Here is a 237,629-nt window from a genome sequence, read left to right on the forward strand (position 1 = left end):
GTCAAGATTCCCTGGAGAAGGAAATGGCAACCCACTCCAAGACCCTTGCCTAGAAAATCCCATGGACGGAGGAGCCTGGTGTCCATGGGGTCGCAAAGAGTCAGACACGACTAAGTGACTTCACTTTCACGTTAATCTATCATATACACATATTACTTTTTGCAATAACAAACTAGTTAAAGAAATATATATCTAAACAAGTGGGGCTTGATCAAACATAAAAAGTTTTGCACAGCAAAGGAAACCATTAACAAAATGAAAAGATGACCTATAGATTGGGAGAAAATAATTGCAAATGATGTGACTGACAAGGGATTAATTTCCAAAATATACAAAGAGCTTATGCAACTTCATATCAAAAAACCTTAATATCAAAAAATACTCCCAATCAAAAAATGGGAGTATTCCCTGGTGGTTTAGTGTTAGGACTCCGTGCTTCCCCTGCTAGGGGCCTGGGTTTGATCTCTGATGGGATAATTAAGATCCTGCAAGGCAATGCCAAAGAATGCTCAAACTGCTGCACAATTGCACTCACATTGCAAGAGGACATCAGAGGGCAGACACACTGAAACCATACTCACAGAAAACTAGTCAATCTAATCACGCTAGGACCACAGCCTTGTCTAACTCAATGAAACTAAGCCATGCCCACGGGGTAACCCAAGACAGGCAGGTCATGGTGGAGAGGTCCGACAGAATGTGGTCCACTGGAGAAGGGAATGGCAAACCACTTCAGTATTCTTGCCTTGAGAACCCCATGAACAGTATGAAAAGGCAAAATGATAGGATACTGAAAGAGGAACTCCCTAGGTCAGTAGGTGCCCAATATGCTACTGGAAGTCAGTGGAGAAATAAATCCAGAAAGAATGAAGGGATGGAGCCAAAGCAAAAAAAATACTCAGCTGTGGAAGTGACTGGTGAGAGAAGCAAGGTCCAATGCTGTAAAGAGCAATATTGCATAGGAACCTGGAATGTCAGGTCCATGAATCAAGGCAAATTGGAAGTGGTCAAACAAGAGATGGCAAGAGTGAACGTCGACGTTCTAGGAATCAGTGAACTAAAATGGACTGGAATGGGTGAATTTAACTCAGATGACCATTATATCTACTACTGTGGGCAGGAATCCCTCAGAAGAAATGGAGTAGCCATCATGGTCAACAAAAGAGTCTGAAATGAAGTACTTGGATGCAATCTCAAAAGCGACAGAATGATCTCTGTTCATTTCCAAGGGAAACCATTCAATATCAGAGTTATCCAAATCTATGCCCCAACCAGTAATGCTGAAGGAGCTGAAGTTGAATGGTTCTATGAAGACCTACAAGACATTTTAGAACTAACACCCAAAAAAGATGTCCTTTTCATTATAGGGAACTGGATTGCAAAAGTAGGGAGTAAAGAAACACCTGGAGTAACAGGCAAATTTGGCCTTGCAATGTGGAATGAAGCAGGGCAAAGACTAATAGAGTTTTGCCAAGAAAATGCACTGGTCATAGCAAACACTCTCTTCCAACAACACAAGAGAAGACTCTACACATGGACATCACCAGATGGTCAACACCAAAATCAGATTGATTATATTCTTTGCAGCCAAAGATGGAGAAGCTCTATACAGTCAACAAAAACAAGACCAGGAGCTGATTGTGGCTCAGATCGTGAACTCCTTATTAACAAATTCAGACTTAATTGAAGAAAGTAGGGAAAACCACTAGACCATTCAGGTATGATCTAAATCAAATCCCTTATGATTATACAGTGGAAGTGAGAAATAGATTTAAGGGCCTAGATCTGATAGATAGAGCGCCTGATGAACTATGGACTGAGGTTCAAGACATTGTACAGGAGACAGGGATCAAGACCATCCCCATGGAAAAGAAATGCAAAAAAGCAAAATGGCTGTCTGGGGAGGCCTTACAAATAGCTGTGAAAAGAAGAGAGGTGAAAAGCAAAGGAGAAAAGGAAAGATATAAGCATCTGAATGCAGAGTTCCAAAGAATAGCAAGAAGAGATAAGAAAGCCTTCTTCAGCAATCAATGCAAAGAAATAGAGAAAAACAATAGAATGGAAAAGAGTAGAGATCTCTTCAACAAAATGAGAGATACCAAGGGAACATTTCATGCAAAGATGGGCTCAATAAAGGACAGAAATGGTATGGACCTAACAGAAGCAGAAGATATTAAGAAGAGGTCGCAAGAATACACAGAAGAACTGTACAAAAAAGATCTTCGCAACCCAGATAATCATGATGATGTGATCACTCACCTAGAGCCAGACATCCTGGAATGTGAAGTCAAGTGGGCCTTAGAAAGCATCACTACAAACAAAGCTAGTGGAGGTGATGGAATTCCAGTGGAGCTATTTCAAATTCTGAAAGATGATGCTGTGAAAGTACTACACTCAATATGCCAGCAAATGTGGAAAACTCAGCAGTGGCCACAGGACTGGAAAAGGTCAGTTTTCATTCCAATCCCAAAGAAAGGCAATGCGAAAGAATGCTCAAACTACTGCACAATTGCACTCATCTCACATGCTAGTAAAGTAATGCTCAAAATTCTCCAAGCCAGGCTTCATCAGTACGTGAACCGTGAACTTCCTGATGTTCCAGCTGGTTTCAGAAAAAGAATAGGAACAAGAGATCAAATTGCCAACATCCGCTGGATCATCGAAAAACAAGAGAGTTCCAGAAAAACATCTATTTCTGCTTTATTGACTATGCCAAAGCCTTTGACTGTGTGGATCACAATAAACTGTAGAAAATTCTCAAAGAGATGGGAATACCAGACCACCTTACCTGCCTCTTGAGAAATCTGTATGCAGGTCAGGAAGCAACAGTTAGAACTGGACATGGAACAACAGACTGGTATCAAACAGGAAAAGGAGTACGTCAAGGCTGTATATGTCACCCTGCTTACTTAATTTTATGCAGAAGACATCGTGAGAAACGCTGAGCTGGAAGAGGAACAAGCTGGAATCAAGATTGCCGGGAGAAATATCAATAACCTCAGATATGCAGATGACACCACCCCTATGGCAGAAAGTGAAGAGGAACTAAAAAGCCTCTTGATGAAAGTGAAAGAGGAGAGTGAAAAAGTTGGCTTCAAGCTCAACCTTTAGAAAACGAAGATCATGGCATCTGGTCCTATCACTTCATGGGAAATGGGGAAACAGTGGATACAGTGTCAGACTTAAATTTTTTTGGGCTCCAAAATCACTGCGGTTGGTGACTGCAGCCATGAAATTAAAAGACGCTTACTCCTTGGAAGAAAAGTTATGACTAACCTAGATAGAACATTAAAAAGCAGAGATATTACTTTGCTAACAAAGGTCCATCTAGTCACGGCTATGGTTTTTCCAGTGGTCGTGTATGGATATGAGAGTTGGACTGTGAAGAAAGCTGAGTGCTGAAGAATTGATGCTTTTGAACTGTGGTGCTGGAGAAGATTCTTGAGAGTCCCTTGGACTGCAAGGAGATCGAAACAGTCCATCCTAAAGGAGACCAGTCCTGGGTGTTCTTTGGAAGGACTGATGCTAAAGCTGAAACTCTAATACTTTGACCACCTCATGTGAAGAGTTGACTCATTGGAAAAGACCCTGATGCTGGGAGGGACTGAGGGCAGGAAGAGAAGGGGATGACAGAGGATGAGATGTCTGGATGGCATCACTGACTCGATGGACATGAGTTTGGGCAAACTCTGGGAGTTGGTGATGGACAAGGAGGCCTGGTGTGCTGCAATTCATGGGGTCGGAAAGAGTTCGACACAACTGAGTGACTGAAATGAATGAATGAATGAAGCTGCATGGTGTGACAAAAAAAAGAAGAAAAAAACCAGACTCTTTTCCAAAGAAGACATACAGATAGCCAACAGACACATGAAAAGATATTCAACGTTGCTAATCATTAGCGAAATGTACATCAAAAACCACAATGAGGTATCAACTCATACCACTCAGAATGGTCACCATTAAAAAGTCTACAAATAAGAAATACTGTAGCAGATATGGAGAAAGGGACTCCTCTTACAGTGATAGTGGAAATGTAAATTGGTGCAGCCATTATGGAAAACTGTATTGACTTTTCTTAAAAACCTAAAAATAGAGTTACCATATGATCTAGTAATCCTACTGCTGACCATATATTTGGAAAAAACTCTAATTCAGAAGCATACATGCACCCCAAGGTTCGTAGCAGCACTTACAATAGCCAAGACAGGGAAGCAACCTAAGTGTCCATCAACATGTGAATGGATAAAGAAGATGTGGTACATAAATACAATGGAATGTTCAGTTCAGTTCAGTTCAGTTCAGTCGCTCAGTCGTGTCCGACTCTTTGTGACACCAAGAATCGCAGCACGCCAGGCCTCCCTGTCCATCACCAACTCGCAGAGTTTGCCCAAACTCATGTCCATCAAGTCGGTGATGCCATCAAGCCATCTCATCCTCTGTTGTCCCCTTCTCCTCCTGCCCCCAATCCCTCCCAGCATCAGAGTCTTTTCCAATGAGTCAACTCTTCACATGAGGTGGCCAAAGTATTGGAGTTTCAGCTTTAGCATCATTCCTTCCAAAGAAATCCCAGGGCTGATGTTACTCAGCCATAAAAACAATGAAATAACGCCATTTGCAGCAATATTGATGGACCTAGAAATTATCATAGTAAGTGAAGTAACTCAGAGAAAGACAAGTAATATATGCTATGACTTTTATGTGGAGTCTAAAAAATAGTCAAAATGAACTAATTTATAAAACAGAGACTCACAGAGTTACCAAGGGGAAGGTGGGGGAGGGAGGGAAGAATTAGGAATCTAGGGTTAACAGATACACAGTATCATATATGAAATAGATAAACAACAAGGATTCACTGTATAGCACAGGGAACTGTATTCAACATTTTGTGATAACCCTATAATGGAAAAGAATTGAAAAAAAAGTGTGTGTATATATATGTGTGTATGTGTGTGTGTTTGTGTAACCAAATCACTGCTGTAAACCTGAAACTAACACAATATTGTAAATCAACTATACTTCAATAAAAAAATAGGTACCAATGCTATTTGTAATGAATTCATAGGATTTTAAGAATTTGGTGGAAATTTGGAGATTAGTGTAAAAACCGTCTGATTGTATAAATAAGGAAACTGAAGTCAGAAAAGGAAAGTGTTTTGGATTAAGATGACATAGTAACAGAATCAGGCACCAGGTCTTCTGCCTCCCAGTCTTATACTCTTAATTCCACAATAGGATTTCCTTTTGCAAATAAGCTTATTAATGATCTTTGATCTAGAGAACCTGACAACATAGCCCTATTGCTCTTAAGAACTTTAAAGGTTATAGCTCAAGCAGGCAAAGGAAAGACTAGAAAAAGAATCAAGCAATTCTGAGAAAAGTAAAATGGGAATTTGATGGAGAAGGAAATGGCAGCTCACTCCAGTATTCTTGCCTGGGAAATCCCATGGACAGAGGAGCCTGGCAGGCTGGAGTCCATGGGGTTGCAAAGGGTGGAACACGACTGAGCGACTAACACTAATGGATTTTCCAGCTCCAAGTCACTCTTTGGGGAACTGCCTCATTTTGTACTGCTTTGTGTAAAAGATAAAGACTACTGTCTAAAACAAAAAAAATGGGAATTTGAATTATCCAGGTTATCTACTGTCAGTGCTTCATTGTTGTTTTTTTTTTTTTAAGGAAACATAGTCTAGTGTAGCTGTAGAATAAATCATTTACCAGGTCATAAAAAATTTGGTTACAGCTGCTGTATATAATGAGTCTAGGTGATTTTTCGTTTTGGGATAGTTTTCTTTTCCATTTTGGGATATTTTTAAAAACAAGTGTAAAGTATATTCAAGTTATTCTTGTTTGTCCCACTGGGAAATTAGAAGTTTGCTAATAGGTCTTCATCTTTTGATTAATGTAAACTTGTTTAGCAATTAGTTGGTTAATAAATTTTTTAATTAATTCAGCAAATGTTTATTGTGAACCCACCAATTCAACCATTTATTGTGAACCCATGTTTATTGTGAACCCACCATTTCCTTTTGTGTTCAAAGATCACCTAAATGAAAAAGTAAGCAGACAGGCAGAACTTCCTTAAAGGACAACAAGAGAAAAATGCTCAAGTTGGCTCAAGTTGGCCCAAGTTGCAGTAACAATGAATGGTAAAATATTTCTCTTCATTCGAAGCCTATAAACTACTTTCAGAGCCCTGAAACCCTGAGAACAAGTTGAGTTGATGTGAGGATGGAATTTTAACCAGTTACTGTTGCTTTTTTGGTTTAAATAAGGCTTGGAATCTCATTTTATGTGTGCCTGTGTTATTCCTCGACATCTGGTTACCTTATGATATGCAGCTGCTAATGGAGCACAGGATGTATATCATTGGATAAATAAGAACACTATTATTCTTGAGGGACAACACATATTCTTGGGACTTTTACTGAGTTACGTTTTACTAGTCTTTAAAAATTTAGAGTTATGTACTTAAAAGATACAGAGCATAGGTATTACATCCACAGAAAGTATTTTAGTCAGTGAATGTTCAATGTAGCAGGTAGAGATGAACTTAGCACGTCTTGTAGACCGAACTGGGAACAGACTCTTCAGCCATAAAATGCACTTAACAGTCTATTTAATAGTGGTGAGGTCCTTGAAAATGCAATATCCATGCTAATCTCGCCTTTTTCTAAATCACAGATGAAAAATAGGTCAGTTAGGTAGAGCCTTCTCTTTCTATTGAAAGTGTGACATTTAATCTATTGAAACAACTACCAAAACTTTATTAATTCAATGTAAAATAAGCGTGCCGAGAAAGTAGAGAACTTTATTAAGAACACAAGGTTTTCCAAAATTTGATCTGGGTGTCTTAGGTTTTAGGACTCAAAAAAATGTCTGTTTGGTGGATTTGATCAAATCAGTAACACCAAGGAGGGACCAGAAAAAAAGCAACCCAGAATGTAATTAAATCTCACACTGCGAAATGGCTTAAAGGAACTAAGTGTTTTACAGAAAGTAAGAGGCAAAAGCTAGAAAAGGAGTCTCCAGAGAAAGACTTGCCACTTCTCTGATGCCTCTAGGGAACATTCATTTGGGAAGAGAAGTATACAGCTTCCAGCAGAGAACAAACCAAGTAGTCAACTGGGGCTTAAAGTAACTAGATACCAGCCTTGGTGCATTTCCTTTAAACCACAATGTTCTGTAGAATTCTATGGAGAGGAAAATGCAGGGTATCTGATAACTCGTAATTGCATTTCACTGGCGTCTATTTTGAAGAATAACTGTTCACACTCTTCTTTTCCGCCCCGCATATTTATTTAAATAGGATTTAGTACTGTCTGGCCCCACCCTCATAATCAGCTCAAATGTGTACCTAGAGTAATACCATAGTTCCGCTCCTTTCCAAGAACTATTATAAACAACAGGAGTTCCAGTATTTGAAAAGTAAACACAATAATACTCCAATATAGCTTTGGATAGGGGTTTGGAGAAAAACTTGTTCATGTTTTTTGTTTGTTTTTAATTTTTCTTTGTCATATATTCTTGGGTGGCAGATATAGGTGTCAGCGGAAGGGAGAGGATGTTTTCCTTTTGCTAGCCCTCTTCTCCAGATCCTGAAAGAAATCATGGAGGAGGAAGGGCACCTAGAGGTTATGAACTGACTACTGTGGATTCAATAATAGTTTAGTTCTGTGCAGTTCAGCTCTTATTCCAGAAAACTAACTCCATCAATTATAGAAAATAACTTTTTATAGATAGTTTTTTCCAAACCTATCTTCAGTGCATATCCAGGAAGGATTATTTTCCTTCACACCATCAAAGCACCTACGTTCTTGCCTTCGTTTTATGAGAATCATTCAGGTGATATGTAGTAGCTACTATTATTGGGCACATGTGGTATCTCATTTAGATTTTTAAATCCATGTTCCTAGAGGCAGAGTGCTACTATTGACAATATCTGCCATCTCCCTTCTCATTAAAACCAAACCCCAAACCCACTGTAAAATAAAATGGTGATAAAAAATCACACCCTACATATTTTGTGTCCCGCCCCTCTTCTCAGTACCCTTTTTTAGTTTGGCAATCTTTTTTAAAAATTGGTGAGCAAAAGCAGAAAACCAAGTAGGAAGCAAAGGCTTTATTTTTTGAATTATCCTTTTTCTCTGGTATGGGCTTCCATTCTTTACTATAAATAAAAATTTACTTAAAAATCAGACTTTAAATCTTGATGTATTTACTGTAAAATTTACAAGTTAGAACCTACTGCCATCTTGATTGATATGATTTTAAAATGGAGTTCTTATCATTTCCCTCGGGAACACTTTTTGGTTTGAATCGTTCTTACTGGCAGGTTGCCTCCTTTATACTTAGCCCAAATTTTCATTTTCAAAGACTGTTTTAGACAAGTGCCATGATAGCTCTAGCCCATGGATCTGTGTACCACATAATAGAGTGTGACAATCCACTCAGTTGTGAAAGACACTGGTGATAAAGTAATAAAGTAGCATTTGTGTTATCCCATTAGCTTTACAAATCGGCTTTAACGTTGACCCATGGTGTTACTCATTATTGGAAACTATAGATGTTTATAATTCTCCAAAATATATTGGTCTAAGTTATATCATATATCACATGTTTAAATTTAAATTCAAAGTCCTGGGCTGAGAGAGATGTAGATTTGTGACACTCCTAGGAGGTTTGGGGTCCATGAACCAATGAATACATTACATTGCCACATTAAAGATCTCTTTATATCTGTAATGATATAAGCAACATCCTCTATTTTAATAACTTTTAAAAACAGAATTTTAAAAAATGTTTTGCATTTATGAAGCTCAGACTTCCACACCAAATTATATCTGTGGACTGTTATATATTTACATTCTTTCTGTCTTTATATCTGGATATAAATAAAGATATAAAAATGATGTTCTTAGGATTGTTCCTAGACTCTGTTACAATAACACTATTTGAACAAAGTGGCAGGAACATTTATTATTTCTTTTATGGTCCAAATCGATCACATCATCTGTATGATTATGGACATATATACTGTTGAGAAATCTGTATTTATATGAGTGGCATCTGAAATTGACAGTAAAAATAATGATTTATATTCTTCCGGGCTATATATAATATGGGTCTATAAACACCTTAAGGGCAGGTTATTTATTGAATAACTATTTGTTGAATAAATGAATATATCCTTCAGTTCAGTTGCTCAGTCGTGTTTGACTCTTTGTGACCCCATGAATCGCAGCACGCCAGGCCTCCCTGTCTAACACTAATTCCCGGAGTTCACCCAAACTCATGTCCATCGAGTCAGTGATGTCATCCAGTGATCTCATCCTCTGTCATCCCCTTCTCCTCCTGCCCCCAATCCCTCCCAGCATCAGGGTCTTTTCCAATGAGTCAACTCTTTGAATGAGGTGGCCAAAGTATTGGAGTTTCAGCTTTAGCATCAGTCCTTCCAAAGAACACCCAGGACTGGTCTCCTTTAGAATGGACTGGTTGGATCTCCTTGCAATCCAAGGGACTCTCAAGAATCTTCTCCAATAACACAGTTCAAAAGCATCAATTCTTCAGCACTCAGCTTTCTTCACAGTCCAACTCTCACATCCATACATGACCACTGGAAAAACCATAGCCTTAACTAGACAGACCTTTGTTGGCAAAGTAATGTCTCTGCTTTTCAATATACTATCTAGGTTGGTAATAACTTTCCTTCCAAGGAGTAAGCATCTTTTAATTTCATGGCTGCAACCACCATCTGCAGTGATTTTGGAGCCCACAAAAATAAAGTCTGACACTGTTTCCACTGTTTCCTCATCTATTTCCCATGAAGTGATGGGACCAGATGCCATGATCTTAGTTTTCTGAATGTTGAGCTTGAAGCCAACTTTTTCACTCTCCTCTTTCACTGTCATCAAGAGGCTTTTTAGTTCCTCTTCACTTTCTGCCATAAGGGTGGTATCATCTGCGTATCTGAGGTTATTGATATTTCTCCCGGCAATCTTGGTTCCAACTTGTGCTTCTTCCAACCCAGCATTTCTCATGATGTCCTCTGTATAGAAGTTAAATAAGCAGGGTGACAATATACAGCCTTGACATACTCCTTTTCCTATTTGGAACCAGTGTGTTGTTCCATGTCCACTTCTAACTGTTGCTTCCTGACCTGCATATAGGTTTCTCAAGAGGCAGGTCAGGTGGTCTGGTATTCCCATCTCTTTCAGAATTTTCCACAGTTTATTGTGATCCACACAGTGATAACTTTTTATTTTTTAATTTTTATTTATTTATTTTTGGCTACATGGGGTCTTCATTGATGCACTTGGGCTTTCTCTGGTTGTGCAATCAGAGGCTACTTTCTAATTGCTGTGTGAAGGCTTCTCATTGCAGTGGCTTCTCTTAGTACATATCAGGGGCTCTAGAGCCAGGCTCAGTAGTTGTGGTCCTTGGGCTTAGTTGCCCTGTGGCATGTGGTATCTTCCTGGATCAGGGACCGAAACAGTGTCCCTTACATTGGAAGGCAGATTCTCAACCACTGGACCACCAGAAAAGCTGAAATTCTATATTCTTTTGAAGGGTTATGATGTATAATAACATTGACGTATCAGTCAGTTCAGTCGTTCAATCATATCCGACTCTTTGTGACCCCATGGACTGTATGTAGCACGCCAGGCTTCTGGGTCCATCACCGACTCCCAGAGCTTGTTCGAACTCATGTCCATCAAGTTGGTGGTGGCATCCAACCGTCTCATCCTCTGTCATCCTCTTCTCCTCCTGCCTTCATTCTTTCCCAGCATCAGGATCTTTTCCAATAAGTCAATTCTTCATATCAGGTGGCCACAGTATTGGAGCTTCAGCTTCAGCATCTGTCCTTCCAATGAATATTCAGGACAGATTTCCTTTACACTGACATATAATAACACACAAAAGCCTCTGAGAAAACCTGAAGTAAAGAATTCTTTTTCGATTTGTGTAACCCATTGTTTTCAAACTTATCTCTGTATCAAGAGATCATCCTCATGCTATTAAAAATAATTTTATTATTATTACCTCTTGGGCATGTTGCACTGCATGTGGGATCTTCGTTTCCTGACCAGGGATAGAACCCAGGCCCCCTGCAGTGGAAGGATGAAGGCTTAACCACTGAACCCCTAGGGAAGTTCTCCCATACTTTTTTCACCTTTTTTTTTTTGACAGTAGTTATCCCACTGAATGACATACTTTGTGAAATGTTGTTCTCAAGTTTTCTTGTGTGTCCAAAGGGGATAATAATAACTTTCTAATATTCTTTCAGGGTAATTGTGAGGATAAAGTGAATTGGGTATGAACAACTTTTAGCATATGAAAGAGGAGACTATTTTGCCAATAGCTAGATGGAAATTTGGAGGTTCACTCTAACTCTATGCTACTTAGGTGAACTTATCCCTGGAGAAGACAAAGGTATGATGAAAGTTGGAGATTTCAGATGAATGGAAAATGACATATAAGGGTCAATTGAGGAAGATACACAGATAGGAAAAAAAATCTATTTCCAACAACGTGCGTGAGTGCTAAGTTGCTTCAGTTGTGTCCAACTCTTTGCAACCACATGGATGGCAGCTGCCAGGTTCCTCTGTTCATGGGATTCCCCAGGCAAGAATACTGAAGTAGGTTGATGTGCCCTCCTCCAGGGGATCTTCCTGTCCCAGGGATTGAACCCAAATCTCCTGTGTCTCCTGCATTGCAGGTGGGTTCTTGACCACTAGTGCCACCTGAACAGCTATGATCAGGTGAATGATTTTCACCTAGAATCAGGAAGTCCTGGGCCTGATACAGAAGAGGGAAGTCCTGGTCCTGATATAGAAAAGGGCTTGTTTTCTTAATAGGTGGAAGTGATCTAGGGAAGGGACTAGAAAATTACTATAAAAGTATGACTTGTGTGAGGGAATTTGCCTACTCTGAGTATTCAGAGTACCGTTGATAAGGTATGTAGTAGTTTGTTAGGGCTGCCATAGAGAAAACCACAGTCTGGATGGCCTAAACAACAGAAATGTGTATTCTCATACTCTGGAGGCTAGAAGTCTGAGATCAAGGTGTCAGCAGCATTGGTGTCTTCTGAGACTTCTCTCCTTGGCTTGTAGACTGCTATCTTCTCCATGTCTTAACATTGTCCTCTGCATGTGGTCATGTCCATTGCCAAATTTCTTCATCTTACAAAGATACCAGTGACAGTGAATCCTAATGACCTCATCTGAAACGCATTTACTGAGTGTTATGTATAGGCACTGGATATTCAGAGAGTGACAGTACCTAGTGGAGGAAGGCAGCTTTGCTAAGCACTATATCACCAGCTTGTACCTAGTGGAGGGAAAGAGCAGGACTAGGTATATAGATGCATTGGTAGGGCAGTTCAGCTGTGAGTTAGAGGTTTTGAAGTTCCTTCCACAATTTATTCAATGAACATTTTAAGCACCAACTTTGCTCTGAATACTATACCAGAAGCTATCAGGTTGGGAGGAAGAAAGAAGAGACTGATACCAATTGTCATCATTTGAAGATATATCTTTTATAATATACTGATATTTCTGAAATATCAATATGCGATCAAACCCTAGGCCCCTGCATTAGAAGTGCAGAGTCTTGACAACGAAGTCCCAACTGCCACAATTTTGGCTTGAACCATTTCCTTTGTCGGGAGTCTTACTCCCATTCTCCTGGCCCAGGCTTTCTTTCAAAGCTCAGCTGACTTCTCTAGGGAAAGTGTTTCTTGGTAATTTTTAGTTTACATGAACGTTCTTCTCTGAACTCCAACAGTATTTAATGCATACAACCAGTAATCTGACGTTTAGCATCTGTTCTATCCTTTTATGCTTTTCCAGTGAGAATTAAAATTTTTTGAAGCAGACACTTGGCCTATTTCTTCATATTTCCAGGGCCAATGGTCTTTAAAATATAGTAAGATAAAATTTTAGGTCTGGAAGTTTATCTAGCCCACTCACTTATTTCACAGGTGAAGAATGAATGATCCAGAGAGTTCAGAGCCACTTTGTTATAAAGCCACGTTGTTGTTGTTTAGCTGTTGTGTCCAAATATTTGCGGCCCCATGGACTATAGACCGCCAGGCTCCTCTGTCCATGGGATTTTCCCAGGCAAGAATATTGGAGTGGATTGCCATTTCCTTCTGCAGGGGATCTTCCCAGCCCAGGGACTGAACCCGCATCTCCTCCATTGGTGAGTGATTCTTTACCACTGAGCTACCAGGGAAGCCCCAGTATAAAGCCATAGCCAAAGCCAAAGTTGAAGCTCCAATACTTTGGCCACCTGGCAAAGAGCTGACTCATTGGGAAAGACCCTGATGCTGGGAAAGATTGAGGGCAGGAGGAGAAGGGGGCAACAGAGAACAGGATGGTTGGATGGCATTACTGACTCAATGGATATGAGTTTGGGCAAACTCCAGAAGATAGTGAAGGACAGGGAAGCCTGGCACGCTGCAGTCCAAGGAGTCGCAAAGAGTTGGATAGGACTTAAAACTTAGTGACTGAAGAACAAAAAGCCAAATATTTGCGGATACTGGGCTTCCCTAGTGGCTCACACTGTTAAAGAATCTGCCTGCAGTGCAGGAGACCCAGGTTCAAGCTTTGGGACCACAAGATCCCCTGCAGAAGGGAATGGCTACCCACTCCAGTGTTCTTGCTTAGAGAATTCCATGTATAGAGGAGCCTGGCAGGCTATAGTTGATGGGGTTGCAAAGAGTCGGACCCGACTGAGCAACTAACACTTTCATGTTCATGGTGTGTGGTTACTTTCACGGATTATAGCGGGATTGGCTTTACAGATTCAGAAGGGGGATATCAAGGCATTCCCTGGCCAAAGAAAGGGAATGTGGTTATTATTTGCAAGTTTGGGAATACGTGGTCCAAGCTGCTTGATGGGGAAGGTGTGATGCCTACTGGAGGGCAAGGCTGTTCTTTAGCATCCCCCACAGTTTCTTAAAGACGCCTGGAGTTAAATATTTCCTCCATGAAGTGGCTTCCCAGCTTAATACCATCTTCTCTGCAGGCATGCAGCCTGAAGAAAGTAAAGCCTATTGGCTTTCTGGCTCCTCAAGGGCATAGGTCCAGAGGAAGATCTCCTGCTCGTTGGTGAGAACTAGCCATGGGCTGTCCACTGTGTGAAGCGCGCCAGGACTCTCCCCAAACAGGAATCCGTAGACTAAGCAGCCGCTCAAGCCTTGGCCACGATCCCAGGAAAGAAGAGCAAGGGGCTTTCCACCTGCCCCAAGCCTCACCCGGACACCAGGCCTCTCGGATTCCAGCGGCTCGTGCTTTGCCTCCGAAGCCCGCCTTCTCCACTCCGCGCCTTTTCCCCGCCCCTCCCCACACGCTCGACGGGCTCGCGCCCGCTCCGGGCACGCGGACGGTGCGCGAGTACGCGGACGCGGAAGGAAGGCCGGCTGCGCTCTCCGCCGCGGGGGCGAGCGCGCAGGCGCCTTCCTGGAACCTGCTGCGGCGCGAATCCCTACGTTCGAGAGCGGTGGGGTAAGAGGCCAGGTCCCTGGAATTCTGGGGCGCTTGGAGGGAGGGGGGAGGGCCTGGGGCTTGGCTGTCTGGCCCCCTGCTCCGCTCCGCTCTAGGGAAGCCAAGCCTCCTCAGTCCCGCCCGCAGGCTCGATTGGGGGCCGGGTCGGGGATGCGGTGATCATGGGGGTACCTTGGACTGGAAAGCTTGGCACCCTTGTTCCTGCGGTCCTGGGGGTCCGGCCCGCCGGAGAAAGGGGCAAGCACACCAAGAGGGGGCTCTTTGGCGAGATGTGCCGCCTTGGGATAGCACGCTCCCTGGCTGTGCTGTTCATCTGGGGGAGTGACCTTTTCGGACCGAAAGGAACAAGTTTGACCCTGGGACATGGACGACAGACATTTTTTCTGCCGAGACGCACCCTCTGGGTAAAGTGGGACAGAAGAATTCTCTGCTGCCCGCGAGAATGGGTTAGGAAGCTACTGTACTTTGTTGTACAGAAACGAAAAACAGTAAAACAAAAAACAAACAACCCTTTTTATTGTTCGAGGAGAACAGATCGGTTAAGAATCTCATATGATAATATCTTTAACCACAAAGGACTCAGTACAATTAGGTACCTTCCTTCTTTACCCGAAGATCTCCATTCAGCAAATACTTTGAGTTACCTGCTCTGTGCCAGCCTTGTTCTATGAGCAGGAAACTGGGCAGCGTCTAAGATAGGAGGATCCCTGCTTGCTTGGAGCTTATATTCTAGTTGACAAATAAATGTTATTTCCTTTGTAACTTTTATTATAACATGTAAAAAGAAAATACTGTCCACAAATCATAAATTGTAACTAACTGATTTATCATTAAGTAAACACATCTTTTAACAACCACTTAAATCAGGAAGCAACATGTGGGATCTAGTTCCCTAACCAGGGATCGAACCTGGGTCACTTGCATCTGGAGTGCAGAGTCTTAGTCACTGGACCTCCAGGGAAGTCCTTGTTTGAGCCTTTTAAAGAGTAACTCCTTTCTTAAGAAGAAGCTCATTTATTTTTGGACAACTCTAGTTGTTAGAAAAGTTTTCCTAACATTTAATCTAACACTGGTCATCAGGGTCATCTGGGTCCATCCAGAGCTGATCTGTTATCTGTTGCCTCCCTTTCAGTACTCAAGCAGTTTTTGTTTTTTTTTTTTGTTTTTTTGACGTTTAAGTGCAGAACTTTGACTTTATTATCCCTGTAATGATTTCTGGAGTTAGATTTGGCCCATCATAGATGTTGTCTAAATCTTTTTGGATATGATCCTTTCATCTGTCATCAGTTCTGCTGTTGTGCTCTCAACAAACTTGATCAGGGAGGTCCCTGGTGGCCTAATGGTTAGGATTTCGTGCTTTCATTGCCATTGCCCTGGTTCAGTCCCTGGTTGGGGAACTGAGATCCCACAAGCCCTTTGGTGAGACCAGAAAGCAAACAAACAAAAAACTTGATCAGCGTATTATTAGTTAAGCATTGTTATTCTTTATTTAAAGTTCATTATGATTATTAAGGGTCATTGATTGTCTTATTTTTGTTATTTAAATATGATCATCTGGAACTGTGGATAATTCATTTAACTTGGTTGTATTACTGATTAAAACTTCCACAATGGAATATCAGTTAAGTTATGGACTTTTAAATCCAGGACTTAGCATTTGTAAAATCAATTTTAAACTTGATATCTCTGCAGAAAATAGAGTGTTGTGTTGCAGTTCTGGAATATATAGTGCAACACGTTAAAAGAGGCTTTTTGAGTTAGACTAGAAAAGGATTTGAAAAGTTTATAATGGCCCATAAACTGTGTCAAACCTGGAATCAACGTGAGAAACTGATTTATTTTAATTTTTCTTCCTCCCTTGCCTCTGGTAGAATATCTTGTGATCAATGAAATGATCAAAGGTGGATGCAGTAAGAGGGAGGAAAGAAAAGGGAATTTGTATAAATAAAATTTGAATAATACATTCACATAGCCTTATTAAATGCTTTGAGTCATTCTAACTTATTGAAATGCTAGACTTACTAATTCTAGAGTTGTTCCTTGCTATTTTTAAGAAAGAAAAATACTTTTTTGACCTATCGGTTAAATGTGCCAATTTTCCCCTAAAATTTAGCACTGCATAGCTTGTGGGTTCTTAGTTCACTGACCAGGGATTGAACCTGTACCCTTGGCAATGAAAGCATGGAGCCCTCACCACTAGACCATGAGGGAATTCCCTGAATTAATTAATTGATTAATCTTTTGAGTATGAAACTTTTATTTTCCAATCTAGCAAGTCCTAGTTTCTCTAAATTTCCTTTATTTTATTTTTGGCCTCACCGATTGGCCCATGGAATCTTAGTTCCCCAAGGACCAGGGATCAAACTCAAATTCCCTGCATTGGGAGCATGGACTCTTAACGACTGCACCACCAGGGAAGTCCTGGAGAGCTAACCTTTTGAGGTTCATTTCCTGACTGTAGGACTAGGGAATAAGGAACTTAAAATTATCTGCTTTCCTTGACTGTCCCCTTCCCCCATTTCTCCATCTTTTGCTTTGGTTTAATGTTTGTTGTTTGGGCACTGTGCTCAGCTAAATCTTGGTATCTTTTTTGTTTTCCCTGCAGGCTACTTCTTCCTAGAGTTTAAAATCAATATTTAATTGGAAACGAAGCATCAATTAAAATCCTCTCCAAATCCTAATTCCAAATAATTGATAATATTTCTCTGATCAAGAAAGAAGTGATTGACTGCATGTTAAAAGTATTCCTGTATTAGTATTCCTGTATTTTTTTCCTCTTCCTGAATTCGAAGAAAAAATATGGAGAAATGGTACTTGATGACAGCTGCAGTCTTACTAGGACTAACAGTACGGTGGACAGTTTCTCTCAATTCTTACTCAGGTAATATATTTTTCATTTAATAGGTGAATTTTTTTTTGAATCTTTCTTTTTGTCTGTTTTTTGAGGTTTTTTGTTTTTGGTAATAGTTTATAGTTTTCTAACTGAGACAGAGAAGAATTTCAGGTTTTATTAGTATAGTCAAGAAAAGGCGCTTAAACATCTAATGCTAATAAATAGAATTTGTATAAGAGCTAAATAGAAGCACAGGCTTTGTAATATGAGAAAAGAAAGATGTATTCTAACTGGGAAGATGACAAATTAAGAAACAGTTATCTCTTAGCTGTTGAAGAGAGAAATGAGCTAGTACTTCAAAGGGGGAGCGGAATCAAAGAAGGCTTTTTTGTTTGTTTAGGGTAGAGAAGGCTTGTGTATGCATGCTTAGTTGCTTCACTTGTGTCCGACTCTTTGCGATGCTATAGACTGTAGCCTGCCGGGCTCCTCTGTCCACTGGATTCTCCAAAGATACTGGAATAGGTTGCCATGTCCTCCTCCAGGGTATCTTCCCGACCCAGGGATCAAACCTGAGTCTGTTATGTCTCCTGCATTGGCAGGCAGGTTCTTTACCACTAAAGCCACCTGGAAAGCCCAGGGTAGAGAAGGCATATTACTACCTTGAAAGGAAGAGAGCAGTGGAGAATAAGATTGGGAATGATGTGAGAGAAATGGAGTGGGGGTGGGATTGATGGAGTCTGGTCCTGGAGATTGGGGGTGGGATTAAATTTAACCTTGTGAATATTTATTTAATACCTCTCCAATTCCAGGCACTATGCTAAGGGCTAGAAATTTAAGGTGACTAATACTTAAAGGGGTCTCCATTTTAGTAGATAAGTAGTCACAATTAGTTCAGTTCAGTTCAGTCACTCAGTTGTGTCTGACTCTTTGCGACCCCAAAGTGGACTGCAGCATACCAGGCCTCCCTGTCCATCACCAACTCCCGGAGTTTACTCAAACTCATGTCCATTGAGTCGGTGATGCCATCCACACCATCTCATCCTCTGTCATCCCCTTCTCCTCCTGCCTTCAATCTTTTGCAGCATCAGGGTCTTTTCCAAAGAGTCAGTTCTTCACATCAGGTGGCCAAAGTATAGGAGTTTCAGCTTCAGCATCAGTCCTTCCAATGAATATTCAGGACTGATCTCCTTTAGGATGGACTGGTTGGATCTCCTTGCAGTCCAAGGGACTCTCAAGAGTCTTCTCCAACATCACAGTTCAAAAGCATCAATTCTTTGGCACTCAACTTTCTTTATAGTCCAACTCTCACATCCATACATGACTACTGGAAAAACCATAGCCTTGACTAGACGGACCTTTGTTGGCAAAGTAATGTCTCTGCTTTTTAATATGCTGCCTAGGTTGGTCATAACTGTTCTTTCAAGGAGCAAGCATCTTTTAATTTCATGGCTGCAGTTACCACCTGCAGTGATTTTGGAGCCCCCCAAAATAAATTCTGTCACTGTTTCCACTGTTTCCCCATCTGTTTGCCATGAAGTGATGGGACTGGATGCCATGATCTTCATTTTCTGAATGTTGAACTTTAAGCCAACTTTTTCACTCTCCTCTTTCACTTTGATCAAGAAGCTCTTTATTCTTCTTTGCTTTCTGCCATAAGGGTGGTATCATCTGAATATCTGAGGTTGTTGATATTTCTCCCGGCAGTCTTGATTCCAGCTTGTGCTTCATCCATCCCAGCATTTCTCATGATGTACTCTGCATATAAGTTTAATAAGCAAGGTGACAATATATAGCCTTGACATACTCCTTTTCCTATTTGGAACCAGTCTGTTGTTGCATGTCCAGTTCTAACTGTTGCCTCCTGACCTGCATACAGGTTTCTCAAGAGGCAGGTCAGGTGGTCTGGTATTCCCATATCTTTGAGAATTTTCCACAGTTTGTTGTGATCCACACAGTCAAAGGCTTTGGCATAGTCAATAAAGCAGAAGTAGATATTTTTCTGGAATTCTTTTGCTTTTTCAATGATCCATTGGATGTTGGCAATTTGATCTCTGGTTCCTCTGTCTTTTCTAAAACCAGCTTGACCATTTGGAAGTTCACGGTTCACGTATTGTTGAAGCTTGGCTTGGAGAATTTTGAGTCACAATACAATGTGATAATTAAATGTTGAAGTGTGAGTTTCAATGTTAACATAGAAAACGATCACAATGCATTGCAGAAAACTTTTCACAGGATGGCGTTTGAATTCAGGGTTTGAAAGATAAGTTGGCATTTGCTACGCAAATAAAATGGGGAACGTATTCTAGACAGTAGAACATGTGCAGAGATATGGTAGGTGGCATGAGAGCATGGTTGTAAGTATTTGGTATTAGATAGCATAAAAAAAAGGAAAGAAAGGATAGGGAGGCATGGCTGGAGATTTGGCTGTGTAGTTAGCTGTGTTTTAGAAAAACAACTTGTTTTTTTACTATTTTATTATTATCATGAAAAATGATTGTAGGAAGAAAGTTGGATGTAAAGAGACAAATGAGGCAATCGTAATAATAGAGGTAGAGTTGCTGTTTTATAAGTATTTACCAAATGCTAGACATTGAGTACTCTCCTTACTATCATAACCACTGAAGATAGGTATTATTTCTAGTTTACAAATGGAAAATGAGACAACTGATAAATGACAACTGTAACTCAAATATATTTTATTCCATAGTCAGTGCTTTGACCCTGCTCTATGGGATCTTAGTTCCTTAATGCCAGGGATTGAACCTGAGCCACAGCAGTGAAAGTGCCAAGTCTTAATCACTGGACCATCAGGGAATTCCTCATATATGTCTTATATGTCTTTTTAAAAAATCAGATTGTTAAAGTCCTATGAAAAACTCTGTTTGGATTTTAATTGGAATTATATACTATACCATTGATTAATTTGGATAATTGGTAATCATTAGCATAGTCAGGCTTCTAATTCATTAAGATGGTATGTTTCTCCATTTATTTAAATCTTTAATGTTTTTCAACAAAATTTTATAGTTTTCTACATGAAAGTTTTACCCATCTTTTCTTAGGTGTATTGCTAGATAGCCTATATATTTTTTCCCTCCCCATTGTTGATGGTATCTTTTAAAAAATTGCTTATCTAAATGCCTGTTCCAGGGGAATGAAAATGTGGTTGATTTGTTAATATTTGGCAACCTTCTAAAAATGATAATTTATCTGGAGTATGTTTTGAAGTGAAGTGAAAGTTGCTTAATCATGTCTGACTCTTTGTGACCCCATGGACTATACAGTCCCTGGAATTCTCTAAGCCAGAATACTGGAGTGGGTAGCCTTTCCCTTCTTCAGGGGATCATCCCAACCCAGGGATCGAACCCAGGAATCCCACATTGCAGGTGGATTCTTTACTAGCTGAGCCACAAGGGAAGCCCATGTTTTGAAACTTCTGTGTGAAAAAAAGTGATCTGTGAATTAGAGTATTATTTCCTTTTTTTTACTCCCTATTCTTTTTCTTTCGTTTTTCTTGTCTTCTTAATTCTAGTAGTTTATTACAGTGTTCAAGTAATGATTCAGGCATCTTTATCTTGTTCTTAATTTTAACGGGTGCTTTTAATTTATCATTGAGTATGTTTTTGTTCTTTCTAGCATTGAACCAAACTTGCATTCCTGGCATAACTCTATTTGTGATATAGTGCCTTTTTTAAAAAGTATATTGCAGATTGGCTTACTAATTATTTATGATTTTATCATCCATGCTCACAAATAAAATTGGCTTGCAGTTTTACTTTTTGAAATTCCTTTGTCAAATTTATCAAGGATGTGCTAGCCACATAAAATGAATTAGGGTGTATACCCTTTTTTCCTACAACCTGGAATAGTATTCAGAATTGAAATTGTTTGGGATTCATTTATTATTTTTTTGGCTGTGCCATATGGCTTTTAGGATCCTAGTTTCCTGACCAGGGATTGAACTTGTGCCCCCTTGCAGTGGAAGTGCAGTCCTGTGGAAACACCAGGGAAGTCCCATGGAATTGTCTGTAGTTTAAATGCTTGGCTAGAACTTGCTAACAAAACGATTTGGGTCTGAAATTCTCTTTGTGGGAAAACATTCAGTGACTTAAATTCCTTAATGGTTATAGAACATTTGGGCTTTCTGTTTCTTCTTGATTTATTTTATAATTTATATTTTTCTAAGAATTTGCTCATTTCAACTGAGTTTTAAAATGTGTTGTGAAAGTCGCTCAGTCGTGTCTGACTATTTGCGACCCCACGGACTATACAGTCCATGGAATTCTCTTGGCCAGAATACTGGAGTGGATAGCCTTTCCCTTTTCCTGGAGATCTTCCCAATCCAGGGATTGAACCCAGGTCTCATGCATTGCAGATGATTCTTCTCAGCTGAGCCATGAGGGAAGCCCACGAATACTGGAGTGGGTAGCGTGTTCCTTCTCCAGGGGATCTTCCCAAACTAGGAATTGAACTGGGGTCTCCTGCATTGCAGGCAGATTCTTTGCCAACTGAGCTATCAGGGAAGCCCGAAAATGTGTTGTTCAGTTCAGTTCAGTTCAGTCGCTCAGTCGTGTCTGACTCTTTGCGACCCCATGAACCGCAGCACACCAGGCCTCCCTGTCCATCACCAATTCCCGGAGTCCACCCAAACCCATGTCCATTGTGTCGGTGATGCCATCCAACCATCTCATCCTGTCGTCCCCTTCTCCTGCCCTCAATCTTTCCCAGCATCAGGGTCCTTTCAAATGAGTCAGCTCTCCACATCAGGTGGCCAAAGTATTGGAATTTCAGCTTCAACATCAGTCCCTCCAATGAACACCCAGGACTGATCTCCTTTAGGATGGGCTGGTTGGATCTCCTTGCAGTCCAAGGAACTCTCAAGAGTCTTCTCCAACACCACAGTTCAAAAGCATTGATTCTTTTGAAAGAAGCGCTCAGCTTCCTTTATGGTCCAACTCTCACATCCATACATGACCACTGGAAAAACCATAGCCTTGACTAGACGGAGAGGGATAAATTGGGAGACTGGGGTTGACATATACACTCTACTATATATAAAAGAGAGAACTATTGAGGACCTACTGTATAGCTTAGGGAACTCTATTCAATACTCTGTAATAACCTATATGGAAAAAGAATCTAAAACAGAGTGGAGATATGTATGTATATGTTTAACTGACTCACTCTGCTATGCAACAGAAAGTAACACAACATGGTAAATCAACCGTACTCCAATAAAAATTCAAATAAAAAATAAAATATATTGACGTAAATTATCATGTTTTCTTACCTTTTATATCCTTGCTGTATAACTAGTTATGGTTCCTTTTTCATTTCAGATATGGTTTATGTTGATTCATTTTAAAAAATCAGCCTTACTAGACATTTATTGATTTTATTAGTGTTTTCAAAAAATTAATTTGAGCTTTTCTTATCCTCTTAGTATGCTTGGCTTTATTCTTACATTAGCTGTTCAGCACATGCTTTAGCTTGTTAAGTTTCAGTCATTTCTTTCTAATTAAGTCATTTAGGCTATTCATTTTCTTTCAAGTACCACCCTACAGGTAATATTTTATACTTTCTATTGTGATTTTGCTTTGACTCATTAATAATTTGAAAGTATATTTAAAAATTTTCTAATATTTAGGCTTTAACAATGATCTCTTTGATATTTTAAATTTAATTATATAGTAGAAAATAACAACAGAGAGTCTTTATGAATGAGACTAATTCTTTGAAATGTGTTGAAACATGGGCTAGTATGTGATCAATTTTTTTAATGTTGTGTGTGTGCTTAATATGTGTATATTCTCCAGTTCAATAATCTGCATATACCCATTTCAGTTCAGTTCAGTTCAGTTGCTCAGTTGTGTCCGACTCTTTGCGACCCCATGAATCGCAGCACGCCAGGCCTCCCTGTCCATCACCAACTCCCGGGGTTCACTCAGACTCATGTCCATCAAGTCCGTGATGCCATCCAGCCATCTCATCCTCTGTCGTCCCCTTCTCCTGCCCCCAATCCCTCCCAGCATCAGAGTCTTTTCCAATGAGTCAACTCTTTGCATGAGGTGGCCAAAGTACTGGAGTTTCAGCTTAAGCATCATTCCTGCCAAAGAAATCCCAGGGCTGATCTCCTTTAGAATGGACTGGTTGGATCTCCTTGCAGTCCAAGGGACTCTCAAGAGTCTTCTCCAACATTACAGTTCAAAAGCATCAATTCTTTGGCACCCATTTACTCAATGTCAATTGTTCTGATGAAGTTTTTTTATATTCTTACTGATTCTTGCCAAATTGATCTACCAGTTATTGAGAGAGTGGCAGTTTCTTTTTGTAGTTTTGTCAATTTCCTTGAATATTTTGAATCTATGTAATTAGGTGATTTAGAATTTTTTTCCTTGTGAGTTGAATTTTATGACATGACTGTCATGTCCTTGTTTATTTACAGTAATGCTTTTGTCCTAAAGTCTTGTTTTCTCTAAAATTTAATGTTGCTTTACTAGTTTTCTTTAGCTAATTTTTTGCTTGATATATCTTTTTCTATTCTTTTACCCTCTACCTTTGAATCCCTTGGGCTTCCCTGGTGGCTCAGATGGTAAGGAATCTGCCTGCAGCGCAGGTTACCCAGGTTCAATCCCTGGGTCAGGAAGATCCCCTGGAGAAGGAAATAGCAACCCACTCCAGGGTTCTTGCCTGGAGAATTCCATGGACAGAGGAGCCTGGCGGGCTATAGTCCATGGGGTCACACAGACTCGGACACGACTGAGCGACTAACACTTTCACTTTCATTCAGAGATTGATTGCAAATCATCTAAACTAAGTAAGTCTAAAAGTTTACTTTCTTTGTCTTCCCTGGTGGCTCAGATGGTAAAGCGTCTGCCTGCAATGCAGGAGACCTGGGTTCGATCCCTGGGTTAGGAAGATCTCATGGAGAAGGAAATGGCAACCCACTCCAGTACTCTTGCCTGGAGAATCCCACGGATGGAGGAGCCTGGTAGGCTACAGTCCATGGGGTCACAAAGAGTCGGACACGACTGAGCGACTTCACTTTTCTGAATCCCTGTGATTCAAATCTGTCTAACCAATTCCCCTCCCTAATTCCATTTTGTCTCTCTTTCTGACTTGGAGGCTTTACTTCGTTTTGTCCTTTCAGGACTTACTCGATATTTTTCATATACATATTTAGCTTAACAAAATCCTTAATGCCATCTGAACAATGCTAGGGCCTTAGAAATGTTTTAACTATAGTTACAAATCTTTACTTCCTGCCTCAAATTAAAATGGTATTATTGCCTAAGATTTTATTTCTTTCATGATTTTAGGTTAGTCACTGTTGTTTTATATAATTAATATTTCCTGAGGTTTACCCTCATTTTCTTTGTCTTACGTAGTACATCTTTCTTTGAGAGCCTTTTCTTTCTTCCTGAAGTACATCTTTGGAAGAGTTTTTTTAAGAGTCTGTTGTTGGCAAACTCCATTTTTGACTGAAAATACCTTTATTTTCCTCTTTGTTGTGACGTTTTTATGGGTATTGACAGTTATTTTCCCTTAATATAAACATTTCAAAAATCTTCTTTCATTGTTTTCTAGTGTCTGTTGCTGATGTTCAGACATCAGCTGTCATTTTAATTGTATTTCCTTGGTAGATGATATGTCTTTCCTCTTTTGCTGCAGTTGCACTGTGGTATATCTACAGGTGAATATTAAAAAATTTATCCTCTTAGGATTTTTGATTTCTGTCTCTAGGGAGTTGTACCTTCTGTTTCTTTAGAAAATGCTTAGCCGATGTCCCTTTTCATTCTTTTTCTTTCTTGTTAGAAGTATGTTATATCTTTGTTCTTTTAATCATTCAACAGATATGAGTAGGACACTCACTTTGTGCCAAGTGTAGGTGGTATAGCAGAGAATAATTTTATTGTCTCTTCAAATACTTCTCTCTCATTTCTAATCTCCTTGTGCAAAGTCTTATTAGATACACGTTGGGTCTTTTCACTCTTTCCTCTACTTTAGAATTGCTTTTATTTTGCATCTTACAGTTTCTTCACACAGCTTTCTTTATAATCATCAGATCTAGCTCCCTGTTCATTACTTTTCTAATTGTGTTTGAGCTGCTTTTTTGGTTGTCTGTTGAGTTTTCAGATTTCAGCTATTATGTTTTTAATTTCTACAACTTCTACTTGTTTCCTATTTGGATCTTCTTGATCTTTCTGATCATCTCTTGTTCTTCAGCATACTCTCAGTGTGTTCTGTTTTGTCTTTAAATAGACTAACTATGCTTATTTTATATTACCTATCAGAAAATTCTGATATCTGCCATCTCATTTCATAGTTTGTTTCTGATGACTCTTGCTCATAGCATTTTGTTTCTTCATGAGGTTAGTGATTTTTTGGAATTGTGAGCTCATATTACCTAGTACTTATATCTTGTGGAAATTCTTTGAGGCCTGAGTTTACTGTGTATTTTTTCACAGAGGGTTTGTGTTGCCTCCTGCCAGGTACCTGGGCACTTTTCAGTTCAGTTCAGTCGCTCAGTTGTGTCCGACTCTTTGCGACCCCATGAATCGCAGCACACCAGGCCTCCCTGTCTATCACGAACTCCCAGAGTTCACTCAGACTCACATCCATTAGCAAAAGTCAAACCAGATTTTCATCTCAAGATTTCTTTGGCATATACTTTACATGAATTCAGGTCCCGAACAGGGTGAGTGTCGGCATATGGTTAGGAATTTTGGGGAGACTTCTTTTTTCATGTACTACTAAGAGCCAACCTACAGATAAATATTATCTTCACCATCTCGTCAAAGGTTTATTCTAGTAGAGATTTTTCTGACACTGAATTCCTATCTGTTCAAGTACAATGCTTTACCTACTTACTCATGGCATTGAGCTGGTCAGTACCTTGGGTAGTGGCCACTTAAAGATGTTTGGATACCCTCAGGACAAATGCTTACCCTTCTGGGTCTATCCTTTTTTTGTTTGTTTGTTTGTTTCTGGACTCTAAAGAATTCTATTATTTTGCTGCTAATTCAGCCATACATTAAAATTGTATATGTATAACATATAAAATAGATAATTTAAAAATATGTACTTTTCCTATACTGGAGGTGTTTTTCTGACTTTCTGTGTCTGCCATGTTGCAGGAAACTAGTTTCATCGGCATTTTTTAAAGATCCACAGGTTATTTTGATGTTTACAAAAGGTTGATACAGATGATGGTTGAAGCCGCAGAGTTGGGAGTGTCTGTATTGCAAGAGGAAAACAGATTTAACCACTGAGAAAACAGATTTAACCATGGAGAAGGGGAAATGATTAAAGGTGACTGAGAAGAAACAGTGTAGGATTAGAGCCTAGAGAAGTTACTATCCTGGAAGCCAGGAAATCAGGGAATTTTGAAAAATAAGGACTAGCTAACTGTCAAATTCTAGACATGTCAAATAGAATGAAAATTTAAAATAGAGGATCACTAGGAGGCCATTGTGAGCCTCCTAATTATCAGACCATAAATGACTAAGTGGGAATTAATAAGTGGACTTAGCAACTTTTAGGAACTTTGTTAGTGAATGGAAGGAGGGAGTTACTTGGTAGCTGAAATGGGTTATGGAGGGCTAAGGAAAAACCCAATTAAAAGTTGTCTTTGGAAATATGTGAGACAAATATCATGTGATATCATATATACATGGAATCAAAATGAACTTATTTAAAAACTCACAGACTCTCAGATACAGAAAACAAACTTAGAGTTACCAAAGGGGAAAGGGTGGGAGGGATACTCAGAAGGTTGGGAATAACATATATATATACTATATATAAAATAGATCATCAATAAGGACATACTTTATAGCACAGGAAACTATATTCAATATCTTGAATAATCTATAAGGAAAAAGAATCTGAAAAAGTAGGTATATATGTATGTGTAACTGAATCTCTTTGTTGGACACCTGAAACTAATACAACACTGTAAATCAACTATACTTCAAAAAAAGTTAAACCTTACTCTCAAACTGTTCTAAGAAAGTCAGCAGGACAAGAGTACTTTTGGATTACTCTGTAAGAAGAGTATTGTTACTGTACATGGAAATATTTGTAGCATCTTTTGTAGGTGGTTGTTACATTTTTTTAAAAATCATTTTTCAGATGAGGAAAATAGAAATGCCAAAATGGTTATTCTGTCAGACTTCCCAGCTCTGTCCTAAAGAGTGTTAACAACATTCGCACGCGACAAACTTCTGTATCGTAGGAGATTGGGAGGATTACTTAAAGAGTGTAACGTCTGTGATTCTGTTGAGATTTTTTCCCCCCTCTATAATTGAAATACGTTTTTGATTATAGTTTGTTTTTAACATGCTTATTTTAATTTGCTTTTCATTTTGCTTAAGATCGTAATTAGGAAACACTGGAGTGAGGAAGCTCAGGTGAGCTTGCTTAGTATTAGTCCATTATTTCTTTGGAGATGCACAGACTGTATGTTTCTCTCCGCTTACCCATTGTTATTTGTAATGTTTCTTCTTACTCACTGGGAACATATAAAAGGGGAATTATTAGGGAAAATTTTAGCCATATTCTCTTCTCTTAAAATGTTTAAAATTTCAATGTAAAGACAATTAGTACATATTGTTATCAAAGAAACTACTTGTTTTTTAAATTCTAACATAATTCTGAACAATTCAGCAATTAATAAAATGAACATTTAAGTGGTGCTTAAGCTCATTTTCCTAAGAACGAGACAAAATTGGAGCTTTGTAAATGTACACTAATATGTTTTCTTTATGTAATTCTGAATTTCATGTAAATGAATTTGTAGAATTAATCACAGTAGAAGGAATCCTTTTTGCCCTTCCCAAGTGAAGCTCCCTTAGGTGCAGTTGGGTTGTCCTTCTGGGTTGCTTTAAGGGCACTTTAGCAGTTTTAAAAACTTAAGTACTAATTTCATAGCCAGTGTCAGCTGAATTTATTGAAGTAGGTCAGACTCTGGATAGAAACTTGTTTCTCAACCCTAAAGAGAGTCATTATCCATTCTTCTATTTGTTAGAGAATGGTAATAAATTCCTCCACATTGACCACAAGTCTAGAGCAATTTCAGAAAATCTGGATAGTTGAGTTTTTTCAGGTATAGGAAATTACTTAAGATTCTCTATGACTTTTATTATCCCAGTGGACCAAAAAACAAAGGAAAGCAGACAATAAAAATCGATTCCTATCTTCCTATAGACAGTAGCTGTATGCTTAAAAAGAGAAACATACCCACCAGCGTACATACGTACATCTATAAAATGCACATGCAAGGATGCAGTTAATTCACTGGGGAATTATTTTCCTTTTTAAAGGAAATTGTAGGTTAATTTCCCATTCAGTTAACTCCCTTGTTCAGTTAACGGAGCAAGTTTTAATTGAAAGTATATACTGTATGTCTCACAATATGTTTCCTTTGAACTCTAGAAAAATCACATTCTGTGTCCATTGGAACTAAAATTCTCATTTGGGTCGCTATTAGAAAATAGTATAATCATGTGACAAAATATATGATACTGAAAACATAAGTATCATGAGAAGTCAATTTTTTTCCTTTTTAAAAACCTGCTTTACTTACCTATTTTGATTTCTGCCTTTTTTATATGCTGTTTGTTAAACAAAAGGAGATACTGCTCTGAGATATTGTGGTAACAGGTTTTCAATTCACTAAACAATTGATACACTTCGTTTGGTGTTTATTTTTTGTAATGTCTCTTGTCTTCTATTTCTTATTCAACTCATGACTCTATATGTATTCAAATCATTTCTTCTCTGACAAGGACTCTGGCACTGAGATTAAACGCCTGTGAGTTTGAATGTTACTGTGTCTTACTGACTGTATGATGGTGCACAAGTTATTTTAAAATTTCAGAATTTTAGTCTCCTCATCAGTAAAATGCTGATAAAATCATAGGTTGAGGATCAAATGAATTATATCTAAAGTTCTTGGCACTTTATTTTCCTCTTAAGTACTTAGAAATGTTTTCACTACTGAAGTTGCTAATAATTCTTTTTCCGTAATCACACTGAGAATCCCTCGCCTCATGTAAGGAAAATAAGTATTTCACTACTTGTTTGAATAATAAAATAATAATATAGAGGTTTGATAAGTAATGCTTAAAATATATTGTTGTTGTTCAGTCACTAAATCATGTCCAACTCTGCGACCCCATGGACTGCAGCATACCAGGCTTCCCTGTCCTTCACTCTCTCCTGGAGTTTGCTCAAATTCATGTCTATTGAGTCAGTGATGCTATCTAACCATATTATATATCTACATAAGTATGATGTCTATAGTTTGCCCTTCTGAGAAGTCAATAATTAATGATCAGTGTGCTTTTAATTTGTGCAGGAAGGTTTTGTGGCGAATTTGGCAGTTGAGATGGTTCTTAGACATTGGATATGAGTTGATACAAGAGTTATATGAATAGGGAGAGGGAATAAGCAGCATGAACGGAGGCTTGAAATTTCAAAATGTCAGATAGTGACGTAAAGATGTTTTGAGGCAGGAACCAATGTATGGGCATTGTGTTAAAGTAGCCTTGGCATAATTAATTGGTCTGTCACAAACTGCTTAGTGCTGCACATTTAGTAAGTGGAAAATCAGAGACTCAAAATTTCAAATCTTTTTAAACTTAAAATCCTTGTTATATCATATTGATAATATTGACATCCTTGCTACATCATCATTCAGAGAAGCTGCTAGGTGCAATTACATCCCGAGAAAGCAAAAATGAACAAGACACTGTACTTTCCAAGAGAGAGACAGGGGTAGGTTTTTGTGTGTGTATCCATGTGTCTGTACTGTGGGCAATTCTTTGTGGCAGTCACTCACTGTGTATACTCTTTGGAGATGTTAATCTGCTTTCCCCATGATTATAGGGAGTATCTCCTTGGTGGAGATGCTAGCATTTAAGGAATAGTGGCATAATACGGCTGTTAAAATGCAAAAAATCTACTTAATGTTGTGTTTCAAAGCTAGAGAACATCTGGGTTAGAGTAAAAAGTGATAATATGTCATTCACCAGTGTGGTACACCTTCCCAATGGATTAATGAATATATGACTACATGTGATTTTTTACTTGCTGATTGAGAAACCTGTGTCTGTACCGTACCTATTTGGGCTTTCTCATAAAATTTTGTAATCAACTGCTAGCTAAATAGTGGTTTGTTTACTATTAAGTGGAATTACCTTTATGTCATGTAAAATGATTTGAGGTTAACAACCTAATTGTTGAGGCAACAACTTAACCAAGTTGTGAGGCAATACACAGTAGGAGCTAGGAACATGAATTACAGAGCCAGTCTGCCTGGGTTCCAGTCCAGACTGTGCTACTCATTACCTCGGTGACCCTTGTTTCCAGTTTGCTAGCTATAAACTGGGGATGATAATAATCCCTACTTTACTGTTGTATTTGGCGTGTAGCAGATACTGTCTGTTGTTAGCTATTGAAGATCCATTCTCCCTTATTTGCAATTTAGAAGTAAACTATAAACTGGCAGTTTTTAATTCATTTGACATCAAACCCTGACCTAATCAATGTCTTTGGTTTTTGGTTCTATACTTGACCTTAGATTTATAGTTAGTTTGTAAAATATAGACATATGTTATTACAGTTGTTTTATGATACTTATTGGATAGTATAGTTTATAGTGTTTCTCATGAAATAAAAATAAACTTGGATATCTTGTGATTAGTATTATCAACTAGTTAATTAAAAACTAAGTAAAGGATTTTCCTGATGGTCTAATGGTCAAGACTGGGTGCTTCTAGCTCATAGGGTGTGGGTTCCATCCCTGGTCAGAGAACTAAGATCCCACATGCTGCACAGCATGGCCCCCCCAAAAAAAAAAATTAAAAGAAACCTAATTAGTGTTAATATTTATTGAATGTTTATGTGTACTAGGTACTACACAGAGCATTTTATGTTCATTATCTTTATTCCAACAATCCTTTAGGTGTGATAGTATTGATTCTGTTTTTAATGTGCTAAGGCTTAGAGAGCTAAGGTCATTTGCTCAGGGTCACGGTGTCACTCAGTGTGTTAGCAGGGCTAGAATTCAGACCTCATCTCTGACTTTTGAAGTCACTTCTGTGTCCTTTTCTTCCATCTATACTATCTTTATAGTTTAGAAAATTTTCATGAGGAAATAAAATCACTAGCATACTAAAGTATATATGTGTATGTGTGTATATATATGTATATATATATATATTTATTTATTTTTTAAGATTCTTTGCTTTATAGAATTTTTTGCCATTTAAGAAAAATACTGTCTTTCAGTGAACTGGAGTTAACAAAATTCCAATTTACAAGCAACTTTGGGAAATTTATATTGATTATGTTAAAGGAGGTACTTACATACTCTAAATACCGGGGAGGGGAGTTGAAAATAAACAAAAATTGGCTTTCTTTTAAACAGAAAATGCTAATTTAAAAAGCTTATGTAGCTGACAGTGGGACAGGAAGTTCTGTTTTGTTTATTAGGGCAAAGGAAGGCAGTGGAGCTCATGAGGTGAGTGCTCTGCAGTGAACATCTATTGGTTCCCACTCAGCTTCATGCGCTCCCCTAACATTATCCCAGTTGTGACCTTAGTATCTGCCCTTCCTCATTCCTTGAATGTGATTGCTGTAAGACAGTGATAAATAAAGTATAAATTTATTTTGCTTTTCCCCCCCTTATTATTTTAGGTGCTGGAAAGCCCCCTATGTTTGGTGATTATGAAGCTCAGAGACACTGGCAAGAGATTACTTTTAATTTACCCATCAAACAATGGTATGGATAATTTTAACTTGATTTTATTGTTTATCAGTCAGTTAATGTAGATTGTTTGAAGTTACCTATAAGGAAAATACACTGTTTCTTCATCTTTAGCATCCTCTCTTCGTATTTATTGAAGTCACATATGTTACCCTGTATATTGTCAGCTCATTTTGAAATTTTATCCTCCTGAAAGTTACCATATACTCAGCTACCAGCTGGAATATGATACTAAACTAGAACTTTAAGGATAGGACACTGTATGCCATGAAAGCTCCTCAGGATATAAACTGTGAAAGTTTATGGACTAAGAATATTTCTTTTGGTGGTTTCTCAGAGTTTCTCTGTTAGGAACGTATGAGATGTAAAGAAGCAGTAGCTTATGATGAAGAATGTAGATGTTCAAGTCAGACAGCCTGTGTATGTGTGTGTATTAGTGTTCAGACGGAGACTGTATTCTTTATCGGCAGTGTGAGCTTTGGCAAGTTATTTAACTGTCTCTGCCACAGTTTTATCACTCATAGAATAGAAATAATAGAATACATATTTCACTGGCTTATTGTGAAGATTGAGTAAAATGATTTCACTTAAAGCACTTACACCAGTGCCTGAAGTGTAATGAGCTCTCAATAAATGTTAGCTGTAGTTATGTCTTCAAAAAAAAATCTGTGCATTGCCATTTTTGTTGAACATGTTCTGATAATTGATGACAGTATTCTTTTTTACTTATTATGTGCCTGGTAGATTATTTGATTAAACCTGTTGTACAAACTGTTTTTATCATTCTCTTGATTGCTTTGGTCACTGCTTTTATTTAACTCCTTTATGAAAGAGAGTTATACATAAGAACTTCACATTGAACTCTCTATTAACAGGTTGGCTCTACCTACTCCAAATTCAGAATATTTATAATAGAGATCAGCTAAATATTTGTATTCTTTTCTTTTTTAAATAGATGTGTGCGTATGTGTTTTTTGGTTATTTTTGACCTCACTGCACAGCTTGGAGGATCTTAGTTCCCTGACCAGGGGTTGAATCAGAGGCCATGGCAGTGAAAGCACCAAGGTCTAATGTTTAAATGGTGTGATTTCTTTTTTTTGTAGTTTGAACTTTATTGTTATATCATTTATAATGACTATCATTGAAAAAGATATATCTCAATGGCATAGTTTACAAAACAGAAAATATATACTTGGGGCAGGTTCAATAGTGGATATAAATCTGTATTGGAAATAACATTTCTAATATTTCTAACACTTCTAATATTTTGAATTGTCTAATTTTGTCAAATTTGATCAGTTTGCCATTTTGGTTACCTAGTAATGTGACTGAAGAATGGTTTCTTATTTTTTAACTTCAGTTTTTCAAGTGTGAAGTCCTTCTGTCTTCATCTAGAAAGTTAGTTATAGTCAAAACTTTCAAGTGATATAGTTGTCTGAAATATGAAATCAGAATCTATCAGGTAAAATTTTAAAATGTCAGTTTTATAATTCTAAATTTAAAAACTGATTTATTCCATTTCATTGTACATAGTTGAAAGTTATAGAGGAAAGCAAATTTTTTCTTTAAATGACAATTTTTATAATTTTTATAATGACAATTCCTTAATGTGTGATGTCAGAAGCACTTTTGGCATTAAGTAGTAGAAAACCTAATAGTAGTTTAAGCAATAAAATAATTATCTCCATAAGTAGGTCTTTGCAGGGCTGGTAAAGTGGCTCAAGCAGTTAAAGAACTCAGGCTTTTCCATTTTCTTCCCTTTCCTTTCTTCTTGGCATGTTGGCTTTTCATCCTGAGGCTTTTTACCCCAAGATCAGATGACAGCCAAGGCTACCAGCACTGTGACTTTGTTGTGACTTTGTACAGCCATATTCAAGGCAGGAATAATAATACCTTATTTTTCATGTGTCTTTTTGTTGTGGAGCAAAATCTTTTCACCCTTAAAGCAATCATTAATAGAAATGCCTGGCTCAGTGCAGGCATGGTTTATCACCTGGGGTAGGAGAAGTGTCCACCTACCCTGAGTACGTTGCTTTTTAAAACAAGATCGCAGTTTTATAAGTGAGGAATTGTGGGACTCACTGTTTATTTCAGCATTGTTATAACTATGAGAAGCCTGAATATGTTTTGGTAAGGGAATGATTAACTAAAGTACATTTCTCCTATATGCATGTGTACATGTTTTTTCTAGGTAGACTCCTAGAAGTGGAATCTCTAAAGTAGCCGGTTATAATGGATACCAATACCAGAATATCTCTTACCCTTACCAATATTTAATAATACCACCACCAGACTTCTAAAATCTCCATTTCCTTGAGTACATGTGATGTTGAGTTTCCTTCGTGTCTGACTGTTTGTGACCCCATGGACTATAGCCCACCAGGCTCCTCTGTCAGTGGAATTTTCCCAGGCAAGAATACTGGAGTGGGTTGCCATTTCCTGCTCCAGGGGATCTTCGCAACCCAGGGATCAAACCCACGTCTCTTGTGTATCTGCATTGACAGGCAGATTTTTTGCCACTGTGTTACCTGAGAAGCCCCTGGTATATTTACTGATCATCATATTTTTCTCAAACTTGCATATTTATTTATTTCCCCCAGGTTACTGATGATTTGCTGATCTTTTTGGTAATGATTTGTGTGATTTTAAGATAAAAAATTATATTAACTTTCTCTGCTGTGTAACAAATGACCACAATAACAGTCCATACATTCAGTTTTCATTTTTGGTTGCCCTGTGTTCCTCATTGCTGTGCTGGGCTTTCTCTAGTTGTGGCAAGTGGCAGCTACTCTCTAGCTGTGCTAGGCTTCTCATTGCAGTGATTTCTCTTGTTGAGGAACGTGGGCTGTAGGTGCACAGGCTTCAGTAGTTGCAGTTCACAGGCTCAGTTGCCCCACAGCATGTGGAACCTTCCTGGACCAGGGATCAAACCTGTGTCCCCTCCATTGGCAGGAGGATTCTTAACCACTGTACCACCAGGGAAGTCCAAAACACACATTTATTATAGAAGTCCAGGCACAGCTTATTTCAGTATTATGATCAGAGTCTCCGGAGCCTGCAATTCAGTTGTCATTTGAGACTGCTCAGAGGCTCAGCTGGGGAAAGAACCATTTCCAAGTTCCCTCAAGTTATTGGCAGAATTAATTTCCTTGCATCTATAAAAGTAAGGGCTTTGGTTTCTTGTTAGAAGCTACCTTTATCTTTAGAGTCTCCCTGCAGTTTCTTGCTATGTGGCTTCTTCATTATGCCCACTTACTGACACATGACAGTTTTCTTCTTCCAAGTCAGTGAAAGGGAGTACTCTGTAGCTTAGCCAGCAAGATGGGATCTTACGTATATGTAAAACATAAGCAGAAGAATGATCATCCTATCACTTTTTTTGTACTTGGTTATCACATGTCTTGTTCACACTCAAGGGGAGGGAATTGATTGTACACGCACATGGCAGGAATACCAGGAGATGGGTTCATCGGTATGACTTAAAAGTCTGTCTGCCGTAGTATTCAGCAGTATATAATAGTATTCTGCATTTTAATCATTTGTTTTGGTGTGTGTATGTGTATAAAATAAATATCTTCTTTCTGTTCTTATCTTTGAATTTTTCTTAAGGTGTTTTTAATTAAATTTTTACATTTGATATATAGACATTAGACATTCTTTGAACTGTTCTTGAAACTTCTTTAAGTTGGGAACTGTTTTAAAATAGAATATATTTTTGCACAAAGCAAAAATAGCCACAATATATTAGAAAAAATTATATTTTGAAGTTAATGATAACACACTTGGAGTAATTTTGTAGTTTGCTGTGGTAGCTAGAGTTTTTTTCTGATAAAACATCTACTGAGATTACATGGGAATTCAGTGGGAAAGGACATTAGATTCCAATGGTATTTATCCAACTTTTCAGGTGGATCTGATACATATAAAGCAGGAGAATTAACTATTTGCTCTGTTTCTACAGGTAGGTTTTGAAGCTTTACTTGAAACACTTTTAAGCTATCTTGTTCCACGAATTTCTCTCTTCTTACTATGCATTTCCATAAAGATAGGTAGCACCTTTCTTGGCTCTATTATTCCTTCTTCCCAGTCCAACCAGTGGTTTTACTGTAAGTATATACCTTTGCATACTTCCCCTCCAGGCCTCCTTTGCTATCTCCAGTGGACCTCAGTGTTAAAGTAAATGAAAAATAGCTTTTGCCTTAGAAGAAGCTGAAAAACAAATCAAATTATATTATTCAAAATGTGATTTTTGAGTTATTGATGCTTTTCCACTACTGTATCCATCCCAGTGGTTTTGTAGCTAATGACTAATTAGAACTACTATTGCACACTCACTTTGTGTCAGGCAGTTGCTTAACAGTTTTAAATGTTTAATTCAGTCCTTCAACAATTCTGGGGTAAGTACAGTAAAACCTTGTGCTAATGTGCCCTATCATTACGTGAATTTGGAAATAACAGTTTGGTACCTGTGTTTGGGTCACCCTGTTTAGAGAAGTGGGTCCTCTGGTCTCCACTATTGGCCTGGCCCAGCTTCCCAGTTTCAAGCTGTTGAAAGGATCTCTGACTTGTATGGAGTTTCTTGGGTTCACTGTATCTTGACTTTGAGTTCCAGCCAGACAGATACAGGACCCAGGATTGCTCACATGGATGTTGCTGCCGGGGTAGATAACTGTGACCAGCAGGTACCATGCTGTACGGTGCCCATGGCTGCCTAGCATGCCTTGATCATTTTATTAATCTTCACTCGCTCACAAACCTACATTTTGTGTATCAGACACTAAGAAAAGTAGACCCTTTGAAGATGAATACAGTTGATCCTTGAACAACATGGGTTTGAACTGTGCAGGCCCCTTTATACATGGATTTCTTTCAATAGTAAATACTGTACTACAGAATCCACGGTTGGTTGAATCCGAGGTTGTGGAACCTAGATCCAGAGGAACCTCGGAGAGAGATGGCTGACTGTAAATTATATTTGGATTTTCAACTGTATGGAGAGTCAGTGCCCCTAATCTGCATGTTGTTCAGGGTCTACTGTAGTAGGTTATTTAACTGGATCATGATAAATGCCAACTTAAACAATTTTTTTTTTCAGTCTCGGAGTAAGGGATTGTAATGTCAAAAAATTGTGACCCGTGTGAAACAAGATTTTTTTTTTTTTAATTTTTCATACTGTTCATGGGGTTCTCAAGGCAAGACTGCTGAAGTGGTTTGCCATTCCCTTCTCCAGCAGAACACGTTTTATCAGAACTCTTCCACCATGACCTGTCTGTCTTGGGTGGCCCTACAGAGATCAAATTGCCAACATCTGTTGGATCATCGAAAAAGCAAGAGAGTTCCAGAAAAACATCTATTTCTGCTTTATTGACTACGCCAAAGCCTTTAACTGTGTGGGCCACAACAAACTGTGGAAAGTTCTTCAAGAGATGGGAATACCAGACCACCTGATCTGCCTCTTGAAAAAGCTGTATGCAGGTCAGGAAGCAACAGTTAGAACTGGACATGGAACAATAGACTGGTTCCAAATACGGAAAGGAGTACATCAAGGCTGTATACTGTCACCCTGCTTATTTAACTTCTATGCAGAGTACATCATGAGAAATGCTGGGCTGGATGAAGCACAAGCTGGAATCAGATTGCTGGGAGAAATATCAATAACCTCAGATATGCAGATGATACCACCCTTATGGCAGAAAGTGAAGAGGAACTCAAAAGCCTCTTGATGAAAGTGAAAGAGGAGAGTGAAAAGTTGGTTTAAAATTCAACATTCAGAAAACTAAGATCATGGCATCTGGTCCCATCACTTCATGGGAAATAGATGGGGAAACAGTGGAAACAGTGACAGACTTTATTTTTGGGGGCTCCAAAATCACTGCAGATGGTGACTGCACCCATGAAATTAAAGACGCTTACTCCTTGGAAGAACAGTTATGACCAACCTAGATAGTATATTGAAAAGCAGAGACATTACTTTGCCAACAAAGGTCCGTCTAGTCAAGGCTATGGTTTTTCCAGTGGTCATGTATGGATGTGAGAGTTGGACTATAAAGAAAGCTGAGTGCCAAAGAATTGATGCTTTTGAACTGTGGTGTTGGAGAAGACTCTTGAGAGTCCCTTGGACTGCAAGGAGATCCAACCAGTCCATCCTAAAGGAAATCAGTCCTGAATATTCATTGTAAGGACTGATGTTGAGGCTGAAACTCCAATACTTTGGCCACCTGAGGCGAAGAACTGACTCATTGGAAAAGACCCTGATGCTAGGAAAGATTGAAGGCGGGAGGAGACGGGGACGACAGAGGATGAGATGGCTGGATGGCATCACTGACTCAATGGACATGAGTTTGAGTAAACTCTGGGAGTTCTAGATGGACAGGGAGGCCTGGCGTGCTGCAGTCCATGGGGTTGCAAAGAGTCAGACACGACTGAGCAACTGAACTGACTGAAACAGGCTTAGGGATAGTGGTTATTTATGTTGTATATAGTTTGGTGTCCATTATTATAAATTCTTCTAATGATTGAGAAAATTAATTGGATAGAAGAAGCTGTCTAGTTATAAAGACTATAGTTAAGGAGTCTATGTAAATTTATTATAGTCTATGTAGTCTATGTACATTTTCATTTCTTGAGTCACAGTATTTATATGTAGTTTCTTCCCATTCTAACCAACTGGTTAATTGGTTAACCAGTTAGTTTAAATAGTTTAACCAATTATTAAATTATGAATTAAATAGTTTAACCAACTGTTAATTTATGAACTTTACATATAGTGTTTTTCCTTAATTCACAGAATTTTGCATGTAATAGGCTCTCATTAAATGTTGGTTGAATTGCGTTCAAAGTGATATTAATAAGTCTGCCTGTTTCATGCAGTATTTCTTTCTTTGCAAACCAATTCTTTACATGGTTTTAACATTCATTTTTTACTTTTTAAAATTGTGATTTCACATTGTTTCTGTAATTTTTAGACTGTCCGAAACAAATTCTCTTTTTTGTTGCATATTTTCTTTTATATATGTATTAGTCATTGTTTAAGTTTACTAATAGTAGAATGACAACAAGTTCCAATTTGCCTGTGACAGTCTTGGTTTACCTCTATTGTTATGGCTTAATTATTAATAGCTTCCTCTTTCACTCTTAAGAGTACTTCAGTTTAGATAATTTAGTCACACTACTCATTAACAACTTTAATTTTTTTGTGAGTTCACAAAAATTTTTAAAAGAGGAAAAGAAAAAATGTAGATGATTTTTTTTTACCTTATATGTTTTTTCAAGTTAAATGACATGATATATTAAATACAAGTCTGTTTCTTGAATATTGATTGATGGAGTGGTGCTTTCTTTTTCCTTTTTTTCCAGGTATTTTAACAGCAGTGATAACAATTTACAGTACTGGGGATTGGACTACCCACCTCTTACAGCTTATCATAGTTTTTTATGTGCATATGTGTAAGTTTTTCTTCCTTAACATAACTCTACATATTTATGCCCTTAGCAGATATAGTAAGGAACAGTTTGTTGATTAGAGGAGAGATCGTTTGTAGCTATTATTGTATTATGGTTTGTAGAGCACCATGCCTTTATAATTGGTTTGTAGAAAAGTTAACTATCAGAGTTTTAATATTTGTGTAATCTTTTTGGTGGAAGTGCTAGAAAGAGATGCAAAAGGTCTAGCTTTGTTTTGAAGTAGAAATGTTACCAATTATGCGTGGTTTACAGTACGGTTAGTTGTGCATAGGAAAGCTTTTTTCCTGGAATGGCCCAAAGTAAATGAAAAATAAAGGTCTAAGTGGTATTGTGATTAAACAGTCAAGTTAGAAACTGGAAGTACTGTAGTGTTTCACTTATGATTTAAGATCGGATTGGAATTCCTTCTTTTATAGGCATGGAATGGTTTATAGATGATAAGGCACTTCTGTTTAGTAGAGACCCAGTTCTACTCTGCAGTGGTATTCCATTTCAGACCTGCAGTGTGTCAGTAGAAATTTGAGGAGCTTCTTCACAGTATCTTCTGAACTTATTTATTTTACTGTTTCCTATTTTTAAAAAATTAGCTTCCTGGACTAAAAATATGTCTCCAAACTTCATGATAAAACTAGTTGTTCTTTTCAGTGTTCTGGAAAATGTTATACGATTGAAAACTTAATTTATCTTTAATAATTATGTTCAGTTTTATGCAGTGATTTATGATTAACAGCTATTTACTGTAGCCTATTATTATAACTGAAGAGATGATAAATTATAATGCTATGATCCTTAGTCCTAGTATATTGCTGTTTACAAAGTACGTGTTTAGTAAATGAAAGGTGACATGTTAGATTGTTTTCACACTGAAAGTATCATGAAGGTAGGGCTTTTAGTTAAAATGTTACATGAGTTTGTTGGAAGATGAGCAAGGTGGATTCGGTGTTTTAGCTTTAGTCAGTTTCACATGGTTAAATGCAAAGAGTTAAGCCTTAACTCTATTGCTTTATAAAAGCAATGGCCACTTTTCAACATAGATTCATATATCCTCAGGTGTCCTTATTGCTAAAAGTGATGGGGAATAAAGTGCATGTATGTATGCTTTGATTTGCAGGGCAAAGTTTATAAATCCAGACTGGATTGCTCTCCATACATCACGTGGATATGAGAGTCAGGCACATAAGCTCTTCATGCGTGCAACAGGTAAAAGAGCGGTAGATATTGAATGTAAAATTGGATTAAACATTTTGTTGAACGGATGACAGGTTCTATTATTGTCCTCACTGACTTTTACAGTTATGTAACTGTACATATGCATATATATGTATACTATTTGAGCAAATGTGTATGTAAACTAAAACACAAAAAAGTAGAAATGAATAATTTTGGGTGCCTTAAATTTGTTATTATCTCACTTAATAATAGACACCCAAATGTGGTAAAATACTGTTGTTATTCTTAAGCTGAGAAACTGAGGCCCAGTAAATCACTGGGTAATATCACTAGCTCACCTGAAGTTGGTTAGCTCTGAATTAAAGTTTTAATTGTTCAGGAGTTTGCTTTGATAAATCCCTTTCACTTTTAAAGTAAATTGCAGTTGTATGGGCTTCCCTACTGGCTCAGTGGTAAACAGCCCACCTGCCAGTGCAGGAAATGCAGGTTCAGCCTTTGGGTTGGGAAGATCCCTTGGAGAAGGAAGTGGCGACTCACTTCAGTGTTCTTGCCTGGGAAATCCCATGGACAGAGGAGCCTGGTGGACTACAGTCCATGGGGTTGTAAAAGAGCTGGACACGACTGCAACTAAACAACAGTTGTATATCGTACATTGTATTGCTGTGTAGTGTTGCTAAATTAATCTTTATCACAAATGTTTATTGAGCTTTTATTGTATGCTAAGAGTTGAAAGTAATGAGCTTACATTTTTTTAAAACCTTTACAAGACTTAGGCTTTATGGGTCTTTTCCTTAATTACTCTAAGTCTAGTCAGATTTGTTCTCTTTACTATTCACGCCAGGATAAGACTCTGAGGTACAAGAGAGAACCTGCATTGCCCCTCCCTCTCCACCACCACTCCCTGCCCACCCCCGCCTTTAATCCCATCTGAACTGCATACTCACAGCATGATATTTAGCTTCTGAGCCAGTACCTGTATCTGGAGGAAACTCACGACTTTTAGACACAGTCTGTTCTATTTTCAAAGAGCTCCAATTATTAGAAATTTCCTTCTTATCTTGAACCTTCACTAGTCATATGAAGTTCTGTTTCCTTGGGCCACATAGAACAAGTCTGGTCCTTTTTATACCTAACACCTTACAGACATGTGAAGTTATCTCCTCTCCAGGTTAAACATTCTTAGATACTCCAGCTCTTATTAGATGACCAGTTTCTTGAATGTAATTATGGTCTTGAGGCCTCTGGTTGTGCTCCTTTGAATATGTTCCAGCTTTTCAGTGTCATCTTAAATGTAGAATCTGGGGATGAAAATAGATTGCATGTATCCAACACTGATAGTTTACTTTGTTTACCTTATTCTTGAACTATGAATATGTTTACCATATTCTTGAGTATGTTTTCTGGTACAAGAAAAAAGTAGGTTCTTTGGATAGCTATGTTGTATTGTTGAAGAACTTAATAGTTTCTCTTTGTTCTGAAAGGACCGAACATTCAGAATTATGAATTGCTTTATTTTTTCCCCACTTTTTTTCAGTTTCTTCTTCACCTCGGCCTCTCAAGGTCTTTGTATGCATTAATTAGCAAAACTTTATGAATTTTTATAAATATTCACATTTAAAAAGATTCTCCTATGCGTCTCCACATTTGAGGTACTATTCACATCAGGAAATTTGGAACATATAGATATTGAGGGGAAAATAAAAGTTTACTTCCCTTGCTTTGAGTATTCTTAATTTTTAAATCCAGGTCAGGGCAAAGAGAGAATTAGATACATATAATTAATTTAATGTGTGAATTTATTAGAGGAAATTAAGACACTCTCTAGTCCTGTATCAGTTGAAATTAGGCACAGGTGAAGGGAATGGAAAGGGCTCCATGTGGAAAGGACTCATCCAGAGTGGGTAGCAACCTTGTGTTAATAGAATTCCCACTCGAGGTTGGAGGGAAGTGATTAATAGGTTATGGTAAATCTTGATGGAGTCTCGCTTAAAGTCATTTGTTTGTTTTTTCAGTGTTAATTGCTGATTTGTTGATATACATACCTGCAGTGGTTCTGTACTGTTGTTGTTTAAAAGAAATCTCAACTAAGAAAAAGGTAGGTTTTGAAGTAGCCTGACATTTCATCTCTGAAATGTTTTATTAGCTTAGCTATTAAGTGTAGAGCTTAAGGAAGCTATGCTTTTGGGAATAGATAATAGGGAACAGTATATCTTCTGTCAATTAATTTTCATTTAGAAACATTAACTTATCTTAATTATTTTAATGCCCAACTGTAGTAATAAGAGGCACTGAATTTTAGAAGTTATATACTTCTGAGTTACACAGAATCCTAAATTTATTGCTTAACTGATAAATTTGAATGTTGGGTTGGCTTGGGAGAATGACAGCTGAAAGGTATTTTGAGAAGTTGCTATATAGTCTCATATTCACAGTTAATGAATATTCTCTTGGGTCATTTTATATATATTAATTATTAGATTAATTTATCTGATTTGTATATCTAAAAGTGCTTTCTCTAACAAATACCTTTTAGTGATTTTTTTTTCATTTTTACTGGAGTATTCTATGTCACCTCCATGAAAACTTCAGTATTTAAAGAGTTGTTTTATAAAAATGAAATATTTTGATAAATAGAAGGTAAGAATGGAATATTTGCTACTGTGTTAAATGAAACTATGTGTTTACCTTGTTTGATTCGAGTAACAGATGACTATTATTTCATAATGATTTTCTTTGCAGATTGCTAGTGCGTTATGCATATTGCTGTACCCAGGCCTTATTCTGATCGACTATGGACATTTTCAGTATCCTTTACTGATTTAGAAATGAAGTCAGATGTACGTCATGAAATCTAGGCTCCGTTTGTATAATGTTGTCATCTACAATGTCTTATTTACTAGGGTTCTTGCTTATATAAACCTTTTAAAAATGATAAAAGTATCTCTTCACCAGGTGTTTACTTGAAGGGTAAAGTTCAGGTTTATTAAAAGTAGGAATGCTTTTTCACACCCATTTGGCTTGGGAATGGAACACTGGTAACTGATTAGCTCTTCTGGAAAGTTAGAAAAAGAATGCCAGTACAGTGATGCTCTCCTAATACTAAAAAGGTAAAACATCTTCTATCTTTTGTAAACGTTATCTGACACTGACAAAAAGACTTCCAGTTTTTGAGTTTTAAAACAAAATGTTTTTCTAACAATTAGTGGTAACTGGAAGCTTCAGGAAACTAAAATTTAATGATTAAATCTTTGTGGATTTTGTGTGTTTAATTTTTGATTCCTAAATTAAGGAACATTCAAGTAAACAAATTGTAGAGGAAACTTGATAAAATCTGCACATGGCTCTCCAGTTTGTCTTCTAATGCATTAAATATTGCTGTCTGTCTCCATCTGTCCCAAAGGAAAAAAAATCCATACCATGATTGCTTAATTAATCATTTTTCCATTTGTCTCTAGTCTATTTTAGTAATAAAATACATATATATCAAAAGACTTGTGAAGGATATTCAAATATGTAGTTGCTTCCACCGTGTTTTTTATTCTGTCCACTTTCCTAATTGAGCTCTTTTTTTTTGGCTTTGTAGAGTCATGGCTTTCAGATAGTCTAATAATATCAAGAACACCGAGATAAAGAAAGGAAACATGAAGTTGTTTATAAGATTTTTTAAAACTATATTTACTTTGAAATGTTAACACTCCTTCAGAAAAATACATAAAGCATAAATGAGTCGGCTGTTATCCATGTCAAGAACTAGAACACTGCTGGTATCCAAAGTGACCCTGTGCACGGCCCTAGTACTGCTCCCTCCTCCTTTCTCAAAGACAGCCACATGCTGACTGTGAAGACTATAGCTTGGTTCTCCCCCCTTTTTGAATTTAGCATAAAAGAGACAGCACAGTAGGTGTTCCTTTGTGTTGGGTGTTTTTGGTTCAGCATTGTCTTTGTGAGAGTTATCCGTGCAGTTCTATGTAGACTATGCTGCTTTGAACTTTCTTGTAAGGATCTCTTTGTATACATGTAAATATATTTCTTATGAGTGGAATTGCTGAATTATAGGGTAGGCACGTTTAAGTAATCTCATATGGTTTTTAAGCGTAATCTACCAAGCAACACTCCTGTGAGCTCATCCTCAACAATTGTCAGTTATTTTCCTTTTAACCATTCTGGTAAATTTGTAGTGGTGTCTTCTCTGTGACTTGAATCAACCTCTTGAAGCTTTTGGGATTATGTCATTTTGTACGAACACATTTTTTAAACTATTATTTACTTTACTTTCCTCATTTGTAAAATGGAGATGATAAGAACCCTACTTTTTAAGCTTCTTGAGAATTAAATAAATTCACATTTGTTAAACATTTAAAACACTACTTGGGAGGGGCCAAATACCATGTAAGTACTTACTGCTCTTATTATCTGTATTGTTACTGCTGCTTCTGTTATTACTGTTTTTTACTTTTTGGGCTCTGAAATTTGATATTAGTTTGGGCAGAGGCATTTTTGACAGTTGTTTTGGACACTATGGATCATTCGTTTTGAAGACTCATGTTCTTCAGTTCTGGCAAATTCTCATGAGTAACTTTTTTTTATAATTCTCTCCCTTTTTTCTAAAGCTTGTTAGACAGATATTAGATCTTTCATCTCCATCTGGAGCATCTGTCTTTGTTTTATATTTTTGAAGATTATCTTGCTTTATGTCTAACACTTCTGTTAAATTTCATTTGTTAAGCATATCTTAAATTTCAGTTTACTTTCTTCCTCCCACTGTTCTGTGAATTATTTCTGTTCTCCTAGGTCAGTCTTTTCTCCTTTTCACTTTGGTCCTTTTCTGTCATAGTAGTATTGAAAGTCACTCAGTTGTGTCCGACTCTTTGCAACCCCATGGACTACACAGTTCATGGAATTCTCCAGGCGAGAATACTGGGGTGGGTAGCTGTTCCCTTCTTCAGGGGATCTTCCCAGCCTAGGGATCGAACCCAGGTCTCCTGCATTGCAGGCAGACTCTTTACCATCTAAGCCACCAGGGAAACCCAAGAATACTGGACTGGGTAGCCTATCGCTTCTCCAGCAGATCTTCCCGACCCAGGGTCTCCTGCATTGCAGGCGGATTCTTTACCAGCTGAGCTACCAGGGAAGCCCTTTTCTGTCATAGGTGTTCCTTAAATGTCTATTTGATCCTGGTGTGTTTATTCTAAGAATAAGGCAGAAGAGAAAGCTGCATGTGAGCTCTCTGCGCTCTTAGTCCACTGTGGGGTACACGGTAGGGTTCTGGCCAGCACTCTGGGACCCTTAAATGTCACAGTGTGGAGGAATTTGCACTGTAGTGTTAACTTCTGCACTAGTTGCTTGAACAGTTTATTCCATTTTGGGGGAGAGAAATATTCCTTCTTTCGTTGCCCAGGGGTAAATGCTTTGGCTCCCAGATAATCTTTGCCGAGGCATGAGGTGGGATGTGACTTCTCCATTTGGAATTTTCAGTGAATCCTCGTTTTCTTTCCAACATCCTCAGGTACTCCATCCTACTTGTTTCCAGAGTTCTCTGAGCATGTGCAGGGCGGATGGGCTTCTTGCTAGCCTGAGCCTCCTCTGTGTGTTCACTAAGCTGTGGCTTCTTTCAGTGTATTTTATTGGTTGCCACTTCTCTGTCCTCTTTCTGTCTTCTACAAATGTGTTGAAATCTTTATCTCTTATAACCCACCCCTGTTCTCTTTATGGCTGTAGATGTAAACTTTAAAAAATTCCCCATTTTAAGGGGGTCTCAGGAAGGAGAGGAGGTAGACATGAATACTCAGCTCCCCATTTTCAACTGAAAATCTAGTGTGATACGGTTTTCACATAGCAGTGTTGTTAATTTCCAATCAAGCACAGGTATTAATTTATATTATTGATGCATATTATAGAGGAAGGATAGTGATATTAGTAAGTTCAGTGTTTTTGTGTATTTTTAACTTCTGGAGCATTGATTTTGGTATGTTGTTACAGTAATATTGTAAGATAACCCAGCAGAAACAAAGCTATGTGTTACTTATTTAGAGTTCTTTTAAACCTAAACAAATCAGTTGCTCTGTGTAGTAGCAGATTTAATATATTTGAGACCACTATATATAATTTCAAATTTGCTTATCAATTTAATACTTTCAGCTTTTATTTAGAAATTGTTTTGATTATACATATTATTACAGAATCACATAAGTAAAATGTTCTTTAAAATGCAAAATCTCTTTTAATTATTGAGATAATTTCCTTGACATGAGATCATATATAATTCTGTGAGTCTCGGCTTTGCTTTGTGGGGTGTTCTTGGAGTATCTTATGACTGGGACCTGCTAGGGTCCCTGGCATTTTGCTTAGCTATAAACTATAAGCAGATGGAACTTTACCACTCCTTGCCATTTTTTTGCTTTTTACTTGGCAAGTGTTTTAAAAAAGGCCTCAAAGGAAAGGGGTGAGTAGCTTTTAAATAGCAGAATTCAAAAAATCAGCTAATTTATTTGGCATACTTACGTTGGAGGAAGGTGGTCTTTCACTTTGCCTCCTGGTGATTTCTTATTAATGTGTTGGTGGCTGTGGGGTGAATGTTAAGAGAGATTGTTATGTTCTATACTCTTTTATTTTAACTCTTCCTAATGAGAAAAATATTTTGATCAATGACTATTTATGGGGACTTCCCCGGTGGTCCAGGGGTTAAAACTCTGCACTTCCACTGTAAGGGAAGTTTGCAGGTTTGACTCTGGTTGGGGAACTAAGATCCCGCTTGCTATGCATTGTGGCCAATAAATAAATATTTTAAAATATGTATATTTACTGGAAATGGCAACCCACTCCAGTGTTCTTGCCTGGAGAATCCCAGGGACGGGGGAGCCTGGTGAGCTGCCATCTATGGGGTCGCACAGAGTCAGACACGACTGAAGCGACTTAGCAGTAGCAGCAATGTGGACTGCCTTGGTAGAACATTGCTGTAGGATTTCATCCCTTTCGAGCATGTTGTATACTTACTAGAAAGACATCCCAATTTGACATTTTTCTTCATGGCTGCCTAGGAGTGGCATCTAAGTTAAGTGTTACTAAGGAAGGTGATAGTCTTTTGTTGGGGAATTGCACATATTAATAGTTATAAATTCCTTAACCGTGATTTAAGTCGACTCTCATTCATCTTAAACCTGTGTTGGTGGCACAGAGTTCTCATTACCGGACATTTGCGTTTACTATAGTGAGTGAGCCACAGATTGATTTCTCAGAATTACTGGCCTCTCTCTGTCTCACTGTTTCCCTCTGTTTGTGTTCCAGGTTGGTGCTGTTAATTAAGCTGGCTTGTACTGTCGTGGCTTCCTTCGTTCTCTGCTGGCTGCCATTCTTTACAGAAAGGGAACAAACCTTGCAAGTTCTAAGAAGACTCTTTCCAGTTGATCGTGGGTTGTTTGAGGCATGTTTAAGGACTTTTCCCTCATTCCTTTCTGTTACAGGCCTTTCTCTGTGACCTTTGGGGATTTCATGTAGAAGACTCACAAGGAATAGTGACTTCAGCTGCTCTCTCCCTGCAGTCATCCTTGCCAGTTATTTAATCTGGTGCACAACCTCTAGCTCAGCTGGCATGTTCTAGTACATTACATGAGTAGGTAGTATTTATGCCTCCATGAGATCCATATAATTCAGTTATACATTTTTCTAATGAAATAGAGTCCATAATGAAAGACAGCATGAAAAGTTGCAGCTACAAAGTTAACAGTTTTGTGACTTTTTTTGGGAGGGAGGGGGTTATATTCTCTATTTAGTCCTAGGACATTATTTATTAAACTAATAATCATGTTTGCTTCAGAAAGGTCTCCTAATTCCTTATGAGATATATAACCTTCATCCATAGTAATTTTTAATGAGAATCATTCATTTCATTTCATTTAATGCTAGCTTAATCACTGTTGTTAAACTTTTATTGCATGGATAATTTGATTTAGAGTCAGTAATTAAATTAAACAAACCATTTTTCTGAAACAAAAAGGTCTTTTAATAAAGTTAGAGACAATATATTTATAGATAATTTGCTTTTGAATAAACATTTCTTTTAAAAAGAATTAGAAAAGCATATGTATCTTTCTAATTTTTGAATATATAAAATTCTATAGAATATCTTTCAGTCAGTCTGTGGGAAGATTGAAGAGAAACAGACTAAGAGAATTTGGTGTTGTGAAGGAACAGAAATGTATGCCTTGTATGTCACTTGGGATAATGATGATGACCGTACTGATAATCATAAACAGTCACTATTGCCATCCCCTCCACTTACTAGGTCCCAGACACTTCACATGTAATTTTATTTGATCCTTAGCCATAGCTATGAGATAGCTAAACCCCGTCTTACAGATCAGAAAACTGAGGTCAGAGGTTCATACAGCTAGTGCATGGCAGAGCTGTAGTTTGAACTCAGAATTGTGTTCCTAACTTCTTTATATATCCTCTAACCTTAACACTTATATAAAGAAAAGTTTAATTCTCCATGTAAGCTGCCTGGTTATTTGCCTTTCCTTCTATTTCAGCAGTGGTGTTTATCATGGTAATTATAAAAATGAGTGTCATGCATTTTTATGGTGTTGTTGGTCACCTTCATTCACTTGTTGCCCTCAAAGTCTGAAGAGCAGTTTCATTGGCCCAACAGAGGGAAGTAGGATGGTACAGTTGTCAGTGATAGTTACTTTCTTGATGTGATGCCTACATAGCTGTGAGTTAAGCAGCTTTGCAGAGGATGGGTTTCATGATCAGAGAACTGTAGTTACAAGTATGATTTTGAAAGTGATTCTAGCACAGTGGCCAATGTCTTCAAACTTGCTGATTCATTAACAGTTGACTCTTACCATTGCTAGTAGCTAGTAGTCATTATCTTATCGTTGCTAGTAGCTAGTAGGCATGCGGTAAATGGGTCAAACAACATGTATTCTACAAATCAGAATACAATTAGAATACAAAAAGTAAAGATTTTTTTGGATAAATTCCCAAAGATGAATAAGTATTTAGGGATAATGGGCTGCTCCTTGAAAAATATTAAGTATTTTTTGGGAGCATCTAAATTATGATTGACTAGTGATTTAGATCACCTCCCATGCAAAAAATGAAAGTTCCCATTGTTTGACTGTGTGTGTGTTCTTTGGAGAGTTTAATCAGCTTAGTTATGAAATTGTTAGCAAACGCTTCCCATGACCCAAAAGTTTATCTCTTTAGAGATTTAGGACTTTGTGGAGTTTAATATTTCTTTTAATCATACTGGAAGGTAAAACTAACAAATTTCTTTTTAGGATAAAGTAGCCAATATTTGGTGCAGCTTCAGTGTCTTTCTCAAGATCAGGGATATTTTGCCACATCACATCCAGATAATGATCAGGTAAGAGACATGAAGTTTGTATATAGTGTTTTATAAGCTACTCTTAAAGTGTCATGGCAATATCTCACTTATCTGGCATCATAGGAGTAAGGTAATCTTCATTAGTGCTGCTGCTGCTAAGTCGCTTCAGTCGTGTCCAACTCTGTGCGACCCCATAGATGGCAGCCCACCAAGCTCCTCTGTCCCTGGGATTCTCCAGGCAATACTGGAGTGGGTTGCCAGTTCCTTCTCCAATGCATGCATGCATCCTAAGTTGCTTCAATCGCGTCCGACTCTGTGCAGCCCCATGGACAGCAGCCTACCAGGCTCCTCTGTCCACGGGATCTTCTAGGCAAGAATACTTGAGTGGGTTGCCATTTCCTTCTCCACTTCACTAGTGAATAGTCCACATATTGTAAACTTATGCTGCTGTATAACAGAAGTCTTTTATTTGAAACATTTTATGTGAAAGTTATTGTTACTACTTCCCTCTTCCTTAAACAGAGTATACTAAACATGATTTACCATGACCTTGAAGAGTCATGAGTTTCAGTGGTGTATCAGTCTGGGTGAGAAGTAAAATGAGGAGTAGGTCACTGTGTGTGTGCGTGTGTGTGTGTGTGTGTGAATTTATTCCGAGGAGTTGGCTTATACAGCTGTGTGAGTTGGCTAAGCAAACTGGAAGTCCGCAGGCAGGCATTCAGGAGAGGGTATCTGGGGAGGGGAGAGCTGTACCAATCCCCGCCTCCTCCCCGTTCCCCCTTCCCCCGCCCACTGCTGTTTGGAGTCTGAGCTCAGGGAAGAACTAAGCCTTCTTTACAATTTTTTTTAATAAAGCATTTGAGTTTTTAATTTATTACTTATTTTTGGCTGCGCTGGGTCTTTGTTGCTGCATGTGGGCTTTCTCTAGTTGTGAAGAGCTGGGCTTCTCATGGCTTCTCACTGAGGTGGCTTCTCTTATTGCCGAACATGGGCTCTAGAGCACAGGTTCAGTAGTTGTGATGCAAGGGCTTTGTTGCTGTGCGGCTTGTGGAATCTTCTTGGACCAAAGATTGAACCCATGTCCACTGCAATGGGAGGCAGATTCTTAACTGGTGGACCACCAGGGAAGTCCACTAAGCCTTCTTTTAAAGGCTTCCAAGTGATTCAGGCCCAAGATAGCACCCTTTTGATTACCTTAAGATTAGTTGAGAAGGGACTTTAATTAATCTGCAGATCTCTTTCCAGCAGCACCATCCCTAGTGTTTGAATGACTGGGAGGCGTGAGTGTGCCGCATGCCTCTTTCCTCCCGTTCTTTTGGAGAATATCCATTGTAGCCCGCCTTAACAGGAAGCAGACTAGTAAAGCTGACAAGCCACAAAGCTACCTCAAGTGGGAAAATCAGTTATTATTTTGCCTTCTAACTATTGTTTTCAGGGCTTAAAGGCTGTTTACCTTGGTACTAAGTGGCTCCAACTGTGCTTCTTGCTGAGTTGTTTTTCCTCCTTGCCCATCAGTCATCACAAGGAGAAGCTCTGGCACCTTCCCACTCCCTTTCCAGCTTGTTCTTTCTGATTTACCATGGGTTGAAAATCAGATAATCAACTTTTGTGAAATGAGGGCTAACGAGGTTCTCTTGTGAGTAAATTTTATGAATGTTTGCATAACAAATACAGAATTGTTTCTTTGTACCTAGTTTTATTTTCTTGTTTTCTTGTTGTTGTTCAGACCGTAAGTCGTGTCTGACTCTTTGCGATCCCGTGGACTGCAGCACACCAGGCTTCCTTGTCCTTCACTCTCCTGAAGTTTTCTTAGTCATGTTCATTGAGTCCATGATATTTGAGTGTTTGCTGATTGACTTTTAGCTGTCTATCTTTGTATCTTTCCCAGAATAGATACTAAATACTAAAATAACATAAGCAATATTTAGTTCTACAGTGTTTTGTTCTGTATTCTATAATCACATATATATTAAAGTGTGTACATATTTCAGTGTATGGATTTTCTTTAAATGTTATTTGGTCTTGAATTTATTATTTAATACATAAAAAAACTTGAACTAGAAATCAATTTAAGTTGATAAATGTGATCCTTACATTTAAAAAAATGTTTCTTTGCTTTAGTTTTATACCTCTATAAAGAAAATAAATGTTTGATTTTTGTTAATTTTTTAGCTTTTGTTTTACATTTTTGAGCCTGCTTCCTGCATGTATAAAATTGACACTTCATCCCTCTCCTAAAGGATTCAGATTTACTCTGGTAAGTTTCCCATTATTTTAGATAATTAATTCTTGCTGCAATTGATCTTTTAACAATATAAGTAATTATATTCCTGCTTTGAACAGGATTTATTGGATTGAGATATCAGACATTCATTTATTTGGCAAACATTTACTGAGCGTTTGACACACTTAGGTGCTGTTTTGGAGTAGGCTGAGCAATCAGAATCTTTCAGTTTAATTCAACAACTATTTAACTTCCTCGTGTTGGTCAGTAAGGGAATGCAAAGAAGAAAACAGTGGCAATGGACATGTTTAAATTGTTATGCTTTAAAGCTGGGCTATTAAGTTCTGTCAGGTACAGTGGAGTGCTATGATAATGTGGGAAAAGGAGACATTACTTTGAGGGCAGATTTTAGAGTTTCTTAAAGCAAGAGGGATTGGAGCCAAATTTTGACAACTGAGCAAGATTTCGACTAGGTTAAGACAGGAGGAAGACCTGGAAGGTACAGATGTGGGAAAGGATAAGGAATCATGTGGGAACAACTGTTAGCCAATGAGATTTGTGTGACTTATGTAGGGGTGTGTGTGTCGAGGTTAGGAGAGTATATAGGGAGAGAGAAGAGTCAGAAAGATCAAATTGTGTAAGACCTTGTATATTGGGTTGAATAATTTGGGGCTTGATTTGTGTGCAAGAGGAGCACAAAAGATTTTGGAGGAAAGGGGACAGATCTCCCTTTTAGGAAGATGACTTATGTCAGTTGGAACATAGACTGGGTATATATTCTACATTTTGGGTTTCTCTGAGTGGGCTTATAAATTCCTCCTGGTTGTATTTCTGTGGTGTTTAAAATTGGTTCCAGGTACCTTGGTCTATAAAATGACATTTAAAGACTATCTTTTTAAAATGTCAAAAAATTTAGTTTATGAAAATAGTCTTAGTGGATTTCTAAAGGGACAACGTTTTATTTTTTATTTTCCTAATTTTTGGCTATGCCACGAGGCTTGCAGGATCTCAGTTCTCCAACCAGACGGCAAACCCATACCCTCGGCTGTAAAAGTGTGGAGTCTTAACCACTGAACTGCCAGGGAATTCTCTAAAGGGACAACATTTTAGAAATTAGGGTTTCAATTCCGGGACTGCCACTTATGTACATTGCATTCTAAAAGCAAGCCAGAGCAGAGCATATCAGTCAGGTATTTCAAAAGTGCCTGTCAGTTCCACAGTGCAAAAAGCATAGTTTCATGTTCTTTTTTAAAAAAATTACCTTCTTATTGATGATTTCTGTTGTTTGTTTCTGTGAATGAACTCTGAGCATAGTAAGTCATTTATAGTTAATGTTCTGTTGGATGTTTAGAATAGGAGGATGAACTCTGGGCATAGTAAGTCATCCATAGTTAATACTCTATTGGATGTTTAGAATAGGAGGGATGTGGTTAGTAATATTCTGATGTCTTCAGTAGGCCTAACTTGAAATATTTGCAAGCTTATGTAAAATTGTTATTCCATGCTAAATAACTATATATTTCAAAGGTGCTGAAATGAGATTTCAGAGTGTTGGTAACTGTAGCAATATTAGAGATGATTACTCTTAGGATTAAAAGCAGAAAAAAAATTTTCTTTCTCTTACTCTTCTAATTTTGTTTGTTGTGTTTTAATACCAACCATTGTGTTTAAAAAATAAAAAAACGTAGTGAGTTACTTTTGTTGATGTTTTAAATTCTTCTTGACTAGCTTTAAAAACATTTCCCATTATAATTTTAAAGTGTTTTTCTTTCAGTCTAGATTGAATTACTTCTTAATATAGGTCTATAATTGAGGTAATTGGTAGTATGAGTACTAATAAATCTGTAGTGGCCAAGTGATTTTTACCTGTTATTTTTAAGACGTATTTTTAAAGTGCCCTGTAGCGTGCCGGGTCCTCTCCTCAGTTCTGGCATGCCAATGAATGACAGCTGATTATCCCTGCTTTCTCAACTGGGGACACTCACGCTAGTTGGCACAAGGACAGTAAGTAAAATGAATCAGTTAGTAGGAGAATATCTGGGCGTAATGAAGACTATGAAGAAAGTAGTCTTATGTGAAAAGAGGGCTGGTGGGGTTTGGTTAGGGTAGCACTACTTTAGGTTGAATAAAAGAAGGCTTCTCTAGGGAAGTGACATTTGAGCCTTGAACTGAATGACTGGTCAGAAGTAACCAATTACAGGACGATCTGGGCTCTGACTTGATAAGAAGTAAATTTTTTTTCCTTAAGGCAAGAACACGTTTGGCATGTTTGAGACGTTAAAGGGACAAGTGTGAAATGACTGATGTGAAATGAGTGAGGGAGACATTAAGAAATAGATTGGAAGAGGAAGGCAGGACCCAGATTATGTAGAAGTTTAGATTTTAATTGCAAGTGTAATGGGAAACTATTGGAAGATATTAACCAGGGAAATTACATGATCTGATATTGTGGCTAGATGGAGAATGGATTATAGGGAACAAGAGCATTACCACTTAGGAGGTCATTGTAGTGGTCCAAGAGGAAGATGGGGGTGGCTAAGACTACTCCTCTGCCACCATCAGCAGGGTGGAATGGAAAGAAGTGGGGTGAATATTGTATTAGGAGATGGTGTAGGTAGAATTTGCTGATGAATTGGATGTGAAGCATGTACAAGATAGTGAGCCAGGTTTTTTGCTTGAGCAACTGGATTGGGTGTATAGAGAGAGATGTCTAATATGCAGAGTATAAACTCCCGAAGATAGAGTTAAGTTTTAATTTAAAACCCCAGATAGCAAATAATTACTTTATAAACACTGTATATGTTTTATTGAAGTGCACGTTTTAAAAACACTCAAATAGATTTATTTTGTCCCTTTCACATTTTGACCTTCTTGACTTCATACTTTTTAAATTGTCAGAGCTTCTAAGGGAGGATGAAGGTATGATTATTGTGTCTGAAGTATTTAGTAGTTCTGTTTATTAATAACAGAGACTCAGTGAAATTGTTTTAGATGGTTAAGTATTACAATAGTTAATATTCAAAATATTTTGATAATTAAATTTGAATAAAATATTATGCCTCTTACAATTGTATATAATTTTCCTTTTAGCTAGAAGCTGTATTAAACTTGAAAATGTTACTTGAAATGATTTAATCTGACATATTTAAGTTGCTATTGTAAGTTTTTGTATCTGATTTTCTGTCTTTTTCCTTGAAGGTTAGCTGTGCACTATCATTCTTTTTATTTTCTTTCCAAGTACATGAAAAGTCCATTCTTTTGGTATCATTGTAAGTAAAATGGTTTCAAGTATGTGTTTTATTTATTATTATGTGCTTATGATATATACATGAATCTAATACTTACATGTAATCATCTAAGTGCAAATCAAAACTATACCAATGTTACATAGTTGCATAAAATTATTTCATAAAATCATATTTAGAATGATGACCTGTTACAATTTTACTTCTTTATACTTTAAACTGGTAAAATTTTATAGAATCATTTCTGACATACTTATTATTTCTTCCTGTTTTTTCATTTTGAATTTGCTAATAAAAATGGTCTTCTAAAGACGCTGTGCTCTGGTTGAAGCCTGTTTGTCCTCTTTGCCTTTTTCATTTCATTCATTTCTGTTACTGTTCAATAGCCTGGTTCTCTCTGTTGACCTCTTTAGGGTTTTTTTATATGTTGCCTCCTTTCTAGTTCTTCTGTCAAGACTTGTTTAGACTCTACTGGAAGTCTCTAAATCTAGGAGCATTAATTTTTTTTCGGATTTCATAGAAATTGGGTGGCATTTGGGGGTATATTATCCCACTATTAAAATAATGCCCAGAACACCGTGGAGTACTTGAATCCTGTCCTAGCTCAGTCCCACCTATGACTGTCCCACCTCACCCTGTGTTTGCTATGTTCCTGTGAAAGATCCATGTATGAAATGACCAATGAGTAGTGGAAGGAAGTATTGCTCTTATTAGGTGGAGCTTTGGACTAAAACCTCAGTGCAGAGCTTTAGAGTAAGCTGACCTATGGGGCAGGCCTCTTTCCTCTGAACAAAACAGTCTTGTACAATTGTAGACTGAGAGGGCAGAATAATTTCACCCCCCCGCCCCCGCCGCCCACAAAGTCTAAACTTGAGTTAGATCTGAGCCCTGTTCTGTGAGCCTCAGCTGACCCTTTACAAATCCCAAGTGCCAGGGGATGAAATTATGGAGAGGTGCTGCTTTCAAACATGTATAATTTCCCCCAGGATTTCTACTCTGTAGAAATGTCTTTGATCCATGACCTGTAATCTGACCATTCAGGTTAGCTCGCGGTCCCTGAATTTCTGGGAGTTCAGACTCTACAACTGTATTTTGATTATTTATAACAGTAAGTGACTTTAATTTTGATCAGATATTTTAAAGTTAACATTAAAAGTTCTTCTCGATCTGGTTCCAGCTAATCTATCATTAAATGAATATTTCATTTAGTAAATATTTATTGAGGTCCTACTATTTGCCAGGTACTGTTCTGTGCACTTGGGATATATCTGTGAACAAAACATAACAGAATTTGTACTTTCTTAGGTTTGATTCTCGAGGACAGACACTAATAATTAAATAAAAATAAGAAATTAAAGTGTGTTAGAAGGTAATAAAGGCCATAAAGGATACATAAAGGAGATTAAGGGCAGCTGAGAGTTATTGGAGGTGGGATAAAGGAGCAAGTGCAGGTTGCAGTTTTATGAGGATGTTGAGGTAGACCTTGTTGAGATATTTGAGTGGACTGGAGGAGATGAGGGCTAACCCAGTGGATACCTGGGAGAGTAACATCCTAGACAGCCAGTGCCGAAGCCCTAAGATGGGAGTATGCCTGATATATTCAGGGAACAATAGAATGAGGTGATCAGTTGCATCAAATGCTCTTAATAGGTCAAATAAAATGAGGGTTAGGAACAGACTGTTGTACTGAAGTGGAAGTCACTGGTGACTTTGAAACGGCTAGTGTTAACAGAGTGAGGCAGGGAAAAGCCTGATTAGTGGCTTTAAGACATAACAAGAAGAGAAGAATTGAAGATAAGTATAGATCTTTTTAAAAAGATATATGAAAGTGAAAAGAAAGTCAGTGTTAGTCGCTCAGTCATGTCCAACTCTTTGTGATTCCATGGACTGTAGCCCACCAGGCTCCTCTGTCCATGGAATTCTCCAGGCAAGAAAACTGCAGTGGGTTGCCATTCCCTTCTCCAGGGGATCTTCCCAACCCAGGGATTGAATCCTTGTCTCCTGCATTGCAGGTGGATTCTTTGCCCTCTGAGCCACCAGGACAGTTACATACAGATGGTAAAATACACCATTAGTACATTCACAGTGTTGCGTAACCGTCACTACTGTCTACTCACAGAATATTTTCATCTCTCCAAAAAGGAAATCTTGTGCCCATTAAGCAGTCATTCCCCATTCTCCCCCTCCCTTAATGCTTGTAACCACTGATCTACTTTCTCTGTGAATTTGCCTATTTTGGATATTTCATATAAATGCAGTCATAAAATATGTGGCATTTTGTCAGACAACCTCTTTCAGTTAGCATGTTTTCAGAGTTCATCCCTGTTGTACCATGTATTAGGCCTTCATTCATTTTTGTGCCTGAATAATATTGCATGGATGAATATACTACATCAGTTGATGGACATTTTGAGTTGTTTTCACCTTTTGGCTATTGGGAATATACACACGTATTTTCAGTTCTCTTGGGTTTATACCTAGGAGTGGAATTTCTGGGTCTCATAGTAATTCTGTAAACTTACTGAGGAATCACCAAATTAATTTCCACAGAAGTTATACCATTTTACATCACGCCAGTAATGTATGAGGGTTCTGATTTCTCTGCAACCTTGTCAGCATTTGTTATTGTCTGTTTTTATCTTTGCCATCCTAGTAGGTATAGAATGGTATATCACTGTGGTTCTGATTTGCATTTCTTAATGACTAATGATGTTGAGCATCTTTTTTATGTCCTCATCGGGCAATATGTGTATCTCCTTCAGAGAAATGCCTGTTATTTAAATCCTTTGCCCAGCTTTAAAGTGGTTGTTTATCTTTTTCTTGTTGAGTTTTAGAAGTTCTTTATGTATTCTGGGTATTAAACCTTTATCACATATATGATAAGCAGATACTTTTTTCCATTCTTTGAGTTTTCCCCTTCTTGATAATGTTCTTTCATGAACATTTTTTAATTTTGATGAGATCCAATTTATCTTTTCCTTCATTGTGTTTGCTTTGGATGTTGTATCGTACAGACCATTGCCAAATCCAAGGTAATATTTGTCCTCATATTTCTTCTAAGAATTACATTTAGATCTTTGATCCATTTTGAGTTAATTTTTGTATATGGTGTGGGACAGGTGGGCAGTTCTTTAAATGAGTTTTGCTGAAAAGGGGGGCAGAGAAATTCTGCAAAAACTGGCAGAGGAGTTGGGGACAAAGAGGTTTGTTATTTAAGATAGAAGAGATAATGCCAGAAGATGGTCAGTAGAAAGGGAACACTAGTGATACAGGAGAGAGTAGAGTTTCAGGAGCAGTGTCCTTCAGAGAGGGAGCCGGAGTGGTATCTAGAGCGTAAATGGAAGGGTTGGCTATGAACAGGTGCATGCGTGGTTCATCTTAATAACAAGAGCATGCTGTTATCAGTACGGATGCTAAGGAAGAGAGCTAATGTGATGGTGATGTCTGTGAAAGTTCTCTTTTCATTGCTTCAAATTTCTTACTGAAATGGAAGGCAAAGTCATTAGGTCAGAGTAGGTTGGAAATGTTGGGAATATGAGGAGAGAGGAGAAAGTGTGAACTATTTTTCTAAAGAGACAGAGAGTAGGAATAGACTAGGGAAATATTAAGTGATTGCTGGACACTTGAAAATCATGTATTTTTTTTTGTAGACAGACAGTGTGTAAGGAGTTGAAATTATTGAGTAATGAGGGAAGTGATTCTTGAGGCTGGTGGATGATAACAAAGATGAGAAATAATAGGGAATAAAGCTTGACGACAGGAGATTCAAAGCTGGAGCTTGTTAGGGCAGGGAGAGGGAGAGCTGGTATGAAGTCAGTATGAAGATCAAGGAGGTTCTTTCTCTGCTCTGGGCCGAACTGTTTGAAGGTTGGGGAAATGGGAACAATAAAACAGGCACAGTGGAGAAGGCAGTGGGGCAGCAGTTTCTTCCTCAGGGGGAGAGAACCAGAATTTGTTTTGAACAAGGTAGTGAAAGAAGAGGTTGAGGATGTTGAGGATTTTGCTGCTTGATTATAAATATTAAGTACCTTGAAGCTAAGGGCTGAGTTCTGTCTTCTCATTGCATTCCTTTCAGAGCAATACTTGTACATAACTGTTGTTGTTCAGCTGCTAAGTTGTGTCCAACTCTTTGCAACCCCATGGACTGTAGGACACCAGGCTTCCCTGTCCTTCACTATCTCCTGGAGTTTGCTCAGACTCATGTCCATTGATTTGGTGATGCCATCCAACCGTCTCATTCTCTGTTGTCCCCTTCTCTCCGTGGCTTAGATGGTAAAGAATCTGCCTGCAGTGTAGGAGATCTGGGTTCAGTCCTGGGTTGGGAAAATCCCCTGTAGAAGGGAATGACTACTCACTCCAGTATTCTTGCTTGGAGAATTCCATGGACAAAGGAGCCTGGCAGGCCACAGTCTATGCAGTCACAAAGAGACACGACTGAGTGACTAACACTTTACATAATACATTTTCAATAAATGAATATCAAGCGATTAAATAGCAAAGGATTCTGACCCAGAAAGAGAAAATAATGTTTATTGAAAATGAAGTCGCTCAGTCGTGTCCAACTCTTTGTGACCCCATGGACTGTAGCCTACCATGCTCCTCTGTCCATGGGATTTTCCAGGCAAGAGTACTGGAGTGGGTTGCCATTGCCTTCTCCAGTATTTATTGAGCACCTACTAAATGCTTGTAATTAACAGAAATACATAGTGATTTTAAAAGCATCAAGCAATGAAAGTCCTGTAGTATTTTCTTTTAGTGTAGTAGTTTTCAGTCAGTTATAATCCCAGGCTTCATATCTCATATACTAGTTGCCATAAGTCATCCTTTTTAAGAAATAGAATACAAAAACCTTTTAAAATAAGGAGACCCCTAATAATAATAACAACAAAACAACAACAAATATAATTCAACAACTACCATCAATAGTAAAGTTTTTTTTTTACTGCAAAATAAACACTAGATAATAACTTGGAAGAGTTCTTTCAACTACTCAGCAATCCAGGTTATTCTTATTATTTCCATATATACATAAGAAAAAGGTTAAACTAATCATTTGTTCAAGGTCATAAGGTAAGTGTCAGGGATGAGACTAGGACTTAGGTCTTCTGACTAGCCCCCTTCTTCATGAACACTGCCACAGTTGAATCCAGAAGGTAATACCGGCCAGGGGTGGTGCTCAGGAGGTCACAGATGTTGGACCGATGACCCTAATCCGCTCTTTAATAAAGCCAGTTGGTCCAGATGTTGGTGTTGTCTTCCTCTTCTCTACTGTTTCTCTTTTCATGTAGCCCTGTCCTCATTTTTTCCTTTTATTCTACCATTATCAACCCTTTATCATTTTTCTTTGCTTCTGTTGGCCTCTATTCAGTGGCCGATGATCCTGTCTTAGCTTTTAATTTAGCTATTAGGTCACACGGGAGAGTATAAAAAAGAAGTTTGAAAACTTTCATACCAAGTAGGATATTCATATTTACCAACTTGGATGGAATATATGGAAAAGCTTGTTTCTCTGAATGTTCAGTTGTTTATCCTTTCTTTAAGCTACTGTTTGTATGACAGAGAAAAAAAAATGTTTCATTAATGATACTGGAAGAAGTTTTCCAATTATTATGATGAGCTGATACCTTCTCTCTGTCTAGATTCATTTAGTTTGGATTGATAGTTATTTTAAAAAATGAAATCAGTAGTCCCTGTGGAGACCTTGCTGGCTGTGTTTTGTGCTTTTTTTAAGCTGTGTCAAAAATCAGATAAAATGTGTTCACATTTTTACATATAAGCATTGAAATTATATTCTCTAAAATATTTTTCTCTGTTATTTTAGACCAGTCTGCTTAGTTTTAAGTGAAATTCCTTTTATGTCTACTTGGTTTTTACTTGTGTCAACATTTAGGTGAGTCAAACCAATTTCCAATATAGTATGTTCAGTATAGTACTTATAAACTCATTTAAAACTTTTTTACAAAGTGATTGTGGTTTGAATTGACAATTCTCTTTTGATTTTTTTTTTCCTATATAGTATGCTACCCCTTCTATTAAAAGATGAACTCCTAATGCCTTCAGTTGTGACAGTGATGGCATTTTTTATAGCTTGTGCAACTTCCTTTTCAATATTTGAAAAGACTTCTGAAGAAGAATTGCAACTGAAATGTTTTTCCACTTCTGTTAGGAAATATTTCACATGTTTTACATTTCTTCCCAGAATTATACAACACTTGGTAAGTTGTTTTTCTTTCTAGCATTTTCGAGATATAATTCCCATAAATTCACTCATAAAATCTACCCACTTAAAGCATGCAACTTGTGTTTTAAGTATGTACACAGAGTTTTACAACCATCACACCACCTAATTTTGGGTTTCCATCACCCCAAAAAGAAACCTGGGGCCTGTTAGCAGTCATTCTCCATTCCACCCTCACCCCAGATCCAGCCTTGCACAGCCACTGACCTACTTCCAGTCTCTATAGATCTGCCTACATCTCATATAAATGGAATGTAGTAGTTCCTTAGGGCTCCTATAGTAGAACACCACACCAGGTAGCTTAAACAACAGAAATTTATTTTTTCACAGTTCTGGAGGCTGGAAGGCCAAAATCAGTGTGACGTCAGCATTGGTTTCTTCTCTTAAGGCCTCTCTTCCCGGTTTGTAGGTGACCTTGCTGTCTCCTCACGTGGCCTCTTGGTGTGTGTATCTGTGTAGGCAGAGAATTCTTTGGTGTCTTTTCCTCTTATAACGACATCAGTCCTATAAGATTAAGGCCCCACCCTTATGATTTATTTAATTTAATTTCGTCTCATTTCCAAATGCAGTCACACTGGGGCTTAGGGCCTCAACATATGAATTTTGTGGGGACACACATTCTGTAACATGGAACCATACAAAATGTGGTCTTGGGTGACTGGTTTCTTTCACTTAGTGTGTTTTTGATTTTTAACTGTGTTGTAGCATGCATCAATACTTCCTTCCTTTTTACTGCCAATTTCATTATATGGATATACCACATTTTATCTATCTAGTCTTCAGTAGATGCACATTAGGTTGCTTCCACTTTTTGGCCATTAAGAATAATGCTGCTGTGAAGAGTTGTGTCTAAGTTTACTGGTGCACATGTGTTTCCATTTCCTTCAAGTATATACCTAGGAGTGGTAATCTGTGTTAACATTTTGAGAAACTGCCAAGCTATCTTCCAGAGGGCTGCATAATTCTACATTCCCACCAGCAGTTTATGAGTGTTCCAGTTTGTCCACATCCTTGACAGAACTGGTTATTATCTTTTATTATAGCCACACCAAATGGATGTGAAGTGGTCTCTCACTGTACTTTTTCCATTTCCCTAGTGACTAATAATGTTGAATATTTAAAAAAATAATTTCTTTGAAGAAATGCCTATTCAAATCCTTTCCCTTTTCGTTTTTTTTTTTTGGCTGCATTGAGTGGCTTGTGGGATCTTTGCTTCCTGACGAGGGATTGAACCCAGGCTGTTGGCAGTGAAAGCATGGAATTCCACCAGGAAATTCCCATACATTGCCCAGTTTTAATTCAGTTGTTTTTGTATTTTTGAGTTCTCTATACATTCTTAATGCAGGTCTCTTACTAAATTGCAAACATTTTCTCCCATTCTGTCGGTTGCTTTTTGACTTTCTTGATGGTATTATTTGTAGCATGAGTTTTCATTTTTATTAAGTCTAATAGAAGTTTCTTTTGTTGTTTGTGCTTTTGATGTCATACTTCAGAAACTGTATGACCAAAGGTCATGAAGATTTATTCTTATGTTTTCTTGAAGTGTTTTATAATTTTAGTTATCTTTAGGACACTGGTTCATTTTGAATTCATTTTTGTGTATGGTGTGAGGTCGGAGTCCAACTTTATTCAGTTGTTCCAGCACTAATTGTATTGGCACCCTTGTAGAAAATCAACAGATCTTAAACGTAATGCTTTATTTCTGGACTCTCAATTCTGTTTCACTGATCTGTATTATCTTTATGCTGTTTCCACACTGTCTTGATTACTCTGGTTTTGAAGTTCAGTTCAGTTCAGTCGCTCAGTCATGTCCGACTCTTTGTGACCCCATGAACTGCAGCACGCCAGGCCTCCCTGTCCATCACCAACTCCCGGAGTTCACTCTGACTCATGTCCATCAAGTCCGTGATGCCATCCAGCCATGTCATCCTCTGTCGTCCCCTTCTACTCCTGCCCCCAATCCCTCCCAGCATCAGAGTCTTTTCCAGTAGTCAACCCTTCGCATGAGGTGGGCAAAGTACTGGAGCTTCAGCTTTAGCATCATTCCTTCCAAAGAAATCCCAGGGTTGATCTCCTTCAGAATGGACTGGTTGGATCTCCTTGCAGTCCAAGGGACTCTCAAGAGTCTTCTCCAGCACATTTCAAAAGCATCAATTCTTCGGCACTCAGCCTTCTTCACAGCCCAACTCTCCCATCCATACATGACTACAGGAAAAACGATAGCCGTGACTAGACGGACCTTAGTCGGCAAAGTAATATCTCTGCTTTTGAATATACTATCTAGGTTGGTCATAACTTTTCTTCCAAGGAGTAAGCGTCTTTTAATTTCATGGCTGCAGTCACCATTGGCAGTGATTTTGGAGCCCAGAAAAATAAAGTCTGACACTGTTTCCCCATCTATTTCCCATGAAATGATGGGACCGGATGCCATGATCTTAGTTTTCTGAATGTTGAGCTTTAAGCCAACTTTTTCGCTCTCCTCTTTCACTTTCATCAAGAGGCTTTTTAGCTCCTCTTCACTTTCTGCCATAAGGGTGGTGTCATCTGCATATCTGAGGTTATTGTTTCTCCCAGCAATCTTGATTCCAGCTTGTGTTTCTTCCAGTCCAACATTTCTCATGATGTACTCTGCATATAAGTTAAAAAAGCAGGGTGACAATGTGCAGCCTTGACGTACTCCTTTTCCTATTTGGAACCAGTCTGTTGTTCCATGTCCAGTTCTAACTGTTGCTTCCTGACCTGCATACAGATTTCTCAAGAGGCAGGTCAGGTGGTCTGGTATTCCCATCTCTTTCAGAATTTTCTACAGTTTATTGTGATCCACACAGTCAAAGGCTTTGGCATAGTCAATAAAGCAGAAGTAGATGTTTTTCTGGAACTCTCTTGCTTTTTCGATGATCCATCAGATGTTGGCAATTTGATCTATGGTTCCTCTGCCTTTTCTAAAACCAGCTTGAACATCAGGGAGTTCCCGGTTCACGTATTGCTGAAGCCTGGCTTGGAGAAGTTTGAGCATTACTTTACTAGCATGTGAGATGAGTGCAACTGTGTGGTAATTTGAGCACTTTTTTGCATTGCCTTTCTTTGGAATTGGAATGAAAACTGACCTTTTCCAGTCCTGTGGCCACTGCTGAGTTTTCCCAATTTGCTGGCATACTGAGTGCAGCACTTTCATAGCATCATCTTTCAGGATTTGAAATAGCTCAACTGGAATTCCATCACCTCCACTAGCTTTGTCTGTAGTGATGCTTTCTAAGCCCCACTTGACTTCACATTCCAGGATGTCTGGCTCTAGATTAGTGATCACATCATCACGATTATCTGGGTCGTGAAGATCTTTTTTGTACAGTTCTTCTGTGTATTCTAGCCACCTCTTCTTAATATCTTCTGCTTCTGTTAGGTCCATACCATTTCTGTCCTTTATCGAGCCCATCTTTGCATGAAATGTTCCCTTGGTATCTCTAATTTTCTTAAAGAGATCTCTAGTGTTTCCCATTCTGTTGTTTTCCTCTATTTCTTTGCATTGATCGCTGAAGAAGGCTTTCTTATCTCTTCTTGCTATTCTTTGGAACTCTGCATTCAGATGCTTATATCTTTCCTTTTCTCCTTTGCTTTTCGCCGCTCTTCTTTTCACAGCTGTTTGTAAGGCCTCCCCAGACAGCCATTTTCCTTTTTTGCATTTCTTTTCCATGGGGATGGTCTTGATCCCTGTCTCCTGTATAGTGTCACGAACCTCATTCCATAGTTCATCAGGCACTCCATCTATCAGATCTAGGCCCTTAAATCTATTTCTCACTTCTACTGTATAATCATAAGGGATTTGATTTAGGTCATACCTGAATGGTCTAGTGGTTTTCCCTATTTTCTTCAATTTGAGTCTGAATTTGGTAATAAGGTGTTCATGATCTGAGCCACAGTCAGCTCCTGGTCTTGTTTTTGTTGACTGTATAGAGCTTCTCCATCTTTGGCTGCAAAGAATATAATCAATCTGATTTTGGTGTTGACCATCTGGTGATGTCCATGTGTAGAGTCTTCTCTTGTGTTGCTGGAAGAGGGTGTTTGCTATGACCAGTGCATTTTCTTGGCAAAACTCTATTAGTCTTTGCCCTGCTTCATTCCACATTCAAAGGCCAAATTTGCCTGTTACTCTAGGTGTTTCCTGACTTCCTACTTTTGCATTCCAGTCCCCTATAATGAAAAGGACATCTTTTTTGGGTGTTAGTTCTAAAAGATCTTGTAGGTCTTCATAAAACCATTCAACTTCAGTTTCTTCAGCGTTACTGGTTGGGGCATAGACTTGGATAACTGTGATATTGAATGGTTTGCCTTGGAAACGAACAGAGATCATTCTGTCGTTTTTGAGATTGCATCCAAGTACTTCATTTCAGACTCTTTTGTTGACCATGATGGCTACTCCATTTCTTCTGAGGGATCCCTGCCCGCAGTAGTAGATATAATGATCATCTGAGTTAAATTCACCCATTCCAGTCCATTTTAGTTTGCTGATTCCTAGAATGTTGACATTCACCCTTGCCATCTCATTTGACCACTTCCAATTTGCCTTGATTCATGGACCTGACATTTCAGGTTCCTATGCAATATTGCTCTTTACAGCATCGGATCTTACTTCTATCACCAGTCACATCCACAACTGGATATTGTTTTTGCTTTGGCTCCATCCCTGGTTTTGTAGTTAGTTTTCAAAATTGAAAATGTGAGTCCTCCAATTTTGTTCATTTTCAGGATCATTTTAGCTGTTCTACGTCCATTGTATTTCTGTATTCTGTTTAGGATCAGCTTATTAATTTCTCTAAAACCCCAGCTGAGATTTTTATAGGGATTGCTTTAAGTATGTATGTAAATTTCTGGAGCATTATTTATTCTTTAACGTCCTTCAACAATGCCTGAAGTTTTCAGTGTGCAGGTTTTGCACTTTTTTTGTTAAGTTCATTTGTAAGTATTTTATTCTTTATGATGCTTTTGCAAGTGGAATTGTTTTCTTAATTTCATTTTCATAATGTTCATTGGTACTGCATACAAATACAATTGATTTTTTAAATATTGAGCTAATATTAAGTTTTTAGTGAATTCCTTATGATTTTCTATATATAAGATCATGTTATCTGTAAATTATGATAGTTTTATGTCTCTCTGTAAATCTAGATGCTATTTCTTTCTTTTCCTTGCCTAATTACCTGGCTGGTCAGCTGCAGTACAGTTTGCTGGACACCTGTGACAAGTGTGGGCATCTTGTCTTCTTCCAGATTTTAGGGGGGAATCATCCAGTTTTTTAACGTTAACTATGATGGTAGTTGTGGGGTTTTTATATATGGCCTTTATTTGGTTAGAAAGTTCTTTTCTATTCCTAGTTTGATTTTTTTAATCATTAAAAGGTGTTGGATTTTGTTCAATGCTTTTCCTGTGTCTAATGATATTATCGTGTGTTTTTTTCTCCTTTATCAATATGGTATATTATATTGACCGATTTTTATATATTGAACTATCCTTGCATTCTTAGGATAAGTTCTACTTGATGATGGTGTATAATCTCTTATATGTCACTTTCTTGGGTTTGTCAGTATTTTGTAGAAGACTTTTGCACTTTATATTCATAAGGGATATTGGTCTATCGTTTTCTTTTTTGTGATATCTTTTGCATTTAGCAATCAAGCTTAATGTTGCCTCATGGAATGAGTTAGGAAGGGTTCTTTTTCTACTTTCTGGAAGAGCTGTGAAAGACTGGTATTAATTCTTCTAGAAACATTGGGTTTAATTCACCAGTGAAGCCATCCGTTCCTGGATCTTTTCTTCATGGGATCTTAAAGATGACTGATTCAGGAGGGAGGGATAAAATAGGAGTATGGGATTAACAAACTACATAAAATAGGTAAGCAACAAGGGTTTTTCACTGTATAGCACAGGGAACAACTTTCAGTATCTTTTAATAACCTGTAATGGAAAAATATATATAACTGAATCACTTTGCTGTACACCCAAAAATAACATAATATTGTACATCAACTATACTTTTATTAGCAAACAGTTATTATATTCCCTTCCATCCTTTTTTACTTTTATATATGGTAAGGAGTGATGTTACTTTTTCATTCCCAACTTGGGGAATTTGTACCTTCTCTTTTGCCCTCGGTCAGTCTAGCTAAAGTTTGGTGGTCTTACTGATAAATATTTTTACACAACCTACTTTTGGTTATTGATCTTCTGTTGTTTTTTTGTTTTCTATGTCATTGATCTTGGTTCTAATTTTATTACACCCTTTTCCATGTTTGGGTTTGCTCTTTAGTTTCTTAAAGTTCAAGTTAGAGGTTGTTGATTTGAGACCCTTCTTCCATTTTTATATAGTTATTCAAACCCATATAAAACTCCCATTTTTAAGTAATATTCCATAAACTTTGAAATGTTTTTTAATTTATTTAAAAATATAGTCCATTTCTTGTGATTTATTTTTTTCTTTGGTTCATGAATTATTTAGGCATCTACTGTTCAGTTTACAAATATTTGGGGATTTCCTTGACTACTTCCCGTTTTTCTATTCCAATTCTAATGTATTTGAAAAACAGACTTTGTATTATTTCAGTATTTTCAAATCTATTGACTTTGTTAATTTTGCCTTCATTTTTGAACGGTATTTTTGCTCTCTGAACATCATCCATCCCACTGTCTTGTGGCCTCCATATTTCCTAATGAGAAGTCAAATGTTAATCTTATTGAGGATAGTTTATGTATATAGTTTTAGGTACTTCTTAGATACCCAAGTAGAGATTTTAAGGAGAACTTGGATATATGAGCCTAAAGTTTAGGGGAGAGGTCCAGGCTGGAGACAGTAATTTGAGTCTTCAGTATAAAGACAGTAATTAAAGTCATGTCCCTGGATGAGTGAGCTCACCAAAGGTTTGATTATAGATTGAGAAGGAACCAGCAAAGTTCTGAGAAAGATTAACTAGTGATGTGGGAGGAAACCAGGAGAGAATGATGTCATGGAAGCCAAGTGAAGGAAGGGTTTCAAGATACCAGTGATGTGTTATTTTGAATGCTGCTGAGAGATCCATTAAGGTAATAAGAACTGACTACTGGGTTTAGTTTAGTGGAGGTCATTATAGATCTTTACCAAGGCAGTTTCATTGGAGAATGGAGTGAAAGCCTAATTGGTGTGGGTTCACTAATGAATGGGAGAATAGACACAGCAAGTTATAGGTTACTCTTTTAGTCTTTTTGGCTTCTGTCTAGAATGATCACTGCATTACAGTTTTTTCAGGTCCCATCAGTTGTGTCATAATCTAGCCATTAAAGAATCTTTCAGGGTTCCGTTATGTCCCACTTTCATCATGAAAGTCACTGACTTCTGCTTCTCACTGCTTGTTTTCTACATTTACTTAAGCAGCTTCTGTGTCCTTGTCTCAAAGTCTATAGCTGTATTGTTCAATACAGTAGACACTAGACACATGTGGTTAAATTAAAAATTCAGCTTACACAGCAGGTACATTTCAGATGCTCAAATGTGGTTAGCAGCTACTTTTTGGGAATACACATTTAGAACATTTCTATCACTGCAGAAAGTTCTGTGGTACGGTACATTGTGGTACGATCTGAAAAAGGAAACAAACTGGTGCACAATTACAATAAATGCAATCAGTTATGTCTACTACTCATTTTGGTATTTAATGAGATGTGACTTTGTGATTTTATTTAACTAGTTCATGTAGTCCCCTAAATTGGAAGCTCTTTGAGGCCAGAGGACATTTTCTTTCATGTGTCCCACCATGCTCTACTATAGAACTAGCTCATTGAAAGTATTCAGTGAATATGAAATGTAATATTTCATTTGCTCTGGAAAACTTCTTCATAGATGAATTCTTAGATTAACTTAGAATTGCCATGAATTTAACCCTGACTAGCAATATTATCTATTCCAGGTACCTTTTTTTAGTGCTTGGGTGATATGAAGTGTCAAGGGGTTCTCAGGCTTTGCCTACACATGGGGATCACTTGGAGAGCCTTCCCCAGAGATTCTGATTTAATTGGTCTGGGATGTGGTCTGAGAATTGAGATTTATTTTTAAACCCCAAATGACTCTTACATACAAACTAGGTTGAGCTGTCTCCTTCAGTTCTGCTCATTTACAACCGTAAACCAATGTTACCAGTACATTCAACTGTTACCTTTTATACTATGCAGTAAGTAACACCTTTTTTCCCCCTTCCTATAGTTTCTTCTGTCAGTAATCACTATGATCCTTCTGACAATGATGACTGTCACGCTGGATCCTCCTCAGAAACTACCGGACTTATTTTCAGTATTGGTGTGTTTTGTATCTTGCTTACATTTCCTATTCTTCTTGGTATACTTTAATATTATAATCATGTGGGATTCCAAAAATGGAAGAAGTCAGAAGAAAATCAACTAGCTCTATCCCCAAAGAAATGTGAAAATGTTAGTGCCACAGGTTTTGTAAACTTTTTGCTATGTATAAATAAAAGAACCATTTTGAGAATCTTGGAAATAGGAAAGGAAATGGTGAAAAGTTATTGTTGTCTACACAAAATAAATCTATATGGCACCAAATCAACGAAGGCTTTTATTTTCTAACTACTGAGTGACCAAGACATATTATAGTTTTATTATGTTCAGTTATTCACGTGGGAAAATAGAAACGTGTCCTTAATCCCAGTGTTTACTTAAGAAATATACTCTATAATTTGTTGTCTTGAAAAAAATTTGCAAATACAGTGAGCTTAACGGGAGAATTTAGTCCCTTATTTTTGAAGGAAATCACTAATTTTGGTATTCAGATTTAGTTTTTCTTATATTTTAGAACGTTCTAGAAATTATATCTCAGGGATTAAATTTGTGATAATCTTTTCAATTACTGTGAGAAGGCAATTTAAACTGTTTAAACCTTGAACACGCCTTATTACCATGTGTAAACTTGAAATTTTTTAGAAAGGCAGAAAGACTAAATTGTGTTTTTATTTATAAGAACTCTGATTTATTTGAATGCCATTAAACAATGAATTTTCTTGAATTTAAGTGGTTTGAATGAAGTCTTTCACGACCCTCGGCTCTAAACTTTCAGGTTCATTCTGTTTAAGTTAAATGGAGTTATCCAGGGAGGGGTTCATCCTGTTCTTCTTTGTTATGACATGGTTCACGGTTACCAATGCCATAGCATTGATCCATATCATACTTCGTATTAACTCAGCCCTATTAATACTGTATCACTCTATATTAGAAGCAGCACATCTTTACTATAGTATTCAGTTGGTAAAAATAATTTATAACCATGTAGTTTCTCATGTAAAGATATGTTTTCTTTAGTCTCTAATAAGAATAATCACTTCCCTACCAACTTATGTTTTTAATGAGTATATTTCTTTAATTAAAGATAGCCATTAAAGCATATTAACTAAGTGGTGGTATATTTTAAAACAATGCAAGTCAAACATATATACACACATAAGAGAATTTGGTTCTAGACATGGACAACTGATGCAACAAGGTATATGTTTTTAAGTCTGGCAAAGGAAGTAGGTTTAGACAAAGCAAAAAATCAAGAAGTATTTCTTTCTCAAAGCAAATGTGCATAAAGACTCAAAGGGTAGGTCAGCACAGAAAAAGCAGCCTTGAATTGCTGCCGCATCAGCAGGAACATCGCTGTCCATGGTCACCATCTATAATCACCATGCCCAAATGTCAGCATCTTGGCTGGCTGGTGTAGTCTTATTTTTTGTAATAGAATACTTGTATTCAATACAGGATGTTGATTTAAATCATCGATGAGCAAGTTCTAACTTCTAAATAGTTGAAACAGAAATATTATTTGAAAATGAAAATATATATAAACATTAGTAAAATAGAATATACTCATATTCAAGGTATCTTATAGGTAAACTCTAAATAAAAATACACTTCTAGACTATTTAGTCATATGGAGTTACACTGTAGCTTTACTGGAGCCTTGTAGCAATTGTAAGTATCTCATGTCTATTATAAACCAATTTAAGAAGAGTCCACTTTGAGCAATTAAGTACCAAAATAACAATAGGGATATTTTATTATAAAGACATTTAGCTTATATAAAAATTATTAAAGATACCTCCCTTTATTCACTAATATACCTGTCAAAAAATGATGTTAGGAAAGTTATTTTCAAGTTCTTTTAGGGAAAAGCTGTTTCTGAAAAATGGAGTTTTCTCTGTTGCCATAAACTTGTTTGATTCTTAAAATGAAGAGAATACAGTGTATGTTCATGTATCAAATATGAGGCAACAGAAGTCATTTTGCCTTGAAGCCTTAGGGAGGGGAGAAAAATCCCCAATGTAGCATTCTGTCCAAATGATAAACCACAACTAAGTGAGTGAAACATTTACAAAAGTCAAGGCAGCCAAAGGAGCCTCTCTGTTCAATAGAAAGAGAGTAAGAGATGGATAGGATGTAACTAAATAATGGTTGGAGTAACACAATGGTTTCAAGTCTCAATTGGTCCTTCTGTTATGTTCATTGGAAGATCAGGGCCAAGTGTATCCCCCGCCTTCTGCCTTCCTCCCCCAACACTGCCTCCATATAAACATTAGTTTTGTGTGTGGATCTTTCTGCTTTGTCCTTCATGTGGCCTCCAAGGGTGATAAAGCGAGAGTCATCTGATCTACAATGAAAAGAACTGGGAAATGATTCTTAGCCGACCCAGCTGTTCTGAAAGGCAAAAGCTTGGTATATCAAGAGGTCAAACATACAGTAACTGATTTAATAGCATTAAGCACATAGCTACATAACTTGAATTACATATGAAACCAATCTTACTTCTTAACCCTTCATTTCCTGACTAATATAGGTGTCTTTATATGTTTTGTTTTACATTCTGAGGTTAGTTTTCAATGCTGGAACACAAACAAATTAACCTTTTTGGTATATTTTAGGTACTCTGTTATTATAAGGACTATATCGCAAAGTATTCTTAATATTTAGCAGATTATCTTAAAAACCTTATTTAGATTGTCCGATTAAAATCACTAGTGAAGGCAATTAGTTTTATAAATTGAGTTACTATTTAGTTATTTCAATTAATAGTTTTAAAAAATAATTCATTTTCATTTTAAGAGGCAAATCTGAAATTTCTCTAAATGGAAAGTTAGTTTCAACTTCAATTTGTTAAATTTTGTTTCACATTTTTCACATAGTATTTTTATTTTCATGATACAGTGAATTCAATGACATGGTAATATACAAATTTTGCCAAGGCTTAGGGTGAATACCAAGGGAACAGCATTTTCCCCCCCTATGGAAATGGTTAAAGAAAGGTGCAGAAGTATGAAAAAGAAAAGTGCTATCAAGTTATAGCACTTTCTGTGATTCACTCTTCCCCTTTATTTTGTGACAGCACAAATAGATGATACAAAACAACACTGTAGAAAATTAAAAACTTGATGCTTCAAAATGTGGAGGCAATCACATATTGTCCCATGAGATGAGGTCTTTCCTTTATATTCAGGAGATTCTGTGTAGTTCAGTTTAAAAACAACCTCACATTTAAATATCTGCACTGAAAAATGCATTCCAGCATTTTATAAAAGATGTAAGAATTTTAAAACTTTGAAAATATTTTTTCTCTACAAGCATAGGCATAACTAGAATAAAAACTCATCTATGAAGTAGAAGCTAAACTTACAATTTTAAAAGATTTTAAAAGAATCTAATTAGTACAAATCTAGGGCTTTAAAAAATCAGGACCTACTTCCACTCACTATTAGGTTTAATCTGAGTTTTAAGATATATAGCTCTACAAAGGTGCCATTTTCATACAAGCTATAAGTCTATCCACAAATGATAAAAGTATACAGAAGTGTATCAGATACAGAATATAAGTTAAGATCCTCTTCTATACGTTGGCTTACTTTAAAGGGTCAAGAAGAAATGTATTATTTATGTTGAGATTATCTACTGGGTGTGTAGAAAGTTTAAATTAGCTTCAAGAAATTTTATCTAGACACACACCTGCCTATGCTATGATCTGGTATTCACTGCACAGATTAATTACAAACATTTCTTCTGTTCCTTTAAATATGATCAGGCAGATACAGAAGTTGGCGTTCATAGTGAGTGTGTTTCTTCTAAACGCCTGTGGGATATAAAAGGTGATTATTAAATCATCAAGAATTAGTTTCCAAATTAACATGCATCTCATACATGACTTGAGAAATGGCTTAAACACCCATTTACTATGTAATTTGGTACCTAATTTAGTTAGGTATTGGTAAGATCTTATTTGCTTATTTTTGAATCTTCAAAGCAAAATTCACCTTCACAAATAATTGTCAATATGACTACTCTGACATAGCACACTTCATTTTATGAAGATGGATTTGAGATACTTCTGAGAGAGTTCTAAAACTCCAACATGACCTAATGAAAACACCAAATCTTACATGCCTTTTGTCTATAAGCCTTCAGGGCCTTTCAGCAGGTGTTTCCTCCAACAGCTGCCCCCCCCAAATAAGAGACAGTCTTTACTGGCATTCCTATTCAGGGTATGTCCCTCTGGGGACTCCTAGTGGTGATAGAAGTTCTTGTCTGTCTGGTTTTAGGATCCTTGTGAAATGAAGCCTTTGGAAAAAACACCCAATGGCAACAGATGGCATGTATCCCTATAGGGCATGTGGACCCCTTACTTCCTGAAATATCCCTTCCTTGTTTATACTGGCAGCTATGAATAAGTAATATATGGTGAGCCTCTAACCCACTCCAGTGTTCTTGCGGGAGAATCCCAGGGACGGGAGCCTGGTGGGCTTCTGTTTATGGGGTCGCACAGAGTTGGACACAACTGAAGTGACTTAGCAGCAGTAGCAGCATGATGGTCCACATATATTCTTCCTGTCCTACAAGAAGATAGTCTGCCAACTCATTTAAGTCTGGTCAGAATACCTACAGAAGATTTTAAGCATTCCAGTGCTCCCCTAATATTCTTAAAGGTTATTGATAGTTACCAGAACTAAAGCTAATATTGTGGAAGAAAGGAAGACTGCCATTTATTAAATAATTACTATGGGAAAGGTGGGCCTCCCCGGTGGCTCAGTAGTAAAGAATCCACCTGCAATGCAGAAGTTGCAGGTTCAATCCCTGGGCTGGGAAGATCTGGAGAAGGAAATGGCAACCCACTCCAATATTCTTGCCTGGAAAATCCCATGGACAGAGGAGTCTGGTGCAAAGTCCATGGGGTCACAAAAGAGTCAGACACAACTTAGTGACTTAACAACAGTGAATGGGAAAGGTAGTAATTAAGCTCATTATTTTATTTAATTTTTAAATTTTTGGCCACACTGCATGGCCTGCAGGATCTTAGTTCCCTGACAGGGACTGAACCTAGGCCCCGGCAGTGAAAGCACCGAGTCTTAACCACTGGACTTCCAGGGAATTCTTCAAGATAATTCTTGTATATAATCCACAAGGAAAATATCACCAGTCCCATTTTACAATTAAGGTTTTGGGAAACCAAGTGCCTTGTTTAAGGCCACACAGCTAAGTAGGTAGTACTGGTGCTGGACATCTAACCCAAATCCCATTCTCTGTTATGACACCAGGCCCTGCAAAGAAGCGTCATCAGTTGATCATGGTTGCCAAGACAGCTGTGTCGAGAAAGATTCTGAGGCCAGATTCAGGGTCCAGAAAAAATCAACACTTTGATCAGTGTGATACATATCATAGCACAGGAGCAGGGAGCAGCAGTATGTCTGTTACCTCTAGACGGCCATACTGGTTATAGAGATGAAGATCTCAGAACACAAATGAAAAGAAATTTAGATACTGTGATGCAGTTCATGAGCAATATTTTGACAGAATTCATTTTTCACATAGCAATTATATTTTATTCTTTCTAAAACATATTTTAGATTGTTACTTCTTTAATAATCTTCATGGGTTCATTTCTGCCTAAAGAATAAAGTCTGAACTTACTAGCCTGGTGATCATAACTGTCAATGTGTCTGGAACCTACTGTTCAGTTGCTCTGCTCTGCCTTTTCTGTTTACAGTGTTCTCTCTGTCCAGAATGTTTACACAGCCCATCAAAATTACCCATTTTTCAAATTCCAGCTTCCTACTAAAATACAAAGCTTCCATTACGAGGGCCTGGAGGGTCCTCTGTTAGAGATTATGCAGAGTGGAATAACTACGACTGATTTTAAAAATCACGAACCCTTAAATAATGACCTAATCACTCCATCTGTATTTCATGTATTTCCATACTGCTTACTCTTCATTTGTTACTTAGAGTACGGAAGAATTTTTACACTCCTCAATCTGAAGAGGAAGAAACGTCTGTCAACTCTTCTGCTTCCAGTAGCCCACGGAAAAGTGACAAATTTGACTGACTGACGTCCAGAATACCAGACCACGTTTTACAAGTCATATTCAGTCAGTATTCTCACAGCACTCTTGTGCCCCGCTCTTTAGTTTCCCTTTCACTGTCTGTCTACTCTCAAATCCAGTGGGCCTTTGCTCTTAATTTCATGTTGTATGGAGAGCAGCCCATTCACTCTCTTTTCTGCAACCAAGCACACAAGGCAGGTCTGCAGTCTTTACTGTTACAGAGGCACATGGATGTGGATCTATTTAAAGATGCAGCTCTCTCCTCAGGTCAGGAGAGCACCTAGGCTTTAAGATTTGCATTCAATATGGAAGAGAGGGAGGGCTTCCCTGATGGTTCAGCAGTAAAGAATTTGTCTGCAGTGCAGGAGAGGCAGGTTTGATCCCTGGGTCTGGAAGATCCCCTGGTGAAGGAAATGGCGACCCACTCCAGTATTTTTGCTTGAAAAATCCCACGAACAGAAGGAACCTGGTGGGCTACAGTCCATGAGGTCACAAAGAGTCAGACATGACAGCACTTCTGTCCAGCAGCATTTCTTCCATCTATGGGAGAGAGAAGTTTCCACTTCTGCCATAGTCCACATTAGTACTCCAAGCTTCTACCAGAAGGCCTGCCATATTGGAGGTTATTAAGTCCTCCACTAATCAAGTTGATACCTTGATCCTCAATGGATTCATAATCCATTTTTATACTTGCTATGGGCCAGAATCCTGGAAAGACGAATCTGAACTTGTTATCACCTGCTTGCTTTATTTGGTAACTTACATCCTCAGTTTGAATACTAGATAGGCAGTATGCAAAGGGCTTTGTTTATACTAAGCCTCACACTTTTGCTAACCAAGTGATTTACATTGTTTCTAGAAGACTTAACTCAGCATCCCCTGCAGTATTCCTAGTTAACATTAGTCAAAAGCATGCTTTCTTGGAGGCTTCCCTGGTGGCTCAGATGGTAAAGAATCTGCCTGCAAATGCAGGAGACTGGGTTTGATCCCTGGATCAGGAAGATCCCCTGGAGAAGGGAATGGCTACCCACTCTAGTATTCTTGTCTAGAGAATACCATGGATAGAGGGGCCTGGAGGGCTACAGTTCATTGGGTTGCAAAGAATCAGACGTGAAAAACTAACACTTTGCTGGTCTTCATACTGTCTATGGCCTATGGGTTGCTGTCTCCCTTATTCTGCTGCTGCTAAGTCACTTCAGTCGTGTCCAACTCTGTGCGACCCCATAGACGGTAGCCCACCAAGCTCCCCCGTCCCTGGGATTCTCCAGGCAAGAACACTGGAGTGGGTTGCCATTTCCTTCTCCAATGCATGAAAGTGAAAAGTGAAAGTGAAGTCACTCAGTTGTGTCCGACCCTCAGCAATCCCATGGACTGCAGCCTTCCAGGCTCCTCCGTCGATGGGATTTTCCAGGCAAGAGTACTGGAGTGGGTTGCCATTGCCTTCTCCTCCCTTATTCTAACATTGTTTTTATAAAGGCTTCACTTTTTAAAGGCTTTCAGAGTGAATTAATATGGGGTGCTTATGCTCACTGAACAAAATTGGTCAGGAGGAATAATTACTGAGGTGTCACAAGGCAGAAGCTGATGTGTAGACAGGGAATTTGGTCACTCAGTGGTGTTAGGGGTATCACGACTATCAGAGGTTTCTAGGGCATAGGACAAGGTCAGGAAGTTTAATATCCTCTTAGTTATACCAGTTGGGCAGCTGTGACAAATCCATAAAAGAAGAACACAGAAGAGAAGGATCTACGGAAGCCTAGTGTAAGGAAACTCATAAGCAGGTTTTGAAAGATTAGTAAAATTTTGATGATGGGGGAAAAGGTATGTCAAGTAGGGGAGACAAGAACAAAAGTAAGGAAATGAGAAAGGGATGTTCTAAGGAATGTGTTCAGGAATGAGTGGCAAATAATCTGGAGTAACTGAGACACACAAATTAGAAAGCTGTGGTCAGATCAGGGAGAGGTCTAAACAATGGTATAAATTTGGATTTTACGACAAATATGGTGGAGTGATACTTTTGAAATCATAATTCGTTCAGTAGCAGGACAGGCTGTAGGGAAACAAGAACAAAGAGCACAGAGGCAGGTTACAATGAGGATGCAAGTAAGTTGGATGAGAGCTAATGAAGGAATAAACCAGTGTAGTGTACATGGAAAGGAGAAGTAATGTTCTGGGAAGTGATACAACTTGGTATCAGTTTGGATGTGGGGACAAAAAGACAGACAGAATTGTAGTTTTCAGCTCTATCACCGGATGCATGTAATCCCTAAAAAGGTACAATGAGGGACAATATTGGAGGAGGGAGGGTGAAGTCACTATATTTGGGGAATAATGTATAGCAGCTGAGATTGTTTATAGCTCAGGAGGAAGGTGACAAATAGATTTGGAAACCATATATACAAAGGTGAGAACAAAAGTCAAGGAATGGATGAGGTCATGAAGAAAGAGTCCAAGGTGAGAGAAAACAATATCAAAAGAACCTAGGGAGGACTTTCCTGGTGGGCCAATGGTTAAGAATCCACAAGCCAATGCAGGGGACACAGGCTCATTCCCCGGTCCAGAAAGATCCCACATGCTGTGGGGCAACTAAGCCCATGCATCACGACTACTGAGCCTGTGTACCTAGAGCCCGTCTTCCAACCACAGTGAGAAGCCCACACGGCACAACTAGAGAGCAGGCCCCCCTCGCTGCAACTAGAGAAAACCTGGGCGCAGCAACGAAGACCCGGTGCAGCATACATAAATAAATAAGAATTAAAAAAATCCAGGGAAATGTCTACAAGGTAGTCAAATGCATTCAACTGTTATTTCTCTGTAAGTTAACCTTAATTCTTTCAAGTCTTCTGAAAGTACTACTCAAATTAAAGACTCAGAAAAACACCCCTAACATATGATGATCTTTACTAGAATCCATGAACACAAAGCTATTCTCAGTATTCTTAACATTCCCCAATATCATTCATTAATGAGACTGTCCTATATTAAATGTGTATATTCATCTGCCAAATGTATAACTGTGAATATATATGTATGAAATGTGTATTTATGATCACCATCCAATAGTTTGATGGATTTCCGTGGGTCAGAAATTTTATAAAACACTTAACCTTACACTGAATGATTGTGTATTTGTATATATATTGTATACGTAATAGAATCTAAAACCTTTGACCAATTATGAAACCGGACATTCACTGACTACTACTGTGTAGTGGGCAATTAATTAGCACACTAATTAATATGCAATTATTCACTTAATCAACTCAGCACATTTCCAAATCCACTGACTTGTTATATCTTGTTCAGTCTGATGTGCCCTACAGAAACTATAACCTACCTGTCACTGTTAAGTTAGCTATTTTTACTCAATTAAGGGCCTTCTTTATACTCACTAAAAATATGCCCTCTTTGAAAGCTAGCCTGGCAAGCTCAGTATTGTTCTCTTTCAATTGGCCTCTAACTCATAGATCTTGTCAGATTTTTTCCTATTATTTATAAGAATAGATTAAATATAATTTTAATTAATGCATCAAAGCTCATGTCCCTATTTTCTTTACAGACAATACCAAATTTGATAATACAATTAAAATGTTTTGAACTGAAAGAAAAACAGTGAAACATAACAAGGGTAACCTTAATTATAAAGGTGAAACTACCTAAGTTTAAAATGGTTTTAAGGAATTCACAGCTGTCAAGATCATATAATTCTATATGAAAGAAAAAAGATTATTTCCAGAAAACAGTGTAAAGTAAGTTGTCACAGTATATGATGCAGAATAAATGCTTAATCAAAATGAAATTAAAATAAAGAGCCTAAACATAAAGTTTTATTTTACATTATAAATAAAAGCTTTGGGGCTATAAATTCTTGTTTTAACATCCTACAGATTTGCCTGATTCTATTTCAGAATGTACATTTAAAAATTTAGGATGAAAACTACCAAGAAACTCATTATTATAATGTGTGATTATGTTTTATTGTAATTACTCATCTTTTATACTAGATTCTGTAATCCTGAGAGCAGGACTATGTCTGTCTCATTAATTAGTGTATCCACAATGCTAAAACAGTGCCTGGCTCCTAGTAGGCATTCAATAAATATTAAATAAACGAGGCATGTAAGGAAATAGCCATTTATATCTATTTGAAAATATCTAGATAATTCCTTTAAAAACAATTCTTAGAGTGGCCATTCATTTTTGTTCATTCACTGAACATGTATTGTGGACCTTCCATCCAGGTTCAATACTACAGTATAGAGATAAGACTTTGTCTGTTTGCCAAGGAGAGAAGTCCAGAGAGAGCCGTGTAACCAGACAATTACAATACACTACAACATGGTACATTTATAAACATTCAGACAAATGCTGTAGAAAACTAGAAGATGAAGCAATTTATTTTTTACCTAGGTTATCTGGGGAGAGTTTCAAAGAATGTGATGTTGAAGGTTGACCTTAAGGAATGATCAAGAGTTTGCTAGACAGAGAAGGAAGAAAGTGTAGTCCAGGTAGAAAGGGAGGTCACAGAGAAGCCTGGAGTCCTGAAAGAGAGATTCCAGAGGGCTAAACCATATGGTATAAAGAGTGTGAAGGAAAAAGACCCTTTCTTCCTATGTGAAGTCTGAGGTAGAGGAAAAAAACCATCTACTATTTACTGATTGCCAAAGTCCTGCTTTTAACTATATAATTAATTATATAACACTATAAATATCTGCTTTATGATTACGTAGAGGTGTTTAAAATACATAAACCACTTAAGAGAATTTATCTAACACTTTAAGGAGCTTTTCTAACTACTCTAAGAGTTACAGTGGAAAAAAAATGTTCATCTGTCAGGTGACATAAAGCCAATTTCTACTAAATGTGCCAGAATAATTTTTCTCCACCTCAAGAACAGTTAGTCTTCGGTCTGTTCATTACTGTCTTTTTATAGTATTTTTATTTAATAAAACCTATTAAGACTACCATACAAATCTCTTTACTTATGCTTTTATCTTTTAACTGATCAATTTTTATATTGCTGACATCCCTTCTTCACCATTTGCTCATTTAAAAATTCATAGTATGTGAGATATGTCTCTGGAGAAAATGTCTATAAAATTTGTTACAGCTGGCAAATGTGTATGAGTCAGTGATAGCACATGACTAAATGCTTCACAGAAAATAAAATTTGTTTCTGTAGTAAGCAGAACTGTTTAAATGTTATTTATTTTTATGTTTCAAAGAAAATATATTGTGAAGTGCTGCATTGATTTAATACGCAACAATGTCTGTGTACACGCTGTAGAAGGAAAATTTATGAAACCTTTGCACAACTCCTTTAATTGAATTTTCCAAATCTCTCACCACACACAAATAATCAATATCTTCTGCAGAGAAAACCAGTCAGAATTATTACAGTCTTCCGTTTCAATTTTGTTGTCATCAGCACATACAGAGCACCTGGATATTTGTAACGTCTGATAGCAAGTTATTTACACCTCTTAAACACATAATTGCTATTAAGTGAGTTAAAATCTATGGTGTAAAAGTTTAACTGATTATTTAAAAGATAAAAGCACCATACTTTTAGTAATGTATAAAAAAATTAAATCATAGGAGAAATTATTTAAAAAGCTTTGGAAAATAATAAACCAGTTTGTGTTTCCCTAAATCCTAGACACATCTCAAGTAAGCAGTTGAAATATAGCCCCAAACAGTGATGAACTAGTGTAAAGCACAAGCATTAACAGTAATAAGAGGAAACGGCATGACCCACATACAGGAGAAGTGATAACTGAATTCGTATAAAGAGCTGAGGACTACAGTTGTACATTAATGTGTATTTGTGTTACGAAAATTAACATCTCTACTTTTTAGCTCTAAATAAACTAAGAATGTTAAAAAGCATAGTGGAATTTTTGTTGTTTTTTCTAAAATTCATGTCTAAACTTCAAACCTGTGTTTTTAATACTGGAGTATTTGTCTGAAAAAAGACACTGCTTCATGTTAAGCTATAACAGAAAAAAACAAAATGGAAGCAGTTTTCTAGGAGTAAAAGTATTTAGCTGGTATGATGAATACTTTTTCAAGACTGAGTGGGGGAAAGAACAACATATTTTTAAGTTAAAAAATACTTCAGTGGGTGGTTAGAATGAAAAGGCAATATCAAACTATTTGTATAGTCTTAAACAAGAAGGAGTTTAAAATTTGTCCTTTGGATCAAGAATTTGAAAACCTCAAAAATCCTATAACCAAAATGAATTTTACAATGCAAGAAGACAGTAATTTAGTTAAAGAAAATCAGAACATTTATAGTTACATTTTTTTTCTTTTTAAGGCCAGAGCTAGAAATTTTAAAATATTTAGTGTTACAGACAGCTGAAACAATCAACTTTTTTGAACAATATAAAGTTCAGATGGTTCCATTTCTTTTAAAATATGCATATTTCAACCTACACAATTATTCTCAAAACAGATAAAATATGTTTTGGACTGAAGCTAAGTGTCTAGATTTCATATCTTGGCAAATGCTCTACAATTTGCTTACATTCTTTTAAAAAACATTTTGTTTACTGGAAGTACTAGTCATGGACAAACAATGATGGTATTTTTTAGTATCTCCAGAAAAAATGAAAATACTCAGTACCATATAATGCCACCTATTGTCTCAGGAATATTTGTAACAAGTTGTTTTATGCAGATGTTGACTATGTAAAGTAAATAAATTTCATGCCTTCTCATGTGATGATAATGTGACAGTCTTTCTGTATCAACCCATTGAATGGTCATATGTTTTAAATCTTCAGCATAACAAATTAAAAATAATTTTGAAAATTCACGTCCAAATATAACAGAAAAAACCTTTCATTTTATTATTTTTCTACTAGTCCATAAAGCCAATATTATTAAGGAGTGAAGACAGGCTTATTTCCTAAGTAACTGAAAAAAGAAAGAAGCCTTCTTTTGTTTAAGAAATCTTTATTCCGTAAGGAGGTCTTCTTTATTCACACGCTTTATCAAGTCATTCCCTAATTTGCAAGGTCCAGTTTTGAAAATTATGAAAATCTCATTGTACCTTTTAATGTTAATGTGGATGTTTTAAATTTCCACGGAATAGGTTATACAAAGCCTTAGAATGTGTCTCAGATGTCTATTTAAAACACTAGTCTTATCTTTACAATTATACTTCTCTGAGTATAATAAAAACTACAACTGCTGCTAAACAAATTAGCAGTAAAATAAAAAAAATAAATAGAACTAAAGGATTAATTCAAAGGCACAATGACAAAATAAATGCTGGAATTCTCCTGGTATTGTCTATTTTAACTATTCTAGGAAAATCTGACAAGAATCTGAAGGGAAAAAAATCTGAAGGACATTCTTCTGATAGTGAAATAAATAATGTGTTTACTCTCATTTTCATTAATTACCTAATATAACAAATCTAAAACATATTAAAAACATATTAGCTGATTTTTATATTATATAATTTCTAACTATATAATTTCTAATATTATGGAGATTCTCAGAACATTTTAAAATTTAAATAATTCTAGGTACTAGCATAGTAAAAGAAAAGTAAAGGAGAAATTTCTGTAAAAAGCTGATGGCTACATCCCCAAATAAGGAATATGTAAAGCATATTAGTTTGGACTGTCAAAAATACTAACAAAGTCCTGTTAAAATGAATGTATGAATAGAAGGGGGTGAAAGTTAACTTGGCAAAGAAATTTACATATAATGTGCATGTGTTGGCGTGCATCATCTTTAACCAAAAAAAAAAAAAAACACCCCACCAAAATTAAAAATATATATATACATTAGGAACTGGAGGAAAAATATAGGGGAAAGCATTCTGTAAAATGCTTTTGAATTTTACCTCAAATTCAAATTAGAAAAAAAAGCTTCAATCTATTTTCCAGGCAATATTAATATAAAAAATAAGAATAAAAACTAATGAAGATTTGAATACCTCAGTAAGTATAAAGAGTCAATGTAGCTCTTGCCAAGAAACAAAATGGAAAATGACTTCTATATTCTCATATATATAATATATATTACCATATAGTTTATATTACATAAATATTATATATTTAATGTATATTAGCTTAGTTAGCTCAGTCTACATTTAAACCACAACAAATAACCAATGCTTATCAGAACCTTTAAAACATGATTTAGTGATACAATCTCCTCTATGCATGAAGAAACACTCAGCTCTCAGGGAAAACCTGGTAATGGGCAAGTCAGTTTTAATGCCTAAACTACTAGAAAATAGATTTAAGGCTGATTCATGCAGAAACATACAAAGAATCCCTATGTATTGGATAACTGAAAGGAGGTTGACTGTTTTAACATGTGAAAATAACTTTAATGTCTTAATACACGTTTACAGAAGGAAATTAATACTCTGGAGAAATTTTTTCCCATTAATTATCAGCAGTGACAGTTCATCTATTTGTTCTATAATTTTCCCTTCCTCATTCTTCAAAACTGTTGGCAAAAGCCTAATGTAAAGCCCAATTCTAATTAGCTCTAGGAAATTAACAGATTAAAAAAAAATTACACCATTGCTATTGAATACATAAAAGAAAGATTTTCTCTAGTTGAGAAATAATAAATATTCCAATTTCCCATTATGATCCTCTAAAACTTGTCAAGTCAGTAGAGATTAAAATCATTGAAAGCTAGTTACACATTATAATCAAGATACACTGCACTGGAGAGAAATGACAATCCTTTTCTAGGAAAGAGCTGCTTATATGCACCTAAATTCTATGGATCCTAATGGGAGGTAGCTGTCCAACCGAAGGGCCCAGGAAGCCTGTTCAGATATCTTCCCACGTGAGTTTTGGAGTTTTTCCATGACTGCTACCCTGCCACGACCCAGTTGGCCTCTGGAACTGACCCGCAGGGAATCCCAGCTTTTCCTCCTACAAACTCATCGCTAACTTTGTTAAAGATACTAAACACAGACTAAATTGGTTGAGTTATGTCTTATGTTTGAACCTGAGAGCTGGGATGACTGGATGCTTTCATTTGTTTTAGGAAGACACAACACAGAAAAATACAAAGACCACACTTTTTGACGTGAGACTGGTTTTCAGTTGGAATCCCTGCTCTGACACTTAGGCAGCAGTATCTTTTGGCAAACTACTCAACATTTTATTGTGTCTTTGTTCCTTATCTATAATGACAATAACAGCTATCCTGCAGGGTTGTTGTATACATCTGCTGATCCTAGTGTTGAGAACATAGTAATTATTACTCAACAAAGGGAAGTCACTGGTACTCAAAAATGTTAGACTAAGACACGGCTACCCACTTCAAGGTCTACCTCCCTCCATTTGCAGAGATTGCCAAATGGCATTCATGTCAGTAATGTTAAAATGATCTCTCAAGTTGGTCTAGTGGCTTTAATATTTTATAGTCTGTGATTATTTTGCTTACTAAGGTGTGAATGTGCATGTGTTATGGGAACTTAAAGTCTCCTAATTTAGTTTCCCATAGTGTGAAATGCTCAGAGGTATAAGAGTTCACAGTAGGGCAAATGTTATTAAAAATCTCAGAACACTGCCTACAAAGTAACTTTTTATGTTTTGTGCATCTTTCTATATCACCATTAAAATCTGCCATATATAATGCATTACTGCCCCATCTGTCTGTATTTTCAGAAAGAACTTTTAATAGAAGAAATAACTATAACTCTTAACCTAAAAATTTTACTAGACATGGTCTTCTGCTAAATGCAGTATAATGTTTTTCAAATGAGATTGGTGGTCTTTTAAAAGAATAACTAGAAAAGGGCTCATGACAATTGGTTGAAATGGTAAAATAAGACGAAAGGATCTCTTTATACAATAAACTAAGAACTCTTTACCTTTGTTGGGAAGTCCTGGATTCTTCTTTTTAAATAGTTTTTGTTTTATTACATTAGTCACTAAAGGAAAAAAAAATTAATATGGGTATTAATCATTTCTCAATTTGGAAGAAACAACTTCAAAAAAAAATACATATTTTTATAAGTGAAAGTGAAAGTGAAGCCGCTCAATTGTGTCCGACTCTTTGTGACCCCATGGACTGTAGCCTACCAGACTCCTTTGTGCATGGGATTTTCCAGGCAATAGTACAAAATGCAATACCTTATATATTATGTAAAGAATGAGAACTACATAAAATAAGCCTAATACGAGTTACCAAGGAACACTCTTTCCCTCACATTCAAGAAGAATCCCTGAAACAGTACATCCTAGCAAAAGATATATGGTTTTCAGTTCTAAGTTTACAAATAAGCAACAGAGAGAAACTCATTAAAAAGTAATAAATTAGGAGTGGGGGGACAAAAAAAAAACTCAAAAATTTCTCTTACTTAGTTCTTTTGTTTTCTGCATTTCTCTTTTAAAGACACATGATGTATGGGGGATACCAATGAGATTTTCAAGCTCTTTATTGCCCTTCAAAGCCTAAAAGAAAGGCATTTTAAATGAGTTAAGTTCTCTACAAATATAATACTACTGACAACTCTAGTGAAAATACAGTACACTGCTTCCTTTCTCTGAAAAACTTAAACTCTGTGATAATGAAATTTAACTTTTTCTGGTAGGTTAATTAAAGCCCTAAAGTATCTGAATAAAACCAACCTATTAACTACAAAGACAAAACATAATGATAAATTTACTTTTCAATGTGAAGTCAGGTATTACTAAAATATTATGGTTAATTAATGTTCACGTAAGAAATGAATATATCTTCTGTAAACTCTTTCCAGGATTGGATTCTCCTATTCTTTTTCTAATGGGGTAACAGAAGTATGAAAAATTATATGCCAAAAAAAGCAAACCTGTATACTACTTAAATTTTGCATTATTTCCATGAATTCTTCTGACGATTTTTCAACTTTAGATAGCAACATCATCAATCTGTGAATGAAAAAAAAAACATTCAGTAAAATCAAGCAGTTGAACATGGCAAGTCATTTTCAAAGCTTTAATTCTTTTAAAAATATTTTATATTCAGTTTTTATCATTTTCTTTGCATTTTTCAAAGTGGTAAAAGATGTAAATGCTCCTCTTTCGGCTTTCACTCCTTTACAAACAATATATTTCACCAACCATCCTATTCTTTGGCATTTCAATTTCTCATCACCACTGAGCAATGGGAAAGAAGAGATATATAGTTGGCTTGTTCTTTCTCCTTCATACCATTTTGAAAGAACAAACACACCACCATCACCTTATTTACTAGGCAGAAAGTGAAGAGGAACTAGAAAGCCTCTTGTTGAAAGTGAAAGAGGAGAGTGAAAAAGTTGGATTAAAGCTCAATATCCAGAAGACTAAGATCATGGCATCTGGTCCCATCACTTCATGGCAAATAGATGGGGAAACAGTGGAAACAGTGTCAGACTTTATTTCTGGGGGCTCCAAAATCACTGCAGATGGTGATTGCAGCCATGAAATTAAAAGACATTTACTCCTTGGAAGGAAAGTTATTACCAACCTAGATTAGCATATTCAAAAGCAGAGACATTCCTTTGCCAACAAAGGTCCACATAGTCAAGGCTATGGTTTTTGCAGTAGTCATGTATGGATGTGAGAGTTGAACTGTGAAGAAAGCTGAGCGCTGAAAAATTGATGCTTTTGAACTGTGGTGTTGGAGAAGACTCTTGAGAGTCCCTTGGACTGCAAGGAGATCCAACCAATCCATTCCAAAGGAGATCAGTCCTGGGTGTTCACTGGAAGGACTGATGCTAAAGCTGAAACTCCAATACTCTGGCCACCTCATGTGAAAAGTTGAGTCATTGGAAAAGACCCTGATGCTAGGAGGGATTGGGGGCAGGAGGAGAAGGGGATGACAGAGGATGAGATGGCTGGATGGCATCACCGACTCAATGGACATATGAGTTTGAGTGAACTCTGGGAGTTGGTGATGGACAGGGAGGCCTGGCGTGCTGCGATTCATGGGATCGAAAAGAGTCGGACACGACTGAGTGACTGAACTGAATTGAAGCCTATGAATCAGTGTTACCCAGTAATTTTATTTAAATTAAAAAATAAGTTTTTTAGCTTAATATATTCCAATGTGACAAATACACCAAGGCACTCTTTTTAAATTTGAAGACAACGAAAGGTATGTTTGGCCACATTCATGTGTCTATACTTTTAAAAGCTGCACAATATTGGACCTAGTAAATATACCAAAGATGATTTAACTATTTCCTTATGGCTGCAACTTTAGTTTCTTTTCATATTTTAAGATCTCACAGTTTGTATATGATAATCTATACCAGTGCAGTTTAACAGAAATATAATGCAAGCTTTTATATAATAAAAAATTTTCTAATAGCCACATTGAAAGTAAAAAGAATTAGGTGAACTTAATTTTAATAATTTAATAATAATTTTAATAATATATTTAACTCAATATATCCAAAGTATTACCATTTCTTTTTTTTTTTTAAGAATATTCACATCTGCTTTATTCATATTAGTCACACAGTAGAAACAATCCAAAGATCCAACAGGAGAATGGATAAACAAATTGTGGTATATATCCATACAACTGATTAGAATGAACTAACACAGCAACATGGATAAACCACAAAGACACTGTGCGTGTGCGCTCAGTCGCTCAGTCATGTCCGATTCTTTGTGACCCTCTGGACTGTAGCCCGCCAGGCTCCTCTGTCCATGGGATTCTCCAGGAAAGAATACTGGAGTGGGTTGCCATGCCCTCCTCCAGGGGATCTTCCCAACCCACGGGTCAAATCTGCATCTCCTGAATCTCCTGCATTGCAGGTGGATTTTTTTTTACCACTGAGCTAATGGGGTAGCCCCCACAAAGACATTATGTTATGTGATAGAAGACATACACACACAAGTCCCTTCTATATGACTCTATTTACATGGAGCTTAACAACCAACAAAAGGAATGGATGGAGTTTAAAAAATACTACAGTGTGGGAACAAAATCATAATGTAGTTATCTTCAGATTAGAAATAGGAATAAAAACTGACCAGGAGGGGAAAGAGGAGGAAATCTTTTGGGGTACTGGAAAAGTTGTATTCTTGACCTGGGTGGTAGTCCCATGAGCATAGACACATATAAAAGTTCATAGAGCAATACACTTCAGATTAATGCACTGTACACACTTTATTGTATGTATGTACTCAGTTGCTCAGTTGTGTGACTCTTTGGGGCCCCATGGACTGTAGCCTGCCAGGCTCCTCTGCCCATAGAATCTTCCAGGCAAGAATACTGGAGTAGGCTGCCATTTCCTACTCCAGGAAATCTTCCCTACTCCAGGGAATCTTCCTGACCCCGGATCAAACCCGCATCCCTTGTGTCTCCTGCATTGGCAGGCGGATTCTTTACAACTAATGCCACCTGGGAAGTCCCATGTTATACCTCAAAAATAAAATACAGTATTTTCAAAGCAGTGCTCTTCCTGGGCACATCTTTAAAGCACCGGATGTCTCTATATTGAGAATGCGATATTCCAGAAAGGCATAAAATCTCGTCTTTGCTCCTTTCCTTTCTTATATTAGACCCCATTCTTCTTAGCCAAATTGAGCAATGATTAGTTACTTCCCAGTTTACAGAGTCAGATAATGAATCTAAGCCCCACACAGTGCAAATTTATGTGTTCCTAAGTGTCTGAGAGCTGTTGTCAAGCCACTCCAAACCCATGGGATCTTTCCAGCAAACAATCTTTCAGTCTTCACTTTATACTTTTCAAGTCAGAGGTCCCAATTTGCTTTCTACTGGTAAATGTCCAATTTGATATTATTCTCTTTAAGAATAGCATCTGACTTTGTCTTACACCTCACTGGCAGGGGCTAAACAAATCCCTCTTCAACTGTGGTTTTTCAGATCCCTGTGTTTGTGTACTGAGGTTCACTCTTATTTTTCTTAAAGTACTTCTGGAAGCTCCTGTCTTGGTTTCTACACTGCCACCTGCGTGAAGGGTCGCTGTTGGTGGCCGGTGCGCCTGCCGGCTGTGCGATCTCTGTGGTGTCCCATGCTGGAGGAGGTAGCAGCAGCCTGACCCTCAGCCTCCAGGCGTCTCCTAGCTCGTCGGCAGCGGCGGTCTCCGCTTCCCTTCCTCCCAGAGGGTGAGCCTCCCAAATAGCCCGCAGGTTCTGCCACCATCCCTCTGCCCGCCCGAGTCAGAGCTGTCCTCTCTGCCCCTTTCCTGCCGCCCCGCGAGGCGCAGCGCTCTGCCCCTGGCCCACCCATCCCCCCCACCGAAGTAATACTATTTCAACATGTAATCAATATTATTCATGAGATATTTTATACTTTTTTCCCAAAACTCAGTGTATACTTTATATTCATAGCATATCGCATTTCAGAACAGTCACATTTTAAAAGCTCATTAGCCATGTGTGGCTGGCTAGTGACTACTATTTCAGAGAGCACAAATCTGTCCTGTCAATTTTATGAGAGAAACTAGAAATTCTATTTAAATGCTTTTCAAAATGACATCAGTGTTATCCATTAACATGTGTGTGTGCTATAAAAATAAGACAAATGTGACACTAAATGTCCATACACAATGAATATGAACAGGATTTTTCAACTAAGTAAAATATGCATATAAGTAAGTGAACAGAGAAGGCAATGGCACCCCACTCCAGTACTGTTGCCTGGAAAATCCCATGGACGGAGGAGCCTGGTGGGCTACAGTCCATGGGGTCGCTAAGAGTCGGACACAACTGAGCGACTTCACTTTCACTTTTCACTTTCATGCATTGGAGAAGGAAATGGCAACCCACTCCAGTGTTCTTGCCTGGAGAATCGCAAGGATGGGGGAGCCTGGTGGGCTGCCGTCTATGGGGTCTCACAGAGTCGGACACGACTGAAGCGACTTAGCAGCAGCAGCAGCAGCATGTGAAAAATGAATGGAAAGAAGGCGATATGCTAAAGCTAAAAATTATGTGAACATGGTGGAACTCCAAGTGATATTTTTTTCCTTAAAAATTTCCTTCATTATTACCCATTTTAAATTAGAAGTTGTCTGTCTGAGGTCCCAGCTGCTTACCACTATAGCCTCCATATGAGAGACACTCCCTCCATATGAGACAGACTACCTCCATATGAGAGAGACTATCATAAAGGAATTCTGGCTCCTCCAATTAAGCTCCAAAAGCCTGAAGGAGCAAGAGGACTTCAGTGACTCCCACTCAAGGCTGGGAACCTCCAGCTTCCCCTACATTATTCCTAAGCCCACTAAGTACCTCAGAAATACATAGCTGAGGCAATTAAGCTCCTTTGCTATGAGAAGGAGTCCTAGGGGCTCTTTTGCTTGCATCCCTTTCCTGGGAGGATTGGAGTGGCAGAGCCTCTTCACACTGTCTTACCATTCTTTAAGGAACTGATGCTGTTCCCTGTCTACCCCCAGGGAGTTGTGTGGGAAGGGCTGAGTCCTGCAGTGTTGCCATCCCGAATGACTCCAAAGAGCTCTGTTCAGAAAGAGCGAGAAGTGAATGACACCCCCAAGAGTTGCGGCATGTAAGCATACCCAGTGAAGCTATTAGTGAATCTTTCTCCTAAGTTAAGACAGTTATCCAGCAGCTAAGCAACCTGTTCAACAGCCTTGGAGTTTTTGGACTGAGGATCAGTTCCCCAAGTATCAAGATATCTTTCACATGCCTAAACTTGCCTGCACTGCAGGACCAAGTGGAGGAGTGGACATTCCATCACTCTCGTCATTTTTAATTTCCTTTCCTCTCCTCCTCATTATACTTCTCGCTAGGTGAAATTAATTCTTTTCCTCATCTCAATGGTAAGCAAATTCATGGAATGGCTTTTAAACTGTTATCCAACTGCTACATTTTGAGAAATTCAGGAAGTGTGTTCTCCATTTCTACATCTTCTGACTCAGTGGACAAGACGTCATAATCTTTGGAGATAAGCAACTTGCTGACAGCTTTTGAGAGAAGAATGGTTGCCACTGTCTTCATCCTAGACAAAATGGCAATATTTATATTTAATCTCAAGTGCTGGAAGCTGAATTTTTATTGCCAGTGATAGCATTTTTCCATATTTTCAAAAGATGGTTTCAACTATACTTCGCTGTCCTAAGACAGCATTATTGTTTGCTTTAATATTATCTCTATGTCCCTTCACTAATTTAGCTGTTTTTGAAAACCAATAGTCTTTTATACCTGTCTACAGAATACATTTCTGATAAAAGGTTTCCAAGTTATTGTTGCCCCTTATTTCAAGTTGGTAAGTGAAAGTGTCATCAGTGGGTACCATCATATTTTATAAAACACTATTCCTTTCTTCAAAGATTTGCCTCTGGCTGGACTAAACTGGGTCAAACCCTTCATCTTATAATGACCACTGCAAACTATGCAGATGTTGATGGGTACTGCATCCAGATATCCAGTGACTGATGCCTGTTTCATGACATCCTTACAAAATTTGTTCAGATCCTATATTATGGCCAAATTCCACTGTTGTACAACTTCAGAAATATGAAATCTCGGTCTTCCTTGAATGAATCTCTTTTGGTTTCAGCAGAGTAAAAATTCAGCAACATCTTTTTTTAGCAACTAGTATTTTTAAAGGGTCTGCAGTGGCACCCCACTCCAGTACTCTTGCCTGGAAAATCCCATGGACAGAGGAGCCTGGTAGGCTGTGGTCCATGGGGTCGCGAAGAGTCGGACACGACTGAGCGACTTCACTTTCACTTTTCACTTTCATGCATTGGAGAAGGAAATGACAACCCACTCCAGTGTTCTTGCCTGGAGAATCCCAGGGACGGGGGAGCCTGGTGGGCTGCTGTCTATGGAGTCACAGAGTCAGACACGACTGAAGCGACTTAGCAGCAGCATCAGCAGTACTCTGTGTTTAAAAAGAAACTATGATCCAGTTGGTCTGGCAGAAGAGAAAGTTGTTCAAGTTTTGACATTTTTGCCAGACTGCCTTTCCTCAGAGCAGATTCTTATGGTATGTTCACTATGAATATCCATTTTTCTCTTGAGAAAGCCACATGCCCCAAATTCAGGATTTTTGAGGTATTTTCCAGTATGCCTAGAAAAGTCTCACTGTAAAATTGTTTTCTCATTTTCCCCAAAGAGAAAGTCTTATTATTCTGAAGAACAACTGAAATTAGATGCTTTGCTCATATAAAATACATGGAAAGATGTATCCATTAATTATTCTTTAAATTTCTTCCATAGTGATTTCTTCAGTCTCAAGCAAGTGATACGTAACTTTTAAGAGTATCATTCTGCTCCAATTCTGCTTTTTTCCCTATCTTGACTACTTTTAATTATTTTCCATTCTTAACTTCAAATTTAACTTCGTTATTTTCCTTTTCTCCATAAAGGTCCTCAAATATATTCTGAGGGAAGAACTAAAAGTACAAGAAGTTATCCTTAAATTGGCGAGTCGAACTGAAAATTGATGATACAGGTGATGAGCAAGCATTAACTGAGCTGCTGCTATGCCATCACAAATGTGGAAGGGAGGTCATCCATTTCTTTAAGATTCCCTGGCATGCAACCCATGGTGCCTACTATACTGACTGTGCAGGCAATGTGGATGTAGTGGAATAAGATGTGAAACCTCTAAAAGCCATAATGGCCTGTAAAGATACTGATTTACCCTTTTCTGTAACTTCCGTTTGGCACCTTTCTTCCTCATTAGGTTATAAGTTCCACGAAGGCAAGGACAGTATTTACCTTGTGTATGCTATAAACCAAGTTACCTAGCATGGTGTCTGTAGTATGGTAGATAGTACTTGATGGAACAATGGATAAAATAAAAAAGACCTGGTCCAGTGAACATTCATTCCTAGATCCAAGTGAAATATGCTTATCTTTCATTTTATTGTTCTTTTTCAGTTCAGTTCAGTCGCTCAGTCGTGTCCGACTCTTTGCGACCCCATGAATCGCAGCACACCAGGCCTCCCTGTCCACGAGCTCCCAGAGTTTACCTAAACTCATGTCCATCGAGTTGGTGATGCCATCCAACCATCTCATCCTCTGTCATCCCCTTCTCCTCCTGCCCCCAATCCCTCCCACCATCAGGGTCTTTTCCAATGAGTCAATTCTTCGCATGAGGTGGCCAAACTACTGGAGTTTCAGCTTCAGCATCAGTCCTTCCAATGAACACCCAGGATTGATCTCCCTTAGGATGGACAGGTTGGATCTCCTTGCAATCCAAGGGACTCTCAAGAGTCTTCTCCAACACCACAGTTCAAAAGCATCAATTCTTTGGTGCTCAGCTTTCTTCACAGTCCAACTTTCACATCCATACATTACCACTGGAGAAACCATAGCCTTGACTAGATGGATCTTTGTTGGCAAAGTAATATCCCTGCTTTTGAATATGCTGTCTATGTTGGTCATAACTTTCCTTCCAAGGAGTAAGCGTCTTTTAATTTCATGGCTGCAACCACCATCCGCAGTGATTTTGGAGCCCCCAGAAATAAAGTCTGACACTGTTTCCACTGTTTCCCCATCTATTTGCCATGAAGTGATGGGACCAGATGCCATGATCTTCGTTTTCTGGATGTTGAGCTTGAAGCCAACTTTTTCACTCTCCTCTTTCAACAAGAGGCTTTTTAGTTCCTCTTCACTTTCTGCCATATGGGTGGTGTCATCTGCATATCTGAGGTTATTGATATTTCTCCTGGCAATCTTGATTCCAGCTTGTGCTTCTTCCAGCCCAGCATTTCTCATGATGTACTCTGCATATAAGTTAAACAAGCAGGGTGACAATATACAACCTTGACATACTCCTTTCCCGATTTGGAACCAGTCTGTTGTTCCATGTCCAGTTCTAACTGTTGCTTCCTGACCTGCATATAGGTTTCTCAAGAGGCAGGTCAGGTGGTCTGGTATTCCCATCTCTTTCAGAGTCTTCCACAGTTTACTGTGATCCACACAGTCAAAGGCTTTGGCATAGTCAATAAAGCAGAAACATGTTTTTCTGGAACTCTCTTGCTTTTTCCATGATCCAGCGGATGTTGGCAATTTGATCTATGGTTCCTGTGCCTTTTCTAAAACCAGCTTGAACATCTGGAAGTTCACGGTTCACGTATTGCTGAAGCCTGGCCTGGAGAATTTTGAGCATTACCTTATTACCGTGCGAGATGAGTGCAATTGTGCGGTAGTTTGAGCATTCTTTGGCATTGCCTTTCTTTGGGATTGGAATGAAAACTGACCTTTTCCAGTCCTGTGGCCACTGCTGAGTTTTCCACATTTGCTGGCATATTGAGTGCAGCACTTTCACAGCATCATCTTTCAGGATTTGAAACAGTTCCACTGGAATTCCTTCACCTCCACTAGCTTTGTTCGTTGTGATGCTTTCTAAGGCCCACTTGACTTCACATTCCAGGATGTCTGGCTCTAGGTGAGTGATCACACCATTGTGATTATCTGGGTCATGAAATCTTTTTTGTACAGTTCTTCTGTGTATTCTTGCCACCTCTTCTTAATATCTTCTGCTTCTGTTAGGTCCATACCATTTCTATCCTTTATCAAGCCCATCTTTGCATGAAATGTTCCCTTGGTATCTCTCATTTTCTTAAAGAGATCTCTAGTCTTTCCCATTCTGTTGTTTTCCTCTATTTCTTTGCATTGATCGCTGAGAAAGGCTTTCTTATCTCTCCTTGCTATTCTTTGGAACTCTGTATTCAGATGCTTATATCTTTCCTTTTCTCCTTTGCTTTTCGCCTCTCTTCTTTTCACAGCTATTTGTAAGGCCTCCTCAGACAGCCATTTTGCTTTTTTGCATTTCTTTCCTATTGGGATCGTCTTGATCCCTGTCTCCTGTACAGACTTTAAAGTTCATTAGTTCGTTATCTCACTGAGAAAGCTGGGTGGGGGAAACAGGGAGATGCTGGTCAAAAGGTACAATCCTTCATATGTAAGATGAATCAGTTCTGGGGATTTCACGCATACCATGGTAGCTATTTCATGCATAGCATGGTAGCTATGGTTATTAATACTACATTCTATACTTTGGTGGCTCAGATAGTAAAGAATCTGCCTGTAATGCAGGAGGCTCAGATTCGACCCCTGGGTTGAGAAGATCCCTTAGAGAAGGAAATGGCAGCCCACTCCAGTATTCTTGCCTGGAGAATTCCATGGACAGAGGAGCCTAGCAGGCTATAGTCCATGGGGTCACAAGTAGTAGGACACAACTGAGCGACTAACAGTGCTGGCTGGAGACAGTGAGTGATACTTCAAATTGATAAAGAGAGTACATCTTAAACATTCTCACCAAGAGAAAAAGGTAACAACGTGAGATGTGTTAACTAACCAAACTATTATAATTATTTTAATGAATACATATCACATTATACACTTTAAATATACATATTTTATTTTTCAGTTATATATCAATTAAGCGGGAAAAACTTTTTTTTTTAAAAAAAGCTAATTTTCCCAGTCCCCTAACCTTCTGCTACACACATGTCTTTCTAATGTGTAATCCTGGATTTCCTACCTATTTGTTTTATTCACTCTGCTTAACTCTCCTTTTACTTAAAGAATATTCTCTCCACCACAAACTACTGCTCAAAACAATGATTTAAGCCAATCTCCACTTCTTCCATATTGAAATTAAATTCTAATAATCAGATTTCACCCTTACATACTCTACTAACACTATATACTCTCAAAGTTCAATCGATCCCTCCCTTCGTCATTTCCCCTCATAGCCATAACTACATTCTCTTAAGTTTGTGAGTCTGTTTCTGTTCTATAAATAAGTTCATTTGTGTATTTTCTTTTTTACTTTCCACACAATACCATATTTGTCTTTCTCTGACTTCCCTTAGTATGATAATCTCCATGTCCATCCATATTGGTGCAAGTGGCATTATTTCAATATTTTTAATGGCTGAGGAGTATTCCACTGTGTACATGTACCACATCTTTTTTGTTGTTGTTGTTTCACATATGGTAATATACATGTTTCAATGCCATTCTCCCAAACATGTACCACATCTTTATCCATTAATCTGTCAATGGATATTTAGGTTGCTTCCATGTCCTGGCTATCGTAAACAGTGCTACAATGAGCATTGGGGTACATGACTCCTTTCAAACCATGTTTTTCTCTGAATATATTCCCAGGAGTGGGACTGCTGGATCACATGGTAGCTCTACTTTTAGTTTTTTAAGGAACCTCCATACTGTTCTCTATAGTGACTGTACCAATCTACATTCCTACCAATTGTGAAGAAGGAGGCTCCCTTTTCTCCAACCCTCTCCAGCATTTATTGTTTCTATTGTATAGATTTTTTTTTATAATGAACATTCTGACCGGTGGGAGGTGACATCTCATTGTAGTTTTGATTTGCATTTGTCTAATAATTACTGATATATTTTCATGTGCCTCTGTGTAGTCTGTATGTCTTCTTTGGAGAAATGTCTATATAGGTCATCTGCTCATTTTTTAGATGGTCTATCCATTTTGTTTATGATTTTCTTTGCTGTGAAAAAGCTTTTAATTTTAATTAGGTTTCATTTTATTTATTTTGTTTTTATTTTCACTCTTCTAGGAGACAGCTTGAAAAAGATACTGCTGCAATTTATGTCAGAGTGTTCTGCCTATGTTTTCCTCTAAGAGTTTTATAGTATCTAGTTTTACGTTTAAGTCTCTAATCCATTTTGAGTTATTTTTATGATGTTAAACAATGTTCTAATTTCATCTTTTTACATGTAGCTGTACAGTCTTTATAGCACCATTTATTGAACAGACCGTCTATCTTTTATTACATAGTCTTGCCTTCTTTGTTGTAGATTAATTGCTCTTAGGTGTGAGGGTTTATTTCTAGGCTTTCTATCCTGTTCTATTGATGTATATTTCTGTTTTTGTTTTAGTACCATACTGTTTTGATGACTGAAGCTTTGAGTATAGTCTGAAGTCAGAAGAACGGAGCTGGATACATCAGGCTCCCTTTCTCAAGATTGCTTTGGTTAGTCTGGACCTTTTGTGTCTCCACACAAGACTTTTTTGTTCTAATTGTGAAAAATACATTGGTAATTTGATAGGAATCACATACAGGTTGCCTTGGGTGGTATAGTCATTTTGACAATATCAATTCTTCCAATTCAAGAATATGGTATATATTTCCATCTGTTTGTGTCATCTTTGATTTCTTTCATCAGTGTCTTACAGTTTTGGAGTATAGGTCTTTTGTCTCTATAGGTGGTATATTCCAAGGTATTTCATTATTTTTGATGCAATGGTAAACAGAACTGCTTCTTTAACTTCTCTTTTGGATCTTTCATTGTTAGTGTACAGAAATGAAAGCTTTCTGTGTATTGATTTTATATCCAGCAATTTTACTGAATTCATTGATGATCTCTAGTAGTTTGCTGGAGAAGGCAATGGCAACCCACTCCAGTACTCTTGCCTGGAAAATCCCATGGATGGAGGAGCCTGGTAGGCTGCAGTCCATGGGGTCACTAAGAGTCAGACACGACTGAGCAACTTCACTTTCCCTTTTCACTTTCATGCATTGGAGAAGGAAATGGCAACCCACTCCAGTGTTCTTGCCTAGAGAATACCAGGGACGGGGGAGCCTGGTGAGCGGCCGTCTATGGGGTCGCACAGAGTCGGACACGACTGAAGCGACTTAGCAGCAGCAGCAGCTGTAGTTTGCTGGTAGCATCCTTAGGATTTTCTATGTATAGAATCATGTCATCTGCAAACAGTGATAGTTTTACTTCTCCATTTCCAATTTGGATTTTTCTTTCTTTTTCTTCTTCTCTGATTGCCATGGTTGGATTTCCATAACTGTGCTGAATAAAAGTGGGCAGAGTGAACAACCTTGTCTTTTTTTTTTTGAGGCTAATTACTTTACAATATTGTAGTGGTTTCTGCCATACACTGACATGAATCAGCTATGGGCTTACATGTGTTCCCCATCCCGAAACCCCCTTCCATTTCCCTCCCCATCCCATCCCTCTGGGTCATCCCAGTGCACCAGCCCTGAGCACTCTGTCTCATGCATTGAACCTGGACGGGCGATTTGTTTCACATATGATAATATACATGTTTCAATGCTAAGACAATGCTTGTCTTATTCTTGACCTTAGAGGAAATGCTTTCAACTTTTCACCACTGAGTATGATGTTAGTTGTAGGTTTGTCATATATGGCATTTATTATGTTGAGATAAGTTCCCTCTATGCCCATTTTCTGAAGAGTTTTTTTAACCATAAATGAACATTCAGTTCAGTTCAGTTCAGTTGCTCAGTCATGTCCAACTCTTTGCAACCTCATGGACTGCAGCACGCCAGGCCTCCCTGTCCATCACCAACTTCTGGAGTTTACTCAAACTCATGTCCATTGAGTCAGTGATGCCATCTAACCATCTCATTCTCTGTCCTCCTCTTCTCCTCCTGTCTTCAATCTTTCCCAGCATCAGGGTCTTTTCCATGAGTCAGTTCTTTCGATCAGGTGGCCAGAGTATTGGAGTTTGAGCTTCAGCATCAGTCCTTCCAATGAACATTCAGGGCTGATTTCCTTTAGGATGGACTGGTTGGATCTCCTTGCAGTCCAAGGGACTCTCAAGAGTCCTCCAACACCACAGTTCAAAAACATCAATTCTTCAGCACTCAGCTTTCTTTATAGTCCAACTCTCACATCCATACATGGCTACTGGAAAAACCATAGCTTTGACTAGATGGACCTTTGTTAGCAAAGTAATGTCTCTGCTTTTTAATATGCTAAGTTGGTCATAAATGAACACTGAACTTTGTCAAAAGCTTTTTTTGTATCTATTGAGAGGACTGTATGTTTTTTATTCTTTGTTGATGTGGTACATCACCATGATTAACTTGCAGATACTGAAAATTCTTACATCCTTGGGCTAGTTTCAGAAGGACAGGTGTTAACTCTGTTAACTCTTGTCTAAATGTTTTATAGAATTCTCCTGCGATGTCATCTGATCCTGAACTTTTCCTTGTTTAACTTTTTAATCACAGTTTCAATTTCAGTACTTGTGCTTGGTCTGTTCATATTTTCTATTTCCTCCTGGTTCAGTCTTGGGAGACTACACATTTTTAAGAACTTGTCCATTTCTTCTAATTGTCCATTTTATTAGCATATAGTTGCTTGTAGCAGATCCTCTGTATTTCTGTGGTGTCTGTTGTAATTTCTTTTACATTTCTAATTTTATTGATTCTAGCCCTCTTCCATCTTCTTCTTGATGAGCCTGATAAGTTTTATCAATTTTGTTTATCTTTTCAAAGAAAACCAGCTTTTAGGTTCATTGGTCTTTTCTACTGTTTTCTTCATCTCTATTTCTGCTCTCATCTTTCTGATCTCTTTCCTTCTGCTAACTTTTGATTTCATTTGTTCCTCTTCCTCTAGTTGCTTTAGGTGTAGGATTGGTGACTTTCTTGTTTCCTGAGGTAAGGTTTTATTGCTATAAATGTCCCTCCTAAAACCATTTTGGCTGCATCCCACAGATTTTGGATCATCATGCTTTTATTTTCATTTATCTCCAGGTATTTTTTTATTTCCTCAGTGATCCATAGGGTTGCTTAGTAGCATATTGTTTAGCCTCAAAGTGGTTTTTTAAAGTTTTTTTTCTTGTAGTTTCTCCTAAGCTCATAGCATTCAGGTTGAAAAAGATGCTTGATTATGCTCTCAAGTTTTTTAAAAAGTTACCAAGACTTGCTTTGTGGCCAGCATATAATCAATCCTTAAGAATGTTCCATGTGCACTTGAGAAGAATGTGTATTCTGCTGGTTTTGGATGGAATGCTCTATAAATATTTAATTAAGTCTATCTGGTCTGAGGGACTGAACTGAACTGAACTGAACTGAATTGATCTGGTCTAAAGTAACATTTAAGGTCTGTGTTCCCTTGCTGATTGTATCAGGATGATCTGTCCACTGATGAAAGTGGGGTGTTACAGTCCCCCCTATTATTGTTACACTATTGATTTCTCCTTTCATGTTGTTAGTATTTGCCTTATATATTGGAATTCTATGTTGAGTGCATATATAATTACAATTGTTATATCTTCTTGGATTGTCTTGGACTGTTAGACCGTCTTTGTCTCTTGTAACAGTCTTTATTTTAAAGTCTATTTTGTCTGATATGAGTACTGCTACTTTAGCTTTCTTTTCATTTCCATTTGCAAGAAAGTTGGAATATCTTTATCTTCTCACTTTCAATTTGTATGTGTCCCCTGATCTAAAGTGGGACTCATATGGACAGCATATATATGGGTCTTGTTTTTGTGTCCATTCCAGACAGTCTACAACTTTTGGTTGGAGCATTTAATCCATTGATATAAATATCAATATGTATGGTTGTATTGCTACTTGTTAAATTGTTTAGGATGTTATTGTAGGCCTTTTTTCTTCCCTTCCTTTTTTGTTCTCTTCTCTTGTGACTTGATGACTAACTTTAGTGTTGTGTCTAGATTTCTTATTGTGTATATCTACTGTAGATTTTCAGTTTGTGGTTACCATGAGGTTTTAATATAGCAGTCTATATATAAACAAGATTGTTTCAAGTTGCTGATCTTTTAATTTCAAATTTGAATTCATTTCAAAGAGCTCTCCTTTCTCACAACTGCTGGTTTCCATATCATGTTTGTGTGTGGATGATTTCCTACCTTTACTGCATGTTTGCCTTTATTGGTAAGCTCTTCCATATGTAATTTTCTTGTTTCTAGTAGTGGCCTGTTCCACTTGGAAAAGTTCCTTTAGTATTTGTTGCAAAGCTGCTCTGATGGTACTGAATTCTAATATTTTTTGCCTGTCTATAAAGCTTTTGATTTTTCTGTCGATCCGTATGACAGCCTTGCTAGGTAGAGTGTTCCTGGTTGTAGATTTCTCCCTCTCATTACTTTAAATACATCATGCCACTCCCTTCTGAGCTGCAGAGTTTCTGCTGAGAAATCAGCTGATAATATTATGGGAGTTCCCCTGTATGGTTTTTTGCTGCTTTTCCCTCGTTGCTTTTAACATTTTTTAAAATTTTAATTTAATTTTTGTCAGTTTGAAATCTATGTGTCTCATGTGTTTCTCCTTTGGTTTATCCTGCCTAGGACTCTCTGCACTTCCTGGACTTGAGAAGCTAATTCCTTTCCTTGCTAGGGAAGTTTTCAGCTATTAGTGCTTCAAATATTTTTTCAAGTTGTTGTCCCAGAGGTCTCTTAGACTGTCTTCATTTCTTTTCATTCTTTTTTGTCTCCTGGGACTGATCTTCACCATCCTGTCTTCTAAGCCATTCTTCAGGCCATTCTGTTCTTCCTCCGTTGCTCTGCTATTGATTCCTTGTAGTGTTATCTTTCATTTCAATTACTGCATTGTTCTTCTCTGTTTGTTCTTTAGTTCTTCTAGATCTTTTTTAAACATTCCATGTATCTTCTCAACATATGCCTCCCATTTTTCCCCAAGATCTTCGATCATTTTCACATCATTACTCTGAATTCTTTTTCCATTAGATTGCCTCTCTCCACTTCACTTAGTTGTTCTTCTGGGGTTTTATCTTGTTCCTTCATCTGGGATGCAGTGCTTTCCTGTCTCATTTTGTCTAACTTTCTTTGACTGCAGTTTCTATTCCACAGGCTGCAATTATTCTTGCTTTTATAACTTATATGCAGAGTACATCATGAGAAACGCTGGACTGGAAGAAACACAAGCTGGAATCAAGATTGCCAGGAGAAATATCAATAACCTCAGATATGCAGATGACACCACCCTTATGGAAGAAAGTGAAGAGGAACTAAAAAGCCTCTTGATGAAAGTGAAAGAGGAGAGTGAAAAAGTTGGCTTCAAGCTCACCATTCAGAAAACGAAGATCATGGCATCCGGTCCCATCACTTCATGGCAAATAAATGAGGAAACAGTGGAAACAGTGTCAGACTTTATTTTTTTGGGCTCCCAAATCACTGCAGATGGTGACTGCAGCCATGACATTAAAAGATGCTTACTCCTTGGAAGAAAAGTTATGACCAACCTAGATAGCATATTCAAAAGCAGAGACATTACTTTGCCGACTAAGGTCCATCTAGTCAAGGCTATGGTTTTCCCAGTGGTCATGTATGGATGTGAGAGTTGGACTGTGAAGAAAGCTGAGTGCCGAAGAACTGATGCTTTTGACCTGTGGTGTTGGACAAGACTCTTGAGAGTCCCTTGGACTGCAAGGAGATCCAACCAGTCCATTCTGAAGGAGATCAGCCCTGGGATTTCTTTGGAAGGAATGATGCTAAAGCTGAAACTCCAGTACTTTGGCCACCTCATGAGAAGAGTTGACTCATTGGAAAAGACTCTGATTCTGGGAGGGATTGGGGGCAGGAGGAGAAGGGGACGACAGAGGATGAGATGGCTGGATGGCATCTCTGACTTGATGGACGTGAGTCTGAGTGAACTCCGGGAGTTGGTGATGGACAGGGAGGCCTGGTGTGCTTCGATTCATGGGATTGCAAAGAGTCGGACACGAATGAGCGACTGAACTGAACTTATGATTTGAAATTGGGTGGATGAGGCTAAGATGCTTACACAGGCTTCCTGGGGGGAGGAACTGGTTCCTGTCCACTGGCGGGTGCTGGTTCTGCCCTCTGGTGGGCAGGACCATGCTCCGGAAGATGTTAAGCAGCCTGTCTGCTGACGGGTGAGGCTGTATTCCTGTCCTGTTGATTGCTTAGCCTGAGGTGTCCCAGCACTAGAGCTTACAGGCTGTTGGGTGGGGCTAGGTCTTGTGGAGAAAACGGCGACCTCCAGGAGAGCTCACCTTAATGAGTACTTGCCAGAACTGCCATTGTCAGTGTCTTCTTCCCCACAGTGAACCACACCTGCCTCCCACCTTGGCAAGAGACCCTCCAATACTAGCAGGTAGATGTGGTCCAGTCTCTTAAGCTTTTTCCCCTAGGAGCTGGTGCATGAGACTGTGTGCACCCTACAAGAGTAAAATCTGTTTCCCCTAGTCCTGTGAAATTCCAATCAAAACCCACTGGCCTTCAAAGCCAGATTCTCTGGGGGATCTTTGTCCTGTTAACAGACCCCCCAGTCTGGGAAGCCTGATGTGGGGTTCAGGACTTTCACTTGTGTGGGAAAACTTCTGTGATGGAATTATCTTCGTTTGGATTGCCTAGCTTATCGCAACTGTGTTCCTCCTACCATCGCATTATGGCTTATTCTTTGTCTTTGGTTATAGAGTATCTTTTTTGGTAGGTTTGATTGTTTTTTATCAGCAGGTAGCTGTGATTTTAATGTTTTTGTAAGGACTGAGCTCACATCCTTCTACTCTACCATCTTGTTAAACAATGCATATTCATGTTGTCCCTGTAGTTGTTTTTCAATTCAAAATTTTTTCTTATTGTAGTACATATACATATTATATATATATATATATAAAATATAAAAGTTGTCATTTTACCATTTTAAAGTGTACACTTCAGTGGTATTAATTACATTCACAAAGCTTTACAACCATCAACACTATCCATTTTCAAAACCACTCTATTTCCACAGACTAAAACAAATACAGTGAACTATTTCAGGCTTCCCTTGTAGCTCAGTTGGTAAAGAATCTGCCTGCAATGCAGAAGACCTGGGTTCGATTCCTGCATCAGGAAGATCCGCTGGAGAAGGAAATGGCAACCCACTCCAGTATTCTCGACTGGAGAATCCCAGGGACTGAGGAGCCTGGCAGGCTATAGCCCATGAGGTCGCAAGAGTCAGATACGACTTAGCAACTAAACCACCACCATTACCACAAACAGAAACTCCGTAACATTCAGCAATAACCCTCAGCCTCTGGTAATCTCTGAAATACTTTCTGTGTCTTTAAAGTTGCCTACACTAGATATTGCACATAAGTGAAATTGTATAACATTCATCCTATTGTATTCAGCTTATTTCACTTACCATGTTTTCAAGGTTCATCATGCTATATAGCATGTATCAGAACCTCAATCATTTTTATGTCTGAATAGTTTTTTACAGGGTGTGGAATTTTGATAGGCATTACATTAAGTGTGTAGATCACTTTGGATAGAGGTACAGACACGTTAACAATATTAAATCTTCTGGCCATGAAAGCAGATTGCTTTTCCATTTATTTAGGTCTTCTTCAATTTCTCTCAGCAATACTTTGCAATTTCCAGTGTACAAAGTCTTTCACCTCTGTGGTTAAATTTATTCCTAGATATTTTATTCTTCTGAAGTGAAGTGAAGTGAAGTGAAGTTGCTCAGTCGTGTCCGACTCTTTGCGACCCCATGGACTGTAACCTACCAGGCTTCTCCGTCCATGGGATTTTCTAGGCAAGAGTACTGGAGTGGGTTGCCATTTTCTTTTCCAGGGGATCTTCCTGACCCAGGGATCGAACCCGGGTCTCCAGCATTGCAGGCAGACGCTTTATCCTCTGAGCCACCAAGGAAACCAGGAAGGATTTATTCTTCTAAATTCTACTATAAACAGAATTGCCTCCTTCAATTCTTTCAAATTGTTCACTGCAGGTGTATAGAAACACAATGGATTTTTGTGTACTGATCTTATACCTTGTAATTTTGCTGACTTTGTTTATTAGTACTAATAGCTTCTTGTGCATTCTTCAGGAGTCTCTCTATGTAGGATCAAGAGGTTCAAGTCATCTGCAAGTCGAGATGGTTTTATTTCTTCTTTTTCAGTTGGATGCCTTTTACCCTTTTTTCTTATCTAATTGCTATGGCTAGAATTTCCAGTAAAACATTGAATACTAGTGGTGAAAGTGAGAATGCTTATCTTAATACTGATGTTTGGAAGAAAGTTTCCATTTTTTTTCCTGTCAAGAATTTCAAACAGTTGAAAATAAAAGTAAATACTTGTCTCCCTCTTAGTCTTTGATTGCCTACAGAATATAAGCATAATTATACCTTCATCCTGTTTTAGATAAATGTTTTCTACTAAGTTACCCAGAGACCTTCATTTAAGCAGAAAGTGATACATAAGTCAGTATCCTTATGTATGATCAAATACCTAAAATACAGTGAAGAGAAAGTCAGAGTTCTGAACTGTGGTTAATTGTCACAATTAAATTGTATAGATAAAAAACAGAAAACAGAACCTGATTCTAGCATAACATTACTATTAAAAAGGCTTTATTTGGTAAGTATAGAAATAAGTTACTCTTCTGCCTACAAGAGAATAAGCCAGTGACTGAAAATACACTTTATATAGCAAAGAGGACTATTCTATGTCTTGACTGTGGTGGTAGATGTGATAAAATTGCATATAATGAAATACATATACAAAGAGAATTCATGAATTTAAAAAAGGCCAATTAATAGAATGATGGAGTTAGAAAATCACTACTATGTAACTGTCTTAGTTTAGTAACTGTTAGTTGCTCAGTCGTACCCCACTCTTTGCAATCCCATGGAATGCAGCCCACCAGACTCCTGTGTCTTAGTTTACTGGCTCAGTAAATTGTCCTCCTGAATGTGAATGGGTATCATCCAATCCACTGAGGGTCTGAACAGAAGAAAAACTGGAGGATGGGAGGCTGAGTTTGCTGCCTGTCTGACTGTTCTGGGACATTGCTCTTCTGCCCCTGAACTGAGATTCACACCACTGGATCTCCTGATGGTTAGGCCTTTAGACTTGGACTGGAATTACACCACTGGCTTTGCTGGGTCTCCAGCTTGCTGATGGTACATTGTAGGACTTAGCCTCCATATCTGCATGAGTCAATTCTTCACATATATAGGTAAGTCTACCTATATATGTATATATATAATATATATATAATTCATTATTAATAAATAATCATTATATAACACTATATTTCATTCTCATTATTACATTACTATATGTATGCACATCTGCTATTCATTCTGTTTCTCTGGAAAACTAATCTAATACAATTGCCAAAACAAATCATAAAATGTTATAATCACTTAAAACTGATCTAAAAGCATGAAAGAGTTTAATTTCAGATTTAAAAGATATAAGCCTTTTGAATGGTTTTATAAAATAATAAAGGAAATCTAACATGAATATATTGGAGAAGGCAATGGCACCCCACTCCAGTACTCTTGCCTGGAAAATCCCATGGACGGAGGAGCCTGGTAGGCTGCAGTCCATGGGGTCGCTAAGGGTCAGACACGACTGAGCAGCTTCACTTTCATGCACTGGAGAAGGAAATGACAACCCACTCCAGTGTTCTTGCCTGGAGAATCCCAGGGACAGGGGAGCCTGGTGGGCTGCTGTCTATGGGGTCGCACAGAGTTGGATATGACTGAAGTGACTTAGCAGCAGCAGAAACAAGAATATATGTGATTCAAAAATCATTGCTTGCCACTTGATTTCTATATATCCCTTTGGACAATTTGAGTTTCTATTATGTACATCTATTGTCTATTTTAAAATATATTAACTGAGTTAAAAAATAATGCTTTTATCTTAATATCTAGCTGAAATTGGTTTCACCAAGGAAGCTAGAAGTTTGGTTAAAGGAAGGAGTAATAGTAATTTATAACAAAACTATTTGTGGGATAGAGCACATAAAAATATTTGGACTGGGGGGAGTATGACTAGGGAAAGCAGCTATAAAAAGATAAAGAGGTACAGGTGATATATATAGATGTCAAACTAGGAGACCTCTTTGATAAACTCTTATTTTTGTCCCTATTATACTCTATGTGGCATTCTCCATTTTTTTTTTAACCCAGACTACCACTGATTAATACTGTACATTACCTACATTATGAAAAAAATAGACTTGTAGCCTGAAATGAGGTCTTAACCACAAATTACAACACAATTTGTATGGGAAATGCATTCTAAGATTCATTCAAATGGTTTAAAAATTATTCAGACCCATGACTGACCCAGAAAGAGATAGAAAATATGAACAGACCAATCATAAGTACAGAAATTGAATTAGTAATTTTAAAACTGCCTAAAACCAAAAGTCTAGGATGGGATGGTTTCACAGGTGAATTCTACCAAACATTTAAAGCCTGTTCTTCTGTAACTATTTTAAAAAACCTGCAGAGGAAGGAACACTCCCAAACTCATTCTGTGAAGCCAACATGACCTTGATACCAAAACTAGACAGAGATATCACACAAAAAGAAAATGACAGGCCAATACCACTGTTGAACGTATGTGAAAAAATCCTCAACGAAATACGAGTAAACTGAATACAACAATACATTAAAACACATACCTCATAATCAAATGGGATTTATCCCAGAGATGCAAAGATTTTTCAGTGCCAGCAAATCAATGTGATACACCACATTAACAAACTGAATAATAAATTTCATTTATTTCAATAGATGCAGAAAAAGGTTTTGATGAAATTCAACAACCATTTATGATAAAAACTCTCTAGAAAGTTGGCACAGAGGGAACATACCTCAACATAATAAAGACTATATATGACAAATCCACAGCTAATATCATACTCAATAGTGAAAAGCTGAAAGCATTTCCTGTAAGATCAGTAACCACACACCCTTGCCACTATTATTCAACATAGTTTTGGAAGTTCTAGTCACAGCAATTGGAGAAGAAAAAGAAATAAAAGAAATCCAAACTGGAAATGAAGAAATAAAACTGTCAATGTTTGCAGATGACATGATACTGTATACAAAAAATCCTAAAGACACCCCAAGAAAGCTACTAGAGCTCATCAAGGAGTTGGTAAAGCGGCAGGATACAAACTTAAAATATAGAAATCAGTTGCATTTCTATGTACTAACAACGAAAGACAGAGAGATTAAAGAAATAATCCCATCTACCATCATATCAAAAATATAAACAGATAGAAAGACATACTGTGTTTCTGGACTAGAAGAATTGATATTGTCAAAATGACTATACTTACCCAAGGCAATCTACAGATTCAATGTAATCTGTATCAAATTACCAATAGCATTTTTTGCAGAACTATAACAAATAATTTTAAAAATTTGTATGGAAACACAAAAGACCCCGAATAGCCAAAGCAATTTAAGAAAGAATAGAGCTGGAGGAATTAGACTCCCTGACTACCACTGATTAATACTATACATACTGACTATATGTATAGTCAGTACTATACTACAAAGCTATGGAGAAGAAAATGGCACCCCACTCCAGTATGCTTGCCTGGAGAATCCCACGGACGGAGAAGCCTGGTAGGCTACAGTCCATGGGGTCATAAAGAGTCGGACACAACTGAGCACCTTCACTTTCACACTGACTATACTACAAAGCTACACTCATCAAAACAGTAAAGTACTGGAACAAAAACAGACACATAAATCAATGGAAAAAGATAGAAAGCCAAGAAATAAACCCATGCAGTTATGGTCAATTAATCTACAATAAAGAAGACAAATATATACTTTTTAATGAGTGGTGCTGGGAAAACTGAACGGCTACATGTAAAAAAATGAAACTAGAACATTATCTAACACCATATACAAAAATAAAATGTATTAAAGGCCTAAATATAAGACTCAATACTATAAAATTCTTAGAGGAAAACATATGCAGAACACTCTTTGACATAAATCACAGCAATATTTTTTTTGGATCTGTCTCCTAGAGTAACAGAAATAAAAGCAAAAATAAACAAATGTGCTATAATTAAAATTATACATTTTTGCACTGGAAAGGAAACCATAAATGAAATGAGAAGACAACCTACAGACTAGGAGAAAACATTTGCAAATGAGGGAACCGACGAGCTTAATTTCCAAATTATAGAAACAACTCATACAAGTCGCTAACAAAAAAACAAACAACTCAATCAAAAACTGGGCAGAAGACCTGCGTAGACATTTCTCCAAAGAAGACATACAGATGGCCAACAGGCACGTGAAAAGACATTTAACATTGCTAATTAGAGAACTGCAAATCAAAACTACAGTGCATATCATCTTACATTGCTCAGAATGATCATCATCAAAAAGTCTACAAATAACAGTGCTGGAGAGGGTGTGGAGAAAAGGGAACCCTCCTACACTGTTGGTGGGAATGTAAACTGGTGTAGCCGCTATGGAAAACAGTATGGAGGCACCTTAAAAAACGAAAAATAGAGTTACCATATCATTCAGCAATCCCACTCCTGTGCATATATCTGGAAAAGACTCTGTTTCAAAAAGATGCATGCACCCCAATGTTCATAGCAGCATTTACAGCTATTTACAATAGCCAAGACATGGAAGCAAGCTAAGTGTCCACTGACAGATGAATGGATAAACAACATGTGGTAAAACCCAATGGAGTGTCAGTCAGCCATAAAAAGAATGAAAGAATGCCCTTTAAATTGGATGGACCTAGACATACTAACTGAAGTTAAGTCAGAGAAATACAAATGTCATATGATACCACTTATATGTGGAATTTTAAAAAATGACACGAACTTATTTACAGAACAGAAACACATTCACATAGAAAATAAACCTATGGTTATCAAGGAAGAAGTGGGGGAGGAAGGCAGGGATAAATAAGCAGTTTAGGATTAACAGATACATACTACTATATATAAAACAGATAAACAACAAGGACCTACTGTATAGCATAGGGAACTATATTCAATATCTTGTAACAATGGAAAAGAATCTGAAAAGAATACACACACACATATAAAAAACTAAATCACTGTGCTGTGCATCTGAAACTAATACAAGACTATAAATCAACTGTACTTCAATTTAAGTAAATAATATTTTGAAACATAACCTATAACCCACTTCTAAGTTAGTGAAGGTATATTAATTTACAACCTGAGTCCATAAGCCCCCAATGGGTAGATACTTCATTTTCCTCATCTTTACCCATCCATCACATTGTATGGCACAAAGAAGATACAGCTGGAAAAGTAAAGGAGCTGAACACATGAACTACTATGAAAATTCAGCTTCCTGTTCTGCTTATTTCAATTTTTCAAGCCTTAGTGGATAGATACAGATATTCTTTCCAGAATACACAGGCAGTAGCTTTCTACACAGAACGATTTCATTCAAGGCACTACTGACAGGCCAATATGAAAATTGTTGACTGATGGCCAATAAGCCTTCTGGGTTCCTCTAGATTCCTTACTCTGCTGGCTTCACTATGTTCCTAGCTCCTGAACCAGTTATTTGTTAGACATTATGTTCTAAAATATTACTTCTCCATCCATCCATTACTTTTGCAGCTGTATCTTCTTTGTGCCATACAATGTGAAGGATGGGTAAAGATGAGGAAAACGAGGTATCTACCCATTGGGGGCTTATGGTCTCATGTTGTAAATTAATATATTACTTCTCCATCCAAAGAGGGTGTTTCCCTCAGTTTTACCCTAAGCTAGTTTCTTAAGCATAGACGGGGGGAACTGGGCTAAATGGGTATTAAAATTAAGATATCATATATCACCATCATTGGAGATGGAAACGGTAACCCACTTAAGTATTCTTGCCTAGAGAATCCTATGGACAGAGAAGCCTGATGGGCTGCTGTCCATAGAGTCGCAGAGTTGGACACAACTGAAGCGACTTAGCGTGCATGCATGCATGCATATCACCATCATATGAACACTGTTAAAACATATCATAAAGTATGTTACTTCTCTAAGAAAAAAATAGTTCTATAAACTTTTTATTCATTTTTATAAACTATAAACATTTCTATAAACCATTCATTTCCCAAAATAAATGATTTATCTTAAAACATCACTTTAACAAACATGACCTTTTTAAGACACATGTATATTATTTAAGCAAAAACAAACTTACTCATTGTCTTGCACAGTAGATTCCATTCTTTTGTTTATTCTGAGGTGAATCAAGTTTTCCCTCTTTCCTATGTGTGCAATAAAAGGAACATAAAGTTAAAGCAAAATTGTCAAACTTTAAATAGAATTTAGATCACCAAATTTTAAATAAAAAATAAAAGGGTAGACAAATGAAAGAAGAGTAGTTAATGACAAAGTATCCTGAAATTTGGTATGAGAAAATTTTTGCAATATTGTGAAGAACTTTGCAATAGGTACTTTGTTTCTTTTTTTATTTCCCATTCTAATTTTTTATTCATGATTATATTATACAGAAGAAACAATCTTTTGAATAAAATTTCTATTGGGGCCTAGTATATTAAAAAGAAAAACTAGATAAACCCAACTGGATAATATAAACTTTACTTGATAAAGGATGCTTTCATCAAATATTTTAATAAAAATTACTGAAGTTTCCAGTTTATATTATTTAACTCCTATTTTTTTGTCTCACAGTTAACAACAAGGAATTGTTGATACTAATATGTAGAAAACAGTGAGCTCCTCATGATAGCACAGTAAATCAAATACAATTTTAGGGACAAAAGTACCTGACTGCTTAAATGCTAAATGATTTAGTAAACTCTTGGAAATACCTTTAGTGCCTTTGAAGATATTTCAAATACTGCATGGTGTCATTTATAAGCGGAATTTAAAAGATAATAAATGAATGTCTATACAAAACTGAAACAGACTCACAGACAAAACAAACTTGTGGTTACCAAAGGGGAAAGCGAAAAGGTGAGGGACAAATTAGTGGTTTAGGATGAACAGACACAGACAATTATATATATGACAGTGAGATACACTGTATAGCATAGGGAATGATACCTATTATCTTCTAATAAATTGCAATGGAATATAATCTGCAAAAATACTGAATCACTATGCTGTAAATCACAATATTATAAATCAACTTTTAAACTTCAATTTAAAAGTGCATACTGACTTAGTCCTCATACTTGAGGACACATTAGCATAGTTAGAGATTCTCAGTGCTTTACATATACAGGCCTTTTACTGAATGAATAAAGCAACAAATGAATGAATAATCCAAACGTTTTACTACTAATGAAAATCAGTGAAAAAAATTCACTTTTTATCATGTACAAACATTGGTACCTTCTCACACTACACATTTTAATATAGCTCCATTTGCTCAACAACTGGCAATTGCTACTTTTCTAGAAAATGTTTTGGTACAATGCACCATGAAAAACAAGCTCACACTCTCCAAAAGAAATAAAATATGAGCCACTTTTTAATTTAAAATCTACTAACAAAATTTTTATAAAAGGAAAGTCAAATTTGAATATTTGATTTAACCCAATATACTCAAATATTCTTATATTAACCCACAATCTACATAAATTCTTATATTATTTTTTCCAAACTAAGATTTTAATATCTGGTGTGTATTCTTACTTATAACACATTTCAATTCAGATCAGTCCCACTCCACATGTCCAACATGTATATGTACTGGATGGCATAGTTCTAGATAATGCTGCAGGAGGATCCAATACTTCCAGATGAAATCAAATACGCAGATAACATGAAGGCAACTTCTTCAAAATTTAAGCGTGATTTATTAACACATTAAAAAATATATTGTCTGGAACAGACTACCCATTGCTGGTTTACATTTTTTTCTTCATTTAATTTGTACTCCATTACTCTCATTTGCTTCTATTTCTAGAGGAAATTTATAATTTCATTGACAGAGGTGGTTCAGAAACTACTTTAACAATAATTTCCCTTGTTGTTACTTTGGAACTTATGCCTTCTCTCAAAAAATTCTGTCACAACTAAATTTTTATCTCATAATAGTCTTTAATGCCCAAAACAGAAAAACTTGTGGTCTAGAAATTTTGCTAAAGTCCTAGTTACCTCTCTTGTTATTAACTTTTCATTATTTGATTTGTTGGTATCCTTAAATTCCAAATAGAATAAGTCAATATGGTTAACAGTTTATTTAATAAAAGATGAATGGGGAAAAGAGTAATAATATTTTACTTATGATTTTAGAGAACTTTGGGGAAATAAGTTCATTAAAATCTATCTCTCAAAAAAAGTATTTTTAATAGAAAAACCACAAATGAAAACTATACAATATACTTTTATTTCATAAAACAGAATTAATCTTTGCCTAAAGATTAATACTAACTTCCTGAATTTTGAATTAAGCTATTTCCATTCAATAAAGCTCCGTCATATTACTCTGTTCTTTTAACCTGTAATTATTTTTCACATTTTTAGCACAAGCAGTCAGTAGTGCTAGGTGAGAAATAGCAAAGACTGATTTATTTGAATTTTTACCAGGTGTTTTAGGTCATTCTAAGCATTCTGATTATTGTAAGGGGATTCACCATTAATTTCAATCTTCTCATGGAAGGACTTACGTTTTGTTTTTCTTTTATATATATATAATTTTATATATTTATGTTTGGCTGTGCTGGGTCTTTGTTGCTGCGCAGGCTTTTCTCTAGTTGCAGTTACTGGGGATACTCTCTAGTTGCACGAGGGCTTCTCACTGTGGTGGCTTCCCCTGCTGTGAAGCATGGGCTCTAGGGCACACAGGCTTCAGCAGTCACGGCTCGAGGGCTTAGTAGTTGCAGTTCCTGGGCTCCAGAATACTGGTGCAAAAGTTGACGAAATTATTTGCAGGGCAGCAATGGAGAGAGACATGGAGAACAGCCTTATGGACACAGGACGGGGCTGAGGGTGTAGAGGATGGGATGTATGGAGACAGTTACATGGAAACTTACAGTACTATATGTAAAATACATAGCCAATGGGAATTTGCTGTTATGACTCAGGGAACTCAAGCCAGGGCTCTGTAACAACTTAGAGGGGTAGGATAGGGACGGAGATGACAGGGAGGTTCAAGAGCAAAGGGATATATGTATATCTGTGGTTGATTCATGCTGATGTTTGGCAGAAACAAATAAAATTCTGCACAGCAATTATCTTTCAATTAATAAATAAATTTTTAAAAGATGTTATGGCGCAGGTTTAGTTGTTCTGAGGCATGTGAGACTTTCTCAGATCAGGGATTAAACCTGGGTATCCTGCATTGGTAGGCAGATTCTTTACCACTGAGCCATCAGAGAAGCACCCAGGAATTATGCTTTTAAATAACAGACATTTCAATTGTTAAATAGGAGGAATTTTAATGTCTCAAAGAATAACATTTGGATCAGTTATCAAAGACTACTGAGTAGACTCTACTACACCAAGAGTTTTCCACTTATTTAATAATGACTTTTCCTTATTTCATTCCATTTTATTAGCAATTAACATACACTAAATACCAGACCACCTGACCTGCCTCTTGAGAAATCTGTATGCAGGTCAGGAAGCAACAGTTAGAACTGGACATGGAACAACAGACTGGTTCCAAATAGGAAAAGGAGTACGTCAAGGCTGTATATTGTCACCCTGTTTGTTTAACTTATATGCAGAGTACATCATGAGAAACGCTGGGCTGGAAGAAACACAAGCTGGAATCAAGATTGCCGGGAGAAATATCAATAACCTCAGATATGCAGATGATACCACCCTTCTGGCAGAAAGTAAAGAGGAACTAAAAAGCCTCTTGATAAAAGTGAAAGAGGAGAATGAAAAAGTTGGCTTAAAGCTCAACATTCAGAAAACGAAGATCATGGCATCCGGTCCCATCACTTCATGGGAAATAGATGGGGAAACAGTGGAAACAGTGTCAGACTTTATTTTGGGGGGCTCCAAAATCACTGCAGATGGTGACTGCAGCCATGAAATTAAAAGACGCTTACTCCTTGGAAGAAAAGTTATGACCAACCTAGATAGCATATTCAAAAGCAGAGACATTACTTTGCCGACTAACGTCCGTCTAGTCAAGGTTATGGTTTTTCCTGTGGTCATGTATGGATGTGAGAGTTGGACTGTGAAGAAGGCTGAGCGCCGAAGAATTGATGCTTTTGACCTGTGGTGTTGGACAAGACTCTTGAGAGTCCCTTGGACTGCAAGGAGATCCAGCCAGTCCATTTTGAAGGAGATCAGCCCTGGGATTTCTTTGGAAGGAATGATGCTAAAGCTGAAACTCCAGTACTTTGGCCACCTCATGAGAAGACTTGACTCACTGGGAAAGACTCTGATGCTGGGAGGGATTGGGTGCAGGAGGAGAAGGGGATGACAGAGGATGAGATGGCTGGATGGCACCACTGACTCGATGGACGTGAGTCTGAGTGAACTCCGGGAGTTGGTGATGGACAGGGAGGCCTGGCGTGCTGCGATCCATGGGGTTGCAAAGAGAAGGACATGACTGAGCAACTGAACTGAACTGAAAGTACTATGGATTCGACGTGCTCTTCCTTGCTACGCTATATATGATTAATAATTGTGTACTTGGTGTTGCTGCTGCTAAGTCATTTCAGTCGTGTCCGACTCTGTGCAACCCCATAGATGGCAGCCCACCAGGCTCCCCTGTCCCTGGGATTCTCCAGGCAAGAACACTGGAGTGGGTTGCCGTTTCCTTCTCTAATAATTGTGTACTTGATTCCCTTTAAATGTAGTTTCACAAAACACTAGTGATAAATGTAATATCACTGAATCGGGACTGCTTTAAAAATTCTATTTGGACTTTCTGGTAAGGCTCCCAGAAGCCCTTTCTTGAACTAATGAAGATATCTTTCGATAGATAATAATGTTTAGAAGTATAATCAATGGTGATGATGATGACTGACAGTTAAAAAGTGCCTTTAGGGCTAGGCACTGTTTTAAATGTTATATTAACTAGTCAATCTGCACACCTCTGAGATAGTCATTCTTATTCCCATTTTGCAGATGAGACAACAAATGCACAGAATGGTCATAAAATTTATCTGAAGCTCTAGTGCTAGTAAGTGGTACATTCAGGATCTAAATCCAGCCATTTAGCTACAAAGATCATTCTATTAGCCAAGATGCCATGATTATTTACTAATAAATTAAAGTTCAAGCAGGTTTAGGCCAGTATCACGCTGCTTCTTAATAAATATACTTTACACTTGGCACATCTCAGGGATCTTTTGGTCCCAAATCAGAAGTTAAGAATTGAGGAAAACCTAGGCCCAGAGAGGTTTAAAATTACTTGCCTAAGGTGTCACACACTAAAATTTTTTTTCTAAAAGAGTTATTGCAGATTAAGTTGGAGTCTGTAGGCTAAGGGGTGAATGAGATCCTATTATTCTTTTAATTGAACCATTTCTATGTAATATTTTTTGGTTTATATTTTTCTTATTTCCTTCTACTTTCTATGGTTTGTTCTATTGTTCTTTTTCTTTCTGAGCTGAATGTTCAGCTTGTTAGTTTTTAGTCATCCTTTTAAAATATATGCACTGATAAATGTAAATCTACTATGAATGCTTTCATTATCATGCCATGTTTAGGTATAAATTTTTTCCTCTACGTGCTGACATGTTTTTATCACTCAATTCTAAATATTTTATACTTTATAACAAAAAAGATACTCAAATATCCAGTCTTGAGAAAGAACAAAACTGGAGTTTCACACTCTGATTCCAATGTAAGACCTAAAACCATAAAACTTCTAGAAGAAAGCATAGGCAGTAAGATCTTTGACATCTGACTTAGTAATATTCTTTTTGGATATTATCTTCTCAGGCAAGAGAAACAAAAGCAAAAATAAATAAATGGAAATATATCAAACTAAAAAAGTTTTGCATAGTAAAGGAAACTACTGTCTACTGAATGGAAAAGATATTTCAAAAAGATATGTCTAGTAAGGAGTTAATATCCCAAATATACAAAGAACATAAACAATTCAACATCAAAAAACCAAACAACCTGATTATAAAACAGGCAGAGGGTCTCAACAGACATTTTTCCAAAGAAGATATATAGATAGCCAGCAGGCACATGAAAAGATGCTCAAATGACTAATAATCATGGAAATACAAATCAAAACCTCATATGTGGTCAGAATGGCTATTATCAAAATAGAAGAATCAACAAGTGTTGACAAGGATATGGGGAAAAGAGAATCTTTATGCACTACTAGTGGGAATATAAATTGGTGCAGCCACTATAGAATACAACTAGAGGCACATAGTAGTGGGAAGGAGGAATGAGACGAAGGTAGTCAAAAGGTACAAACCTTAGTCATGAGACAAGAAAGTACAAGGTATGTGACATACAACATGATGAATATAATTAATACTGTGGTATGTTATATATGAAAGCCGTTAAGAGAGAAAGCTAACAGCTACCATCACAGGGAAAACTTTTTTCCTTTTATTTATATCTATGTGAAATGAGCAAGCTCTGGGAGATGGTGAAGGACAGGGAAGCCTGCATGCTGCAGTCCATGGGGTAGCAAAGAGTAGGACACAACTGAGAGACTAAAGAACAACAGAAAAGTGAAACGGGTGATGGATGTTCACTAAACTAACTGTGATAATCATTTCATGATGTACCTAAGTCAAATCATTACGTTGAACATCTTAAACAGTATGTCAATTATAGTTCAATAAAACTGGAAGAAAAAGTATTGTTTGAATGACAATAAAAACAAACACATAAACCATCTCTATCATTCCTAACTTTTAAAATCTATTTTATCAGTTTCTGAAAAAATAGCCTACTATCATTAAGGACTTGTGAGTTTCTCCTTGTAATACTGTCCTATTTTGTCACGTTTTGCTTGAGTTTTTATTTTTCATGCACATCGGTTCAGGATTCCTTTTTTGGTAGTGAATCTTTCATTCTTTCGTTACATAAAAAGTTCTATTATTTGCAATAAAGCCCTTTTGTCATAATAACTACTTTGGTCTATATTAATATTAATATTCTTATACAAACTCTTAGTTTTTTAAAAGAAGCTAGTATATACTGTTCTTTCTACCACTTTATAATAAATCATATGATGTCTTTGATAATAATGTTCATAAAAACAGCTAAAATATGTATTTCCTTAGGGCAAAATTCAGACTTAAATTGAAGAGAGTAAGAAAAACCACTAAATCATTCAGGTATGACCTAAATCAAATCCCTTACAATTATACAGTGTAAGTGATAAACAGATTCAGGGGATTAGATCTGATAGACAGAGTGCCTGATGAACTATGGACAGAGGTTTGTGACACTGTACAGGAGGCAGGGATCAAGACCATCCCCCAAAAAAAGAAACGTAAAAAGGCAAAATGGTTGTCCGATGAGGCCTTACAAATAGCTGAGAAAAGAAGAGAAGCTAAGGGCAAAGGAGAAAAGGAAAGATATACCCATTTGAATGCTGATTTCCAAAGAATAGCAAGGAAAGATAAGAAAGCCTTCCTCAGTGATCAGTGCAAAGAAATAGAGGAAAACAATAGAGTGGGAAAGACTACAGATCTCTTCAGGAAAATCAGAGCTACCAAGGGAACATTTCATGCAAAGATGGGCACAATAAAGAATGAAAATGGTATGGACCTAACAGAAGCAGAAGATATTAAGAGGTGTACAGAATACACAGAAGAACTATACAAAAAAGATCTTCATGACCCAGATAACCACGATGGCATGACCATTCACTGGGAGACAGACATCCTGGGATATGAAGTCAAGTGGGCCTTAGGAAGCATCACTACTAACAAAGCTAGTGGAGATGATGGAATTCCAGTTGAGCTATTTCAAATCCTAAAAGATGATGCTGTTAAAGTGTTGCACTCAGTATGCCAGCAAAATTGGAAAACTCAGCAGTGGCCACAGGACTGGAAAAGATCAGTTTTCATTTCAATCCCAAAGAAAGGAAATGCCAAAGAATGTTCAAACTACCGCACAATTGCACTCATCTCACACTCTAGCAAAGTAATGTTCAAAATTCTACAAGCCAGGCATCAACAATATGTGAACAGAAAGCTTCCAGATGTTCAAGCTGGATTTAGAAAAGGCAGAGTAACGAGATCAAACTGCCAACATCTGTTGGATCACTGAAAAAGCAAGAGTGTTCCAGAAAAACATCTATTTCTGCTTTATTGACTACATCAAAGCCTTTGACTGTGTGGATCAAAATAAACTGGAAAATTCTTCAAGAGATGAGAATACCAGACCACCTTTCCTGCCTCCTGAGAAATCTGTATGCAGGTCAAGAAGCAACAGTTAGAAATGGACATGGAACAGACTGGTTCCAAATCAGGGAAGAACCATGTCAAGGCTGGATATGGTCACCCTGTTTATTTAACTTATATGCAGAGTACATCATGTGAAATGCCAGGCTGGATAGAGCACAAGCTGGAATCAAGATAGCCAGGAGAAATATCAATAACCTCAGATATGCAGATGATACCACCCTTATGGCAGAAAGCAAAGAGGAACTGAAGAGCCTCTTGATGAAAATGAAAGAAGAGTGAAAAAGCTGGCTTAAAATTCAACATTCAGAAAACTAAGATCATAGCATCCCATCCCATCAATTCATGGCAAATAGATGAGGAAGCAATGGAAACAGTGAGAGACTTTATTTTGGAGGGCTCCAAAATCACTGTGGAAAATTCTGAGACAGATGGGAATACCAGACCACCTGACCTGCCTCTTGAGAAACCTATATGCAGGTCAGGAAGCAGCAGTTAGAACTGGACATGGAAAAACAGACTGGTTCCAATTAGGAAAAGGAGTACATCAAGGCTGTATATTGTCACCCTGCTTATTTAACTTATATGCAGAGTACATCATGAGAAACTCTGGGCTAGAAGAAGCACAAGGTAGAATCAAGATTGCCTGGAGAAATATCAATAACCTCAGATATGTAGATGACACCACCCTTATGGCAGAAAGTGAAGAGGAACTAAAAAGCCTCTTGTTGAAAGTGAAAGAGGAGAGTGAAAAAGTTGGCTTAAATCTCAACATTCAGAAAAAGAAGATCATGGCATCTGGTCCCATCACTTTTTGGCAAATAGATGGGGAAACAGTAGAAACAGTGCCAGACTTTATTTTTTTGGACTCCAAAATCACTGTGGTTGGTGACTGCAGCCATGAAATTAAAAGACCCTTACTTCTTGGCAGAACAGTTATGACCAACCTAGATAGCATATTCAAAAGGAGAGACATTACATTACTTTGCCGACTAACGTCCGTCTAGTCAAGGCTATGGTTCTTCCAATGGTCATGTATGGATGTTAGAGTTGGACTGTGAAGAAAGCTGAGTCCAGAAGAATTGATGCTTTTGACCTGTGGTGTTGGAGAAGACTCTTGAGAGGTCCTTGGACTGCAAGTTTTTCCAACCAGTCCATTTGAAGGAGATCAACCCTGGGATTTCTTTGGAATGATGCTTAAGCTGAAACTCCAGTACTTTGGCCACCTCATGCGAAGAGCTGACTCATTGGAAAAGACTCTGATTCTGGGAGGGATTGGGGGCAGGAGGAGAAGGGCATGACAGAGGATGAGATGGCTGGATGGCATCACTGACTCAATGGACGTGAGTCTGAGTGAACTCCGGGAGTTGGTGATGGACAGGGAGGCCTGGCGTGCTGTGATTCATGGGGTTGCAAAGGGTTGGACACAACTGAGCAACTGAACTGAACTGAAAATCACTGCAGATGGTGACTGTAGCCATGAAATTAAAAGACGTGTGCTCCTTGAAAGAAAAGCTATGATCAACCTAGACAGCATGTTAAAAAGCAGAGACATTACTTTGCCAGCAAAGGCCCATCTAGTCAAAGCCTTGCTTTTTCCAGTAGTCATGTATGGATGTGAGAGTTGGACTATAAAGAAAGCTGAGCACCAAAGAATTGATGCTTTTGACCTGTGGTGGTGGAGAAGACTCTTGTGAGTCCCTTGGACTGAAATGAGGTCCAACCAGTCCATCCTAAAGGAGATCAATACTGAATATTGATAGGAAGGACTGACAGTGAAGCTGAAACTCCAATATTTGGCCACCTGATGCGAAGAACTGACTCACTGGAGAAGACCCTGATGCTGGGAAAGAATGAAGTGGGTTGGAGAAGGGGACGACAGAGGATGAGATGGTTGAGTAAGCTCAATGGACATGAGTTTGAGTAAGCTCTAGGAGTTGGTGATGGACAGGGAAGTCTGGCATGCTGCAATCCATGGGTCACAAAGATTTGGACATGACTGAGTGACTGAACGGAACTGAAAATATATATTGAACACTTACTCTATGCCAGGACTTCCCTGGTGGCTCAGACCGTAAAGCGTCTGTCTACAATGTGGAAGACCCGGGTTTGATCCGTTGGGAAGATACCCCGCAGAAGGAAATGGCAACCCACTCCAGGACTCTTGCCTGGAAAATCCCACGGACAGAGGAGCCCGGTAGGCTTACAGTCCACGGCGTCCCAAAGGGTCAGACACGACTGTGCCACTTCACTTCACTATATGCCAGTCACTGTTCTAAGTACTTTTTGTATGTTAATTCTTTTAATTCTTACAACAATCCTGAGGTAGATGTTATTTTCTGCATTTTAAAGGGAAGTAAACAAAAACACAATTAAAAGTTCAACTGACAGATATTCCATCTTCTCCCTGAAGATTACAAAGACCTTAAATTTGTAATTCCTTTCTGCTTCCACATATATCTTCCAAGTTCTTATGGTCTATTAGTACTTGTTTTTAACCCACTCTTTTGCCTTATGGTCAGCAGGATTGGTAATCACATTGTTATAACTAGGTTTACAGATTTACCGACATGCTTGCTAATTTATTATTTTACCACTGCTCTTTGCATTCCATTCCTTTATTTGAGGCTCAGTTATAAGCATGTATGCACAGAAGAATATTCTTTAATAATCTTTCAAGGAGTATCTGTGAATGGTTAATTTTCTCAGACTGAATGAAAATACCGTTACTTCATTCTTACTTCCTGAATGAAAAATTCAGATGTGATTTCAGTTGGTGTTATTCCATTTCCTGCTGCAGTCTATAACTACTGATGAGAAGTCTAATGGCAGCCAGTTGCTAAAGTTTTCTCTTTGTTTTTGATGTTCTGCAGTTTTATTATGATATGATTAGGTATGAATTTGTTTTAATTCATCCTGCTCAGACAAAGCATGTTATTCTAATCTGGAAATTCCCATCTTTCCTCAACTATGAAAACCTGATAGTCCGTATAACTTAGACTACTGCCTCTGCTCCTTTTTCTCTTCTTTATTGTAGAACTCCTATTTGACATATGTTGGAGTTTATTCTATCCATTACTTTTCTTTACTGTTTTATCATATACTCCATCTGTGTATCTGTCTATGCTGTTGACACTGCTCCAATCTGGGGTGATTTCTACACATCTATTGTCTATTTTACAAGTACTTTCTTTGACTATGCAAATTTGGTGTTTATCCTTCCACCCCAACTATTAAAAACCAGAAGCATTCTTAGGAGTAAAGGAACAGAAAATTTTACCATCTTTTCTCTCCTCTAAAAAGGATACTACTTTGGAAAAATTTGCCAAGTGGTACTTGCCTGGAGAATCCCAGGGACGGGGGAGCCTGGTGGGCTGCCATCTATGGGGTCGTACAGAGTCGGACACGACTGAAGCGACTTAGCAGCAGCAACAGCAGGGATGGGGATGACCCCTACTAAGGGGTAGGGCAGTATAATGACACACACACAACCATACATAAACGTAATCAATATACATGATGACAAATGAGAGAGAGAGAGTGTGTGTGTAGGTGTATCTTCACTGTATAAACTGGAAGCAGTCACTCCATTTGAAGACTATGTAGAATTTAAGTAGAGCGAAGACTCAGATCTAGATTTTTTTCCTTTTATAACTGTAAATAAATTTAAATTTAATATTGCCACCTGTTCACATAGTATGTAATTCAACTGAACATAGAAAGCACATATAAATACCTGGAGGAAGAATATTCCAGGTTGAAAGAAGTGCAAGTACAGTTCTTGTGGAGGCAACAGGCTCAGCATGATTGACAAATTGCCAGAAAGTAAGAGTGGCTGAAGTACTGTAAACATGGGAAGGGCAGGAGAATAAATGAGACAGATGAGATGATCAGGTATTGAATGACATATAGCCCTAAAAGTCATGATAAAGTTTTGCACTATATCCTAAGAGTGATGGGAAGAGCACCTAAAATGTCTTTGAAAATGTGCTTTAAGCAGAAGTCCTTATTTAAATTGTACCTTGTGTTTTGTATAATACTTAAAAAGTAACACTGTTAACAGAAGTTATAATTTCATTTAGAACTTAAGTTGTAAGACTCAAGCTTTTCTATTTCTAAAATACAATAAGATGACATATTAGGAAAATCAATATAATGACTACAAATGACATAATCTGCTATAAGATCCTAGGCAGAATTCTGAGACTTGTGTGAGAACTATATATCAAAGAATACATAAAACACATATGTACAGTTTAATGAATAATTATAGAGTGAACCAGCATAGCCATCATATAGAAATAGAATATTACCAGCACCCTAGGAACTCTTGCTATATGACTTTTCAAAAAACAGCTTACCAAGTACTATAACCGGTGATAATTATCCACTTAAATGTCAACTGAGATCATGTGACCAATCTTTTTATGGGCAAAAGAAATGTTCCCTTAAGTCCATATTTAATTTCAATATGGAAATTAAGTATGTATCCACTTAATATCTATTCCCATTTCAGTATAGAGATGTTTCATATCTAAGGCACTAATTTTTAATTTTAAACAAAAGGTGTATCAAATGAATTAAAGAAAAAAACAACAACACAGAACTATAGAGCTTGAAGAAAACATACACATCTTCATGTATTTTTGAAGCAAACTTAACAGTGATACCTTTAAGATTAAGAAGCACCTGATTAAAGTCATTCAAAAGTTAAGATCTCATTACAGGTTTCATTACAACAAATTAGGTAAAATGAGGAGAATTCGTTGTTTCTCTGTAGCTTCCAGTATATACTTAGCACTCAAATGTTTTACAATAAGTATGAATCAGGCTAATCACAGAATATCTAAAATATATTCTTTTAAATTTAAGCCTAAAAAAAAAAATTTAAGCCTACTTAGTATTTCATATTATAAAAACTTGACATGTCACTGATTCACGACTTTTATACAATATTAAAAATTAAGCCTATGAAATCTAGATTCCTACAGCTTTTAAATGAATATTTTAGCAATAAACTACCAGAGGATAAGAAAGATGTGTGGTCAAAATTAAACTAACAACAATTTAAAATAAAGAATTTCATATTAAAGTTAGATTATTCTCTAACAGTAATTATACAAACCTTTTGCAAGTACACTTAAAATAGTAACAGAAGAGAATGAAATACAATAAACAAGCTATAAAGACACAGGAAATGTAGATAAAACTAAATGGACAACATGAATAAAAATAACATTTAGAAGTATTATTCTTAAAATGTAGTGCACTACCTGAATTATGCACCCTCTAATTTATGCACATGATGGATAGCTTGTTAACTTGTTAAGGGGCTATACTATTATAATTGATAGTGGCTGAAGGCAGTCAGGCCATAATTTCTATTTAATGGATGGGAAAGTAAGGTAACAAAATCTACAGCACCATTTTAATGTAACTGCCTAGAGTTTACATTTATGTCCAAAGTATTACCTATATTCTAGTCTTTTCTATGTTGAATTCTTTAAAAAAGACAAAAATCAGCTGCTGCAGGATTCACGTATTATTAAATAAAAATTCCAATTTAACCAATACCTAGAAAAAAATCTCACAATAAGCAGAAAAGAATGTTCAACTAACCATTTGACGGTCCATTTCTGTTTTCTTGTTCTTTTGAGCTTGTGGGAGAAGCAATTGGGCTCATTTGACAGGTTCCAGTTGTTGGAGAATAGGCTGCAGCACTTTTCTTCCTTGTGATTTTAGGAGAATCAAATGACTAGAAATAAATATTAATTTGGGACAAATATATTATGTTTAGTTACAGACCTTCGGAAATACATTTGAAAAACTCAAAAAATTCAAACAAATACTCTTTTTTTTGCTCTTTCTTTTTTGATTTAAATATACACCATTACTATCTTCAAAGTGAACACTGGTATTTCAAGGTATGCACATTTTTCAGGTCTCCATACTAATTAGGGTATCTCAATCTAATGATTATGAAGTTTTAACACTGAAGGGTTGCTACCTTCTGAGATGGTATTTCCAAGCAAGTAGAGATGGCCAACTCTCACAGTTACATCCTGACATTTGCTGTCAGCATGAGCGTGGCGGCTGCAACGGCACACGAGCACAGCCGAAGAGCTACCCCACGTCCAAGGTCAGGGGCAGTGGCCAAGAGGAGTTACCCCACGTCCAAGGTAAGAGAAACCCAAGTAAGATGGTAGACGCTGAGAGAGGCCATCAGAGGGCAGACAGACTGAAACCACAATCACAGACAACTAGCCAATCTAATCACATGGATCACAGCCTTGTCTAACTAACTCAGTGAAACTAAGCCATGCCATGTGGGGCCACCCAAGACGGGCGGGTCACGGTGGAGAGGTCTGACAGAATGTCGTCCACTGGAGAAGGGAATGGCAAACCACTTCAGTATTCTTGCCTTGAGAACCCCATGAACAGTATGAAAAGGCAAAATGATAGGATACTGAAAGAGGAACTCCCCACGTCGGTAGGTGCCCAATATGCTACTGGAGACCAGTGGGGAAATAACTCCAGAAAGAATGAAGGATGCAGCCAAAGCAAAAACAACACCCAGCAAAAACAACAGCTCTGGATGCGACTGGTGATAGAAGAAAGGCCTGATGCTGTAAAGAGCAATATTGCATCGGAACCTGGAATGTCGGGTCCATGAATCAAGGCAAATTGGAAGTGATCAAACAAAAGATGGCAAGAGTGAACATTGACATTCTAGGAATCAGCGAACTAAAATGGACTGGAATGGGTGAATTTAACTCAGATGGCCATTATATCTACTACTGTGGGCAGGAATCCCTTAGAAAAAATGGAGCAGCCATCACAGTCAACAAGAGTCCAAAATGCAGTACTTGGACGCAGTCTCAAAAACAACACAATGATCTCTGTTCGTTTCCAAGGCAAACCATTCAATACCACGGTAATCCAAGTCTATGCCCTGACCAGTAATGCCAAAGAAGCTGAAGTTGAATGGTTCTATGAAGACCTACAAGACCTTATAGAACTAACACCCAAAAAAGATGTCCTTTTCATTATAGGGGACTGGAATGCAAAAGTAGGAAGTCAAGAAACACCTGGAGTAACAGGCAAATTTAGCCTTGGAGTACAGAATGAAGCAGGGCAAAGGCTACCAGAGATCTGCCAAGAGAACGCACTGGTCATAGCAAACATCCTCTTCCAACAACACAAGAGACAACTCTACACATGGACATCACCAGATGGTCAACACCGAAATCAGATGGATTATATCCTTTACAGCCAAAGATGGAGAAGCTGTATACAGTCAGTAAAAACAAGACCAGGAGCTGATTGTGGCTCAGATCATGAACTCCTTATTACCAAATTCAGACTTAAATTGAAGAAAGTGGGGAAAACCACTAGACCATTCAGGTATGACCTAAATCAAATCCCTTATGACTATGCAGTGGAAGTGAGAAATAGATTTAAGGGCCTAGACCTGATAGACAGAGTGCCTGATGAACTATAGACGGAGGATCATGACATTGTTCAGCAGACAGGGATCAAGACCATCCCCAAGAAAAGGAAATGCAAAAAAGCAAAATCGCTGTCTGAGGAGGCCTTACAAACAGCTGTGAAAAGAAGTGAAGCGAAAAGCAAAGGAGAAAAGGAAAGATCTAAGCATCTGAATGCAGAGTTCCAAAGAACAGCAAGGAGAGATAAGAAAGCCTTCCTCAGTGACCAATGCAAAGAAACAGAGGAAAACAACAGAATGGGAAAGACTAGAGACATCTTCAAGAAAATTAGAGATACCAAGGGAACATTTCACACAAACATGGGCTCAATAAAGGACAGAAATGGTATGGACCTAACAGAAGCAGAAGATATGAAGAAGAGGTGGCAAGAATACAGAGAAGAACTGTACAAAAAAGATCTTCAAGATCCAGATAATCCCAATGGCATGTTCACTCACACACACCTAGAGCTGGACATCCTGAAATGTGAAGTCAAGTGGGCCTTAGGAAGGCCATGAACAAAGCTAGTGGAGGTGATGGAATTCCAGTTGAGCTATTTCAAATTCTAAAAGATGATGCTGTGAAAGTGCTGCACTCAATGTCAGCAAATGTGGAAAACTGAGCAGTGGCCACAGGACTGGAAAAGGTCAGTTTTCATTCTAATCTAAAAGAAAAGTAATGCCGAAGAATGTTTAAACTACCATACAATTCCACTCATCTCACTCGCTAGTAAAGTAATGGTCAAAATTTTCCAAGCCAGGCTTCAGCAATACGTCAACCATGAACATCCAGATGTTCAAGCTGGTTTTAGAAAAGGCACAGGAACCAGACATCAAATTGCCAACATCCACTGGATCATGGAAAAAGCAAGAGAGTTCCAGAAAAACATCTATTTCTGCTTTATTGACTATGCCAAAGCTTTTGACTGTGTGAATCACAATATACTGTGGAAGACTCTGAAAGAGATGGGACTATCAGACCACCTGAACTACTTCTTGAGAAACCTGTATACAGGTCAGGAAGCAACAGCTAGAACTGGCCATGGAACAACAGACTGGTTCCAAATAGGAAAAGGAGTACGGCAAGGCTGTATATTGTCACCCTGCTTATTTAACTTATATGCAGAGTACATCATGAGAAATGCTGGGCTGGAAGAAGCACAAGCTGGAATCAAGGCTGCTGGGAGAAATATCAATAACCTGAGATATACAGATGACACCACCCTTATAAAGTGATGAAGAACAAAAGAAACTCTTGATGAAAGTGAAAGAGGAGTGAAAAGTTGGCTTAAAGCCCAACATTCAGAAAACTAAGATAATGGCTCTGGTCCCATCACTTTTTGGCAAATAGATGGGGAAACAGTGGAAACAGTGTCAGACTATTTTTCTGGACTCCAAAATCACTGCAGATGGTGAATGCAGCCCTGAAATTAAAAGACACTTGCTCCTTGGAAGGAAAGTTATGATCACCCTACACAGCATATTAAAAAGCAGAGACATTACTTTGCCGACAAAGGTCTGTCTAGTCAAGGCAATGGTTTCTCCAATGGTCATGTATGGATATGAGAGTTGGACTGTGAAGAAAGCTGAGCACCGAAGAATTGATGCTTTTGAGCTGTGGTGTTGGAGAAGACTCTTGAGAGTCCCTTGGACTGCAAGGAGATCCAGCCAGTCCATCCTAAAGGAGATTAGTCCTGAGTGTTCATTGGAGGGACTAATGTTGAAGCTGAAACTCCAATACTTTGGCCACCTAATGCGGAGAGCTGACTCATCTGACAAGAGCCTGATGCCGGGAAAGACTGAATGCAGGAGGAGAAGTGGACGACAGAGGATGAGATGGTTGGATGGCATCACCGACACAATGGATATGGGTTTGGCTGGGGTCTGGGACTTGCTGACGGACAGGGAGGCCTGGCGTGCTGCGGTTTATGGCGTCGCAGAGTCGGACACAACTGAGCGACTGAACTGAGCAGAACTTGAAGGATAATTACAGGGCTAGGCAAGAGAAATGTTCAGCAGTTTTCTTAGTAAGACCCACAGGAAAATCCTTGGAAGAGTTAGTGCTGTCCTTCAACTTCACAAAGTTGCTCTGACACACGTCCTAATGATAACCAAAATAATGTTCAGACAATTGAGTATAGCATATAAGGCCTTTGAGAATTTGACCTATTCTAAATAAATCCTCTCTGCAGCTTCCTGCTCTGTGTTTACATAGACCTTGTGTATACGTCTTACTGGAGTTAGTGAATTCTAATAATTCTTTACATTTCTGTATACTCCACTAGGATTTATGTTTCTGAAAATAAATTTTTTTCATTTTTGTTGTCTAGAACTAAAAAATGTATGATGAATGGATGATTCAAAAGGAACAGACCAATAAACTTAGCCACATCATTCCACTCAAAATATATTCATGTGTTCATTCATACATTATTAAATGACACCTATAGTCCCAGACTGCAAAGAGGTGTGACCCAAATAAAAGAAGAATTAGTGTCGATACAGACATGCAAGAAAGAAGATGGAGAAAGTTCAGCGCAATGAGTTACATCCACTTGCCACAGTTCATTAGGTTGCAAACCACGAGGATTAATACCTTGTGCGATAGGTCGAAGATGTAGGAGTCTACAAGTAGAGCAATTACTAATAATTTCTTTAGCCTGGGGGTATGGGATTTTCCACTGGAGAAGGCAATGGCACCCCACTCCAGTACTCTGGCCTGGAAAATCCCATGGACGGAGGAGCCTGGTAGGCTGCAGTCCATGGGGTAGCGAAGAGTCGGACACGACTGAGTGACTTCACTTTCACCCACTGGAGAAGGAAATGGCAACCCACACCAGTGTTCTTGCCTGGAGAATCCCAGGGATGGGGGAGCCTGGTGGGCTGCCGTCTACGGGGTCGCAGAGTCAGACACGACTGAAGCAACTTAGCAGCTAAGCAGCAGCATAGTCCCAGTCACTTAAGCTATTCACATTTCAGTGCAGTTCAGTTTAGTCACTCAGTTGTATCGAACTCTTCGAAACCCCATGGACTGCAGCACACCGGCTTTCCTGTCCATCACTAACTCCTGGAGCTTACTCAAACCATGTCCATCGAGTCAGTGATGCTATCCAACCATCTCATCCTGTGTCATCTCCTTCTCCTCCTGCCTTCAATCTTTCCCAACATCAGGGTGTTTTCTAAAGAGTCAGTTCTTTGCATCAGGTGGCCGAAGTATTGGAGTTTCAGCTTCAGCATCAGTCCTTCCAATGAATATTCAGGGCTGATTTCCTTTAGGATGGACTGGTTGGATCTCCTTGCAGTCCAAGGGACTCTCAAGAGTCTTCTCCAACACCACAGTTCAAAAGCATCAATTCTTTGGCACTTAGCTTTCTTTATGGTCCAAACTCTCAAATCCATACATGATTACTGGAAAAACCATAGCTTTGACCAGACGGATCTTTGCTGGCAAAGTAATGTCTCTGCTTTTTAATATGCTGTGTAGGGTGATCATAGCTTTCCTTCCAAGGAGCAAGCATCTTTTTATTTCATGGCCGCAGTCATCATCTGCAGTCATTTTGGAGCTCCCAAAATAAAGTTCCTCACTGTTTCGTTTCCCCAACTATTTGCCATGAAGTGACTGGACCAGATGCCATGATCTTAGTTTTCTGAATGTTGAGTTTTAAGCCATCTTTTTCATTTGGGCCTCAGCTAATCTTTCACTGTTTGGTCCCTCACTCATAATCCACTTTCTCTAAATACTCATCATCACACTATTAATTGTTTCCTGTTCTGAATTCCCTTTAAACTTGTTTTCTATAATACTCACCACCCAGGATCTGGCTAGCTAATGTATATACAGGAATGAAGCAAATTGTTCTGGCCTCATAAACAGCAGAGAACAGTTCTAAAGACAGTATGCGTGCTATAGAAATTTGAAGAGGGAAAATCAAAATAGTCTGCAGTAATCTCACATGATTCCTGTGAGAAGGAAGCGTGAGGCTTAGATGAGTGAAAACAAAAGGTATGAAAAACCTGAAATGTAGAGATGAAATGGACAGCAAAGGGTGGATTTGGGGGATAAAGGAAATGTCTAAAGGGTCATGATATGTTGCAAACATTGTAGAATTACACTTTAGCTTGGTTGCTGACTTGAAATAGTTATATAATTCTCTACTGTTAACTATTCTTTAAGACACCATGGCAGAAATAGTAGCTATGTTACCTTTTCCAATAATTTTGGTATTAGTTCCAGAATCTATAGCATCAATTATTTTTTTACAGTTAAGATTTTAAAGGATAGATACTTCTTTGTATTGGGGGAACAAAAGGCGTTCTATTCTTTATTTTCTATATCTACTGTAGCCACAAATGTAACCAATATCTTTTAAAAAAAAATCAAACTATAATATCAAGTTATAGCTCTAAAGCAATCTTTTTCATAAGGTGAAAGGGTTTTAAGTCTCTTTATCAGGTGGCTATTATTACCTCTCTACCTTGAGTTTTCACCTGTTTATATGTATTCAGTCATAAACTATGACATTTATCCAATCCAACCCCACTCTTCTAAGAATTTATTGCCCAGAACTATTTCACAGTGTATGTACAAGAAATGAAAGTCACTACGCTAATGTACATTGATGTCAATCTGTTTTCCTATTTTCACCAAAAATTATTTTTCCAATTGCCAAATATCTAAGCATTGCAACTGTAGATCATATATTTCTCCTTGAAAACAATTTTCTAGCTTTCGCAAAATCGATCTTCGTTGTGTGTACATGTGCATGCACATGTGTGTGTATATATAAAATTTTTGTCCTCACCTTAAAAATACTAAGGCTTCTCCTTTGCTAGCTTTTTTTTTTGTGATCTGTGTTGATTACGAGGGAAAATGTCTGTCCACAATTGTAATGTGTGTGTGTGCTTAGTCACGTCCAACTCTTTGCGGCCCGTTGGGCTGTAGCCCACCAGAGTTCTCCCCATGGATTCCAGGCAAGAATACTGGAGCAGGTTGCTGTTTTCTAATTCAGATATTCCCAACCCAGGGACTGAACCTGAGTCTTTTGTACTTCCTGCATTGGCAGGAAGGTTCTTTACCACAAGTGCTATCTGGGAAGCCCATATAATGGTAATATACTGGAAAAAAGAAAATCTACCTTTCTCTACTATCCCACTAAATATTCTGCATATTTATATGTATCTGTCTACTTACAGACAAAAATGTATAAACTTTTTATAATTTTATTTCTTTATTTCTATTTATTGGCTGTGGTGGGTCTTTGTTGCTGAGGGGACTTTCCTCTAGTTGTAGCAAGTGGGGGCTACTCTTCATTGCAGTGGCTTCTCTTGCTGCGGAGAACCAGCTCTAGGCACACAGGCTTCAGCAGTTGTGGTTCCCAGGCTCTAGTGCACAGGCTCAATAGTTGTGATACACGGGTTTACTTGCTCCACAGCATGTGGGATCTAGACCAGGGGTCAAGCCTGTGTCTCCTGCACTGGCAAGGATTCTTTACCACTGAGCAAGCGGATTCTTTACCCAGAATCACACTTCTTTAAATTCTATTCTCTCGAAGTTTAACCTAATTTTTAAACTCTGAAGATGATCCTAGAATCCATTTAAGAATTTCCATTTTGCCAAACCCCAAACATTGAAGGACTTGGCCTACTTAGTTCAAATGTCACTGTACTTTTTTGTAAGGAGGTCAAACCTTGTATATTAGCAAAACTAAAATTTGAGCATTGATTTTTCTGCCCAGAACAAGAGAAATGAATGTTCTCTCCATAATTTCAAATATATGTGACATCCTTTCTTAAGTTCTTTCACAAATTGTAGCCTGCTTTGTCACCTTGTTTAAAACATATTCTACCAAAGAGTTATTGATTTTTACCTATTATAAACAGTCTAAAAAGTACCAACCTAGGGTTCTTTCAGGATGAAATATGGGATATAATGGGTCTGCTACTATTATTATGAAATATTAGCCTATGCTATCACTGAAATGTTTAACATACAGGTACTGTAGGTATTTGGACAACCAGAAGCAAAAGAAAAACTAGGGTAGCTAATGGAGACAATTCTTTATAACCTTATACTGGCTAACCCAGTTATTGGAATGATGCACCTAAGATACTATGCATCACTAGTACTTATGGAATTAATTAGAAAATTTAAAATACCAGCTGTCTCAGGGATTTTTCACAATTTAGGCCTAAGGTTCCTAAAAGAGTCCTAAATATCAACTGCTTTCAGTTAGAGGCTATTATGAATTAAGATGCTAAGAACATTCTTGTATGTCTTTTTGTGGCTATATGATTTTATTTACCTGGAAAGTCCAGGAGTAAAATTGCTAGGCTACAGGATGGCTATAGATTTATTTTGTATACATAAAATAAAGGCTGAATAGTTCTCCAAAGTGTTTCAGTTCAGTTCAGTCGCTCAATTGTGTCCGACTCTTTTTGACACCATGGACTGCAGCTTGCCAGGCTTCCCTGTCCATCAACAACTCCCAGAGCTGGCTCAAACTCATGTCCATCTAGTTGTTGATGCCATCTAACCATCTCATCCTCTCTCATTCCCCTTCTCCCGCCTTCAATCTTTCCCAGCATCAGGGTCTTTTCCAATGAGTCAGTTCTTTGCTTCAGGCGGCCAAAGTATTGGAGTTTCAGCTTTAGTATTACTCCTTCCAATGAATATTCAGGACTGATTTCCTTTAGGATGGACTGGTTGGATCTCTTTGCAGTCCAAGGGACTCTCAAGAGTCTTCTCCAACACCACAGTTCAAAAGCATCAATTCTTCGGTGTTCAGCTTTCTTTATAGTCTAACTCTCACATACATGACTACTGGGAAAACCATAGCTTTGACTTGACGGACCTTTGTTAGCAAAGTAATGGCTCTGCTTTCTAATATGCTGTCTAGGTTTGTCATGGCTTTTCTTCCAAGGAGCAAGTGTCTTAATTTCATGGCTGTAGTCACCAACTGCAGTGATTTTGGAGCCCAGGAAAATAAAATCTCTCACTGTTTCCATTGTTTCCCCATCTATTTGCCATGAAGTGATGGGACCGGATGCCATGATCTTCGTTTTCGGAATGTTGAATTTTAAGCCAGCCTTTTCATTCTCCTCTTTCATCAAGAAACTCTTTAGTTCCTCTTTGCTTTCTGCCATAAGGGTGGTGTCATCTGCATAGCTGAGGTTATTGATATTTCTCCCGGCAATCTTGATTCCAGCTTGTGCTTCATCCAGCCCTGCGTTTCGCATGATGTGCTCTGCATATAAGTTAAATAAGCAGGGTGACAATATACAGCCTCGAGGTACTCCTTTCCCACAGTGTTTATATCCTTTTAAATTGCTATCTATAAATGAGGGCTCTAAATGCTGAACATCCTCACCAATCCTTAGATTGTTTTAGGCGTTCCTGTGTTGGTTTTTAAAGTCATTCTGTTTTGATATTGTTATTTAGCTATTCTTTTCATACTGTTCATGAGGTTCTCATGGCAAAAATACTGACGTGGTCTGACACTCCAAAAGCTGGCTTAAAATTCAACATTCAAAAAACTAAGATCATGGCATCTGGTCCCATCACTTTATGACAAATAGATGGGGAAACAATGGAAACAGAGACTATTTTCTTGGGCTCCAAAGTCACTGCAGATGGTGACTGCAGCTATGAAATTAAAAGACATTTGCTTCTTGAAGAAAAGCTATGACAACCTAGACAGCATATTAGAAGACAGAGCCATTACTTTGCCAACAAAGTTCCATCTAGACATAGCCATTGGTTTTTCCATGTATGGATGTGAGAGTTGGACCATACAGAAAGCTGAGCACCAAAGAATTGATGCTTTTGAAATGTGGTGTTGGAGAAAACTCTCAAGAGTCCCTTGGACTGAAAGGAAATGAAATCAGTCTATCCTAAAGGAAATCAGTCCTGAATATTCATTGGAAAAACTGATGCTGAAGCTGAAACTCCAATACTTTGGCCACCTGATGTGAAAAAGTGACTCAGCTGAAAAGACCCTGATATTGGGAAAGATTGAAGGCAAGAGGAGAAGCGGACAATAGAAGGTGAGATATTGGATAGCATCACCAACTCAATGGACATGAGCGTGAGCAAGCTCTGGGAGCTGTTGATGGACAGAGAAGCCTGGCGTGCTCCTGTCTGGCGTTGCAAAGAGTCATGCACGACTGAGACACTGAACTGAACTTAGCTATTCTAGTGAGTGGGAATGGTATCACTTTGTGGTTTTAAATTGTATTCTCAATGACGAATAACACTGAATATTTTTTCATTTGCTAATTTTCCATCCATTTAAATAACTGTCTGGGATTTGTAAAGCTTGACAGCTAATGATTTGGTGACAGTTATGTGACAGACTACGTAAATGTATTGATCTTTCCAAATGTGCTTTTGGGTTTTAATTGTATATAACTTTCTTTTTTTTTTTTTTTTACAACTTTCTTTTGTATCAAAAGAAAAAATATGAAGTATCTTTCAGAGGATTGTTCAGCAGCCAAAGGGATCTGAAACATCATCTTGAGGCTGCTCTTCTTAAAGTGGGAAATTCTGTTATTAGTGACAACATGAATGAACCTGGAGAACATTATGCTAAGTGAAATGCAATGAGAGAGAAAAACAAACCACTTCACGGTCTCATTTATATGTGAAGAAAATAAAAAGGTCTAATTCACAGAAACAGACAGTAGGAAAGTGGTTTTTAGTCACTGGGAAATGGAGGAACAGAGGGTACAAACTTTCATTGTAAGATAAATAAGGTCTGAGGATCTAACGGACAGCATGGTGACTATAACTAATAACACTATTATATTGTAACTAAAATCTGCTAGAAGGGTATAACTTAAATGTTCTTACCAAAAAAGAAAAAGAAAAAGTTGAAGTTATAGATGGATTAATAGATGGAAACAATCCTTTCACAATGTGTGTGTGTATAAAAAGACACACATACACATATGTATACACAATGAATATACATGTTCACAATCTAGAAATCAAATCATCACATCGTACACTTTAAATATCTTATATTTTGATCAATTATATCTCACTAAAGTTGAAGAAATGGAGAAGGAAATGGCAACTCACTCCAGTGTATTTCCTTGGGAAATTTCATGATCAGAGGAGTCTGGTGGGCTATAGTCCAAGGGGTCACAAAGAGTCAGACACGACTTAGCAACTAAACAATAACAACAAAGAGGAAAAAAGTGAAAGCCTTGGGTCATACTTTTTTCTCCTTTCTCTATTTCCTGTTTTAAACCAGATTTTTCCTAAAAGCTTGACTCCTACCTTACACAGACATACTCATGTGATTCTTGAGTATCTGCAAAACTTCTGAATGATTTGTGTAAAATAACCTGAAGATGTTAAGAATGTCATTCCTTGTGCCAAACCTTTTGAGTCAAGACTACTCCTTGATATGATTCATGTCAAAACTTACACTGGTATATGAATGAACCAAATCTACTTAATTTCCTATTAAGAGAGGAGAAATGGGAGGTTTTCATATAGAAAGAAGGGGTGGGAAACCAAGAGAGGAAGACGAATGTATATTTAAGTCACTCAGGAGCTTTTCAGTTCAGTTCAGTCGCTCAGTTGTGTCCGACTCTTTGCGACCCTATGAATCGCAGTATGCCAGGCCTCCCTGTCCATCACCAACTCCCGGAGTTCACTCAGATTCACATCCATCGAGTCAGTGATGCCATCTAGCCATCTTATCCTCTGTCATCCCCTTTTCCTCCTGCCCCCAATTCCTCCCAGCATCAGAGTCTTTTCCAATGAGTCAACTCTTCGCATGAGGTGGCCAAAGTACTGGAGTTTCAGCTTTAGCATCATTCCTTCCAAAGAAATCCCAGGGCTGATCTCCTTCAGAATGGACTGGTTGGATCTCCTTGCAATCCAAGGGACTCTCAAGAGTCTTCTCCAACACCACAGTTCAAAAGCATCAATTCTTCGGCGCTCAGCCTTCTTCACAGTCCAACTCTTATATCCATACATGACCGCAGGAAAAACCATAGCCTTAACTAGACGGACCTTATTCGGCAAAGTAATGTCTCCGCTTTTGAATATACTGTCTAGGTTGTTCATAACTTTTCTTCCAAGAAGTAAGGGTCTTTTAATTTCATGGCTGCAGTCACCATCTGCAGTGATTTTGGAGCCCAAAAAAATAAACGCTGACACTGTTTCCCCATCTATTTGCCATGAAGCGATGGGACCAGATGCCATGATCTTTGTTTTCTGAATGTTGAGCTTGAAGTCAACTTTTTCACTCTCCTCTTTCACTTTCATCAAGAGGCTTTTTAGTTCCTCTTCACTTTCTGCCATAAGGGTGGTGTCATCTGCATATCTGAGGTTATTGATATTTCTCCTGGCAATCTTGATTCCAGCTTGTGTTTCTTCCAGTCCAGCGTTTCTCAAGATGTACTCTGCATATAAGTTAAATAAGCAGGGTGACAATATACAGCCTTGACGTACTCCTTTTCCTATTTGGAACCAGTCTATTGTTCCATGCCCAGTTCTAACTGTCGCTTCCTGACCTGCTTTTAGGCAGATACAAAAAACTTAAGTCGAAATTTATGTTTAATAAGAGATGGACAAATTAACAACTCCATGTTTTAATACTAGACACCAAAGCTTTGTGCCAGTTCTTGAATTTATAGGGAAGGAAGGATAGCCTGATCCTCTTTGTTCTTCCCCTGACTCCTTCTTCTCATTCCTGAACTAGAGAAAACTGAGCTCCCTTGACCTTTGGTGACTATCAGCAGTGTGTGTTCCTGGCTGTACTGGGTACTTCCTTCCTTTCTGCAATACTTCACTATATGTTTCTGCTATATGCTGATCCTTTTTCCCTTTCCTCTTCTCACCAAGAAAACTCAATGAATAAAGACTTACTGATACTGAAACAAAAGAAGACAAAAAAAATTATAAACACACACACACATCTAACAAGAGAGCCCCAAAATACAAGGAGCAAAAGCTGATAGACTGAAGGAAGAAAAAGAAAAATAATAGCTGGAAACTTCAATGTCCCATTTTCAATAGATAGACCAAGTAGACAAAAATCAGCAAGGAAACAGAAGACGAACAATACTATATACCAATTAGACCTAACACATATCTATTGAGCCCTCCATCCAACAACAGCAGAAAATACATTCTTCTCAAGTGCCCATGTAATATTAGCCAGGAGAGAAGATATGTTAAGCAGCAAAAAAAAAAAAAAAACACTCAGTAAATGTGAAAAAAAGTAGAACCACATAAAGAACAGTTTCTAATCACAATAGAATAAAATTACAAATTAAAAATATAAAGACATTTGGAAAATGAATTTATAGAAATTAAATAACATATTCCTAGACAACCAATCAAAAAGGAAATTAGAAAACATATTGAGGAAAATGAAAATGAACCGTAACATATATAAAAACTTATGGGATGGAAAGTAGTACTCAGAGAAGAATTTAAACACATTAAAAAAAGAAGAAAGCTCTCAAATCAATAACCTAAGCTTACAACTTAAGAAATTAAAAAAGGAATAAACTAAACCCAAAGACACTAGAAGAAAAAAAATATTAATATTAAGGTGAAAGCAAACGAAATGGAAAATAAGAAAAAAGAGATCAATGAATTCAAAAGTTGGTTCTTTGGGGGAAAAAAAAAAAACCAAAACCAACAAACCTTTATCTAGACTGACCAAGAAAGAAATAAGATTTAAATTACTAAAATCAGGAATGAGGGGGCAGATATTACAACCAACCTTGGAGAAATAAAAGGGGTTATAAGGGGATACTACGAACAGTTGTATGCCAACAGATTAGCTAATCTAGATGAAGTGGACAAATTCCCCAAAATACACAGCCCACCAGGACTGAATCATGGAGAAATGGAAAACTGGAACACATTAAAAGCAAGTAAAGAGATTAGATTAATTCAGAAAACTTGTTAAAAAGAAAACTGTAACGCCAGACAGCTTCACTGGTGAATTCCACCAGCATTTAAAGAAGTGACAACAATTCTTCTCAAATTCTATAAAAAAGCAGGGAACACTTTTTAACTCATTCTATGAGACCAACATTACTCTGATAGCAAAACCAGATAAATACCTTAAAAAAAAACTACAGCCCAATCTCTGCAACAAAGAGAACAAAGTCGGAAGACTCATATTTCCTATTTTCAAATTTATAGTAATTAAAAAACTTTTTTATTTTGAAACACAGCATGGTGGTGGCATAAGATCAGATCTGTAGACAAATGGAATAGATTTGAGAGTTCAAAAATAAACTCATATATTTACAGTCAACTAATCTTCAATAAGAGTTCTAAGGCCATTCAATGGGGGAAATAATAGCTTTTTAACGAACATTGCTAGGACAAATGAACTACATGCCCCTAACATCACACCATGTCAAAAATGAACTCTATTATCTATTAGATTTTTAACATATGTGCTAAACACTATAAAACTCCTGGGAAGAAACATAGTAGAAGTCTGCATTACCATAGATTGCACAAGCCATCAAAAAAAAAAATAAGCTGGACTTCATCAAAATTTTAAACTTTTGTGTATCAAAGGAGTCTACCAAGAAAGACAATCCACGGAACTGATGAAAGTACATGTAAATCATATATCTGATAAGGTAACAGTGTTGAGAATATATACAGAATTCTTACAACTTAACAGTAAAAAGACAACCCAATTAAAAAATGGGCAAAGATTTGAACAGATATTTCTCCAAAGAAAATATACAGATGGCCAATTAGTACAAGAAAAGATGTTCAACATTACCAGGGAAATGCAAATTAAAACCACAACAGGATATGACTTCACACCCAGTAGGATGGCTAGAATCAAAAAGTCAGATAATAACAAGTGTTGAGGATGTGGATAAACTGGAACCCTTATATACTGTTAGTGGGGATGTAAAATGCTGTAGAAAAGACTTTAGCAATTTTGTAAAAAGTTAGAATCACCATATGACTCAACAATTCCACCCCAGGTATATAAGAAAACTGAAAACATACTCATACAAAATGCTGTACAAGAATGTTATATACATTATTTGTAATAGTAAAAAAGTGGCAACAACTCAAAGGTCCTGCAGCTGTATGTGTGTGCTAAGTCACTACAGTCATGTCTGACTCTTCGCAACACTATGGACCAAAGCCTGCCAGCTCCTCTGTCTATGAGATTCTCCAGGCAGGAATACTGAAGTGGGTTGCCATGCTCTCCTCCAGGGGATCTTCCCGACTCAGGGATAGAACCTGTGTCTCCTGCATTGGCAGGCGGTTTCTTCACCACTAGCAGCACTAAAGAATGGAAGCCCATTCAGCTGAGGAACAGATAAACAAAAGGTGATATACCCATACAAAAGAGTAAGACTGAGCCATAAAAAGGAATAAAGTGCTGCTCATGTGATAAACCTTGGATAAAACTTGAAAATATTATGCTAAATGAAAGAAGTCAATCACCAAAGGCCATATGGCCAGAATAGGCAAATCCACAGAAATAGCAAATAAATCAGTAGTTGCCAGGGAACGAGAGGAGGAGGGAATTGAGACTAACTGCTAATAGGTATGGATTTCTTTCTGGGGTGGTGGAAATGTTCTGAAATCAGATAGTGGTGATGGCTGCACAATGTAATGAGTATATAATAAATCACTGGTGTATACTGTTAAATTATGAATTTTATATTATATGAATGTCAATAAAAAATGCTAAAATTTAAAAAGAATTGAACTGTCAAAAAGTATATGAGATAATTGGGAGAATTTGAGGAAAGATGTCCACTTAAGGATTAAGGAATTAATGTTAATTTTGAAAGAGATTTTTTTGCAGAGATCATAGCAGAGGTGGGAGTGGGGTATAACACTATTATACCTTTTTAAAAGTCTATCTTTTTAAAATAATTACTGGAGTATTTATGGATGATATGGATGATGTTTGAGATTTGCTTCAAATAATCTAGTACAGGGGATACTGAAGTATGCATGGGAGCATATATGAAACAATATTAGCCTTGTGTTGATAATTACTGAAGCTGTATAGTAGGCAGTGCATTCTCTATAATCAAATTTCCCCAAAATCAAAAGGCAAAAAAGGGATCAGTATTTGGTGACTGTAGTGAAAAAAGGAATCTATAAAATAATCATTAATGAATTAAAAAAAAAACATTAGGAGAAAGACTGACTGAGAATTTTACTATGGGTAAATTAGGCTGGTAAAACTTGGAACCAAGACCATTTTGTACTTGTGGAGGTGATGCAACAGAAAATACAGACTACCTATGAGGCATTCTTAGCAAAAATATGAACCAGAATCTAATCAAGCCTCTAGCTTTAATGACATTTTATATGAAATGTGAAGAAATGTGAATTGTGAAATAGAGAAATGTGAATAGAGAAATCACTTTTCTAAAGAACACAAGAAAACAATAAAATCTATAATGTGAAATACACTTACGAAAAATAATTTTTTTTCCAAAAGATAAATTATAAGAAAAAGAGTGAGATTTTAAAAGATTTTAAAACTTGGTGCAAAAAAAACACTTACGATACATAAAAACCATTACAATGTGGAAATCTTGTTTGGATCCTGATTTTAATAAGCCAACTATAAAAGGACATTTTAAAACAACCATAGAAATATGAATATAGACTGGGGAGAAGATATTATTAAGGAGTTACTTCTTATTTTATAAGTATGATAGTGGCACTATAGTTATGAAAGAAGTCATTATCTGTTAAAAATGCATACTGAAGACTATTCTAATGAAATAACATGTGTGAGATTTATAAAATTCCAGGGAAAAATATATAGATACATATACACATATATAAATATATACATACATATATAGATAGATGAAGCAAAATTAGCAAAATATTAGTAATTTTGGAAGATGGGTGATGGTTGCGTCATACTTCATTGTATTATTGTCTCTACTTTAGTGTATGTTCAAAAATTTCCATAATAAAAAGCTAAGGAAAAAAGCAGGGGAAGAGGAGGGAAGGAGAGGAGAAAGAAGCAGACATGAGCCAGACCAATAAGTGAGCCTACAGAATGCGAGCTGTCATATTTTCTAAAGCCCTGAAATCCAATGTTCTTTCTAATTTCAGGAGTCAGGAAAAGTTCTGTCTCAGAGAGATGAGATAATGGGAATAATCAGACTTAGGAGTATCCTACTAATGGTAATGGAGTAATTTCGACTGGGTATGCATGTCTCAATCAGCAAACTTCCCCTAAACCTGCACTGCCATTCTTCTGGCAGAATGCCTATTAAGTTGGCCTTGGTAGGAAGTGTGCTCCTTCCCTTCCCATCTGCAGCATCTGTTCTCCAGTTCCTTCTCTGAGGTAGCCTGAAAGAGACTAGGTCAAGCTGGCTAGGTATATGACCAGGTTACAGCTGTCCCTACAAATTCATCTGAACTACCACTGGTAGTTTATTTGTAATTAATAATTTTAAAATTATTTGTAATAAATAAGTCAACTTTTTGAAAATTCATCTAAAAACAGTGTTTGAAGGGTAATAACTTGAGCAACTCCAATACTGTAGGTAATGAGAAATCAAAATCTTTATCACTCCTCACTACCCTCAACAATTTGAGAGGACTAGCAAACAGTGATACTTGTAGTATATACACTATATATGAAATGAGGAGGATCACAGGGGATGGGCCATACCTCTATTTCTCCTATTAGGGGAATCATAAGGAAAATTACTTTTGCAGACTTGCCCTAACATCTTCATGAAGGTCCGTAGCCACATTGGGAACACTGGGACTTGCTAGTTCCAAACATCTCTGGGAGAGGAAACACCAGATGTTTAAGATGAACAGACTACACTTCAACCAACTAGCATTTAAGAGCCATCTCCTTTTCTTCAACATCACAGTTGTCTTCTTTCAGCATCATGCTGGTAAGGCGAAATGACCACAAAGCTACTATGAGTTCCTCTGTGGCTTCAAAGCAATTAGGTGCTCTTAGACTTATAGGTCGGAGAAGGCAATGGCACCCCACTCCAGTACTCTTGCCTGGAAAATCTCATGGATGGAGAAGCCTGGTGGGCTGCAGTCCATGGGGTCGCTAAGAGTCAGACACGACTGCGTGACTTCCCTTTCACTTTTCACCTTCATTCATTGGAGAAGGAAATGGCAACCCACTCCAGTGTTCTTGCCTGGAGAATCCCAGGGACGGGGGAGCCTGGTGGGCTGCCATCTATGGGGTCGCACAGAGTCAGACACGACTGAAGCAACTTAGTAGTAGTAGCAGACTTATAGGTAATATTTTAAATGTCTGATTTTCCTTTGCATGGGCTAAGGCAGCCTCAGTGGAATCACTGGCATATAGGTAGATTCTTGGGAACCAGGCTGCTTCAGGGCTAAATTATTACTGGAGTAGATAGATGCATAAATATAGCTAAGGAGAGAAGCCTAGATGTAGCGCCAGAGCAAAAGTTGTCAGATCTAAGATACAGCTGTAAATAAATGATGAGGCAAAAGTACAAAAGCTGAAAATATCAGAAATAATAATAAATATTAGAAATAGGTTAGAAAATAGAAATGTTGAAGGCCCTGGCTAGGATTTAAGGAACCTGTATTTAGCAGTCGGTGGCCATGTGGTACTGTCAACTGGTTTAAAGGTACAGAACTGGGCCAAACATAACAACGTATTTTTCTAATACAGGATATTCACTGTTTCACTGGCTACCTTGATACATCCTAATCTGGAGAGAAACTAGATAGAAAGCTATCCATGACAACTGTACTTTATGAAAAGGATGAATTCCTAAATGGCCATTCTCTTTCATTCAAATGGTGTTACCACCTCCCAAAGAAGAGTCTTGGGGCAGAGAAGAACTGTATTTCATTTCAAGGTGGACTACTCATCTACCAAAATACCATTCTGACCAAAGAAACAGATGCAAAATTACAGTCACAGCTGCATTCTGTACAGAACAAGTTGGATAATGGTGTTTTAAATTGCTAATTACACCGCTAATGATTTTTTTAGTGGCACTGCAGTATTTTGCCACCTTTGTTTAAATTTTTTAGAAAAGCATCTAGGAAGTTTTAAAAATGGTAAATTGTTAAATACCAGTGCGTCTTCTGAAGAGACATTCCACATAAAACCCATTTCTTGAAATGGCATTCTCATATGGGATCTCATATAGGAGCCCATTTATTGACTAGCTATTTATTTTAATTTACTTTCTCAACAATTTATTCGCATTTAAGATTACTAAGGCCATAAGTATCCTAGCATTAGTGTTTGTATCTAGATCCACTGTTGGTATGAAAAGATAATAAACAGATAGTAAACCAGCATATGTCATGATATGCTGGTATTGGGAATGTGCTACGACAAGATTTATAAAACGCAACAGCAACAGTACAATTTTATTCTTATTGTGACAACCATGGTGAAAGTTATTACAGTGCTAGTATTTTATATTTAATCATGTCAGCAAGGTGAGGGGGTAGTTACCTTTTTGATATAAAAATGCTGTTAATGTTTTATTTCAATTTAGCAAATTACAGAATGTAGATTAAAGCACTGTCACTGTTCCATCTTTATTTACCTGCATTTAACCTGCAAAGCATTTTTTTCTACTAAATTATTTCATTAAGGCTTCTAAATAATTTGTCACTTAAATAAAAATCTCAAGCCTGCAAGGAATTTCCATATATTACAAATTTTAGGTTGAAAATGGTGTGCCAATAACAATTATGTCACAGGAGTTTCTGATACTTCTTACATTTAGTATAAGAGAAAATTAGCTGTAAAAAAAATAAAAATTACAATCTTATTATGTTATTATGCAACTACAAACTCACAAGTAAATACTTACATTTGCTTTTAACATATCCAATTTCAGTGATCTTTTAACACTGCAAACAAAATATTTAAAGACATCTTAGATTTAATATGCTTCAAGTAGCCAAGTATTTAAGAGTAATCTGCATAAACAAAGATTCCATTTTAAGTTACTTTCACCAACTAAAGTAGAATAGCTATGAAGAAAGCAATTTTCACAATGAGGAAACTTTTTTAATAGCATATATCAAGATGAAATCATAATTAAATATTTAAATGTATTTTCATATATGAGTTGTATATATGTAATTCAAACATTAAAGTTATATAATAAAATAATCTTACTAAAAATTAATATCTTTGTGTGTTTTAAAATATGGAGATATCGAACACATTTTATTTGCAAAAATAATACACTAGATATTAAAATAAAGGTATGAGCAAGGTGAAAAAGTTTTACTCATTATTCTAGCTTTAAACATGATTCAGTGCAACCAGACTATGACTTAACTAAGGAACAGATGCTCTATGTCTTTATAAGTCCCCAATCCATAAGAAACTACTTTTTTGTCTCCTTCACTATACTGATTCAGGAACATGCCAGGCTCTCTCTGTGCAAAATCTGTTCTGCTAAACTGGATGCCCAGCTGTTGGTGACAAAGCTTAGAAAGGAAAGCTGAATATTTATAATACTTTATTTCGTACAGCTGTCTTCTAAAGAGCAGTCATCAACATTTTATCGAAAGCAGACTAAATGCTCAAAGGAGAAAAAGGTCAATATAAATTAAAACTAGTTTTCTCCGTGACAAATGTAGCATTAAAAGTATCTTCTTAATCTCTGAGAGAAAGAAACTAAATTACTTAAGATATTAGAGAATTTGAGCATAAAGAAAAAAAATTTATTATAGCTTGTATTACAGAAAACAAAACAAAATTCATAGATCCTAGAAAATGACTATTCATAAATAACTGACTACTGAATTTCGAACAAGTGACAGGAGCAAAAATAGAAGAAATAGACAATTTATAAAAACTACTCAGCAATAAATGTTAAATACAAAGGTTTATCTAGAATAGTTCATTTAATTTTGCTATTGTATCTATATTAGCCTAACACATAACATTATTTCTTAAGATTAACTACATTGGTTTAAAGAATTACTCACATCTTTTAGAAGTTCACTTGAAATCAATTTAATGTGAATTCTCAATAAAGCAAGAGAACAGAGGTATGAACAAATAAAAATGGCACCTAATTTTAAAAAGTACACGTATTTAGTTTTGGAATATATATTACCCTATTCAGGTGTGTGAGACGTTTTGTATTTATAAAATTTCAAAGTGAATGTGAAAATGAAAGTTGCTCAGTCGTGTCCAACTCTTCGTGATCCTGTGGACTATACAGTCCCCGGAATTCTCCAGGCCAGAATACTGGAGTGGGTAGCCTTTCCCTTTTCTAGGGGATCCTCCCAACCCAGGGATTGAACCCAGGTCCCTGGCACTGCAGGCAGATTCTTTACCAGCTGAGCCACAAGGGAAGCCGATAAAACTTCAAAAGTAGAAGTCAAAAACTAAAAGTACACAGTACAGTTTTAGCCTTTGTTTTTACACGCTGCTTAGATGCAATATCACTTTTCAGAAGTAAACAAACCCCACCCTGACATTAACTGCTCAAAATACTATATTGCTTTATGAGTGATGGCTAATTCTTAGAAAACTAAATGGTTGTATTTAAAAGGTTTCTAGTTAGGTCTGAGATTGACCTAAGAAGCCCAAGGCTTCTTATGATAGTAAATAAGAAAGTGATCTGAGTTAGACTGTTATCTTCCCCTCTCTTCAGTGAGAATCGAAAAACATGGTTTATTGTGGGTAACGTGGTTTTCAGATAATTCAGGCATCTAATGACTAAAAGCTGGTAATATTTACAAAAGTCAGAAAGACATTTACCACACAAGACTAGGAGGGACCTAAGAGATTACTTGGTTCATCCAATAGGGAAGACTTGGTGTGATTTACCCACTATCAGACAATCTCAGGGAAACTCAGATTTCACATCCCAATTAATCCTTGTTGAATTGAGGGGGAGGTGCTAAAGAAGAGGTAAAGAAGAGCAAACTACTAGAGGAATTTATGACCATCTATTTTTACCATTCTGTTAGAACTGGGCCCAGTGTCAAGATATAAATTATCAAATTAAGCACCCACTAAATGCTTTTAACTTTTTGAAAAAACAACCAACAGTAGCACAAACATGAGATGATGTTAAATGGATTAGGACTGTGTTAACAGAAACAGAGAGAAAGAGATGGATGAAATGCACAAAGGACAGGCAAAACTTGATTACATGTTTATATATACAAATATTTTCTGAAAGTATTTACTCATCTGCTATCAGTATTAATTAGCAATTAAAAGTGATCTATCTCTGGTAGTTCTATAAAGTAATAAATAAGTTCCTCTTGTGGTTACTACCTTGGTTTTAAAAAAAAATCAGTCACTCAGTCGTGTCTGACTCTTTGTGACCCCATGGACTATACAGGCCATGGAATTCTCCAGGCCAGAATACTGGAGTGGGTAGCCTTTCCCTTCTCCAGGGGATCTTCCCAAGCCAGGGACTGAACCCAGGTCTCCCACATTGCAAGCAGATTCTTCACCAGCTGAGCCACAAGGGAAGACAAAGATACTGGAGTGGGTAGCCTATCCCTTCTCCAGCAGATCTTCCCAATCCAGGAATCGAACCTAGTTTTATCAGGGCTTCCCTGATAGCTCAGTTGGTAAAGAATCTGCCTGCAATGCAGGAGACCCCAATTTTATTCCTGGGTTGGGAAGATCCCCTGGAGAAGGGAAAGGCTACACACTCCAGTATTGTGGCCTAGAGAATTCCATGGACTGTATAGTCGCAAAAAGTCAGACACGACAGAGTGACTTTCACTTTCACTGGTTTTAAAAGAGAGGCATGTCAAAACAGGCAAAGAACTCAAATACACATTTCTCCAAAAAAGGTATACAAGTGGCTGGAAAACACAAGAAATGATGCTCAACATCAATAATATTAAGGAAATGCAAATCAGAACCACAAGATAACACTTCACAACCATTAGGATGACTACCATCAACCCCACCCCACCCCCCCAAAACCCCCCAGAAAACAGGAGTTTGCCAGGATGCAGAACTGGAACTCTTATGCTGATAGGACTGTAAAATGGCACAGCTACTATGGAAATAGTTTGGCAGTTCCTCAAAAACTTAAACATAGAATTAATATATAATCCAGCAATCCCAATTCTGAACATATATCCAAAAGAACTGAAAGTAGGGACACATCTGTACATTCATGTTCATAACAGCATTACTGACAACAGCCAAAAGGTGAAAGCAGTGCAAGTGTCTGTGGACAGAGGAATAAGTAAAACAAATTTGGTATATATATATATGTGTGTGTGTGTGTGTGTGTGTGTATACACAATCACACACACACACACACACACACACCACACAAGGGAATATTATTCAGCCTTAAAGGGAAAGAAATTCCACGTGCTACAACACGGATGAACCTTGAAGACATTACGCTAGTGAAATAAGCCCATCAAAAAGGGACAAATACCATATAGTTCCATTCAAGTGAGGTGCTTAAAGCAGTCAAATAGGTAAAGATAGAAAATAGAAAGGTAGTCACCAGGGGCTGGGAGGAGAGGTGAATAGGGAGTTCAACAGACAGAAAATTTCAGTTCTGCAAGATAAAAAAAGTTTTGGAAATGAATGATGGTGACAGCTGTACAACAATGTCAATGTACAGTTGATCCTTGAACAACATGAGTTTGAACTGCGAGGATCCACCTATACCTGAGGTTTATTTTTCCAACAAATACATACTGTAGTACTACACAAACCATAGCTGGTTGAATCCGAGGATGTGGAACAAGGGATATGCAGTGCTGATTGTAACGCTGTAAGTGGACTGTAACTGGTGTCCTTAATCCCCAAATTACTCAAGGGTTACCTGTACATAAATGCCGTGGAACTACACTTTGACTAAGTCATGTCTGACTGTTTTGTGAGCCCATGAACTGTAGCCTCCCAGGCTCCTCTGTCCATAGGACTTCCCAGGCAAGAATAATGGAGTGGGTTGGCATTTCCTTCTCGAGCATATTCTCGACCCAGGGACCGAATACGTGTCTCCTGCACTGGCAGGCAGATTCTTTACCATGGGGTCTCCAGGGAAGCCTCACTATATACTAATTACATCCCACCTATTATTGCCTAATTACATCCCTCTAGGGGTAACTCTTTAAATTCTACAGGGTTTTTTTCATTCCACCTTAACTCGCATCTGCACCTATGCCCACAGTGTGAACACAAGTCTAGCTCTAGGTGCACTGGGTTTAGAGTCACTGGGATCAAAATTCTGTTTGCTACCAGCATTACTGCTGGTGAGAATTTAAGAAAGATACATGGTTTTATATCAACAGGCAAAGAGAATAACTGTATAGAATTAGCCATATTACTCTTTAAGACCATCTTCCACTATTTTATTTAGCTTACCACATGGTAATATCCTGACTAGGATTCTCTAACTCCTCAGACGGCTTCTCTGATAGCTCAGTAGTAAAGAATCCACCTTCCAATGCAGGAGACACAGACTGGATCCCTGATCCAGGAAGAGTCCATGGAGAAGGAAACAGTTATTCACTCCAGTACTCTTGCCTGGAAAATCTCATGAACAGAGGAGCCTGGTAGGCTACAGTCCATGAGGACGCCAAGAATCAGACATGACTTGGCAAATGAATAACAGTAACAATTCATCAGAACAGAACAAGTGCGTGAGTTGTCAAGTGCCTGAGTTTTAGTATACAACATTACTAATAGCAGTTACAATATATTTTTAAAAAGTTGTTCTAGAAAAAACAACAACAACTATCATTTGATTTTTAATTAAGAACCAGGAATGATACTTCAAAGATTCATGAAGCTACATGACTTAAGGTTCCCTTACAGGATTTTGTCTTTTTTAACATTAAACAAATATATTGCTTAATGGATTATTATAACACAACCACACTTGTAACCATCACTGAACAAATAGAAATTTGTCATCTGTCTATGGCCATACCACCCTGAATGTGCCCAATCTCATCTGACCTCAGAAGCTAATCAGGGTCCGACCTGGTTAGAACATGGATGGGAGATGTGTGTCATCTATCCCCCCAAACCTTTTTTTGTCCCATCCTGTTGAGCCTTTTTTCTCCCTCATAAGTAACCACAATTGTGACTAACAGTAATCCATCATCCTTACAGGACTTTTAAAACATTGGATTAAATATGATTTGAGTAGCAGAGCTGAGGCTAAGTGTGTGTATGTGAGGGGAGGAGATAAAATTAGTAAGGCAGATAAGACTCAGGCAGCCTTGATGTTATGCCAAATTCTTTCTCTAAGGTTGGGCAAATCACATAATCTCACTAAGCTTCATAAAGTTGATAGTAATACTGGTCTGTAAACCAGTAAGACATTTCTGATGGATATAAAAATATCATTTGGTATACAGTGCTTCCATTTACTCCTCTCTATAATGGAGATATTATTGCCAGCTACAACTACATGAAAAGTGTTTAGAAGATTATGGAATATGCTTATGAGACCCTTAGAAATCCTTTGAATAAAGGCAATGGCCAAATTCACATCCCATGTGACTCTTAAGATATAAATTAAGAAATCTAATGATGTATTTTTCATTCTACGTATGAGAATGAGCAAAGGAGGAATAAGAATCTATCTCTTTTGCATTCTCCCTTTCATTCAAGTTTATGCTCTTTTGTGTTCAACATTCACAGAGGTCATATAATAATTCACTATCACAGTATGGGTAATAATAATTCACTATCACTCCAATGCACATAAAAATATGGTTACCACATGAAAGTAACTAATGATTAACCTTGATATTTATTCTTCACGATAAAACTGGCCCAAACCGTAACTAATTATTGGGCACCCTGTTTACGTGTCAAAAGCTTCTTTATCAAAAGATTGATAGAGAATTGGGCTTCCCCAAATAGCTCATAGGGTAAAGAATCCGCTGGCAATGGAGGAGACACAGTAGTCGCGAGTTTGATCCCTGCGTTGGGAAAATGTGGAGAAGAAAAATGGCAACCCACTCCAGCATTCTTTCCTGAAAAATCCCATGGAGAGAGGAGCCTGGAGGGGTATAGTCCAAAGGGTCACAAAGAGTTATACATGACTGAGAGACTAAGCACACAACCATGTCGATTTGTATCTAAGGCAGTCTCTTATGTGGATTTGTATCTTATCAGTTCTGGAAAAATCTAAGCCATAATTTCTCCAAATACTGGTTCTCCTTGATTCTACCTTTCTGGGATTCCCTCTAGAAGAAATCATAGATTTTCTATTCCATTTTTCATATCTCTAAACCTCTATTTCTTATCATTGATCTCTATGTTACTTTTCGGGCAATTTCTTCAGGTCTTCTAGTTTACAATTCTTTCTTTAATTGCATCTAATTTACTATTTAACCCAACCATTAGCATTTTTAAATGTTTATTTCTATCTATTTGTTTATGGCTACACTGGGTCTTCATTGATGCTCACTGACTTTCTCTAGTTGTGGCAAGAGGGCTTCCCATTGTAGTGGCTTCTCTTGTTACAGAGCACATTAAAAAACAATTTGATGAGTAGTTTGAGGGGTAACTTAATTTTTATATATTTTAAAATTAAACACATTCTAGGTTCATCTGTACCAGAAACCTGCAGTTCAGCACAGGGAGCTCAGCTTGATGCTCTACGGTGATGCCAAGGGGGTCGGAGGGGGGGCAGGTGGGAGGCCCAAGAGGGAGGTGAATATGCATACACAGAGCTGATCGACTTTGTTGTACAACAGGAACCAACGCAATATTGTAAAACAACTATGAAAGTGAAAGTGGCTAGTCAGGTCTGACTGTGACACAATGGACTGTAGCCTGTCAGGGTCCTCCGTTCATGGGATTTTCCAGGCAAAATATTGGAGTGGGCTGCCATTTCCTTCTCCTGGGGATCTTTCCAACCCAGGGATCGAACCTGGGTCTCCCACATTGCAGGCAGACTAGAAAGAAGGGAATCATCTAATCCAATCAAGTCCATATAATCTAATGCTATAGACCTCAGCACTCAAAAAAAAAAAAAAAATTTTAGGAATAACAGTTTTTGTTATCCTTGACCCAGACTTTAATACTTACTACATTTTGTCCCAGTTGCTTTACATTCTCTATATAAACAAACACAAATAAATACAAATACAATACAAAATCCTTTTTATGATCTACTAAAAATGTTAGAGACCCTGTATACCTTTATCCAAAAATATTTGAGTGTTTTTCTAAGAACAAGAATATTCTCTTATATAATCACAATACAATTATCAAAGTCAGGAAATTTCTTTGATTGAAATACAATTAATTTCAATAACTGAACAATAATTCAACAATTGAAATACATTAATTTCAGATATACAACAAAATGATTCAATGTATGTATATACTGTGAAATGATCATCATAGTAAGTCTAGTTAAAATCCATCACCACACACATTTATAATTTTTTTTCTTGTGATGAGAACTTTGAGGGCTACTCTCTTCAGTTAAGTCGCTCAGGCGTGTCCAACTTGGCGACTCCATGGACTGAAGAACGCCAGGTTTCCCTGTCCATCACCAACCCCAATAGCTTCAGTTCAGTTCAGTTCAGTCGCTCAGTCGTGTCCAACTCTTTGCAACCCCATGGACTATAGCACACCAGGCCCCCCTATCTGTCACCAACTCACGGAGTTTATTCAAACTCATGCTCATTGATTCGGTGATACCATCCAACCATCTCATCATCTGTCATCCCCTTCTCCTCCCACCTTCAATCTTTCCCAGCATCAGGGTCTTTTCAAATGAGTCAGCTATTTGCATCAGGTGGCCAAAGTACTGGAATTTCAGCTTCAACATCAGTCCGTCCAATGAATACCCAGGACTGATCTCCTTTAGGATGGACTGGTTGGATATCCTTGCAGTCCAACGGACTCTCAAGAGTCTTCTCCAACACCACAGTTCAAAAGCATCAGTTCTTCAGCGCTCAGTTTTCTTTATAGTCCAACTCTCACATCCATACATGACTACTGGAAAAACCATTGCTTTCACTAGATGGACCTTTGTTGGCAAAGTAATGTCTCTGCTTTTAAATATGCTGTCTAGGTTATTCTTAACTTTTTTTCCAAGGAGTAAGTATCTTTTAATTTCTTGGCTGCAGTCACCATCGGCAGTGATTTCGGAAGCTTAACTTTTTCACTCTCCTCTTTCACTTTCATCAAGAGGTTCTTTAGTTCTTCACTTTCTGCCATAAGGATAGTGTCATCTGTATATCTGAGGTTATTGATAGTTCCCCCAGCAATCTTGATTCCAGCTTGTGATTCATCCAGCCTGGCATTTTGCATGATGTACTCTGCATATAAGTTAAATAAGCAGGGTGATAACATGCAGCTTTGACATACTCCTTTCCCAATCTGGAACCAGTCTGTTGTTTCATATCTAACTGTTGCTTCTTGACCTGCATATAGATTTCTCAGGAGGCAGGTAAGGTGGTCTGGTATTCCCATCTCTTGAAGAATTTTCCACAGTCTGCTGTGATCCACACAGTCAAAGGCTTTGGCATAGTCAATAAAGCAGAAGTAGATGTTTTTCTGGAACTCTCCTGCTTTTTCGATGATCCAATGGATGCTAGCAATTTTATCTCTGGCTCCTCTGCCTTTTCTAAATTCAGCTTGAATATCTGGAAGTTCTCGGTTCACATGCTGTTGAAGCCTGGCTTGGAGAATTTCGAGCATTACTTTGCTAGCATGTGAGATAACTGCAACTGTGTGGTAGTTTGAACTTTCTTTGATATTGCCTTTCTTTGGGATTGGAATGAAAACTGGTCTTTTCCAATCCTGTGACCACTGCTGAGTTTTCCAAACTTGCTGGCATACTGAGTGCAACACTTTAACAGCATCATCTTTTAGGATTTGAAACAGCTCAACTGAAATTCCATTATCTGCACTAGCTTTGTTTGTAGTGATGTTTCCTAAGGCCCAATCGACTTCACATTCTAATGCCCACTTGACTACTCTCTTAGCAACTTTCAAACGTACAATATAGTATTATTAACTACAGTAACCATACTGTAAATTACATTCCCAGTACTTAATGTATTTCATAACTAGAAGTCTGTACTTTTTGACTACCTTCAATTCTTCCCTCCCCATCCCCCATTCTCTAGTAAACACAAGTCTTACCTCATTTTCCATGAGTTTGTTCTTTTTAAAGATTCCGAATATAAGTGAGATTATATGGTGTTAAACCTTTATCTTTTTGGTATTTTGTTTAGCATAAGGCCTCAAGATGCCATCCACATTGCAAGTGGCAGAATTTTCTTTTTTGTTATGGTTGAATAATATATATATACATACACACACATATATACACACACCAGATTTTCTTTATCCATTCAACCACTGGTGGATACTTGGCTATTGTAAATAATACTGTAATGAACATGAGGGTACATGTATCTTTCTGGGTTAGTGTTTTGATTTCCTTCAGATAAACACTCAGAAATGGAGTTGCTGGATCACACAGGAGTTCTATATTTTGAGGAAACTCCTTACTGCTTTCCATAGTGGCTGCACCAATTTAGATTCCCACTAGCAGTGCCCAGATTCCCCTTTCTCCACATTCTCACCAGCACTTGTTATCTCTTATCTTTCTGATAAGAGCCATTCTTATCTTAAGGTATGAGGTGATATCTCATTGTGGTTTTGCTTTGCATTTTGAATAGTGATGCTGAACACCTTTTCATGTGACCTGACCAGCTGTAGTCCTGGGTGTTCATTGGAGGGACTGATGTTGAAGCTGAAACTCCAATACTTTGGCTACCTAATGTGGAGAGGTGACTCATTTGAAAAGCCCCTGATGCTGGGAAAGATTAAGGGTAGAAGGAGAAGGGGACGACAGAGGGTGAGATGGTTGGACGGCATCACCGACACAATGGACATGGGTTTGGGTGGATTCTGGGAGTTGGTGATGGACAGGGAGGCCTGGTGTTCTGCGGTTCATGGGGTCGGACACAACTGAGCGACTGAACTGAATTATGCAAATATAAACATGGTTTGAAATTTGTCTACACAAGATGAAATCTCTTTAAAGCAGCAACTTAATCATTCAATTAATATTTACTGAATAACTATACTAATCCATGATATCAATGAGTAACAATCTAAGTGTCACAGTTGGTAAAGTAGCAGAACCAAGATTCAAACCCTGGTTTGTCTTACTTCAAAGTCTTCAAATCCAAAAATTAAAAAAAAAATTAAGGTTTCAACCTAGACGGAGAAATAATGATGCCACTAATTTTATAATGTACACAGGAGAGAAGCAAAGTTGAAAGGGATGATGATTAGCCTAATGGAATCAGGAACAGCATTTATCCAATGCATTTGTTTTCCCAATTCTAAGATAGCATCTGCTTTATATGACCAAAGAGAAGGCAGAGAAAACTATAGTAATTGAGACTGTAGTTCAAGATAATTAAATTCTAAATCTTTAAGAAATATTTTGAGTAGTATTTGACACTAAAGAATACATATAGCATGATTAATTTATGAAGCATAATGTGAAAATAAACAACCATAAACTCACCACACAACTTAAGAACTAGACCATTACCAATATGGATGGGTACACCTATATGTGCTTTCTCTAATCTGTCTGCTTTCCCCAGAAAGGCTACCATTAAACTAAATTTTGTATTTATCATTCCTCTGTTTTTCTTCCCTAAATAAACTTATCATAAACATACAGAATCCTCAACTATAGTTTTTTGCTTGTTCTTAAGCTTTATAAGGGCTTTCCCTTGTGGCTCAGCTGGTAGAGAATCCGACTGCAATGTGGGAGACCTGGGTTCAATCCCTGGGTTGGGAAGATCCCCTGGATAAGCGACAGGCTACCCACTCTGGTATTCTGGCCTGGAGAATTCCATGGACTGTATAGTCTATGGGGTCGTAAAGAGTCGGACTCAACTGAGTGACTTTCACTTTCATGCTTTATAAAGGTAATCTGCTTCATGTAATTTTCTACAAATTGGCTCTTTCATCCGGTAAGTTTTTAAGATTCACCCATCCAGTCTATTGTTATGGGACATTACTGTTATACTTATTTTACATTAATCTAGGCCAAGCATATTCCAAAATTACTTGTTATATTTTTTTCTATGTCAAGGTTCAAATAAATTGGAAAGGAGATAGATCACACAGCCCCATGCTCAAAATGCCAAGTTCATATTAAAAAGTTATCATCTCAACATCACTTAAAAACCAGATCACTTTCACATATAACTTGCCAAGATAACTTTTTGCACCATTATTTGTGACCCTGCACTTAAACCATGTTGTAAACTAAGTTTCCTAATTATGGAGATCCTCTACTGAAGTACTTTTGCATTATATAACCATTAATTTCATCTTGAATCACTTTGCCAAAATTAACTCAGTGAAGCTGCTATATATCAACTTTATACATATACATGTATAAGCTGCTACACAACTTTAAGGTCATGTATTTATTGTCAGAATATAATTACTGCACACTCTCCTAAGATAACATGTATCAGTTAATATGTTAAGAAAACAGGTGTCCAAAAGGTCCACATTTAACAGTTTTTAGGGGTTCCCTACTATCTACAGCAGAACAGGAGCATATCTCAGGAAGTATCACTACTTATTATGCAAACACAAACCAGTTTCCACTGATTTCCTGTTTGACAGGGAATTTGCAATGTTACCCTCATAGTTTTGTATAAGTGCTAACTGGGTTCTTTTTCTAGTGCAAGAGTATGGAGACAAGTCTTTTTGCTTCATTCTGGGGAAAGGAAAACCTCTTTGATAATCCATAACTTCTAAAGGTGTAAGTGAAATGTATTTATTGCTACCTGTGTGTAGGATACCTTATTAGGTGCTAAGCTCTCTTATCTAGAAAGTACAGATAACAGCAGCACCTACTGCCAAAGGTCTTTTTCAGGATTCAATCAAAAAATGTAGGTAGACAGTTAATCACAGTATCCAAATCATAACTACATATTCAACAAATGTCGATTATTTCTGTAAATCTTTCCACTTTCACATCAATTCTATTTGCTTCAGATGTTCCTCCTCCTACTTGTGTTACTTTGCATTTGGCAAATACATGGGGAAACAATGGAAACAGTGACAGATTTTATCTCCTTGGGCTCCAAAATCACTGCAGATGATGACTGCAGCCATGAAATTAAAAGATGCTTGCTCCTTGGAAGAAAAGCTATGACAAACGTGAAGGGAAGTGAAGCGAAGTGAAAGTCGCTCAGTCATCTCCGACTTTTTGCGACTCCATGGACTGCATAGTCCATGGGATTCTCCAGGCCAGAATACTGGAGTGGGTAGCCTTTCCCTTTTCCAGGGGATCTTCCCAACCCAGGGACTGAACCCAGGTCTTGGGCATTGCAGGTGGATTCTTTACCAGCTGAGCCAAAAGGGAAGCCCAAGAGTAGTAGAGTGAAAGGCTTATTGCTTCTCCAGCAGATCTTCCCGACCCAGGAACAGAAAAGGGGTTTTCTGCATCCCAGGAGGACTCTTTACCAACTGAGCTATGAGGGAAGCCCTGACAAACCTAGACCGCATATTAAAAAGCAGAGACATTTCTTTACCTACAAAGGTCCATCTAGTCAAAGCTATGCTTTTTCCAGTAGTCATATATGGATGTGAGAGTTGGACTATAAAGAAAGCTGAGTGCTGAAGAGGTGATGCTTTTGAACTGTGGTGTTGGAGAAGACTCTTGAGAGTCTCTTGGACTGCAAGGAGATCCAACCAGTCCATCCTAAAGGAGATCAGTCCTGAATATTGATTGGAAGGACTGATACTGAAGCTGAAGCTCCAAGTCTTGGGTCACCTGACCCGAGAACAGACTCACTGGAAAGGACCCTGATGCTGGGAAAGACTGAAGGCAGGAGAAGAGGAGGACAGAGGATGAGATGGTTGGATGGCATCACCAACGCGATAGACATGAATCTGAGCAAGCTCTGGGAGTTGGTGATGGACAGGGAAGCCTGGCGAGCTATAGTTCATGGGGCTGGAAAGAGTTGGACACGACTGTGAGATGGAACTGAACTGAAAATAATGGAGATAAGTTACTCTAGAAGTGCACAGGAGGAGGGTACCTAATTCAGCCTGGGGATAAGAGACAGCCAGAGAACTTCATCTGAACATATCATCTCCGCACTGATCATAGCAAACACCCTCTTCCAACAACACAAGAGAAGACTCTACACATGGACATCATCAGATGGTCAATACCAAAATCAGGCTGATTATACTCTTTGCACCCAAAGAAGGAGAAGCTCTATATAGTCAGTAAAAACAAGACCAGGAACTGATTGTGGCTCAGATCATGAACTCCTTATTGCCAAATTCAGACTTAAATTGAAGAAAGTAGGGAAAACCACTAGACCATTCAGGTATGACCTAAATCAAATCCCTTACGATTATACAGTGAAAGTGGGAAATAGATTTAAGGGACTAGATCTGATGGACATAGTATCTGAAGAACTATGGACGGAGGTTTGTGACACTGTACAGGAGACAGCAATCAACACCATCCCCAAGAAAAAGAAATGCAAAAAAGCAAAATGGCTCTCTGAGGATGGCTTACAAAAAGCTGTGAAAAGAAGAGAAGCAAAAAACAAAGGAGAAAAGGAAAGCTATACCCATTTGCATGCAGAGTTCCAAAGAATAGCAAGAAGAGATAAGAAAGCCTTCCTCAGCGATCAATGCAAAGAAATAGAGGAAAACAACAGAATCGGAAAGACTAGAGATCTCTTCAAAAAAATCAGAGATACCAAGGGAACATTTCATGCAAAGAGGGGCACAATAAAGGACAGAAATGGTATGGACCTAACAGAAGCAGAAGATATTAAAAACAGGTGGCAAGAATACAGAGAAGAACTGTACAGAAAAGGTCTTCATAATCCAGATGATCAGGATGGTGTGATCACTCACCTAGAGCCAGATATCCTGGAATGTGAAGTCAAGTCTGAGAAAGCATCACTACGAACAAAGCAAGTGGAGGTGATGGAATTCCAGTTGAGCTATTTCAAATCCTAAAAGATGATGCTGTGAAAGTGTTGCACTCAATATGCCAGCAAATGTGGAACTCAGCAGGGGCCACAGGACTGGAAAAGGTCAGTGTTCATTCCAATCTCAAAGAATGTTCAAACAACTGCACAACTGCACTCATCTCACATGCTAGTAAAGTAATGCTCAAAATTCTCCAAGCCAGGCTTCAATAATACATGAACCGTGAACTTCCAGATGTTCAAACTGGATTTAGAAAAGGCAGAGGAACCAGAGATCAAACTGCCAACATCTGCTGGATCATGCTGAAAAAGCAACAGAGTTCCAGAAAAACATCTATTTCTGCTTTACTGACTATGCCAAAGCCTTTGACTGTGTGGATCACAACAAACTATGGAAAATTCTGAAAGAGATGGGAATACCAGACCACCTGACCTGCCTCTTGAGAAATCTGTATGCAGGACAGGAAACAAGTCAGAACTGGACATGGAACAACAGACTGGTTCCAAATCAGGAAAGGAGTACGTCAAGGCTGTATATTGTCATCCTGCTTATTTAACTTATATGGAGAGTACATCATGAGAAACGCTGGGCTGGATGAAGCACAAGCTGCAATCAAGATTGCCAGGAGAAATGTCAATAATCTCAGATATGCAGATGACACCACCCTTATGGCAGAAAGTGGAGAAGAACTAAAAAGCCTCCTGATGAAAGTGAAAGAGTCCGAGAGTGAAAAAGTTGGCTTAAAGATCAACATCAGAAAATTAAGATCATGGCATCCGGTCCCATCACTTCATGGCAAATAGATGGTAAAACAGTGGAAACAGTGACAGACTTTATTTTGGGGGGATCCAAAATCACTGCAGATGGTGACTGCAGCCAAGAAATTAAAAGACGCTTACTTCTTGGAAGAAAAGTTATGACCAACCTAGACAGCATATTAAAAAGCAGAGACATTACTTTGCCAACAAAGGTCCATCTAGTGAAAGCAATGGTTTTTCCAGTAGTCATGTATGGATGTGAGAGTTGGACTATAAAGAAAACTGAGCGCTGAAGAACTGATGCTTTTGAACTGTGGTGTTGCAGAAGACTCTTGAGAGTCCCTTGGACTGCAAGGAGATCCAACCAGTCCATCCTAAAGGAGATCAGTCCTGGGTGTTCATTCGAAGGTGTGATGTTGAGGCTGACACTCCAATATCTTGGCTATCTGATGCAAAGAGCTGACTCATAAGGCGGGAGGAGAAGCAGACGGCAGAGGATGAGATGGTTGGATGGCATCACCGACTGAATGAACATGAATTTGGGTAACCTCCGGGAGTTGGTGATGGACAGGGAAGCCTGGCGTGCTGCAGTCCCCGGGGCCGCAAAGAGTCGGAAACGACTGAGCAACTGAACTGAACTGATATATTATCTCCACTCCTACCCCAAAGAAAAAGTTCTTTACTGAGCTTTGAACAACAACAAAAAAGTCTCTACAGGGCAATGATAAGCAAGAAAACTAAAGCCTGAGGTTAAGTGATTCGCTCAACGTTGGTCAGCTCTTTTCAGAACTTGGCTACGGGTCCTCTTCTGAAAGATGGAATTTAGTTCTCTTGGGACCCGGTTCATGAGCTCTGCAAGTTTACAGGAACTTAACCACACTAATCTAGACATTAACGGGCTTTATCAAATTATATGGCGTTTTGCAATGTACGCTGTCCTGTTCTCGGTATGTTAAACATATTTGAAGTTATTTCAAGCAATACATCACTAAATATAGCCCATAGCCTATAAAATCTGTCAAAAGCCTTGGAGAATCAGAATTAAAGTGAAGAAATACTACCAGATAAGTAAAACTGAAAGGAAGAGAAGCAGAGTTGGGTTGGGGCACCAGTAACAGTCGGAGAAAGAGACAAATTTACTCTCTGAAAAAGACAACGGAAAAGGTTACTGGGCCACAAAATATCTACTCGTCTTGCTCACAGAGGTACCGAAACACAGCAACACCCGAAGGAACAGATACTTACGGCATTTTGACTTTCAGGAACGCACCTCCGTCGCTGGATAAAATCACTAACCAACTCCTCGCGTAAACAGAGAAGCTTCCAAGAGAAACACTGAAGCCTGAAAACCGCGGGCGAATGGTCACTCGACGCTGTGCTACACTCAAAGCAGCCCGCCGGAAACATTCCTCCAGCGACAAGGGATCCCAATGTATTCCAGTAAGAGGGGAGGAAAGTCAACACATAGACAGCACTCAGCCCCTGCCAGGGCAACGCACGGCCCTCTCTCAGGATTCTGACAAGAAGGCCCCCAGGAAAGAGAGACAGAGCTATCTCCGTTCACTCTGGAATAAGTATCCGCAGATTTCTAGCCGGACTATTTAGGGAGGTGCTCCATATCTTGTTTCCGGTGGCGGGGAGGTGCAGTTTCCATGGTAATTAAAAGAAGGCCGTGGACTGTCCTGCTGCAGTGAGAGGATTGCGGAGGCTTTGAGGAGAATTGGCTACGCTCGCTCGTTTGCGACCTGCAGTTAGGTAGCAAGCAACTCGCTGTCTCTCTCTTTGCCCGCTCCGTCCCTCACTGTTCGGCTTCCTTTTCTCCACCCGCATCTTTTACTTCTTTGTCATACGTAGCCTTGCTCCATGCCTGCACTTAAAATGTACATATAAATACGATTTTATTCCCAGAGTAATACAAAAAATAGAGAGATGTTGCCCGAGATCAGCCCTGAACGTATTTTACAGTGTAGGGACGGTGGCTAGATGACCCTCTGTTTTCACTTAGCCCTCTAGAAGCCTTAGGTGCTTGTTAACAGTTAATTTTTCTTGCTATTGTGTGGCTGGTTATTTGCTGCAGTGAACTCTCTAGACCCCCTGTCTTGGTCTCCGGGTGAAGTTTTAAATGCAGGAGGTTTCCAAGCCTGAGGGGCTGAATTATATATTTAATTATGCTTCAGTTTAGTTTCATGTTACAGGAGGTTAGGGGGTGGGGAAGAATTCTAGAACATTTTTGCCGTGGGATTTCCATTTGAGAGGGTCTGTTTATTTGGAAAGAACATTTGAGGAAAATCTAAAAAAACACATACACACAAAACCTTAAATTTCTAAGTTGCTGGCTTCAAAATGAACGTTCATTCTCCTTTCCTTATTGGAACAGATTTCTTTCACATTTGTGAAGATACGGGTGTACGCATATGTGTTTAAAAACTGTGATGCTTAATTATAGTGATACCAATTTGCAGTAACCAGACTGTGACACCACATCCCTGTGGGGTCCTTCTAAATCTGGTGTAAGATGAAAGTGTCAGGCAGGCGGTCTGTAGGGTACTTCATCCATGATAAGCGATTATTATCTTTCTTTCCCAAGTGTAAAAGACCTATATAATTCAAGAAGGTGTTAGTGATTTAGGCCTCCTGAGTAAGAATCCAATGAGTCCTGAAGGGGACCCTACCTGTGTCGTCTTATTGTTGAACTAGAAATATTCAATTTATTAGGTTGAAAAGTATTTTTAGAAGTCAAAGCTGGGTAAAATAATGTTGGAAGCTGTTAGACCACCAGCACAATTTAGCGTCTTATAGTAACTGTTGCACAAGAAACCTTTTATCACATTAAAAAAGAAGAAACTATTACCGAAATTTATATGCTGTTACTACTTACTCTTAGCTGGGTGAGAGATCTCTCTCAGTTTTCATATCTGTAACAGGTTCAGAAAGTACCTGACCACTGTAGTAGGTATATATCAAGATGTATGATAGTTCTTTAAACTCTTATGAGCAGAGGTGCTGTATAAACCCCCAAATTATTGTTATTATTAACATTATTATTGATGGTAATAGAATACAGTAAAACCACAGGATAATGCTATACATGGGATTTTAAAAATTCAGTCATTTAAAATGTGGGGCTGCAGTATTGAGATGTTAGTGAAATGACGTGGTTGATGCTGCCATGGAGATGAATGCCAACCGCCAATCACATTATATTCAAATTATCATTATGGTGGAGTTTCCCTCTGAAGTTTATTTAGCATCTATTATGTGCCTGGCACTGTTCTATATGCTTCAAATGTGTTAGTTTAATTAATCCTCATCACAATCCTATGAAGAGTCTCAACTGACTGTCCTCTAATTTTGAGAGAATAAATGCGTGCTTTTCCTTTGCCCTATGAGTCTTTTTTTGTATTTATGTTACATCTTTGTTTTAGCTTTGTTCTTTGGGTTCTCATATATATATTATATATATATAATATATTTAGAAATCAACTGCCAAAAACTTATTCTAGTTTTACATGATAGTATAACCATATGCATATTATAATGTACATCATTTTTCCACATATAAAAACCTTCGTGTCTTTATTCCCCACCCCCACCGGCACCATTTGAAAGGCAAAGTGACATTTTCATTTTAGGACTAACAGTGACTAAAACAAAATTTTAAATTATTTTTTAATAGAATGGCCATCAGTCCAGGAAGTGATGCGGCTTTCTCGGGTCAGAAACCAACGCGTTCAGAGAGTCCTCGATCAAAGAAATTTCTGCTAACTGAAGAGGAGATATTTTATATGAATTGTAGAGCTGCCTACTTAACTGTTTTCAAAAGCAGTTTAGATAACATTATTTCTAAAGATCAACTTTACTTAGGTAATTTTTTTTACTAAGTTTTCCTTATTTGCTGAAAGTTAATAGATCAGAAAGACTCCAATTAGAATTACATTGTTGAATCATTCCAGTTACTTAATTAAGCTTGAGCGGTAGAACTACATTATGCTATTGTTCCATTCTAATTTTATTTATTATTTATTTTTGGCTGTGCTGGGTCTTCCTTGCTCTGCACGGGCTTTCTCTAGTGATGAGACGGAGCTACTCTCCAGTTGGAGTGCATGGACTTCTCATTGCAGTGGCTTCTCTTGTTGCAGAGCATGGGCCATAGGGTGCAGGACTTCAGTGATTGTGGTTCCTGGGTTCTGGAGCACAGGCTCAATAGTTGTGGCACATAGGTTCAGTTGCCAGCTAGCATGTGGGATCTTCCTGGACCAGGAATTGAACCCATGTCTCCTGTATTGGCAGGCAAATTCTTTACCACTGAGCCACCAAGGAAGCCCATATTATGTCATTTTATATAGCTACATAATCCAGGTTTGATGGTTGGTTGTACCTACCAGGCTCCTGTGTCCATGGAATTTTCCAAGCAAGAATACTGGAGTGGGTTGCTATTTCTTTTTCCAGGGGACCTTCCTGACCCAGGGATTGAGCCAGGTCTCCCGCATTGCAGGCAGACACTTTGCCATCTGAGCCACCAGGAAAGCCCTCACATAATCCAGGAGCTTCAAAATAAAACTTACAATGTTTGTATGGATTCGGTTCAGTTCAGTTCAGTGGCTCAGTCGTGTCCAACTCTTTGCAACCCCATGAACTGTAGCACGCCAGGCTTCCCTGTCCATCACTAACTCCCGGAGCTTTCTCAAACCCATGTCCATCAAGTCAGTGATGTCATCCAACCATCTCATCCTCTGTCTTTTCCAGTGAGTCAGTTCTTTGCATCAGGTGGCCAAAGTATTGGAGTTTCAGCCTCAACATCAGTCCTTCCAGTGAATATTCAGGACTGATTTCCTTTAGGATTGACTGGTATGATCTCGCAGTCCAATGGACTCTGAAGAGTCTTCTCCAACACAACAGTTCAAAAGCATCTGCTCTTTGGTGCTCAGCTTTCTTTATAGTCCAACTCTCACATCCATACATGACTACTGGAAAAACCATAGCTTTGACTAGATAGACCTTTGCTGACAAAGTAACGTCTCTGCTTTTTAATATGATGTCTGGGTTTGTCAAAGCTTTTTCCCAAGGAGCAAGTATCTGTTAATTTCTTGGCTGCAGTCACCATCTGCAGTGATTTTGGAGCCACAAAAAATAAAGTCTGTCACTGTTTCCATTGTTTCCCCATCTATTTGCCATGAAGTGATGGGACCATATGCCATGATCTTAGTTTTCTTTTTTTTAAAGCTTCCACCAATTATTTGGTTTAAAATGTTTTTTAAATTCTTACATTGACATTTTAAGATTATGATAATAGATTAAAATGCTTTTGACAACTGAATCATTAGTCTAAATTTGACCTACACTGGAGAAAATGTAAAGGTTATATATGTATTTATATATATGTACACATATATCCACATGGGTATGTATTGAATGATTACAAAAGGGCGGTATTAAAAAATAAGTGAAATTTTAAAAGAAAAGAATTTGGGGTTTTGTTCTGTTTTTTTAGGGATGAGGGTTTCAGAGAGTTGGTCTTTTGTTTTTACTTCTTTTCGTTATAAGATAAGGTAAGGTAAGGTAAAGTTGCTCAGTCGTGTCCGAGTCTTTGCGACCCCGTGGTCTATAACCTACTAGGCTTCTCCGTCCATGGGATTCTCCAGGCAAGAATACTGGAGTGGATTGCCATTTCCTTCTCCAGGGGATCTTCCCGACCCAGGGATCGAACCCGGGTCTCCTGCATTGGAGGCAGACGCTTTAACCTCCGTATTTAATTGTTAATTTTTAAATTAAAGTATGTTTGAATTACAATGTTAATTACTGCTGTACAACAAAATGACTCAATTATACAGATATCTATATCTCGAAGAAGGCAATGGCACCCCACCCTAGTACTCTTGCCTGGAAAATCCCATGGACAGAGGAGCCTGGAAGGCTGCAGTCCATGGGGTAGCTGAGGGTCGGACACGACTGAGCAACTTCAGTTTCACTTTTCACTTTCATGCATTGGAGAAGGAAATGGCAACCCACTCCAGTGTTCTTGCCTGGAGAATCCCAGGGACGGGGGAGCCTGGTGGGCTGCCATCTATGGGGTCGCACAGAGTTGGACACAATTGAAGTGACTTAGCATTAGCATATCTATATCTATCTATCTATCTATATATATACATTCTTTTTTCATATTCTTTTCCATTATGGTTTATAACAGGATACTGAATATAGTTCCCTATGTTCTACAGTAGGACTTTGTTGTTTATCATTGTATATATACCAGTTTGCATTTACTAGTCTCAGACTCCAAATCCAACCCCTCCCACCCTGTGATCCTGTTTCTATTTTATAGTTAGGTTCAGTTGTATTTTAGATTCTACATATAAGTGATATTATATGGTATTTGTCTTTCTCTTTCTGACTGACTTCTCTTAGTATGATAATCTCTAATTGCATCGATGTTGCTGCGAATGGCACTATTTTGTTCTTTTTTATGGCTGAGTAGTATTCCATTGTATTTATGTATCACGTCTTTTTTATCTATTCATCTGTCAATGGACATTTAGGTTGTTTCTGTATCTTCGCTATTGTGAATAGTGGTGTTGTGAACATAGGGGTGCATGTACCATTTTGAATTATAGTTTTGTCTGACTATATGCCCAGAAGTGGGCTTGCTGAGTCATATGGTAATTCTGTTTTTAGGTTTCTGAGGAACCTCTTAACTGTTTTACATGGTGGCTATACCAATGTTACATTCCCACCAACTGTGTAGGAGGGTTCCCTATTCTCCACACCATCTCAGCATTTGTTATTTGTAAATTTTCTAATGATGGCCATTCTGACCAGTGTGAGGTGGTACCTCATTGTAGTTTTGATTTGAAGATCACTAATAATTGGCAATTCTGAGGATCTTTTCTTGTGCCTGTTGGCCATCTGTATGTCTTTGGAGAAATGTCTCTTTAGATCTTCTGCTCATTTTTCAATTGGGTTGTTTGTTTTTTGTTATTGTTGTTGAGTTCTATGAGCTATTTGTGTAATTTGGAAATTAAGCCCTTATCAGTCATGTTGTTTGCCAATATTTTCTCCCATTCTGTAGGTTACTTTTTCATTTTGTTTGTGGTTTCCTTTGCTGTGAAAAAGATTGTAACTTTAAGTCCCATTTGTTTATTTTTGTTTTTATTTCTATTGCCTTGGGAGACTGACCTAAGAAAACATTGGTATGATTTATGTCAGAGAATGTTTTGTCTATGTTCTCTTGTAGGAGAGTCATGTCCTATGTTTGAGTCTTTAAGCTATTTTGAGTTTATTTTTGTGTATAATGCAAGGGTATATTCTAACTTCATTGATTTACATGCAGTTATCCAGTTTTCCCAAAACCACTTGCTGAAGAGACTGTCTTTTTCACATTGTATAGTCTTGCTTCCTTTGTTGAAGATTCACTGACAGTAGGTGTGTGGGTTCATTTCTGGGCTGTCTATTCTGTTCGATTGGCCCATAGTCTGTATTTGTACCAATACCACATTGTTTTGACTACTATAATTTTGTAGTATTTTCTCAACTCTGGGATGGTTGTGCTTCCTGCTTTGTTCTTTTTCTTCAGGATTGCTTTGGCAATGCTGGGTCTTTTATGGTTCCATATGAATTTTTGGATTATTTGTTCTAGTTCTGTGAAAACTGTCATGAGTAATTTGATAGGGATTGCATTGAATCTGTAGATTGCTTTGGGTAGTATGGCCATTTTAACAGTATTCTTCCAGTCCAAGAGCATGGGATATCTTTCCATTTCTTTAAATCATCTTCAGTTTCCTTTATTAATGTTTTATAGTTTTTAGCATATGTGTTTTTCACTTCCTTGGTGAGGCTTATTCCGATATTTCATTTTGGGGGTTGTGATTTTAAAAGGTATTGTTTTTTTCATTCCCTTTCTGATATTTCATCACTGATGTACAGAAAGCAACCAATTTCTGTATGTTAATCTTGTATCCCGCTACCTTGCTGAATTCATTTATCAGTTCTTGTAGTTTTTGTATGATGTCTTTAGGATCGTCTGTATATAGTATCATATCATTGGCATGTAATGACACTTTTACCTCTTCTCTTATAACTTGGCTACCTTTTGTTCCTTTTTCTTGTTTGATTGCTGTGGCTAGGACTTCAAATACTATGTTGAAGAGAAATGGTGAGAGTGGACGTCCTTGTCGTGTTCCAGATTTTAGCAGAAAGGCTTTCAACTTTTTACCATTGAGTATTATATGAACTGTGGGTTTGTCATAAATAGCATGTACTATTTTGAGATATGTCCCCTCTATACCCACTTTGGTAAGAGTTTTTATCATGAAGGAATGTTGAATTTTTTCAAATGCTTTTTCTACATCTACTGAGATTGCCGGGGGCCAGCGTGAGGAACTCTGCCCATGGCAAAGGTCATGAGGAAGGAGGCTTGGCATACGCAAAGGCATGATCAAGCCTCAGGAAACCCCCTGTTCCCGAGCATCTACCCCAAAACCAGAGTCTGTTTTATGCTCTCACTTACACCTCTGACTTTATGGGGGGCTCTCCCCCATAACCATTTCTCTCAGAGAAGGAGTTAACTTGCAGCTCCAAGTCAATAAAAATTCCTGGGCGTGACAAGAGTGTTTCAGCTTATGGACTCCTCTGAAGGTTATCTAGCCCACCTGTATAGGTTCGTCTGGCCACATGTGATTGTTTACAGCCTCCCAATCTGAGAGGCACGAGATGTTTTAGATTTACTAAAGGCAAATTCTTTTGGGGAGTTAGAAATTATTAGTATAGTGGGTTGGTTAGGAATTATATTGGTGAAGGGTTTTTCGTTTGTTGTGTCAATAATTGCTGCTAATTCCCTGCCCTGGGTGGGACAAGGGTGTCTCAGGTCAAACCTCTCTGCTGACAGACTAGCTTGTGTGACAGGATTATCCATACTCCTGCCACTAGGCACATGATTGTTTACTACCTCTCAACCATAAACAGCACGGAGAGTTTTGGAGTATTTTGAGAGTCTTAATTAGCATAGGGCTTTTCTCATTGTTGAGTCAATGATTGCCGCCAGGCCTCCATATCCTTAGGCACCTGGGAATATATTAATCAATGTATTTGGAATATAGAAAAGGAAATATAGTAGTTTTTGATGTTAGCAATACTAGACTTTTTGAGTTAATGAATTTTCTCTGTTGTAATAGATCACTGTAGTTTGTTATAAACCACTGTGTCCTTGCTATGTAAAAATGTAACTTTATCACTATCTTAAGACTGAATAGATCTTAAGGGGAACATCGGTGAAAGGATTTTCATTTGTTGGGCTGATGTTTGCTGCTAAATCTCCATGTTCCCTGCCCTTATAACGAATATAACTATATTCGTTATAATATAGGAGAAATAAGTATTAACCTTTAAGATTAATCATGTTAACCTTGGGTTAAATAAATTCCTTTCTTGATTGTAACTCACTACACCCTCACCCTATAGGAATGTAACTGTATTTGGAGGGTGGTGTCTGGTTTAAGAAAAAACACCCTTGGAAAAAATAAGTTTTTGGTTATCAGAAAGGATCATAAAATCCCTAAGACCTTCTTATGTGAAGCACCTGATTTTGATAAAGGTCAGGACTGCTGACCCCCGCGTGACTCTGTATTCATCCCTATGTGTAACAAAAGGTATATAAGCAAACCCCAAAATAAAGAAATCGGATCAGTTTCCAGAAAGACTGATTCTCCCATGTCGTTTCTTTCTTGCTTCCTGTTTTTCTGGCTGAATTCCCATCTGGAGCATGGATGCTATTCCACGTAGACCAAGTTATTCAGCCTCTTTTTCTCCACTAATCTTCCTACTACACTATCCGTTTCTAATCTCTCTGTATATCTGTAATTAAATATGTATTTTTCCAAGGACGCCGACGCCGTCCCCACCTTCAAATTCCCTGGACCCACCGGGGCTGGACCCCGGCAGAGATGATCATGTGGTTTTTGACTTTTGTTTATGTGATGTATCAGAAACAAACTTGACTGATTTGCGTGTGTTGAACCATCCTTGTGAACTTGGAATGAATCCCGGTTGGTCACGGTGTATGATCTTTCTCATATGTTGTTGGATTTGGTGTGCTAATATTCTGTTGAGAATTTTTGAATCTGTACTCATCAGAGATTTTTGCCTGTAGTTTTCTTTTTTGGTGATGTCTTTGTCTGGTTTTGGTAGCAGAGTGATGGTGGCTTCATCAAATGTCCTTGGGAGTGTTCCCCCCTCTTTAACTTTTTCAAAGAGTTTGAGAAGGGTCAGTATAAGTTCTTGTGTGTATGTTTGTTAGAATTCGCCTGTAAAGTCATCTGGTCTTACAGACTTTTGTTTGTGGGGACTTTTTTAAGTTACAAAGTGAAAGTTGCTCAGTCCTGTCCAACTCTTTGCGACCCCACAGACTATACAGTCCATGGAATTCTCCAGGCCAGAATACTGGAATGGCTAGCCTTTTCCTTCTCCAGGGGATCTTTTCAACCCAGGGATCAAACCCAGGTCTCCCGCATTGCAGGCAGATTCTTTACCAGCTGAGCCACAAGGAAAGCCCCCTTTAAATTAAAAAATCTATTTCAATTCTAGTGATCCATCTTTTCAAATTGTTCAAATTATATGTTTCTTCTTCAAAAAAAAAAATCTATTTTTTTGTGGTTCAATTTTGGTGGCTTTTTGTTTCCAGTAAACATACAGGTTTCTAGGACAAGAAACTTGTCCATTTCTCTTTGGTTGTCAAATTTGTTTTCATATGATTATTCCCTTATGGTGAGGTATCAGTTGTTATGTCTCTTTTTTTTCATTTCTTATTTTATTTATTAGTGTTCTCTCTCCTTCTTGGTGAGCCTGGCCAGAGGTTTGTCAATCTTGTTTATCCATTCAAAGAACCAGATTTTGTTTTCTTTTCTTTTCTTTTACTTTTTCTATTTTTTTAATCTCTATTTTATTTCCTTTCTGATCTCTATTACTTTCTTCTTTTTGCTGACTTTAGATATTATTTGTTCTTCTTTCTCTAGTTCTTTTAAGTGATAGGTTATTTATTTGAGATTTTTCTTGTTTTGTGAGGAAGGTCGTATTGCTTCCCTCAAATGAATTTCCCTCTAATAACTGCTTTTTTAAAAAAAAGTTATTGATTTTTTAATTGAAGGGTAATTGCTTTACAGAATTTTGTTGTTTTCTGTCGAACCTCAACATGAATCAGCCATAGGTATACATATATCTCCTCCCTTTTGAACCTCCCTCCCATCTCCTTCCCCATCCCCCCCACCCAGGTTGATACAGAGCCCCTTTTTGAGTTTCCTGAGCCATACAGAAAATTCCAGTTGGCTATCTATTTTACATATGGTAATATAAGTTTCTATGTTACTCTTTCCATATATCTCACCCTCCCCTCTCCCTTCCCCATGTCCATAAGTCTTTTCTCTATGTCTTTTTCTTCATTGCTGCCCTGTAAATAAATTCTTCAGTACCATTTTTCTAGATTCCATATATATGCATTAGAATACAATATTTATCTTTCTTTCTGAGTTACTTCACTCTATATAATAGGTTCTAGGTTTGTCCACCTCATTAGAACTGACTCAGATGTGTTCCTTTTTATGGCTGAGTAATATTCCATTGTGTATATGTACCACAACTTCTTTATCCATTAATCTGTCGATGGACATCTAGGTTGCTTCCATGTTCTAGCTATTGTAAATAGTGCTGCAATGAACAATGGGATACATGTGTCTTTTTCAGCTTTGGTTTCCTCAGGGTATATGCCTAGGAGTGGGATTGCTCAGTCATGTGGTGGTTTTATTCCTAGCTTTTTAAGGAATCTCCATACCGTCTTTCATAGTGGCTGTATCAATTTACATTCCCACCAACAGTGCAACAGGTCTTTTCTCCACACCCTCCCCAGCATTTATTGTTTGTAAACTTTTTGATGGGGGCCATTCTGACTGGTGTGAGGTGATACCTCATTGTAGTTTTGATTTGCATTTCTCTAATAATGGGAGATGTTGAGCATCTTTTCATGTGTTTGTTAACCATCTCTATGTCGTCTTTGGAGAAATGTCTGTTTAGGTCTTTTCCCCACTTTTTGATTGGGTTGTTTGTTTTTCTGGTGTTAAGTTGTATGAGCTACTTGTATATTTTGGAAATTAATCCTTTGTCAGTTGTTTCATTTGCAATTATTTTCTCCCATTCTGAGGGTTGTCTTTTCACCTTGCTTATAGTTTCCTTTGCTGTGCAAAAGCTTTTAAGTTTAATCAGGTCCCACTTGTTTACTTTTGCTTTTATTTCCATTACTCTAGGATGTGCGTCATAGAGGATCTTGCTTTGACTTATGTCATCGAGTGTTCTGCCTATGTTTCCTCTAAGAGTTTTATAGTTTCTTGTTTTACATTTAGGTCTTTAATCCACTTGAGTTTATCTTTGTGTATGGCGTTAGGAAGTGTTCTAATTTCATTCTTTTACATGTAGCTATCCAGTTTTCCCAGCACTATTTATTGAAGAGGCTGTCTTTGCCCCATTATATATTCTAGCCTCCTTTGTAAAAAATAAGGCACCCGTAGGTGCATGGGTTTATTTCTGGGCTTTCTGTCTTGTTCCATTGGTCTATATTTCTGCTTTTCTGCAAGCACCATACTGTCTTGATGACTGTATCTTTGTAGTGTAATTTGAAGTCAGGAAGGTTGATTCCTCCAGCTCCATTCTTCTTTCTCTAGACTGCTTTGGCTACTAGGGGTCTTTTTTGTTTCCATATGAATTGTGAAATTTTTTGTTCTAGTTCTGTGAAAAATACCATTGGTAATTTGATAGGGATCGCACTGAATCTGTAGATTGCATTTGGTAGTAAAGTCATTTTCACAGTATTGATTCTTCCTACCCAGAAACATGGAATATCTCTACATCTGTTTATGTCATCTTTGTTTTCTTTCATTAGTGTGTTATAATTTTCTGTGTACAGTTCTCTTGTCTCCTTAGGTAAGTTTATTCCTAGATATTTTATTCTTTTTGTTGCAGTGGTGGATGGGATTGATTCCTTATTTCTCTTTCTGATTTTTCATTGTTAGCATATAGAAATGCAAGTGATATCTGTGAATTGATTTTATATCTTGCAACTTTGCTAAATTCACTGACTAGCTCTAGTAATTTTCTGATACTGTCTTTAGGGTTTTCTATGTACAGTATCATGTCATCTGCAAACAGTGAGAGCTTTACTACTTCTTTTCCGATCTGGATTCCTTTTATTTCTTTTTCTTCTCTGATTGTGGTAGCTAGGACTTTCAGAACTATGTTGAATAATAGTGGTGAAAGTGGACACCCTTGTCTTGTTCCTGATCTTAGGGGGAATGCTTTCAGTTTTTTACCATTGAGAATAATGTTTGCTGTAGCTTATCATATATGGCCTTTACTGTGTTGAGGTAGGTTCCTTCTATGCCCATTTTTTGAAGAGTTTTAATTATAAATGGGTGCTGAATTTTGTCAAAGGCTTTTTCTGCATCTATTGAGATTATCATATGTTTTTTATCTTTCAGTTTGTTAATATGGTGTATCACATTGATTGATTTGTGTATATTGAAGAATCCTTGCGTCCCTGGAATAAACCCAACTTGATCATGGTGTACGAGCTTTTTCATGTGTTGCTGAATTCTGTTTGCTAAAATTTTGTTGAGGATTTTTGCATCTATGTTCGTCAGTGATGTTGGCCTGTGGTTTTCTTTCTGTGTGTTGTCTTTGTCTGGTTTTGGTATCAGGGTGAAGGTGGCCTCGTAGAATGAGTTTGAAAGTGTTCCTTCCTCTGCAATTTTTTGGAAGAGTTTTAAAAGGATAGGCATTAGCTCTTCTCTAAATGTTTGATAGAATTCTCGTGTGAAACCACCTGGTACTGGGCTTTTATTTGGAGGGAGATTTTTTTTTATCACAGCGTCAATTTCAGTGCTTGTATTTGGGTTGTTCATCATTTCTGTTTCTTACTGGTTCAGTCTTGGAAGATCGAACTTTTCTAAGAATCTGTCCATTTCTTCCAGGTTATCCATTTTATTGCCATAGAGTTGTTCATAAAAGTCTTTTATAATCCTTTGTACCTCTGCATTGTCTGTTATAACCTCTCCTTTTTCATTTCTAATTTTGATTTGATTCTTCTCTTTTTTTCTTGATAAGTCTGGCTAAAGGTTTGTCAATTTTATTTATCTTCTCAAAGAACCAGCTTTTAGTTTTATCTGATAACTGCTTTTTATGCATCCCATGATTTTGTATGGTTGCGTTTTCCATTATATTTTAAACTCTTCTGGTTGCAGATATCCCACAAACCAGTGAATTTGGTCCTTACTAGGTGTGTCAAATGACGTGGTGGTCTTTAGTCTTGAGAGGGGTGGTAAACAGAAATACCAGATAATATTATATTCATGTCAGTTTCATCAAGGCAAATAACTTTGTGAGTAGAGAAACTGAGTTATTTTATCAACTTCAGAAGCAGTTTCCTGAAATAAAAATCTGACATATTTTTGCAACAAGGTCTTAGATTTGAGGAAGTGCATTTTAGGAAATATGAAATTTCAATTCATTGCAATTTATATTTTATTATAAATTATAATTTGAGTTTTTTCTGTGCTTTTGAAAGTTGATTGAGATCATGAATTTACTAAGTTTAAAAGTTTAACATGCCTTCTGCTACTATGGCATTTCAGTTCAGTTCAGTTCAGTCGCTCAGTCATGTCCGACTCTTTGTGACCCCATGAATCGCAGCACGCCAGGCCTCCCTGTCCATCACCAACTCCCAGAGTTCACTCAGACTCACGTCCATCGAGTCCGTGATGCCGTCCAGCCATGTCATCCTCGGTCGTCCTCTTCTCCTCCTGCTCCCAATCCCTCCCAGCATCAGAGTCTTTTCCAGTGAGTCAGGTCTTCGCATGAGGTGGCCAAAGTACTGGAGTTTCAGCTTTAGCATCATTCCTTCCAAGGAAATCCCGGGTTGATCTCCTTCAGAATGGACTGGTTGGATCTCCTTGCAGTCCAAGGGACTCTCAAGAGTCTTCTCCAACCACACAGTTCAAAAGCTTTGGCATTTAGTTTGTGTTAATAAATCAATGAGTATGTATTACTCAGGTGCTATCAATCTTACAGAATTATCTGGGAGGATAATAATGCAATGCTTACCTTTTCAGCTTTTGGTTTTATTGTAGAATAGTCTATAAAATTGCAATGATAGCTTTCAGATAATCTAGATTTTAAAAAACTGGTTTTGTGAACCAGTGATGTCTCTTTCTTAACTATTGTGCTTTTCATTGGTATCCGTCCACCTCTTATGTACATACCATGTGCTTTGACATTCCATTTCAAAATAGGATAAAGCAGTTTCTTTTTCTTTCCCCAAAGTTTCTTTTTGTCCTCCCAACTTACCAGTAATATAGGTATTATAAACTCACGTCAAAGCTTAAAATAAACCCTGGCAAAAGGTCAGTATTTTGGTGTAAACCTTTAACCATCTACAGTTACACAGTTTTTTCACTGTTTGTTGTCATTGTTGTTGTTTGGTAGCTAAGTTGTGTACAACTCTTGGGGACCTCGTGGACTGCAGCATGCCAGGCTCCTCTGTCCTCTGCTATCTCCTGGAGTTTGCTCACATTCATGTTCATTGAGTTGGTGATGCTCTCCAACCATCTCATCCTCTGCCACTCCCTTCTCCCTTTCATTGTTATTGGACTTAATAATGAGCTCCAATTCTAAAACTAAAGACTAAAGTTAGATTAGTATTTACTAAACTTTACCTTTTTCTTAGATATGGAAATGTATAACTAGTACATATTTTGGCATAATTTTATTCTGAGAAAGTTGTTCTTTTAAACAACTTAATAGTACATTTAAAAAGTATTTTATTATTGAAGATACCAACAAGCATTTGAGCTGCCACCTGTGGGAAAGACTTATACATCCATTTTCACAGAGCTGGACAGAAAAAACACCCTTTTCCAACAACAGGAGACAACTCTACATAAGGACATCACCAAATGGTCAATGCCAAAATTAGATTGGTTACATTGTTTGCAGCCAAAGACAGGAAACTCTATACAGTTAGCAAAAACAAGACCTGGAGCTTGACTGTGTCTCGAATCATCAGCTCCTTATAGCAAAATTCAGGGTTAAACTAAAGAAAGTGAGGAAAACCACTGAGTCCTTCAGGTATGACCTAAATCATACCCCCATAAATCAAATCCCTTATGATTATACAGTAGAGGTGGTGAATAGATTCAGGGGGTTAGATCTGGTAGACAGAGTACCTAAAGAACTATGGACGGAGGTTTGTAACATTGTACAGGAGACAGTGACCAAAACCATCCCAAAGAAATGTAAGAAGGCAGTGTTTGTCTGAGAATGGCTGGGGAAAGAAGAGAAGCGAAACGCAAAGGAGAAAGGGGAGGGTATACCCAACTGAATGCAGAATTTCAGAGAATAGCAAGGAGAGAGAAGGGCTTCTTAAATGAACGATGCAAAGAAACAGAGGAAACTAATAGAATGGGAAAAATTAGACGTCTCTTCAAGAAAATTGGAAATCTCAAAGGAACATTTCATGCAAGGAGGGGCATGATAACGGACAGAAACGTAAAGGACCTAACAGAGGCAGAACAATTTAAGAAGAGGTGGCAAGAATACACAGAACTGTCAAAAAAGGTTTTAATGACCCACCATAACCATGATGGTTTGATCACTCACCTAGAGCCAGACATCCTGGAGTCTTAAGTCAAGTGTGCCGTAGGAAGATTACTACAAACAAAGCTAGTAGAATTGATGGAATTCCAGCTGAACTGTTTCAAATCCTTAAAGATGATGCTGTTAAAGTGCTGCACTCAATATGTCAGCAAATTTGGAAAACTTGGCAGTGGCCACAAGACTGGAAAAGGTCAGTTTTCATCCCAGTTCCAAAGAAGGGCAGTGCTAAAGAATGTTCAGACTATCAAACAATCACATTCACTTCCCATGCTGGTAAGGTTACTTTTAAAATCCTTCAAGCTACTTCAGCAGTACTTGAATTAAAAACTTCAAGATGTACAGGCTAGGTTTAGAAAAGACAGAGGAACCAGAGATCAAATTGCCAACATCTATTGGATTATAGAGAAAGCAAGGGAATTCCAGAAAAACGCCTACTGCTATTTCTTTGACTACACAAAAACATTTGTGTGGATCACAACACATTTTGGAAAATTCTTAAAGAGATGGGAATACCAGACCACCTTACCTGCCTCCTGAGAAATCTGTATGCAAGCTAAGAAATAGGAGTTAGAACCTTACATGGAATAACTGACTGCTTTAAAATTCAGAAAGAAGTACAAAGCTGTATATTGTCACTCTCTTGTTTAACTTTTATGCAGGGTACATCATGTGAATTGCCGGGGTGGAGGAAGTTCAAGCTGGAATCAAGATTGCCAGGAGAAATATCAATAACCTAAAATATGCAGATGATACCACCATAATGGCAGAAAGTAAAGAGGAACTTAAGAGCCTCTTGATGAGGGTAAAGAGGAGAGTGAAAAAGCTGGCTTAAAACTCAACATTCAAAAAACAAAGATCATGGCATCCAGTTCCATCATTTCATAATGAGTAGAGGGGAAAAAGTGGAAGTAGTGACAAATTTTTCTCTTCTTGGGCTCCAAAATCACTGTAGATGGTGACTGCAGCCGTGAAATTAGAAGACACTTGCTTCTTAAAAGAAAGCTATGGCAAACCTAGATAGCATATTAAAAAGCAAAGACAATCGCTTTGCCAACAAATGTCCGTATAGTCAAAGCTGTAGTTTTTCCAGTAGTCATGTACAGATGTGAGAGTTGGACCTTAAAGAAGGCTGAGTGCTTAAGAATTGATACTTTCATTTGAACTGTGGTGCCAGAGAAGACTCTTGAGAGTCCCTGGGACAGCAAGGAGATCAAACCAGTCCATCCTAAAGGAAATCAACCGTGAATATGCATTGGAAGGACTGATACTGAATCTGAAGCTCCAATAGTTTGGCCCCCTGATGCGAAGAGCTGACTCATTGGAAAAGACCCTTATGCTGGGAAAGATTGAAGGCAAAAAGAGAAGAGAGTGACAGACGATGAGATGTTTGGATAGTATCACCAATTCAATGGACATGAACTCGGGCGAGCTCCAGGAGATAGTGAAGGACAGGGAGGCCTGGTGTCCATAGGGTTGCAAAGAGTTGGATGTGACTTAGTGACAGAACAACAACGATGAACATTTTAGACATCATGGCATTGGCAGTAATATTCTCAAACTAATGATTTCCTCATAATTAAGGTATTTGTTGAACCAGAAAAATAATAAATTATTCATTTTCTTTATTCTTATGTCCTCAAAACAATTAAGTGAATGGTTGTTTTTAATCTGTTTTTTTCCACCAGGTATTCTTATGAGGTAAATCAGATATTATCAATTAATTAAATTATGTAAGTTGGGAATAATGTCAGAATGGGAAGAACCTATTTAATGCTGGCACTAATACATTGAGAATTTGTAGCTGGTATAATAACATATGTATATTTTCATATTTGAAAGTCAGGCATGTATTGATTTCACTAGACTATCAACACCAAAGTTAATATATTGGTATGCGTGTACTTTTATATAACGTTATAGTGTATAATGATTTAAAGAAAAAATACACTTAAAATACTAATTCCAGATGTTACTGTAACAAATAATACTTGTTTTATTGGGCAGCTCTTCAGCACGCAGGAAGAAATCCATCCCAAAAGACCATTAATAAGTATTGGACTCCTCAAACTGCCAAACTGAATTTTGATGATTTTTGTATAATTTTAAGAAAGGAAAAACCAACCTCAAAAGCAGAATTGCTAAAATCATTTAAGCAATTAGATGTAAATGATAATGGCTCTATTTTACACACTGATCTTTATAAACTTCTAACAAAGGTAAGATCTGTCAGACAGTTTTATAATATGCCTATTTTGCAAAACAACTTGGAATCTAGCTTTGGCTACCAAAGTCCACGTGAGAAATAACTGTTTCACTGGCAGGTGAAATGAATCACTTATATATTGTTTGTAAAGTACTTAAGGATCCTTCTATATGAAGCATGCTTTTTTAAAAAAAGAGAAAGTATAAAATGGAGCCTATGTTGTAATCCTCTTGTGCTCCTTTGCAGTTCTTTCCTGCCAGAACAATTTGTAAATCAGTGACAAGTTCATATGTGATAAGTAAAAGAGAACTAAAGTATAAATGAGATTCAGAAACCATTGTTTCTTGGTACAACACGAGAAAGTATTCTTTCTCTAAATTTAATAGTTATTACTGAATCTATGATATATATATTTGAGATTTAGTAAACTGAAATTCAGTTTTTATATACCTTATAAAATTTAATAAAATTGTGAAATTTTATTTTATGTAATGGGTTCATTCTTGCTTGACATTATACTCATTCTGAGATTTTTAATGAAACATATATTCAAACTTCCTTACAGAACAGATTAAAATTTCCATTCTCCCCATACATGACAAAGTAATCATCATGTTGCTTTAAATATTTTTTTTTCCAGAAAGGTGAGAAGATGACTCGAGAAGAAGTAAATGCCATAATAAACTTGGCTGATGTAAATGCAGATGGCAAATTTGACTATATCAAGGTACGTAAACTCATTCTCACGTAAATTTGCTTACTGGATAGAAGAGGTATTTTTAAAGAGGCATATCATTTACATATTGACAATATATATATGTACTAATTTTACTTGAAATTTAGTCTCTCCAGTTCAGTTGTAATCTGATGACTACATTAAAAATAATATTATCAAGTTAAAGTACATGCATGTGCATACACACACAAACACACACTCTCTTCTCTGAAATATGCCTTTCCGAGAGTGGAAGAATCATAAAAATTATTTAGAACAAATACAAGTCTACACATGTCTTGTAAAAAAATAATAATAAATCACCTCTCTTTGTGTAACATTTTATTTTCATTCAGGGTATGGCCTCATTGAATTATGGCTGCATTTCACTAGGGCACTTGAGGGTGGTCAGTCTGATTCAAGAAAATAAAATGAGTAACCTAGTTCAATAGGAAATATATTCCATCTATCAGTCTTGCCTACTAATGTACATTTTCTCCTCCCAAATGTATGATTGAATGTTTTATCCACTGGAATACTTTTTTGTTTCCTGTAGTTTTGTAAATTATATATGGCAACCAATGAACAGTGTCTCAAAACGGCTCTAGAAAAATTGGAGGTTGACAGTAAACTGAGGCGTCAACAGTTTGGAAGCCACATGGAAGGGTCCCCTGAAAGGGACCCATCACCAGTACCAAAAGCATCACCTAGAATCATAAGAAAAACTGATCAGGAATCATTCTCAAATAAAGGTATTTACTTTTCTGTTAAGAATTAAGGATCCTAGATAAATTTTTCCTTCTGTCTTAGCTTATCAGTGATAAATGAAAACCCAACTTTTGATAGCTACTGTTTCTGGACTCACTTAACTATAAAAATCTAGTAAAGTAAAATTTTATTATGGAACTTGGCTTGGCTATGCTTATTATGTTTTATTAAAACTAAAATTTCAGACCGAAAAATGGCATATTTAAATAAAGAATCTTATTAGTAGGTCATAAATTCTAAATTAAATAAATCTTAATAGTAGATCATAAATTAAAATCATAAAAAGCCATTAAAGCCTTATAAATATAAAATCTTTTGAGTTTATTTCAATAGGAAGAACAAAAAGAATGAAATTAATATGTAGTCCTTTCATACTACACTGTGTTTAGAAACAGACTTCTTATTGACAGCTTTTCATAATGTAAGACTAAATAACTATTACTTCTTACAGGTGACACCAGCAATTCTTCACTGGCAACAGCCAGACAGTTCAAAACATCTGTTTCCTTAACAGTTACCATGGGTGTTGATAGTAATCAAAACTCAAAGTTAATTGAGCCACACTCAATAAAGGTATAGTATTTTAAATGAATAGATACAACTTTTTCTGAAAACAAATTTGACATTAAATTTATTAATGGCTATTTAGTGTTTACAGAGAATAGGTAAAGTTTATGAAGTAATTCTTTGAGGATTTTTGGGGATCACAGCATTTCTACCTATAAGCCAGTTCTAATAAGTTTAATGATGAATAGGAATATTAAAAGGACTTCAGTTTAAAAATAACGATTCTTCAATTTTTGAACTTGATGAAGAGATTATGAATGTACTTTGCCAAGCAGTTTTTTGGTTTTAACAAATACTTTTAATAGGTGCTTCTTATAAATAAATCATTCATTCAGTATCAAGTTCCTTTGAGAGAAAGACAGCAAAGTCACTTTGCTAAGTCAATATTTGTAGAGTGTTAATATTGATCTTCTTCCTTTGTTTTTCCTTTCTAGACTCAACCTTTACTAGTTTTCTTTCAACAGAAAATAATAGCTACAGTAATATAAAACATTAACTGGAAACTGCTAGGATACATTAAAAATGTGTATCTAGGGACCTCTGTAAAAGGGGGGAAAATGGTTATGACCACATACTATAACTGCTGTTAGAAAACTGAACTGATTGTTCTCAAGAGCTACATTTTTGTTTCAAATAACAACTCTGTATTTGTTATTGAACTCTGAAGTCCCTTATATCTTTAAATTGCTAGACAGTGACATTTGTTCTATATTAAAATTTAAAAACATATCTCAGAGGAATTTTGTTCAGACTGTTTAGGAATCTATACACCCTAAGCAATTTGGTGTGCGTGTCCAACATGTTCACACACAATATTTAGTGTTCCAACAATATTATTTTCCACCGATGGAAGCTTTCTGTATTTTGCGACTAAATTAAATGCTAATGAAATCAACTTAGTTAAATAATTGTTGTTTACCTGGTATAATTATATACATAAATATAATTTTAGCCAGTATAAATAAAAATTTATTCTATCCATGTGGCTCTGAGGGTAAAGCATTTAAATATTAGTGTGAGTTATATTAAGGCCAACTTTTTCTGTGCTTCATGCTGTTATTAATTGGGCCCACACCAACAAATATTCATTTAAAAGGTAACAATGCGAACTATTTTTAGTGTAGTGGGCACTGAATAAAAAAATGAAGATTTCTGTTTCATTATTAATAATATACCAAGTTAGAGTAGCATAATATTTCATTTATTAATTCATTTATTCAACAAATATTTATTTATGCCTTGCCACACAGCTTGTGGGATCTTAGTTCCTTGATCAGGAATTGAACCCAAGTCCTCAGCTGTGAAAACATGAAGTCTTAACCACTGGACTGCTAGGGAATTCCCATGACAACAAATATTTATTGAATGACTATTTTGTGCCAAACACTGTTCTGAGGTGCTGGTTAAAACCTTAGAATGGACAGACCTGTGTTTAAATTTTAGCTTTGTCACTTAATAACTGTGTGACCTCTGATAAGGTAGTCAGCAGCCCTTCTGAGTTTTAGTTTCCTTATGTATAAATTGGAAGTAGTTATATTTAGTGTATTTCTTAAAGATTTAAACACATAACGTATATAAAGGAGAAGGCAATGGCACCCCACCCCAGTACTCTTACCTGGAAACTCCCATGGACGGAGGAGCCTGGTGGGCTGCAGTCCATGGGGTCGCTAAGAGTTGGACACGACAGAGCGACTTCCCTTTCACTTTTCGCTTTCATGCTTTGGAGAAGGACATGGCAACCCACTCCAGTGTTCTTGCCTGGAGAATCCCAGGGACGGGGGAGCCTGGTGGGCTGCCATCTGTGGGGTCACACAGAGTCGGACATGACTGAAGTGACTTAGCAGCAGCAGCAGCAACATATATAAACCATTTATCACAGTGCCAAGGATGTATTAATAGTTTTACTTTAATAAATAATATTGTCCATATTACTATAAGAAGGTGAAGTCACTCAGTCATGTCCAACTCTTTGCATCCCCATGGACTGTAGCCTACCAAGCACCTCCATCCATGAGATTTTCCAGGCAAGAGTACTGGAGTGGGTTGCCATTTCCTTCTCCAGGGGATCTTCCCTACCCAGGGGTCAAACCCAGGTCTCCCGCATTGCAGACAGATGCTTTATGGTCTGAGCCACCAGGGCAGTCCAAAGTGAAGTTGCTCAGTCGTGTCCAACTCTTTGCAACCCCATGGACTATACAGTCCATGGAATTCTCCAGGCCAGAATACTGGAATAACATTACAGATGGATTCTTTACCAGCTAAGCGCAAGAATACTGGAGTGGGTAGCCTATCCCTTCTCCAGTGGATCTTCCCAACCCAGAAATCGAACCAGGGTCTCCTGCATTGCAGGTGGATTCTTTACCAACTGAGCTATCAGGGAAGCCCAGTATTATTATGGAACAAAGAAATTACTGCAGGTCTTAATATGGGAATGACATGATGAAAGATAATTTAAGAAAAGTTATTCTACTGTTGTATTGGGTTTCCCTGGTAGCTCAGAGATTAAAGCATCTGCCTGCAATGTGGGAGACCCGGGTTCAATCCCTGGGTTGGGAAGATCCCCTGGAGAAGGAAATGGATGGAGAATCCCATGGATGGAAGACCCTGGTGGGCTACAGTCCACGGGGTCGCAAAGAGTCAGACACGACTGAGTATTATATATGGAGGCTTCAAATTAGGGAGACTATTGAGAGGGTGATAGAGGACAGCTAGGCCAAGGGTAGAACCTGAACATAGTAAGGAAGGGACAGATCTAATAGACCGGTGGTCCCCAACCTTTTTGGCATCAGGGACCCGTTTTGTGGAAAACAATTTTTCCATGGACCAGGCCAGGTGGGGAATGATTTCGGGATGATTCAGGTGCATTACATTTATTATGCACTTTATTTCTATTCTTTGGCTATCTCAGGATATTCCACCTTGACCTTTGGGTTAGGGTTTGCTCTCTTATGAGAATCTCATGCTGCTGCTGATCTGACAGGAGGCAGAGCTCAGGCAGGAATGCAAGCGATGGGAAGCACTGTAAATACAGATGCAACTTTGCTCCCTCTCCTGCTACTCACCTCTTGCTGTGCAGCCTTGGGGCTGGGGACTCCTGTAATAGACAAGGCCAAAATTAATCTGTAGGCCATAGTGATTGTGTAACAGAAGACTAAATTTTTGCATCTAATGACATCAAGAACAAGGAAAGGTATTTAGGTATTAGAAATTAGGTGAGAGATAGTAGGAGAATTTAATGATTGAAGAAGGCATACTGTCAACTTGTAAATTCTGTGACTTTCATATAAAATCTAATGTCTTTTGGAAATACTTCATAGCTTTCATATTTCTTACCTGACATTTTCTTGTCCTTTTCCTGATCTTGATATTGCCTACTGTTTTGTATTCTCTAATATTTCTTACATGAGCAGAAATGGTTTTTTAAAAAATCTGATCCTTTTGTTATTCAGCAGAATTTAGTTCTTTGTTTGCATTTTACTTTGAGGTTACTTTTAAGTTTTTCTTAAGTTCTATATGTTTCTTAAGTTTCACAACTCTAAAAAGTACTTGGTTAGGAATATAGTTATTGTCTAATTTGTTTTAATTGAGATTGGTAGAAAAACCTAATAAGATAATTATTAAATTTTCAAGCACTTTAAATCTATTTTAAACAAGTTTACTACCTCAATTTTATGTATAGTGGAGAAGTATGGAATTGGGACAGATAAGAAGGGTCTTTTCAGAAATTAGAAAATTATTGTAGTGGAGTATGCATAAGCCAGATTGTAAACCATAAATCCACACAAATGATAAAATACTTGAATTACACCCTTCAAGGAGGAGGAAATATAACCTTTACAGGAACTATACATGTATTACTTTCTGTATGCTATACATAGGTACTGTATCACTGTTCTTTTCTCAGCTCTCAATTCTATCTAAATATTTACTTTAGATTTTATCATATACAGGGGATGTCAGAAATTTTTCTTTGAGAGAATAGCTTCAGTTGACAGTCATGGCTAAAATTAGAGAAAGTCATGAATTTTAAATTCCAGAGATTCAGTATTATATCCAGACTCCTAGTTAGAAATGCCTACATCTATTTTACATATATGTGCCATGTGCTTAGTCGCTGAGTTGTATCAACTCTTTGTGACCCCATGGACTGTATGTAGTCCACCAGGCTTCTCTGTCCATGGGATTCTCCAAGCAAGACTACTGGAGTGGGTTGCTGTGCCCTTCTCCAGGGGATCTTCCCAACCCAGGGGTCAAACCCAGGTCTTCTGCACTGCAGGCAGATTCGTTACCATCTGAGCCACCAGGAAAGCTCATTTTACATATATATATAGTATAATATGTGTATAACATATAAGTTATATATGTAAAATGAGAAAAATATAAACATTTTATTCTTGAAATGGTTGTCTAACTTAATTTTTATGAAAGCTCCAGATAATTTTCTTATAAAAGTCTCACATTTTCAAAATGTTGATCAGTTCAACTTGTTGATTAGTTTGGCAATCCATATCAAATTTTTCCCTTACAAATCATCTATTTAACCTCTTGTTTTTAAGTATGTACAGTTTATAATTCTTTAATAACAAAGTTCAATAGCAGTCTGTTTACTTACTTTTCTTAACAGACAGCAAATAGCCTTCTAATAATGTAATATAAGGTATCTTTATAAGAAATAAGTGATGTTGATGATGGTGATGATGACATACAAGTTCCTCTTTTGACCAAGTCTATAAACTGAACTGAACTGAACTGATAGCTGATGAAGGGCTTCCCAGGGAGCGCTGCTGCTGCTGCTAAGTCACATCAGTTGTGTCCGACTCTGTGTGACCCCATAGACAGCAGCCCACCAGGCTCCCCCGTCCCTGGGATTCTCCAGGCAAGAACACTGGAGTGGGTTGCCATGTCCTTCTCCAGTGCATAAAAGTGAAAAGTGAAGGTGAAGTCACTCAGTCGTGTCCGACCCTCAGCGACCCCATGGACTGCAGCCCACCAGGCTCCTCCATCCATGGGAGTTTCCAGGCAAGAGTACTGGAGTCGGGTGCCATTGCCTTCTCCGTCCCAGGGAGCACTAGTAGTAAAGAACCCGCTTGCCAGTGCAGGAGACATAAGAGATGTGGGTTTGATGCCTGTTCAGAAAGATCCCCTGGAGGAGAGCTTGGCAACTCACTCCAGTGTTCTTGCCTGGAAAATCCATGGACAGAGGAGCATGGCAGGCTACAGTCCATGGGGTTGCAAAAAATCAGACATGACTGAAGCGACTTAGCATGCACGCAGACATGGCAGACCGACTGCTTAATAATTCTGCCTCACCTAAACCTTTAATAATGCAGAATTGTATGTCAAAACAGATTAAATTCTCTACGGTGCTCCAGGAAAAATATAATTTTACTGATAAATTTGTTTTTGATAGCTAGAATTTTCAACTTCCCTATTTTTAATTTGTGCTTTTAAGCATTTCCTTATACATTGTGAATGGAATAATATTTGTGTATGACAAATGAATTTTTTCCTTTAATATGAATTTACTTGAATTGGTAGAATGTAGCACCACCTTATGTCCTGTGTAAGAATTACAAGCTACTGTTTTATTTCTGCTTTATATTGTCAAAAATTATACATGGAATTTCTTACTCTAGCATGCTAAGATTTTATTTTAAACTGAACCTTCTTTCATTTTTCTCATAAGACTCAAACTGTCAGTCTATAGTCTTTTCAGATTAATTTATTTGAATGAGCCAGATATTTTGTCAGTACTTTTTTCTTTTAATTTGTAACATTTTAGTATAGGTCCTAGAGAAAAAGCTTTGTGTGATTGAAAGTCTATTTGTTTTAAAGGAAATTTGGGGTTGAATAAGCATTGTTTGTTTAATAACTCTGATAGATCTAAAGAATTTGAATTCTTCCTTTAAAACAAGAGAGGTACAAATTCTCCTAATGGTGTTATTTAGTATTCAAACTAATCTGATTATCATATTGAAGTTTGGTTGATTTATATAGCATGGCATTTGGCTTTCTTCTATTTTATAATAGCTATTGTCTTACCATTTTCTAGCCTTTTTAACCATGTATTATATTTGATGTCTTTCAAAGAAACTTATAAACACTCTTCTACCTATACCTTTTCTAAAACTAGAATTTAGGGAAGACTTCTAATAAAAATTTTAACTCATTCCCCAGCCAAATTTTATAAAAACATCTGTCAGCCAGAAATATCATGAGCACATGGAGAAATTCTTCATCTTCGAGTTTGCCAAATGCCGCATCTTGTCATCCAACCATCTTGTCCTCTGTCATCCCCTTCTGCCCTCAATCTTTCCCAGCATCAGGGTCTTTTCCAGTGAGCTGCCTCTTTGTATCAGGTGGCCACACTATTGGAGCTTCAGCTTCAGCATCACTCCTTCCAATAAAGTTTCAGGATTGATATCCTTTAGGATTTGCTGGTTTGATCTCTTTGCTGTCCAAGGGACTTCTCTAGCATGACACTTTGAATGAAAGTATCAATTCTTCACACTCAGCCTTCTTCATGGCCCATCTCTCACATCTGTACATGACTGCTGGAGAAACCATAGCTCTGGCTATACAGAGCTTTGTCAGCAAAGTAATATCTCTGCTTTTTAATACGCTGTATAGGTTTGTCATACCTTTTGTTCCAAGGAGTAAGCATCTTTTAATATCATGGCTATAGTCACTGTCCACAGTGATTTTGGAGTCCAAGAAAATGGTCTGTCACTGTTTCCATTGTTTCCCCATCTATTTGCCATGAAATGATGGGACCAGTGTACCAGGCAAGGTGCATTGCTTTTTAGTTTCATTTAAACATTTTTTTAACCTAGGGGTAGGAGGCAGCTATTGGAGAAGGCAACGGCACCCCACTCCAGTACTCTTGCCTGGAAAATCCCATCGACAGAGGAGCCTGGTAAGCTGCAGTCCATGGGGTCGCGAAGAGTCGGAGACGACTGAGCGACTTCACTTTCACTTTTCACTTTCATTCATTGGAGAAGGAAATGGCAACCCATTCCAGTGTTCTTGCCTGGAGAATCCCAGGGACGGCAGAGCCTGGTGGGCTGCTGTCTATGGGGTCGCACAGAGTCGGACACGACTGAAGCGACTTAGCAACAGCAGTGGTAGCACGAGGCAGCTATACCCATAATTCTAACACAAATTAAAGAAATTTTTTAGCTACTAAAATTTGGTTTTTTTAGTAAGAAAACCAAATAATTATATTTACACATCAGTTCAGTCGCTCAGTCATGTCTGACTCTTTGCGACCCCATGAATCGCAGCACGCCAGGCCTCCCTGTCCATCACCAACTCCCGGAGTTCACTCAGACTCACGTCCATCGAGTCAGTAATGCCATCCAGCCATCTTATCCTCTGTCATCCCCTTCTCCTCCTGCCCCCAATCCCTCCCAACATCAGAATCTTTTCCAATGAGTCAACTCTTCGCATGAGGTGGCCAAAGTGCTGAGTTTCAGCTTTAGCATCATTCCTTCCAAAGAAATCCCGGGGCTGATCTCCTTCAGAATGGACTGGCTGGATCTCCTTGCAGTCCAAGGGACTCTCAAGAGTCTTCTCCAACACCACAGTTCAAACGCATCAATTCTTCGGCGCTCAGCCTTCTTCACAGTCCAACTCTCACATCCATACATGACCACAGGAAAAACCATAGCCTTGACTAGACGGACCTTAGTCGGCAAACTAATGTCTCTGCTTTTGAATATGCTATCTAGGTTGGTCATAACTTTTCTTTCAAGGAGTAAGCGTCTTTTAATTTTATGGCTGCAGTGTATAATTCTGAATAATCCATTATCATACATATTATAATAATTTCATAAATATGAAGTTTTAAATCATTGAAATATTAAATATTAGATTAAAAATCATGGCAGATATTAAGTGTAGGAAGAAAAGAATTTTGAATATAGCTGGTAGTTTGGAGAGAAAGCAAGGCCACCTCAGTTCAGTTCAGTCGCTCAATCGTGTCCAACTCTGTGCAGCCCCATGAACTGCAGCACGCCAGGCTTCCCTGTCCATCACCAACTCCCGGAGTTCACTCAGACTCACATCCATCGAGTCGGTGATGCCATCCAGCCTAGATTCAGATATAGTTTTACAGTCAATGAGAATTGTGAATTAAGCATATCACTTTATTTTTCAGACATTTTTATCAGTTAAAAGAGAAGTCTGTACTGAATTGCTTTCTAGATTTCTGTCTTTAATATTCTATAATTCTAAATTAATATTCTTTATCATTCTAGTTGGGTAAATGTAAATACAAGGAGGTTAGTTGAAAGTCTATACATACTCTTACTCATCATTAATAGTTGAACTTTAGACTGAAGCCCAGCTTTGAACTTCACTGTGTTATAAAAACTTTGAATTTACTACCCTAAGTATATTTTCTTTTTTAAAAATTTTATTTATTTTTTAGTTGGAGGATAATTCTTTGCAATATTGTGTTGGTGTCTGCCATACATCAGCATGAATCAACCATAGGTATACATACAGCCCCTCCCTCTTGAATATCCCTCCCACCTCTCAAGCATCCCATCCCTCTAGAGCTAATTTAGAGAGGTCTTTCTCAAAACTAGTATTTATCAGCATTTTGCTATAGCTGTGAAGTGAATCCAGTGTTTTAGTTACCTAGACTTGAAACAAGTATTTTGGTTGTCACATACTTTATCTTTTAAATATAAAATCCTATTGCTTTTTCTCTCAACATGTTGGTTTTAACAATCCTTAGTTCTTCATTCTTAGTATGCTCTAAGCACTAACCTCACCCTGATTATTGCACCAGCATGTTTATTTATTACTTTGTTTCAGTACTTCTCCGACTCTCATAAACTGTATTTTTCTTATTTCTCCTCTCTATTATATCTTTTCCCAATTTTTTGTTATCTAAATACTGCCTCTTAAAGATGTCACAAATTCCTGGATGGCATTGGCTCTAGTTGACATTTCTTTTTATATCTTCCCTAGCTTTTTCCTCATTGCTCTTCATGCTGGAAACTTGTTATGAACATTCTTTGAAAAAAATTTTTTCCTTTATTCCAGGAGTGGCAAGGTGTACAATCAAAAGGTTGCTTTTTCTTAGAAGAAGATGGTGAAATCATTAGTCATCAATACAAGATGCAAATAGCTCAGAGATCCCTGGTTTATATAACAATTAAGCCATTAAACCTGAGTCAAGCTGAAGGCAAGTTTTAATTTTCTATGTTTAAAAAAAAAATCACTTTATGCCAGCTTTAAAAATACCTATGTAAGTATTTGATGGTTCTAGTTAGTGAAAAAATGGATTTGCCTAAGAAACGTGGTTACGTACATTTAAAGAAAGTTGTTTATACACTATGTCGTCACATTATACAAAGTAAGAGTCATGTGGTTACATACATTTGAAGAAAGTCATTTGTACGTTGACTGTGTTGTCATATTATGCAAAGAACAAAATGTTACCTCGTTTCCTCTTGACATAGAATTAACTTTTTATCCACTAATTAATCCTTAGCTTTTTCCACTTTTCAGTTTGTTAAATGAATATACATGAGAGAACTTTGGTGGGAACATTCAGTTCAGTTCAGTTCAGTTCAGTCGTGTCCAACTCTTTGCGACCCATGAACGCCAGGCCTCCCTGTCCATCACCAACTCCCAGAGTTCACTCAGACTCAGATCCATCGAGTCAGTGATGCCATCCAGCCATCTCATCCTCTGTTGTCCCCTTCACCTCCTGCCCCCAATCCCTCCCAGCATCAGAGTCTTTTCCAATGAGTCAGGTCTTCACATGAGGTGGCCAAAGTACTGGAGTTTCAGCTTTAGCATCATTCCTTCCAAAGAAATCCCAGGGCTGATCTCCTTGCAGTCCAAGGGACTCTCAAGAGTCTTCTCCAACACCACAGTTCGAAAGCATCAATTCTTCAGCACTCAGCTTTCTTTGCAGTTCAAATCTCACATCCATACATGACCACTGGAAAAACCATAGCCTTAACTAGACAGACCTTTGTTGGCAAAGTAATGTCTCTGCTTTTGAATATGCTATCTAGGTTGGTCATAAAATTGGGACAAATAAAGCTGCAAGTATTTTTGAATACCTTCAAAGTCCTATATCATATGACTTAGTCCTTATTTAATAATTTTTATATCCATGATAATACTTTTCTGTACACCAATGATAGATAAAAATTAATAATTTCCTAGTGTCTGCAGTTGGAGAAGGCGATGCCACCCCACCCCAGTACTCTTGCCTGGGAAATCCCATGGACGGAGGGGCCTGGTAGGCTACAGTCCTTGGGGTTGCGAAGAGTCGGGACACGACTGAGCAACTTCACTTTCACTTTTCACTTTCATGCTCTAGAGAAGGAAATGGCAACCCACTCCAGTATTCTTGCCTGGAGAATCCCAGGGACAGAGGAGCCTGGTGGGCTGTGGTCTGTGGGGTTGCACAGAGTTGGACACGACTGAAGTGACTTAGCAGCAGCAGCAGCAGTGTCTACAGTGGTTATTACATAAGTTTTAGTGAAACATGGCTTATATGTGTGCTTTTGCTAGGTATCCTTTTAATGTTGACTATTCCAAATATCAATCTTTATTTTCCTCTTATTATATTTACATGTAAACATCTACTTACTAGAGGATTCTTCCCCACTTACATTGTTTTTCCCTCCTATAGTAAAGATACTCAAAGTTTTCGCTGTGTATCTTATAGGACACTGAGAACATTTGGTAGTTGATACTTTTACATGATAATTACAGTAATAATTTTTCAGATAAATGTATCAAATCTACAAAGTTAATGTAGTTGTTAATTCTTTGTATTGTTATAAATATTTTTCATTCATTTATTTGTCAACTATTTTTTGAGGACCTCATAAACCAAGTATCACTTTAGGTGCTTAAGATATACGACAGTGTGACCTCATGAACTTACATTCTAATAGAGGAAATAATAAATAATAAATATAATAAATAGTAAGTCACATGGTGTGTTAGAAGGTGATAAATGCTGTGGGAAAAACAGAGAGGATAAGGGGCATTGTGAATGCTGAGGGAATATGGGTTACCATTGAAAGGGAGTAGTTAGTGTATGCTTCATTAGAAGTTGACATTTGAGCAGACTTTGAAAGAGGTATATTAATTATCAACTGCTATGTAATAAACTACCCCCAAAACTCAGTGGCTTAAAATAATTCAACATTTGTTTGCTCATCAGCAGGTCTATTGGACAGTTTTTTGGTCTGAACTGGGCTTGGCTTTTTTCTGTAGAGCTCACCCATACCTCTGTGACCAGCTGCAGGATAGCTCGTGGCTGGCTTTAATTGATCTTGATTGAGCTCTTTTCTCAGTGTGGGCCTCAGCTGAGACAACTTGATTTTGCCTTGTGTAGTCTCTTATCCTCTAGTAAGTTAGCTTGGACTTGTTCTTATGGTGTAACAGGAATCTGAGAGAGAAAGAAGCAGCAGCATAGGCCTGGGCTCAGAACCGGCATATTACTTCTGTTACTCTCTGTTGTTCACAGCAAATCACAAGGCAAGAACAGATTTACAAGATGGAGAAATAGATTTTATCTCTAGACGAAAGAGCCACAAAATCACATTGCAAAAGGCTGTGGATGCAGACAGGAATAGCCATTTTTGCTGTCTTCCACAGGAAGCAAGGGAGCAAGTTTAGTGGATGTAGGGGTGGCGGAAGGGATGGATGAAGAGTGGAGCAAGGGGCAGGTAGAGGGAATCCTCTGTTCAGAGGGTCGGACGTGTAGAGTGCGCCTGGTGTTAGAAGAACACGGTGGCTAGAGTGGCTATAATGAAGTAGGGAAGGAGAGAGTGGCAGGAGATGAAGACAAGGGAGAAACAAGGACAAAATCAGGTAGAGTTTTGGTTTTGCGATAATGTTGTAAAAGTCCAAAACTTGGGCTTTTACTCTGAGAGAAACAGAAATGAAAAACCCTTAGGAGGCCACCATCAAGATTTTCTCTTCATCTTTGATTTTCAGTAGTTTGAATATGTCTTGATGTTTTTTGTTTTTGGTTGATGCTGTTTTTTAATTTTGGAGAGGTTTACTTTTTAATTTGTTGTTTGTTTGTGTTTATTTTTTTGGTATTTATCCTATTAGAAAGCCCTGAGTTTCTTGGATTTATGTTGGTTATTATTTTTAGAAAATGTTGCATCTTTGTTTCTTCTGCATTCCCTCTTCCACTTACATGCCTGACATCTTGTTCTCCTGTGTGCCCCCACAGGTCAGCCACGCTTGCATCTCATCCCTCCTTAGAAGGGTCTGTCTTTCCTTGGATTTCAGACTGCATGGTTATCCTGTGACCTCATATCTGATGGGTTTAAGAAATGCTATGATTGTGTAGTTTGTGCATTTTTTCCCCTACTGTTAGGGTGGGAGCAGCTTTCTTCCAACTTTCAGCTCTGTTAGAGGATTTTGAGTAGAGATGGAACATTTTCTAACATTTTAGCAAGAGCAGTCAGGTTGTATATTGAAAATAGATTGAAGGGTACTCAGGAGAAAGCAAAGAATGCTTTTGCTTTGAATGAAGGTGCAAAGGAGATAAGAAGTAGAGATTCTGGATGTATTTTGAAGGTCAAACCATAGCATTTCTTGAATCTTGTTTATGACACATGAGAGATGGAAGAAGTTAAAGATGATTCCAGAATTTAGGGGGTTGAGATACTCTTTTCAGTCTCTTACCTGAGATAGAGAAGACTACAGCTGGACAGTTTTTTCCTTCAGGTGTTTGGACAGTTTTAGACATAGAAATCCAAGTAGAAATGTCAAATAGGCAGTTGGATATATGGGTCTAATGTTCCCAGGAAAGGTCTATCAGGAGATATGAATTTTGGAGTTAAAATCATACAGATGATGTCTAACATCTTTTCCTCCTATGCTCCTTTACAAGTGAGCCAGTACTTGCATCTTGTCACTTCTTGAAAGGGTTGTTTTTCCTTGGATTTCAGTCTACTTGGTTGCGTTGCAGCCTTAGCTCTCTAATGAGTTTTAAAAATTTGTGATTTTTAGAGGTGTATTATAATGTTTCTAACAAGATCACTTTGTATAGTTATCTGTCTTATTGAAAATGTCGTTTGATGTTTACATATAAAAATGGATGTGAATTTTTATAAAGTAACTCAAAGGAGAAAGAAACCATTAACTTCTTTTTAAAATAGGAAAGATCTAAGTAGTGACTGCTTATTTTAAGATGTTTGGGGTTTTTTGTTTATAGGAAAACCATCCCCTTGGTTGTCAGTTGATACTGCCTTGTATATTCTTAAGGAAAATGAAAGTCAAGCAAATCTACAACTCTTGTGTTTTACCGAACTACGAAATAGAGAAGTATACATGTTTATTTTCTAATGTATAGTTAAAAGTATAATGTGATCTCAAGTTTGGGGAAAATAGTAGTTTTTCTGCATATCTTTAACCTTTTTTTCTTTCCTTTCAATTAAGGTAAATACAATTCTTATCATTATTCATATATTTTTATTAATTGTGAAGGATTTGAATTTGCTGAGATTTTAAAATTGAGGATTTATTGGCAGCCTTGACTTTATAACTTATACGTTGTGTGTGACATTATAGTTCACTTTCCTCTTTTCTAATACCCTGATGCCCCCCACATGTGAACATTTTTTTTCTTATACTCAATAAAAATGATTGATGCCAGAGAACTTTTTCCCCTAAATTCAAGCAGTTCAACTTTGAAAAAGTTCCTCTAGATGTTTATCTTACTTTTAGTACTACTGCAAAAAAGAAAAACTTCATACCCGTAGGCTCTCCTCATATTATAGGGTCTAAAAATAGATTGATCTGAAGAAATGCTTTCAAATGATTTTGTATGTTGCCCATGGGGTTGTTCTGATCTTTTCTAATTATATATTTACTCAGAGGCCAAATATGTGAGGCAGATACATAAATGTGGCTATTTATTTTATGAGGAATGCAAAATACATCTGCTACACAGTAGCATGAATAATGCTATTCAAGAGCTTACTGCAGTATCATATTTAATCTTTATATAGGCCCAGCGACAGACAAACATTTCCCTGATGGAATGTTATATAAAAGTCTTTATTGTCGGCTTCCTATCAGACAAGAATAGTTATAGGCAAGAAACAAAATGACAAAAGTTAATGTTTTGACTAAACTCTTCTTCAAAACTGACTACATAGTTAAGTTCAAGATAAAACATTGTCTACAACAATAGCTATCCCACTTTGTTTTAAAATTACTTTCTTATAATATTGCACGTATAAAAATCTTAGTACATAGCAAGCCTATAGTAAAATTTGAATGAGTTTGTTTACCTCTTTACTGTTTACTCCTCTGTTTATCTGTAACATGTCATATTTACAAAGGATTTTTACTTTTAGTTTCACAGTTATTTTCTTTAAGAAGAGTTTTGTGCCCATGAAAGACTTTCCATTTGCCAGCTATGGCAGTTGAAGTTTATACGTGGAGACAAGGAGGTTCATCAGAGAACGTGTATTAGGAAACAGCAAGAATTGTTTTTCACACATGGATATAAGTTTACATCTGGCCAATCCAAAAGATTATGATTTTCAAAAGATGAGTTTGGTCAATGTTTAGTTTTCAAAATAGCCCTCACTTATATTGGGTTGCTTGTTACAATCCAACATAGGACATGGTCACTTTAGGATGGTTATCATTCCTCTGACTTGCGAGGGCAGAAATAGGGCTGAATCGAGAATTTGGATGAGCAACTTTGTTTTGCATTTGAGGGCTTCCCAAGTGGCTTAGTGGTAAAGAATCTGCCTGCAGTGCAGGAGACACAGATTTGATCCCTGGATCAGAAAGATCCTCTGGAAAAGGAAGTAGCAAGCCACTACAGTACTCTTGCCTGGAAAATCCCATGAACAGAGGAGTCTGGTGGGCTACAATCCATGGGGTCACAAAAGAGTTGGACATGACTTAGCCACTAAATAATAATAAATTCTGTGCTGAAGCAGAAATACCTATTTGCTTAAATATGGGCTTCCTCTGTGGCTCAGCTAGTAAAGAATCCACCTGCAATGTGGAAGATCTGGGTTCATCCCTGGGTTGGGAAGATCCCCTGGCTACCTACTCCAGTATTCTGGCCTAAAGAATTCCACGGACTGTATTGTCCATGGGGTCGCAAAGAGTCAGACACAACTGAGTGACTCACTTTTACTTTATACACAACTAGAAAATGCTTCAGTTCTTAGGTTTAATATATTTGGCAGAGACAACTCCTAGGTTTTATAGGAAGCCACTGGGCTCCAGAAGGTACATAGGGATGCCATTTTGCTGTCTTTCATACAACAGGAAAATAAAATGTTTTCCTATACAAATGTCTTGGCACTCATTATAAATATCCTATGATGGAAAAGAATTTGTATAAGGTAGGTTTATCTAGGATTCTACTGTCTTGTTTTAGAGTACATATTACATAACTAAGAGTAAAATTCCACTGTTTTTGTTCACATTGGATTTTTACAAATGTGGCTAATTCATACATATAGTGAATTCTTTTAAACTGTATTAAATTTTTATTTTCTGTTAACGAAATCTGAATTACAAATCATTTATTTATATTTGAATAATATTCAGTTCAGTTCAGTCACTCAATCATGTCCAACTCTTTGTGACCCTATGGACTGTAGCACGCCAGGCTTCCCAGTCCATCACCAACTCCCGGAGCTTGTTCAAACTCATGTCCATCGAGTTGGTGATGCCATCCAACCGTCTCATCCTCTTTTGTCCCCTTCTCCTCCCACCTTTAATCTTTCCCAGCATCAGGGTCTTTTCCAAAAGTCAGTTCTTCGCATCAGGTGGCCAAAGTATTGGAGCTTCAGCTATACCATCAGTCCTTCCAATAAATATTCAGGACTGATTTCCTTCAGGATTGACTGGCTTGATCTCCTTGCAGTCAAAAGCATCTATTCTTCGGCACTCAGCTTTCTTTTTAGTCCAACTCTCACATCCACACATGACTACTGGGAAAACCATAGCTTTGACTAGATGGACTTTTGTTGGCAAAGTAATGTCTCAGCTTTTTAATATGCTGTCTAGTTGGTCATAGCTTTTCTTCCAAGGAGCAAGTGTCTTTTAATTTCATGGCTGTAGTCATCATCTGCAGTGATTTTGGAGCCCCTCCAAATAAAGCCTCTCACTGTTTCCATTATTTCCCCATCTATTTGCCATGAAGTGATAGGACCGGATGCCATGACCTTAAGTTTTCTGAATGTTGAGTTTCAAGGCAACTTTTTCACTCTCCTCTTACACTTTCATCAAGAGACTCTTTAGTTCTTTTTCTCTTTCTGCCATAAGGGTGGTGTCATCTGTATATCTGTTATTGATATTTCTCCCAGCAATCTTGATTCCAGCTTGTGCTTTATCCAGCCTGGCATTTCAAATAATGTACACTGCATATAAGTTAAATAAGCAGGGTGACAATATACAGCCTTGACGTACTCCTTTCCCGACTTGGAACCAATCTGTTCTTCCATGTCCAGTTCTAACTGTTGCTTCCTGACCTGCATACAGATATCTCAGGAGGCAGGTCAGATGGTCTGGTATTCCCATTTCTTAAAGAATTTTCCACAGTTTGTTATGATTCACACAGTCAAAGGCTTTGGTGTAGTCAATAAAGCAGAAGTAGATGCTTTTTTGGAACTTTCTTACTGTTTCGATGATCCAGCAGATGTTGGCAATTTGATCTCTAGTTCCTCTGCCTTTTCTAAATCCAGCTTGAACATCTGGAAGTTCACAGTTCACGTACTGTTGGAGAATTTTGAGCATTATTTTGCTAGCATGTGAGATGAGTGCAATTGCACAGTAGTTTGAACATTTTTTGATGTTGCTTTTCTTTGGGATTGGAAGGAAAACGGACCTTTTCCAGTCCTGTGGCCACTGCTGAGTTTTCCACATTTGCTGGCATATTGAGTGCAATGCTTTTACAGCATCATCTTTTAGGATTTGAAGTAGCTCAACTGGAATTCCATCACCTCCACTAGCTTTGTTCGTAGTGATGCTTCCTAAGGCCCACTTGACTTCGCATTCCAGGATGTCTGGCTCTAGGTGAGTGATCACACCATCGTGGTTATCTGAGTCTTGAAGATCTTTTTTGTATAGTTCTATGTATCCTTGGCACCTCTTCTTAGTATCTTCTGCTTCTGTTCAGTCCATACCATTTCTGTCCTTAATTGTGCCCATCTTTGCATGAAATGTTCCCTTCAGTTCAGTTCAGTTCAGTTGCTCAGTCGTGCTCAGTCATGTCCAGCTCTTTGCGATCCCATGGACTGCAGCATGCCAAGCCTCACTGTCCATCACCAATTCCCGGAGTTTACTCAGACTCACGTCCATTGAGTTGATGATGCCATCCAACCATCATTCTCTGTCATCCCCTTCTCCTCCTGCCTTCAGTCTTTCCCAGCATCAGGGTCTTTTCAAATGAGTCAGTTCTTTGCATCAGGTGGCCAAAGTTATTGGAGCTTCAGCTTCAGCATCAGTCCTTCCAATGAATATTCAGGACTTCCTGAATATTCAGTGATTTCGTTTAGGATGGTCCGGTTGCATCTTCTTGCTGTCCAAGGGACTCTCAAGAGTCTTCTCCAACACCAAATGTTCCCTTGGTACCTCTAATTTTCTTGAAGAGATCTTTAGTCTTTCCTGTTCTATTGTTTTCCTGTATTTACATTGATCACTGAGGAAAGCTTTCTTATTTCCTTGTTATTCTTTGGAACTCTGCTTTCAAATGGGTATATCTTTCCTTTTCTTCTTTGCCTTCAGCTTCTCTTCTTTTCTCAGCCATTTGTAAGGCCTCATCAGACAATCATTTTACCTTTTTGGATTTCTTTTTCTTGGGGATCATCTTGATCACTGCCTCCTGTACAATGTCATGAACCTCCATCCATAGTTCTTCAGGCACTCTGTCTATCAGATCTAATCCCTTGAATCTATTTGTCACTTCCACTGTATAATCGTAAGGGATTTGATTAGGTCATACCTGAATGGTCTAGTGGTTTTCCCTACTTTCTTCAATTTAAGTCTGAATTTAGCAATAAGGAGTTCATGATCTGAGCCCAGTCTTGTTTTTACTGACTGTGTAGAGCTTCTCCATCTTTGGCTGCAAAGAATATAATCAATCTGATTTTGGTATTGACCATGTGGTGATGTCCATGTGTGGAGTCTTCTCTTTTGTTGGAAGAGGGTGTTTGCTATGACCAGTGCGTTCTCTTGGGAAAACTCTGTTAGCCTTTGACCTGCTTCATTTTGTACCTCAAGGCAAAATTTGCCTGTTACTCCAGGTATCTCTTGAGTTCCTACTTTTGCATTCCAGTCTCCTATAATGAAAAGGATGTCTTTTTTGGGTTTTAGTTCTAGAAGGTCTTGTAGGTCTTCATAGAACCGTTCAACTTAAGCTTCTTCAGCATTACTGGTTGGAGCATAGACTTGGATTATTGTGATATTGGATGGAATATGAATCATATTAGGCAACTATAACCCAGAAAAATTACTTAAAGTTTTTTCTCTTTGTTTCCTGTTGAAATATTTGCATCACAGTCAAAACTCAAAATAGTATTTTAAGACCATTTTCAATATAACAAATATTTCATAACTAGTTGTTAATACTAAGGGATAAAGTACATGATATTATATTTTAGAAACTTTAATTAGGACTTAGTGAATTCCCTTCATGCTATTAAATGTTGAAAATACTTTAAATTCTAGAAAATTTTATAGAATCATAATTTGCTTTGTTTCATAAAGTCCACTACCTTCCAGTGAGTATATTAATATTCATTAATTTTATATAAACTATGTAACTTTACATAAAATATACCAGAAATTTGCACAAAATATAGCAGATCTTTTTCAAATACATGTTAATCTTTCATGCTGTAATCATTCAGTATGAAAGAGTATGGGTAGCAAGATTATCCAAAATTCCACTTTAAAAACAGCCAAAAAAATTAAAACTATTCCCCTTAAGTGCATCACTGGCATGTTTAAAGAATATTGGGAAGATTTAGAAGTTATATAACTTCTAACCTATTATAATTTTAGTTATTTTATAAATATATAAGGAACTACATCTAATATTACTAGATTTAGCATTAACAAAAGGAGTTTGAAGCCTATAAAACATTGATAGAACCATAATAGAATTGGTGAATACTGGTTAAAAAAAAAAAACTGTTTCTAATGCTTCTCTTTCATAAGAATGATTAAAAGTCATTAAGACTCATGGTGTGTGTTTGTTTTAAAAATTCTTTTGAGAAAAGACGTTTGGGTGGACTGGTGAACTAGGACCTGGAATTTACTGGTTAGTTCCTTCCACAACTGGCTGCAGGCTAAGAAAAGAAATAAAACCATTAACAGAAGAAGCCCAACTTGTATACAGAGATGAAACAGGGGAATTATTTCTTACACAGGAGTTTAGGTAAGTTTTGTTTACTAAAGTTAGAGGCTGGATACTAGGCTGGATGTGTATCAGTAGCCTGCCTTCCATCCTTTCCTTTGGCTAGCTGCAAACCCCAGCCCCAGGTTCTAATCAGTAGCTCAACTCATCCACTAGGCATCTGACTGTGACCTTCTATTCATAGGTCTGAGATTGCCGTTTATTTCTAGATTCCATATAGTTGGCAAGTCAACTTTAGTTACAAATTTACTGATGTCTCCTCCACTAGAAATAGGTCCTGTTAATTGTACTATTGTCTTAGATAACTGTTTAATATGAAATCCAAATAGGGTAATTCTCCCATATTCTACATATGTAAGATCTAGCTACCAGTAGAGAGGAAGAAAATAGATGGAGATCGGTGAAAAGAAAATGGGAACTTCTGTTTGAGTTCCTACTACATGTTGAGATACTGTGGTTGCTTTAGAAGCTTGATTATGGCCTGTAATGCTAGACAAAGTAGAATGTGTATTTGGATACATTAACTCTATCATTCACAAATACTGTTTTTATTTTATTCTTTTCCTGTATGGTTTATTACAAGATATTGAGTATAGTTCCCTGTGCTATACAATAAGACCTTGTTGTTTATCAATTTCAAACTCCCAGTTTAGCCCTCCCCAACTCTCCCTCCCATTTGGCAACCACAGGTTTATTCTCTGTGTCTGTGAGTCTGTTTCTGTTTCATAGATGAATTCATCACAAATATTGTTTAATGCCTTGATACTACTTCCTTTTGAAAGTTATCCTCATCAAAACCTTCTTCAATCTAGTTGCCTTAGAGACAAATAATTTGCTTTTTTTTTAAATTTAGGTCAACTTTATCAGATATATTTGAAGTAATTGATTTAGACGGAAATGGTCTTCTTAGTCTTGAAGAATATAATTTTTTTGAATTGAGAACAAGCGGTGAGAAGTGTGATGAAGATGCTTGGGCTGTCTGCAGAGGTAAGCATTTTTTCTTAATGGATGTGTTACATACATATATATACCCTTTCATCCTTAACAAGTAAAATATCAAATTTCTCCATCAAATATTATAGCAGTTAGGACAGTTTAAAAATAGTAGCATTGTTTGTAGGTCATAACAAATTAAACACTTATTTTTCTTAAATTGGTAGTTGGTACAGCGCTCAAGTTAAAAGAAAATGTAAATTACTTACTCATAATTACTGCATTCTTTGGAGCTTAGAATATAAACAACTTTGTCTTAGCTCTGATAGTAAAGGTGAAGAGACCCAAACTGTGCCCAGAAGAGGGCAGCAAAGAGTTAACAGGCTAGAGTTTCACTAAAAATTAAGAGGTTTCTAGGAAATTGTTTATGTATGTTAAGAATTGTTTTGTTTTTTGTATTTGAGTTGAATTAAGAAAGTCCATCCATGGATGTATAGAAGCTAAAAATACTAAAATGAGCAGAGAAAAATACTGAGAGTGAGGCAAAGTTAGTTGTTACTTGGGAAAAGACTGAAAAGAGGGTAGAGCTTGTGTATTTAAGCTAAGGACTAAAAGGTCAAAGGAGAAAGCCAGAAAACCATAGCCAACTGTAAATCATAGAGCAAGAAGTTTGAGGAGGTTGGAATGTAGTCAAGAGAGAGATTAACTCACATGTTGCTGTCACTGGAGTAGTAATGTGTCCTAATCCTCTGGTTCTTGAAATGGTCTTGGCAGTCAGTGAACTAGAGAGGAATCTGATAAATCTGTTTTTCTAAAAAGCAAATAAAGTAGAAGTATTATTAATATAAAGTTTTTTTAACTCTCTTTTATTAACTTTTTATTTTGTATTAGGGTATAGCTGATTAACTGTTTTTAACTGAAGGTTTATGTAGTGTAATCAATAACAAGAAATACATATTGATTTATAATTTTAAACTTTGATTAACAAGATTGATAACATAATAGAGTATTAGTTTTAGGAAGATGCAATCATCCTGTAACTTTATTGATATAATATTTTGATTCTCTTTGTCCCTTTGTCATATGTCAGCTTGTCTGGGTATTTTCTGAGTTCTGTGTTCTAGTCCACTGAACTATTTGTCTCATCTTTGACCAATATCACACTTCTCTTGATTGCTGTAGCTTTAAAGGAAGTCTTGAAATTGGGTATTAACAAACTTTAAAAAATTAATGGAGAATTGATAATTTTAAGTTTTAAAAGTAGATTAGTTATTGATAGTCTCTATAGCATTTTATCTAGAGACATTATTCTTGAAAGTAATTATTTCTTTGTATTATATATCAAATATTAATGTTTTCATCTTGCTCTTCTACTTAGTAGCGCCAGCTTCCATTTTAGTGGTTACTGTATCTCTCTATGATCTAATTTAATCTACATTTCCTTTTCTGTCTTTACAAAAGTTATGAATCACTTTCCAAACTCTAAGCATTTTAAACTATTAATCAGTCAACCAGTTTTAAACAGTTATGTCTCTGCCTTTTTTCTCACAGTAACGTGTATTAAAGAGATGTCTCAAGTAAGAGTACCCATTTTCCTTGGGCATATTGGAAAATAAAATCTTTCTTTGTTGTAGGGCAGTTAACAGAATATAATCCAAAATGAGTAGCTGTTTTTTATCTATTTCATAGTCACAGTCAAGAATTATATGTAGATATTTCCACATGAATTTTTGCTTATAAACAATGTTAAAATGGGCATACTTAGATTTGTGTGGGACATTCATGGACTTCAAAGTGTTCCCTATTATCTAACAGTTTTTTAAGGACCAGGGGACAATTCTGTTAAAATTAAAGCAGTTAAGCATATAATAGTTCTCCTTGAATCTGGCACCATTCACTTTTCCCTTTTGAAATACCAGTAGTTTGGGGGATGTTACATCAAATTCATTTGGATTTAAGTGGCAAGTAATTTTAATTTTTGAAATATAATACTGGCTTCAGCAGTATATACCCTAATTTTTGAAATACATGTTAGTATATACTCTGATAAGCAGGCAGGTTGGAATTTACCCAGAAAAATTAAGATTTCTTCTAATTTTGAAATATGTTTGTATATTTATGACTTTAGCTCTTGTTGAAAAACTAAGTCATACACTGTGATAGTGCTTATGCTGAGTTGTGGGAAGTTAGAACAGTATCTCTCAAACATGTTTCGAACCATTCTTTTTTTTTTAAACATGGTCTTTGTTTATTTATTAATTTATTTATTTTTGGCTGTGCTGAGTCTTCGTTGCTGGGCACAGGCTTTCTCTAGTTGCAGTGAGTGGCGTCTGTTCTCTAGTTGCAGGGCGTGGGCTCAGTAGTTGTGGCGTGCGTGCTCTAGGGCACAGGCTCAGCAGTTGTGTCACACAGACTTAGTCGCCCTACAGCATATGGAATCTTCCCAGGCCAGAGATCGAACCTGTGTCCTCCGCATTGGCAGGAGAATCTCAACCGCTGGACCACCAGGAAAGTCCTTGAGCCGTTCTTATTTCACTTTGATAGTGCTCACAGATTCTTAAGGCTTCCTTCAAAATAAACATTTATGAATAACAATATAGCCATTTTAGTAAATGTATAAACTTAAAAAAATATATATAAGGAAGAAACTTTTGGTTGTTTTGACAGAGAATTTTGATACCAAGAAAAATGAACTAACAAGACAGGGCTTTATGGATCTGAATCTGATGGAAGCCAACGATCGAGAAGGGGATCCTCGTGATCTCTGGGTAACTCTGCACTCAATGGGCTACAATAAAGCTCTGGAACTGACGGAGGTAAAGCAGTCTTAAAGTTTGCTGTGGGTGTAATGTACATAATATTTTGCCCCACGAACATTTTCTTGACACAGGACTTTTGAATTGGGCTCTCAAATCCTTGAACTTCAATATACAAATGAATCCTGGGTGCAACAGTATGTTTCTGCTAGTTTATACAAGCTCTTATATGAAATTTAATTGCTCACAACATTTTAATAATTCAGCAACAAAAGTAGTTTGAGCATATGATATGCAGGGAAAAGATTGGTAATACAAAAAGTTATATTTCTTAATTGGTGATGGCTGTTTGAGTTGCTAAAATTTCAACAGTTGCTTCTACTCTGAGACTTCAAAGACTCTTAGTCCTAATAGAATAAAAGCCCTCCTATAATAAGGAGTATATGTCTGTATGAGAACTGGAATTCTGATCTTTTCACATGGGTACTCCTTGGGTTAATATTTGTAAAACACTTGAAACAGTGCTTGGCTTTTATAAAGCACTATGTATGTATTAGCTATGATTATCATTATTTATTAACATGTAAAGTATAAAAGTTGAATAAGACACATACACCAGAGGAATAATAAAAATTAAGGCCTATTTCTTAAATTTTATACTTTTTTGTCCTTTAATAAAGTTTAATATAAAGGAGATCAGTCCTGGGTGTTCTTTGGAAGGACTGATGTTAAAGCTGAAACTCCAATACTTTGGCCACCTCATGCAAAGAGTTGACTCGTTGGAAAAGACTCTGATGCTGGGAGGGATTTGGGCCAAGAGGAAAAGGGGATGACAGAGGATGAAATGGCTGGATGGCATCACCGACTCGATGGACGTGAGTTTGAGTGAACTGTGGGAGTTGCTGATGGACAGGGAGGCCTGGCGTGCTGCGATTCATGGGGTCGCAAAGAGTCAGACACGACTGAGCGACTGAACTGAATATAAAGGATTTAAGAATTTTAGGCCACACAAATTAGATAACAGTACATTTGTTTATAATTTTAAAATAGTATCTGTTCTTTCTATAAATACATCAACCTAGGAGGGTAACACTACCAGAAAAAAATTTTACGTTTGGGGTGTACTGAGACTTTGGTTCTTTGGCCACCTCATGTGAAGAGTTGACTCATTGGAAAAGACTCTGATGCTGGGACGGATTGGGGGCAGGAGGAGAAGGGGACGACAGAGGATGAGATGGCTGGATGGCATCACTGACTCGATGGACGTGAGTCTGAGTGAACTCCGGGAGTTGGTGATGGACAGGGAGGCCTGGCATGCTACGATTCATGGGGTCGCAGAGTCAGACACGACTGAGTGACTGAACTGAACTGAACTGAGACTTTGGTTTAGTTCCTAGTTTTGACATCATTTAAAATTCCTCAAAAATTTGTTTTCTGAGAAGTTCTCTGTATTTTTTTCCCATTTTTATTAATAAGAGGTGAATAGTTACAGTAACTTTTTACACTCTACTTTAACATTTAGTGAATCTTACATCTTTAAGCATTGTGAAAATCAGCACCTAGTTGCTCAACATTCAGAATACTTAAGATCATGGCATCCCGTCCCATCACTTCATGGGAAATAGATGGGGAAACAGTGGAAACAGTGGCTGACTTTATTTTGGGGGGCTCCAAAATCACTGCAGATGGTGATTGCAGCCATGAAATTAAAAGACGCTTACTCCTTGGAAGGAAAGTTATGACCAATCTAGATGGCATATTCAAAAGCAGAGACATTACTTTGCCAACAAAGGTCCATATAGTCAAGGTTATGGTTTTTCCAGTGGTGATGTATGGATGTGAGAGTTGGACTGTGAAGAAAGCTGAGCGCCGAAGAATTGATGCTTTTGAACTGTGGTGTTGGAGAAGACTCTTGAGAGTCCCTTGAACTGCAAGGAGATTCAACCAGTCCATTCTAAAGGAGATCAGTCCTGGGTGTTCTTTGGAAGGAATGATGCTGAAGCTGAAACTCCAGTACTTTGGCCATGTCATGTGAAGAGTTGACTCATTGGGGAAACTCTGATGCTGGGAGGGATTGGGGGCAGGAGGAGAAGGGGACGACAGAGGATGAGACAGTTAGATGACATCACCGATGCAATGGACGTGAGTTTGAGTGAACTCCGGGAGTTGGTGATGAACAGGGAGGCCTGGCATGCTGCGATTCATGGGGTCGCAAAGAGTTGGACAGGACTGAGCGACTGAACTGAACTGAACTGAATCTGTGAATAATATTGTGTCTGCTACACATGCTTCCATTTAACAGAGGAGTTAGTTAGAGACGATTGTGGCATTTTAAGTTAAGAGCAGATGTAGCATTTAAGATTAAGTTACGTTAAGATTTAAGTTAAGAGCAGATAATAGCGTTTGCTGATATCATTGACTTTTGAAATCACAAGTAAGAAGGATTTCTGAGATAAAGATCATTTATTTAAATTTTTAAAATTTATTTAATAGGTAATAGATTCCATTGTTTGAAGTTCCAAAAGTAAAAAATTTATATACATATACAGTGAAAATATCAAAGGATAATCAGACCACCACTCAATAGCTGAAATAAGATAAAACTGAGCTGATTGCTTACTACAAGGGAGAGCTATGCTGGTCAGGCACAAAGCAGAATGTTCATCTTATTTATAAAGAGCACTGGGGAAGCATGGTTATTCAGATGAGACTGTTGGTTGATTGATATACTCAGTGGTATATTTATTTACTTTGAGTCTGTCTGTGATTGCTTGACTTTCAAAAGTGAAGAGCCAACCCTAGCTGACTTACAGAAGTGTATTTATTGAGGTGAGTTGTTGCAGATCAATTGAACAGATTTGAAACAAGTGCTGGAGCGAGAGATCAAGGTGGCAGAATAAAGGACTTGGAGTTCACCTCTTCCCACAAATGTATCAAAAATACATCTACACGTGGAGTAATTCTCACAGATTGCCTACTAGACACTAACAAATCTCATATAGAATCAAAGCTACCAGAAAGCTCACCATGTACAGGTAGGGTGAAAATAAAAGGAATCAGAATGAGACAGAGCTATACCCCTGGGAGGAATCTGTGAAAGAGAAAAGATTCCTTCACCCTGGGAACCCCCTTCACCAACTGGGAGATCAGCTGGGCAGAAGGGGAGATTCAGAGGCTTGGCAGAGAGTCAGCAGCTGGCTTGGAGCAGGCAGAACAGATTGAGACCAGCACTAATGGTCCTGGCCACCTCGCTGCATACCCCCGCCTGAGAGTTGCATCTGCTGGTGTGCACAGTGGCTCGGTGGTGAAACTCAGACTGCAGCAGATAGACCTGAGTATAGGACTACAGTTGGCTATGTGGAGACAGCTTGAAGGGGCCAGAGTGTTGTCCAGGCTGCAACTGGGAGTGTGCACAGAACAAAGCCTGAGTCCACTACAGAAGTTTGCTGTTATGCAAGCAAAGGGAGGGGCAGGGGCTGTATCCTAGCAGCCCCATTCTCCAGTGACTCACGGTGGATGCAGCTCTGCCTCCACAAGTTCTTGGAGCGTGTAAGCTCTGCAGTTGCCCACATGCAGAGGCAGAGCTGAAATCTGAGCTGACCCCCAGGACTGCTTGATTTCAGAAGCTGGGCTGGAATCAGCCTTGTCCTGCGGCTTTGCAACTTTGGTGGATGTATGTTTCCAGGACCTTTATAATCTCAGTGCCTGTGGAATGTCTGCATGGATTTACTGGTGCTCCCACAGCTGGGGCAGGTCTGGAGTTAGCAGCTGCAGGTTTTGTGGGTGTACACATGTAGAGATAGTGCTGTGGTCTGCCCTGATTCCCTAGTGAACACATATAGTTGTGTTCAGGAGCACAACTATATGTGACTTCAGTGAAACTGCACAAGGGTCCTACACTGGTGGCTCCATGAACACAGTGCCTAAGGAACATCCAGGTTGACTGCCTGATTCCCAGGCTGAGATGAGGTTGTAGGCAACATTCCATAGATGAGGTTCTACAGAAACATTGCAGGCCAGAAGAGAGAAGCAAGTCCTGAAAGGGAAAAACTGGCATCTAGGATAATCTACCCAGCAAGAGTATTAATTAGACTAGAAGGAGGAGATAAATTTTTCAGTAAGCAAAAGCTGAAAGAATACTAAATTCTTTTTAGTATTTAGTAATGCTAAACCTATACTAAAAGAAATACTGAAAGTTATTGTATAAATAGAAAAGAAATAATCTACAGAAAAGAGAAAATCACAATCAAATAAGGCAGTATATGTAAAAAAAAAATTTGTGAAAGTGGTAATAACCACAATAAATAGCAAAAGGGTAAATGTGAAGATGTAAAAAAGGACATCAAAATAAAATGTAGGGGAAGGAAGTAAGAAAATATACATTTTTTTAGAGTGTGTTTGAGCCTGTATGACTCCCAGTCTAAAGCAAACAGATATAGTGATAGATTAACATACTTGAAAAATAAGGTAACCACAAATCAAAAGCATTCAGTAGATTCACAGAAAACAAAACCAAGAAAGCTCAAGCATAATGCAAAAGAAAACCACAAAAGGAGAAACAAAAAGAAGAACAAAGAGGAAATGCAAAATCAATTGGAAAAATAAGATTTAAATGAAAATAAATACGTATTTATCAATAACTTAAATGTCAGTGGACTGAATGCTCCAATCAAAAGACATAGAGTGGCAGTTGGATAATAAAACAAGAGCCTACCATATGCTGCCTGCAAGAAACCCACTAAAGGTGAAGGACACACACAGATCAAAAGTGAGAGGATGGAAAAAGATATTTCATGCAAATGGAAATGACAAGAAATTGGGTAGGTGGCAGTACTGATATCAGACAAAATAGACTTTAAAGGCCATAAAGAAAGATAAGGAACACTATATAATGATAAAAGGATCAATACAAGAAGAGAACATAACACCCATTAACATATGTGCACCCAGTATAGAAGTACCTAAATGCATTAAAAAAAAAACAGATATAAAGGGAGAAATTGAGAATATAATAATTGTAGGAGACTTTAACACCCCACTAGGGCTTCCCTAGTGGCTTAGAGGGTAAAGTGTCCGCCTGCAATGCAGGAGACCCGGGTTCAATCCCTGAGTTGGGAAGATCCTTTGGAGAAGGTGACGGCAACCCACTCCAGTACTCTTGCCTGGAAAATCCCATAGACGGAGGAGCCTGGGAGGCTGCAGTCCATGGGGTCGCAAAGAGTTGGACACGACTGAGCGACTTCACTTTAACACCCACTGACATCAATGGACAGATATTTGAGACAGAACTTCAGTAAGACAACAGAGATCCTAAATGACATAAAAGATCAGTTAGACTTAATTGCTATTTTCATGACCTTGCATCAAAAAAAAAAAACACATTCTTTTCAAATGCACATTAATATTCCTTAGGCTCAACCACATGCAGGGATACAAAACAAGCCTCAACAAATTTAAGAGGACAGAAATTATTTCAAACGTCTATTCTGACCCATAATACCATGAAACTGGAAGTCAACCACAGAAAGAGAAATGAGAAAAAATGATTACATGGCGATTAAACAACATGCTACAAAGTGGGTCAATAATGAAATCAAAGAGGAAATTTTAAAAGTACCTTGAAACAAATGACAGCCACGCAGACTCTGTTCAGTTCAGTCACTCAGTCGTGTCCAACTCTTTGCGACCTCATGGACTGCAGCACATCAGGCTTCCCAGTCCATCACCAACTCCCAGAGCTTGCTCAAACTCATGTCCATTGAGTTGGTGATGCCATCCAACCATCTCATCCTCTGCCATCCCTTTCTCCTGCTTTCAATCTTTCCCAGCATCAGGGTCCCTTCAAATGAGTCAGTTCTTTGCATCAGGTGGCCAAAGTATTGAGTTTCAGCTTCAGCATAAGTCCTTCCAATGAATATTCAGGACTGATTTCCTTTAGGATGGACTGGTTGGATCTCCTTGCAGTCCAAGGGACTCTCAAGAGTCTTCTCCAACACCACAGTTCAAAAGCATCAATTCTTCAGCGCTCAGCTTTCCTCATAGAATGCAGCAAAATCTATAGGATGGAACAAAAGCAGCCCTAAGAGGGGTCAGTTATTCTCAGAGCGTCTGCTGCTGCTGCTGCTGCTGCTGCTGCTGCTGCTGCTGCTGCTGCTGCTGCTGCTGCTGCTGCTGCTGCTAAGCGCTTCAGTTGTGTCCGACTCTGTGAGACCCCATGGACGGCAGCCCACCAGGCTTCCCCGTCCCTGGGATTCTCCAGGCAAGAACAATGGAGTGGGTTGCCATTTCCTTCTCCAATGCATGAAAGTGAAAAGTGAAAGTGAAGTCACTCAGTCGTTATTTTATATATATTGTACTCTCTTCTTCTAGTAATTTGATATGCCTTAGAGAGAACCATAATTTAATCATTTGAGCTAAACTATTTCATGGTAAGGAAGTAGATTTTTACAAGGAGACTAAGCTACTTATTGTATGTCAAGCCTATATTGTCCTTTTTATTTTTTAATATAACCCCATCAACAAATGATACTATGTCAGGATTTGGTATTGAAGTGTCCAAAAATTTTGTTCTGAGTATGGATACTTCCTGATCTATAGAATCATAATGAGGAAATTCTCCTTATTCAGTAAGGGTTATAGAGTTGTTGGATTGAAAATATTATACCAGCAAATGGTAATTCAGTGAGAAAGTAATAATTCACAATTAATTAATTGGTATAAAAATGTTGAATGTTTCCATTAATGATGGGGATATACACATGTGGTAACATTTTATTTAAAGGATTAATAAAAAACCTAAAGGTATTTTGACTAATTTAGTTTTGACTGATATCTGGAAGTACTCTGAGACAGTGAGGCTATTCAATTAAGGTATTACCTTTGATGGGCAGTGATTCTTTGATATGTGCTATGTTATTGAGTTAATATACCTAGAGCATGACCTAACGTTTTCATATTTGTAAAAACAAGAAAAGAAAGCTTTATGATAATATAGGAAGAATCCATTTATAATCTTATGAGCTGTGTTCTTATTGGTTTGAATATGTCTGTAGAGGATTTTGCCCATAAGGTTTTTGGAACCATAGCTATTTCTTTGGCAGTTTCCTGAATTATATATTATGTAAGTAATCTAATATCTAGTTGAGCTATATTTTGACCCCACCTATTAAATTAGTAGCTATTGTGTCACAAAGACTAACCAAAGTATCAGTTATAAGTTAGGATTTAGGAAATGGCTTAGGATTGTTTGTTAATCTCATTAATTGAATGGTTTTAGTAAACCAAAATTTATTTTATGTTAAGCATTCTTTAGGTTACTATACCGGCCTCTCTGGTGACTCAGTGGTAAAGAATCTGCCTGCAAAGCAGAAGCATCAGGAGACACAGGTTCGATCCCTGAGTCAGGAACATTCCCCTGGAGGAGGGCATGACAACCCACTCCAGTATTCTTGCTTGGAGAATCCTGTGGACAGAAGAGCCTGGTGGGCTACAGTCCATACCCAGGGTCGCAAAGAGTCAGACATGACTGAAGCGACTTAGTACATACACACACAAGTTACTATATACTCTGAGTTTGTCTTACCTTTTCCTACCTTATTTTTTAAATTAAATCCCCTAATTTAGTTTTAGAATTATAGATTATCCATTCCCTCTATCAACTTATAAAGGTAGAACCTCTTTCAAAGTGCAGTATAACTTCTTTTTTGTTGTTTTTTTCCAACTTTTTATTTTGTATTGATGTAGAGCTGATGAACAATGTTGTGATAGTTTCAGGTGAACAGCAAAGGGACTCAGCTATACATATACATGTATCTGTTCTCCTCCAAACTCCTCTCCCATCCAGGCTGCCACATAACATTGAGCAGAATTCCATGTGAACAGCGTAACTTCTTTATTGTTCCTCCTGCAAGTACATTGCCCTTATATCCCCATAACAATAATTTGCTGTTTTATTGAATGTTGATGAACAAATATATGTCTAGTTTGGGGTTTTTTGTCCTCTTTTTACTTCTTTTTTTAAAAAATAATTTCATGGTATAAAATCTTTTTAGAATTCAGAACTGGAAAAATTTTACTTCATTTTCTTTAGATTTTGAGAGTGATATAATATATTCTGTTTCACTTTTATCTTTGCTAACATGTAGCTAAGAGCCACATTTTGTGCAAAACTTAGGTAGCATACCCTAATCTAGGTTTTCTTATTCCTGTCTTCCTGATCTTCCTTTTTATATATTGTTAATACTTTTACAATTAACAATTTATAATGAATAGTTTTCTTCCTTGTTGTATGCCTCCTATTTTACTTAATATGGTAAAAAAAAAATGATAAGTAAATAGAAGGTTAAACCCATGAACAGACCAAAAAAGAAAAGGATAAAGGGGCACCTTTTTTATGTAGATAAGATTTTATTTAAAAATTTCAGGGAATGCATCTTTAATAAAGACCTTTTAAGATGTTTATGTTCAGTAACAGGTGAACTCTTTTTTTTTTTTTTTTTAACTTTACAATACTGTATTGGTTTTGCCATACATTGACATGAATCCACCACGGGTGTACATGTGTTCCCAAACATGAACCCCCATTCCACCTCCCTCCCCATAACATCCTTCTTGGTCATCCCCTTGCACCAGCCCCAAGCATGCTGTATCCTGCGTCGGACATAGACTGGTGATTCGATTCTTACATGATAGTATACATGTTTCAATGCCATTCTCCCAAATCATCCCACCCTCTCCCTCTCCCTCTGAGTCCAAAAGTCCGCTATGCACATCTGTGTCTTTTTTGCTGTCTTGCATACAGGGTCACCATTGCCATCTTTCTGAATTCCATATATATGTGTTAGTATACTGTATTGGTGTTTTTCTTTCTGGCTTACTTCACGCTGTATAATCGGCTCCAGTTTCATCCATCTCATCAGAACTGATTCAAATGTATTCTTTTTAATGGCTGAGTAATACTCCATTGTGTATGTGTACCACAGCTTTCTTATCCATTCATCTGCTGTTGGACATCTAGGTTGCTTCCATGTCCTGGCTATTATAAGCAGTGCTGCAATGAACATTGGGGTACATGTGTCTCTTTCAATTCTGGTTTCCTCGGTGTGTATGCCCAGCAGTGGGATTGCTGGGTCATAAGGCAGTTCTATTTGCAATTTTTTAAGGAATCTCCACACTGTTCTCCATAGTGACTGTACTAGTTTGCATTCCCACCAACAGTGTAGGAGGGTTCCCTTTTCTCCACACCCTCTCCAGCATTTATTGCTTGCAGATTTTTGGGTTGCAGATCAAATGAAATAGATAACTAAGACTTGGAAAATGGTTAAAATAATACTGGAATCTATTCAGTACTGAAAATTCAGTACTTTAAAATGCAGCAATCATCAATCAGTTCAGTCGGTCAGTCATGTCCAACTCTTTGCAACCCCATGGACTGTAGCACGCCAGGCTTCCCTGTCCATCACCAACTCCCGGAGCTTGCTCAGACTCATGTCCATCGAATCAGTGATGCCATCCAACAACCATCTCATCCTCTGTCGTCCCCTTCTTCTCCTGCCTTCAGTCTTTCCCAGCATCAGGGTCTTTTCTAAAGAGTCAGTTCTTTGCATCAGGTGGCCAAAGTATTGGAGTTTCAGCTTCAGCATCAGTCTTTCCAATGAATATTCAGGGCTGATTTCCTTTAGGATGGACTGGTTGGATCTCCTTGCAGTCCAAGGGACTCTTAAGAGTCTTCTCCAACACCACGGTTCAAAAGCATCAATTCTTTGGCCCTCAGCTTTCTTTATGATCCAGCTTTCACATCCATACATGACTACTGGAAAAAACCATAGCTTTGACTAGATGGACCTTTGTTGGTAAAGTAATGTCTTTGCTTTTTAATATGTTGTCTAGGTTGGTCATAGCTTTTCTTCCAAGGAGCAAGTGTCTTTTAATTTCATGGCTGCAGTCACCATCTGCAGTGATTTTAGAGCCCAAAAAATAGTCTCTCACTGTTTCCATTATTTCCCCATCTATTTGCCATGAAGTGATGGGACCAGATGCCATGATCTTAGGTTTTTGAATGTTGAGTTTTAAGCCAGCTTTTTATTTTATTTTTTTATTTAAATTTATTTATTTTAATTGGAGGCTCATTACTTTACAATATTGTATTGGTTTTGCCATACATCAACATGAATCCACCACAGGTATACACATGTTCCCCATCCTGAACCCTTCTTCATCCCTCCCCATACTGTCCCTCTGGGTCATCCCAGTGCACCAGCCCCAAGCATCCTGTACCCTGCATTGAACCTGGAATGGCGATTCATTTCTTATATGATATTATACATGTTTCAATGCGTTTCTCCCAAATCATCCCAGCCTTCCCCTTTCCCACAGAGTCCAAAAGACTGTTCTATATATCTGTGTCTCTTTCGCTGTCTCACATACAGGGTTATCGTTACCATCTTTCTAAATTCCATATATATGTGTTAGTATACTGTATTGGTGTTTTTCTTTCTGGCTTACTTCACTCTGTATAATAGGCTCCAGTTTCATCCACCTCATTAGAACTGATTCAAATGTATTCTTTTTAATGGCTGAGTAATACTCCATTGTGTATATATACCACAGCTTTCTTATCCATTCATCTGCTGATGGACATCTAGGTTGCTTCCATGTCCTGGCTATTATAAACAGTGCTGCGATGAACATTGGGGTACACATATCTCTTTCAATTCTGGTTTCGTCGGTGTGTATGCCTAAACCAGCTTTTTAAACCAACAACAGTCATTATAATTTTTTTAGAATTCTATATTGTGAAATATTTTGATACACATTGGGCTTCCCAGGTAGCTTAGCAGTAAAGAATCTGCCTGAAATGCAGGAGACACAGGCTCAATTCCTGGGTCAAGAAGACCCCTGGAGGAGGAGATGGCAACCTACTCCAATATTCCTGCCTGGAGAATCCCATGGACTGAGGAGCCTGTTGGGCTATAGTCCATAGGGTTGCAAGGAGTCGGAAACAACTGAAGCAACTTAGCTTTCTCTTCTTTCCTTTTTGACACATATTACCTATCAGATATCTCCAGCAACTCTTGGCAGAAAATACAATGTTTATCCCCACTTTCTCTGTGAAGAAATCAAGCCTCAAAGAAGTTAGGTGACTTCCCTTGATCATGTAGCTAGTAAATGGCAAAATTCAGTTACAAACTCAGATCTTCCACCTTCTAGTCCAAGATTTTTCAGTCTGCCATCTGTTATAAAAGGTGACTTTATTCTTGCCAAAGGTTGGAGTCATTAACTATTTTAAAACTTTTTTAAAAGATAAAAATCTATATTGTTCTACTAACTTCAGACTTTTATCTTTTGTCCCCCAAATAAAAAGTTGATCATCAATGTTTATGAATTCATTCATTTCCTCAACAATTACATTTTAATGCCTATATAAATTAAGCTTACAATAAAGAGGCACTTAGGTACAGTTATAAATAAGTCAAAAATTCTACCCTCTTAGATATTCCATGAAGAAGGATGGCTAATTAAATGCAGAATTAATAAAAATCATTTTAAAGGTGTTTGGAAGGAAACAAACCAGTGCTCAAAGTAGAGAAGAGTCGGGTAGTGAAGGAGATTGGGGGACCAGAGCAGCTGTCTCTGCAGAAGTGACGCTTAAGCTTAAACCTGAAGGAGGAGGATAAGGTACATACTGAAAAGGTGTGACTTTTCCAAGCTGAGAGAACACTACCTCTGAAATCCAACACTGGAAAGGGTTTTATTTTTTCTAGGGTCTGAGAGATCAGAGTAACGAGCACATTAAGACAGAAGATTGGGTTGCATAGAGAGTCAAAGGTTACCTTGTGCAGCATCTTGTAGGCTATGGTAAGAACTAAAGAGTGGACATTAGAAAAGTCTATTTCCAAATGCAAAAAATCTCTTTAGGTCTTAGATTTCATAGTTACTTTTACACTAACTTTAAACTGTGAGAATTTTTCTACATTTCGCTATTCTTGGTGTTCTATATTCACATACTCTTTCAATTATAACCATGATTTCTTTAAGGTTACAGATGAATTCTTTCTGTAACCTTAAAGTTAAGAAAGGAAATTAAGTAACTAACATGACATGAGTTAGCTTTAGAGCAAATTGAGGGGTTTGGGTAAAGGATTTTTTTTTTCCTTTTCTATGAACATTATCAGTTAATATGCAACCAAAAAACCATAATTTCATGCTTTTTTATTACTCAATTCATTGTACTTAAACTTTCCTCTTAAATGTATCAGAGGGACAAGCTAGAAAGTGTAGTATGTCTTCTTAAATCATATGATTTTGTTGTTTGTGTTAGTCACTCAGTCATATCTGACTCTTTGTGACTTCATGAACTATATCCCACCAGACTCCTTTGTCCATGGACTTCTCCAGGCAGAAATACTGGAGTGGGTTGCCATTCCCTTCTCCAGGATATCCTCCTAACCCAGGGATCAAACCCCTGTCTCCTGCACCGCAGGCAGATTTTTACCATCTGAGCCACTAGGGAAGCCCAAATCATAAGATAAACATACTAATAATAAATAATTTAAATTCTATCAAAAGACTAAAACAGTGTGCTCTTTTTCATTTCAGGCATGCCCATTTGTCATTGATATCTATGCAGACAAATGCAAGCCAAGAATTAAAGCTGTTCATATGGAAGCATGCAGTGGACAACTTGAGAAGGCCATTTGTAAATCTGTTCTTAACAAAGGCAATGCCAAAGTGATGGATGGCTATGAAAATATAATTATATATACTTACAAGCGTGACACCTGGATAACATCAGTTATTGAAAACAAGGTATCAGTTATGAGGTGATTCTCCTCATAACTGCAATGGTTAATACATTCCATCTTCTTTCTTACCCTATCCTTGCATAGCAATTAAATAACCCCATTACATTAATAGTATCTATAATAATCAGTTTCTTTTCAGGTTTCTAACTCAAACTGGGCATGATAATTCTTATATATTTTTAAAGTATATTTATTTCTGAGATGCTCATTTTTGTGTTTCTTTTTGAGATAGTTTTCTCTTAAAATATGAAAATTAAATATTTGGAGATCTATGAAGATGGAGCATAATCTGGGTGCAAAGTATTTTATTTAGTTTGTTACTAAATGTCTTCACACATACATAGCTATTTTAAACAGCAGAGATCATGTTTTAAAGAAATATAAACAAAGTAAAGAATTTAGCCCAACTCTTTTTTTCTTTCATTTTCTAATTGGTGGAAAATTTCTTTACAATGTTATGTTGGTTTCTGCCATACAACAAAGCAGATCAGTAGTAATTGTATATATATATCTCCCCCTTCCCTCCTGCGCCTCCCTCCCCTCCCCCACCTGACTCCTCTGGGTCATCACAGAGTGCTAGGCTGGGCTCCCTGTGCCATGTAGCAAGTTCCCACTAAGTGTTTTACACATGATAGTGTATATATGTCAATTCTACTTTCTCAATTCGTCCCACCCTCACCTTCTCCCACTCTGTCCACAAGTCCTTTCTCTACTAGGTTCATCAGTACCATTTTTCTGGATTCCATATATATGCGCTAGTATACGACACTTGTTTTTTCTTTTTCTAACTTCACTCTGTTTAAGAGGCTCTAGGTTCACCACCTTCCTAGAACTGACTCAAATTCATTCCTTTTTATTAGCCCAGCTTTTTAACCCAAACTTTGCAGTATCAAAACTCCTACAGATTATCATCATGTTATGTAATTAAATATATTCTTCTGTCTAGAATCTGTTTTTATCAAGCCAGTTATTTCTAGCTTTGGCCATCTTCTGTGCTATGAATACTATTGATATTGCATGTCAAGAGGATACTCACATAAATGCTTTAAGTCAGAGACACCTAGTTTTCTAAAAACTATATATTTTCATAAATCTTACTCAAGACAGCTAGGTTTTTAGAACTATTGGCTTATTTGTCTTTGTTCCTGGGTGAGATTTACATTATTTTTATGCCTGTCATAAATTTCTTAAAGTGCTTAAGATTTGGCTGACTGTTGAGTCAATATGAGTGTATATCATGTAACTAACTCTCCTAGTCATAAGACAGGCCACTAGAACGTATACCTTGAGACTGCTTTCAAGGAGTTTAGGGGCTAGTTGTAAAGGCAGAATTAATACTCTCAGAAGAGATCAAAGAAAAGCTATATAGTACTGTTTGTATGTGCAATAGGAATTCTGCTGTATCTGTATCTGTTGTAGTTGATGCTAGTTGGGACTGTAGAAGTTGGGGAAGGATTTGTGATTAGGGAGGAAGGGAATTGTGATGTGTAATTTGAGCATGTGGTATAGGATTTGAAGGGTAACTAGGATTTAGATAGGCAGAGGGCCGGCCCTTAGAAGCAGAGGAAACAGTAGAAGGAGAAATATGAGTAAGCATTAATGTGAACTATAAATGACAGAATGGGAATGTCTCCTTTGCAGAAGAGAGCTTTATTTGGAGGAGCATTTGAAAGGTAAATAATACAGGTTGAATGGATCTAGATTGTATATGTTATCTTGAAAACAAGATAGAGGAGTCTAGACTTGAGGAAATAAGATAGGTTCCCCAGCCAGTAGATTGCTATCTTCAAATGGATCATAACACTTTGGAAAGTGATTCCTAAGATCCTGCATGTTTCTGTTTCTGCCCTCTGTGTTTTTTGTTTGTTTTTGATTGTGTGTGTGTGTGTGCGCGCGCATGCGCACACGCCCTCTCTGTTTTATTAGGATTTATTAGGTAGTGGAGGAGAGCCACTACCTTACCTCAGTTCCTCTGCACTTCTATTACCTTCATTTCTCAACCCTCCATCTCCTCTTTTTCCCTCAAGGAAAATTAAATTTTTCCACCAAAATGAGGTAATATCATTTTAAAGTTTAACATGTGCCAAGCACTTTAGCGCATTTGCTTCTCACAACCCAGTGAGGTAAGTACTATCCACATTTTATACACAAGGAAACTGAAGCACAGGGATGTTAAATAACTTGCAAAAGGTCACATAGCTAAGTAATAGAGGAGCTGAGAGATGAATTTAAGTAGTCTATAACGTTGCATTGCCCCTGTGTAGTCATCAGGGAGTGACTGCAGTTTCTTTAACAGGATACCACTTTAATTTGTACATTTCTCTCATTTATCAGCTTCATTCTGTTTTCTCTCCATCCTAGAGGCTATTATCAATGGTCTGTCATCTCAAATATAACTTCTTCCATGATATTCTGTCTGAACTAAGTTTCTGTGTTTCTGTAGAACCCTGTGAAAATCTCTTATCACAAGACTTGCAAAGTGTTTTGTAATTATCACTTTATTTGTATATATTTAGTAAAGAAAGAACTAGCAACTTACGAAATCTTTTTTTATAGTCAGACAATAAAGTGATTATTCACATCAACAATGAGCTGAGTAGAAACTGTGTGAACAACAGAGGCCTCGACATATTTGCAGTAGAAGTGGCACCAAAATCTACAATGGTAATGCACTGTTTTTTAATTAAAGGCTTTTGTTTTATCAGCTTGAAAAAAATTGCTGTTAATGCTATAAATAAATTTGTAGGTATGAAGTAAAGTGGAAAATTATTTTGTGTGATATTTGTATTAGTACCATCCTGTACAAGAAGATAGGAGACTGGTTCTAATCCAGTTCTCACTATTTGGTTCAGTGATTATGGGACATTCACTTAACCTCTCTGCTGCAGTCTCTATAAGTGTAAAATTAATGTGATATCACCAGTTTTAGGTACTTCACAAAGTTAATGTAAAGATTAAAGTGATACATGTGAAACAGTATTGAATATTATATAGAACTACAAATAGTAGTAATAGTAATTGGACTTTTGATAATTAAAAATATTTTTGTCCCCATTATTAAGATTTTTCTAAGGTAACCTAAAAGAGAAAATGCCTCTGAGTGTTAGATAGCCAACTAAGTCAGGAGCTGAGTAGCTGAAGTTCTGTTAGCAGAACTCTAGGCATCTGATTTAGCCAGGAGTTCAAAGGCAGGGAGAGATCAGTAAACCCTGAAACTAGTCTGCTGCTGCTGCTGCTAAGTCACTTCAGTCGTGTCCGACTCTGTGCGACCCCATAGACGGCAGCCCACCAGGCTCCCCCGTCCCTGGGATTCTCCAGGCAAGAACACTGTCTAGTGAAGGGAAAAGGGAAAAAGCTTTGTGTTTTTACCCTTTTCCTCTCTGTACTGTCTGTGAAATCCTAAAACATTCTAGAACAGGATAAAGAGAATTTATTTTTGCTGTTATTCCAGTGAGGATTTTTAAAAATGCTCTAGGCTTAGAGAGGAAGTAATACTTACTTCCCTTTCTGCCACCCCTCTTTACCCACCTTCACAAATAGCAACTATCAGCTACTGTATTACAGTTGAATTAGGGTGGATTTTTCTGTTGGAAATCAGATTGTAGATTGCAGGTCCTTGCTAAGGACAAGTATTAAAGAATTTTATTTTTTATGTAGGTTCTAGAAATGTCCTGTTGAAAAATTAGCCCAAAATTATAGTATATAAAAGGAAAGTAAAGGCTTTCTGTGTTTATGTGCAGGTTTGTCAACATGTAATGCCACTGAATGAGCGACAAGAATGGATATATTATTGTGTGTATTCCCTTATATCTTAAACACTATTTTTAAGAAATTACTGTGCTTGAGACTGTCAAACTAAGAATTATTTCAAGTTTGGTTTGTTATTTGTTGATCATTACATGTAATCAATTTAACTGATGTACATAATAATCTCTTTAATTTGTATGCATTTGGATTTCATGTCCTTATATACTGTATTATTAAAATAGAAATAATTTTTAATATGTGGCCTTCTTATTAATTTAATGGGATACTTGGCATATTTCATTTGTGACTAATAATTTGAAATTAAATTACAGGTAAACTTTTAAAAAGTAACACTCAATGAATTCTATAAAATCCTATACACTCTTGATGTATTCATCAAAAAAAATCCTGAAATAAAATATAAATGGCCCAGTTGCAGCCAGTGCCTTGTGCTTTATCCCTGTACTCCGGCCTGTCCAAGGAGCCTGGTGGATCCAGGACTCCCATCCTCACCGTACAGTTACAGGCATGTGACTGTGAGAGGACCGGGGAACTCCTTTCCTTCCTGCTGCTTCTGAGTGGCTGGTGACCCGCAGCCCCTTCACCACTTGCTTCTTCACCAGCAGCCTCTATCTCCTGCTGCACCTCTTCACAGCCTTGAGCATGTGCCCTCCCACAGGGCTCTGCCAGTGCTAAAGCCCCAGGTCCAAGTTTCTGCTGTTGGTTGCGGCAGTCCCAGTGTGTCTGAGAACAAATCTGGACGTTATGTTTACTTCTAATGAGATCACTGTCTTAATGTACAAGAGCACGAGCAGATATGACTGACGGGACCGGTCAATGTGATTTGACATTTGAGAAAACTAGAAAGTGTAACCCTGCAGGAGATCACAGATCCAGAAATAATTTCCCTAATGAGAAGACCTCTACCCTCAGGAAAGCTGGGGCAGAGTGCCTGAGCCACAATCTCACAGTCTTTCTTGATGTCAAAAGCCATGCAAATACTGCTACTGGTGTACTAAAGAAAATGTGTATGGAATTTCTTCAACTAACAATAATAGTGTCATTTGCTTTTTCTTGCCAGAAGTTATCTATAAGGTGAAACAAACAGATCACAGTGTAGTAATGGCTATTAACTCACAGACCTTGGAACCTTAGCCATGCAGGAGATGAGACTATGATACTCTGTGGACACAATGCATGTTTGTGGTAATGGACATTTCATTTGTCTGAAGCAAATGTAATATCTTTACAGTATCTGTGTGGAATTTCAGGTTTCCTCCTGCAAAAGAATTTTGTATCCCCAGACCACTTGAAGAAGTGGTCAACTTAAAGGCATTCAAGTTGTTGCTTGGACTGTTAATACCTTTGATGAAAAAAGTTACCATGAGTTTCATCTTGGTTCCATCTCTGACCCTGACAGTGTGTTGAAAGACTGCACATCATTTCTAGGCTCCCCGAAACCCCCTGTCCAAGGAAACGTGTACAGGAACTGCCTGCTGGTCTCATGCAGGGATACTAAAATACCCCTTGTGCTAGCCCACACCCTGGGAGATCAGGTGGCTCACATAAGGGATTGTCAGTAATTGCATTTTTACCCGAACCAAAGCAAAACTCTGTGTTGCCAACATGCTGCATGGAATGGCTGAGTTCAGCCCTTGCTCTTGAAAATCTGGGTCTGCAAACAGACACACTAGCTCCTACCCTGACCTAGGTGAGGCATACATCTTAACTCAGTGAGGATAAACACATTGAGTTTTGAAATTTGGGGGTACAGATGCAAATACATGAGAAACGCACCATCACTCAGAGCTGACATTTTAAAACTTGCCACACTTTTGTAACTTACTTATTTCAAATATTGTATTCAGCTATGTTATCAGTGTATTGTGGCTGTCAAACTTGTGACAGACTTTAAATCACACACTAAAAATCACTAAAAGGAAAAAATGTGAATGCATAAATAGCCATTATATACTGTAGTTTTCCATTGAAAATATAATTAAAGCAAAATTTGGAGAAATTCCTTTTGTATTAAAGAAGTCAAAATCTAATCACAACAGTAGGACTATTTTGTTCTGATGGTAAATTTTTTAGTGGATTTACTTGTGAATTATTTTTAATGAAATTGTTTTGAAATAATAGGCATTAAATCTGAAGAGCATTTAATGAAGTAGTACAGTGCGTGAAAAACTATATTAAGCAGTTAAAAACTGTGTAGCCATATCAGTAACAGAATACTTGGCTAGTAAATGTCAACTTTTGAAATATGAATACCAGTGTATTATTTTTACCCAGCACATGCTAGCACATAGTTTAAATGTCACTTGGATTTTTGGCCCTTCATTGGATGTCTGTAAAATGGGTTGTCATTATCTAGCAGTTTGAGTTCTTCAAGTGATATCTTAAAAAGTAATGCAGGACTTCGCTGGCAGGCTAGGGTTTGAGACTCCATGCTTCCCCTGCAAGGAACATGGGTTCAATCCCTGGATGGAGGAACTAAGATCCTGCATGCCGCAGGGCACGGCCAAAAAAATAAGGAGTACAATTCAAAAAACATTTTATTAATTGCCAAATGCCTTATAAGTCAAATAAATGTGGCCCTATATTCTGTTTCACAAAGTGTTGAGTTGCAGGAAATAAATTGTCTGGCTGTGCTACCAAAAGTATGTAATAAAGTTGCTATCTTTGCTCCCAGTTTTAAAAAGACTTTTTATAACAGTATGATAGGTATCATTGGAATATGGAGGCCCAGGAAAGAATACTGAGCACTAAAACATTATCTTCCAGCACTGTTACCACTTAGACATACCAAGTCTTTCACTCTTATTAGGGGGGAGGGGGGGAAATCCAGCTATCTTATGGTTCCATCTTCAATTACTCAGTTGAAAGGTATTTTGTTTCAAGTTAATCTTTCTTCCAAGTGAATGAAAATCCAAGGGCATCAGCTAGTTAATGAATGTAACTATTCCATTTGGGGAAGTAAATGATTTTTTTAAAGGATTACTTCAGTACTGTGGTACTAGAATATCCAGAAAAGTTTAATTCAAGTCCTGAAATACCAGACTCACAGTTTGATAGTGATTCTTTATTCAACCAAAATATTGTTGATTAACATGTAAGAATGTTTTCTTTAAAGGTGCTGCCTTTTTTGAGGGTAGTTTTGTACAGATTGACTATTATTTTTAGAGGTAACTTTGCATGTTGTTTAATTTTAAAATCACAAGGATTCAACTTATGAAAAAGATCATCTAAGTGCCCCCGTCTCTCCTTTGCTGTCAGTCCCATCCCTGGCTATCTCCATAGTATCTACATTAAAGCTCTCCATGATGAATTTTATCTACAAACACTTCCTCAAAATTGGCTTTCTTTCCCATTATTACTTATACATGTTCTCGACTTTTCATCTCTAAGAAAGCTCTCATTCCCCATCTATCTCTATCATTATTCTGTCCTCCCCTTCACGCGGAAATGACTTGAAAGAATTGTCTGTATTCACTTTCTTAACTCCCACTCATTCTCTACTAGTGATTGTTCCACCAGGGACATCAGTAGTAACTTTCTTATTAAATCCAGTGGATATTTTTAAGTCTTCTTTCCAGTGTTAAGACATAGTTGATCTCTCTGACACCATGCCCTCCAGATTTTCTTCCAACCTCTGACCATTCCTTTTCAAGCTTCTTTCTGACCATACTTCTGTACCTTCTCCCAAATTCCACATCCTCTCTTAACTCATTGTAATTCCTTCCTACTCCAAAATTCTACAGTTCCGATATTTTAAAACCAAATTAGTGTTAAATATCAAATGTTGCCCTAAGTAATTCTTTAATTACTATATTTAATAATTTATTGATTTTCCATTACATTTGTAGTGACCTATTTTTTTAAGCCAGTGACCTTTTTTAAGATCTATTTTTGGTATAGGTTAAATATGAAGCAGAAACTTAATACACCACACTGATCATATTTTGGATATAATCCAGGAAAGTGGAAATGTATTTCTGGTTTTGACCACCAGAGGGTGAGCATATTATTTCCTTATTCATTAGTATACACATATACCAGAGAGAGAGAGAGAGAGAGAGAGATACAGAGACAGAAGCTGACTGATAATGTTTCTCAGCAATGGGTTAAATCCTTTATGACTTCTAAGATTGCTTGGGGAAATCAATTGTATCGTATACGTATACACCCATTCTTTTTAGAGAACGGATAAAAAATTATTCCTAGTTTGTAAACAGGATGCTAAATCTTCAGCTCTTTCACTTCTTCATGAAATTACAGTATAAGGACATGAAGAGATAGCCCTGCTAGCTTTACATGGGATTATAAAGCTTATCTTTGCTACTCAGGCTAGTTTACTTTCTGGAAAAAATAAGAACTAAATAAGGATTTGAATAAAAAAGAGGCAAATAACAGAATTGATTTAGGAAAGGTAGATGAGATTCATGCAGAGACACAATTTAGGGGCCAGGAACTAGGAATGGTTGCTGAAAATCTAAAGAGTAAAGGGTTTTGATTGAAGCGTATACATATTAACTATGGTTAATTATTATCTAAGGAAGAAGAATAGACATTCTCAATCCTTATGAATAATTCATAAGCTGCATATATTTGTGATATTTGACCCTGTTGATTTGTACTTTAAAAAAATGTTACTCTTTTTTTTTTTTCATTTAAAAAATCCAACGACAAATTGTATAGGGATCACTGGAAAAAAGAAAGTGTGCTGAAAACTAGTTAGATCAACTCATGGGAGGGAAAAGATTTATTTAAGAGTAAAATTAATAATGTTGAAAGGTTTCCATGTTTCTGAGTTTGTTATATCTGTAGTGAAAACAAGTGTTTAACACCATACACTGAATTTTGCTATGTTCTATTATGTTGCTTTTTTCCTATAGTTCAATACAACTAATGTTTTATCAAAAATTTATCATTAGTCTTTTTCAACTGGTGGCTTCATTTTTTTTCTTGTTAAGTAATTAAATTTTAACTAGTTAAATGTCATTTCTAATTTAATAATGAAAGCAACAAGAAAAACGTAACCAAATTTACTTAAAGATTTGGATAGCAAAGTTTTCTATTCTACAAAGGAAAAGTTGGGTAAGTGGCTATATGTAGCTCCAACTCTGATTAAATACATTCTCTGTCACCCTGCTTATTTAACTTATATGCAGAGTACATCATGAGAAATGCTGGACTGGAAGAAACACAAGCTGGAATCAAGATTGCGGGGAAAAATATCAATAACCTCAGATATGCAGATGACACCACCCTTATGGCAGAAAGTGAAGAGGAGCTAAAAAGCCTCTTGATGAAAGTGAAAGAGGAGAGTGAAAAAGTTGGCTTCAAGCTCAACATTCAGAAAACGATGATCATGGCATCTGGTCCCATCACTTCATGGGAAATAGATGGATAAACAGTAGAAACAGTGTCAAACTTTATGTTTTGGGGCTCCCAAATCACTGCAGATGGTGACTGCAGCCATGAAATTAAAAGACGCTTACTCCTTGGAAGAAAAGTTATGACCAACCTAGATAGCATATTCAAAAGCAGAGACATTACTTTGCCGACTAAGATCCGTCTAGTCAAGGCTATGGTTTTTCCTGTGGTCATGTATGGATGTGAGAGTTGGTCTGTGAAGAAGGCTGAGCACTGAGGAATTGATGCGTTTGAACTGTGGTGTTGGAGAAGACTCTTGAGAGTCCCTTGGACTGCAAGGAGATCCAACCAGTCCATTCTGAAGGAGATCAACCCTGGAATTTCTTTGGAAGGAATGATGCTAAAGCTGAAGCTCCAGTACTTTGGCCACCTCATGCGAAGAGTTGACTCATTGGAAAAGACTCTGATGCTGGGAGGGATTTGGGGCAGGAGGAGAAGGGGACGACCCAGGATGAGATGGCTAGATGGCATCACGGACTCAATGGACGTGAGTCTGAGTGAACTCCGGGAGATGGTGATGGACAGAGAGGCCTGGCGTGCTGTGATTCATGGGGTCACAAAGAGTCGGACACGACTGAGCGACTTAACTCAACTGAAAAGCTTACAAAGAAAGAATCGGAAATACTCAACAAAAATTTATTTAAATTTTGATACAGGCCAAGCTCTTCATCTTTGAGAGGTAGTTTGTATAGAGAAGTATCCTAAATTCTTCCCACAGTGCAATTCTAGCTTCTTCAAGTAGTGCATCTTATATTTGTACATAAGGAAGTGTTTAGTAAAACTGGATGGCCAACTGTTTTCCTATCCTGAAGCACTTAAAGTAGTAAGAATATACTTGAGGTCAAAATCTTACAGATCCTAATAACATGAACACACTTGTAAACTCTGGTTCATCCATAATTAGATTATTTCAGTTTTTCTCCACCCAACTCTTTAATCTCCTTCCTCCTGTACAAGACCTACACCATCATTTGAAGTACTCAGGAACCAATGGGGAATTAAAATGATTTCAGCATTTAATCAACCCACCTGTATTACTAGATATCTGGAGGGTCATCCTTGAACAGTCAATTCAGGGAGATCCACCCATGTGCCAGGACCCAACTTAACCATAAAATCTACATCAAAGACAAGCAGATATCCTAAGCCAGTGTATCCCAAAGGAATTGTGTAGTGATCTCATTAATACAAAGATGTGGAACAAAGCCTGTGAATATGTGTTTCTAATAAGCTTTTGGTGATACGAGTACTTCTGGACTGTGGAACGTTTTAAATAGCAAATATCCAGGGCTAGGCAATATTCAGAATTCTACAGCTGCGTTCCTCCCAAATTTTCCCATGGTTTGTTCCCAGCCTACTTATTCTCTTCTCCATGACCCACTTTTATATGACAGTTCACCCAAACTCCCCTTTTAATAACTATTGGTGCAGTCATGCAGTTTGCCACATTGTCTATCTCTGCAGTCACCTCAGATCCACCCATGTACCAGGACCCACCTCAGTGGAGATTACTTCTTGTAATCTTTGGCCTCTAGAATCCCTTCCTTCATTTTGACATCACCTCCAGAGTTTCTTATCTAGATAATAAAAGTGTGAGAAAGAATGAAGTACCAAAAGGGAGTTTAAGATAGGAAAGGTGTCTTTGGGGAATCTGAAATCCATCTGAGAGTTACCAGATAATTAAACCTAAAATGTTATCAACGCAAGCTTCCAAGTGTAAGTCAAGTGATCAATCTGTGCTTAGGAGTTCAGAGAGAAGAGAAAGTAATCCCAGTAGACTAAAGTAGGGGAGTTTTACAAGAAATAGGAGAGAGAAACTCTACTTTAAAATTTGTGCAGGGACTAGATTGGTGAAATGGTATGGGGATAACATTTAAGGAGAGGGAATAATGTAAGCAAAGGTGCAAGGGTAGAAAAGTTTAAGTAAAGGATATGAGGAGATCAGTGAGTACACCCATCAGAGAAACACAAAGGGTTGATGTGAAGTTCCTGGAGGGCAAGTTAAAAAAATTATTTCTATTCATTGGGGATGGAAGGCATTGAGGTTATAGATGGGAGTGAAATGACTAGGATGACCCTACTTCCCACTGTGCCTACCACAGTTCTAGTTTATACCACCCAGCAGGAGTAATTATAACAATTATTAATATCCTCCTTTTCATCGTTCAAAGTTACCCAGTTTGAACAACAAATTATACAGTCACCCCAGACATAATGAAATTAGTATTTCACTCAAATGGATTAGAACACTGGTATGCGGCGTGTGGTCCCAAGATGTGTGATTCACAAATGGAGAGGAAAAAAATATATATAATACATTTCTAAAGATATACATCGATGTTAGAAGACCAACATAAAATGGTTGGAAGTATGGTACATTCCCCAAAATTTAAAAATAGTATTTTAAAATTTCTTTTAGAAACAATTGGTAAGCATTCAATATTTTATACATATTCTTAACTTTATTCTTTATTTTACAATTTACCTTAAATTCAAGGCCATCTTAAGTTCAATTATCTATATGAGGTTAGTGTCAGCATATAATATAAATACAATAGTGCCAGTTACAGAATACCAGCATTGTAACCTTTTTGGTAATTATAGATATAAATGTGCAGCATTACTAAAAAGTACATATCTCTGTGTCTTTTATAAACATCTGTTGCAAAAATTGTTTGGATTTATCTTCTTAAAAAGAATTGTTTTCTTCCTAGCAAAGCAGTAACAATTTTGGAAGTCAAGTAGACTGGTGACCAGTATACAAGGACTTATTAATACAATTAGCAAGTAACTAGCACACGTATTATTTACAATACGGAAGTAGTAGACATGATCTCTGTCTTCAGGAGAAGAAAGAGCTGAGGGAATGAATTACACGTTATCTTATTAAGAGTAATATTAAATCTTAAATTAGTATACACTGATCATTAAGCATAAACTAGTGGTGAGGTAGGGTATGGGAACTGAAGAGGGAAGGGAAGACATGCTCAATCTGAGGGGAGAGGGACAATAAGATTCTCTTGGAGGCTTGAAGGAATGAAAGAAGTGTGGTTTGAAGCCAAGTAGTACTTTGATTTGTTTTCAGTCATGCAATATAATATTTTTAAAATTAAATAACGGGAAAAGGCACCTTTTAATAACTATTAAAGGAAATGAGTCATAGACTTTAAAATATTGTGAAGTGCTGTACTAAAATGAGATTATGTTTGATAGAACCAGTTTGGACAAGTTAGAAAGATTAGTGTGGCTGGAAGATTTAGGGAAATGAGCTAGAACTTCGACCTTGAAAGGATAAGAGGGATTCAGAAGTTGGCAGGGGGAGGAGGGTGAAGGAAGTTTCAGGCATTTTCTCACGTTTTTCACTTTTCCTAGAATTTCCTGTATTGTATCTCTGCCTAGTAATATCATAGGCAATAAGTCCACAGTCATATAGTTATTGATTGCCTAATATGTATAGAGCATTGCTTTATTTACTACATATACAGAGGTGAACAAGCTAGACTTTGTTCCTGCTCTCGTTAGATAGTCTATCAGAGAAGATAGATTGTGAACAAATATTACACACTGGGCCTTTAACACACATTTTTTAAAATGTTTCATTCTTCATGAAGCCCTTAAATCTTTCCTCAGTCAAGAAGAAATTATTACATGTCTTGCACTTCTGTTTTAAAACTAATACCTTTTTTCTATAAAGTTTTAATTCTGTATTAAAATAATTATCATACAATAAATTTGACCTTTTTTGGGGGGAAGAGTGAGGTTATACATGTCTATTAATTTAGCACATGTAAAACTTCATTTAACCACCACCACAGTCAGGATACAGGGTAGTTTCAGCACCAAAAACGCCCTTGTACTATCCCTTATCGTCACATCCTCCTCTCCTCCCAGCTCTATTCTCCCAGTTCCTGGCAATCACTGATTGTTTTCCATCACTATGGTTTTCTCTTTTTGAGACTGTCGTATGGGATCGTGTATTAGGTACCCTTCTGAGACTGGATTTTTTTCATTCAACATAATGCTTTTGAGATTATCCAAGCTGGTGTATCAATAGTTTGTTCCTTTTATTGGGGAGTAGCTTTTCATCATAAAGGCGTAGCATAGTTTCTTCATTCATCTGCTAGGTTATTTCCAGTTTTCAGCAATATTAACAGAGCTGCTGTAAACAGGCAGGTATCCGTGAATTAAGTTTTCATTTCTCTAGGGTAAATACCTGGAGGTTAGATTACTGTATCATATGTTTAAGTGTATGTTTGACTTTTTAAAGAAACTGGCAAAGTGTTTTCCAGATTGGCTCTGCTAGTTTGCATTTCTGCCAGGTCTGTGTGAGAGTTCCAGTTGTTCTGCAGCCTCATCACCACTTAGTTTGTCAGTATATTTTATTTCAGCCATTCTAATAGATGTGCGGTGTTATTTCACAGTAGTTTAAATCTGCATTTCCCCACTGGCCAATGATATTGAACAACTTTTCATATGTTTCTTTACTATCTGTGTAAATCCTCTTTAATGAAGTATCTCCTAAGACTTTACCTATTTTAAATTGAGTCATTTTCTTACTGTTGAGTTTTGGGGATACTTTATAAATTCTGGATACGGTTTTTGTTGGATATGTGATTTTCAAATATTTTCTCCTAGTCTATAGTTTGCCTTTTCATTCAAATTGTGTCATATGGAAAGCAAATGTTTGACGAAGTTCAATTAATCCGTTTTTCCTTTAATGGATCATGCATTTGGTGTCAAGACTAAGCTGTTGCCTAGGCTTTCCTGGTGGCTCAGAGGTAAAGAATCCACCTGAAATGCAGGAGATGCGGGTTTGATCCCTGGGTTGGGAAGATGCCCTGGAAATAGCAACCCGATCTAGTATTCATGTCTGGGAAATCCCACTGACGGAGGAGCCTGGTGGGCTACAGTCCATGGGTCGCAAGGGAGTCAAATATGATATAGTGACTAAACAACCAAAAAAAAAACGATTTCAGAATCATTGACTACAGATGACTTTAACTTTTATTCAAATAAATTTTAAGCATTTGAATAATTTACAGGTATAAATAGAGTAAATTTTAAATAGTTTTCTATTACTGACGTGTAGGAACAAGTCATTTTAGCAAATTATAAATAGATCAAAATTTAACATAATGAACTAATTCGACAGCCACAAAGAACCTATGATTTAGGTTTAACAAAAGAACAAACATGATATTTGCTGTGGTGTTCAGTATTAATTTGTTTGGGGATGTGGAATCATCAATTATTAATAGTTACCTGAGAGCTACAAATAATTGAAAATTCTTGTAGAAGATTATCTACAATGTACCTATTTCATGAGATTTCTCATCATTGAGGGACTGCCTTACAGGACAGGAAGAACTGTTAGGTAGGAGAGCGATTTGGGTCACCATTCTAGGCCTAAACTGGAGACCATCCCAATATTCCTCAGTACATAGCATTACACCATTACTTGACACCACCAGATAGGAAGTTGAGTGTACACAAAGAGTTGTGTTTTGTTTTTAAACAACAGTATGATACATATTGTATGCCATATAGGTGCTGGTTTCCAAGGCCTGTCTATGTGTTGTTAATGGATTGCTTTTCAGTATTTTTTATTTTGGTAATCAGTTTATGTGTAAGTCATATAACACGTTAAATGGCTAGTGCCACTAATCACCCACTTCACTATCCAGTGTTTCCACTGTAAATTCTATACATGTTTTTTTCATTATAAATTCCATATGCATACTATTTGCAATTTGTTGAAGTCATCAAAGATTGCTATCCTATAGTAAACATATTTCTTTAAATCATTATAGTTGAAATGCAAATAATGATTTGTGGAAGGTGAAGGTAAAGCTACCTTAATGAACACTGTATTTGGAAATGGAATTTGGCCAAGCATTGTACACTTATTTAGCAACAGTTTAACCAACCTCCTGTTTATATGCACATGTATATGTAAATAGAGAAATCATTCAACTCTTTCACAGAATCGCCAACTGCTTGTTCTTTGACCTAGATCAAACCTAACAAAATTCAAGATAATTTGGTTTAGGAAGGTTTCTAAATGGCATGTTAATAACTTACTTAAGAAGCAAATCTTCAGGCTTCCCTGGTGGCTCAGGGGTATAGAATCCACCTGCCAGTGCAGGAGACAAGGGTTTGATCCCTGATCTTAGTTGCTGCAGAGGAACTAAGCCCGTGCACTACAACAATTGAGCCTGTGCTCTAGACTAGCCTGGGAGCCACAGCTATCGAGCCCATGTGCTGCAACTACTGAAGCGCTCAACACCGCCAAAAATAAATAAAATTATATTTTTTAAAAAGGAGTAAACCTTCCTTGCCTTTGAATCAACCTAATAGCTCTGAATTCAGGTTTATGGATGGTTAGATGGCATATAAAAGAAACACGTCTAAATCTTCCTGCTGGATTGATGTTCCTAAAGTTCTCTTTCAAAGTTAAGACTTTATCACACTGCAGTTCTTGGCCTTTAAATGTTGAAGTATCTCAGAGCTTGGTGTTGGACTCTTTTTTTCCCCCCCTATATTCTCTCCCTAGGTGACCTCATTCATCTCATGTTTTCAAATGCTATCTATATGCTAATAGGATATAAATTCATATCCCTTGACCAGGTCTCATTTCTAAGCTCTAGACCTCTATGTCTAAAACCTTACTCTATTACTCCTCTTGGAGGCATGACAGGCACCTCAGACCCTGCATATCTAAAACAGAATTCATGACTATGCCACACTACCCTCCAACCCCACATTTTTTATAGTGGTTCCAGTCCCAGATTACCAGGAGACACTACTCCTTTTCACTAGGTGTATACCCTATTCATATAGTTTATTAGTAAGTTCTGTTGACTCTACTTTCTGCAAGTCTCTTGCATCTATTCACTCCTATACATCTCCATTGACTTCCCTCTAGTATAATCCACCCACTATGGTTTTCAACTTGCCAATCTGGTTTCACTTCATCCACTTTCTTTTACTCATCCACACAGCAGACAGAGGGATCTCTTAAAAATGCTATTATGATCACAGTATTTCTCTGCCTAAAACACTTTTGGCATGCTACAACAGGGATGCGACTTGAAGGCATTTTGCTATGTTAAATAAGCCAGACACAAAAGAAGTATGGTATGATTCCCCTTATATGAGAATGGAATAACCAAATTCATAGAGACAAAGTAGAATAATGGTTTCCAAGGCTTGAGAGGGAGGAATGAGATATTATTATTTAATGGCTACAATGTTTCAGTTTGGGATGATAAAAAGGTTCTGGAGATAGTGGTAATGGTTGTGTAATTAAAGTACTCAGTGCTGCTGAATGTGCTTAAAAATGGTTAAAGTGGTGATTTTTATATTATGTATATTAAGGGAGGGGATATTTGTATACTTGTGGCTGATTCACATTGTTATATGGCAGAAACCAACATAACATTGTAAAGCAATTATTCTCCAATTAAAAAAAAAAACCCTTTTGGTTGCTTGTTGCTATTATGATAAAGATTCCAACGTTTGACACCATCTAGAAGGCCAGACATGATCAGGCCCTCTATCCCTCAGTTTCTATGTTACAGTTACACTGATTGAACTTTACACACTTACTGTGTAAACAGTTACACTGATTGCAGTTTAAATCTCTGATGACACAGAATTTCCTTCTTATTTCAAACCTGCCCCCTTAACATTCCCTCTCTTGGAATGAAATGTTCTTTCCTCCTTTTTCACCTGACCAACTACTGCTCATCCTTCCAGTCCTCAGTTTATACATCACCTCCTCCAGGATACTTTCCCTGACTCCCTCCAATGATAGATCCTCCTGTTTACATTTTAAATCACCTCTATGTATTTGTAGCATTTATCCTAATTCTGATTTGTTATTTAGTATTTGTCTCCTCTAACATATTGCAAGCTCTGTGGGACCAGGAACTATTCTGACTTGTTCACCTTTTTTCTTTTTTTCAAGATTTATTTATTTTTGGTTGCACTGGGTCTTTTGTGCTGTGTGGGGGCTTTCTCTAGTTGTGATGAGCAGCGGCTACTTGTGCAAGCTTCTCATTGTGATGGCTTCTTTTGTTGCAAAGCACAGGCTCTAAGGTGCACAGGTTTCAGTAATTGCAATGCTTAACACCTCTTAGAGAGCTGGTGCTTAGTACCAGTTCAAAAATACATCTGTGGAGCGAGTGAATCAATGAATGGATGCCATCTAAAGGATAACTGATTAATGAAGTAACATGAGAATTACCACTTAAAAGAGGTAATAAAAAGAAAAAATGTATTTTTATTACTATAGAAATAACATAAATTCTGTATACAAAACATGGAAGATCCAGATAAAGCACAGAGGAAAATAGAAGAATTATTCTATCCCACAACTCAAAAGTAATGATTGTTATATATGTTGATCTATTTTCTTCTAGTCCTTTGCATGTGTTTCTAAAAGAAAGAAATTAAATCACTCAAGTAGGATAATATTATATATACAATTTTTAATGGATAAATTGTAGTTTATTTAATCAGTTTATTTTCTAATTAATTTTTATTGGAGTATAGTTGTTTTACAATGTTGTGTTAGTTTCTGCTGTACAGCAGAGTAAATCAATTATCTTTCTCTCTTTAGTCACTAAGTCTTGTCTGACTCTTGCGACCCCATGGACTGTAGCCTGCCAGGCTCCTCTGTCCATGGGATTCTCCAGGCAAGAATACTGCAGTGGGTTGTCATTTTCTTCTCCAGGGGATCTTCCCAACCCAGGAATTGAACAGGCTCTGCTGCATTGCAGGCAGATTCTTTACCAACTGAGCTATGAGGGAACATATATCCACTCTTTTTTAGATTTCCTTCCCATTTAGGTAACCATAGAACATTGAGTAGAGTTCCCTATGCCATACAGTAGGTTCTCATTAGCTATCTATTTCGTACATAATAGTGCATATATGGGGAGAAGGCAATGGCACCCCACTCCAGTACTCTTGCCTGGAAAATCCCATGGATGGAGGAGCCTGGTGCGCTGCAGTCCATGGGAGTCGGATACGACTGAGCAACTTCACTTTCACTTTTCACTTTCATGCATTGAAGAAGGAAATGGCAACCCACTCCAGTGTTCTTGCCTGGAGAATCCCAGGGATGGGGGAGCCTGGTGGGCTGCCGTCTGTGGGGTTGCACAGAGTTGGACACAACTGATGTGACTTAGCAGCAGCAGCAACAGCAGCAGTGCATATATGTCAATCCCAATCTCTCAGCTCATCCCACCCCCCCCCACTTGGTAATTATGTTTGTTCTGTACATCTGTGACTCTATTTCTGATTTGCAAGCAAATAAGTTCATCTGTATCATTTTTCTAGATTCCACACATAAGCAATATTATATGATATTTGCTTTTCTCTTTCTTACTTCACTCTGTATGACAGTCTCTAGGCCCATCCGTATCTCTGCAATTGGCACTATTTCATTCCTTTTATTGGCTGAGTGATATTCCATTGTGTATATGTATCAGATTTATTTGAGCAGACACAAATCTCAGTCCAAAGTTAGATGTTCAGGAAATATTTCTTTTTCTAGAATTCATCTTGATTTGTATTTCATTTGCCTGAGATAATCCATCTGGGACTGTCACTAGGTACAGTTAGCTTATATAGTGCCAAACATAGGGGAAGAAGAGTACCTGGCATCTGATACCCAGTGTCTCTGGAGGCACACAATCATCCTGTCTAACTCTTGGCCTCTGGTCCACACTGCCGAGGATTCTCATTTCTGTTTGGGTGGGCAGTGCAGGTCCAGTGGCTTCCTTTCCTTCTTCAGTTGTCACCCAGGAGGGAATAAGAATCATTCCGCTGCTTTTGTCAATACTACAACTTGGAAATGTCTGTAGGTCAATTTCTGAGTGCAGAACATGTGCATATGATGGGATATAACTTCCACAATTGTTGTTACATGGAAAAGGGAGATTATCCAGGTATATCTGATCTAATTATACAAGCCCTTTACAAAGCAGGCATTTTCTCTGGCTTTTGGTGGAAGAAGGAGGCAGAGAATGCAGCCATGAGGAGGACTCACTCACTGTAGGCAGCCTCTAGGAATAGAGAGCAGAGCCTGGCTCACAGCCAGCAAAGAAACAAGGACCTCTGAGTTACAACTCCAAGGAAATGGATCCTGTCAACAATATGAATGAACTTGGAAGCAGATTCTTCCCAGAACCTCCAGATAAGAGCCCAGCCTCACCAATATTCTGATTTCAGCCTTGTTTTATATGGCCTGTGAACATTCAGTCCAGCAAAACCCACCCAGACATCTGACCTATAGAACTGTGATAATAAGTGGGCATTGCTTTAAGTCACTGCTTCTGTGGTGATGTGTTACACAGTAAGAAAAGTAACGTAAGGGGATTACATCAAGGTGAGATTACCAGGAGGCACAGAGATTGGAGACTGTGCCACAGGAGCACAGTCAAGGACAGCAGAGTCTTGCCCAGGTCAGCAGACCCAGCCAGTTAACTCATAAATTCACAGGCAATAATGATAATAATAAATGGTAACCATCTACATTCAAGAGTGATTTGTTATGTAGCTAAAGCCAATTATTAAATTATTACATCTTGTGAGGTGAGAGATACGGGACAATTAATTCCTCATAAATGAAAATCTCCATCCTAATTCCAAAGATAGGGAAGAATAGAGAAAGAGCATGTGATGTGAAGTTGAGTTCACTGTTTTATAATGAGTGACCACTTATTGAGCAGGTAGTAGTACTGTGCAAACAGCTCTATATTCAGTATGTCAGTTAATCCATACAACTCTGAGAAGACTCAGTGATTCTTTTATATTTTAATTTTGTGGAATCAAGTAAACTTGATTACAGCCAACCATTCTATTCTCAATGCACTAGCCTATAAAATGGGGTTGATTATACTACTTAATTCACAAGATGATACTACACTGAATGATGCACTGATGCTGAAGTTGAAGCTCCAATATTCTGGCCACCTGATGCGAAAAGCCAACTCATTGGAAAACACCCTAATGCTAGAAAAGGTTGAGGGAGAGGATAAGGGGGAGACAGAGGATGAGATGGTTGGATGACATCACCAACTCAATGGACATGAGTGTGAGCAAACTCCAGGAGACAGTGAAGGGCAGGGAAGCCTGGTGTGCTGCGGTTACGGGGTTGCAGAGAGTTGGACATGATTTAGCTACTGAACAACAACTCTGTAAGCTTTGTGAACTTCTGTGTAGATATTAGAAATCGATATCAGTTGTCCGGAATTTAGTTTTCACATGTTATTTACCCCTGAAACTTATCTGTAGTGACTGCATTAAAACCCATATCTATATCCTATATCAACCTGTATATGAACACTTGATTGCTGAGAGTCAGTAACTATTTGCATCATTCAGCCTCCCTCCTGGATCAAGCTATACCAATTAACCATTAAATGGCCATGAGTATAATCAA

The 237,629-nt window shown here is 37.6% G+C and overlaps 3 protein-coding genes and 1 pseudogene across 7 annotated transcripts; 3 read left to right on the plus strand and 1 right to left on the minus strand.

Moving 5' to 3' along the window:
• On the plus strand, window positions 14,397-71,142 carry ALG6 (ALG6, alpha-1,3-glucosyltransferase). Its single transcript, XM_018045050.1, has 15 exons — window positions 14,397-14,507; window positions 17,113-17,388; window positions 32,044-32,128; window positions 39,470-39,559; window positions 40,689-40,777; window positions 42,760-42,842; window positions 43,487-43,551; window positions 47,004-47,189; window positions 48,032-48,167; window positions 50,029-50,114; window positions 52,248-52,332; window positions 55,498-55,568; window positions 61,366-61,434; window positions 61,561-61,759; window positions 70,007-71,142. Exons 2-15 carry the CDS (start codon window positions 17,307-17,309, stop codon window positions 70,202-70,204), a joined length of 1,524 nt encoding a protein of 507 aa, XP_017900539.1. The 5' UTR covers window positions 14,397-14,507; window positions 17,113-17,306; the 3' UTR covers window positions 70,205-71,142.
• On the minus strand, window positions 70,770-161,589 carry ITGB3BP (integrin subunit beta 3 binding protein). 3 transcript variants are annotated; one of them, XM_005678320.3, is made up of 8 exons: window positions 161,413-161,519; window positions 145,275-145,314; window positions 125,570-125,705; window positions 111,829-111,895; window positions 86,980-87,058; window positions 86,509-86,602; window positions 86,020-86,079; window positions 70,770-73,912 (listed from the first exon to the last, which is right to left on the minus strand). In XM_005678320.3, exons 1-8 carry the CDS (start codon window positions 161,415-161,417, stop codon window positions 73,905-73,907), a joined length of 489 nt encoding a protein of 162 aa, XP_005678377.1. In that variant the 5' UTR covers window positions 161,418-161,519; the 3' UTR covers window positions 70,770-73,904. The 3 variants fall into 3 exon arrangements, with proteins under 3 accessions (XP_005678377.1, XP_017900542.1, XP_017900548.1); XM_018045053.1 differs by lacking the exon at window positions 145,275-145,314 and having other exon boundaries at window positions 161,413-161,589; XM_018045059.1 differs by lacking the exons at window positions 86,020-86,079; window positions 145,275-145,314 and having other exon boundaries at window positions 161,413-161,589.
• EFCAB7 (EF-hand calcium binding domain 7) lies at window positions 161,808-220,993 on the plus strand. 3 transcript variants are annotated; one of them, XR_001295516.2, is made up of 14 exons: window positions 161,808-161,922; window positions 163,844-164,031; window positions 178,855-179,066; window positions 179,694-179,780; window positions 180,325-180,520; window positions 180,988-181,109; window positions 190,158-190,299; window positions 194,320-194,429; window positions 200,363-200,520; window positions 201,353-201,486; window positions 204,100-204,248; window positions 216,786-217,009; window positions 219,548-219,655; window positions 220,732-220,993. XR_001295516.2 is itself a non-coding variant. In XM_005678317.2 (14 exons), exons 2-14 carry the CDS (start codon window positions 163,845-163,847, stop codon window positions 220,804-220,806), a joined length of 1,890 nt encoding a protein of 629 aa, XP_005678374.2. In that variant the 5' UTR covers window positions 161,808-161,922; window position 163,844; the 3' UTR covers window positions 220,807-220,993. The 3 variants fall into 3 exon arrangements, 2 of the variants coding, with proteins under 2 accessions (XP_005678374.2, XP_017900571.1); XM_005678317.2 differs by having other exon boundaries at window positions 216,786-216,995; XM_018045082.1 differs by lacking the exons at window positions 190,158-190,299; window positions 194,320-194,429 and having other exon boundaries at window positions 216,786-216,995.
• LOC102182370 lies at window positions 221,102-222,683 on the plus strand (annotated as a pseudogene).

Source organism: Capra hircus, chromosome 3, assembly GCF_001704415.2.
Source record: "Capra hircus breed San Clemente chromosome 3, ASM170441v1, whole genome shotgun sequence".
NCBI classification, from domain to species: Eukaryota; Metazoa; Chordata; class Mammalia; order Artiodactyla; family Bovidae; genus Capra; species Capra hircus.

Excerpts from the sequence above, each read along its gene's own strand:
- EFCAB7 (XM_005678317.2), top strand. The coding sequence starts at position 163,845 with ATGGCCATCAGTCCAGGAAGTGATGCGGCTTTCTCGGGTCAGAAACCA. Across the intron at positions 164,032-178,854 it reads TAAAGATCAACTTTACTTAG|CTCTTCAGCACGCAGGAAGA; the intron begins GTAATTTTTTTT and ends TTTATTGGGCAG. Across the intron at positions 216,996-219,547 it reads CATCAGTTATTGAAAACAAG|TCAGACAATAAAGTGATTAT; the intron begins GTATCAGTTATG and ends CTTTTTTTATAG.
- ALG6 (XM_018045050.1), top strand. The coding sequence starts at position 17,307 with ATGGAGAAATGGTACTTGATGACAGCTGCAGTCTTACTAGGACTAACA. Across the intron at positions 43,552-47,003 it reads ATCGACTATGGACATTTTCA|ATATAATTCTGTGAGTCTCG; the intron begins GTATCCTTTACT and ends ACATGAGATCAT. Across the intron at positions 52,333-55,497 it reads AAGGATTCAGATTTACTCTG|GTTAGCTGTGCACTATCATT; the intron begins GTAAGTTTCCCA and ends TTTTCCTTGAAG.
- ITGB3BP (XM_018045053.1), bottom strand. The coding sequence starts at position 161,574 with ATGTTTCCGGCGGGCTGCTTTGAGTGTAGCACAGCGTCGAGTGACCAT. Across the intron at positions 111,896-125,569 it reads CAGAAATGGACCGTCAAATG|GAAAGAGGGAAAACTTGATT; the intron begins GTTAGTTGAACA and ends TTGCACACATAG. Across the intron at positions 87,059-111,828 it reads TCTACTGTGCAAGACAATGA|ATTGATGATGTTGCTATCTA; the intron begins GTAAGTTTGTTT and ends TTTCATTCACAG.